Source organism: Diabrotica virgifera, chromosome 2 (assembly GCF_917563875.1).
Source record: "Diabrotica virgifera virgifera chromosome 2, PGI_DIABVI_V3a".
In the NCBI taxonomy this organism is placed as follows: domain Eukaryota; kingdom Metazoa; phylum Arthropoda; class Insecta; order Coleoptera; family Chrysomelidae; genus Diabrotica; species Diabrotica virgifera.
Window position 1 is genome coordinate 207,617,479 of NC_065444.1, and position 235,639 is coordinate 207,853,117.

The 235,639-nt window shown below is 32.6% G+C and overlaps 3 protein-coding genes and 3 long non-coding RNA genes across 12 annotated transcripts; 2 read left to right on the top strand and 4 right to left on the bottom strand.

Annotated features, from left to right (window-relative positions):
* Positions 1-7,330: 7,330 nt before the first annotated feature.
* LOC126879780 (zinc finger protein 271-like) lies at positions 7,331-32,820 on the bottom strand. 2 transcript variants are annotated; one of them, XM_050643032.1, is made up of 3 exons: positions 32,776-32,820; positions 32,438-32,682; positions 7,331-9,669 (listed from the first exon to the last, which is right to left on the bottom strand). In XM_050643032.1, exons 2-3 carry the CDS (start codon positions 32,667-32,669, stop codon positions 7,601-7,603), a joined length of 2,301 nt encoding a protein of 766 aa, XP_050498989.1. In that variant the 5' UTR covers positions 32,670-32,682; positions 32,776-32,820; the 3' UTR covers positions 7,331-7,600. The 2 variants fall into 2 exon arrangements, with proteins under 2 accessions (XP_050498989.1, XP_050498988.1); XM_050643031.1 differs by lacking the exon at positions 32,776-32,820 and having other exon boundaries at positions 32,438-32,768.
* A 4,881-nt stretch (positions 32,821-37,701) lies between these two features.
* On the top strand, positions 37,702-38,198 carry LOC126880695 (uncharacterized). Its single transcript, XR_007696684.1, has 2 exons — positions 37,702-37,983; positions 38,060-38,198. It is a non-coding gene; the product is annotated as an uncharacterized LOC126880695 (long non-coding RNA).
* A 12,799-nt stretch (positions 38,199-50,997) lies between these two features.
* On the bottom strand, positions 50,998-52,318 carry LOC126879782 (gastrula zinc finger protein XlCGF49.1-like). Its single transcript, XM_050643040.1, has one exon. The coding sequence runs from the start codon at positions 52,286-52,288 to the stop codon at positions 51,626-51,628; it is 663 nt and encodes a 220-aa protein (XP_050498997.1). The 5' UTR covers positions 52,289-52,318; the 3' UTR covers positions 50,998-51,625.
* Positions 52,319-52,409: 91 nt separating this feature from the next.
* On the bottom strand, positions 52,410-216,870 carry LOC126879781 (gastrula zinc finger protein xLCGF3.1-like). Of its 6 annotated transcripts, XM_050643038.1 has the most exons (4): positions 216,559-216,869; positions 195,388-195,756; positions 118,418-118,518; positions 88,528-88,766 (listed from the first exon to the last, which is right to left on the bottom strand). In XM_050643038.1, exons 2-4 carry the CDS (start codon positions 195,644-195,646, stop codon positions 88,746-88,748), a joined length of 381 nt encoding a protein of 126 aa, XP_050498995.1. In that variant the 5' UTR covers positions 195,647-195,756; positions 216,559-216,869; the 3' UTR covers positions 88,528-88,745. The 6 variants fall into 6 exon arrangements, with proteins under 6 accessions (XP_050498994.1, XP_050498990.1, XP_050498992.1 ...); XM_050643037.1 differs by lacking the exons at positions 88,528-88,766; positions 118,418-118,518 and adding an exon at positions 52,410-52,890 and having other exon boundaries at positions 216,559-216,870; XM_050643033.1 differs by lacking the exons at positions 88,528-88,766; positions 118,418-118,518 and adding an exon at positions 59,564-63,012 and having other exon boundaries at positions 216,559-216,870.
* A 1,130-nt stretch (positions 216,871-218,000) lies between these two features.
* LOC126879783 (uncharacterized) lies at positions 218,001-222,407 on the top strand. Its single transcript, XR_007696259.1, has 2 exons — positions 218,001-218,880; positions 222,126-222,407. It is a non-coding gene; the product is annotated as an uncharacterized LOC126879783 (long non-coding RNA).
* A 3,513-nt stretch (positions 222,408-225,920) lies between these two features.
* Positions 225,921-230,842, bottom strand: LOC126879784 (uncharacterized). The gene is made up of 3 exons (XR_007696260.1): positions 229,871-230,842; positions 229,381-229,684; positions 225,921-228,975 (listed from the first exon to the last, which is right to left on the bottom strand). It is a non-coding gene; the product is annotated as an uncharacterized LOC126879784 (long non-coding RNA).
* Positions 230,843-235,639: the final 4,797 nt, after the last annotated feature.

A 235,639-nucleotide genomic window follows, 5' to 3' on the forward strand; every position in this document is an offset into this window, starting at 1 on the left:
ACGATACCTCCCCATACATTTAGAGACCATCTTGTTTGACTATGTGTTACTATGTGGTATGGATTACTCGTTGAATAGTAGTGAAAGTTATGACTATTAACAGAACCGTTTCGATGGAATGTAGCTTCATCAACCAATAGGACATAATCAAAAAAATCTCTCTGCTCATTAATTTTTTCTAAGGCCCATTCACAAAATACTATTCGTTTCTGAAAATCATCATTATTTAATTCTTGGTGCTTTTGAATATAAGGGTGCATCTTGTTTTTAGATAGAATGTTTTGAACAGAGTAGTAACTAAGTTCTTGTTCACTGGAAATACTCCTTATACTTGTGTGTGGGTTTTCTGTAACTGCCATCAACACTCATTTCGTTTTCCTCTGTCACACTAGTGTTTGTTCGTTTATGTTTTTCAAAATTCACTGAACCAGTGCGGTTAAATCGATCTTTCAATTTTTCAAATGTATCTTGACTAGGTTGGTTGCCGCCTATCTGGAAACGGTTCTTGATAAATGCTAGCTGATGCAATAGTAATGAATTTTTATTGCATTCCCCAAAATCCAGATCATATCTACCATTTCATCAGTAGTAAAATTCATTATTGCTAATTTAAATTGAATTAATTACTGAATTACTAAATAATAATTGTTGCTAATTTACGGTGTATCCCAATACTGAATTAATAAACAATAATGTCAAACTGTCAGTTTCTGACAAATCAATCATGGCCAACTCACAATAATTATTGGTAAACGTTAAAATATCTACCAAATTAATACTGTGATGGAAAAATAAAAATATCTAGAAAACTGATAACTTTAGGTATAGGGAGTACTTCATAAAATTTGAAGTACGATATTGGTACTTTTCGATAGTGATATAAAATACAGGGTGTTCTATTTAAAATTACGAAGAAAATAATGTACTTGCATTTTGACTTACCCTGTATTTGATTTAACGAATATTATAAAAACAAATATGTTTTATAATTTTTAACAATTACTAAAAAACTATGGTTGCAATAGAATAATGTTCCTATACTCCTTTTTAATTATACAGGGAGTTAAACTTGATACGATTTTCAGGTAATATTGGTTATAACTTTCTAAATACCCGGTATAACATAATAAAACTGTACATTGTTGTGATGTGAAAGTGAAGCAGATTTCAAATTTAAAATAAAATACAGGGTATTCCATTTAAAAAAACATAAGTTTGGTCTGCCACCATCTTATGGAACACCCTGTAAGATTGTAACTAATTTTAAAATGTGGAGTTTAAAGCTGCCTACAATTTTTGTCAATAACTTTTTTTTGTAATTTTTACTATAACAGATCTACTGAGCTTCCTCACACTAATCAATCACCCTGTATATTGGATGGATGGAAGTAGGTATATATAACTAGTGAAAATTCTATAATGTGAGGGCTGGTACAATCAATGTTGCTTCTAGCCTAGCGCACAAGCGATCTTAAACAAGTGGTAGCTTATACCTTCGACACATGGGACGTAGGCCTATAGGTTTCATGTTATGTACCTATTATACTATTTATACTATTTTGAAACATCTGAAAGAGGTCACTTTTTGAAAGTATTAAAGACGTGATTTTACCGACGTGAAAAAGACGTAGACACGATTACGTTTTAAAATCGTCACAATTATGACGTCAAATCGATGAGACAAATACACGTGATTTTCAACGTCAGTACTACGTCATATAAACACGTCAATTGGTCATTTTTATGACGTGTTATCTACGTTATAAAAACGTCATTTGGTTGCCTGGGAACTGGTGATTGCGTTGGCCAAGTAACGAAGTCGGCAAAAGCAGGACTTACCCCTGTTTGAATAGACCTACCAGATTTTGGTTTTGGTGTAGTGAACGACTCTGACTTAGAGGTTGACTGTGGATTATTTTAGTTACTTTGCTGTTTATCTTCTTGAAGTAATGTCTGGATACTATAGTATTCCGTTCATTTTCATTAAAAGATGATTCGGAATTCACCTGGGCGATACTTAATTCATTATGTTCATTTTGAGTTGGGGTGATTTTTGAATTAAGTCTTTTGTAAGATCATCTGACTCCTTATCATCAGATTCTGAGTTCACCTGGGCGATAATTCATTATGTTCATTTTGAGTTGGTGTCATTTCTGAATTTTAGTCTTTTTGTAAGAGCATCTGACTTCTTATCATTACTAGAAGAGGGCTCTCTAGTAAACTTAGCTTGATTCAAAATATGTTATTTTATTTTGTACCAAGCATCAAATAGCTCTTTGGCCGACTCATCACCATCCCATTTTTCGCCACTGCTTCGGAACTGACGAACACGTGAAGAAGGGAGCATTGACTCGAGAAACAGTAAATGTTCAGTATTAAATTGGCATGGTTTGTCAACTGTTCTACTTTCATGACTTAAACATGTACTGTAATCAATATTTTCTTTATCAAAAGGGAAGATTCCACATTTCTTGAAACCATTCTTCACGACATCTTCGTTTGCAGCTTGTAAAGCACTTTCAATTAATGGTGCGAAATTAGCTCATGTGACAGCCCTAGCTCCAGTCTTATTCAGCCAATCTGAAACAAGTTTCTTCCAAGAAACTTTAATAGGACGAAATACTCAAACGTCTGTTGGTTGGAAAATGAGTGGCATTGGGTAGCAATGAATACAAGATGATACCATTTTCCTTACAAAAAGCAGCAACTTCAAAGCTTATGTGAGATTTATGTCCATCGACTATGTATAAAACTGGAAAAGAGGTATTTCTTTCTTTTAGGTAAGGCAACAAACTGTTTGTAACATATTCAAAAAACACTTGTGAAGTCATCCATCCTTTTTTAGATCTGCCTAATGACCAGCTAGGACTTACGTTTCTGCTAATTTCTGCCGGTATTCTTTCATAGGGATAAATGATGCAAGGAGGTGCCATATTTCCACTAGCTGTAAATGTTACCATTACCGTAATACATTCCTTATCACTACCTCGAACCTGATACAGATCTTTAAATCCTTTGCGACCTATAACTAAAGAAGTTCCTGGGTTAGTTCGAAAACCCGATTCATAAAAAGGAAGGAAGAAGTAGAAGAACTGTCAAGCTTCCACATGCAGTAGGTGCTGGAGCTTGGATTGAATACTGGAAGACAAAAGATGAAGAAAAAATACAAAAAGAACAAAAGAAAAAAGAAAGACTTGAAAAGAAAACCGAAAAAGAAGAGTTACAAAAAAACGGGCAGCAATACAAGTAACGGATAGAGAAAAAAATATGAAGAAGATAAAGAAGCTATTAGAAGAGTCTTCATCGTCATCATCTGAAGAGGAAGATGAATTTATGGACACACAGGACGATTCATTGGACGATGCAGAATTTTCAAACTTCTACAATCGAGACCTTCCACTCCACACCTAGAAGAATTTCTTAAAGATCCTGAAGAAGGAAACTTTGCTTTGGTAAAATTTCCTACAGAAGGTGGAGGCAAAGAAGCATATTATATAGGTCAAGTTGAAAAAATAAAGGAGAACGAAGAAATTGAAATTTCCTGTTTAAAAAAAAGTCACAAATGTGAAAACAAATTCTTCTTCCCCAATGTCCCCTGATAAAGCTGTAATTGAAAAAGGTCAAGTTGTATATATATTAAAACCAACTCTGGTAAGTGGTACGAAGCGTCAACAGTCAGCTGTTACATTTGAAGTAAATCTTAAAGAACTATAATGTTCGGTAGAATAGTATAGGTACAGTGTAAAATTGACAGCAGTTATGTAATGAATTATTTTATAAATTTTTTACTCTAAATAGACGTTTAAAGAATAAAAAGGTCTTTTTTAAATACACTTTTCGCGTGGTCGAATATTGGTGCATAAGTGGTCGAAAACTGGAAAAAGTGGTCGGTTATTGGTGAATTTGTCAAATAATTTTTAATAATTAAAAAACATAGGTTACGTCATAGATAAGTTATAATATTAAATGTATTTTTAAAGTACATAAAAAATACTAATAAATGTTAGAAGTTTTACGTTTAAAAACTAATTTTTCAATTTAATATTAATTTTTTAATTTCAAAAATTATAGTTTGGTCAGAAATTGGTACATTCACCCTACATAAATTAAAGTTGGAAAAATATCCTTTTAAGATTATCCAATATGCAGATGACTTCAGCATATACTGCGAAACAAAGGAGAGAGATGAAGCTTTTGGATTTTTAATGGATACTTATAATGTTGTAGAAATATGGTTGGAAGAAAACCACCTTCAACTGTCGACCACAAAATCAGCAATGACCATTTTCAATAGACATAATATTCCCAATATAGAAACATTTATAGTAAAACAGCGAGAAATTCCTTTTAAAAAGGTAGTTAAATATTTGGGCATTATACTGGATGACAAACTCACATGGAAATTTCACATAGAATATATGTTAAATAGATGTGAAAAAGGCCTAAACTTTCTGAAAATGACAACTAAAACTTGGTGGGGAACAGATGTTCAGACTTCCTTACTTTTTTATAGGACGTACATTCGCTCTATCGTAGATTATGGATGTTGGTTATATGGATCTGCCAGCAAGAACTTACTAAACAAATTAAACATATTTATAAACCAGTGTCTGCGGATCTGTATTGGTGCCATGAAGACAACTCCTATTGAGCCCCTTTATGTTGAAGCACTTGAGCCTCCAATTTCTCTTAGAAGACATTTCCTGGCCGAAAAATTTTTACTGAAAATTAAACACCAGAACACTTTCCTTTATACCGAATTAATAAATTTAAACAATTATGATTTAACGAATAAATATTGGATAAAGAAAAACTCTCCAACCCTATGTGAAGCTCTTAGAGAAAACACAGTTTCTGCTGAAGAAGCTATTAACTTAAAATCACACACAGATATAAATGATTTTGAAACATTTTTTTATGACGTTAAATTTATTAAACCAAATTATGTAAACACTGGAAGAGCAAATAACAACATTATAACAAGCATCTTATCCAATTGGGCTTACCACAGTACTATCTACACGGATGCCTCCAAATCAGAAGACGGTACAGGATGTGCTTTTTACATCCCCATGGAAAAGGTAGAAAAAATGTTCAAATTAAAAGCAAATATTTCCATATTTAGTGCGGAAGCAATTGCCATATATCAAGCCCTAGCTTTTGTTTCTAACAGGGAATCCTCCGTTATTTTTGTTACAGATGCGATGTCAGTTCTCACAGCTATTAACCAACCACATACTCCAATCCCTATATAATATTAATTAAAAAATTGGTGAAACAATTTAAAGAAAATAAAAAAAATGTGATATTTATATGGGCCAAAGCACACAGTGGGATTAAACATAATGAGTATGTGGACTAATTAGCCAAATTAAGTATTTATTCAGGGGATACCATAGAATATCTACCAAGTATTTCTGATTTGGTTGCCACACGTAAGGCAGTCTTGAAACATAAATGGAGTGACCTATGGTCCGAGTTTTGTTTTACCAACCCAAATAGATACACTTCTTTACACACAACTGTCCCTGTTTCACATTGGCATAGAACCTATAATGTCCCTAGGCGTTATATAACAACTATATCTAGGCTAAAATTTGGACATGCTTGCTTTCCTGCTCATCTTGCAAGAATTCATGTGGTTGAGAGTAAAAACTGTGTGGAATGTGGAGTAGAAGGCGACCTAGATCATGTAATTTTTGGTTGTGCCAAAAATAATCTGGAATCCACCTTATTATATAATAATATAGTTCATATTACCGGTAAATCTCCGTTTAACGTTTTATCTGCTCTAGCGACTCAAAATAGATTAATTTACGACTGCATAATCGATTTTTTGGCCAAATGTAATATTTTTCTTTAGTTAAAAAAAAATAATAATTTGTTTTTACTGTTTACCTTTGTTTTCTCTCCTTTATATGTTTAATCCTATTTACCGTGGCCTAGTTTTCCTGTGTATGTTTTATGTTATAATGTCCTGATGGGCCCCTGGACGTGAAGCGTGTGACCCATGTTAATGTGTATGTATATATATAAATTTTCTCTTCTTTTCACTAATTGTTGTATTGATTTCCAACTTTAAATTTATCTATTCTAGTCTATTCAATTGCAAATAATTCATAAACTTTTTACTGCTCCTAATGAGATTAAAAGAACATGTAACTGGCTGTATGGCAAATTGCCAAAGCCATAAAAAAAATGTTTGTCAGGGTGTGAGTGACGACTTGAAGTGCCAAAAATGTTTACCCGTTCTTTACTGCGGTAGTTTCGTGATTCAAAATGGCAAAAAGTATGCCGGGTCGTTCAAAGTGTAAAAAACAGAAATTATGTTTAAAAATCCACAAAAACTTTCCTCTCCGAAAACAAAATTAGAAAGAAAACAACATATAACCGCGAAAAATGTCCTAATCAACCCGAATTTTGTGTTGAAGAGTGCTTTGAAATTGCTCATATGCGAACCAAATTTCTGTATATTACAGAATAAATAAAGGGCTTTTCATTGTTTTCCTCGCATTGCGAGATATGTCGCTGGATTGCGTCTAAAAAGGTGGAATCATTGCATCGCGATGGTTTCCCTTAAATAGGCAGGATTGTTGATATTTGTTTCAGAGTTGTGACTGCATAGCTTCACTGAAGATGCTGAATGGAGATGGTGGCCCACCTCTGAATCAAATAAAAACTGCCTTTATCTTTTTCATCTTTACTCAGATTTGAGTATTTAGAAACTGTCTTTCGGTCCTTTTTCCTAGACGAAAAGAAGGTAAATGCGTGGCCAAAGTGTCCTCTATTTGCTTTCTATTTTCGTCGTCTCTTGTGCTTATATATTGTAAAAGCCGGAGATACAGGATGCAGCCAGAAAGTAGTTTATTAACGAAAAGTCTTAGATTTAAAATATTGTTTATTTTATTTTTATTTCAGTTATTCTAATTGTTTAAAAGTAGTAAACTTTGTATCTAGGGATTTTCGTTGTTTTCCTCGCATTGCGAGATATGTCGTTGGATTGCGTCTCAAAAGGTGGAATCATTGCATCGCGATGGTTTCCCTTAAATAGGCAGGATTGTTGATATTTGTTTCAGAGTTGTGACTGCATAGCTTCACTGAAGATGCATGGGATGCTGAAATAGGCTATATGGAGATGGTGGTCCAACTCTGAATTAAATAAAAACAAAAACTGCCTTTATCTATCTTTATCCGAATAAATAAACTTATTTTCTCTAAGATTCCATAATTATTTTTTTAGAAAAACGTTCTGATTTGCCTTGTGCCGATCGGAGCAACTCAGCGATACACTAGAAATTCTTAGCCAGATATCGGAGACAAAAATTCAAATCACATTTTATAAATAAATATACACTTTATTTAATTAACTTACTACTATTTTTATATTCTAATATTAATTACAAATTAATAATATTTTGGAAAAAAGATATTGTCGCAACTGGGTAACACCTCTAGAAAAAAGTCAGCAGCGAAAGTGTTAAATGTATTTTAAATTCAGCACTCGTTAAAAACTGTTTGTTGCATATTTCACATGTAAACGGTTTTTCACGGGTATGATCTCTTAAATGTCTTTTTAATTCAAAACTTCTTCAAAATTGATTCAGGCAAATTTCACAGGTAACTGGTTTTCCTCAGTATGCACTCTTAAATGCATTTTTAATTCGGATCTCATCGAAAACTGTTCAGTGCAAATTTCACATGTAAAACGTTTTTCTGCAAAATGTAATAATGTATGTTCTTTTAAACGAGAGCTTCGTGAAAACTGTTTTTTGCATATTTCACATGCAAATGGTTTTTCACCGGAATGAACTCTTAAATGCCTTTTTAAATCATAACTTCTTGAGAATTGTTTCGTGCAAATTTCACATGTAAATGGTTTTTCTCCAGTGTGCACTCTTGCATGTTCTTTTAAGTAACAATGCCGTGAAAACTGTTTTTTGCAAATTTCACATGTAAATAGTCTTTCTTCAGAATGCACTGTCATATGTGCGTTTAAATTAGAACTTTGTGCAAACTGTTTGTTGCATATTTCACATGTAAATGGTTTTTCACCGGTATGAACTCTTAAATGTACTTTTAATTCATAACTCTTTGAAAATTGTTTCATGCAAGTTTCACACGTAAATAGGTTTTCTTCAGTGTGAACTTTTAAATGCACTTTTAAATCGGAACTCTGTGAAAACTGTTCGTTGCATATTTCACATGCAAAACGTTTTTCTACAGAATGTACCACTATATGTTCTTTTAAACGATATCTTTGTGAAAACTGTTTGTTGCATATTTCACATGCAAATGGTTTTTCACCAGTATGAACTCCTGAATGTCTTTTTAACTCATAATTGCTGGAAAATTGCTTCTTGCAAATTTCACATGAAATTTCGCCAGAGTGCACTCTTAAATGTCTCTTTAGTTCATAAATTCTTGAAAATTGTTTGTTGCACATTTCACATGCAACTGGGTTTTCCCCAGTATGAACTCGTAAATGTATGTTTAATTCGGATTTCATTGAAAACTGTTCAGTGCAAATGTCACAGGCAAAACGTTTTTCTGTAGAATGTAATACTGTATGTTCTTTTAAACGAATCCTTCGTGAAAACTGTTTGTTGCATATTTCACACGCAAATGGTTTTTCACCAGTATGGACTCTTAAATGTCTTTTTAAATCATAACTCCTTGAAAATTGTTTCATGCAGATTTCACATTTAAATGGGTTTTCTCCAGTGTGACCTCTTAAATGCACTTTTAAGTGGTGGCTCCGTGAAAACTGTTTGGCGCAAATTTCACATTTAAACTGTCTTTCTCCAGAATGTACTACCATATGTGCGCTTAAATTAGAACTTTGCGAAAACTCTTTGTTGCATATTTCACATGAAAATGGTTTTTCACCGGTATGAGTCCTTAAATGTATTTTTAATTCAGCACTCCTTAAAAACTGTTTGTTGCATATTTTACATGCAAATAGATGTTCTCCAGTGTGAACCCTTAAATGCACTTTTAATTCGGAGCTCCGTGAAAACTGTTTGTTGCATATTTCACATGCAAAAAGGGTTTCTCCATTGTGAACTCTTAAATGCACTTTTAATTCGGAACTCCGTGAAAACTGTTTGGTGCAAACTTCACATGCAAAAAGTTTTTCTACAGAATGTGATGCTGTATGTTTTTTTAAACGATACCTTCGTGAAAATTTTTTGTTGCATATTTCACATGCAAATGGTTTTTCGCCAGTATGAACTCTTAAATGTCTTTTTAAACGAGAACTCGTTAAAAACTGGTTGCTGCAAACTTCACACACAAATGGTTTTTCACCAGTATGAACTGTTAAATGTCTATTTAAATCATAAATCCTTGAAAATTGTTTCGTGCAAATTTTACATGTAAATGGTTTTTCTCCAGTGTGCACTTTACTATGTTCTTTTAATCTGGAATGCTGTAAAAATTGTTGGTTGCATATTTTACACCTTAAACGTCTTTTCCTGTTGAGCATTCTTTCACGTGTTTTTAAAACAGGCTTTGTTGTAGACGGTTCAGAAACAATTTCTGATATAAAAGGTTTTTCTGTGGTGTTCACTTTCATGACGTCAGTTAAATACGGGTTCAATTGACTACTTCCATCATCTTCTTGTTTTAATGTATTACTTGGCTCAGATTTTATATCTTCACATGAAAAACCTAAAATCACAATTATCTATTAAATCAATGTTATGGATTGAAACCAAAAATGTATGATTGAAAAGGGCAAAGATGAGCTATGACTATAAAGTTATTAGTTTATAGTATACAGTAGAACCCCGATTATCCGTGTGCGGATTATCTATATCTATGATTTTCTATTACTTATATCAAAATAGTTTTACTTGTAAATACTTGTTTTATCAAAATAGCGTCCCTGTAAATCACTCGACGGAAACTCTATACGCGGAGAGGTAGACACATATGAAAGATTATTTTTTCTGTTGTCTTTTTATGGTAGGGCTATATGTATGGATATATGTACATATGTATTACAATAAGAAATAAAAGTTCGGATTATCCGTGCTTTTCAATTACTCTGTACTATTTGTTGGCAGATATTTCGGATTTAATCAGATTTATCATTTAGTAAAGTACCTTTAAACTTTAAATATAATTTAAAATTGAACCTAATGTAACGAAATACTAAGGGTGACTATTCGTTACAGCATTAAGGGATTACAGTCATTTTGTGCTTGATATCGGCCCAGTCTCTTAATCTGGGGAATTCCATCCGAATTATCTTGCAACGGATAGTACTCTGATGTGTGCACTAAACACCAGTAAAATAGCGCAAAAGACGGAATACATAATGCGTTGTGAAATAAACAGAGATGAAACTAGTAAAGGTGAGAAATTATCAATAGAAACCTATAAATTCACATTATGTTGATAGTTTCCCACATTTAAGCCAAGAACACTTTTTAACACGTGTCAACACGGCACGTCAGAATGCGACATACTAGATATACCTGACACATATCTGTGTTGTAAAACGTGGGTTTATGCTGACATTTTGATGTTTTTAAGTGAAATAGTGGTTATAATATAATGGAACACCTACAAGAAGAGATGGATTGGTTAGATGAAGAAGAGGAAATAGTAGCTGTTATAGTCCAGAGAAATAAGATTTTTCTCGTGACACATCCCCCTCCAGGCCGAAACCAAATTTTTTGAGTAGTATGGACTAGTGATGTAACGAATGTCATTTTTTGAACATTCGCGAATACGAATGCGAATATCTGTTACCGACATTCGCGAATGCGGATGCGAATGCGAATGTCCAGTTTTTTAGATTTGTTTCTATTTTTGTAATGTTTCCTAAATTTATAATGAAAAGTTAATTGATATTTAGTGTAAATCAATCTGAATCTTAAGCTTTATTACATAATACCAAATAATAAAAAAAGTGAAGGCTGATAATGTGATTTTACAAGGTTAAGTTCTATCTATCTATTGTCCTTCATTTGTCCAAAATTAAACGTAGGCCTCCGCCTTATTTTTCCACTCTTCTCGGTTCAGTGCTAATGCTGTCGATTTGGTCCATGCGTATCTTTTTAGGTCATCCGACCATCTCGTCCGTGGTCTGCCCCTTCCTCTTTTGTAGTCCCAAGGTCTCCAGTGAGTTATCGCTTCATTCCATCTTCCGTCTCTTTGTCTGCTGTTGTGTCCTGCATATTTCCATTTGAGAGTAGCTGCATGTTTGAGGTTAAGTTACCTTTTCTTAATAAAAAAAGATGAGAAGTGAATAGATTTTGATTTTATTAACCTAATATTATCTTAAAATTATTTTTTTTTCTGGTTTTCATATTCGCAAAACATTCGCACAAATTTCGCGAATGCGGATGCGAATGCGAATATGCAAAAACATGCGAATATTCGCGAATGCGAATGCGAATACGAATATTCGTTACATCACTAGTATGGACATCTATATTAATAACCTAATGTTTCCTGCAGCCGACTTTAATGATATACATAGTTATAAACAAATGAAGATATATATACAGTGCTGTTTTTGTAACAATAGAGGTTCTGGTACGCAATGTTCCGGGGGGTCTGGTGAGGGTTCATAAACGGGGTCTGCCCCCGGGAAAACTTTTTAAATTTAGCCTCAATAAGGGCGTTTTAAAGCTATTTGGGAGCAAGGAAAAAATTCAGGGAATTTGTTTATAATTTGGTTGTTTTTTATTTTTTGTCCCAAGAGGTGCCGGTACGGCGTACCGTCACAAAAACAGTACTGTATATATATATATATATATATATATATATATATATATATATATATATATATATATATATATATATATATATATATATATATATATTGTACAAATATTTTCGACCGTACTGTGTTAAATAGTGATTTTTTGAATAACGGCAATTCGGTCAGATGAAATAAAACTCTATTTGTTCTAGGTCTCAATATTTCGTCATTATTTGGTGACTTCTTCAGGAGAAAACTGTAAATTTATTAAGATTAGATATGGACAAAAAACAAAAGTTGTAAGTAATGAAATGTTTTGTCTTTTGTCCATATCTAATCTTAATAAATTTACAGTTTTCTCCTGAAGAAGTCACCAAATAGTGACGAAATATTGAGACCTAGAACAAATAGAGTTTTATTTCATCTGACCGAATTGCCGTTATTCAAAAAATCACTATATATATATATATATATATATATATATATATATATATATATATATATACAGGGTGTCCCGAAAAGATTGGTCATAAATTATATCACAGAGTCTGGGGTCAAAAATAGGTTGATTTAACCTAACTTACCTTAGTACAAATGTCCACATAAAAAAGTTATAGCCCTTTGAAGTTACAAAATGAAAATCAAATTTCTCCAATATATCGAAAACTATCAGACACTTTTTATTGGAAATATACGTGTGACATTCTTATGGTAGGAGGATCTTTAAAAAAAATTATAGTCAAATTTGTACACCCCATAAAAATTTTATGGGGGTTTTGTTCCCTTAAACCCCCCCTAACTTTTGTGTGAGTTCCAATTAAATTATTATTGTACTACCGTTAGTTAAACACATTGTTTTTAAAACTTTTTTGCCTCTTAGTACTTTCTCGAAAACCCAGTTTTTATCGAGATATTTTGAATATTTGTCAAATCCACCACATATTTGTATATGGAGATGTACGATTATAGAGATAGAGAGGTAATAATATGAAAATAATATTTTATAATGTTACTTAACCATATAAAAATATGTGGTGGATTTGACAAATATTCAAAATATCTCGATAAAAACTGGCTTTTTGAGAAAGTACTAAAAGGCAAAAAAGTTTTAAAAACAATGTGTTTAACTAATGGTAGCACAATAATAATTTAACTGGAACGTACACAAAAGTTAGGGGGGGTTTAAGGGAACAAAACCCCCATAAAATTTTTATGGGATGCACAAATTTCACTATAATTTTTTTTAAAGATGCTCCTACCATAAGAATGCCACACGTTTATTTCCAATAAAAGGTCTCTAATAGTTTTCGATATATTGGAAAAAATTGATTTTCATTTTGTAACTTCAAAGGGCTATAACTTTTTTTATGTGCACATTTGTACTAAGGTAAGTTAGGTTCAATCAACTTATTTTTGACCCCAGAATCTGTGGTATAATTTATGACCAATCTTTTCGGGACACCCTGTATATATATATATAATCCTAAACCCATTTACCCTAAGGTGTCGGGTGCTTAAATGAAGATAAAAAAGGTAAATTTTCGCTTTTTTCGTCTATTACCAAAAAGTTAAGCATTTTAAACAAATTTGAGAGTAAGAAACCCATAAGTCGTATAAAAAACTTCAATATGGCGTTCGCTGAATATGTTTATCATTATTGGTTGCTTAGAAAACTGCAAAATAAATCATAAATTTTGAGTTTTTATAAATATATATATATATATATATATATATATATATATATATATATATATATATATATATATATATATATATATATATAATCCTAAACCCATTTACCCTAAGGTGTCGGGTGCTTAAATGAAGATAAAAAAGGTAAATTTTCGCTTTTTTCGTCTATTACCAAAAAGTTAAGCATTTTAAACAAATTTGATGGTAAGAAACCCATAAGTCGTATAAAAAACTTCAATATGGCGTTCGCTGAATATGTTTATCATTATTGGTTGCTTAGAAAACTGCAAAATAAATCATAAATTTTGAGTTTTTATAAATATTCGTAACATATGTAAAAATTAACTTAGAACCTTCTTATTACACAGATTGCTGAGACTTCTTATGCTTAAATTATATTTTAAATTTCAAAGCAATTGGTTAAATAGTTTAAAAGTTATTTAATTTGATATCCCAAATTTATTTTCTTTGCAACACTATAAGTCAGAAAATTATGAGGTTACAGTAATATTTCGGACAGTTTATGAAGAACATTTATACTATTATCTTAATTTAAAAAAATGACAAAAAGTAATTTTAGACAGTGTAAAATTATTTTGCAAAAACATGGCGATTTTTTGCTTACTTATAAACAATTCGAATAACTTCTTAACCGTTACCCATAGAAAAATTATTTTTTCATATTTAGAAAGACTTAATTTTTATACACATTTAGAAAGAAAAACAATTGTCCTAGGACAATTAGGGACGAAGTTAGCCCCCCCCTTTTTTTAATTCACATGTTCTTGCAAAATAATTTTGCAATTTTTATAATTATTTTTGGTCATTTTTTTAAATTAAATTAATAGTTTAAATCTTCTTCTTTCATAAACCATCCAAAGTATTACTGTAACTTCATTATTTTCTGACTTATAGTGTTACAAAAAAAAATTAATTTGGGATAAACAAATTAAATAACTTTTTAAACTATTTGACCAATTGCTTTGAAATTTAGGGTATGATTTAGGCACCAGAAGTCTCAGCATTCCGTGTAATAAGAAGGTTCTAAGTTAATTTTTACATAAGTTATGAATATTAATAAAAACTCAAAATTTATGGTTTATTTTGCAATTTTCTAAGCAACCAATAAGGTTGCAACCAAACGCCATATTGAAGTTTTTTATAAGATTTATGAGATTCTTACACTCAAATTTGTTTAAAATGCTTAACTTTTTGGCATAGACGAAAAAAGCGAAAATTTACCGTTTTTTGATCTTCATTGTTTATAACTATGTATTGTTGTATATTTTTTTATGGAAAAAATTTATCAGAGAACACGAAATTATAGATTTTCATCGCCCTGTATATGACCAAAAATTGTAATACGATAATTTAATTAGTAAGCAGTGTTTTCGCGGAAGGTGAAATCGTTAGGTGTTTTGTTAATGGGTTTTGAACGGAATTAAAACAATGTTGCGGTCAGATTATAAAGTACCTTTTATTTCACTTTGCAATGGACAATAAGACATTTTATTAGTTTTTCTTAGAAGGATAGCCGATAAACAAATTTATTGAGTTTAGAATGTCAGATTTTTTGTTTAGCATTTTGAAACAACGAAAAGTAATTTGGGATCTCTGAGAATTTAACAAATTGGAAAGTTGGATACAAAATTAAATTGGTTCTTAAGAAAGGATAATATGGGGTAGTGGGTAGAAAGGATGTTTTGTGATTGGTGGAAAATGATGGATGGAAGTGATGAGAGTGTTGTCTGATTTTGATGAGAGAAAAAATGGGCACTGTGTAAAAAATATCTGGAGAGAGCAGTCCAGTTTTTGAAAAGTGAGAAGTCAGTGTAAAGTGGTGAAGTTGGTCTTTGCGAGCAGAATCAAGTTGAAACGAAATCGTTGACCGAGTTGAGAAGTTAATTTTCCTGGGACCGAGGACGATTCCTGTTTCTGTCTAGAACGAGTAGCCGATTGGTATCTATTTGCACAAGATATCGAGCAGAGAGAAAACTGAGTCGAGAATTCGAGCGAGTCCTGTTGTTTTGTTTGAAGCAGTTTGAACGAGGGACCTTTCGCAACATCCTAAGAGTACGTGTGGAAGAATCGAGGGCGACGCAATACGGGAAAAGAAGTAGAGAAGAAACAAAAAGGTTAGTCAAATCATTTGTGAAACGGAGAGAGTTTGTTTATATCCACACCATATTTGCTTAATTTTTGTATTGAACAGTTCTATAACATAATTAGTCATTCCAAATTTTAAAGAAGAAATAAGTAATCAATTCAAAAAGAGAAAAGTAAATTTTATTAAATTTTGTAAGAATAAATAACGAATTATTTAAATAAAATTTTTTTTGTTAAAACAGAGGAGATATCAAAATTAAAGCTTAATTTAGTAGATGAGAAATAGTTGCAACAAATTTAGATTTTAGCATATTTTTTAAATCCTATGTTTGTGGTATACTGGATAAATAAATAATATTTTTAACATTTATATGGCATTGAGTGTGTTTAATTTCCCTGTTTTGTCCAGGATGGAGTAAGCAACTAGATATACCAGAAGTCACAAACCATAGGTAATGCATCAAAAATAAAATAGCCCTGAGAATAAAGTTTATGAGAAAATTTAATTTAAAATTGGTTTTGTTTTACATAAGCAGTAATTAAAATAATTGAGTAATTAATTAAATTAAGAATTTGCTGATAAATCTCATAAAAGAGAGAAATACAGAGCATAACAGTATATCGTCAAAATCGGCTGCAGGAAACATAAGGTTATTAATATAGATGTCCATACTACTCAAAAAATTAGGTTTTGGCCTGGAGGGGGATGTGGGGTGTGTCACCAACAGGATATTTTTTTCCTTATTTCTCTGAACTATTACTGCGGCATTGTTTGTGCTACGATATGAATCCAGAGGTTCATCCAATAAACGAACTCAGCAATGACGATGAGAGGTGTAAAATGTATATCAGGTTGACTAATTCTTCTACTACATAATTGTTTCTCCATATTTAAACGTATAAATATACTTAATCAATATGTAAACAAACAGGCGGCGGCACGGCCTGGTGGGTATAACCTCACCTTGATATGTTAACACTCTGATGAAAATCTGACCACGTTAGATATTGAAAACACGCGTCAAGACGTGTTAAAGCGTGTCGTCGGTCTCTGACGACACATCACAATAATATCATCATCATCCCATAGTCGTCCACTGCTGAACATAGGTCTCCTCGAAAAACTTCCATTCAGATGTATCCTGCGCTGCTGCAATCCAGTTGGTACAAATCCTCTTTATGTTGTCAGTCCACCTTGTGGGTGGTCTTTCCGGGATTTCTTTCTTTCCACAATAATATGTATAGATCTATTTAAAATAACGTAACAGATATTTCTATGACACGTGTTAATGCGTGTTAACACGACGCTTGTTAAAAATGTGTCCTTGGCTTTAGACGTATCGAATAGTGACACAAGAATTTTATAAAATTCTCCTGGAACAGTTTGACTCAACGACTTAAATAATAAATTAACAAATGCCTTACTGGAAAGTCAAAACAAATACTGTCCTAGAACTCAAAAATAAGATAAGATCAGCCAAAATATCGTCCAACTAATGCAGAAAAGAAACGAGAAATGCGAAACGAGACGGAAACTAAAGCTGATGAACTTCAAAAATTAAATAAAGAAATATCCAAAGCTGTTAGACAAGACACTCGAAAATACAACGAAGAACAAAGCAAACATACCATTGAGAACAATAGAAGTATGAAAGTATTGAGAAGAAGACTAAGAACAGGGACAAGGCAGATAATAAAGATTAAAGATAGAAATGATCATCTTACAACCAATAGAGAGGAAACCCTTAAAATATTTGAAGACTTCTACAAATTGCTGTACACAAGCCAACACAAAGTAAATAGCAAAGAAGATCAAGTACTGGTGCAATCAAAATCAGAGGCACTTGCCTACTTAATAAAAATTTTTTGCAAAATTTACAATTTTCAAGTTATTTGGGATTTGAAACTATGCATTTTTCATTGAAAAAACTCACGTTTATAACCGTTTTTCATGAATAACTTAAAAGAATTTAATTTTATAGAAAAAATTCATTAGGAACAAAATTGTGGCTAATAAAAAAAAAACAGAGATTCGTGTCGGAAAGACCTAGGCAAACCCAATAACTACTGAGTTATTGCTCTTTAAGCCAAGCCGCACACCAAAGAAACATGAAACGAAAAACATGAAACATGAAACGAAAAACATGTTTCATGAAAAGAAAACACTGCTAAACAAATCTCAAAGTCCGCCTACCAATGAAACGAGTGTGATTCATGCTCATGACACATTTTTATTTTCGGAGAGTTTCATAAATGGCCGGACATATATTTGTTTAGCAGTGGTTTATTTCCATGAAACGTAATTTACGTTTCATGTTTCTTTGATGTACGGCCTGCCTAAAAGATGGTTATTTTCAAAGAATCTCGAAATGGAGAACCTTCAATCTCAAATAACTCGAATGTGGTGCAATTTTTTGGGAAAACTTCAGAGACATCTTTTAAAGTTCATTAAAAAATCTTTCAAATAAGCTCTGTTAAAAGTTTTTTGCGTAAGAACTGACTGACTTATGACGAAAATAAAGTCGCTCTCGCTTTTTTCTTTTTGAAATGTAAAAATTAAACCCTCGTCATTACAATCCTAATAGAAATGAATAGCTTCCCACTTGAAATTAACTTTATTTAGGTATAATTGATACGATCCATGTGATTCGACAAGTTTGGAATGCTTAGTTCAAAAAAAATAGTTGATTAAATCGAAAATTTTTGTTTAATTCATTAATATTTTTTGTATTTTGACAAGAAAATAGCTTTGTTTTTTTTTATTAGCTACAATTGTGTTCTAATGGTTTTTTCTATAATATTAAAGTTAATCACGAAAAAAGGTTATAAAACGTGAATTTTTTTAATGAAAATTGCATAGTGTCAATCGCAAATAACTTGGAAAGTGTCAATTTTGCAAAAAAAATTATAGAACAAAAATTTACTCAGAATTGGTCGCTTTATTGATTTTCATAGTTATTTTGATTACAAAATTTTCATCCCCTAGATTGGGTTGTTTTCATCGCAGGGGCAAAAGCGCAGTTCGGCATAGGGTAGATTTTGATAAAGTTTATAATTACTACCTCAATCCAAATTTTCAAGGAAATCGACCTTGGTTCTCAAAATTCCACGAGAAAATGGCTGTTGATTGGACTAATATGCATTTTGTACATTGTACCGGGTGTCCCAATAAGAATGGCTCTCGGCCATATCTCAGGAACCGTTTATAGTAGAGCTTTGAAATAAAAAATTTTATAACAAAATTTGCCTCAGGAAAAGCCTGGAAATTATTTTCATAATTGTGGGTCCACCGCTAGAGGGCGTAATTGAATATCAAAAATAAAAAAATCTAAATTTTACAAACTTTTCCTAATGAAGGGGCACTGGAAATCCGATTATTGTATTCTTCATCAAATTCTGCGCATATTTAATTTAACAAGTTTAACTCTACCTTTGCAAATAAGAGGTGGGGGTGAGTGGGAACCTTGTTATGAAAAAATGGCTGTAAGTCCGGTTCTGCTAAATCAAATTTTGAAAACTGGGTCTTGCTGAAGACAGATCTTTTTCTTCAATGTAAGCGTGATAATTTTGAACCATCCTAATAAGTAATAAGCCAGCTGGGAGGCGTTATTTAATTTTTTTCAGAAATCTAGTTTTCTTTGGAAAATATTAAATACAAGTATGCATTTTTAATCATACTTTATAAAATTAGATTAAATTATCAATAGAATAGCGAAAACCGCATGTCGATACCTTTTTTCTATCTCAAGATATCTCGAGAAACGTGTAAATTTTATACATAACTGTTACTATCACCGGTAAACTAAGTTAATGAAAAGTAGTGTGCTGTGGAAAAAAACAAAATAACATTTTCCAGATGTCAACGTATAAAAATATAATTAATTAAAATAACAATATAAAGAGAAAAAAATACTATTAAAATTAAATATAACACAGAACAAAAAGAACTACTTAGTGACGACCTAAATATTCAAATTGTTGCCCATCATACACTACTCTAGAATACATTATCCAGAGAATACTAAACGTCATTCAAAGCATATCGAGAGCAGAAATTGAGACTGCTGTTCAATCTACTCTTGAAAGAGTAAATGTTTGCAACGAAAATGATGGGCAAAAATTTGAACGTTTATGTCATCACTAAATAGTTGTTTTTATTTCTTTGTAATAGGGCTTTTCAACGCTTCTCATTTGTTTCGAGCCTCTGTCATATGCCGTATAATCCGTGTATAATATTAATATACGAGATATGAACGAGGCTCGAAACAAATGAGAAGCGTTGAAAAGACCTAATATACGTTGACAGCTGGAAAATGTTTCTTTGTTGTTTCCATAGCACACTACTTTTAATGAATTATTTCGTTTACCGGTGACAGTAACAGTCATGTTTTTAAATTTACACGTTTTGTGAGATATCTCGAGATAGAAAAACGGTATTAACATGCGGTTTTCGCTATTCTGTTGCTAATTTTGTCTAATTTTGTAATATGGTATTAAAAATGCATGTTTGTATTTAATATTTTCCAAGGAACACTAGATTTCTGAAAAAAGTTAAATAACGCCTTCTAGCTGGCATATTACTCAGTAAGTTGGTTCGAAATCATAACTTTTACATTTATGAAATAGATATATCTTCAACAAGATCAAGTTTGCAAAATTTGATTAAGCAGAACCGGACTCACAGCCAGTTTTTCATAACAAGGTTCCCACTCACCCCCACCTCTTATTTCCAAAGGTAGACCTAAACTTGTCAAATCAAATATGCGTAGAATTTTATGAAGAATACGACGATTGGATTTCCAGTGAACCTTCATTAGGAAAATTTTGTAAAATTTATATTTTTTAATTTTTGATATTCAATTACGCCCTCTAGCGGTGGTCCCACAATTATGAAAATAATTTCCAGGCTTTTCCTGAGGCAACTTTTGTTATAAAATTTTTTATTTCAAAGCTCTACTATAAACGGTTCCTGAGATATAGCCGAGAGCCATTCTTATTGGGACACCCGGTACATATCAGCATTATGGACACCTGCCACTAGCATAACCAGATCTGTATGTGCCTCCAAAGATATGCCACACCATACCATCATACCTCCACCACCAAACCATAATCTAGGTCTAGTAGTTAAGCAACATTGGGCATAGAGTTCTCGATGCCTTCTCCACACTCTTTGGCGACCATCAGTTAAATATCTCATAAATAGAGATTCGTCTCTAAACAGAACGTTTCTCCAATCTTCCTTATCCCAATCTGCATATAATGATAGAATTCTGAGAGTTGTCTCTGATGAGCTGTATACAATAAAGGATCTGTGGCAGGTACAGTGGAACCTCAATTATTCGTCTCTCCATTAACCGTCTCCTTACATAACTTGTATTGAGTCATCATCATCATCAGTAGCTCGACCACCCTTTTTGGGTCCTGGCTTGTTCTAGGATTTTCCGCCATTCTGTTCTGTTCCTTGCTTTGTTCTTCCAGTGGGTAATCTCAAGCGTTTTCAGATCTTGTTCCACGTATCTAAGTTTGGATCTTCCCTTTCTCCTTTTCTTGGGACTTTCTCCCTACTGGTGTTTGCTTCATTATATGTTTTGGTGTGTCGGTCTCCAACATTCGTTCAACATGGCCCATCCAGTGCAGACGTCCGATCTTTATGAATGTTATGACGTCGGGTTCGTTGTATGCTGCGTATAGTTCAAAATTATACCTTCTGCGCCATACGTCATTTTCTTTCACCCCCTTATATATGTGTCTAAGGATTTTTCGTTCAAACGTACCTAATAAGTTCTCATCGCTTTTCGACAGTGTCCATGTCTCTGATCCATATATAAGGACCGGTTTTATCAGGGTTTTGTATATTTTGCATTTGGTTTTTCTAGTGATGTTGTTAGATCTTAGATGTTTAATGAGTCCATTATATGTTTTATTAGCAATATGTATTATTCTCTTAACTTCTTCGCTGACATTGTTATCTGCGGTAAGTAGTGAACCTAGATATGTAAAATTTTTTACGCTTTCGATGTTATAGTCACCTATTGTCAGATTCTGTAGGTTTCTTTGGCCTGTCGATTTGCTGGCCTTCATGTATTTGGTTTTTATTTCATTAATATTTAGGCCACTGTTTTGTGCCGCTCTTTCTATAGCATTAAATGCTTCTATCATTTCTCTTTTGCTTCTAGCTATGATATCAACATCATCTGCAAATGCCAATATTTGTACACTTTTTGTTATTATTGTTCCTCTGGTGTTAACTTTTGACTCTCTAATTATTTTCTCTAATGTGATGTTGAATAGAATACAGGATGGGGCATCTCCCTGTCGTAGGCCCGTTTTAACATGGATTGTATCTGTTGGTGCGTTTTGAATTCGAACCCCCACTTTAAGTGTGTCTTTTACTATATCAATTAGATGAGTTGGAATATTAACTCTTTCAGGGCGTTGATCAGAAATTCTCGATGGATACTATCATAGGCACTCTCAAAGTCAATCTAGTCTTCTCCAAGATTTGTCTCAAAACGAAGATCTGATATATTGTGGACTTCTGCCTGCAGAAGTATTGAGTACATAAGCAAAACATTGAGTCATCAATTCATTTTTTTGAGCATTGCGATAAGCCAAATGAAATTCGCTGACATGTACAGTGCGGTAACAAATGAAGTTATGGCTGAATCAACTGTTTTGTTTTCGTTGCCTAAAGATGACAAACGAATGGTTAATTTGTGATGAGGAAGCAAACAGCTATCGATTGCTGACAGATGATGAAATCGTTGAAATGGCAAAACAGAGGCTGACGAAACAGGTTCAGAAGCTGACACAAACTTGGAATTTCGATGGATGTCGATGATGTTTTTGCAATTGGCAAAGATTTGCCTAAAGATGCTAGAGAAGCTGCATCGCACATGCAACCATTCATCGAGTGGTATTCTCGACAAGAAGAATGCAATATAGACCGGTCTAGTTAGACAAAAATAGGAGTGAGGCTACAATAATTACCATCAAGCTGAAAATTGGCAGGATTGTTCAAAATACCATCATAAATGAAATCTAAAAAGTCCTCATAAATCCGACCCCTGCTAAAAAATTTACGCGGGGTCAAAGGTCACCAAATATGGTTTTTAGCGATTTTCAGCGAAACGGTAAGTTTTATCGTAAAATTAGTTCTAACAAAAAATGTAGAATAGATAATTATCTATAAAAAATATCTTAATAGTTTTTTTCCTAAGAGGCACTGTTTTTGAGATACAACGACTCAAAGAGTTGAAAGACTTCTAATCGTCATAATATAATGTATTAGTACACCAGGTATATACATCACTGAAGCTGTAATACAAGTAAACATAATATTCTACGGTCAACTTAACTTATATTACACATAATAATATAAAATTATAAATATGATAATGTTTCTACTATACAGCTTGCGGTCTACCGAGGGATGCAATCCATAAAAGCTGTATTATATTACAGTGCCAACAAAAAAATCTTTACAAAGTGAATGTAACGCGAAAATAATAAGAATTATTTGAATTTTGCGGCTTAATCCCAACAAAAATACACAACAAAATACAACAAATGACAAAGTATTAACTTATAATAATTCTTTTTACTTATGCGCCTTAGTTCAATTTGAAAAGATGGGTTTTGTCGGAATAAACACGTTCGTCAGCTAATCTAATCACTCTACCTATTCTCTTCTCCGAAGGGTTTGAACATAACAATGAAAGACAACTTTCTAGGCAAAATGTTTATTTATAAAATTACACCGTAATTTTCCTGGGTGGCGAAATCCTTCAGGTAGATGACACCCTCGAGGTATTAATTAGTCTTGAGTACTACTCCGGAGTGAAAATACGTGTTAAACCTATATTTTTTTATCGTGTATTTCGTGTTATTTTCATTGTTATAACAAAAATGTCAGAATATTGTTTTATTTGCGCGTATTTGCGCGTATTATTTGACGTAATGATAATTGAAACAGCCATAGAGCAATTCAATTTAACAAATAAAACTATTGTTTTAGGTGAAGATGTAGACTTGCTCGTATTACTCACTGGTAGAACTCCAATCGAAAAAACTATCTTTTTTTAAAACCTGGAAAAGCTCAACACCAATCGGAAATATATTCATCGAAAAGTTTATCTACTTTTGCAAAATGTCAAAATCATATACTATTTTTACACGCAATAACTGGCTGTGATACGACATCTGCATTTTTCAGGAGGGGTAAAACGACTGTTTTTAAAATGTTTGAAAAACAAGATTTACTTGAATGTGCTGAAGTTTTAAAAAAAACTAATTCAACTCCACAAGAAGTTATTTCCAACGGAATTAGCTTTCTTCTCTCTATGTATGGAGCGCCTAAGAAAACTACGTGCTTAGATAAGTTTCGATATGCATGTTTTTTTAAAAGTACTCGAAACAAAAAACAAGTGTAGGTATCTTGTCATCCAACCTCAGCGGCTGCTCATTAACATCTTTTTCGGGTATATTACCAAGTTCAAGTGTGGCTTGGTTATCAGCTAGATCCAAAAGACTGGGGATGGAAGTTAGTCGACAGTTCATTAGAACCAATTCAAACTTTACTCCCCCCTGCGCCGGAAAAACTCCTGAACACAATTTTTTGCAACTGTAAAAAGGGATGTTGCGCTAAATGTGGTTGCAAAAAAGTTGGACTGTTTTGTTCGGTAGCATGCACTAATTGTCAAAACCGGTCGTGCTCCAATGTTGAATCACCAACAATTGAGGATTCATTTGATTCTATCGAGGAGCCATGCGATGTGTCATTATTGGGACAATTAACTTGCACCCAGAATGAACAAGAAGAGGAAGAAGAACAATGAGAAGAAGAACAAGGGAAGCAGAAGTATTAGAAAATTATGAACCAGTTTGATAAATTTCCCTTTTTTTTTTTAATTTATACCGCTTTATATAAAGTTTAATCATTTTTAACCCTTGCCAATATCAATTATTAAATAGCTTTAAATTAAACAGAATCATAACAGATCCGTGGAATAGGCCTGCTGGGGAAACCACGTTAAAAAAACGCGCTAAGTACACTACCTCAAAGGTGGTGTGGAAACGTGTGCGCATATATTATGACGATTACCACTTTTTGAATCGTTATATCTCAAAAACGGTAGCTCCCAGGAAGAAAAGTAATAAGACATTTTTTATAGATAATTATCTAATCTACATTTTTGTTAGCACTAATTTTACCATGAAACTTACCGTTTCGCTGAAAATCGCTAAAAACCATATTTGGTGACCTTTGACCCCGCGTACAATTTTTAGCAGGGGTCGGATTTATGAGGATTTATATTTTCCCGTAATATTAATAAATAAATAAATAAATGAGGACTTTTTAGATTTCATTTATGATGGTATTTTTAACAATCCTATCAATTTTCAGCTTGATGGTAATTTTTGTAGCCTCGGATGCGTAAGTTGACCGGAGTAATAAAGTAGATTGCATGATCTTAAGCTGATTAAGAAATTCAGCCCTTGCAAAATGTGAAGCATCAGTAAGACAAACAAAGATTTCAGAATATTTTAAACCAAATTCAACAATATTAACACAAACACAAATTCCTCTTATATTATCAAACAAAATATATAATAATATATACATTTGAGAGTTGTATTATCAATTTTTAACTTGTTTTAATGTTCTGCTAACCGTCTTTTCGATTATCTGTCATACCCTTGATCCGGTGCCCTGACGGATAATCGAGGTTCTACTGAACTATGATAATAGATTTTGTTCTCTTAATGTTCAAAGTACGGGGTAGGATGAAACTATGGCACCACTAACATCTGCCAGTCTCCTAGTTAAGGCTGTAGCAGTAACTGTCAGCTCTAGAAGCACTTGGGAGTCTGAGAAACCGATCTTCCATGGTGTTTATTGACCTTGGTCTTCCTTGTACGGGTATTCTTGAGTAAGAACTAATTTCTCGAAATCTTTTAAAGCATCGGATAGTCATACTTTACGGAACACGAAGCATATCTTCGACATATCAAATGGAACGCCCATCTTTATAAAGAGCAAAATCCACTGACCGCATTACAAATTACTCTTTGATATTAAAAACAAACCTTTTTTATTAAAAAAATTTTTCTTTCCCAAAAAAACAGCAACCACACACCAAAAAGGAATATAATCAATTTAACAAGCATTATTTTATGAGGGTAAGCACAAAATTTAGGGCCAATGCTTTTTAAATGCACTAATTTTTTTTTCGAATTCTGAAGAAACTAATACATATTTTTAAAAAGTTTAAACGCAGAATGAAAGATTACATTATTACCGAGGGCTGAAAATCCCTTAAAATAAACAAAAAGTATCTTTTATTAGAAGTAAGTTCTTAATCTTCTTTTTCACCCATGCAACTTATTAAAATAAACATTATAGGTAGAAGTTTTCAGGGACATTCTGCCCTCGGTAATAATGTAATCTTTCATTCTGCATTTACTTAAATTTTTCAAAAATACTAGTATCAGTTTTCTCAGGATTAAAAAAAATAATGTGTGTGTACTTTGTATGTACGTAAGAAGTTATACTTCTATTGTATAATTTTAACGAAATAAATATACTTCACAGTTTATTTGTATTTTATATAAATATTAAACTAACTTTAATAATTACCTACCACTTTCAAAAATTGTTTATTAAAACAATACCAAAAATTATAAAAAAAAATATATAAATCGTCGGAGATTTGAACCGGAGACCTCCCGATCTCTGGTCCAATGCTCTACCAACGAAGCTATCAAGCCCTGTCTAGGTGACGCTTCGGATATTATTACACATCACGGTGACAAATAGATCAAGTGAAGGATAAAAATGTTCTAATAGATACTTTATTATCTTATTCCCGAGGAAGACAAATCCAAAGACACAAAAATTATAATAAATAATACATTTACTAAAAACACTAATATATTATTTTAATGACTTATTTGCGCTGATACATACATAACTTGAAAGATTAGCAACGAATTACATACTGTCTGTGTGCACATGCGCCCAGAATAATAAAATTTCACCCTCACGCCTAAAGAAGTATAACTTCAAAAAATAAATGCATTTAAAACCATTGGCCCAATAATAAATATACATACAGTTGAGTCCACGAGTCTTTACCAGTGCGTCATTAATACAGGCGAGATAAAACACATATTTGATAACTCAAATTTTAACCCCTAATAGGAGCAGTAGCTACTTACTGTCATTGCTGTTGCGTTTTAGTCCAGAAAGCCACTGCGCATCCGCTAGGAAAAATATTCCGATTCGGATTTTTTGCACAATCTTACTCAAAAAGGACCCCTTTTAACAAATTTGCATGTTGCCAGGACCAAAAGTGGGTAAAAATTTTTTTAAATGTTTTTTTAAGTTATACTTCTTTAGGCGCGATTGAGACTGAGGGTGAATTTATATTGATCAGCGCGCATGCGCACACCGACAGTATGGTATTAGTCATTATACGGGCTCTGATTGGGTGTTGAAATGATCTGTCAATAATAAATAATTGTTCAATATAAAGGTAAACAAATGTATAATATATTAGTTTTACTGTTGTGAGGACAGACACAAAAAAGTTTATAATTGTAGTGACATTTAAATAGTTTTTAAAAGCAACAGGTACGTAATAATTGTAAATGTGTCATAGGTACCTACCTATTTGAACCTACCAAAATACATAGTATGTAATACTTTTATTTACATAATTTGATTACCATCAAAATTTCTATCAATGTTCACCTAATATATTGTTTTCTTACTCTATGTTTTGTTGTATTTTTTCAATTCTAAATCATTTCAATTCAAAATCAAAATAATTTAATTTAATTCAAAAATGTCAAAAGCTTAATCCGTTTAGTTAGTCGATATTTGCACATAATGACACATTGCCTCCGTGGCGAAGCGTGTAAGGCGAATGAACCCCAATATACCAACCGCGCTGATAGCTGGTTCGAATCCCAATAAAAACTTTTATTTTTTTATTTTTTTTTATACATTTTATGATTTTAAGTATATGTATTATATAATTTTATTTTCAGAAAATACGTATTTAGTTAAAAAAATTTCCGACAATTAATGTTCAGAAATCATTTGTGGCATTTTTAATGTGTTTGTGTGTGTTTTATTCTTTTATTATTTTAATTTTTGGCACTGTTTTAATAAAAATGTTTGAGAAGTAGTAAGTATAAATTAGTTTAATATTTAAATAAAATATAAATACAAAGTATATTAATTTCGTTTAAATCGTATAATAGAAGTATAACTTCTTACGTGCGTACAAAGTACACACACATTCTTTTTTTTTTGTTTTTTTTCCTACAATTTTGTTTTTGCATGGAACAAAGTTTTTTTAGGTTTTTTGGATCATTCCAAACAGAAAAGGTCTTTAGTGACTTTTCTATAAAGTTGATAGTTTTTGACATATAAGCGATTAAAAATTGCGAAATCAGCCATTTTTAACCCTCAAAAACTACAAAAAAAATTCTGCTTATGGACGATAAACGCTATCCCAAACTTTGTTACAATCAACAAATACGATTAGTAGGTTTAGCAGATGAAGCATATAATTGGGCAGCACAGGTTAAAGGTATGTTTGATTTCATTGATTGTACAGATATATGGATTAATCTCAGTCTTACTTTGCTTAATAAAAATAAGAAAACTGCTAAAATTTTATAACAAATTGCATGAAATGGACATAACTTTATCTCAGAGGTCTTCTTTTCTGTCTTTCTACCCTACATTTAAAGCATATAGAACCCCAAACCCTTACCTATTACTTAAACTGCCAATACAGGTCACGCGGACTATAACCCAACTGAGACTGTGTAATAAATTTCGAATTTTAATCACCTATAAGGGATGTTGTTCTGAAGCTATTTCCTTGTGGCATTTTATGATTAATTATTTATATGGGAAATAAGCCACAATTAAAATGAAAAAAATAATTTTATTAACGTTTAAAGAGGAAGTCAATAGAAAGAAAATACCAAGATTAGTAAGTCAATAATATCGAGCTAGTACATATTTTATATTTTAGTACATATTACTTATATATCTAGTATTATTAATATATTTATAATTTAAACCTGTTACAAGTCAGAATTTGGTATTATTTTTTGAGAGTAAATTAAATGTAAGACCAAATACTTACGATGTCGGGATAGTATCACAAGGTTTTTTCCTGGTTTTCCCTTGTGATTTACTATGAAGTCTCTAACGCGAGAATTTTACTGTCGTTGCATTTGGTTGTCTTTTTAAAGACAGATCACATGCTATAATTTTTTTGTGACGGATATTCTTGAGTTAGGGTTGATTTCATGTAATCGAATGACCTATCTTTCAGTAAGTCGTCCCAGGAACGCAACTCATAAATATTGGCAATATCATTTTAAAGTCTTCTACTTTAAAATGTATAATATATGTATGAATTGCCAATATAAATGAGTCAGATTAAATAAATTATTAGAAGAATTTTTTTGCTTAGCAACAACACTTTTGTTTATTCTAGTAATATTTTGTATTTTGACAACGGCACCCGATTTGGGCGTCGAAACGTTAATAAAATTATTTTTTTCATTTTAATTGTGGCTTATTTCCCATATAAATAATTAATCCTATAAGGGATGTTACTATTCTATCGATCCAGATAATATTTGCACTGCCTGTAACACAAGACAACTCGAAACTATTGATCACCTTCTATTTAACTGTCCTATCTATAGCCCTATGAAACCAGTAGTTATTTGTTTTCAAAGCATGGATTCACTATTAAATGCTCTTGATAATCTCACTCCCAACAACGCTAAAATCATTGCGGGGTACATATGGAACATTTTAAAACTCAGAGCGTTTATCTTGAATGAATAATTTTTCTCATATAAGTTCCATTGTGCAATTCTATATTTACCGTTTATTTATATGTATGTTTACATTTTTTTTGTTTGTAATTTTTGTATCACTATTATTCGTCTCTTTGTAACGTAATTTTGTCATGTGTGTATTACTCATTTAATACCTATTTATTTTGTTATACTATCTCTGCATGCCACTATACGTATTTGTTCAAAAAATTTTATTATTGTATTGTCGAACAAACCTCTTGCTATGGACTTATTGTATTCCAAGAAGCAATAAATATTATTATTATTATTATTATTATTATTATTTGAACCTACCAAAATACATAGTATGTAATACTTTTATTTACATAATTTGATTACCATTAAAATTTCTATCAATGTTCACCTAATATATTGTTTTCTTACTCTATGTTTTGTTGTATTTTTTCAATTCTAAATCATTTCAATTCAAAATCAAAATAATTTAATTTAATTCAAAAATGTCAAAAGCTTAATCCGTTTAGTTAGTCGATATTTGCACATAATGACACATTGCCTCCGTGGCGAAGCGTGTAAGGCAAATGAACCCCAATATACCAACCGCGCTGATAGCTGGTTCGAATCCCAATAAAAACTTTAATTTTTTTTATACATTTTATGATTGTAAGTATATGTATTATATAATTTTATTTTCAGAAAATACGTATTTAGTTAAAAAAATTTCCGACAATTAATGTTCAGAAATCATTTGTGGCATTTTTAATGTGTTTTTGTGTGTTTTATTCTTTTATTATTTTAATTTTTGGCACTGTTTTAATAAAAATGTTTGAGAAATAGTAAGTATAAATTAGTTTAATATTTAAATAAAATATAAATACAAAGTATATTAATTTCGTTTAAATCATATAATAGAAGTATAACTTCTTACGTGCGTACAAAGTACACACACATTCTTTTTTTTTTGTTTTTTTTTCCTACAATTTTGTTTTTGCATGGAACAAAGTTTTTTTAGGTTTTTTGGATCATTCCAAACAGAAAAGGTCTTTAGTGACTTTTCTCTAAAGTTGATAGTTTTTGATATATAAGCGATTAAAAATTGCGAAACCACTCTTTTTGAACCCTCAAAAACTATGTGAAAAACTTAAAATTTGAATGTTGCCAAGGTAGGTAAATATTCTTTAAACATCAATTAATGAAATCCCGAAGAGTTTTTTGCAATACAGTATTCAAAACTCCTTTGTTTTTTAATTTCTAATCATGCGTGCGCGACACTATTTTCCACCGTTGCATGTGTATACAGTATGGTGCAAATGAAAGGAATAAATTCGTTATTTCGTAAACCGGCAACTTTAAGGAAAAAACCCGAAACAGGTCGATTTTTATTTTTAAGTTATGATATTGTGGCATATATGGTATACTAGTGTGACGTCATCTATCTGAGTGTGATCGACATAATTGATGATTTTTTAAATGAGAATAGGGGTCGTGTGGTAGCTCATTTGAAAGGTTCTTCAATTCTCTAACCAGTAATGTAAACATTTACATAATTATTTATACAGGGTGTCCAAAAAAATTTTATTAACCTCTAACTACCTGCGCATTAAGTTATACCACAACTACACGCGTGGCATACTTTATATGCCACAAGAAAATACACTTAAAAACAGCGGATTTGTTTTTTTTTTGAAAAAAAAACACTTGGTTGTTTGATATAAACCTTATTCGGCATCAGTGAAGACTTGGAGTTCCTTCTCAGTAAGCCAATTGGGATTTATAACTAGAATCATGGAATAACTGGATTCCATGATAAATAAAATTACTAATAAAAAAATTTTTAAAATGTGATTTTTTACAGGAGAAAAAGTATTGTTTTCAAAGAAAAATATATTTTATGCCATAATGACTAAAAAAGAATTAAAATATGTACTTATAATACTATGTATATTAATATAATCATGGCGTATATTGTCCACCACCGGAAACAACAAATAATAAACTGTAAATTACGATCTTCCCAGAACGCCGATTATAACGAAACTAAAACCAAATTGTAAAGCACATTCCTGTAATAGGTTAGAGAGATAAACAAGGTCAAAAATGCAATTTTTAAATATATTTGCAGTAGAATTCTTATATCTGGCGTACAAAATACGCCAGCGCGTGTAGTTAAAGGTTAAATTAAATTATTTGACAAAAAAAGAAGTAGAAGGACACCGTATAAATAATTATATAAATGTTTATATTACTGAATAGAGAATTCAAGAACCTTTCAAATGAGCTAGCACACAACCTCTATTCTCATTTAAAAAAAAATCATTGATTATGTCATCACGCCCAGATGGATGACGTCACTAGTATACCATATATGCCACAATATCATAACTTAAAAATAAAAATCGACCTGTTTCGGAATTTTTCCTTAAAGTTGCCGGTTTACGAAATAACGAATTTATTCCTTTCATTTGCACCATACTGTCAGTGGAAAATAGTGTCACGAACGCTTGATTAGCAATTAAAAAACAAAGGAGTTTTGAATATTGTATTACAAAAAACACTTCAGGATTTCATCAATCGATGTTTAAAGAATATCTACCTACCTTGGCAACATTCAAATTTTCAGTTTTTCACATAGTTTTTCAGGGTTAAAAATGGCCAATTTCGCAATTTTTAATCGCTTATACATCAAAAACTATCAACTTTAGAAAAATGTCACTACAGACCTTTTCTGTTTGGAATGATCCAAAAAACCTAAAAAAAACTTTGTTCCATGCAAAAAAAAAAATTTTAGGAAAAAAAAACGTTTAAAAAATTTTTGACCCACTTTTGGTCCTGGCAACATACAAATTTGTTAAAAGGGGTCCTTTTTGAGTAAGATTGTGCAAAAAAAAAATCGGAATATTTTTCCTAGCGGATGCGCAGTGGCTTTCTGGGGTATTTAGTAAATTTCAATTTCCGACTTATTATTGACTTATTTCGTATGCTGTAAGTGATGACGCACGGGTAAAGACTCCTGGACTCGACTGTATACATACAATATACATCAATTTTTTTTTATTTATTTACCTTCCTCCTTCATTTGTTTCTCTTCAAATATCTGAGGTGTATCATCTTGTTCTATTTCAGTCTTTATGAAGATTTTATTTAAGTCTAAATAATCCAATGTATTATGCGTACTTTCTTCCTTGGGTTCTTCCATAGCCTCAATTTTAACACTATCCGAAAAACAATTATCCATCTCATAATCTACTGTTTCAATTTTACACAGCTTTTCACTAAACTCTTGTTTTACTTCCATTTACCAGATTTACCTTGAACAGAAATATATTTACCAAACTAATTCTAAAATGATGCTTAATTTATCTCAAAAAACTCAAAATCAGCAAAATCTCAAGCCCACATACATAAATATTAAGGTTATGTTTGGTTTGGACCGTCAAATGTCAAATAATGTCAAATACTGACTCGAGACTCGATTCTAGATCCTGACCCATTACTTAGCGGCATGTAATTTGTGTTGCCTATATAAAATTGAATCGCGAAATAGGCCTGTTTATTATTCAAAAAATATTACAAATGCATATACAAATCAATGTAGCTACTGCCTGAATAATTATAGTAACGTTTAAAAAATATACATCACTTTAATACAATTCGTGTTTTTTTCTGGTTCACTGAACTAAATAAGTATTTTAAAGTTCATCTAAAGGCAAGCGTCCACAATTTTTTCAATCGGAAACAATTTGGTGTTGAAGGAAAACTTGCTTTTACTTTGGATGTCTGGGTTAGGCCTTTTTTGGACCAATTATACTATACTACCTTCGTAACTTTGGAACCGTTCATTTTAGAAGGGTTATGCATGGGCCTTTTTTATTTCAAATTTAATGTAGAACAATTTTGTGTAGAAGGTTGTTCATGCTAAACCGCTTAGTTTTAGAAATATTGACGAAAAACGTAAAATACTACGAATTTGCAGATTTCTCCCCCTCTCCCCCTAAAACCCGACGCTCAAAATGGTGTGACTTTTTTCTGAACATTATGTGGACTATATAGAACAATTTGGTGTTGGAGGATAACTTTCACTTTGGATGTCTGGGTTTGGGTCTAACTATACGCTGTGAGCTCGTACGTAGAGGGGATATTTACAAATTCGCGAACGCCAGTAGTGACAAGTTTGTAAACGTTTACCGGAAATTTGACATAAATGTCAAAGTGATTAATTTAAAATTAAAATTAAAAGCATTAATTATAAACAATATTAGTTGGTCAAAGCTGTGGTATATATTTTTACCTTAAATATACTTACGTTTTAAATACTGAATTTAAGTTTTTTTAATGTTCCGTAATATCTAATTATAAATAATCTATTATAATCTTAGCGCCATCTACACGATTATTGTCAAAGTATCCGAAGTAAGAAATTGATATTTTATCAATAGAACGTCAAAATGATTAGAAAAATCTTTAAAAAATCGATTACAATTTAATTACTTTTTTGCGTTGTAAATATTAAACGATAACAATTAAATAATAAATTTAAAAATTACCGGTAAAAGTTGAATTAGTAACCGCTAGGAGCGACACCAGCGAAGCTCAGAGCGTATACCATACTAATAGTAAAAGAAAGCCTGTAAAGACCGCGTCCCACCATCAAATAATTTGATCAAACTGGTTTGAGCCTTAGAATATAAAAAACAGGAAGGAGTCTTTCATATATCAACAACACCTTAAATTTCTAGCGGAACCGGCCATCTTGAACGTCTGTGGATGACTCATAAGTTTTTGACAAGGAGGTAGAAGGTGTTTGTGTATTGGATCAGCTGTGTGCATAGGCGTACCATCTGGTAAAGCTCCTGTATATGCAATCAATTAACTGAAGTTATTAGTATAATAAAATGTTAGTTAACTGACTTTTCAACAAAATATTATATTAATACGTATTTTCTCTTGATCTGTAGCTGTTTGTTTAACATCAAAGATGTAATAAAATCGTTAAGAATTTCTTTTCTTCCCTCTTTCAAAGGTACGTCACTGGAGATAGAAAGCAAATCTGACAGCTGATCGCCATTTGCAACCTCCTTCCTGGTTCGTAGTCATTTCGCATTGTACTCCTTCCTGATTTATTTTATATTCTAAGGTTTGAGCAAACTGAAAGTGACAGTTAGTGACGTCACATCCTGAGTGTTCATTGTGGATAATGATGAAAAATTTTAATTTTAAATAAAGTACAAACAAGTTAGACAACTCAATACAAAAAATTTGATCAAACTAGACTGATAGTGAGAGCACAGATTTTTAGAATTTCATAAAAACTGCAATTGTGACGTCACTTTACTTCCTCAAGTACGTCAAGTTTGCTCAAACTGTTTGATCAAATTATTTGATGGTGAGACGCGGCCTATATTTACTACAAAATGCAATACTAATATACAAATACGTACCACTTAAAAAATGAAAAAAAATGTATTTGCAAATAGTGATCACATTGTATTTTATATTGATATATATACCTATGTCAAAGATATTAAATTATTTAAAAATGACACTATACTGATAAAACTTTCATATGCCATTTTAAATATTTCGAAAATTATTAATTTTGGACCTATAAAACCTTACACAAACTCTACATGTTTTTAAAAAATAGATTCAAAAATTATTTGTAAACATTTTTTTATCGGCATAGTAATATTACACCAATTCTCTTGGTAGACCGCAAGCTATAGCAGAAACACGATGGTAGACCGCATAATAGCACCCATTTTTCTAAGTAATTATACATTTGAATATAAAGGAATGCACACAGCTGTTATAATTTGATCTAAATGGAAAATAGTATGTAGGTATAATAAAGAATGGCGGTACAGAGCCCAATTTCAGAAATATGTTAGTATGTGGAAATTACTCTATAACTAAATAGAATATTGAAAAAAGGAGCCTGTACCGCCATTAAGAAAGACAAAAAATACACTTTCTTCAAATAAACTTTTTTATCCCGTGCCTAGATTTTGGGTCACATTGGAACTACTAAAAATCAATTTTTTTATAACAAGAAATCGAACGTCACTGACTTGGCAACATGTTGCGCCTATGTGTATAAAAATGATTGTTTTTGATAGTATAAACGTCACTGTCAGTGTCGAATTACCGACGCACTGTTGCCTCACTTTTGAAAGTTCGCAGAAATTTCGCAATCTTGGACCGCGTTTGTTGCTACCTTTTGATCGCTACTGTGCACTCTTAAATACATTTTTTGGTCTTCAACTACTTGTAACACACTTTGGTTGCCTTTTCATCTTTTGTGAGGGACAATAAAATGTCTCGCATCAATTTTACACTTCTCTCAGAAACATCATTAGCAAGTCTAATATTTTTTAAAAAGTTCATTGTTGTGATAGAAAAATGTGTTGTTTTTTTTAACGAGAATAATTTTCATAGTTAGATACTCAAGATATCTTGAAAAAGACTAATAAACATGAAAAGTGAGTAATTTATGATATTTTAATCCCCATAATCAACTTATCATGGCCTGTAATATTTTTTTCTGAATATACCTATATATAAAATAACCAGTAGCGTAGCCAGGAATTGGCTTTGGGGGCCCACCGCGGGGTGCTCGACCCTTGCCATTGGCCAACTTAGGGTTGGAGTCTGTTCATCAATTGTAATCGCTCGAAGCGCTTGAGACGATTTTCTGGTATCTGATTGACGTCTTTGTCTGGCAGCGAGACTAAACTTCTTCCCAGAAGAAGGTGAGCGGGAGCATGCCCCGCTAACTCTAATAAAAAACATGTAATCGTATTTATTTTCCTTCCGTTTAGTCAGAGGCGCTGATGTCGGCATTGTGATTGGTGGAACATGACTTTTGACAAATCCTGCGCTATCTGTGAATCTGTAATCTGTGTTCGTGTTCGTTCGTTCGTTGTCGTTCACTTATTTTATATGGTCATGGTCATAGAAAAAAGTGTTGTGTGATTTGGTAGAATGCGATCTTACTCTTTAAAAAACATGTCACGTATTTCAGCGCCATCTCAGCACCTGGTTAAATGGAAGGATACTACAAATCTGGCCTCCACATAAGTGGTCTGTAGCTTCGACATGATAGGTGTGAAATTTAAAACGCTCTTGTTGTTGATTGGATAGGAAGGGTGCCACAATCTAGCCTCCATGTTAGGTACGTAGCCTCCATACGGTACTTCCAATATTTAATATTTTATTCAATTGGACAATAAAGGTAAAACACAAACAACTTTTGTTTCTTACTTATTTATTTATAAAATAATGTGACATTTTACATAGAAATACGAGTATTTAATTTGGATTAAATAAATGTTTACTTGTTGAACTTTTCCACCGTCTGCACACAACAGCTGAACCGGCTGAACGGAGCCATTAGACCTAACAACAAAACGCGAAATAAAGTGTGTATTTTAAAACTGTTGGATAAACAGTACCTACAATCAGAAAAACTTACCTTTAAAAAGATACACGATTACAAAATAACAAAAATATCAAAAAACACGACTGAATATCAGCTTTTTATGGTGACACAAAAAACACATCACATAACCGACCATATAAAATAACTCAACGACAACGAAAACGAACGAACGAACACGAACACAGATTACAGATTCACAGATAGCGCAGGATTTGTCAAAAGTCATGTTCCACCAATCACAATGCCGACATCAGCGCCTCTGACTAAACGGAAGGAAAATAAATACGATTACATGTTTTTTATTAGAGTTAGCGGGGCATGGTCATGGTCGGTTATGTGATGTGTTTGGTGTTTGTGTTTAGTTTGTGTCACCATAAAAAGCTGATATTCAGTCGTGTTTTTTGATATTTTTATTATTTCATAATCGAGTACCTTTTTAAAGGTAAGTTTTTCTGATTGTAGGTACTGTTTATCCAACAGTTTTAAAATACACATTTTATTTCGCGTTTTGTTGTTGGGTCTAATGGCCGATCAGCTGTTGTGTGCAGCCGGTAAATTCAACAAGTAAACATATATTTAATCGAAATTAAATACTCATATTTCGATGTAAAATGTCACATTATTGTATAAATAAATAATTAAGAAACAAAAGTTGTTTGTGTTTTACCTTTATTGTCCACTTGAATAAAATAATATTAAATATTGGAAGTACCGTATGGAGGCTATGGTGTACCTAGCGTGGAGGCTAGGTAACGCTACCCTTCCTATCCAATCAACAGCAAGAACGTTTAAAATTTCACACCTATCATGTCGAAGCTACAGACCACTTATGTGGAGGCCAGATTTGTAGTATCCTTCCAATTTTCCAGGTGCTGAACATGCCCCGAGAACTCTAATAAAAAACATGTAATCGTATTTATTTTCCTTCCATTTTGCCAGAGGCGCTGATGTCGGCATTGTGATTGGTGGAACATGACTTTTGACAAATCCTGCGCTATCTGTGAATCTGTGTTCAGTGTTCGTGTTCGTTCGTTCGTTGTCGTTCAGTTATTTTCATGTTATTTTATATGGTCGGTTATGTGTTGTGTTTGTGTCACCATAAAAAGCTGATATTCATGCAGTCGTGTTTTTTGATATTTTTGTTATTTTGTAATCGTGTATCTTTTTAAAGGTAAGTTTTTCTGATTGTAGGTACTGTTTCTCCAACAGTTTTAAAATACACACTTTATTTCGCGTTTTGTTGTTAGGTCTAATGGCTCCGTTCAGCTGTTGTGTGCAGACGGTGGAAAAGTTCAACAAGTAAACATTTATTTAATCCAAATTAAATACTCATATTTCTATGTAAAATGTCACATTATTTTATAAATAAATAAGTAAGAAACAAAAGTTGTTTGTGTTTTACCTTTATTCTCCAATTGAATAAAATATTAAATATTGGAAGTACCGTATGGAGGCTATCTGTGTACCTAGCATGGAGGCTAGATTATGGCACCCTTTCTATCCAATCAACAACAAGAGCGTTTAAAATTTCACACCTATCATGTCGAAGCTACAGACCACTTATGTGGAGGCCAGATTTGTAGTATCCTTCCATTTAACCAGGTGCTGAGATGGCGCTGAAATACGTGACATGTTTTTTAAAGAGTAAGATCGCATTCTACCAAATCACACAACACTTTTTTCTATGGTGCTGAAATACGTGACATATTTTTTGAAGGGTAAGATCGCATTCTACCAAATCACACAACACTTTTTTCTATGAGCGGGAGTCAAAGGATTCAACTGATCAGGAGAGGATGTCAGAGGGCATAAAGGACGTGAATTGAGAATTGATTCGACCTGAACCAGTACCGTGTTAAACTCTTCTATATTTAAATGAGCTTCTCCCACAACCCTCTTAAAATGAAATTTAAAACTTTTAACCCCAGCCTCCCAGATGCCTCCGAAATTTGGCGCTCTGGAAGGTATGAAATGCCAATCTATTCTTTGCTCAGTAAAGTAATTATTGAATTCTTCCGAGATCGCTTGATTTTTAAGAAAACTATTAAGACTTAGTAATTCTTTCTTCGCCCCTACATATGTCTTGCCATTGTCCGAATAAACCTTACTTGGTTTCCCACGTCTGCTCACAAATCGTCGAAAAGTAGCTAGAAAACAAGCAGTGGTCAGATCGGATGTAACTTCTAGGTGTACAGCCTTCGTCGATAAACATACGAATATACATACATAGCTCTTTATCAATTTAGAACCTCTGGTCAATCGATCTTTCAACAAAAACGGACCAGCGAAATCTGTTCCTATGTTGATGAAAGGTAAATATTGTGTGATTCGTGTAGCTGGTAACTCTCCCATAATGTAATTACCAGGTATAGGTTTTGCTCTAATACATGATATACAGTTCCTGACAATTCCCTTGCAAATATTACGTCCGGATATGGGCCAAAATATTTCTCTAATCGAAGCCAACAACATAGTTGGACCGCAATGCATTAATCGCTGATGCTCAGCTATTAATATTAAACGTGTTAATACATGTTTAGGTGACAAAATTATCGGATATTTTTTGTCGTATTCGTAGGTTGACTTCTGCAACCGGCCACCCACTCGAATAATACCATCCTTTAAAAATGGGTTCAAAGATAATAAGTTACTATTGCGTTTCAATCTTAAACCCTTACTTAATCTCTCAAAATCTTCAGGAAAAGACTCCCTTTGTGACAAGGTTACTAACATGTCAAGTGCCCCTTGTAATTCATTGCTGCTAAATATGCCTACTCTTTTTTCCTTATCGCATGAATCTTTTGCCCTTAGCCTTAATTGACAATTGAATATAAATCTCGCAATATATGCTGTTACTCGAATAAGTTTATTTAAATTTGAAAACCGTGTGAACAAATTAAAATTGTCGATTAGTATTGAGTGATGAGCAATAGACTTTTGTTCTGGTAAATCTTCAAATTTTAGAATTTTACTGGATATAAATTCTTTTAAGTCATTTGTAGCTAGCCAACCGGAACCATTCCACCACAAATTTGAAATAAGTATCTCATCAACGCTCATACCCCTGGAGACAAGATCCGCGGGATTTTGATCAGTTGCTACATAATACCAATCACTCACATCTGTTAGTTGTTGAATTTCATTAACGCGATTTGCTACAAATAATTTCCATTTACTAGCCGGACCTTTTATCCACGATAATGCTATCTGTGAATCTGAATAAAAATAACACTTATCAAACTTAATTTGTAAATCCTTTATTGTTCTTTGTGCCAGCTGTGCTAATAACAACGAAGCACATAGCTCTAGTCGTGGTATAGTTAGTAACGTTTTAACTGGTGCTACTCTAGATTTTGAACATAAAAGTTTTGATACATATTGACCTGATTGCACCTGGCACCTAATATATAAACAACACCCGTAAGCCTTTTGGCTTGCATCGCCAAATCCATGTAATTCTACAGATACATACGTTGACACTGTGACCATTCTGGGTATGGTAAGATCAGTAATCTTCACTAAATCGTCTTTGAATTTCAACCATACATTAACTACTTCTTCGGGAAGATTCTCATCCCATTCGAAATGCCCTTGCCATAGCGATCGCATTAATAATTTTAAAACTATCACGATAGGACCGAGTAGACCTAGAGGGTCAAAAATCTGTGAAATAGACGACAATATAACGCGTTTTGTGATAGCATGGTACGTTTTAAATACCGGTGAGGAATATTTTATTGAATCGGATTCAGAGTCCCATAATATCCCTAATGTCTTGTTCATCTCTCCATTGTTTATATTTAAAATGCTTGATTCTAGGCTCGTATCTACTTGAAACCTTGTCAATAATCGAATGGTGGGCTACAACAACGTTGTAAGCGACAGATTGGGTCAAAGTGAGGTTTTAATGCAACATTATTGTATATCCAATGACCAATGCGAGCATCTTTCAATCAGGCTAAAAACATTTTACCTTCCCCGAGTTTTTCGTACCGCAATATTGGTATCCGTATTGTCATAAATGACTTGTCAATAAGTTTTTTCCATCTCCTGAATAATCTTAATTCTGTCGCTTACAACATTGTTGTAGCCCACCATTCAATCGTCTTTTGTTACATAGCCATTTTCTGAGTTGGAATCCTGCACTCGCTAGAATTGGTGTCACTTGTGCCTGTAAATCCAATAATTCCTGCTCGCTATCTGCTCCTTCTAGATAATCATCCATATAGAACGATCTTTTTGTTGACTCACTCGCCTTAGGATTGCTTATTTCATGTTCACTCGCTAATTGTGTTAAACATCGTACAGCTAAATAAGGAGCTGAAGCCGTGTCGTAGGTCACTGTGTTCAGCTGATAACATTTTAAGTCATCGGCTGCATTTTCTCTCCAAAAAATATTCTTTGTAGTTTACGTTGTTCGGGAGCTACGAGAATCATTCGATACATCTTTGAGTCATAACAATATGTCATTTGAGTCATACATCTTTGAGTCATCTCTGCAGTCATAACAAATTGATACTTTCGAAATCTGAGAACTATCGAAAAAAGATCATCCTGCAAGGTCGGCCCCACCCATTGTACCTCATTAAGAGACAGACCGGATTCCGATTTCATTGAAGCATCAAATACCACTCGAACGCGTGTAGTTTTACTGGCTTCCCGAACAACTGCATGATGAGCCATATAGTAAGACAATTGTTGCTCTCCTTCGTCCTCAACCACGCTCATAAGATTGTAAATATTCTTGCATGAACCTATCATAATCACGTTTTAGTTCTGGGTTTTTTAAGAGCCTACTCTCTTGTGAGAAATATCGTTTTAAAGCACTCTTAAGGCCGCGTCTCACCATCAAATAATTTGATCAAACAGTTTGAGCAAACTTGACGTACTTGAGGAAGTACGTCAAAGTGACGTCACAATTGCAGTTTTTTTGAAATTCTAAAAATCTGTGCTCTCACTATCAGTCTAGTTTGATCAAATTTTTTGTATTGAGTTGTCTAACTTGTTTGTACTTTATTTAAAATTAAAATTTTTCATTATTATCCACAATGAACACTCAGGATGTGACGTCACTAACTCTCACTTTCAGTTTGCTCAAACCAGTTTGATCAAATTATTTGATCGTGGGACGCGGCCTTTACGTGAATCACCCAGATCTGCCAAATTTTCCTTGAATGGAATTGAAACAATGAATTTATTGTCATCTGCTCGCTTGAGTGTGTCTTTGAAATAAGTCTCGCAATATTGGTCTTCTTCTGAAAGGAACGTTTTTACACTAGAATGAACGTCTTCTATCTCCCAGAATTTCAATAATATTTTATCAACAGCCTGCTCTTGGCTCAATTCGCTGGAAAAATTATTAGCATACCTTTCTACCTGGCTAGACGTTGAACTAATCGCACCGCCCAAGATCCATTTTAATTTTGTCTCTTGTAGAACAACTTTACTATCTTCTATAATTGAATCCTGTCTAATTGTAATATTTCCCAGAATACGGATGATCCTATTAACAGATCAATTTCTCTCGCTCGATTGTAAGTAACATCAGCTAATTTAATATCTTTTGGTATTTTTAAAATATTTTTATTAAATGAAGTCGTAGGTAACCTGTCGGTAATATTTTCTAAAACTAAACAGTCAATAACTGAATTGAAATCGCTTGTACAAGAAGATATATTTAACTTCACTCGATTGTTTAGCTTTGATATCGCTTGCCCTACTCCTACAATTTTAAAATTAACCAGCTCCATACTTATATTTAATTTTTCACAAAATCTCCTTGTTATGAAGTTGCTTTGTGACCCATTGTCTAATAGCGCCCTACACTCATGTACTTTGCCTTGACTGTCTTGGATATTGACTAAGGCCGTTGACAGCAGCACTTGTGATGTCATACTTTTCTCGCTAAAACAAGTGTGACTACTTTCCACTTGTGTATTGTTTTGATTTTCACTTGTATTTTGTATCGCTCGATTGTCATTATTACTGGTTCTAGCATTATCGCTAGATTGTTTAGAATTATTATTTTCCCTCGTATTATCGCTAGATGCCCTTGTATCCCTAAAATTATCGACATGCAGAAGACTGTTATGGCGACCTCCGCAAGCTTTACAATCTGAATGTCTACAATCCCTAATTTCATGGTTGGGTCTTAAACAATTCTTACATAGATTTAATTTAATAATTTAATTTAGAGCGTATGCGCTCTGAGCTTCGCTGGTGGCGCTCCTAGCGGATTACTAATTCAACTTTCACCGGTAATTTTTAAATTTATTATTTAATTGTTATGGCTTAACATTTACAACGCAAAAATGTAATTAAATTGTAATCGATTTTTTTAAAGATTTTGCTAATCATTTTGACGTTCTATTGATAAAATATGAATTTCGTACTTTGGATACTTTCACAATTATCGTGTAGATGACGCTAAGATTTTTAGATTAAATTATAATTACATATTACGGAACATTAAAAAAACTTAAATTCAGTATTTAAAACGTAAGTATATTTAAGGTAAAAATGTATACGCTGTGAGCTCGTAGGTAGAGGGGATAATTACAAATTCGCGAGCGCCAGTAGTGACAAGTTTGTAAACCTTTACTGGAAATTTGCTTTTTGACGTTCTGCATTAAGAGTTGCATATTATAGCTTTTAAATGTCTCACGAAAGTTGTTGTATTAAAGAGTGTCGAAATACTGGTTACAATAGTAACTGTGTATTCTACAACTTTCCTGTCGCTAAGCGTGATTCAACGACAAAAATGGATTGATGCAATTAGAAAAAAGTAAGTAAACACAATTTTAATTTTAAAACGGTAGAAAAATTTGAGCTAAAGGATCAGTTAGCACACTCTCGAATTTTGACGGTTTCAATTTTACAATCCAATCCTGAAACAAAATTTGAATGCGTAAAGATAACGACCAATCACAGCAAACATTAGTTCATCAGTTCATTAAACTCTCATGCAAAAATCAGACTGGTTTTTATCACCAACTGGACATTTCAATGAGTGGAACACGAAGAGCATGTCAAATGACAGGAATCATGTTGGTTAGTAATAGCAGTCTGATTTTTGCATGAGAGTTTAATGAAAGGGTAACAAATCAATTGGATGTTCTGCCCGACAAAATAAATGGGACGTTTTCGTAATTTTACGTTCCAAATAATAAAACTGTTCCACAATTAAAACTTCCCCTGTTCCAGTGTTCCCATACGTCAAAGTTTGCCCGACTAGACACCGTTAAGCTATTAACAAATTTTCAGCTTGCTATTATAATCAACTTTTTTTTGGTACGCGGAATCCAGGCCTATTTAAAATACAGTAGTGTGTAAAAGAAACGGGCACACTACTATATTGCAAACAAAATACACTACTATATTTATTAAAAGCGTGTCTAATGCCCGGTTGCACCAACAGATCTTAAGCTTAAGTCGAGAATATCATAAGAATTAATACAATATAATTATAATATATTACAATAAGAATACCATAATATAATAATAGATATAATTGATAATAAGGTAAAAATCTAAAATTATGGTGCAACGTAAGTGATACTCAAGGAGGCCCTATCTATAAGTAGAGCTTAGCTAAGCTAGAGCTTAAGATCTGTTGGTGCAACCAGGCATAAAATCATCAAATTCTTAGCTTAGACTGAATATAACCCATCTATAACCATACATAAGGATAAAGGAACAATATTATAACAGAGCAACCATCGAATAACAAAAAATATTTTTTTAAACCATCGAGTAATAAAAAAAACTTTTTTATTACTAAATGAGAGCAACTTAATAAGCACTTATCTAAATTCTCGGAAAGTATCCTAGTGTCTTTATCGTATTCTCTTAACACATCATAAATGTTCAGAATTTGAAAAAATCGCATAATATGGACCACATAGATAAAAATATCTTAAAGTCCGGAAGCTGCCAGCCACTTTGAATTAAAAAGCATTCCCGGAACTACTTTATGACTATAGTTGCAAAAGGGCAGTTCATATAATAAATAATATTTTCTGGCATTTTTGTTTAGATTGTTTGGAATATTAGAATTTATAGAAACATCTGAATCATTACTATTTAATTTTTTGAATTTATTTTCGTTTTAAAAAAATATTATCATCAGTGGCCTGCTTTTGGCCGCCTTTGTGCGATGCACACTTTGCACACATGGTAGCGGCGCGCGGCGGCCCTGTTCACATTCATATAGTAATACAAGATACACATACCATTTTAGAAACTTAATTATAAATTTAGCTGAGAATTGCTCAGTATATATCTAAGTTTCATAAATGCTCCTCTTGCAATTGCTATCCGAGTTTTAATTTCTTCATCAGGATTTAGTGTCTCGTTTATCTAACATCCTAATATTTAAAATGGTTAACTTTTGTAATCCGTTCATTGTTGACAATTAGTTGCATAGGGCCGACGCGTCATGACGTCTTGTTTACTAACCACAAGTAACCTTGTGTTTGATGTATTTATGCCAAGTTCGTAATGGAGTCATTGAACAAAAATCATTAGATAGATAGTCTTAAATTGGTACATTCATATATGTATAAATAAACGCACTCTCAGTATTATTAATTGTTTATTTTTAAAGTACAATTTCTACGAAACACCTACCACTCGTTAAGAATTTATTACTTCGGTGTTTCGTCTCGATGTTTTTAATTTGTGCAATTTTATGTGGTTTTAAATATGTACTTCTCCAAAAATTGTTTGATAGTCAATAGGATTTCCACTAGTATGTATCTTGTCCCTATTTTTTTTTTTATTTACACAAATAAACCCGCATCAACCACTAAGGGTTATTAGCGGGGGGACATACACAAACAGTAAGATACATATTATTATATAAAAATGCTTTACAATCTGGTGTATTGTTTAGTCATTTTGAGATAATTTAATAAGGAGTTTAGGTTTGAAGTCAGTACACTTTTAATATTGTCACTAAGAGCACACGCGATCCTTTCTTTCTGGTACACTGGACACTCGATAATTATATGTTTCACTGTCAGTTGCGTGTTGCAATTGGTACACATCGGAGCGGCCTCCTTGTTGAAGATATGCTTGTGTGTTAGTAACGTATGTCCTATCCGGAGTCGGTTGATGATGACTTGGTCTTTTCTATTACCTACTTGGTAACATGAGTTTAGTTCCTACTTGACTTAGGCATTCTTTTAGTTTGTTGTTAGTCTGATCCCAAGTAGTTTGCCACGTTCTGTGGACATGACCTTTGATATTTACTTTGTGATCAGTCCAAGGTATTTGATCTGTGATAGAAATACTTTGGTCGGTAGTTGCATTGCTTGCTAGAGAGTCCACTTCCTCGTTGCCAATTATTCCCATATAGGAAGGTACCCAGATGAAGAAAATATCTTTCTGTTGATTCTGTAGATAAGATAATTCTTCTTTGATTTTGAGAAGAATAGCGTGAGTTGTATATAGCTGTTTTATCCCAAGTAATGCGCTCATTGAATCGGTGATAATCACAAATTTGCTTTCATGAATAGAACCACATTTTTTCATTGCCTGGTGAATTGCTGTAAGTTCTCCGGTACATATACAACAATTTGTTGGGATTCGTACGGTAGACTTGATGTTTCCGCAGATATAAGCTGAAGCATGTCCTTCATCACATTTGGAAGCATCAGTGAAGATTCGATGAGTTGTTGGGTATTTGGAAATTAAATTTTTAAAAGCTTGCTGGATAAGGAAAGGATGTGTGGAATGTTTAGGGAGATCTTTTAGAGACATATCTATTTTTGGAGGTTTGATCATCCAGGGAGGAAAATTTACATGAATGGGTATAGTGAGACTGAACTGTTCTAAATTAAAACCAATACGTTTTGTTCGCTCAGGAAATGGTAACATATTTCTTGCAATGTTTTCGTAATGATCAGAAGATATATTTGTTCTGTAGAATATTGTTGAGTAGGTTACGTTGCTTTTGTTTGCTGAAATTCTGGCAACGTAATTCAGTGATAGAAGTTGCCTTCGTTGGCTTAAAGGGAGTTCATTAGCCAGAACTTGTAAACTACTTACTGGACTAGTTCTTGTGGCACCTAAAACCAATCTCAAGCACGTATTTTGAATGTAGTCAAGTTTTTTTAAAGATGTTTTGTTAGCAGTATCGTAGCATAAACAGCCGTAGTCTAATTTACTTCTTATTAATGATCTATATAGATTAAGTAAAGTTGTTGTATCAGCCCCCCAAGAGGTATTTGACAGCATTTTTAGTAGGTTAATTCTGGATTGGCAAGAACGTTGCAGATTCGTTACGTGGTTTTTCCATTTTAAGTCACGTTCAAAAGAAAGTCCTAAGAAATTTATTTCTTCTGACTGCTTCAGCATAACTCCGTTAAGTGTTAATTGAATATTAGGATAGTCTTTCCTTTTGCTAAAAATTAAATAACGTGTTTTTTCGCCAGAAAATATAAAACCCGTGTTTTGCGACCAGTTTTCAATTGTATGTAAGGCCGTTTGCAATATATGTGATCCCAGAGTTACATTATTTGTTTTTAGATAAATGACTAAGTCGTCTGCATATAGGCTAGTAAATACAGGCAGCTTTATTTGATGTATAATACTATTTATTGCAATCAGAAAGAGTGTAGGACTTAGAGTAGATCCTTGTGGAGTGCCATTTTGCAGTACTCGTCTGGAAGATGTGAATCCATTGGCTCTAACTCGAAAAGTTCGTGTTTCTAGAAAATTTTTAATAAACGACAACATATGCCCTTGGACATTCCATTCTTGAAGTGTTTTTAGTATAAGATGTCTCAATGTTGTGTCAAAAGCTTTTCTTATGTCAAAAAATACGGCAATAAGTTTTTGATTGTGCAGAAAAGATTCATGTACAGCTGATTCAAGGGTTATTAGATTGTCTGTTGTGGATCTACCCGTACGAAATCCACTTTGTCTGATACTTATTAGGTTATTGTTTTCGAGATACCATTTAAGACGATAATTAAGGATTTTTTCTAAAAGTTTGCAGGTACAGCAAGTAAGTGAGATTGGACGATAGGAATTTGGATCGTCTTTTGGTTTATTATATTTAAGGATTGGAATTATAGTTGCTTGCGACCATAGATCAGGAAAGTCGTGCTGAATGAAAATATTATTAAAAATATCAACTAATATTAGTTTTGTATTTAGAGGAAGATTTCGTAAGAAAAGAGGGTGGATATCATCAGGTCCTGGCGTCGAATTTTTTGCGCTTAAACAAAATTCTAATTCTTGAAGACTTATGGGTTTGTTTATTGGATTGTCGCTCTCGGTGATTTGTATATTTGACGATTCCATTAGATTTTTATATTCTAAAAAAGATATGCTATAGTTGGAATCACTAGAATTAAGTTCATATATATCTGCTAGTATTTCTGGAATAGCTACCTTGTTTGAATGAATTTGGTTATTGTATGATAGCGTATCTATGCCTCGGAAGTATTTTGTTCCTTGTATTCTGCGTACTTTGTTCCATATGTCGCCTATGGGAGTGGAAGGATTTATTGAAGCCACATACTTTTTCCAACTGTCTCGTTTTCCTTTCTTGATCAATTGTCTGCTTTTTGCTCTGAGATTTTTAAAAATTATAAGGTTATCGATAGTTTTATGTTTCTTATAAACGTTGAAAGCGTGTTTAGACAAAGTAAGTGCTTGCGCAATTTCGTTATTCCACCAAGGAACTGGCTGCCTTTTACTAGATTTTGTTTTTCCCACTGCGATTGTTGCTGCAGAAATAATAATATTATTAAATAGTTCCAGATTTTCGTTTGCGGTATTGGTTAAATTAAAGTTGTTTGTTTGTCCTTCTATAAGTGTTCGATACAAATCCCAGTCAGCTGACTTTATTTTCCATGTTTGGTGAATTGGAAAAGTCAATATATCATTAGTATCTATGTTTATTGTGATAGGGAAATGATCACTATCATATAAATACCCCAATGTGTCCCAGTATAATAAAGTAGCTAGCGACGGACTGCATAAAGAGAGATCTATAGCTGAAAATGTACCATTGTATGAATTCAACCTAGTAGATTTGCCAGTGTTCAGTAACACTAAATTTAAATTGTCGATGAGATTGTTTAAGAGATTACCACATTTGTCGGTTTTGTTACTTCCCCAGGTACTGTTGTGACAGTTAAAATCGCCTAATATTATTTTTGGGTGTGGAATTTGGTTTAAAACATTGCTTAGTTCAGTTATATCTAAATCAGTAGGATGAGGTAAGTATACGTTGCAAATATTAATTTTCATTTTGTGGGTGACTGACACTGCAACTATTTCCAGGTTTGTTTGCAGTTGTATTTCGGTTGACTCTATGTCATCCCTTACGAAAATTGCTGTTCCGCCGCTTGAATGATCTGTAACTCGGTTTCTTAGAAAAGGAACATAATTTTTTAATGTTACATTTTGATGTTTGAAATGGGTTTCTTCTATGCATATGACTAAAGGAAGATAATCGTTTATAAGAAGCTTGATGGATTCTATATGGGTAAAATAACCATTGAGGTTCCACTGTAATATGAATGTATTATTGGCCATTTTAACTATTTACTTGAGAACTTGATTCGTAGTCAGTTTCGTCAGTAGAAGAAAGACTGCTTAGAAGTAGTTTCTTCTTCAATCTGGTAATATTGTTTTTTAAACTTTTATTTTGTGTTTGAGAATATATAAAGTTTAGAATTTCTTTGATTTCATCGCTTTCATTTGAATAATTTTTAGCAATAAGTTCAGGATGTTTTGAGTGAAGGGAATTTGACAGAAAATCACATATTTCATGAAAAGAAAGTGTGAAGGCAGGGATTCTATTTTCAATTTTTTCTTTAATTTCATTGAGAATATCTGGAATAGAATCTTGAGTTTTAGGCTTTTTATTTTTTTGTTTTTCAGTAGTGGGAGGAGGTAGGTCATTTTCAAGGATTTCGGGAGAAGTGGAAATTTGTCTTTTAGTAACATGAATAGCTTCAGAGATTTTTCTATCGCTTTCAATTACTGAATCTTGGGATATTTGTGGTTGTGACGAAATCTGTAGTTCTTTGTATGTTTGTAAGGAAGTGGTTTGGTCGTTTGTGGCTGATGTTAATTCGTGATTTTTTGTGATGTTAAGTTTCGGTTCCTTTAATGTCTGGGTACCTTCTTCGTGTTCTTTCCGTGGTTGTTCTTCTGGCTGGCTATATTCTTTATTGGCAGAGTTGAGTACGTTCACTGGATGGTCAGTTTCCGTTTGATTAATTGGACTACTTAATGATGATAAAGAAGGACAGTCAGAATCTTGATGTCCGACCGTCTTGCATCTGGAGCAGTTTAAACCGTCTATGGAAATGTATATTCTATATGATGTATTGTCGAATGAAATTAGGAATGAGTCAGGAATCGATGCATTTTCTAAAGGACTTATGAAGATTTGCCTTCTAAAGCTAAGCACGTGGCTGTATTCCGGGTCTTGCATGCCTACTCGTAGAAACGTCATGTTGGAGACGGATTTTATACCCATAGTTTTTAGATGGTCTTCAATTATGCTATTAGGTATAGTAGGACATACACTTGATATGATTAATCTCTGGGCAGGAGTTATTAATCTTCTTACTTCAATTTGGTTGCCGTCAATAATTACATGTTTGTGGGAGCTAAGAAATTGGTCAACTATATATTTAGACGAGAGGTAGATGCAGATGCAGTTGTTTGCGATTCTGGATGCCCAAATAACGTTTTTGGGCTGTACTATTGATCCAACAGCTTTTACATATTCGAAAACTTGTATTCCTTGTATGGTTGAAAGTATGATACCTTGGTCTTTTGAAGGATGTTTAAAACTGTTTAATGCATGAGAGTAAGAGATATGTGACGTAGTCGGTGTATTTCGTGAAGTAGTAGCTAATTCCGGTTCAGCCATCGTCCCGTTGAAAATTTACATGCATTGGAACAGCGGATCTGAAGCCGGACCTGGCCTCTTAACAAAATTAGACGGCAGCCTAATTACTTGAATCAGCAAAAAGTTGTTGTCGATAATCGATAATTTGGATTGAAATCGATAAAATATTGCCTTTTAACTTCTGATTTTATGGTTAGATATAAATAATGCAATTTTGTACTCACAGAATCGTTGGTTTTTTAACACACTGTCACATTTAAACTTTATCTTGCAAACAATGTAAAAATTAAATTATATTTCAACTTTTAACTACTTGAATTTATAAATTTGTCAGGACCGATATAAAGCTGTAAGATTTGCTTGCTATCAGGTCCCTATTTTATTTACTCTTTTTAATAGGAATTAACAATTTCAGTATTATCTTAAGTATCTTCTCTCTTGAAGTATAAAATTAAAGCAAATTAAAAAGAGAAAAACGAAAAGTTCGAGATACAAAGTTTTTTGTTTTTTTAACGAAAAGTCTAAATATTGTTTAGTAATTTTATTGTTTAATTGTAGTAAACTTTGTATCTCGGACTTTTCGTTTTTTCTCTCTTTACGAGAGATGTCGCTGATTTGCGTCTTGAAGGTGAATTATTGCAGTCTCAGTAAGTTCCATTAAATAAGTCAGCCTGTTGGTGTTTGGTTCAGAGTTGTGACTGCATAGCTCCATTGATAACGCCCGAGAGGCAGAAATAGCTATCTGGAGATGGTGGTCCAACTCTGAATCAAATAAAAGCAAAAACAGCCTATTTTCTAAAGCAAATTACTTCGCATGTGATAGTTTTTGTCATTAGTATGCACTGATACATATCTTTCTAAGCCCTTCTTTTTTGAAAATTGTTTGCTGCAAATATCGCACGCAAAAGGCTTTTCTCCAGTGTGCACTTTTCTATGTTGTTTTAAGTTGCAGTCGTGAAAACTGTTTGGTGTAAAGTTCACTTGCAAAACGTTTTCTACAGAATGTATGTGCCTTTAAATTAAAACGTTGTGCAAACAGTTTGTGGCATATTTCACATGCAAACGGTTTTTCACCGGTATGAACTCTTAAATGCCTTTTTAAATTAAAACTCCGTGAGAATTGTTTCACGCAAATTTCACATGTGAATGGTTTATTTCCAATGTGTACTCTACTATGTTCTTTTAAGTAAAAATCTCGTGAAAACTGTTTGGGGCAAATTTCACATGAAAACCGCTTTTCTACATAATGTACTACCATATGTACTTTTAAACTAGAACTTTGTGAAAATCGTTTGTTGCATATTTCACATGCAAATGGATTTTCACCAGTGTGAACTCGTAAATGCACTTTTAATTCGGACTTCCGTGAAAATTGTTTGGTGCAAATTTCACATTCAAAATGTTTTTCTACTGAATGTACTAATATATGTGAGTATAAATTAGATCTTTGTGAAAACTGTTTGTTGCATATTTCACATGCAAATGGTTTTTCACCAGTATGGACTCTTAAATGTCTTTTTAAATCACAATTCCGTGAAAACTGTTTGGAGCAAGTTTCACATGTAAACTGTTTTTCTACAGAATGTACTACCATATGTTGTTTTAAACCAGAACTTTGTGAAAACTGTTTGTTGCAAATTTCACATGTAAATAGTTTTTCTCCAGTGTGAACTCTTAAATGTATTTTTAATTCGTATCTCTGTGAAAACGGTTTGGTGCAAATTTCACATGCAAATAGGTTTTCTCCAGTATGAAATCTTAAATGCACTTTTAATTCGGAACTCCGTGAAAACTATTTGGTGCATATTTCACATGAAAATGGTTCTTTACCGGTATGAACTCTTAAATGTCTTTTTTAAATCATAACTCCGTGACAATTGTTTCATGCAAATTTCACATGTAAATGGTTTTTCCCCAGTATGCACTCTTGCATGTTCTTTTAATCTGGAATGTTGTGAGAACTGTTGGTTGCATATTTTACATCTTAAAAGTATTTTCCCGTTGAGAATTCTTTCATGTATTTTTACAACAGCCTTGCAGACTGCATACTGTTCAGAAAAATTTCTGATATAAAAGGTTTTTCTGTGGTGTTCACTTTCATGGCGTCAGTTAAATACTGGTTCAATTGACTACTTCCGTGATCATCTTGTTTTAATATATTACTTGGATCAGTTTTTATATCTTCACACGAAAAACCTAAAATCACAATTATATATTAAATCACATCACAATCACATGAGCTATGACTATAAAGCTATTAGTTTTATATGTACTGTGATGACGTGTACTAAAAACCGGCATAATAGCGCAGAAGACGGAATACATAATGCATTGTGGAATAAACATATATGATACTAGTAAAGGTGAGAAATTATCAAAAGAATCTATAAATTTACATTATGTTGTTAGTTTTCCACCTTTAGACGTATCGGATAGTGAGAGGAGAATTTGATCAAATTCTCCTGTGACAGTTTGACTCCGATACGTCTAAAGGCGGGAAATTATCAGTAGTAATTGCACGAGAGCTCTAAAATTATCGAATTTTTCCCGAGTGACACTTTGACAGTTTTAATTTCACGACCCGAAGGGGAGTGAAATTATGTCAAAGTGGCACGAGAGAAACAATTCGATAATAATTTTAGAGATCGAGTGCAATTTGCTGCGATTATTTCATGAATAAAACTGTTCAAAACCAAAATTTTATTGTAATTTATTTATATAAGTACAAATTACTACAGTTAAATACACAGTTTTTACAAATATTTGACGGTTGAAAGTAATCACTTTTATAACTTTTAAAACAGTAATTGTCATTAATGTCACTAAATGTATTTTTTCGTAGCAACGAAGGGCATCTTACGTAATATACTTGACTACGAGATATTATCAAAAATTATCACTTTAATTTTGATTTCTGTAGCTTTCTATTGGTCAGAATCTCCTATGAATGAAATAATCAGTAGTAATTGCACGAGAATTCTAAAGACGAGGGCAACAAGTCGATAATAATTTTAGAGATCGAGTGTAATTCACTGAGATTATTTCATGAATAAAACTGTCTTTTTAAATCATTTTAACTAATATTTTATTGATATCTTCACCTGAATATTTGCTAAATCTGTCTCTAGGTGTTCTCTGTGACAAGTTGTAAAATATTAATTGTCATTAATGCAACTGAATGTTCATTGCGTAGTAACGAAGGGCATCTGACGTCATGCTTCACGACGGGATATTATCAAAAATTATCGGATATAATATCACAGGAGAGTGAGAATAAATTGACAATAATGCGACAGTTTTTCGAAAAATTGTTGTCTGGCAATAGACATGAGAGCCCGCAGGGCTCAAGTGTCTATTGCCCAATGACAACAAATTTGAGAAAAAAATGAAGCATTATTTTCTTATTTATTCTTACTGTCGTGTGATATTCGTAATATTAATTTTTAATACTTACATATAAAATTCAAGTCTTTGTATAAAACCAGTCAGTGACATTGTTCCCAATTAATGTGACAAACATTTTTCAACTTGTCAAAGTGAAAAGCACAGTTTAGCAAATATTTGGATGAAGATATTAATAAAATATTAGTTAATTTATTTATAAATACAGTTTTATTCATGAAATAAGCTTACCGAAGTAAATCGAGCGCTTAAATGTGCCTATTTGTGTTCTCCTCGTGACAATTTGACATTAGATGCAGAACTAAAAGTATACTATGGATATTTTCTTTAATGTGACAGTTGTCAAAACTACGAAACTGGTTGCCATTAAACAGAAACAATCTACGTAAAAAAATTCTATCGGCAATTTTCTACAGTAGATTATTCCCAGTATAATTTTAATCTGATTGGACAGAATTAAATACGTGATCAAAAATTTTACTATACGATTGGAAGTTAAAATCATTAAAAAATAATCGCTTTAATTTTTATTTCTGTAGCTTTCTATTGGTCAGAATCTCCTATGAATGAAATAATCTGTAGTAATTACAAGAGTGCTCTAAAATTATCGATTTGTATCCCGAGTGACATTTTGACAGTTTTAATTTCACGATCCGAAGGGGAATAATAACAGGGTAGTGATGGGGAAGACAAATCGAATATTTTTAAAGGGCTCGAGAGTAATTCGGTAAGATTATTTCCTGAATCAAACTGTCATCTTAAATAATTTTAACTAATATTTTATTGATATCTTCACCTGAGTATATTTGCTAAATCTCTTTCTTAGTGTTCTCCGTGACAAGTTTTAAAACATTAATTGTCATTAATGTCACTAAATGTATTTTTGCGTAGCAATGAAGGGCATCTGACGTAATACTTGAGGACGGGACATTATCGAAAAAAATTATCAGTAGTAATTGCACAAGAGCTCTAAAATTCTATATTAATTTTAGAGTTCGAGTGCAATTTGTTGCGATTATTTCATGAATAAAACTGTTCAAAAACAAAATTTTATTGTAATTTATTTATGTAAGTACAAATTAGTACAATTAAACACAAAGTTTTTATAAATATTTGACGATTGAAAGTTATCACTTTTATAATTTTTAAAACAACAATTGTCATTAATGTCACTGAATGTATTTTTTCGTAGCAACGAAGGACATCTGACGTAATATACTTAACGACGGGGAATTATCAAAAATTATCGATTTAATTCAGATTTCTGTAGCTTTCTATTGGTCAGAATCTCCTATGAATGAAATAATCAGTAGTTTTGACAGTTTTCATTTCACGAGCCGAAGGCGAGTGAAATTATGTCAAAGTGTCACGAGAGCAAAAATTCTATATTAATTTCAGAGGTCGAGTGCAATTTGTTGCGATTATTTCATGAATAAAACTGTTCAAAACCAAAATTTTATTGTAATTTATTTATGTAAGTACCATTAAACACACAGTTTTTATAAATATTTGACGATTGAAAGTCATCACTTTTATAATTTTTAAAACATTAATTGTCATTAATGTCACTGAATGTATTTTTTCGTAGCAACGAAGGGCATCTGACGTAATATACTTAACGACGGGAGATTATCAAAAATTATCGATTTAATTTAGATTTCTGTAGCTTTCTATTGGTCAGAATCTCCTATGAATGAAATAATCACTGTAATTTTTATTTCTGTAGCTTCCTATTGGTCAGAATCTATGAATGAAATAATATAATTTAAATTTATGGAATTCTATTGATAATTTCCCACATCTAATATTTTACAACGTATTATGTTTACTGTCTTTTCCGTTATTCTGCCGGTTATTAACGCACTCATCCACTGTATTACTTTAATACCTATGCAAAATCTAACTCTCTTTCCATGGTTCTCAGAGAACGGCTTAAATCTATCAATTGCCAAATCAACAGTATATGTCTTTACAAGACACAACCTTCCTATAAACCAATCCGATAAGACATATTACTTAATGACCAATCTTTTATTTTCAAAAATCATGTCAAATACCTGGGCCTTATCCTGGACAAAAAACTAACGTGGAAACAACACATAGAATATATGCTGGATAAATGCAACAAAGGTAGTAACTTCCTTAGAATGACAACTAGAATGTGGTGGGATTGCGATGTTGAAACATCCTTATTGTTTTACAGAGCTTATATACGATCCAATATAGATTATGGTGCTACTCTCTATGGTTCTGCGTCCAAGAATATTTTAGAAAAATTGACATTTTTCAAAATTCTGCCTTGAGGGTCTGCTTAGGTGCTATGAGATCTACCCCTATACAACCACTACATGTTGAAGCTTCCGAGCCTCCTCTTGGGATTAGAAGAAATTTGTTAAGCGAAAAATGATTACTCAAGATACATTCAACAAATTCCGAATTATTTTCCAGTATACGTCAGCTTAACGAACCACAAATACTGGATTAAAAAACCTTCTCCACCTCTGTCCACTTCATTACAGAACAACCCCATTTTTTCAAAGGAATTGACCACCATAGACAAAAACCTAGACTACTTTGCCCTCTTCCATAAAACTGAAGTAATAATACCTACATACAGTGAAAACAACAAAATCAGCAACAACATCCTGAGATCTGGGTTGAACTGCTACAATGACGCCACATTAATATATCCAGATGCGTCTAAATCGATAGAAGGAACTGGCTGTGCTTATTTTTTACCCTCAGGAGGTTACGAATTCAAGTACAAGCTTCCCAATGAGTTTTCAGTTTTCTCGGCGGAGTCATTGGCCATTCTCGAAGCGTTAAAATATGTCAAAAACTCTGATATTAAAAAAACGTTAATCCTTTCAATGTCTTTCAGTTCTACAGAACATAAAAAATACTTTTTTGACAAAACTTTTAGCAATCCTTATATATTTTTAATAAAAGACCAGTTAGAGCATTTAGCTGATTCTGGATTCAATATAACATTTATTTGGGTTAAGGCACATATTTGACTCACAGACAATGAATATGTAGACTATTTAGCTAACACCAGTGTAACATCAGGTTTTTTATTGTCTTATCATTTATATGTATCAGATGCTATTACAGTTTTTAAAAGAAACCAGCTATCGATATGGCAAGATCAATGGAATCTTTACTGCTTCACAAACAATACTAGATACACCAATATACAACCATTTATTCCACAAACTACTTGGTTTAAATTTTTTAAGGCTCCACGTAAATATATTAACACCATAAATCGACTACGCTTTGGACATGCGTGCTATCCAAGTCATTTATTTAAAATAAACGTGATTGAAGACGATAATTGCAAACATTGCGGAAAACTGGGTGATCTTGATCATCTTTTTTGAATGTATTAAGTTTCATCAGCATTCAAACTCCCTCTATCAAAATTTAATCAAAATTAATATGTATCCACCATTCAATATTCAATCTCTGCTGGCTACAGGCTCGCAACAAATATAAAACATCATTATAAATTTCATGTCAGACACATGCACGGTTCTATAAGATTTGTACGCGGGTATGGAATATTTCATACCTACTCGTGTAGAAATTTAGATTTGCACCCTTGGTTTCTCCTAAGTGTTATAACACCTAATCCATGGTCCAGTATTGTTTGTATACTAAAAATGTCTTGATGGGCCCCTAGACGAGAAGCAAGTGACCCTGTATTTTCCTAGTCGTATTTTCTTCTATTAATTATCCGTCGATTTCGTATTAGGGATAGGATTGTGTATTTGTCTGACTGAAAAATCTATGGCAACTGGCTGAATGACTAATAAATGTCGATGCCATAAAAAAAATAAAAAGTAAATTTTATGACAATTATTGGAAAACGAGTTGTAGGAATTCTCTCCAGTGAGGCTTCCTTTAATATACATATACAGTATGTCCTTGTAAGTTGGAACCATATGGAAAACTTTTTTATTATTAATTTTACGAAAAAAAGTTATTCTTCATAAAAAGATCTGCATGGTCTAAAACCTAAGATTCATTGATAAAATTTCAAATTTTATGAATATTATACGAGGTACGCCGAAAAATATGAATTTCGCTCAAGAGTAAACTAGCTTTATTTTTCAGAATATTGAAAATTATTATTATGAAAAGTGTGGAATTTTTTTTCTTTGGAGTTGTATGACTACGGGCCCTTCAAGGTTCATTCGCCGATTCACCAATTTTGCTCATTTATTTTACAATATATTTTCCTATACCTATCTACTTAACATTTTCTATCCTACTTATTCTACATACTTTATAAGAAATGACCACTGGTCAGTGGGAATACCACATCAGGCAAAAACACAGGTTTACTTATATATTATAATAGATTTTAATTTCGGTCTTTACGTTAGTTAGTTTATAATTTTAATTTTTATATTTTTAATATGTTCTATAAATAATTACATTAATTCTGTATTATTAATTTGTGATAATATATATGTTGTGTGGAATTAAGAACTATATTCTAATATGTAATAACATCCTTCTAATTAAAAAAAAAAATTGAAAAATTTTCTTAACTTGTGGATAACCAACATTATTTTCAGATATGATTTCAGTTATTTCAATTACGATAACTCTTGTATTATTAATTTTACGAAAAAAAAAGATTCTTCGTAAAAAATTCTGCATGGACTAAAACCTAATACAACCATCTTTTATCAAATTTTATACGAGGTATGCCAAAAAAGATGAATTTGGATCAAGAGTAAAGTACCTTTACCTATAGTTCAGAATATTTTAATTAGAAGTATGTTACATATTGTAACATAGATATTAATTCTAAACAACTTTTTATAACCACAATTTTCGATATTGTGAAAAATAAAGGCATTTTTATTTACTCCTGAGCGAAATTCATATTTTTTGACATACCTCGTATAAAATTGATAATTTGATATAAGATGGTTGTATTTTAAGTTTTAGACCATGGAGAACATTTTATAAAGAATAACTTTTCCGTAAAATTAATAACAAAAGAGTTATCATAATTGAAATAACTGAAAATACAGTTGAGTCCACGAGTCTTTACCCGTGCGTCATTTATACCTGTCGAGCTAAAACACATATTTGATAACTCAAATTTTAACCCGTAATAGGAGCAGTAGCTACTTACTGTCACTTATTGTTGCGTTTGACTTATTTCGTATGCTTTAAATGATGACGCACGGGTAAAGACTCGTGGACTCAACTGTAATGTTGGTTATCCGTAATTTAACAAAAGATTTAAAAAAAAAATTTTCTATTAGAAAGACGTAATTGCATATTAGAATATAGTTTTTAATTACAAACAACTTTTCATAATAACAATTTCCAATATTGTGAAAAATTAAGCTACTTTACTCTTGAGCGAAATTCATATTTTTCGACATACCTCGTATAATATTCATAAAATTTTATATTTGATGGTTGAATCTTAAGTTTTAGACCATGCAGAGCTTTTTATGAAGAATAACTGTTTTTCGTAAAATTAATAATAAAAAAGAATGTATGTGTACTTTGTAAGCACGCAAGAAGTTATACTTCTATTATTATGATTTCAACGAAATTAATATACTTAACAGGTTATTTGTATTTTATTTAAATATTAAACTAACTTTCTTTACCTACCACTTTTAAATTTTTTTTATTAAAACGATACCAAAAATATAAAAAAAAGAACATGAATCGTCCGGGATTTGAACCCGGGACCTCTTGATCTCCGGTCACACGCTCTACCACTGAGCTATATCCCTTTTGTTTTGACAGGTTACAAGATTTCTCATACATACTGACAAATTTAATAGACCAAGTGGTATACAAAAATACTTTAAATAATATACTTACTATTATTATAAAATCTTATTCTTGAGGAAGACAAATCCAAAGACACAAAAATTATAATAAATAATAAATTTACTAAGAACACTAATATATCCTTTTATATGATATAATATATAATATGACTTATTTGCGCTGACAGCGCTGATACATATCTTGAAAGATTAGCAACGAAATACATACTGTCTGTGTGCGCATGCGCCCGGCATTATAAAATTTCACTCTCGATCGTAAAGAAGTATAACTTCAAAAAGTTTTCCATATGGTTCCAACTTACAGGGACATACTGTATAATTAACAAACAAAGTTAATAATGTAATGGTACATGTTAACAAATTTTACTTAAATCTATTTAGTATGTCTGTAGGCATAAAACGCTTTAGTCGACGCACTTCGTCGTTGATATTAAACAGTTCGCGCACTAAGTGATTAGAGTGAGCACTAGTTTTGTTTTTGTATTTATCACTGTACTTTGTGACTTCAATTTTTATGGATTGAACTTGGAGGTCTTTTTCTATTATCTTGTTTGAAACATACCACGCAGCATTGGTTATAATTCGAAGAACTTTGTTCTGGAATCTTTGTACGATTTCTAGGTTTGAATTGCTAGCAGAACCCCATAATTGAATGCCATACGTCCATATTGACTTCAGTACGGCTTTATATATTAAGATCTTATTTGTTGGATTTAATTGTGATTTCCTGCCAATAAGCCAGTAAAGTAGTCTTAGTTTGAGTCCCAATTGTGTTCGTTTTGTAAATATACGTGTTCTCCATGTTAATCTTCTGTTAAGATGTAAACCTAAATATTTGATTTCATTTCTCTTTTTCTCTGAGTACTCATTTGATTATTTAATGACACTGCTGGACAAATACCTCTTCTTAGTGTAAAGGTAACATGGATTGATTTGGTCTCATTAACTCGAATTTTCCATTGTTTTAACCATGTTTGGATATTATTAAGGCTGGCTCGTAAGTTTCTTGAGGCAGTTACTGGATCATGATGTGAGGTGAGTATTGCAGTGTCATCTGCCAAGGTTGCTGTTATTGTAGTTCTTGACGTCGGTGGATCTGCAGTAAAGACCTGGTACAGCATTGGTCCTAACAGGCTGCCTTGCGGAACTCCTTATTTTATTTGGTGTAATTCTGAATGGTATTTAACTGAAAAGAATCTGTCAGATAGGTAAGATTTTAGAAGTTCATAATATGGATGAGGCAATAGGTTTTTCAGTTTATGGAGTATATCTTTGTGACATACTTTATCGACCGCTTGGCTTATATCAAGAAACGCTGCTGAGCAATATCGCTTATTTTCAAAGTCGTTGCTGATATGTTTTACTAATCTATGGACTGGCTCTATGGTTCCATATTCTTATCTAAACCCAAACTGATGTTCTGAAATGAGGTTTTTGCTATCTAGTATTGGTTTGATGCGTTTCATTATTAATTTTTCCAGCACTTTGGAAAGCACATTCAGTAAACTTATTGGCCTATATGATATTAATTATCTTATGTTGGCCTATGTGATGTTGACGTTGTTTAAAGTTGCAATGTTCTGCAAACTGTTTGGTTCAAATTTCACATCCAAAACATTTACTCCAGGATGTACTACTATAATATGTTCTTTTAAACTAGATTTTTGGGAAAATTGTTTGTTGCATATTTCACATGGAAATGGTTTTTCACCGGTATGAACTCTTAAATGCCTTTTTAAATCATAATTCCTTACGAATTGTTTCATGCAAATTTCACATGTAAATGGTTTTTCTCCAGTGTGTACTTTTCTATGTTCTTTTAAGTGACAATGTCGTGAAAACTGTTTGGTGCAAATTTCACATAAAAAAGGTTTATCTACAGAATGTAGTACTATATGTTCTTTTAAACCAGAGCTGTCTGAAAACTGTTTCATACAAATTTCACATGAAAATGGTTTTTCTCCAGTGTGTACTACCATATGTGCCCTTAAATTACAACTTTGTGAAAACTGTTTGTTGCATGTTTCACATGCAAATAATTTTTCACCTGTGTGAACTCTTAAATGCCTTTTTAAATCATAAATCCTTGAGAATTGTTTCATGCAAATTTCACATGTAAATGGTTTTTCTCCAGTGTGTACTACCATATGTGTCTTTAAATTAGAACTTTGTGAAAACTGTTTGTTGCATGTTTCACATGCAAATACTTTTTCACCGGTATGAACTCTTAAATGTATTTTTAAATCATAACTCGTTGAAAACTGTTTGGTGCATATTTCACATGCAAATGGGGTTTCACCAGTATGAACTTTTAAATGTCTTTTTAATTCATAACGTCTGGAAAATTGTTTATTGCAAATTTCACATGTAACTGGTTTCTCCCCAGTATGAAGTCTCAAATGTCTTTTTAAATCACAACTCCTTGAAAATTGTGTCATGCAAATTTCACATGTAAATCGGTTTTCCTCAGTGTGAACTCTTAAATGCAATTTTAATTCAGAACTCCGTGAAAACCGTTTGGTGCATATTTCACATGCAAAACGTTTTTCTAAAGAATGTACTATCATGTGTTCTTTTAAACCAGAACTTCGTAAAAATTGTTTGTTGCATATTTCACATGCAAATGGCTTTTCACCAGTATGAACTCTTAAATGTCTTTTTAAATCAAAATTCCTTGAAAATGTTTTCATGCAAATTTCACATATAAATGGGTTTTCTCCAGTGTGAACCCTTAAATGCACTTTTAATTCAGAATTCCGAGAAAACTGTTTGGTGCATATTTCACATGCAAACCGTTTTTCTACAGAATGTACTACCATGTGTTCTTTTAAACCAGCACTTCGTGAAAACTGTTTGTTGCATATTTCACACCCAAATGGCTTTTCACCGGTATGAAGTCTTAAATGTATTTTTAAACCATAATTCTTTGAGAATTGTTTCATGCAAATGTCACATGTTAAAGGTTTTTCTCTTGTGTTCACTTCCATAGCATCAGTTAAAGACTGGATCAATTGACTATTTCCGTCATCATCTTGTTGTAATATATTACTCAGGTCAATTTTTACATCTTCACATGGAAAACCTAAAATCACGTTTATCTATTAAATCAGTGTTTAGTCCTGTCGTCAGGGGGTACAACGGCCTCTTTTATTCAGATGGATTTACCCAAGTTTATTTTATGTATTTTGACCCGTAAAACACGAATTTTTTGGGTAACAGTCGATACGGATGTCGATAAGACCATATTATTCAGTAGAAGAATTTCTTAATCAATAACTGTAATAAGAAATTACTGTACCCTTTGTACAAGTAGTAAACTTTTTTATCTATATTTTTTTTATCTATATTTGGGTGTCACATGCAGCAGCCTAACTTGTTAAACTTATTAGTTACTAAGGTCGACTATGCAATTTGCAATTTATTTAAATTTTTCAATTGATTGTTTCTGTTTACTTCATTATTATTTTATTTGTGTTATATTGACGATTTATGTAATTTTAGTAAATAATTGTATTGTTAGAGGAAAGACGCCAATTATGGAATACCATTTTGTTTTGGGGATATAAAATAATATCTTTATAGAAATGAAAACAATTTAATGTTATGACACATCAGTCATACATTTTTATGTACATAGTAATTAAAAGCCTTCAATTAAATATCTTAATTAGGTAACAAAAAAAAATCGAACAAAAAAAAATCCCAAATGAGTAACCAAATATGGAATAGGTACCCATATATGGAATATAGGCATAAACCAACGTATCAATAACAAAAATAGGCATAAACATCTTAGATCAAATAAATTTAAATAAGAAAATTGTAAAAAATGAAAGAAGTAGCTTAATTCACTTGCAGACATCACAGATCCATGTATGAAACTCTGGACCAGCACAATCATAATGAGCCCACTTACACTTAATCCACTATTCCATAATTAGGCACCAACGACTGTCCATATTTGGATTTGTACACTAGTTTAAACTAGTATCAACATTTTTTCATGTCGAAATGTTGTAATTACAGAAGGTCATAAAATATCAAAATAAAGGTACTATTGATATACGCAATAGCATAACAAGTCTGTATTCATGCATAATAACCAATAATACTCGTTGACTATATTTACCTTTGAAATTTTCTGCGAGACGATAAAACAAAACGCGCCTGTCAGACACGTATCGTTCGCGCATCTGACACAGAGGTGTGAATACGATAATAAAGAGAGCGACTGAAATAGAGGGTGGTCTTGTAGTGCGCTTTTAACTTATATTTTCGGAGAAATCAAAGAATTCCGTATTAGGGCACTATTCCATATTTGGTTACTTTCCTCTATTGTTTTGTTTTCGTGACTTTTCATAAGCTTTGTCGATAAAATTGTACAATTTTCCATGACAATAAAGCATATTTCTAATTCTAATAAGATTGTTATAAACAAAGAACTTGAGGAATTACGTAACAGCGATTCTTCGCAAAACAGAACATTTTTTTGTATTTTTTGGGTCATTCTAAGCAAAAAATGTTCGTAGAAGTTTTTTCGTAGGATGCATAGTTTTCGAGATAAACGCGGTTGAACTTTCAAAAAATCGAAAAATTGCTATTTTCGAACCCAAATAACTTTTGATTAAAAAATAAAATAGCAATCCTGCTTACCGCATTTGAAAGTTCAAGTCAAATTATACTGGTTTTGATTATTTGCATTGCTAAAAATTAATTTTTTATTGTCAAACAAAGCTATAAACACATAGTGTTTGAGTGATTTTTTCAATGCATTTCTAATTTAAAATCAAATGAGTAGGCGCACCTACAAATATAACCTAGTAAATGAACGGGAAATTCGGCGATACCGTGTAATTTTCAGGGGCAACTCCGAATTGCATGAAAATTTGGATATAGGTTCTACTTACCCTCCACTTCAAAGTTGAAATTGTGCCGCTGGTTGCTTTTACTTGGGGGGTGACAGTCACCCCTTCTCGGAGGTGAAAAAACATACGTTCAAGATAAGACCGGAAATGGATAAATTGGACTCGGAGGTGAAAAAACATACGTTCAAGATAAGACCGGAAATGGATAAATTGACTGATTTTAATTAACTTTTGTTCTATAGAGTTTTTTACGTAAGTCAATACTTTTCGAGTTATTTGCCATTGAAAATGTTGATTTTTCGACAAAAAACTACGTTTTCAGACGGTTTGTCGCAAATAACTCAAAAAATAAATATTTTATCGAAAAAATATCCTTAGCAAAAGTATAGCTTATAAAAAACCCAAAAAAAGTGGTGTATCAGTAAAGTCTATCAATTAAATAAAAACAAAGTTGTAGCTCATGAAAAATACGTTCTTATTCGTCTAATTCCAAATCGAATATTTCAAGGTGAAATCACCGAAAAATTAAGCACTTTTCGGGAAAAATCCATTTAAACTTTTTTAAAGTGTTTATAAGAAGCTTTGTTTTAATTGCTAATAAAAGTTTTAGCATTAAAAATATGTGCGTTACGCTCAAAATAAATAAGTTACGCTCTTTTTTTTTATAAAAAATCACGAAAATCTCGCCGTGTTTAGCTCCCCAAACGAAATGAATCGCTACCGCTTTACAAACAATTTACTTACCTATCTATTTTTTATATGATCTATCAGTCTAACCGGTTTAAAGTGTCTATTTTTGAAAGGGTTATAATTGAGAAAGCTTGAATGGGTCACTAATCACGAGTGTATGCAAATTTTGAACAACCATATCTTAACCAATTTTTGTCTTACGGAGAAAGAAAATGAAACTAGCATATTTATAATAGCAAAACCTACATTTTTTTACTCTTTAATATTTTTCTTATCACTAATACTTAGTTATTAAGTTATTAAAAAAAAAATGAAATTTTTCAAAAACTTTTAGAAATTTTTTTTTTACTATAATACCAAATGTTTTCAAAACTAAGCACTTCAAACCTATCAAACTTACAGATCATATAAACAATACACATACAGTTAAAATAGATGGTAAAGACAACCGATTAATTTCATTTAGGGTGCTAAACAGAGGGAGGATTTCACGATTTTTTTTACAAAAAAAAAGGGGTCAACTTTTTTTTTCAGTGTAACTCGTTTATTTTTGATGCTGTAAACTTTTGTAAAAAACAAATAATAATCTTTTTTTCGATACTTTAAAAATGTTAATAAGGTTTTCTCGAAAAACGCTTCTTTCTTCAGTGATTTAGCGTTGAATTATTCGATTTGGAATTAAACGAATAAGAACGTATTTTTCATGAGCTACAACTTTGCTTCTACTCAATTTGTAGACTTTACTGGTACACCATTTTTTCGTTTTTTTATAGGCTACACTTTTGCTAAAAATATTTTTTTTTGATAAAATATTTACTTTTTGAGTTATTTGGGAAAAACGGTCTGAAAACGTAGCTTTTGTCGAAAAATCAACATTTTAAATCGCGAATAACTCGAAAAGTATTCACTTACGTAAAAAACTTTATAAAGTAAAAGGTGCTTAAAATAAGTCAATTTATCCATTTCCAGCCTTATTTTAAACACGCGTTTTTCACCCCCCGAGAAGGGGTAAATTCACCCCCAAGTAAAAGCAACCAACGGCACAAATTCAACTTGGAGGGTAATTAGACTTACAACAAACAGTAGACTTACAACTTCAACAAGTGGAGGGTAAGTAGAACCTAAATCCAAATTTTCATGCAATTCGGAGTTGCCCCTGGAAATTACACTCCAAAACGGTCATTTATTGGGCTAATAGGCTATTTTTACGTAGCATGCATTAAAACGCATGCATAGGGCACGTGAAACATTATTTGTTTATAGCTTTGTTCTTTGTTTGACAATAAAAAAATTAATTTTTAGCAATGTGTATAATCAAAATCGGTATAATTTGACTTGGAACTTTTAAATGCGGTAAGCAGAATTGTTATTTTATTTTTTAACCAAAAGTTATTCGGGTTCAAAAACTGCAATTTTTTGATTTTTTGAAAGTTTAACCGGGTTTATCTCAAAAACTATGCATTCTACGAAAAAGCTTGTAAGAAATTTTTTTGCTTAGAATGACCCAAAAAATACACAAAAATGTTTTGTTTGCCAAAAATCGCTGTTTTGTAATTTCTCAAGTTCTTTGTTTATAACAATCTTATCGACATCCGAATCAACTGTTACCCAAAAAATTCGTGTTCTACGGGTTAAAATACATAAAAAACTTGGGTAAGTCCATCTGAATAAAGGAGGCTGTTGTACCCCCCTGGCAACAGGACTAGTTACCGAATGAAACAAAAAATGCATTATTGGAAAAGGCAAATATGATGGCAGGGGAGCTCAAGTAGGGATTTTTGAAGTTACTCGAGCGAGTAAGATTATCACATGGGAAGAAACCTTGTACCCTGTAAATGTACCTCTACCATATATTGGCTCTTATTACAGGGGGTCCGAAAAAAAATATATCTTTAAAAAAAATCGAAATTGTCAGATTAAGATAAGGTAAGTTAAGTATATGCAGAACACTGTACTTATATTTCAAAAATCTGACGGTTTGAGCGGGGCGTAAGGAAATGGGTGAGTCACAAAGTTTCACAAGAAAAAAGCGAATATTTTGAGAAATAAATGTCGAAAAACTAAAAAATACCTCTTCTATATTTTTTAAAAATCTATCGAATGACACTAAACATTGTTAAACAGGCCAAGACTCACAAAGGGTTGTAGCGCCATTAGAAGGAGAAGAAGATAGATGGCGCTATAATTTTTTTTATATAATAAATTTCTATATACTATATATTAAAAAAAACAGTATGATTGTTTCACCAGGTATAGAATGACATTTACCTGTCTACCAATTATTATTACATCGATTTTCTTAAATAAATAATACTATAACAGTAAAAAATCACTTAAATCGGACAACAGGTTAAGGAAATTCCAGACATCTAACGTGTAACAATTCAGCGAGTGAGTCGATTATTTTGCTCTCAAGTGCAGTTTGTTGTAGATTAATTATTAGATCATACTATACTATTAATAAAAAAAGGGATTATAAGAGATCATGACAAATGATCTCGAATGTAAATGGTAAATGATAACGAAGAAAGACTTATTAATCTGTGTGAAAGTAATAGACTCGAAAAAATATGAAAAAAAATTTTTAAAAAACGCTTTTTTTTAGTTACGAGTGACTAAAATTAAAAATATTATAAAAAATCAACTAAAAAGCAAAAAATAAAAAATATTCAAACTCGAAGGATTAATCGAAAAAAACTGTTAGACAGATTAAATATACAACAAAAATCTCATAGTGTAGGAAACAGAGGTTGAACCTTGCAAAATGGACACAAGTACGGTTTTATTTTTTTTCTGGTATATCAAGGGGTGCTTATTATGAGACTAACTTTTTCTTAAAAAATTTCCCCCCGGAACCCCCATTTTCACCCCTTTAAAGGGGGTAATTTGTGGTTTTTGCGGAACGTAGCCCTTCCTGTACCTTTTGCAAAAAATGTCTTTTATAGAAATATGAAGAGGACTATATTTTCTACGATTTATTTTCCAATAGCATATGTCTATCACCCACCGTTTAGTGGGGGTGGGGCCCCAAAGTTGACAAGTTTTTAAAAAAGATATTTTAAAAAAATATATTTTTCCCTAACTGTAATGGAAATTAAGAAGAAATCCTGCGACAATTATTCACAAATAAGTGACTGATTTTTTGGTATAGGTTTCACTTAAGGATAATTGCCCTTTTTTTAATTACAGGGTGTTACATTTTAAAAAACCCCTTTTTATACCATCTGAACCGTTTATGCTAGAGTAAAAAGACTTTCAGCGATTACCCATGTACTGGTGATATTTACAAATTTGTATAATGCACCCCCATTTTTTCCCCGGAACCACCCAAAAAAAAGAAGAATTAATAAATAAAGTGATTTTCTTGGAATCCTTCACACACACAATGCCTTTTATTAATATACTTTATATATAATTTTGTGCACGTTATTATTACCCATGCATGGACACCAAAAGCGATTTCCTAGTGCAACCCCTGTAGCCAAAAAAAAAATAAATAAAATGGGGGGTTGAAAAAAAATATTTTTTTTTGCTTTTTGATCCATATGGGCATATGCTTCATCAATAGCGTTTTTCAAAAATGTATATGGTTATTGCAACATCCCTGCGGAAACCACCCCTATCCTTGAAAATATACTGCAGAAACTACCCCTATCCATTGGCGAGCATGTTTTTACGATTTTCTCATTACCTATGCATTCTTTTAAACAAAACTTATACAAGGTTAAAGACCACTATTTACTCTAAAAATTAAGTCCCATTCATTTTTTTCGTATAAGCAACCGTTACGGCACAGTGGCGCCGTAAACCTCAGATATGCTTTGGCGGGCTCCAGTTTTTGTTGTTTTTTTTTCGTCACCTGTTTGTTTTATTAATAAAGTACTTATGTAAAATAAAACAACACAGTGCAACCTACAAACCATGACCTATGCACATTTTACATTCTTTGCGCCCCAAAGCCACAGTGGTGGCCCAAAATCAATTTTTGCATATTTTCGCCACCTAAACGCATTTTATTGCATTAGTGCTACCTTAAAAGCGCAATATTCACCCTTAAGTGGTCGCGAAGCAGTGGCGGATCCAGGGGGGTGATGGGGGCGATCACCCTCCATCTCAAACCAAGTGATATTATATTTAAAGATTATAAAAATATTCATTTATTTTTATAGAAATACTTATATTATTTTTATAAGAATGGCGTACTTTTTATGCTTTAGCGACAGCGGCGGATCCAGCATTGTTAAGAGGGAGGTGCCAATTGGCTAAATTTCTATAAAAATAAATGAATATTTTTATAGTCTTTAAACATAATATCACTTGGTTTGAGAGGGGTTGATCGCCCCCATCACCCCTCCCTGGATCCGCCACTGCTTAGCGACCACTTAAGGGTGAATATTGTGCTATTAAGGTAGCATTAATGCAATAAAATGCGTGTAGGTTGCGATAATATGCAAAAATTGATTTTGGGCCACCACTGTGGCTTTGGGGCGCAAAGAATTTAAAATGTGCATAATTTGTAGGTTACACTGTGTTGTTTTATTTTACATAAGTACTTTATCAATAAAACGAACAGGTGACGGAAAAAGAAAACAAAAACTGGAGCCCGCCAAAGCATATCTGAGGTTTACGGCGCCACTGTGCCGTAACGGTTGCTTATACGAAAAAAAATAGGACCTAATTTTTAGAGTAAATAGTGGTCTTTAACCTTGTATAAGTTTTGTTTAAAATAATGCATAGGTAATGAGAAAATCGTAAAAACATGCTCGCCAAGGGATAGGGGTAGTTTCTGCAGTATATTTTCAAGGATAGGGGTGGTTTCAGCAGGGATGTTGCAATAACCATATATATTTTTGAAAAACGCTATTGATGAAGCATATGCCCATATGGATCAAAAAGCAAAAAACAATATTTTTTTCAACCCCCCATTTTATTTATTTTTTTTTGCTACAGGGGTTGCACTAGGAAATCGCTTTTGGTGTCCATGCATGGGTAATAATAACGTGCACAAAATGATATATAAAGTATATTAATAAAGGGCACTGTGTGTGAAGGATTCCAAGAAAATCACTTTATTAATTCTTCATTTTTTTGGGGTGGTTCCGGGGAAAAATGGGGGTGCATTATACAAATTTGTAAATAGCACCAGTACATGGGTGATCGCTGAAAGTCTTTTTACTCTATCATAAACCGTTCAGATGGTATAAAAAGGGGTTTTTTAAAATGTAACACCCTGTAATTAAAAAAAAGGCAATTAACCTTAAGTGAAACCTATACCAAAAAATCAGTTACTTATTTGTGAATAATTGCCGCAGGATTTCTTCCTAATTTCCATTACAGTTAGGGAAAAATAATTTTTTTTAAAACATCTTTTTTAAAAACTTGTTAACTTTGTGGCCCCCCCATATGCTGTTAGAAAATAAATCGTAGAAAATACAGTCCTCTTCATAATTCTATGAAAGAAATTTTTTGCAAAAGGTACAGGAAGGGCTACGTTCTGCAAAAACCACAAATTATCCCCTTTAAAGGGGTGAAAAGGGGGGTTCCGGGGGGAAATTTTTTAAGAAAAAGTTAGTCTCATAATAAGCACCCCTTGATATACCAGAAAAAAAATAAAACCGGATTTGTGTCCATTTTGCAAGGTTCAACCTCTGTTTCCTCCACTATCAAACATTCGTTAAAAAATTGAAAAAATCTAACACATTCGTTAAAGAAAAGCGTGGGACGCGTCTTCATCGAATAAGATTTTTGTTGTATATTTAATCTGTCTAACAGTTTTTTTTCGGATAATCCTTTTCAATAATCCGAGTTTGAATTTTTTTAATTTTTGGCTTTTTAGAGGATTTTTTTATATTTTTAATTTTAGTCACACACTTAATTTAACTAAAGAAAAGCGTTCCAAAGATTTTTTTTTATTTTTTACTTTTTAGTCTTACACTTTTAAAACATAAAAATATATCGTTATGCTTATTAAAATATATGTATAAAACATATATGATGTACAAACATGAAAAGTTGTCGGAATCGGCAAAAAATTTGACTTTATTGTTTATTTATGAAGCATAACGTAAACAATTAACGTAAAAAGTGAAATTATGAACCGTTCATATAATTAGCTACAATCTGTAAAAGTTTCAAGTTTCTTCATTGTAAAAAAAACAAGAGAATTTAAGCATTTTCCATTAAAATCGTTTTTTTATTTAAACAATTAATAAACATAAAACAATGTTTTTATAGATTATTCGTGTATTGTTCTCGCGAATGCATTTGTCTGCAAATTTTCATTCATTTGTATTGAGGAAAAAGCAGTCAAATTAACGTCTAAAGATTTGACCCAAACGATTGAATTAAAGTAAAGCGTTTAATAACTAATGGATTTTATTGTCAGAAAAACATACAAAATATACATCGTTTCAACCAACAAGGAATTTTTACTCCAGGGAAATAAGGCAAAAATATACCATGTTCGGGACACTTGAGCAGCCAGGTTGCAAATGGTTTTTTGGGTACTATATACCTAATACATTATAAATACAAAAATGCCCGTCACAGTTCGGACGAGAATTTTAGTTATTAACAAATAAGTGTCAAAAATGGCAGTTTTTCCGTTTAAATCGCTACGGGTAAAAATAGGGTAATTAAATATCTTATTTATACTGTTATTCTTTTAGTAGATGAGCCAAGGTTTAAAATGGCAATTTTTGAATTTCGGTTCGATCATTTGTTGCTTCAGAAATTTCAAAATAAAACTAAAATTTCGAAAATAAAAAAATTGCTATAACTTTTGCGACAATGATCTTAAGACTTTCATATTGCACAAAAAGTTGAGACAAACAGTCCATATAATGCACAAAAATTTTTAAGACGATTCGTCAATTAGTTTAAATTTTGTTCAATTTGTTTATCCCAATGAGCTTTTTATTCGCAATTTTGTTGTTCAGAAGATAGTAATGTAATAGCAATTCTGTGAAAACCGCATGAAAGAAAAAAAGTCATGTTTTTAAAGTATTTTAAAAAAATCATCAAAAAGTCATTTTTATCATTCCGAAAACATTTTACTAAAGCAGGGTCATTTTTAGTTCATAAACAATTTGAATAACTTTGTTAATGTTGACTGTAGATTAAAACTACTTAGGGATTTGAAAAGCTGGTATTTTTATAAGAATTGTCAAAAAAACACTTTTTGCCTAGGTTAATTACAGTCAAAGTTAGCCACTTTTTTTTTATTTAATTGACAGCTACTTTGTTTATAACAATTAAGCAACCCAACTAGCGCCATTTCGAAGTTGAAGGTATATAGTTTATGTTTAAAAGTTTAAGTAAACTTTAAACTTCAACAAAGTTGTTAATAAAGCTTTAAATATAACGTTCTAACGAAATCGATTTGTGGTCGGTGGAATTGAATATTAAAATCCGTGCACTCAAAAAATGAAACTGATTCTTCAAACATATGCTGCGATTAATATCTCCAGAGCTTGTTGATGGATTTTGATCATAATTTTTTTAAATTGTATGTACTCGTAGTCTTGTAGACTACGTTATGTACGTAAATCCCCACCTAACATTTCAAAATGTTAGGGGGAGTTCCCCTTATCACTCAGGGATATGAAAAATAGATTACGACCGATTCTAAGACCTACCGAATATACATATATAATTTCATAAAAATCGGTCAAGCGGTCTCGGAGGAGTATGACAACTAACACTGTGACTGGAGAATTTTATAGATGTACATATATAGATGAGTATTAACAAATAGGGGTTGGTGATGGAAAAGTTTATATTAAGGGTTGTATGTATTTTTTATTCCTACATCATATAAAATTAAAACAGACAATTTTGTCCAAAAAAATTAAAAAAAATGTCAGGGGGTCAACCCCCCTTATAACTTGCGGGTATGAAAAATAGATTAAAACCTATTCTCAGTCCCATAGGATATACTTGTAAAATTTCATAAAAATCGGCCGAGCCGTTTCGGAGTAGTATGGTAACTAACACTGTTACAGGAGAATTTTATGTATATTGAAGTAACTGTGAATTAAATAATAAAAGTGGCTAACTTTGACCGTAATTAACATAGGCGAAAGGCTATTTTTGAAAATTTGTGTAAAAATACCAGTTTTTGAAATTCCAAGGTAAATTTACTCTACAGTCAATATCAACAAAGCTATTCAAATTGTTTTCAAGCCAAAAATGACTCTACTTTAGTAAAATGTTTTCGTAGTGACAAAAATTACTTTTTAATGATTTTCTTCAATAATTTGAAAACAAGACTATTGTTCTTTCATGTGGTTTTCACAGAATTTTTATATAATTATTATTTTCTGAACAATAACATTCCAAAGAAAAGCTCTTTGGGATAAACAAATTGAATAAAATTTAAATTAATTGACGAATCGTCTTGAAATTTTTTGTGCAGTATATGGACTCTTTGACTCAACTTTCTGTGTAATATAAAAGTCGTAAGGTCACTTTCGCGAAAGTTATAGCAAATTTCTTATTTTCGAAATTTTAGTTTTATTTTGCAATTTTCAAAGCAACAAATGATCGAACCAAAATTAAAAAACTGCCGTTTTAAACATTGGCTCATCTACTAAAAGAAGAATACTATAAATAAGACATTTATTTATCCTATTTTTACCTGTAGCGATTTAAACGAAAAAACTGCCATTTTTGACTCTTATTTGTTAATAACTAAAATTCTCGTCCGAACTGTGACGGGCATTTTTGTATGTATAATGCATTAGGTATATACTACCCAAAAAACCCATTTGCAACCTGGCTGCTCAAGTGTCCCGACAAAAACCTTATTTCCCTGGAGTACCTATTTAAGTCTATAATAGATTACGTGATAGTTAAACAAAATTCACAAATACTCATTAGTTATATTAGAGCTATGAATGGAGCAATGTGCGGATCAGATCACCACATAGTCAGAGCGAAAATTGTTTTCCCATGTAGATTAAACGAAAGTGTCTCACCAAGCCAAGACAAACAGCTTTTAGAAAGAATTGAACTTCTGAAAGAATAGCTCAGAACTCGATGACAATGCAATATTCAACAGCTTTTACATGGATGCATTGATTTTTATTTGGAATTTTAAGTAATTTTAAATTGAATATCGTAAAATTAGTTCTCAATTTTCTCAAAAGATGGCGCTACTAGTTTTCTCAATAGATGGCGTTATTTTCTATCATGTAAAATTTTCTATTCATTTGTAACCGCTACTGAATGTTTAAAATTGGCTCGCTAGTTTGTTTACATAAAAAATTCTCAAAAATAAATATTTTATCACAATTAAAAATTATAAAGTTCTTGTGTCAGAAGGTGCAGTTTAAATATATAAAAGTATTTAGTGAAAAACGTAGTACAGTGGAACCCCGATAAGTCGGCCTCCGATAACCCGGAAGTCCGACTAACCCGAACCGACTGTCATCAGACAAAACAAACATTTTTTCACTTGGACTGAGTTTTTTACCAAGAAATAAACAATACTGTATACAACTGTAGGTAATTTAGATGTACTGTGCATTTATGTATTTCATGTTTTTGCAATGACAATGTGTATTTCTTTATTATTTTATGTATTTTGCTAACTTTTACCACATCCTCCGGCTAACCCGGATTTTCGATACCCCGGATCGGCTGCGGTTCCAATTAATCCGACTTATCGAGGTTCCACTGTATTCGTATTCAGGAGCAGAAAAAGAAGGTAAGAAATATATCTGTCATCAATTATTAAGCACGTAAATTTATGAAATATTTTGTTCCTCATACATTTTCAAATATGGCGACAAGAAAACATTGTAAGCGCGCCAAAATTGTTTTATTAGCATTTCGGAACCGTGTTTGTTTAATTTTTACCAGTAATTTAGCTCAGTTACCTATATGAAACAACAAAATAGTTTATAATTTTATATTGTGTTCTATAACCAATAAAAACGTGGTGTTATAAAAAGTACTATTTTATAAAAGTGTAATTATTTAAATTTCTCCGAAGCGCCTTCCACTCGTTAAGATTATATTACTTCGATTTTTCATCTCGATGTTTTTAATTTGTGTATTTTATGTATTTTTAAATAATAGGGCAGTCAAAGAGGGTATTTGGCTCCGAATTCCATCCTACAGATCCTACTACATCGATTTACTTAATATTCTCACAGTAAGTAGGGAATAGCTCAACAAACAAACAGTGGCGTAGCTGAGGATTGCGGGGCCCCCCGCGACAATTTTTGTGGGCCCTCGTCGTATAAACATAACGACAACTAATAACAGTATAATTCTAAAATATGTGTAAATGACAATATTTGTCTTTTTTTGATAAGTCTTCATTAGTTCATTAGTGTTTTTTGATTTTTTGGGAATAGACATGAACACCTTTTAAGTATACCTTCATGTCTAGTGTGACCAACTAGCCCGAAAAATCCGGGACATGGCCCGAATTACGAAGTAATTAATAATAAATTGGCGTCCCGGACAAGGCTTCCGGGCCATCCGAATTTTCAACTTTTTGGTAAAAATCTATATTTTCGTTTTTGTTCTAAGAATCTACATCAAATTAAATTGTTGAGACGAAAAAAAAAATTTTATCGTGGTATAAATTTTAATAGTTCTATGAAAGAAAACGAAAACTGTGGAATTTTTTTTATTTGTGTCTTTTAATTATCGTCTTCCGAAAAGACCTTTCAAAAACAATAATAATTCATGTCACACTGAATCATGCCTAGGCACGCATGCCGCATCGAACGATGTAATGCAGGGGTGGGCAAATACTTTTAAGCGCGGGCCAAAATGAAATTTTCAAAATGTCTCCCGGGCCGGAGGACTATACCCAGGATGTACGCTAATGTTTTTGGTGGAGGTTTTTCTCTACCCAAGAAAGTTTTTTGACAAAAATACTATAAGTATCATTTTAAAGCATTTGGAGAAAGACATTTGACTGTTAATAATAATAAATTGTCTTTCTGTTCTGTACATGCGAACAATTTGTTCCCAGTAAAATTACGAAATTTTTAATATGGTCCATTATATTAAATAACATGGATCCAGATAAAAAATGAACTTCAGAAATTCGATCAAGAATGAAGCAATCAAGAGCAGCCTTTTTGAAGATGAGGAAATTTCTGAGTAACCCAAAGATTCAATCTGCAAATTCGATATCGAATAGTAAAAGGTTATGTCAAGTCAACCATCATAGACAAAATTCAAAGGAGACAACTGATCTGGTATGGTCATGTACGACGTCAATGGACGATGACAAGCTGCCAAAACAAATTTTAAAATGGACGCCAAGGGAAAGAAGGAAGAGAGGAACGCCGAAACAATCCTGGCTCGGCGGCATTCAGAAGGCAATGTCGGAAAGGAACCTTCACCCTGACGAATGCAACGACGGACGAAGCTGGAAACTGGCAACCGGAAGACGGAGAACGCTATAAAAAACCGGGATAATAATAAAAATGTTATGTCCACTCTCTTCTTGTTTATTGGATTGTTAATGCTGACTTAATGAAAAAGCTGCAAGCTTTTGAGATGTGGCTTTTTAGGGGAATTGTGAAAATACCATGGACCGATCATATTACGAACGAAATGGTGTTGCACAGAATGGAAAAGGAACAGAGAACTTTTGACAATCATTAAAAGGAGAAAGACATAATTTGAAATTAAAAATCACACTAAATTTTCTCTTTTTTTTTTTTCACCTCTGTGATAAAAATTATAGAAGTTTTCAGGGACTTTCGGCCCTCGGTAATAATGTAATATTTCATTCTGTGTTTAAAATTTATTAAGTATTAGTTTTCTCAGGATTCGAAAAAAATGAATGCATTACGCTCTTAAAAAAATTGCTTGCGGGATTTCTCAATCGGCCGGATAAAGTAAGCAAAAGGGCGGATCCGGCCCGCGGGCCGGCTTTTGCCCACCCCTGATGTAATGTAATGATTGCTGATGTATCTTTTTTTCGGTTTCTTCAACCACTTTAAGTAGATAAACCTCTCGAGTTCGTTCGCGCAATATGATTAATTTCCAAACCGTTGCATGCTTTGAGCCAAATTCAAATCTGCTGCGTTGCAATATGATTTTTTTATCTAAACATTTATTTTATTGTCAGTACAGTAATCAGAATCAGTTTGAATCCGAAAATCGATTAGCGACCATCTCGGAATTATTGTTTTTGACCTGACTTTTTCATTCCAATATATTATATTATTGTTAATATGAATATGGAACCAACACAAGAAAGTAAAAACAGAAAACGATATTGCACTGTCAATAAAATATTGGAAGAGGAATTTCTAGTTTTGAAAAAAAAGTAACTCTAACAGTGACATGAAGTGTGATACTTGTGGATCGGAATTTTCGATCGCCCACAGTGGTAGAGCGGATATACTAAGTCATCAAAAGTGAAAAACACCGAAGAGGTATCTGCTCCGCGTCCAGCAGCAAAAAATTGACTCAATTTTTCAAGCCAACAGCTTCATCGAGCATTGATTTAGAGACAGCAGTTCGGGAAGGTGCTTGGGCGTATCATTTGATTAAGCCCATCAAAAATATCACTGTCAACATAAAAATGTTAAATAACCAATAAAATGATGATATTAGAGTCCTATATTAAAAAAAATATCAAATGGCCCGATTTTCATTCAAAAGTCCCGGATTTTAGGTATTTTTTTCAGCATTGTCCCGGATTCGACTGAATTGGAGTTGGTCACACTATTCACGTCTCTTAATCCGACAAAACTATTATTAAGTTGTTGCAATACTATAGCTAAATTTACATTGAAAACATTAACTTCAAAACTTTTTTTGCTACAATTTATTTTTTTGTTGCAGCTGAGCTCTTCGTAAATTTTTTTATACGTTTTATCCGTTTATTTTTAAATTCCGGTGTAATCCCCACTATTCTGCTATTCCTGCTCCTTCTGATAAAATTTCGGAAAACGAATTTCTCATCTGTCGAAGATTATCACGAGTTTTTTCAAAAAGGTGAAGGACCGTTAACTCTGCCGTTTCAGATTGCAGAAGTTTTGATATTAGATGAATAAAGTTAAGTATTTGGATTGAATAGTAATGTTAACATCAAATTCAAAATTATTCATAAATATGCTCTAATAAGCAGCTCTTAGCTTATAATTTTTCATAGTTTTTTGATAACAGTGAAATTTTCGTTAAATATTTCATTACTTGTCGGAAAGCTCGACGCAAAGCTGTAACAGCATCATGTCTGGGTGACCACCGGGTTTCACATACATAACCTTTTGTTGTCAAAAGCGATGAATCCGAAGTCATAATAGTACATCCCATCTTTTAATACTTGCACAAAAAATACATATTTTATAATCTCTTCACTAACTCCTGTACACCAGCAACGGCATCATTCAATATTAGGTTCAGATTATGGGATGCACAATGAACATAGGAAACTGTTTTTTTTTTCATGTCAGTTCTGCGCCTTTGTACGCCTGAATATACACCACTCATAACGCTTGACCCATCATACGCCTTTCCTCTGCAGTTGTGTACGGAACGGTGCTTTGATTATATAAATTTTAAAATTTCATTTACAGGACCTTCTGCACTTTGTTCTAATTACGAATAAATCCCAAAATCAACTTCTGCTTGGAGTGTAAATTATTTTCATCGCAAGTTATTTTTACATACCGAAAAATAAAACTAATTTGGAAATATCTTGAGTGGTATCAAGAAATATTAAATAAAAACAACTTTTTTTAATTAAATTATTCACTTTGTTTTCAGTTTCTTAAGCCGGCAAATTTATAACTTCGTTTTGTATTTGAGGACTCAAGTAATGTTTAAGTTATTGTTATTGTTTTTATCGATTAATTTAGCTAAAAAAGCATCATATTTAGCAAGTAAAAGAACCGTCGACAAAAAATTACCTTTTTGGGATTCACTTTCATCTAAACTACCAACATGTCCACTAAATGCTAAATTGCACCCAGAAAGAGTAAGAGTTACGTCAATTACCCTCTTCATTACTTTCTTCCAAATTCCCTATATTGACGCTTATTAGGAAAATATGTTTTGGTCCCCAATTTAAAGAAAGTAGAAGGATTAAGCTTGAAGGCTTTAAGGGGCCCCCGCCTTGCGGGCCTGTCAGCTACGCCACTGCAAACAAAGTCTACCCTATATACCCCTTCGCATAGGCGTAACCAGGATAATCCTAGGATATCCCATAATACAACTACTGGAAGTTCTCCGAGGGGGTATCATGATACAATAACCCAAGATACGACACGTAGCGTTCCTAATTTCGTTCAGGTCGCGCATGACGTCACGTTGTGAGTAGATCCTTTAAATTTCGAATGCATTGCCATTATGATTTGGGGATTTTAGCTTTTAATATCAGTTGTGAAATTTTCCACAAGTGCTGTTTTGTTTAGTATGATTAAATATAATTATTGAGAACATAATCTAATAATAGAAACCAATTACAAACATGACTTTTTAATAATTAGGCAAGATATATTTTCAAAAAACCTTTTTACCACATAGTGGTGTAAGGCGACAATACATTACATTATATTACATTATAATACAATACAAAAACAACTTAATCTTAAATTTAACTAATAACTGCTATACATTTATATTATGTACAAATTTGACCCATTCCTTCTTATTTCTAGCCAGCGTCCTTGATTCTATCTACGTTGTTCCCCTTTTCTCGATTATCTTGCCTAGTGTTCTATCCCTTGTTTGTCGTGGTCTACCTTTCTTCTTTCTTCTTTGCGTTTTTGCCTGCCAAATTTCTTTCACCGGTTTTGTCTGATCCATTCTCTGAAGGTGACCCCACCAACTGAGTTGCCTTCTCTCTATAAATTCTAACGTTGACTCGATGGGAAAGTACCTACATCATGTGACACATCATTTAAAAGCTTTTGAAATACAAAAATGTACAATACTGTAATCCTATTTAAGAGCGTAGGCGCAAAATTTTGGTCAAATTAATTTTAAATGCATTAATTTTTTTCGAATCCTGAGAAAACTAATAAGTATTTTTGAAAAAATTTAAACGCAGAATGAAATATTACACTATTATCGAGTGTAGCGAGTCCCTGAGAACTGTTATAATGTTTATTTTAATAAGTCACAGGAGTGAAAAAAAGAGAAAATTTAGTCTGATTTTTAATTTCAAATGTATCATTTAAAAGAAACTTTTTGTTTAGTCTAAGGGACTTTCAGCCCTCCATAATAATGTAATATTTAATTCTGCGTTTAAATTTTTCAAAAACACTTATTAGTTTTTTCAGAATTCGAAAAAAAAATGAATGCGTTTAAAATAATTCGACCGAAATTTTGCGCCTACGTTCTCAAATAGTAGTAAAGTATTATACATATTCGTAATTAGCATTTCAAAAGCTTTTAAATAAAATATTACATTATGTACTTTCCCATTTAAAATAGTCAAAGTTATGCCTGTCACCTGAAGAGCAATCGCGTAAAGTTCGAAACATTGATACTATAATGTACCTACTATGATTATTTTAAAAATCGACCTGTCCGAGTGTTTTGCTTATGTGCTAAAAATAAATAAGTTAATAAGGGGGTAACACTTATTCCAGCGCACTGTATTTATGATCCTAATGGATATTCAAATATACTGGATATAAGGACTATTCAAATCTAACGATGAATATAATATTATTTATAATATTATTCTAGTGACTTTCTCGAGTGTGAATCTGTCTTTTTAGTTTACTCCTCCTGGTTAAAAAATAAACTATAGTGTATTTTAAGAAAAAATGAGAAGTACACTCACCGGCACAAAATTCCGCCACCCAAAATTTTTGATTAAGTTTAACAATCTATAATCTATAACTTTATTATTTTTACTCCGATTTTCCAGATTCTTGCATCAGTTTGTAGGTACATGTATTGATGTGGTTTTTTATTATTCCGGTAACAAAATTTTTTTGCTTTGATGAATTATAGATGGCATTATACGGGGGTGAATGGAAGCGTTGTATTTTCTCTTAACTTTAAAAAAATTCTGTGGAAAAATTTTGAGGGTTAATTTTGTTTCATACTTCTTTTGTATTATCCTGGAAGTATCACTAAGGTTTTGTTTTTTGAATTATTCAAATATCTCTTTTCTTGTAAGAACTGTAAATAAAAACTGCTTTGAAGGTTTTTTTAATTAAAAATATCAAACTCACTAACATTAACAAAACAAAATTAACAACAAAACCAAACAATTCAATAGCGGGTATGTCCACCTCTTGCAGCAACGACTGCTCGCAATGTTTTTGGCATCGAATAAAGATGTTTTATCCTTGCCTCGGGAATTGCCCGATATTTCTTTACCAGGGCCATAACTGTACCAAATTTTCTGGAGGCATAGGATGACGGCGAATAGCTTTTTTAATTCATCCCATAAATACTCAATAGGATTGAGATCTGGGCCGCATGCTGGCCATTCTAATCTTATCAATGCAACCTCTATTTTATGAGTCAATCAGTGTTTTTATTTACAAAAAATGGTGCAGCTCTTACAAGAAGAGATATTCGGATAATTCAAAAAACAAAATTTTAGTGATGCCTCCGGGATAATATAACAGGACTATGAAACAAAACCAGCCCTTCCATTTTTACACAGAATGTTTTTTTTAAATTAGGAGGAAATACAACACTTCCATTCACCCCCGTATAATGCAATGCAAGCAAAATTTTTGTGTTACCGGAATAATACCAAACGATATCAATACATGAACCTACAAACTGGTGCAAGAATCTTGAAAATTGGAGTACAAATAATGTTATAAATTATCAAACTTAATCAAAAATTTTGGGTGGCAGAATTTTGTGCCAGTGAGTGTATATTTAACCCCTCGTCCACCATAATTTAAATGCATCGTTCTTTTTCTACAATACTTTTTATTATAGTGTCCTTATTTCTATGTTCAAAACTTTGGACGGGTTTAAAATGAATGGTTTTTGAAAAAAATAAGATGATATTATAGAGCGCATTTTATAAATTTTCCCAAAAATCTTCCTTTTTCTCCATGTAACTCGAAAATGATAAGAGATACGAAAAAGAGATACCAAAAATGTAGGTTTTGTTTAGATAAACATTTTGTTTTTGTTTTTCCTTACTGTACCTCTTTACCCTTGTGTAAAAACCCCTGTATTTCGTTACCCGCATCATTTGGTGTTGAAAGGAAGCAAGCACTGATGCACTGCATGGATATAGTTTATACTGCGAAACTGCATTTAACACGACGTAGGGCAGAGGCACCACTTATGGCCACTACCCCGCCTATGGCCATATCGCTGTGATTTGTAAGATAATAAGCATGGCGTCCATCAACCAATAACCTTGAACCTGCTAAAACGTCAAATAATTCTATAGGAAGTGGGAACAGTGACAAAAACCTACCTAACTGATCAGTTCATTTTATTGTTGATGTTTGAGTGGTAGTGTGTTGCACGTGCCAAGCTAACTAACGAATTTTCATAAGAAACATATCTGAAATCATCCTTTTCAATACAACACTATATGATATTTTTCTGCACTGGAAGTGCTAGATAAGGTAAATAGACCCTTTTTATTTGATATTATTTATTTTTCATTATAATTAATAGTATGAAATTTGAAAAAATGGCGGAGGCCATAAGTGGAAACCGAAAAATTACTATTTACCTACTTATGGCCAACCTGCTGGCCACAAGTAGGTAAACGAAATCCACTTATGGCCAGTTTACTTTTCTACTAATGTAGCATGTTTACATAGGTATACCTACTTTATTTCTTTCAGTGAAAATGCCAAACGCACTGAAGAATAATAAGAGCAGAGTACTAAATTCCAGTACTCACCTTCAAAAGTAAATTTAGCATTAAATGACATATCCGAAGGGATGCCTGTGGCCACAGCCAGTCGTGAATTTAAAGTTCCGAGAACTACTTTGCGTAATAAAGTATCCGGAAAGTCTCCAAGAGATTCAGTGTACTGTGAATTCGACTCTCACTTGGGAAAAGAGACTGAAGACCTCCTAGTTGAATGGACATTAACTTCTGCGAAGATGGGGTTTCCAATTGATAAAGATTGGTTATTGAGTTCAGTACAAAAACTTGTTCGAGAGGCAAATATTAAAACTCCTTTTGCCAATGATCGACCAGGAAGAAAATGGTATTACAACTTCCTTAACAGGTACAAGCAACTTTCCCAGAAGAAAGCAGAATACATTCACGGTGGTAGAGGTGCAGTAACTGAAGAGAAAATAGGTAAATGGTTCGACGAGGTTCGTATGAATTAAAGTGATATGAGTGCTACCAGTATATTAGATTATCCAAAAAGGATTTATAATATGGATGAAACATATTTCTGTTTAGCCCCAAAAAGTGGTACTGTAATTGGACCGCGAGGAAAACACATCTATGATGAACGAACTTCGTCAGATAAGGGAAATGTAACTACGCTTTTCACAGTTAATGCAGAAGGAAAATTTGCTCCACCTTTAACAATATTTAAATATGACCGGATCCCGTCTGCTATGTATAAAGCAGCTCCTAAAGGTTGGGGTTTAGGGAAAAGTCAAAGAGGCTGGATGACAGCAGAATGTTTTTTTGAGTATTTTTCGAACGTTTTTGTACCCTACTTAAAGGGGTCTCTAAAGATCTATATTCAGACTCTTGAGGAAACTGGTAGCAGTGAAGACGATGTTGACTTCGTGGAACCAGAACAAGAAAATATTGAAATGTTCGATACCGATGATCTCAAATTGGGAGACTTTGTGCTTGCAAGATTTAAGCAACTGGGTAAAAGATCGACGACAACATATAAATATGTTGCCCAAAATTATAGATGTCCTTTCATCAGAAGAGTATGAGATACAATGTTTCAAAAGTGCTAATGAAGAGAAAACTGTGTTTTGTCCTATAGAAAATAATGTTTGCAGTATAGATAAAAACGATATTTTAGGAAAACTACCCGATCCCATTGTCCAGGAACAAGGAAGAAAATTTAAGACTATTTTTCCAGGAAAACTAAACATTTATGAACAAATATAAAATCATAAACACTATTTACAACATTTTTCAATACTTTTTACCTATTTGTATTACCAGAAATTTATTTTGTTTTACCTATTTTTGTAGTTCAATAAATATTTAAACATATAAATATCAACTTATATCTTTATTTGTACCTATTTTTTGGGTGGCCAAAAGTGGGGAAACTGTATGGCCAAATGTATAAACACATGGCCAAAAGTGGGGATTTTTGTTGTTCAAAATATAAAACGATATAATATTTTCAATATAAATTGAATCCTTATGATCATTTGATTTCCTAGTAGAACTAATTCGAAAGTAAAAATGGCATTGAGCGGAAAGATTTTATTCGAATCCTTCATGTTTCTCAAGAGAAAAATAATAAAGAAAGTTCTTAAAGTGGCCATAAGTGGTGCCTCTGCCCTACATATAGAAAGAGAGAACGTTTTTTTATTATAACTCGAAACGTTAAAAATGGTGCTTACCCCCTTTCAACAATAAACGATTCAAGTAATTTTGTTAAAACAAAACAAATAAAATGTTTGTTTTGTTGTTATTTTTTTAAACAATGTAGATTTAAGTAATTATTGTATATTATAATTGAAAGAAAAAGGAAAAAAAGGGAAAAAACAAAAAAAAAAGAGAGAAAAAAAGAGGAAAACAAAACTAAGATGTAAACCTCCGAGATGTTGAATCGGGTTTATGTGTTAGCGTAGTAAAGAACAATTATTAAAAAATAATAATAAAAAAACAAAAAATAATGGCTAATTGGGTCGGACTTGTCCATCAAATTCACGAAAAAAACTCTTAAATGTCTTTTTTAAATCATAACTCGGGTCCGGTCCTGAAATGTCAGGTAGAAAAGTCGAAATACTTTGAGCTCCACAACTTTCATAGTTTTCAGAAGAAACATTGTAAATTTAAATAATAAACCGAAATTATGTAGAAGCAGTGTACAGTGATCTGTTAATAGCTGTAAGTACAGTTTCCAAATTTGCAGTAGTTTGATTAGAAGCATTGTTTTTATATACATACGAAGAACATTATTTATATTTCGTATTTATTAATTATTTAAAAACTAGTTTCAACTATTGTCATTATCTTGCTAATGGCTAGATCGACTATTTACTTTTAAATAAACAGAGTCGGACCTACCCAAATTAAAATTATTGAAATGACAGTTCAAGTTAAATTTAAAAAAAGATAGAAGATTAATTTGACAAAATGGCAGGTGGTACTTCTGACTACAGGGGTCCATCAATTAATCCCGATCAGCAAAATATTACTTATTCTACCATCACTAAGCAACAACCAATAACAAAATTCCCAACAAAAAACCAGGCCATAATTTTACCGGCAGTAGACGGAATAAGAACAGAAGAGTACACCATTGCAGTAGGAACTATAGTCCATCCAAAAAATGTACTGTTCTCATCCAAAATGTCAAACGGAAGAATATGCATCTACCTTTCAAGCATACAAGTTGTAGATGATTTTCTAAGTCAACATGGTGAAATTAAAATTAGAGAACATATAATCAAAGCACGTAAACTAATTACACCCGCTAATAGATTAGTTCTATCCCAAGTATGTCCATCTATACCCCATAACATAATCGAACAGTCTTTAATCAATCTTGGTTTTAAATTAATGTCTCCGATTTCGTTCCTTAGAGCTGGAATACAAGACTCGCAATACAGCCATGTACTTAGTTTTCGAAGACAAGTTTACTTTGCACCTACAGGCAATTTTACTGTACCCGACTCCGTCCTAATTGATTTTGAAAATATTTCGTACCGAATTTTTCTTTCCGATAAACTAACTTGTTACAAATGCCACCACACTGATCACGTTTCCTCGTACTGTACTTCAAATCACTCTTATCCACAAAATATGTACTCAAAAGCCCCAAACGGAGGAAAATGTTCTTCCACAAATACCATCTACTAGCCCCGAACAAAATCAAATTACACATGTAAATGACGAATCTCGAGAAGAAATGGATGCTGAAGTCAGCACTGATACCGATAATAAAAATAAACGATCTCACTCGAAAGTTTCATCCCCTACTTGCTCCACTCCTACAGAAACTATACCAACAGAATTCACGAAACCAAAACCAGTGCAAATTAAAAAGAAGAAAAAAATTATCAAATTAGACAAATCCACTTCAGAAACTACTAATATTGAGTCAATATTACAACCAGTCAAACAATTTATCCAGGATGCATCACCACCATATGTACTAAATTACACCCAATTACTAGCATTCTTAGAAGATGTTCACGGTTCTTCCACCCCAGTAGAACTGGCCCTAGAATACACAAAAAATATACACGGGTTGGGACATATGCTAATTGAAATATATCCCATGTTGAAAGAAAGAGCAATTAAATCTAGAATTACAAGAATCAAGAAGAAACTATTTAGTAAAATAAACCAAGATTTTAATATTCAGGATGACACCTCTGAAGATACTGACGCATCACAGGAAAATACTCCTTCCAACGATAAATAAAAAAACAGATGGAAAAAGCTTGATGACAACAAACTACAACGCATCAACCCAAATTTGTCACCAAAAGGGATAATGCCACAAAAACGACGAGCTCAAGTCAAACAACACCGCTTGAGAATAGGACATACCAGGTTAACCCACCAGTACCTAATGAAGAAAGAACAACAAAACTGTGCTATGTTTGTGATATTCCTCTGACAATAGAACACATTATTGTTAGTTGCCCACTCTATCACCTGGAACGACTTCAAAGTGATTTACCAAGTGATCTGAAAAGTGCTCTGAACTATAGTAAATGTGATAAAGTGACTAAGTTTCTAAAACTAAATTGTACAATCTAATATAAAAATAAGCTTAAGTTCTCAATTGTAATTAGTTGTTATAAGCAAACATCTGATATTATGTGCACTCTTCCCCGCCAATAACCTTTCATGATTGACGCGGTTTACTTAATAAAAAAAAAAAAGAAAAAAATATGTAAAACTTTGTAAAAACTCTATAGTTTATAGTGTATATCAATTTAATATGTATCGTAATTGTACCACCGCTAATAACCTTTTATGGTTGATGCGGGTTATTTCTAAAAAAAAAAATCATAACTCCTTGAGCATTGTTTCATACAAATTTCACATGTAATTGGTTTGTTCCAGTGTGTACTCTAATATGTTCTTTTAAGTAATAATGTCGTGAAAACTGTTTGGTGCAAACTTCACATTGAAATGGTTTTTCACCGGTATGAACTCTTAAGTGTCTTTTTAGATCATAACCCTTTGAAAATTGTTTCATGCAAATTTCACATTTAAATGGTTTTTCTCCAGTGTGTACTCTACTATGTTCTTTTAAGTGACAATGTCGTGAAAACTGTTTCGTGCAAATTTCACACGCAAAACGTTTGCCTACAGAATGTAGTAATATATGTTTTTTTAACGTAGACCTTTCTGAAAACTGTTTGTTGCATATTTCACACCCAAATGGCTTTTCACCGGTATGAACTCTTAAATGTAATTTTAAACCATAGTTCCTTGAGAATTGTTTCATGCAAATTTCACATGCAAAACGTTTTTCTACAGAATGTACTACCATATGAGTTTTTAAATTAGAACTTTGTGAAAACCGTTTGTTGCATATTTCACATGTAAATGGTTTTTCACCGGTATGAACTCTTAAATGTATTTTTAATTCAGCGCTCGTTAAAAACGGTTTGTTGCATATTTCACATGCAAATGGGGTTTCTCCAGTATGAACTCTTAAATGCACTTTTAATTCGGAACTTCGTGAAAACCGTTTGGTGCAACTTTCACACGCAAATGGCTTTTCACCAGTATGATCTCTTAAATGCACTTTTAATTCGGAACTTCGTGAAAACCGTTTGGTGCAACTTTCACACGCAAATGGCTTTTCACCAGTATGAACTCTTAGATGTCTGTTGAAATCAGAACTCGTCGAAAATTGTTTCCTGCAGATATCACATGTAAAACGTTTTTCTTTGGTGTACACTCTTGCATTTTCTTTTAATCTGGATTGATATGGAAACTCGTGGTTGTATATTTTACACTTTAAACCTCTTTCACTGTTGAGTATTCTTTCATGTATTTTCTTTGTTGTTGATTTTTTAGGTAAAATTTCTGGTATAAAAGGTTTTTCTCTGGTGTTCACTTTCATAGCGTCAGTTAAATACTGGTTCAATTGACTACTTCCATCATCATCTAGTTTTAATATATTACTCGGATCAGTTTTTACATCTTCACACCATAAACCTAAAATCACGTTCATCTATTAAATCAGTGTTACGGAATGAAACAAAAAATGCATGATTAGAAAAGGCAAATATGAGCATTTACTATAAAGTTATTAGTTTGCTGTAGATCACTTATTAAATCCTACTATACTATAGTTTGGTTTTAAACCAAGAGGAGTGATTTAAATTTATTGCGCTGTAATGCTTGTTTGTAATTGGCCCAACCGCAGGCAAGTTTACCCCACCGTTATCAAATTTTGACACTAATGACATTTACCAAGTTTTGACACTTTTGACATTTCATAGGTTAATTTTCAGTTATATCGGCGATTTTTTGTGTTTTCTGTGTTATTTCTTTAATTTTTAGATTTTTAGTCTGATTTGATATAAAAAGCAGTTGTTTTAGAACTCTTCAGCGACGTATTAATATAATATATTATTTATGGATTACCGTTGAGAGCCGACATGATCAACCAAAAAAGAAGATGTATTTGGTTATTTATCTAGTGACTTTCATGGGCGTGAATCTGTCTTTTTAGATTACTCCTCCTGGTTAAAAAATAAACCATAGTAATAAAAAAGGGATTATAAGAGAGATGACAAGATAGGGGAACTACTTTTAATAAATCAATGCAAATTATGACATCTATTGATGATCTAGACCTAACGTTCGCATTTACTAAAATCATACAGTAGGGATTAGCTCCTTTTTAACTGCCATAAAAATATCGATATTGCATACCTAAATAACACAAACTTGAGCCAAAAAATCAATTACTATTTTTACAAGAGATCCAACTCATCTAGGTACTTATTTTTGAAAGATATGTTTGAAACAAAGACCCACAAAAAGTTCGATATAACTTTCTTTTTCCTCCTTTTGCTAAGATTCCTCTAAAAGGCCGTTTTCTTTCCAGGTATTACTATTCTCATTATTATCATGTCTAAAGCTGGACCGTCGTCACGCGTCTACTCAAAATCAATTCACAAACAAGACATAGCAAAGTTGTCTAAATTAAACTTAGTAATTTTTATTACACATTGTAAAGTATTTGTGCTTTAAAATAAAATGATTTTATCCCTCCATTTGCTACCTTATTTCAACACCGAATCACACCTTGCTTCGACAAAAATTATTTATTAATCAGTCTTCATAATCAACAACTTAGAAGCTGGTTTTCGTCTTATGTGGAGAACATGAGACATCTACAATGTAAATCTGCAAACTAGTGGATCGTTCTACATATAATTTGGTACCCATGATGAGACGACTTCAGAAAACGTTTACATTCCCAGAAGCAAAAACTTTAAACCATATCGCCCAGAGTGTCCTTACGCCACGCTGTCTAAATCGATCTCCACTGACTCATTCCAGCACATAATGTCCACGTATCTTCTTCCAGCAACTCTTTGGAAGATAAAAGCCATTCTAACGTTGCCCTCAATGCCGATCTATCCATTAGGCAATATAGGCAGTTGCCTAGGCCGGCAAATTATGAGAGGGCAACAAAAATACTGTACAATAAAAATGGCAGGGGCGGCCCGTCGGGGTAGGCAAGGTAGGCGCCGCCTACCCTCTTCAAATGTAGTACAATAATATAAATTATTAATATAAATTACTTATTTCAAAATTGTAATTTATAAATTTTGACACAATACCTACAATAAAATAGCAAAAATTATCCAATTATTTTTAAAAATGGGAGTCCGGCACTGATATCGAATAAGCACACATGCTTTTTGATCGATCCTGACAAATAGTAAATTTAACTTACAAAAACCAATCATAGTATTCTTACACTACGTTAACATCAAGTATAATAGTGTTAGTTAAGTGTGTATAGAAGAACATTTTCTGTGAGTACAGTGGAACCTCGATAAGTCGGCCCCCGATAACCCGGAGGTCCGGCTAACCCGGACCGATTTTCATCAGACAAACATTTCAACAATAAAAATGTATGTATTATGTTAAAACATTGTATCTGTAGCCGCTTCTGAAATGTCTTAAAAATATCGAGTTTCATTGATAAAACTTGGCTTGGACCATAATATGATTTTGAGAGATAATGGGTATTCGTAATTTGAACTATACGGTAAAAATGACTCATGGCACACGGCGGTAGCGGCGGCAGAGCGACGATCATTATCCATTATCGGGCTATCGCAAACAACAGGCACCTTTTATTCCTTTATTTATTTTCAACTGTCTTTTAAAAAATTATTTTTAGAACAATGGTCTTTTAAACTTTAAACAATGAAAGAGCCACGTTCTTAAATAACATAACATCGCTCCGATGGCAGACGAAATTGACACGTAACCGAAACTGACTGAGTTTTTTTTACCTAGAAATGAACAATACTCTATCTATACTGTATATGCTATACTCTATACAATATACAACTATAATAGGTAAGTTAGTTAGATGTGTACTGTGCATATATATTTCATGTTATTTTAAATATAACGGACTTTATCTATAAGTATACCGTATTTTATTAATTTTTACAATGCTCTCCGGCTAACCCGGATTTTCGATAACCCGGATCGGCCGCGGTCTCGATTAATCCGAGTTATCGAGGTTCCACTGTACATATTTTTCAATTAATAAGTATTTCATAACCAAAGAATTTTATAAAACCGTCAATAAACAACACCAGTCATTGATCGACACCAATTTTTTGTCTTTAAAGACAATTACCAAAATCCGAAGCGGAACAGGTCCGTACTTAGGAAAATCAAATGGTGTTGAAAAATGGAATTCGACGTCACTAATAATAGCGATGAATCATTATCGCAATCCACATCACAAAAACCTTTATCTTACTCTGCTGCAGCTAGTAGACAAAAAGAAACAATCTATCCATCCAAGCTACAAGCAGTAGTTTTTAATTCTCTCAACGATGTTAAATTAGAAGAATACTTGTTAGCGGTAGGAGCTTTAGTTAGTCCAAAACACATTATTTTTTCATCAAGAATCACCAACAATCGTATCTGTATCTATTTCTCAACCAAACAAGTCGTAGATGAATTTTTTTCAAACAGTAGAGGTTTCATCACTGTAAACAATACACAAATTCAAGTCCGTAGACTAATTACTCCAAGTGAAAGACTCCTAATATCCAATGTTTCTCCCACTATCCCGCATAAGGTAATAGAAAACGAACTACTGCTCTTAGGGCTAAAACCAACTTCATCAATGTCATTTTTGCGAATAGGAACCAACAATCCTGAATACAAACATGTACTCAGTTTCCGTCGACATATTTACGTATCTCCACCCACAGGTCCAATTCCCGATACCATTTTAATAACTCATGAAGATACTACAAATCGAATTTTTTTGACATTAGACAACTTATGTTTCATTTGCAAACAACATGGCCATATTTCCAGTAGTTGCTCAGTAAATGTAAATCACTCAGAAACAGCTGTCCCAACTGCTACACTTTCAAACAGAAACGAACCTAGTACAGTAACTTCAACAGAAACGACTGTTATTACACCTTCAACAACATGCACTTCTACAAACATATCAAATAATTCAACGCCACTAACAAAAATATTATCTACAACCAACCTAACACCTCTTGATACATCAACTACAGATAATACAATGTCAGTGATATCCAAACCAAATATATCCACCTCATCAGCCCCCTCACCTCACATAGTCATAACTAACCAGCCTTCATCTTCCAGTCTAAGCAATAATTCTTGCTCGGTTAATGAAAATAAAGAGAATCCAGCACCAAAAGAATTTAGCGTATCCAACGAAGAAAATACATCTAAATCATCCTCCAAACGAACTGTATCTGAAGCAATATCACCCCCGATTGAGACATCAGCTAGTGACGATGTATTTTCAAAGCCAACTCAGAAACAAAAAAGAATAAAAACAAAAATATCAACAATACCATTAGAAACGCTAATGCAACCAATTAAAGAATTAATCAATTCCGAAAAGCAAATATTAACTTTTGAGGAAACAGTTGATTTATTTGAAAACGCTCATGGAACAAAAGATGTTATCAGCGTTATAAATAAATATACAGTAGACATTCTAGGATTTAAAAAACTCATAACCAAAATTCATTCATATACATCCGAACGCTCATTAAAATTGAAATGTACAAAGCTTAACAAAAAAATTACGAGACAGCTCACAAAAGACAACTACGAGGATGAAGAACCTGACACGGATACATCGACTGAATTATCCCAGGAGCTGAACATTCAATAATTATAACTATAACATTCAATTTATTACAATGGAATATAAATGGGTTTTATACCCATTATGAAATGCTAAAACTTTTAATGAATGATATTACCCCCGCTATCATTTGTCTCCAAGAAACGAATTTCAAAGACCAATATTGCCACACATTTAAAAATTTTTCAACATTTTATAAAAATAGAAACAACCAGGAAAAAGCAAGTGGTGGAGTGGCCATTTATGTTAAAAATACTCTTGAAGCACAAACGATTCCACTAAAAACAGACATCGAAGCTGTAGCCGTCTCAGTTAAAGCTTCCCAATGCATTAATATATGTTGCATCTATACTCCCCCAAACACACTTATCACCTTAACCGACTTAAAAGCACTCATTTCACAAATACATATGCCCAGACTAATAGTAGGAGATTTCAATAGTCACAACCCAATGTGGGGCTCAACAAATTTTAATATCAAAGGCAGACTAATCGAAGACTTGTTAACTGAAGAAAATTTAAACATTCTCAATGATGGAAGACCAACCAGATTTAATGTACATACTGGTACAACATCGGCAATCGATCTATCGATTTGTGACCCAACTCTTTCAACTGCTCTTAATTGGGATCCCCTACCTTTTTTGTATGGGAGCGACCATTACCCAATAAAAATGTCTGTATTTTCTGATGACAATATCTCTGAATACCAACCAGTCCGAAAATGGAACCTGAAAAACGCTAATTGGTACAAGTATGCTGATGCCATAGAAACAGGCATAGAATCACAAGAATCTAGTTTTGAAAACACTGATATAAATGAAACTCTCAACATTTTTACGAATATTATTACATACGCGGCAGAAACACATATAGGAAAAACTAAAATATTAAGGAAACACAGACCTCTACCATGGTGGAATATGGAATGTCAAAATGCAATCAAGCAATATAAAGCATCTTTTAATAGAATGAAAAAACATAGTAACACAACTAACATAACTGAATACAAAAAACAGAGAGCACATGCTCGATATATAACAAAAAATGCTCGAAAAACCAACTGGAGGAAATTTGTCTCAAATATAAACAGTACAACACCTTTATCTACAGTCTGGGCCAATATTCGTAAAATATCAGGAAAAAACAAATTTTACCAAGTGCCTTTTATTACTCATAATACTAACATAATAACAAAACCTAATGAAATAGCTGATGCTTTTGCTACATACTTCGAAGAAAACTCCAGCAATAGCAACTATTCCGAAGAGTTTATACAACACAAAATCATCACAGAAAAACAAGAGCTCGATTGTGAAGATAGAGATAACAGTTCCTTCAATATCCCTTTAACCTTGGATGAACTTAACTTTGCCCTTAATACTACAAAAAACTCTGCTCCTGGACCCGATAATATACCTTTAGTATTCTTGGAAAAACTGCCAGACAATGCAAAGTGTACTCTTCTAAAAATTTTCAATCGAATATGGTTAAATAATGTCTTTCCAACCTCCTGGAGTGATTCAATAATTATACCTATTCTCAAACCTAACAATGCACGAACTAAAATTTCCTCATATAGACCCATCTCCCTCACCAATGTAATGTGCAAAGTCATGGAAAAAATAGTTAATAAAAGATTGCTATGGATATTAGAAGAAAATCACCTCCTGGTTAACGAGCAAAGTGGATTTCGACAAAATCGAACTACTACTGATAACCTCATTGATTTAGAATCTGAAATTCTTGAATCTTTCGCAAACAAACAGGAAACTATTGCAGTATTCATAGACATTACAAAAGCATTTGACACAGCATGGCGTTACGATATTATCAGATCATTACACACTTGGAATATTAGAGGTAATATCATTAATTTCATTTCAAATTTCCTTAAACAACGCAATTTTCAAGTAAGAGTCAATCACTGCACATCTTCAATAAGACTTCAAGCAAATGGCACCCCTCAGGGGTCTGTAATAAGCGCAACGTTATTTTTAATTGCCATTAATAATATTATAGCATCAAACTCCAGCTTAGTTCATGGCAGATTATATGCGGATGATCTGGTATTAGTATCTTCAGGAAAAAACATCTCATCAGTACAGCGTCACTTACAAACCTCACTTCATGAACTCGAAAACTGGTCGAAGAAAACAGGATTTCAGTTTTCACTCAGCAAATCGAAGTGTTTGTTATTTTCAAAGAAACGTGATCCGAATAAACCGCAACTAAAATTATGTAACCAAATCCTGAATTATGCCGATGACATTAGGTTTTTAGGGATGATTTTTGATACGAAACTCACATGGAAAAAACACATTCTACAAATAAAGAAAACATGCCAAAATGGAATTAATCTTATGAAAACTCTCTCTAATAAAAACTATGGACCTGACTATAACTGCCTAATCCATATTTATAAAACCCTAATTAGATCTAAAATAGATTACGGTTCCATAGTATATGCATCTGCGAAAGAATCCTTATTACACCACCTTGACGTAATCCAAAATACGGCATTAAGAATAGCTACAGGAGCATTTCGGACCAGCCCAATAGAAAGTTTACGAGCAGAAACTGGAGAGCCATCACTTGAATATAGAAGGATGCACTTAACTCTTACATACGCATTTGCTGCTAATTCTAATCCAAACAATCCATCTAGAAATAACATATTCACTGATCGTTTTAAAAACCTATATACTGAAAATAGGAACATGAGACCGCCATTCTACGAAAGAGTTAGGCAAACCCTTAGGACTTTACAAATTCCGATACCAAATACCTATTCCAACTTCATAGAAATTCCTCCTCCTTGGACATTAAGCATTCCTCAATCCGATACATCCTTAAATATCTTTAGAAAGAACGATACTCCACACTCTTTAATAAAAAATACTTTCATCAACAAACTAACAAAATTTTCTAAATCCTATCATATATATACAGACGCTTCTAAAACATCTACTGGAGTTGGGGCAGCTGCCATTACTCCAAATAGTACACTTGAGTATAAACTACCATCCTTAAGCTCTATACATACTGGCGAGCTATACGCCATCTATCAATCTCTCGTTCATATTAACTCCAGTAATATATCCAATGCTCTTATAATTACCGATTCCCTCAGTTCCATCCATACCATTAACCAACTGTACACGAAGCATCCAATTGCTCTCCTAATTAAAAAAGAACTAGCTACCATTCAAAACAACAACCATATTGTACAATTCCTATGGGTTCCTTCACACATTGGCCTCCAAGGAAATGAAGCGGCGGATCGGACAGCCCAACAAGCCAGAGACAGTGAAACCGCGAGTGAAGTGAGAGATGTAGTTCTTAATGATTTAAAATCATTTATTAAAGTGAAAGTCAAAAATCTGTGGCAAAACCAGTGGGACAGTTCAACTTCAAAACTTCGCGAAGTGAAAACGTTTGTAAAACCGTGGAAATCTCAAATTCACAACAGAACTCACCATGTCATTGTTACTCGCCTTCGTCTAGGACATACCCGACTTACCCACGGACACATAATTGGTCACACTAATCCCACTTTATGTGAAAACTGTAATATCCCACTAAGTGTTAAGCATGTACTTGCAGAGTGTCCAAAATACCAGTTGCAGAGACAGAACAACCACATCATCGGATCAACAAGTGAAATCTTAGGAGAAAATTGTAAAATTGAACACTTGGTAAAATTCCTTAAAGATATCAATGTATTTAACAAAATCTAACATTTGTAAATAAATTACCTTATGTATATGTATATGTCGCTAATAACCTCCGAGGTTGATGCGACTATTTTGTAAAATAAAAAAAAAAAAAAAAATTTTTAAAAATATCCAAAAAATTTTCTCCGTAGTTATAATTATTGTACGCTCCTTGTAGTATCAGTAGTACTGTATAAGATTCTATATTCTTCCTTGGTCAGGCACTTGAAAACGTAGCCTGAAATAGAACGACGCCAACACCGAATTGACGTGCGATCTCTCTCTGTTTACGCGAGCAGGCCTGCTACAGCTGGTCTGCTGGTAACGACCGTATTCTACGATTTTGAAAGGGGGCGAATAGGCACAGAGTCTTATAGCCGGACCTACAAAATTTTATCAGTTGCTTCTCTTGTGTCTTGTGAAACTGTTTTAAATAATTGTTTTTTGATTTTGGCTGTTATTAGTAGGTTAAGTATTGAGTAAAACTAGGTAGGACAATTTAAATTTGTTTATGAAAACTGAATAATAAACAGGTAAATTTGAGATCGGTCTATTGAAGGGCATTTTAATTTTATATTAATTTAGTAATAATTCACTAACGACAAATAAATCTGTGAATAGTTATTTGTCAGTCGTCCATTATATTTTTATTGTGTTTTAATACAATTTGGATAATTTAAAGTTAAACTGACGAATTGTGTTATTAGATTATATAGATAATTAAAAATTTAAAGCGAGGTTAATTGTTAACTTATCAATTTATTCGAAGAGTAAATTATTATTTGATACATAAATAAAATAAGTAATATTTGACGTTGTTGAAACGTAGATGTGTTAGTTTTATTGGTGGAAAAACTTAAGTCATCGAATATGAATATTTTAAACGATGTAATATGCAGTTTGATCGAGACGCCTTTTTCAAGCCGCCAAAATCAAGAAAGATCAGAAATTATTTCAATGGGCCGGCCTTTACCAAATTTAACAATTTTATCCACAGATAAGACAAAAGACAATCGACCATTTTCGAGATCGTTTAAAACAATATGGTACGAAAATCATAAATGGCTAAGCGGAAGTTATTTTAAAAATTCACTTTTCTGTTGGCCTTGTCTGTTGCTCTCAAATTTAAAGCAAAATGTTTGGGCGAGTCAGGGATATTCAGATTTGAAAAATTTATCAGCTAGTTTAAAAAAACATGAATCTTCGAAAGAACATTTAAACAATTGCTTAGGTTTAAAACGGTTAGAAAAAAATAAACAAACTATTGGCAGTGCTTTAGCTGGACAAATTTCTCTATCTAATAAGATATATAATGAAGAAGTTGAAAAAGATTGAAGAAGTTGAAGAAATTAATGTTACAATTCTGTTAGTAAAACAAGAACTTGCATTTCGCGGTCGTGATGAGAGTAATACTTCAAACATGGGTAATTTTAAAGAAATTTTTAATTTAGTAGTTAAACGCGATCAGGAAATCCAGGATTATATTAAAAAATAGAAGGGGTGTTCACGGGTTTGTCAAAAACAATACAAAATGATTTAATAGATTGCCTTGCCGATTACGTAAAAAATTAAATTTCAACAGAAATTAATGAAAGTCAATTTTTTTCTATACTAGCGGACGATACTACTGATATAACCGAAAAATCACAGTGTACTTTAACAATCCGTTTTGTTAACAAAGTTGGTCAGGTAACAGAAATATTTTTAGGGTTTTTTGATGTTAGCGAGAATAGATCTGCAGACGCTCTATATAGTTTAATTTCAAACGTGCTTGAGCCATATGATTACAAAAATAAATTAATTGCTCAATTTTACGATGGTGCAAGTGTAATGGCTGGCTCTTTAAACGGATTACAATCAAAAATTAAAGTAGATGCTCCAAAAGCAATTTTTACACATTGTTGCGCTCATAGATTACATTTAGTATTGCAAGACGGCTTAAAATGTATTACAAATTGTAGGATATTTTTTGTCGCCTACCCGAAGTATATGTGTAGCCTACCCGCATACTGAGGTCACGAGCCGCCACTGAAAAATGGTACATGTTTGAAGGGCGGATACTAGAGAAAATTGACCTAATGCGGTCCTGGTTGCTTTAAGTAGTGTTGGAAAATTCTCGAGAATGAAAAATCGGAGAATATTCCGGATATGGAGAATTTTCTGAGAATAAACCTTAGACGCGCTTATGGATATTGTTAAAGATGAAATAGGGTATTAAAAATAATTAAATTACATATACAAAATTATGTATATATACAAAATTATGAGACGAAACAACAGTGTTCTTTATATAAGAAAATACAAAAACAACATGAAATTTTCTTAACAGCAAATACTGGATGTGGTGAGCTAATCTGAAAAAGATGAGGCCTCAGATTTAGAATCTATTTCTATCCTTAGCTCATCCTGGTCATCTACATTCTACATTTCAATGTACTGATGAGAAGTTGTGGGATTTTGTTTTTCACTAGTCGCCAGCTCAGTCATGGATTGGTCTAGGTCTAACAATTTTAAATTGTGAGCAATAAAAGTTACTTTATCAGCCCGTTCACCAGTAAGCCGGTTTCTTTTAGAGGAGTGGATAAAACCATAAGTACTGAAACTTCTTTCAGTCGATGCACTGGATGAAGGCATGCTTACAGTCATTGGACGAATCTAACAACTGTGTTGACTGAAAAGCAGTTGATGAATGTTTCTGTTGATCCTTTTCAAATAATTGTCTCACTCTCACTGGACATTTAACACATTTTACTAAATGTTTTGTTATTCTTTTTGCACTTTTCAAGTATTGACTATCACAAAATTTGCAAAAGTACTTGTTTTACCTTGTACACTTTTAATTTTACAGCAATTAATTCCCAGAAGTTACTTCGGGAAAGTTCATCGAAGTCCGAAGTACCCGTCACTACACACTCGTTCTACTTCGCGAGGAACACATTCACGCCGGGCGATAAGGACTTCGGTTCCTTTGACTTGCTCTCAAAAACCGCCACAGAATGCAAGTAGGCCGAGGCGCAGCAAAGTCGCATGAATAACCTGTCTACACTCTCGTACTTGCTGAACTTCGATCGACTTCGCGAGTAGTATAGTGGGCGCTTTAGGTTTTTAGTAAATTATGCTTTACTTCGATCCATTCTAAATATTTGCATGTTAATATAGTACCAAAACAATAAATACTGACACTGTAAACACCCTAGCTAGTGGTTCATGGGATTCCCCAGCCACGGTTACTTAGATTTTCGGGGATTTGATCTAATATCGCGTGAAAGCGAAAAAGCATTTCAAAAAAACAATATAGAAAATTCTCGAAAATAATTTTCTGGCCGAGAATATTCTCTTCTTACATCACTAGCCTTAAGTGCTTTAAATAAATCCCTTCCACACTCTTCGGCTCTTTTAGCTACCAGTCTTTTTAGTCATTCTAATTGAAAAATCTGGAAAACCCCTATTAGCTAAAGCAATACTTGATCCAGGAAGCCAAGTCCCTTTTATAGCTAAATATTCTTGTAAATAAAGTTAATCCCCAAACTTCTCGCAAGTTTGTTGCATTTCCCAAAGCTCTCTCACTACGACACCAATGGCAAGGATCGTGCTTTACACGTCTGGTCTCACAGTCACCTAACTGTGAGTGTGGAAAAGAAGGTGATCTACTATTTTTTCTGAAGATATTAATACATTAAAAACAATTTACCAACATATCAAAAACTATAAATATAAATTGTAGCAACAAAATTAAACCTGCATTTAAATAATTTTGTTAAAACAAAACAAACATGTTTGTTTTGTTGTTATTTTTTTAAACCCTTTAGATTTAACTAATTATTGTATATTATAATTGAAAAAAAAAAAGAAAAAAAAAAACAAGAAAAATAAGGAAAAAAAAAAAGAGGAAAACAATTAAAATGTAAACCTCAGAGATGTTGAAGTGGGTTTATGTGTTAGCTGAATAAAAAAGAATAATTAAAAACAAATAATACAAAAAAATAATAAAACAAATAATAAAAACATTTTTAAAAATATAATTAATTAAAACAAACAATGCAAATACAAATAATATATATACAATCAAAATAGTGTATTATTTAGATAATAATTATTGTAGTAAGTATGGTATGTTTTTAGTTAGTATTTAAAAATACAGAAAAAATTCCTGGTTGAAAAAAATTTGTTTTTAAAATAACAAAATGTCTGGTTGGCTAATTGGCTCGGCCAAGTCCATCAAACTCATGAAAAAACTCTTAAATGCCTTGTACAGGATTATGAGCATCCAAAATAAGAGCAAGACATATTCACTTACTTTTTAAATGTCTTACAAAACAAACATCACGTTTGTTGTTAAATAATTAGGTGACACCGATTACTCAACACAAGTGCACTAGTTTTCAATAACGCTTTATCAGCTATTCAATATTATTCATAATTCACGGCCAGGCCGTTTTTCTAGTTTATTTATAGATACAGCAAAGCATCGCGGATCATTCTTTTATAAATTATCATTCGTGATTCAGATACATTATTAGACAGTTAGACCTCAAACGCACCAAATAGTTACTGTGGTATTTAGAGTTGGTAAATAAATAAGTATTCAGCAAATAGTGTCTACTTCATCAACCCCTATCATAGGGGGTAACTACCCCAACTAATATAGGACGTTCCTGAGGGTGGAGAACCAGGATCACCAGGTGGCAGGATCGCCAGAATAGGAAAAAGGAATTACGGGAATCACTGAAGTTAGACATTCCAGAATACATACGCGATAAATTAGTATCTTTATGCGAAGAATATTCAGATATATTCGCCCTAAGGCATGACATGCTGACATGTAACAACTTCTATGAACAGAAACTAAGAGTTAAAGACCAAACTCCGGTATATATTAAGAACTATAGGACACCGCATGCACAAACAGAGGAATTAAACCGACAAGTACAAAAATTAAGAGACCAAGGGATCCTAGAACCGTCTACATCAGAGTACAACAGCCCGGTAGTGCTGGTACCGAAAAAAGCTATAGATGGAAATAAAGAATGGAGGTTATGCATAGATTTTAGACAACTGAACAAGAAAATAGTCATAGATAAATTCCCATTACCAAGAATAGACTCGATATTAGATCAACTAGGAAGAGCAAAATGGTTTTCAGTTATAGAGGGCCGGTTGTTCGAACGCTAATCAACAATGATCACTATCAAATATTTAATTACTGTCACAACTGTCAATGTCAACTTTGGTTGGGTTGCTGAAAACATAATTGATTATAAATATGAGATTTGTTAATCAATTAGCATAACAATTATTAACATAATTGATTAACTAATTTCATAATTGTAAGCAATAATTATGTTTTTAGCAACCCAATGAAAGTTGACATTGACAGTTGTGACAGTAATTAAATATTTGATAATGATCATTTTTGATTATCGTTCGAACAACCGGCCCGTGTCAGGTTTTCACCAAATACCTTTAGAAAAATCATCTAGAAAAAAAATACGGATTTCTCCATTCTCCGTTCAGCACGGAGAATGGAGCATTTCAATTTACCAGATTACCGTTTGGATTAAACGTAAGCCCGAATAGCTTTTCAAGGATGATGTCAATAGCGTTTTCAGGATTAACACCGGACAAAGCATTTCTTTACATGGACGATATAGTAGTAATAGGAATATCAGAAAAACATCATTTAGACAACGTGAAAAAGACATTCGAGACATGTCGAAAATTCAATTTGAAACTTAACCCAGGAAAATGTCAATTTTTTAGAAGAGAAGTCACATATTTAGGACATGATTTTTCTCAGGACGGAGTATCACCAGATAAAGCAAAATATGCAACGATTGAATAATACCCGACGCCTAAGACAGCAAAAGAGACAAAAAGATTTGTAGCATTTTGTAATTACTATAGACGTTTTATTCAAAATTTTGCGGAAATATGCAGACCATTAAACAGATTATCGAGAAAAGGAGTAGAATTTTTTTGGTCAGAGGAATGTACAGAAGCATTCAATAAGTTCAAATCATCTCTGATGAAACCACCAATCTTAAAATATCCAGATTTCAATAAACAAATTCATCCTAACGACAGACGCATCCAACGAGAGTTGTTCAGCAATTTTAAGTCAAGATTATAACGGAATAGACCTACCGATAGCATACGCATCAAGAAGTTTTAGTAAAGGAGAATGTAATAAACCTATAATCATTAAGGAATTACTAGTGATTCATTGGGGAATTAATCATTTCAAATGTTATTTGTATGGAGCACCAACATTTTTAGTAAAAACAGATGATAAACCACTAACGCATTTATTTTCAATGAAGGAACCAACCTCAAAACTCACGAGGATCAGATTAGATTTAGAGGAATACGATTTCGAAATAGAGTATATAACAGGGAAAAATAACTACGCAGACAGCCTCTCAAGAATAACATTACATCAACTAAAGAACTTATACATAGATAACACTCATATACTAGCTATAACACGAGCTCAAGCAAGAGAAAAGAAAAAAGAATCAAGGCAAACGAAGGCACAAAGTAAACTCACACTACAGCCGGAAGCCCCCAAACAAACAGTAAGAAAGGTACTAAATAATTTAGAGGCGCATAGACTACCAATTTTGTCTTTTGGAGCAGAACTGATCTCACCAAGACTGAGCATTAGGGCCAAAAACAAAATAAAATGCAGCAAGAACATAGCCACAGGATTCAATCATTTCGACTTAAATCAAATGTTGGCACAGCTTGATAAGCTGGCGGTAGGTAGAGAATGCAGTACGTAAAGTAAAGATATACGTAAACGATATTATTTTTAAATTGTGCACAATTGATGAATTTATTAAAGAATGAAACAAAATATTGAAAAATGTAGAAATATACATATGTGAAGTACCAGAAACAATAGAAGATGACAAAGAAAAACACAGATTAATAGAGGAATATCATAATCACCCGATGTTTGGAGGACACGTAGGAAATAATAGACTAATAAAGAAGCTAAAAGCAAGATTCAGATGGAAAAATTTGGAGAAAGACGTAAGAAAATACGTTAAACAATGTCATAAATGTCAAATTAACAAACCGAAAAGAACACATGTCGAGGAATTCGTGATATCGGACACTTCTTCCAAACCATGGGACATAGTAGTAGATAGACAACCTGCGTTCTGGCACATCCCCTAAATCGCAACCCTTAAATATTAATAAATGCCAAACGGCTTAACGTAGGATGACGTGTGACGTATCGTTGGAAAGGGGATGAAAAGGGGGGTTGAACGCAGTATGTGGCGTGCGCATCGGAATATGCCAAAAGGGCATTACGTCATATCTTCTTTTCTATTGGTCCGATTTTGACGTAAGAGGGCTCGTCGGAACGGGGAGGGGGGTAACGAATAAGTTGAGACAAAAAAACAAAGATGGCGCCAGTGCCAAAAGGGCATTACGTCATATCTTCTTTTCTATTGGTCCGATTTTGACGTAAGAGGGCTCGTCGGAACGGGGAGGGGGTAACGAATAAGTTGAGACAAAAAACAAAGATGGCGGCAGTGCCAAAAGGGCATTACGTCATATCTTCTTTTCTATTGGTCCAATTTTGACGTAAGAGGGCTCGTCGGAATGGGGAGGGGGTAACGAATAAGTTGAGACAAAAAAACAAAGATGGCGCCAGTGCCAAAAGGGCATTACGTCATATCTTCGTTTCTATTGGTCCGATTTTGACGTAAGAGGGCTCGTCGGAACGTGGAGGGGGTAACGAATAAGTTGAGACAAAAAACAAAGATGGCGGCAGTGCCAAAACGGCATTACAGCATATCTTTGTTGCTATTGGTCCGATTTTGACGTATGGGGTGTCAAATAAAAGCGGTGGTGACACAGAAGCCAACTGTCAATTCTTCTTCTTCTTTTCGTTTGTCAATTCTTCTTCTTTTCCGTGTAGTGCCTAACAGAACGTGACATTCGACATCTTTGTTGTCATTGGTCCGATTTTGACGTATGGGGTGTCAAATGAAAGCGGTGGCAACACAGAAGCCAACTGTCAATTCTTCTTCTTCTTTTCGTTTGTCAATTCTTCTTCTTTTCCGTATAGTGCCTAACAGAACGTGACATTCGACATCTTCGTTTCTATTGGTCCGATTTTGACGTATGGGGTGTCAAATGAAAGCGGTAACGACACAGAAGCCAACTGTCAATTCTTCTTCTTTTCGTTTGTTAATTCTTCTTCTTTTCCGTATAGTGCCTAACAGAACGTGACATTTGACGTATGACGTGACATTTATATGACATTGTTCAGTTTTCCGTCCGAAATTTGACGCAGAACGTGGCATTTGGCGTGAAATATGACGTGAATGACGTGAAATTCGACGCAGAACGTGACATTTGACGTAGATATGTGACATTCGACGTAGGACGTGAATGACGTGAAATTCGACGCAGAACGTGAATGACGTGACGTGAATGACGTGACATGTGACGTAGGTCAAAATCGGACCAATAGCAACAAAGATATGCTGTAATGCCGTTTTGGCACTGCCGCTGACATTTGACGTATGACGTGACATTTATATGACATTGTTCAGTTTTCCGTCCGAAATTTGACGCAGAACGTGGCATTTGGCGTGAAATATGACGTGAATGACGTGAAATTCGACGCAGAACGTGACATTTGACGTAGATATGTGACATTCGACGTAGGACGTGAATGACGTGAAATTCGACGCAGAACGTGAATGACGTGACGTGAATGACGTGACATGTGACGTAGGACGTAAATGACGTGACGTGAATGACGTGAAATTCGAAGCAGAACGTGACATTTGAACGTGAATGACGTGACATGTGACGTAGGACGTAAATGACGTGACGTGAATGACGTGAAATTCGACGCAGAACGTGACATTTGAACGTGAATGAGTGACGTGAATGACGTGTCGTGAATGACGTGACCTGAATGACGTGAAATTCGACGCAGAACGTGAATGACGTGACATTTGACGTAGGACGTGACATTTGAACGTGAATGACGTGACATTCGACTTGCTATCTTCTGCTACCGTCTGCTAATCTCTATTACCTTCTGCTTCGCTCTGCTACACTCTGCTGACCCCTTATACCGCTCTGTGATCGTCTGTGCCTTCGTGAAATTCGACGCAGAACGTGAATGACGTGACGTGAATGACGTGACATTTGACGTAGGACGTGTCGGTTGACGAAGGACGTGACATTTGACGTGAAACATTAAACGTGACCTATTATCGGTTCGATTGTGACGTATGAGGTGTCAAATACGCAAGCCCAACATCAACTGCTCGTCACCAGCCTACTTATTATTGTTCTTTCAAATAAACTAGTCAAATGTCCACTATTATACAGAAGTCTTCCATTCTTTCGTCTATAGGATCCTGGACGCCCATATAAAAAGCATGGAAAACGGAAAGTTTACCTTGGACAGAGGAGTCCTGTGATGGACATTTAAGTCAACCTTGGACAAAAATTCAATACAAATTAAATGGGTCAATTCTCTATTAGACATGATACAGTCTAGCTTGGACTGAACTATTCTAAATAAAATTCCAAGAGTTATCGCATTCAAAAAGTGTTTTTTGTATTACGAAATAAAATACCAAGATGTTACATATTATTTATTAACAAATTATAATAATTCTAATAATTTTAAAATTGTTTCTCTTTGCAGTTCTGCCTTTTTATTTAAACCTAAATTCATTAGTTCACTAATAATTTTTCGTTTTTGATGCATTTTTTCTTTGTATGATTTTCGTATCGCCATCCCACTTTCAGTTTTGTAAAATGTTCTTCTCTTTTCATTTGCTTCATTTTTCCTTCTAATACCTTCCTCACCTCTTTCACACTTGCAGGTTGATTTGACATGTAGTTCATGCTCTGATGTATATTTTTCTAAATTGCTAACGCCTCTGCTCGCTAGGGTAGAAATTTCTTTGCGTATACCTGCACAGAACTTTCCTCTCGAATGTAACCATTCTGATTTAAATATTCTTCTCTCGTAATGGGAGTGAGGTTTACCTAAAAGTCCATCTCCATCTCGACGAAGGGGTTTTTGACCATCAGCACAGGCAATGTATCTCAAAACACCAACACAATGATCCAAACAAATAATTTTTCTAAATGTAGTTTTTGGATGTAGTCTTTTCCCTGCACGTTGTAGTTTCTTCTTGTAAGCCAACATTGTAGATCCATTCGTAAAATGAATTAATGAATGGAGATGTTCGTGTGCAGTACTTCCGTCGTCTGCTACTAAATGACAACGGCAAATGGAATACCATTTTACATTAGGAGCACATGCTAGAAGAGAAAAATCACTCTCATTTAAGAGTAAATGATACCATTCTCTTGGTGACTCTTCGTAATCCTTTGCCATATCCGCCGGAGAAAGAGCATTAATGTCGTTGACTCTCAAAAGAGCCAGATAGTCACTTTTTGACAAAATAGACATATTTTAACTGGATACTTAAGAACAAAGAACTGAACTCTGAAAGCTGTCTCACTAGACTAAAAGAGTCCTTACAAAGTCGTTAAATTTATCTGCCAGTACAGCTTCCCCCACCCTAATTGATTACTTTACGCATGCGCCATTTACGCGGTCAAAGGTCAAAGTCTCGTTGTCTAGACCTGCAATAATTAACCAAGTTAATCCAACAATTTCGACCTGCTGTTCTGACACAGTACTTAAATCACAACTCCACGTTCGATGTAGAAATTATGAATTAAATTATTTAGATATAAATTGCAGTTACAGAACGTGGGGTTGTGATTTAAGTACTGTGTCAGAACAGCAGGTCGAAATTGTTGGATTAACTTGGTTAATTATTGCAGGTCTAGACAACGAGACTTTGACCTTTGACCGCGTGAATGGCGCATGCGTAAAGTAATCAATTAGGGTGGGGGCAGCTGTACTGGCAGATAAATTTAACGACTTTGTAAGGACTCTTTTAGTCTAGTGAGACAGCTTTCAGAGTTCAGTTCTTTGTTCTTAAGTATCCAGTTAAAATATGTCTATTTTGTCAAAAAGTGACTATCTGGCTCTTTTGAGAGTCAACGACATTAATGCTCTTTCTCCGGCGGATATGGCAAAGGATTACGAAGAGTCACCAAGAGAATGGTATCATTTACTCTTAAATGAGAGTGATTTTTCTCTTCTAGCATGTGCTCCTAATGTAAAATGGTATTCCATTTGCCGTTGTCATTTAGTAGCAGACGACGGAAGTACTGCACACGAACATCTCCATTCATTAATTCATTTTACGAATGGATCTACAATGTTGGCTTACAAGAAGAAACTACAACGTGCAGGGAAAAGACTACATCCAAAAACTACATTTAGAAAAATTATTTGTTTGGATCATTGTGTTGGTGTTTTGAGATACATTGCCTGTGCTGATGGTCAAAAACCCCTTCGTCGAGATGGAGATGGACTTTTAGGTAAACCTCACTCCCATTACGAGAGAAGAATATTTAAATCAGAATGGTTACATTCGAGAGGAAAGTTCTGTGCAGGTATACGCAAAGAAATTTCTACCCTAGCGAGCAGAGGCGTTAGCAATTTAGAAAAATATACATCAGAGCATGAACTACATGTCAAATCAACCTGCAAGTGTGAAAGAGGTGAGGAAGGTATTAGAAGGAAAAATGAAGCAAATGAAAAGAGAAGAACATTTTACAAAACTGAAAGTGGGATGGCGATACGAAAATCATACAAAGAAAAAATGCATCAAAAACGAAAAATTATTAGTGAACTAATGAATTTAGGTTTAAATAAAAAGGCAGAACTGCAAAGAGAAACAATTTTAAAATTATTAGAATTATTATAATTTGTTAATAAATAATATGTAACATCTTGGTATTTTATTTCGTAATACAAAAAACACTTTTTGAATGCGATAACTCTTGGAATTTTATTTAGAATAGTTCAGTCCAAGCTAGACTGTATCATGTCTAATAGAGAATTGACCCATTTAATTTGTATTGAATTTTTGTCCAAGGTTGACTTAAATGTCCATCACAGGACTCCTCTGTCCAAGGTAAACTTTCCGTTTTCCATGCTTTTTATATGGGCGTCCAGGATCCTATGCAGAAAACGTGACGCCACGCTCAGATTTTTTTATTTCACGCATGCGCCATTAACAAGGGCAAAGTTCAAAAGATCGTTGTCTAGACTTGTTACTAACGATGCTAAAACAATTTGACTTGCTGTTCTGACACACCCCCCAAATCGCAACCCCACGTTAGGTTAGGCCAGGGTAGCAGAGAATGTTGTGGGTAACGCTGAGACATGCTGTGACGCTCTGCTACCCTGGCCTAACCTAACGTGGGGTTGCGATTTGGGGGGTGTGTCAGAACAGCAAGTCAAATTGTTTTAGCATCGTTAGTAACAAGTCTAGACAACGATCTTTTGAACTTTGCCCTTGTTAATGGCGCATGCGTGAAATAAAAAAATCTGAGCGTGGCGTCACGTTTTCTGCATATCAGCAAATTCAACGAGGCTTTGACCATGGTAATAGCGCATGCGTGAAATAATCAGTTAGGGTGGGGGAGGCTGTACTGGTAGATAAATTTAACAACTTCGTAAGGACTCTTAGTCTAGTGAGACAGTTTTGAGATTTCAGTTCTTTGTTATTAAATAGCCAGTTAAGATATGTCTATTTTGTCAAAAAGTGACTATCTGGCTCTTTTGAGTGTCAGTGGTATTAAAGCTCTTTCGCCAGCGGACATGGCAAAGGATTACGAAGAGTCACCAAGAGAATGGTATCATTTACTCTTAAATGAGAGTGACTTTACTCTTCTAGCATGTGCTCCTAATGTAAAATGGTATTCCATTTGCCGTTGTCATTTAGTAGCAGACGACGGAAGTACTGCACACGAACATCTGCATTCATTAATTCACTTTACAAATGGATCTACAATGTTGGCTTACAAGAAGAAAATACAACGTGCAGGGAAAAGACTACATCCAAAAACTACGTTTAGAAAAATTATTTGTTTGGATCATTGTGTTGGTGTTTTAAGATACATTGCATGTGCTGATGGTCAAAAACCCCTTCGTCGAGATGGAGATGGACTTTTAGGTAAACCTCACTCTCATTACGAGAGAAGTGTATTTAAATTAGAGTGGTTACATTCGAGAGGAAAATTCTGTCGAAGTATACGTAATGAAATTTCTACCCTAGCGAGCAGAGGCGTTAGCAATCTAGAAAAATATGCTTCAGTGCATGAACTACACGTAAAATCAACCTGCAAGTGTGAAAGAGGTGAGGAAGGTATTAGAAGAAAATATGAAGCCAATGAAAAGAGAAGACAATTTTACAAAACTGAACGTGGGATGACCATACGAAAATCATACAGAGAAAAAATGCTTCAGAAACGTAAAATTATTACTGAACTAATGAATTTAGGTTTAAATAAAAAGGCAGAACTGCAAAGAAAAACTATCTTAAAATTACTGGAACTATTGTAATATCTTTAATAAATAAGAAGTAATATCTTGATATCTTATTTCCTAACACAAAAACACTTTTTGAATGTGATTATCTTAGAAATTTTATTTAGAATAGTCCAGTCCAACCTAGACTGCATAATGTGTAACAAAGAATTGACTCCATTTAATTTGTATTGAATTTTTGTCCAAGTTTGACTTAAATGTTCACAAAGGACTTTACTGTCCATGGTAAACTTTCCGTTTTCCATGCTTTTTATATGGGTGTCCAGGATCCTATAAATAATAGTTTAGAGAAAACAAAATCCACAGAAGTACGTAACAAAAAAGAGACATTAAAAAACAAAAAATCGATAATTTACATTAACAAAATTATGTGATCGTGTAAAAATAGGAAATTATGAATTGTGAAGACCGACAAAAAATTGGGAACACAGAGAAATAGAAAGCAGTAATCCACAAATTATTAAAGAAGAGGAGAAGGGAAATTCTTTGCACGTAATTATTTTAAAACTACATAGATAAAAGAAACACAAGTATATAGAAGGCCGGCAAAAGAAAATTGGGGAGAGAGAAATAGAAATAGTCCACAATTATTAAAGCAGAGTAGACGTGAATTTTTTTGCACGTAATTATTTTAAACATTGATAAAAGAACCACAAGTACATAATACTAACACAAGAACTTACTTAAAAAAATATTTAAAACATGACACACAAGTACACACTACATACACATAAAAAATATTTAATATGAACAACAAAGATAGCTCACCTTGATTCAATATTTATCACTGCACTGCGAACTAACTAGCGACACGTTCGGAAACTGTGGCTCGGGCACAATTGGTGTACTTTATGCCTGTCGGAAACTCAATGAACTGGCTATCCCCCGATTTCTATTTATATAGTAGGTTAATCTGATGACGCATTAAAATTTACATGTATGTACTTGCAGGATTGTTTGAAACGACATGTGCATATTATTGCTAGAGTTTGCGGTTTTGATTTCCGTTATTAATGCGTCGTGTAGAATGTGCTGTGTCATAATAATAATGAAATCGTATACTAAAAAATATAATTGATGCTTTTTTTTTACGGTCATTGCCAGAAACACCTTGCAAATTTTACACGACTCGTTAAAACGGAAATTAAAACTGCAACTTCTAGAAATAATATTCACATGTCTAATATTGCATTTTAACCTGATATTGCAAAAAATATAATCGTTGCTTTTTTTGCGGTCATTGCCCTACATTCTTACTATTTTGCAATATCATGTTACAGGTGTAATATGATATTGCTTCCGCTGACACATTCGTTTTGTGTGACTAATGAAATTCTATTTAATACTTAGTATTAGATGTACATTTTATGAATAATGAACTCGTATTTAATTTCTTCTTCTTTGTGTCAAGCCATCTGTCAATTCTTCTTCTTTTTTCCGGTTTGTCAATTCTTCAATGTGTTGTGCCATTGTTACTTCTTCTTCTTTTCGTTTGTCACTTCTTCTTTTTTTCGTTTGTCATGCTGTCAATTCTTCTTCTTTTCGGTTTGTTAATTCTACTTTGGGTCGAGCCATCGTCACTTCTTCTTTTCGTTTGTCACGTCACCTTCTTCTTCTTCTTCTTTTCCGCAGCCGTCAATTCTTCTTCTTTCCGGTTTGTCAATTCTTCTTCATTTTGTTAAGACATTGTCACTTCTTCTGTTAGTTGTCATGTTGCTGGCAATTCTTCTTCTTCTTTTCGTTTGTCATGTCAACTCTTCTTCTTTTCCGCAGCTGTCAATTCTTCTTCTTCTTTCCGGTTTGTCAATTCTTCTTCATTTTGTTAAGCCATTGTCACTTCTTCTGTTAGTTGTCATGTTGCTGTCAATTCTTCTTCTTCTTTTCGTTTGTCATGTCAACTCTTCTTCTTTTCCGCAGCTGTCAATTCTTCTTCTTCTTTCCGGTTTGTCAATTCTTCTTCATTTTGTTAAGCCATTGTCACTTCTTCTGTTAGTTGTCATGTTGCTGTCAATTCTTCTTCTTCTTCTCGTTTGTCATCTCAACTTCTTCTTTTCAGTTTGTCATGTTGATGTCAATCCTTCCTCTTCTTTTAGTTTGTCATGATGCTGTCAATTCTTCTTCTTTATTTCGTTTGTCACGTCATACGTCAAATGTCACGTTCTGTTAGGCACTATACGGAAAAGAAGAAGAATTGACAGTTAATATTGAACGTTGACAGAAGAAGAATTGGCAGTTGGCTTCTGTGTCGTCACCGCTTTCATTTGACACCCCATACGTCAAAATCGGACCAATGATAACAAAGATGTCGAATGTCACGTTCTGTTAGGCACTATACGGAAAAGAAGAAGAATTGACAAACGAAAAGAAGAAGAAGAATTGACAGTTGGCTTCTGTGTCGCCGCCGCTTTCATTTGACACTCCATACGTCAAAATCGGAGCAATAGCAACAAAGATATGCTGTAATGCAGTTTTGGCACTGCCGCCATCTTTGTTTTTTGTCTCAACTTATTCGTTACCCCTCCCCCTTCCGACGAGCCCTCTTACATCAAAATTGGACCAATAGAAAAGAATATATGACGTAATGCCCTTTTGGCACTGCCGCCATCTTTGTTTTTTTGTCTCAACTTATTCGTTACCCCCTCCCCGTTCCGACGAGCCCTCTTACGTCAAAATCGGATCAATAGAAAAGAAGATATGACGTAATGCCCTTTTGGCATATTCCGATGCGCACGCCACATACTGCGTTCAACCCCCTTTTTCATCCCCTTTCCAACGATACGTCACACGTCATCCTACGTTAAGCCGTTTGGCATTTATTAATATTTAAGGGTTGCGATTTAGGGGATGTGCCAGAACGCAGGTTGTCTATCTACTCATAGTATACATAGATACGATAGGTCCATTCACTAAGGCCCGGTACTTTATGTCTCGATTAACAGCCCGTTAGTTAACGGAGGTTTAATCGGGTCCTCTTTAGGGTCTCTAGCGTTGTAATAAATGCAATTACAAGTATTATTATAATTATAAATAAGTATAATAATAATTATAATTGCATTTATACCTACCTTGGACCCTAAAGAGGTCCCGATTAAACCTCCGTTAACTAACGGGCTGTTAATCGAGACATAAAGTCAGGGCTGCTTTATCCATTAGGTAATATAGGCAGTTGCCTAGGGCGGCAAATTATGAGAGGGCGGCAAAAATACTGTACAAAAAAATATTTGTATATAAATATTAAAATCGAATAACAATTAAGTATATCCATCAATGGAATAGAAGTGGGCATTAATTTCTAGAAAACATCCCTAACAACAAATGTACAAATAAACAGATCCCTAACAAGGAATCATTTTTCAAGAAAAATGTTGAACGGTGAAATGAAGTTCAGGAATTGGCTACTTTATTCTACATCTAAAAAGAGTGTATTTTGTATTCCTTGCCGTCTATTTCAGGCACAAGGTTTCAATGACCAGAAGAATACTGGCGTCAGATTAAAACAATATGAAGATTCAAAGGACCACACGGCAAATGTCTTGAGTTTATTCAATCGAGGTAAATTAAAAAACAGAATAGACTGTTCCATAACAAGTACATTCAGAAGCGAAGTACAATACTGGCGCAACGTTTTGCAACGCATTAGAGGAGATAATTCAGTTATAGGATCAGTTCAAAACAGTAACTTTTTAGGTTGCTTAGTACTTATAGCAGAACTTGATCCTTTTTTACGCGAGCACCTTGCTAAATTTGGAAATATTGGTCAAGGGAACTGTAATTATCTGTCAAACAGTATATGCGAGGAACTAATAGTTTAGATGGGAAGAAAAATAAGAAGAACGATTGTTGACGAATTAAAGCAAGAAACATACTATAAATAGTTGATTCGACACCAGACGTGTCTCATGGAGATCACCTAGCATTTTTAGTTCGCTATTTTTCTGGTGATGTGGTGATGGTATGCCGACTGAAAGATTTTTTAAATATATTCCAAATATATTCCATCTGAAGGTCACAAATCTGCTGCTTTGGAATCGACAAGTATTTCGACTTTAGAGGTACCATTGATTTAAGTGATTTTCGCGGCCAGTCATATGAGAACGCATCCAATATGGCTGGCAAATATTCAGGACTGCAGGCCAGAATAAAAAATCACAATAAACTTGCTGAGTACGTACCCTGGACATTCTCTCAATTTGGTAGGATCTTTAGCAGCAGAATCCTGTCTGACCGCTACTTCCTTTTTCATTTTTTTACAAGAATTATATACATGTTTTTCGGCTTCCACATATAGATGGAAAATTTTGACTGACAACTTAAAATCACCTGTTGTGAAATCTCTTAGTGAAACTAGGTGGTCCGCAAGGGCGGACGCAACTAACGCGTTATACACTGGCTTCAGCGAAATAAAAACTGCGCTTTTTAATATCTCAAAGACGAATGTCAAACTGCAGCTGAGAAGCATCAATCACTTTCTATATTTGAAAAAATGGACACTTTTGAAATGACATTATTAGCTATCATTTGGCAACATATTTTAGAAAGAGTGAACCTATCCAATAAGTATGTCCAGAGTCCTGCAATGGATCTGGGTTCTGTCGTTAAAGAGTATGAAGCTCTATCAAATTACTTTACCTCAATCAGAAATAATTTTGCCATTTATGAAGTGGAAGCCAAAAAATTGTGCCCAAATAAATCATATAAAGAAATAACAAATAGAAAAATAAAAATTCAATTTGACGGTGCCGACGAACGAACTTTTTAGCTAGCGATGAGATGAAAATCCACACATTCTATAAATCGACACTCTGATAAGAGATCTGAGTAGACGTCTGGAATCTTATCGACTTATTTATCAATGTTTTCGTGCTATAACAGATTTGCCAAAATTAAACAATGAAGAAATTATTAAAGAAGCTGAAAATATGATACAAATTTATAAAGACGACCTAGATACATCATTCATACATGAATGCATTCACTTAAAAGGATCATTTGGATACCACAATAAAATCACCAATAATTGATATATCTAAACCCCCTTTGTGGCTCAGTGGTAAGAGCGCCTACCTTTGGATCAAAAGGTCCGAATGGTCGTGAGTTCACCAGGGTCAGGAATTTTTCGTTTATTATAAATTAATAAATGAAAATAGTTTCTGTCCTTGTGGGATACTGTGGGATTCTGTCCTTGTGGGTACTCACCGAGGGACCGCAGACGTTCGGATACAATTAGCGTCTCTTTGCAAAAACAATGACGTTGACTTTGCAAAGTAACAAGACACTTACTCAACACACACTACACATGACACTAGGTACCTAACTGCAAAAATTCACCGTACCTACCATGCCAATGGCCATTAGTTGTCGAGGCATTAGCTAAATAAAAAAATGATATATATTTAAAGAAGAGTGGATTGAAATATATTTCCCTAATTTTGACATTGGTTTGCGCATTTATTTGTGCATTCTTGCGGAAAGGTCATTTTCGAAAATGTCTTAGCATTTTGTCGATTTTGTCCATAGAAAGTGACGTAACAAAGGCGATAAATTGTAAGGACATTATAGATAATTTTGCCAAAGAAAATCAAGAAAGAAATCGAACTGGAATGATAATTTTTTCTGTTATATGTATATAAACATCGTAGTTTAAATCCATTTTTAGTGTATTCATATTTAAATAAAAAAATCTGCTTTTTTCTCAAAAATGGTACATGTTTGAAGGGCGGCTACTAGAGAATTGCCTAGGGCGTCAACTGACCTAAACGCGGCCCTGCATAAAGTACCGGGCCTAAAAGTAATGAAGGAAATAGATACTGTATCACAATGTTGTGTGAACTTACGAAATACGCGGTAAGTATACCCGTGTGCAATAAAGAAGCTGAGACAATAGCCCGTGGAATTTTCGATCATTTTATACCAACATACGGACTCATGAAACAAATAAGAACAGACCAAGGCACAGAATATAAAAACGAAGTAATGCAGGAACTAACAAAGCTACTAAAAATAGAGCACAACTTTTCAACGGCATACCATCCACAGTCCATTGGAAGTTGTGAGAAACTGCATAGAACATTAAACGAGTACGTAAGTGCATTCATAGATGAAGACAGGAAAAATTGTGATGTGTGTTGCAAAATGTTCATATACTGCTACAATACATCCCCTAACGCGTATCATGGTTACACGCCGTTTGAATTGCTGTATGGCAGTAAAGTTAACCTACCGGAAGACCTTACACGGGAGCTACAACCATGTTACAATATAGATGCCTACTACAATGAGTTACGATACAAACTGCAATGCGCACACGAGAGAGCTAGAACCTTCTTACTGAAGCACAAAAAAGAGCGGCAAGAAAAGAATAAGCCCGAAGCGACACCACAACACTTTAAAATAGGAGACCTAGTCCTGGTAAAAAGAGAAGAGAATGGTAAGTTTGATAGTCTTTATGTAGGCCCCTTCACAATAACAGAGGTAAAGTTAATTGTAAGATCAAAATGGAAAACAATAAAATCAAGGAAATACATAAGAATAGACTATATGCTTACAGTCCGAGGACACAGTGAGTGACAAGTGAAACGGGAACAATATTGATATCGAACATTTTTTTCTAACTTTGTATTTACTAATTAGTTATACGCTGTGAGCTCGTACGTAGAGGGGATATTTACAAATTCGCGAACGCCAGTAGTGACAAGTTTGTAAACGTTTACCGGAAATTTGACATAAATGTCAAAGTGATTAATTTAAAATTAAAATTAAAAACATTAATTATAAACAATATTAGTTGGTCAAAGCTGTGGTATATATTTTTACCTTAAATATACTTACGTTTTAAATACTGAATTTAAGTTTTTTTAATGTTCCGTAATATCTAATTATAAATTAATATATTAATCTTACCGCCATCTACACGATAATTGTTAAAGTATCCGAAGTAAGAAATTCATATTTTATCAATAGAACGTCAAAATGATTAGCAAAATCTTAAAAAAATCGATTATAATTTAATTACTTTTTTGCGTTGTAAATATTAAGCGATAACAATTAAATAATAAATTTAAAAATTACCAGTGAAAGTTGATTAGTAATCCGCCAGGAGCGACACCAGCGAAGCTCACAGCGTATAGGAAATAAATATTTAATTCTGTATTGATTAAAACACAATAATCGGTTGGTGGCGTTGTCTAGAAAAAATTTCTTCTTTGTCGGTAGTCAGAAAACCCGGAAGGGTAAGGATGTACAGGATTATCAGCATCCAAAATAAGATCAAGACATATTCATTTAATTTTTAAATGTCTTACAAAACAAACATCACGTTTGTCGTTAAATAATTAGGTGACACTGATTACTCAACACAAGTGCACTAGTTTTCAATAACGCTTTGTCAGCTATTCAATATTATTCATAATTCACGGCCAGGCCGTGCCAGCATTAAAAATATCAACACTTTTCTAGTTTATTTATAGATACAGCAATGCATCGCGAATCATTCTTTTATCAATTATCATTCGTGATTCAGATACATTATTAGACAGTTCGACCTCAAACGCACCAACTAGTTACTGTGGTATTTAGAGTTGGTAAATAAATAAGTATTCAGCAAATAGTGTCTACTTCATCAACCCCTATCATAGGGGTAACTACCCCAACTAACATAGGACGTTCCTGAGGGTGGAGAACCACCATAGCCTTTTTAAATCATAACTCCTTAAGAATTGTTTCATACAAATTTCACATGTAATTGGGTATTTCTTCAGTGTGTACTCTAATATGTTCTTTTAACTGATAATGTCGTGAAAACTGTTTGGTGCAAATTTCACATTCAAAATGTTTTTCTACATAATGTACTACCAATATGAGTGTTTAAATTAGAACCTCGTGAAAACCGTTTGTTGCACATTTCACATGCAAATGGTTTTTCACCGGTATGAACTCTTAAATGTGTTTTTAGATCATAACTCTTTGAAAATTGTTTCATGCAAATTTCACATGTAAATGGTTTTTCTCCAGTGTGCACTCTTCTATGTTCTTTTAAGTGACAATGTCGTGAAAACTGTTTGGTGCAAATTTCACATGCAAAACGTTTGTCTACAGAATGTACTAATAGTATATGTTTTTTTAATCTAGATTTTTCTGAAAACTGTTTATTGCATATTTTACACCCAAATGGCTTGTCATCGGTATGAACTCTTAAATGTATTTTCAAACCATAATTCCTTGAGAATTGTTTCATGCAAATGTCACATGTAAAAGGTTTTTCTCTGGTGTTCACCTTCATAGTGTCAGTTAAATACTGGTTCAATTGACTACTTCCGTCATCATCTTGTTTTAATATATTACTCGGATCAGTTTTTACTTCTTCACACGATAAACCTAAAATCACGTTTATCTATTAAATCAGTGTTACGGAATGAAACAAAAAATGCATGATAAAAAAGGCAAATATGAGCATTTACTAAAAAGCTATTACAGAGCGACAAGCGAGAAGTAGCGGCTGACTTTCTCGTATTCTGTATTTTCGCTCAAGGTCACGCGCCAGCACTGGCTTGTACATAGTTTGTTGTACATTAGGGGAGGCAAGGTTAAAGTGAAATTGTGGGGTAAAGCGAAATAGCTCGTTTTCAAATTTTTCTGCAAAACGGAGCCATCAATGTTAACAATCCAATTAATGTTTAGAAGTAGTACGTGCTTATCGACCATTTTGTAATGATCGTCTGTTGATGTTATTGAAAATATCACTGTTAATACATTTTTGGTCGCCTATTTGTAAAATCTGCGGGTGAGTGTAATTGCTAATTTTTTCATCTTATTTAACTAAACATGTTTTTGAAAGCAACACACAAAAGCAATCATACTTAAATATCTTTTTTTTTACTGGGCAAGTTTGCTTTTAAATCCATTTGGGGCAATGTGAAATGTTAATAGATGGGGCAAAGTGAAATGTCGTTTAATCATATCATTTAACGTGTAAACATACTTGATTGCCACCAGGGCCGCGCCAAGGCTTCCAAGCGCCCAGGGGCAAGTAATTTTAGGCGCCCCCTTCCTCCTTCCTTTTGTAAGTAGTTTTTTGTAGCTTAGTGAATCGTTATACGGTATACCTACAAACTGTTTTTTATGTGTTAGGAAAGTATTATCATCATCATAATCTAACCGTTATCGTCCACTGTTGAACATAGGCCTCCTCAAAGTTTCTCCATGTCTTCCTATCTTGAGCTACTAGCTATCCAGTTCCCGGCAGTTCTCTTTACATCGTCACTCCAGTGCGTTGGTTTATCTCTGTTTATCTTATGCTTTATTTAAGTTTATTTAAGTTTATCTCTGCTTCGTTTATCCCATTGTCTAAAACCACGGTTTTAGACGGATTTTCGCAAATAACACAAAAATTGTGTATTTTATTGAAAAAAATGTTCTTGGCAAAGAAAAACCTTATAAAAAAATTTAAAAAAACTTGTGCACGCATGAAGTCGGTAGATCTAGTAGAGGAAGAGTTGTAGCTCAAGAAAAGTGTCAAATTCCAAATCGAAACATTCCAACGTGAAATAACCAAAAAATGAAGCATATTTCTGGCAAAATTCGTTATAACTTTTTTAAAGTCTTTAGGAAAAGCTTTATTTTTTTTTTAGTTTCTAGCAGCAAAAGTAAGCCAGTAACGCTGAAAATAAAGGTGGTCCCTTTTTTTGTTAAGAAACATCGTAAAAATATCCGCTTAATTAGCATCCCAAATGAAATTAATCGTTACAGTTTTAAAATTTACTTCACTTTGTATATTTATATGATCTGTAAGTTTCACAATTTCAAAGTGCTTATTTAAAAAAAAAATTAAATTAAAAAAAATAGTTTGAAATTTTGACGGAAATGCCTTTTTTCAAAATTTTTCCTAAGAATATATTTTTGATAAATTACTTTTTGAGTTATTTGCGAGAAACCGTCTAAAAACGTGTTTTTTTTTGTTGAAAAATGAACATATTCAGTCGCAAATAACTCGAAAATTAGATATTGACTTAAGTATATAAAAACTTCCCCTAGGGCAAAAGCACACGTCGACCCAATAGCATTTTTTTCTTTGACATGTTAGCTATGTGTATGCCAAATTTCATGTTAATCCAAGCTGTTCTTTAAAATCCAGAGGTTTTGCAATATTTTACCGTGAGTGCAGGTTGTACCGATCGCAGGTTGTCGGCACCGCTTTCGAGGAAACCAGCGCTTTAGGGGATCAAAGTAATCAAACTGCTATTTTTATATCTACCTATGATTGGTAAATTTTCAATTTTACAAGATAATAAAATATTACTAATATTTCTGGTAATTTCGGCATTACCAATTTTTTTTTGGCACCTGTCGGCGCCTTTTTGGTTTGGCGCCGCCCCTCCTCGCCCTTATGGACGGCGCGGCCCTGATTGCCACCATTAAAAACGAATATCTGTATTTCGAGGTGTAAAATGCGAAATTATAAACGAAAAACGACCTAACAACAATAGTCTGTGAAGCCAATCACATCTGGAATCAGATCTTTGCCAAAGGACATCCTTTGCCAAAATCAAGCTGCTATACAATACGGAATCTCTGTTACTACGTTAAATCGGAGGATTAAATCCGGAAAAAATGATGAAGATGCTCCAAGTAAGAAGCTAGGCCAATTTCAAACCGTACTCTCGACTATTTCACTTTACCCAACCATGTGGGACAAAGTGAAAAAAGCCAATGTCTGACAAACCTACGCATAACAAAAAATCTACTGAGTTATTTATATTTCGACATAATGATCTTAAAATTTACTGTAATAAGATACCTATGTTTTTTACAAAATTCATTTCGAAAATTGTAAAATTCATTTGATTTCAAAGTTTAGCTATTCCACTTTACCCTACTCTCCCCTACTTATTAGACCATAATAATAATAAAATGGCTAAATATCCCGGGTGGGGTTGAGCCGCTAAAAAGCTATCTAGATCCATATTTTTTGGGGGGGATCAGTACCAGTCTGCTTACTCGATACTATTGACTATGCTTCTCCATTTCTTTCTATCTCCTGTCTCTCCCTGCCAGTCTCTAATTCCTGCCCTATGTAAATCTTCCTTTACTTCCTGTAACCATTTTATTCTAGGTCTTCGAGTGGATGGTTGTTGCGCTGCCAGCTCTCCATATATGCCCAAACCATCTAACTGTGTAATGTTTAATTTTTTTTAATTATATCTCCATCTTTCAGCTCTTGTTTTATTTCATAGTTAGTCCTAATCCTGTATTCTGTTTCAGACAATCCAAAGACGTCCTAGTATAGCTTTTTTCCCATTTTCCTCTCCAATATTCTCAAGTCCTCCTCCTCTCTTTTTGTCATAGTGAGTTTTTCCGCAGCATACAATAATGTATGCCTAATTATTGTAAGGAAAGGCAGCTTTAGATTGAATTCGATTCCAGGCCACCATCTTCGGCTAGCCATGGTTTCTGCCTTTCAGCATCTTCAGAGTCGCCTGTGGTGTATCCCGAAGCCAACTGAATCCAAGTTGTCGAAGTATGAATATAAATAAAATATTAATTGCGTATGGACGCGTTAGCAACATCTATCTGGACACAGAGAAAATTCTCTATAAGTCGGAGTGCAGAATCCTTGGTAACTATCTGTTGCCTGAACTTTTTACAAATTTATAGACACAGGCCGATAAATAGCGGACATGGGAGAGCCTACAATATACACTCCCTAATGCCCTAGAGCCGGGGTCGGCAACCTGCGGCTCGCGAGCCGCGTGCGGCTCTTTGGATGTAAAGCTGCGGCTCTTTAGTTACACACGCAAATATTATTTATTTTACCAAAAAAAAAAAAACATTTAAAAATCTTGACAAAAATCAAACATTTGCCACTATCCGCTAAAACAGTACAAGATAGAATAGCTAAAATGTCTTCAAATGTAACATATTTGCAGGTGGAAGAAATTCAACTTTCTTCCGCCTTATCACTTGCTATAGATGAGTCTTGCGACATAAAAGACATGGCACAAGTTGTGCTTTTTGTCAGTGTCTTTCCAAGGTCAAAAAGAAGAACTCCCCGGATTGTTACCGCTGTCGGGACAAACTAGAAGGGAAGATATAGCGAATGCCGTGCAAAAATGCCTTGAAGACAATGAGATCGATTTCAATAAAATCGTTTTAATAGCAACTGATGGAGCCAGAAGTATCACAGGAAAAAATAAAGGGGCAACAACGATTCTTCAAAGCAAAATACATTACAAAATTCTTACATTTCACTGCATAATACACCAAAAAACGCTTTGTGCCCAAACATTTCCAGCCGAAATAGTTAAGGTCATGAATTTGTTGATCAAGATTGTTAATAGCATCTTGTCAAAAGCACTCTATCATCGTCAGTTTAAAGAATTCTTAAACGAAATGTAGGCTCAGTATTCCGACCTCCTTCTTCACAATAAGATGTTGAAACGTTTTGCTTTGTGCTTGAATGAAATAAATACATTCCGAAATGAAAAAGGCATTAATCACCCTGAATTAGGGAACGACAAATGGTTGCAAAAATTTTACTTTATGGTGGATATCACAGCGAAATTAAATGAGCTGAATCTAAAACTGCAAGGAAAGGGAAACCCAGATATCCAGAGCGGTAAATTACTTCATTTTCAATTTCTAAAGCAATATCGCGATAAAGCCAGTGCAACTGTTGACACGAATTACTTCAGCATAGTTACAAAAAAAATTAAAGATGAATTTGCTGGCAGATTTGAACAATTCAAAACGACTCTAGCATTCATATTACATCCTCTCAACACAAATAGTAACGAAATCCACGTTGGGCCATTTGGGATTGATAATGGATCTTTAAAAATGCAATTGATCGATTTAAAAAGTAAAGTTTTGTGGAGTGGACAATTTACAGAATTGAAAAGCAAGTTGGAAGTGTTGGACGTCCAGAAATGTACGTAACGCAACAAAAGTGGACAGATTTGAAAGAAATGCCGCGAATTGAGGGACTTATATTCGACGCATGGAATAGTCTTCCAGATTGCTACAGTGAGTTGTTGGAGTGGTAACTATCTTCGGATAGACATATTCTTGTGATATAAACATTTTGCTCTAATTTGTGACAGCAGTAAAATATATTTTGTATAAATAAATTACATACATTCTTCTTTTTTTGTCAAATAATTTTGGGCACATATAAATGTTTGTATTACTGAAAAGAGAATTGAACAGCCTTATAAATGAGCTAGCACACGACCCCTATTTCCATTTAAAAAAATCATCGATTACGTCATCACCCTCAGATGGATGACGCCACTAGTATGATTTTTTTTTCTTTTGATTCTGGCCTTGGTTTAGAACCTTTAGCCACGTAGTATGAAATATATATGCCAAAATATCATAATTTAAAACCCTGTATGTGAAAAACTCTATATAAATATGAATAAATAGATTAATTTTTTTATCAAAGAACTTTATGCGAGTACTATTTATTGTTGACAAAAAAAATTTTGTGGCTCTTTAAAATCTTTGAAATTTGGTAAATTGTAATGTTTGACTCTTCCAACTCAAAAGGTTGCCGACCCCTGCCCTAGAGCCCTAATTATTGTATTATAAACCTTAATTATCTCGGAAACGTTTTTAAACAACTTATAAAAATCAATTTTTTCGGCCCGGGTTGACATTATTTTACGTTCTTTGGACCATTGGGAACAAAAAAGTTCTCTTGTAATTTTTCTCTAAAGTTAATCGTTTTCGAGTTATAAATAATTTAAAACTGAAAAGAAATCGAATAATGACGATTTTCAAGGTGAAAAAAAAAACAAATCAAAAATGTTATTTTTGAAACTGCGAAGTACAAAAATTCAAGCTAAAGCCTTATTTTATCAGCTAACAATAAGTAGGTAATTGGAGCTGGTTTCATTCTAAAATATTGTTTTTTAGTTATTAATGATCGCCCGTCTTCGCATATGTACTTAATTAACATTTATTAAAAAGCAATGTTTTAGAATAAAACGTGCCAAAAAATTTAATAGCGAGCCCCTGGAAGAAGGGTTTAGTCTAGCTTGAATTTGGGTACACCGCAGTTTCAAAAATAATATTTTTTATTCGTGTTTTTAAATCGTGAAAATCGTCATTTCGATTTTTTCAGTTTTAAATTGTTTATAACTTGAAAACGATTAACTTTAGAGAAAAATTACAAAAGGCCTTTTCTGTTCCCAATGATCGAAAGATCGTAAAATAACGTCTACACGGGCCAAAAACATTTATTTTTATAATTTGTTTAAATTTTTGTTTAATAAATGTAGCAATAACTTCTAAACTATGGTATTTAGGGGAGTGCAATTAGAACGAGAAGATACAATGTTTCGGAAAAAATCAAACAAGGTTATATTTTTCTAAAACTTTTTTTGTTAGTTTATAAATATGTTAAAGTAAAAAGTTCTACTCACAAATTTCGCCGCTAATTGTTTATTAATTGTTTAAACAATAACAATTGTTTTGTATAAATAATGTTAAGAATATGGGTGAATTCAACATTTTATTTTGATAAAAAATATTTTTATTTTAGTTTTGATTATGCTGAACCCGAATCTGACATTACAATTTGCAAATTCAAAATGGCGGATTCAAAATGGCGGATTTTTTCCTAAAATTCCTTAAAAAGCAGTTGTAAAATCCGAATTTTTTTTATAAAACGTGTTTGTTTACATATATGTTGATATTTTTGAGAGGTTGCTGAACCTGAATCAAATTTTGATAATTTAAATTATAAAATGGCAGATCCAAAATGGCGGACAACTTAAAAAATAGTTGTAAAATCATAATTTCTTTACAAAATGTATTTATTTCTACATATATTTATTTTTGAGAGCTTTGATAAACCTAACTTAAATGTTAACATTATAAACTATAAAATGGCGGATCCAAAATGCGGATTTTCTAAAAAGAACATTCTTCTAAAACATTTATTTTCTTTATTTTTAACAGGTTGTTGAATCTGAATTAAAGATTAAAAATTTAAATTTCAAAATGGCGGATCCAAAATGGCGGATATTTAAATGAAAAACAAGTAGAATCCAATCAAACAAATATGGAATTTCATTCTTAAAAAAAAGATAAACAAATAATTTTCACAAAAATATTAAAAATTAAAATGTATTAGAAAGAAAGAACCAATTATTCAAAATCTATCTCTTCAATATTCAAAAAATTGTTGCAATGGAATCATAAATAAAAAGTTATTCTTAGTAAAAAGCTCTGCATATTCTAAAACTTTAAATGCAATAATAAAATATCAATTTTTATCAATTTTGTACAAGATATGTCAATAAATAAAAATTTCAGTTAGGAGTAAAATACCTATATTTTTCATAATACTGAAAATTGTTATTATGGAAAGTTGTTCAGAATTAAAAACGATGTGTCAATATGCAATTACACTTTTATGCAATTTTTTTACATAATACCTCGTATAATATTGATAAAATATAATATTTTATATTTGCATATTAAGTGTTAGACCATGCACAGCTATTTATGACGAATAACTTTCTTCATAAAATTAATAATAAATCAGTTATCATAAATAATAAGTGAAAATTTAATGATGTTTGGTATAATTAATTTGAAATAATATTAAAAAAAACAAATTTTCGATTAGAAGGATATAATTACATATTGGAACATAGTTTTTAATTCCAAACAACTTTTCTTTATAAAAATTTTCGATATTGTGAAATATAAAGGTACTTTACTCTTGAGTGAAATTCATATTTTTTGACATACCCCGTACAAAATTAACAAAATTTGATATATGATGGTTGCATCTTATGTTATATACGATGCAGAGTATTTTATAAAGAATAGCTTTTTTTCGTAAAACTGATATTAAAAAAGTTATCAATAGGTTCCAAGCTACGCAGACATACTGTATAAGATCTAAAAAAATTTTTTTTGTTGAACATTTATTATTTTTGAAGCTTATTATTAAATTAATTTTAGGTAAGTTTTACAGAAAAAAGTTTTGATCACTCTGTATATACATTTTTTCAGCTGGTAATTTTCGGTTTTTGTATTACATTTTTGTTATCTTTCTTAGTTTTCTCAAAAAGAAATTGTTTATTTCATTTTTAATCTAAAATAATTAAGTGTTTTTTAAAGATTACATCCTAGGCTTTAAAAAAATATTAAAAAAATTGTATTAGATTTATTCAAACTTGAGTAATACCGTCTTAAATTGGTGGGAATTCTGTAGAACTACGAAGTTTTCAAAAATTACATTTTTTGAGACAGCGTATTATTTGAATTAAATTTTTGAGATTTTTTTTTTAATGAAACATCGTTTAGTAAAATGATTGAGAGGTAAGTTGTGCAAATTTGAGAGCTTTGTAAGTAAAATTGTATTAGTTACACATTTTTAAATCCTTTTTAAACAAAATTCATGTAAGTCTCACTTTCCGCCCACACCGTACTTATGTCCATACATTTTATTTCTTTTTATTACAACCATAAGATAGCTTATTTTATCTTCTTTCATGTCCAATTTGTAAAATTTCTTTTGATCCATTAGTTAAAGAATTACATTAAAAAAACTCAACCGTGCACTTCTTCCAACGCTAGTTTACATTGCGCCAATGTGTGTGAGAAGGGTGACTTTAGCGTTATAAATAAAAAATTACAGAAGCTAGAGATTTAATTATAGAAAAATCTTTATATAAGGTTTTTTTGTAAAATTTTCTGAATTTTTCAATGGTCAAGTCAGATTTTTTCTAAAAATTATATTTTCGGAGTTATTTAAAAAAACATCTAACTTCGCTGTTCATTTGTTTAATAAAAAATGAAGCACCCACTTCTCGAGTAGAACTTTTTGATATGTTGTTTATTAAACATTTCTTAATGAAATTACAAAAAGTTTGATTTTTTCCGAAGTGAAAATCTAAATGCACTCCCCTAATTTAGGTATAGGGAGTATAACATGAAAAATAATCAGTATACCTTAAGGACTTCGAAACGCAAAAAATTTACAAGGTGTTCTATTTGAAATAAGATTTCCAAAAAACGGTAAATCTGACAACAATGTAATTATCACTGTAATATCGGCTGCATCAGAAAACTCCTACCCACCAGAACCTATAAAAATCGTGAATTGAAAGAAGGAACCACAAAAAGTTCGATATAACTTTCTTTTATCTGCTTTTGGTAAGATTCCTATAAAATGCCATTTTCTTTCCCGGTATTATTATTCTCATCATTATCATATCCAACGTTGGACGGTCGTCACGCGTCTACTCAAAACTCAATTCACAAACATGGCATAGCAAAGTTGTCTAAATTAAACTTAATACAGTCTAACCCGCTTACTGGGAAAAATTAGAGCAAATTACAAATTACTTTGCATGTGATAGTCTTTTTCACTAGTATGCACTGATACATGTTTTTTTGAAAATTGTTTGCTGCAAATATCGCACACACAAGGCTTTTCTCCGATGTGCACTTTTTATGCCGTTTTAGAATTCCATGTTGTAAGAAGTCTGCTGCATATTTCACATGTAAAAATTTCACCAGAATGAACTCTTAAATGTATTTTTAATCCGGATTTCCGTGAAAACTCTTGGCTGCATATTTCACATGCAAAACGTACATCGATCTACAGAATGTACTACCATATATGCACTTTTAAATGAGAACTTTGTGAAAACCGTTTGTTGCATATTTCACATGCAAATGGTTTTTCACCGGTATGAACTCTTAAATGAATTTTTTATTCGGAACTCCGTGAAAACTGTTTGGTGCAAATTTCACATTCAAAATGTTTTTCTACAGAATGTACTACTAATATGAGTGTTTAAATTAGAACTTCGTGAAAACCGTTTGTTGCATATTTCACATGCAAATGGTTTTTCACCGATATGAACTCTTAAATGTCTTTTGAAATCAGAACTCCTTGAAAATTGTTTATTGCAAATTTCACATGTAAATGGGTTTTCTCCAGTGTGGACTCTTAAATGAACTTTTAATTCGGAACTCCGTGAAAATTGTTCGGTGCAAATTTCACATGCAAAACGTTTTTCTGCAGAATGTATTACCATATGAGTATTTAAATTAGATTTTTGTGAAAACTGTTTGTTGCATATTTCACATGAAAATGGTTTTTCACCGGTATGAACCCTTAAATGTATTTTTAATTTAGCACTCCTTAAAAACTGTTTGTTGCATATTTCACATGCAAATGGGGTTTCTCCAGTGTGACTTCTTACATGTATTTTTAAATCGAAACTTCGTGAAAACCGTTTGGTGCAAATTTCACACGCAAATGGCTTTTCACCAGTATGAACTCTTAAATGCCTTTTTAGAGCATAATTATTTGAAAATTGTTTCATGCAAATGTCACAAGTAAAAAGTTTTTCGTCGGTGTGTACTCTTGCATGTTCTTTTAATCTGGACTGATATGGAAACTCTTGGTTGTATATTTTACACTTTAAATCTCTTTCGCTGTTGAGTATTTTTTCATGTATTTTCTTTGTTGTTGATTGTTTCGGTAAAATTTCTGGTATAAAAGGTTTTTCTCTGGTTCTTTTTTTGGTGAAATTTTCCAACTACCAGGTGATCAAACAAATTACGCGTGCATATAAATGAAAAGCGCTATTTATAGGTAAGCAGCAGTGTGAGAAAGATCGTATACCGATAGCTGTTTGCGTCCTCTGTTGTAGCTGAGCGAGTTCGTTCGCTAGAGAAAAATCACGTGACCTGGCGATATCCATGTTGTTGTTTCTCGAAATATTAGAGTAATTATTATATATTATAGTTTTTTAAGTAACTTTTTCTTAATTAAAGAAAAATAATACGTGCATACAATAGATTTTGCAAATATGATAGAAAAAGACAAATTTATTATTATAAATATATAGGTAGAAAAGTATAAAACTATAAACTAAATTAATTCTGTGTCCGAATCTTGTACTTTTTCTTCAAACTTCTCATCTGAGCTTAAATATTCATTCTCTTCTTCTTCGTCAGACTCAGATTCCTCTTCTGCATGATCTGTAAATAGTTGTAATATGTATTTAGAATTAATTAAAAATTAATTAGTGATTAATTAGTTGAGTTGCTACGTATTCTCCGTCCTTTTATACGGAGTCGAAGCCTGGACAGTCACGGGCGCATCTGAAGAAAGACTTGCCGTTGTTGAGATGTGGAGTTATCGAATAATGTTAAATATATCATGGACACACGTAACAAACACGGAAACATTAAGAAATACTCAACACTATGAAGGAAAGAAGCATGAGCTACTTTGGTCATATACTAAGAAATAAAAAACGTGATGTGATTGGTTATATAAGGAAAAGTATTATGCATTGGTTATATAAGTAAGAATACGTAGCAACTCAATCAATTAATCACTAATTAATTTTTCATTAATTCTAAATACATATTACAACTATTTACAGATCAGGTAGAAGAATCTGAGTCTCGAGGGGAGTCTGGCGAAGAAGAAGAGAATGTATATTTATTTTAGCTCATTTTTCTTTCCTTCATAGTGTTGAGTATTTCTTTTGCCTTTTTCATCTTTCTTAATGTTTCCCTGTTTGTTAAGTGTTGTGTCCATGATATTTTTTACATTTTTCGATAACACCACATCTTAACAATGGCAAGTCTTTCTTCAGATGCGCCCGTGATTGTCCAGGCTTCGACTCCGTATAAAAGGACAGAGAATACGTAGCAACTCAATTAATTAATCACTGATTAATTTTTAATTAATTCTAAATACATATTACAACTATTTACAGATCATGTAGAAGAGGAATCTGAGTCTCGAGGGGAGTCTGACGAAGAAGAAGAGAATGAACATTTAAGCTCAGATGAGGAGTTTGAAGAAGAAGTAGAAGATTTGGACACAGAATTTATTTAGTTTATAGTTTTATACTTTTCTACCTATATATTTATTTATAATAATACATTTGTCTTTTTCTATCATATTTGCAAAATCTATTGTATAGTAAAAAACTATAATATATATAATAATTACTCTAACGTTTCGAGGCACAACAACATGGATATCGCCAGGTCACGTGATTTTCTCGAGCGAACGGTCTCGCTCAGCTACAACAGAGGACGCAAACAGCTATCGGTATACGCTCTTTCTCACACTGCTGCTTACCTACAGCGGTTCCATTTATATGCACGCGTAATTTATTTGATCACATGGCAATTGGATAATTTCACCAAAAAAAAACCTGTCTTTTTTAGAATATTTATTTTTAAAATTAAAAAATACCCTGTCAAAATAACAATTGCACCTCCCTGTCCGGAAGGAATGTACATAGCAATGCATGTATAGTTGTATATTTTATACTCGTTAATAGTATGTACAGATTCAGATGAAATCTTCTGAAGTTCAGATGCACCCTCTGAAAATAATCCTAAGGCGCCCATGAAAGTATCTTGCAGAGTTAAAATCGCCCTCAAATCGCCTGGTCTGTTTATTTTCTTTATATTTGAATATTTAAATTTACTTTTAAGTCATATCAATGATATTTTTTGTAATAACAATTTTTACCCTTTTTTTAACTTTGGGGGGATTTTTGGGGAAAATAACCGCTACCCTCCAGCCAGACCGGCATTTTTGTATTAGGCTATCATATAAGAGTCACATGAAAAATTTTCAGGTTGCCTAAAATACCTACTCAAAAATGTCTCACAGCTCTTATACTATAAACTATTGATAACAAAATAGAATTATAAGAAACATAGCAAATAGTTATTGGATTGGTATTGCCAGACGGTAAAAGTCCAACTCAGATATGACTGTCACCAATGCATTGGATATGCATTACCGACTGCCCCGAATCTTATTTTGGTTCAGTGTCTTTTGTTATCAAATTAGTCAAGATCTGAACTATTTATGTAGCCCCAATAATCATTACGTTATACGTTTGTGTTTTAAAAGTAGATGGTGTTGGTACACCTTTTAATTAACTACTGATAGTTTTATTTACAGGAAGAATATAAGCTACTTGGCAGGCCCGTTCCGACCCGGGGGTACGGAGCACCCGGGCGGCAAGTTCAAGGGGGCGGCACGAGCCGCCCTAAAAATAGGGAAAAATAACAATTTTTATAAGGAAATTATAAAAACATAAATATATGATTATAGTTTTATTACTAACAGAAAGACTGGATTTAAGAAAAGAAATTGTAATATAAAGAGCAACAAAATGGAAACTTTTGAAATTAATCGAGATAATATTGTAAACTTTAAATATCGATATCCGACCACATTAATGACTAAAATGACCATAAAATAATATGTCTCATTATTTAGGTGTCCATATTCAAAACGAACTAATTTCCGTCTTTGGAGAAAATAAGAAACGAAATTATGTCTCTTAAAAACTAGCAAATATTTTTCTATTATATTTTAGATTCCACTGCTGATTTAAGTCATGCAGACGAACTTACCGAGGTCATAAGATATGTTTTATTAAACACCAAATCAAAACAAATCGGAATTAAAGAGCATGTCTTAGGATTTGTATTAGTATCAGATTTGACAGGACAATGTTTGACAAAAATATTTTATTAGATTTTTTGTAGACTCACATTTATTGTTTAGAGGATTTAAGAGGACAGGGCTACGGTAATGGTGCAAATATGAACGGTCGCAATAATGGTTTACAAAAAGAGTTCTTGAATTAAACATTAGAGCCTTTGGTCACGGGCGCCCATATAACAAATTTTAGGGGGGCGGGGCAGACGTGAAGATGATGCACATCATATTTTGTATACTTTGGATAACCCTATGTAGTTTACAGCACCCGAAAAGCTAGGGCCCTGCCCATGCCTTTGGTATGCCTTTGCAGCCCATAGTTTCAATTTAGTAATTAAGGACGCTTAGGACGCAAGGGCGTCTTTAACAATTACAATATTTTTTTCTATTGTGTAGGAACTTTGCGTTTTTTTCTGCATCAACTAAACGTTGGCAAATATTAAAAGATGAAGTCCCAACTTTGCCACTAAAACGTCTTTCTGGTACTATGGTCTGTTATTAAACCAAGAGGAATAATTCAAATTTACCGCGCTGTAATGCTTGTTTGTAATTGATCCAACCTCAGGCAAATTTTCTCCACTGTTATGAATTTTGACACCAATTAAATTTATGAAATTTTGACACTACTGACATTTCATAGGTTAATTAAGTTATATTGGCGATTTTTTGTGTTTTTGCGTTATTCCTTTAATTTTTAGGCTTTAATCTACTTTTTTACGGGGTAGCGAGAAACTATGGAAACACGGTAATTTCTCGGAAACCGCTAGAACGATTTTTATAGATTTTGGTGCGTAAGGGTTATATTATAGATAGAAGCGTTTATTTATAGATTTTAATGCGGCCGATATCATAGTGGTAATTACATTGTTGTCAAATCTTCCGGAAATCTAATGAACTGCTTTTCTGGATATCTAATGAACTTTCTTATTTTAAATAGAACACCCTGTATATTTTTTACGTTTTGAAGTCCTTAAGGACTACTGATTATTTTTCATCTTATATTCCCTATACATAAATGCTGTAAATTCGGAGTTATTGCCACATTTATTAAAAGAAAAGTTTTAAACAAATTATAAAAATTAATTTTTTCGACCTTAGTACACATCATTTTAGGTTCTTTGTATCATTAGGAACAAAAAAGGTTTTTCGTAATTTTCTTGTAAAGTTAATCGTTTCCGAGTCATCAACAATTTAAAACTGAAAAAAAAAATCGAAAAATGACGATGTTCTAGGTTCGAAAAAACAAGTAAAAAATATTATTTTTGAAACTACTAAATTCAAAGTACAAACATTATTGTATTAGATACCGATAAGTGATTTGGTCTTACTTCATTTTAAAACATTGTTGTTTAGTTGTTAATGCCTCAGCCTGAGTTGTCCTCTCCATATGCGCTTCATTAACAATTAAAAAAAAAAACAATGTTTTAGAATAAAACGTGCCAAAAATTCTTATAGGGAGCAGATAGAAGAAAGTTTGAACTAGAATTAAGGTACTTCGTAATTTAAAAAAAAAAAATTTTCTTGTGTTTTTGAACCTTGAAAATCGTCATTTTTCGATTTTTTTCAGGTTTAAATTGTTTATAACTCGGAAACAATTAACTTTACAAGAAAATTACACAAGACCTTTTTTGTTCCCAATGATCCAAAGAACCTAAAATAATATCTACCCGGGCCGAAAAAATTAATTTTAATAATTATTTATCTAATTTTTTTTTAATAAATGTAGCAATAACTCCGAAATTACGGCATTTAGGTATAGGAAATATAACATGAAAAATAATCAGTAGTTCTTAAGGATTTCAAAACGTAAAAAATATACAGGGTGTTCCATTTAAAATAAGAAAGTTCATTAGATTTCCAGAAAACCGGAAGATTTGACAACAATGTAAATAGCAAAAGCTATAAAAATCGTTTTAGCGGTTTCCGAGAAATTACCGTGTTTCCATACTTTCTCGCTACCCTGTATAAATAAACACTTGTTTTTAGAACTCGTATAACATAATATGTATGGATTACCGTCGAAGGCCGATATGATCAACCAAAAAAGAAGATGTATTTGGTGATTTTTCTAGTGACTTTCTTGGGTGTGAATCTGTCTTTTTAGTTTACTCCTCCTGGTTTAACTAGAAATATGTCAAATTCGTTACTTTTAAAGATTTAGTTGTTTACATGTACTTATTCCATTGTTGCACGTTATAATGTGTTGATACAAACTAATATTGCAAGTAAAGTGACGCAAGAATCTGAAGCTACACTATCTAATATTATTTTAATCTTGGAGCAGACCAAAACATATTTATCTAATATTACACCAAATGAAGGTTTTAATGATATATTAAAAGAGGCCAAAAAAATTGCGGAAGATATTGATTGCGACCCTTCGTTTCCACACGAATTAATATGGTTAGGCTCCGAATGAAAAAGCGTTTATTTGACTACGATTGTAAAGATTAGGTTCAAAAAAATCCATCTGACCAATGTAAAATTGATTTTTACTTTGTTATATTAGACACTGCCAAATCAAAATAGAAGGAAAGGTTCGAACAAATAAAGCAACATTATACATTGTTTAATTTTCTCAACGACCTATAGGTATATTTAATTTCCTGAAAACTGTTCCTAAAAACTGATAAATCAATTATGTTTGCCAAATAATACAGGGTGTTAGTAAATAAGTATGATAAACTTTAAGGGGTAATTCTACATGAAAAAATAATGACAGTTTGTTCTATAAACGTAGGTATGTCCGCAAGTGCTTCGTTTCCGAGATACGGGGTGTTGAAATTTTTATTTCAAACTGCCAATTTATTTATTGATCTAAGATCGATTGAGCTATGAAAATTAAATTTGGTGTGTTTTAAGAGGTAGTTATTGTGAATTTTTGACATACAATTAAGAATTTTGTATTCATCATTGGCGCGCCTACAAGTAATGGTCTGAATTTTTTTTAAAGAAAAAATAGTACGCCACTGAGATATTTCGAATTAAAAATTATTTTTAAATTCCACGTCTAATTTACGATAAAAAACCTTTCTTGTCTTCTTTTCATATTATGATGCACCGTTTTTATGCAGAAAAATAAAACATCTTGACGCGTATTTTTCATTCTTTAATAGATTATCAAGAACTATCCAATATAATAATACTAAACTAGAATAACAGAAAAGAAAATATTACTAATAAGATTTTAACTAGGTGCAGAGCTACAACAAATGTTAAAAATGACTTCCTTTAGAGGTGACAGAATAATTTTATATTCATCATTGGCGCGCGTACGGGTAATGCTCTGAATTTTTTTAAGAAAAAAATAGTACGCCACTGAGATATGTCAAATTAAAAATCAGTTTTGAATTTCTCGTTCAATAGGGAACTTGCATAAATTTTTAAATTCGAAAAAAATGTTATAAATCACAACACAACATAATTTAAAACATGTATCAAAGATAAAAAAGTTTTGTTTGTCTTTCGTTTGGCCCCTAAAGACGATTAAAAATTCAAATTAAAACAGGTGGTCCAAAACGCTTCGTGACGTCACTTGGTTTTACATTTACATTTTTCCAATAAAGTAAACAGAATTTTAAATTAGACGTTATAAACGTCAGTAGAAAATACATTTATGTGACGTTACAAGTGTTTTTGATCGTTTGAACTATTCATAGAAAAATTCGTACTTTTACAAAATGGTTTTATTTTCAATAGTAAACCTTCGTTCCTTTCCTTCAAAAACAGTATAAAACTACAATTTTAACAAACTGGTATATATTATTACAATGACATACGATAAATGTCATTAGAATATAAATATTTTTGACTTATTCCACGACGATGAGCTTGCCAAATACGCAAGTAGGTGGAGGCCAATAAACTAAAGAAGGAGAAGAAGAATATACCTAAATATAAGGTTGTGTCTAGGTATACGTTACCGTGTACGCAAATAAAAAAGTTAGAGTGTCAGTGATTTCTTATTTTTTATTTGTTTAGTGTTTGTTTTCAAATTAACTACGGAGTGTGGACAATTATTTAGTTCTTTTAATGAGTTTAAGAACATTTTAAAACAGTACGAAAAAGATAAGAGACTATAAACTAATATATATATTTTTTAGTTATAAATGAAATAGTATGTATTACCGTAAAAGATTAAAATAAAAAGAAGACCTAAAGCTTTCACAATAATAATTAACTTGTTCTGAAGCTATTATCCTTGTGGCATTTTTGTAATCAACTATTCTAAATGGGAACTAAGCCACAATTTAACCAAAAAATGATTTTATTAACGTTTCGACGTCTAAATCGGACGTCGTTGTCAACATACAAAATATTATTAAATTAAACAAAAATGGTGTTGCTTAGTAAAAAATTTTTTTAATAATTTATTTAATCTGACTAATTTTTGTATTTTGACAATGACATCCGATTTGGACGTCGAAACGTTAATAAAATCATTTTTTTAGTTAAACTGTGGCTTATTTCCCGTTTAGAATAGTTGATTATAATAATTAACTTACGTATAAAAATTATTTTAGCAATATTTTGTACGTGTCATATCAACTAAATACATATATTTATTTTGCTAACCTAAATATATACTTTTATATATACATTGATTTATTACAATTAAGTTTGAAACATCTAAATAGTTCTGCTTCCCTTCCCTTAACAAGTATTTTTCTATCAAACAAACACTAAACATACCAACATTGCATGTACCAAAATATACAGTCACTGCGCACGTTAAATAATGAAGTCACTGGCTTGATCAAGTTTAATTCGCGTGTACCTAACTTTTTTATTTGCGTACACGTTAGAGTAATAATAATAATAATAATGATGTTTATTTAGGACTAACAATAAAGATTTACAAAAAAAAATAACATAATGAGTACTACCTAAATAAACATAAATAACTCACTGAAGTTGAGCTACCCTGTATATATATTACTAATATACATACAAAAGTAGCACCCCTTGTGCGTGAGACTTAAAAATATAATATACTAATTTACAAATATAAACAAACACAAAAAATATTTAACAAATGTATAAATGTATACAGTTTTCGAAAATTTATAAAAATACTAAAAACTCTAACATTAACCAAGAAAAAATAAAAATATAATAATTTTAATATAATTTGTGATATAAATGTGGCCATCAATAATTCAAGAAATGTCGCAGTTGATAATAAAAATCTATTTAGATACAATTTTTATTTTCGATATAATTTTTTATTTCTTATTTAAGTTTATTTATTACAATTATTGTCCATTGATAAGTTCTTCGCAGAATTTTGTTGATTTGTTCTCAATCCATTGTTTAATTTCATATTTATATCTATGTTTTTTATCATTTTTAAATTGTTTTAAATTATCCGGTAGCAAATTGTACAATTTGGGCCCTATGTAACCAACATATCTTTGAAGGATGGATTTATTACATTTTGGTAGAATTGTATTATGTTTTATATATCTAGTTTGGTGGGCATGACTGTTAAAATTTAATATTATCTTTTTTTCGTGTATATGTATAATTGCTTTATAACAGAATAATTTACGTACATTTAAAAATTTACTTTCGTTATATAACAGCTCACTAGAATATCTTAAATTTTTCCCGTATATAATTCTAATTAGCCATTTCTGAATAATATTTATAGAATATAAGTAATTATTGCGTATTCCACCCCATCCTAAAAGGCCATATGTGAGTTGAGATTGTATAAGTGCATAATAAAGAATTCGCAAATGAGTTATTCCTAAAAATTGTTTTAAAAATTTAAATCTTGATAAGAGTCCTCTTAATTTATTTACTATTGGGACCGTGCAAGTTCGGCAAAGCGACCTCTATTTCTACGCTCTGTACTTTTATTCGCACTTTTAATTATATTGGCCAATTATATTAGTCCTGGTTGCTGGATAATTGTCAAGACCATAGTCCAAAAAAATAATAAGAAGAAAAAATAAGATGCAGGTTATGTTTAGCAAACGTAAACAATTGTATGTAGTAAATAAAATCAGTTATTAAAATGCAGTACTGCAAGCAAAATACAATTAATTAAATTTACCTTTATATAATAATTGCATATCGTATCAATATTGTGGAGCAATATATAATTTTTCTGCGTCAATGACAGAAGGTATGAAATATACGTCAATTTGACAATTTCAATTGACAATATGAATTATTTAAGATAGATGCAATATTTCTCCGCGACTCGCGCACGGTCGTTTCTCGTTTCCCTTTCCAAGTACTTGCACACCGCGAATATTATTTGCTTGGGTGTTCCATCGTAAATGTTTATCAATTATTATACCTAGATATTTAATCTCGTATGTATGTGGAATTTCATTTTTTGCATCAATTTTTAATGAGCCAAGATTTGGGAGGTTATTAACATATGATGCAAATGGTATATATTTTGTTTTTTCTATATTTAAGGTAAGTTTATTAAACTGAAACCATTTCTGAATTGTAGCAAAATCTGTTTCAGCTTTTTGTTTTAAATTATTCCATGTATTTGCATCACAGAAAATAGCTGTGTCATCTGCAAAACTTATGATTTTACCTGTTACATTCAGTCTGAATAGATCATTGATATAAATATTGAAGAGAATTGGTCCCAAGACTGTTCCCTGTGGTACTCCGTAAGATATAATTCTTCCTTTACTGATTTCTCCATCTATAGAAACATGTTGTCTATTTAGCAGATAACTTTCTAGGATGTTATATGCAAGTCCTCTTATACCATATTTTTGAAGTTTATTTAGCAGTATTTTATGTGAAACTGTATCAAATGCCTTTGCTAAATCTACAAATATACAAAGAGATGGTTTTGTATTATAAAGAGTGTACCTAGACACAGCGAAATATAACCATAATAATAACTAATGTAAAATATGTGACGTCACGGGTCGTATGAACTATTTTATACCGCAGAAGACTTTAAATATGTATTTCTAAGTTATTACGAGTTTTTGAAGCGTGAAATTTTGGAAATCTCATTTTTAAACAAAACTGAACATTATTATGTAACAAAAAAATGTGCAAGTTCCCTATTTACGACAAAAAATTGTTCTTGCCTTTTTTTCATATGCGGAGCCGTTTTTATGCAAAAAAAAATAAAACATTTTAACGTTTAGAAAGTATTTGAACTAAGTTTCTATACACATGGAAACTACCTCGAATACTTTGCAAGCGTTAAGATGTTTTACATTTTTGTATAAAAACGGCGCCTCGTATAAAAAAAGGCAAGAAAGATTTCTTGTCGGAAATTGAACGAGGAATAGGGAACTTGCATAAAATTATAAATTCGAAAAAATGTTATAAATCACAACAGGACATAATTTAAAACATGTATCAAAGATAAAAAAAAGTTTTGTTTGGCTTTCGTTTGGCCCCTAAAGACGATTAAAAATTAAAATTATACCAGCCAGCCCAAAACGCGTCGTGGCGTCATCGGGTTATGTGTTTACATTCTGAAACAACAAAGTAAACAGAATTTTAAATTAGACGTTATAAACGTCAGTACAAAATACAGTTATGTGATGTTACAAGTGTTTTTGATCGTTTGAACTACTCATAGATAACTTGTACTTTTACAAAATGGTTGTATTTTCCATAGTAAACCTTCTTTCCTTTCCTTCAATAACTATATCAAACTTCAATCTCAACAAACTGGTATATATTATTGCAATGAAATAAGATAAATGTCATTAGAATATAAATATTTTTCCTATATTCCGCGACGAGGTATACCCAAGTAGGTGGAGGCCAATAAACTAAAGAAGAACAAAATTCTTAATTATATGTCAAAAAATGCGCAATAACCTCCTCCTAAAACTCACTAAATTTCAGTTTCACAGCTCAACCGGTTTTAGAGCAATAAATAAATTGGCAGTTTGAAATAAAAATTTCGACACCCCGTATCTCGGAAACTAAGCATTTGCGGACACATGTTTATAGAGAAAACCGTCATTATTTTTTCATGTAGAATTAGCCCTTAAAGTTTGTCATACTTATTTACTAACACCCTGTATAAAGCTTTTGAAAATATTTTTTTATGTGATCCGTTAAGTTGCAAAGTTATGAAAACCGTTTGGTGCAAATTTCACAAGCAAAACGTTTTTTTACAGAATGTACTACCATATGCGAGTTTAAACTAGATCTTTGTAAAAACTCTGTTACATATTTCACATGCAAATGGTTTTTCACCGATATGAATTCTTAAATGTATTTTTAATTCGGAACTCCGTGAAAACTGTTTGGGGTGCAAATTTCACATACAAAATGTTTTTCTACAGAATGTACTACCATATGAGTATATAAAATAGAACTTCGTGAAAACCGTTTGTTGCATATTTCACATACAAATGGTTTCTCACCGGTATGAACTCTTAAATGTCTTTTTTAAATCAGAACTCCTTGAAAACTGTTTATTGCAAATTTCACATGTGAGGGTTCTCTGCAGTGTGAATTCTTAAATGCACTTTTAATTCGAAACTTCGTGAAAACCGTTTGGTGCAAATTTCACATGCAAACCGTTTTTATACAGAATGTACTACCATATGAGTATTTAAATTAGAACTTTGTGAGAACTGTTTATTGCATATTTCACATGTAAATGGTTTTTCATCGGTATGAGTTCTTAAATGTATTTTTAATTCAGCACTCGTTAAAAACTGTTTGTTGCATATTTCACATGCAAATGGGGATTTTCCAGTGTGACTTCTTAAATGCACTTTTAAATCGGAACTTCGTGAAAACCGTTTGGTACAAATTTCACATGCAAACCGTTTTTCTACAGAATGTACTACCATATGAGTATTTAAATTAGAACTTTGTGAAAACTGTTTGTTGCATATTTCACATGTAAATGGTTTTTCACCGGTATGAGTTCTTAAATGTATTTTTAATTCAGCACTCGTTAAAAACTGCTTGTTGCATATTTCACATGCAAATGGGGTTTCACCAGTGTGGCCTCTTAAATGCACTTTCAATTCGGAACTCCGTGAAAACTGTTTGGTGCAAACTTCACATGCAAAACGTTTTTCTACAGAATGTACTACCATATGTTTTTTTAAATTAGAACTATGTGAAAACCGTTTGTTGCACATTTCACATGAAAATGGTTTTTCACCAGTATGAACTCTTAAATGTATTTTTAATTCAGCACTCGTTAAAAACTGTTTGTTGCATATTTCACATGCAAATGGAGTTTCTCCAGTGTGAACTATTAAATGCCCTTTCAATTCGGATTTCCGTGAAAACTGTTTGGTGCAAACTTCACATGCAAAACGTTTTTCTACAGAATGTACTACCATATGAGTTTTTAAATTAGAACTATGTGAAAACTGTTTGTTGCATATTTCACATGAAAATGGTTTTTCACCGGTATGAACTCTTAAATGTATTTTTAATTCAGCACTCTTTAAAAACTGTTTGTTGCATATTTCACATGCAAATGGGAGTTCTCCAGTGTGAACTCTTAAATGTCTTTTTAATCCGGAACTCCTTGAAAACTGTTTGTTGCAAATTTCACATGCAGAACGCTTTTCTACAGAATGTACTACCATATGTGCGTTTAAATTAGAACTTAATGAAAACCGTTTGTTGCATATTTCACATGTAAATGGTTTTTCACCGGTATGAACTCTTAAATGCACTTTTAGTTCGGAACTCCGTGAAAACTGTTTTGTGCAAATTTCACACGCAAATGGCTTTTCACCAGTATGAACCCTTACACGTCTTTTGAAATGAGATCTCTCTGAAAATTGTTTCATGAAAATATCACATGTAAAAAGTTTTTCTTCGGTGTGTACTCTTGCATGTTCTTTTAATCTGGACTGATATGGAAACTCTTGATTGCATATTTTACACTTTAAACCTCTTTCACTGTTGAGTATTCTTTCATGTATTTTCTTTGTTGTTGATTGTTTAGGTAAAATTTCTGGCATAAAAGGGTTTTCTCTGGTGTTTCCTTTCATAACGTCAATTAAATGCTGGTTCAATTGACTATTTCCATCATCGTATTGTTTTAATATATTACTTGGATCAACTTTTAAATCTTTACATGAAAAACCTAAAATCATATTTATCTATTAAATCAGTGTTACGGAATGAAACAAAAAATGCATGATTAGAAAAGACAAATATGAGCATTTAGTAAAAAGTTATTAGTTTGTTGTAGATTACTTATTAGATCATACTATACTATTAATAAAAAATGGATCATAAGAGAGAAGACAAGGTAGGGGAACTATTGACATGACAAATCATGACATCTGTTGATGATCTAAACCTAATGCTCGCACTGACTAAAATCTTACAAAAGGGCTTAGCTTCTTTTTAACGATCATAAAAATATGAATCTTGCCTAATTAAATAACACAAATGAAGTAAAAAACAGACGTTCTCTCAATCATTTATTGTAACTTCCGACGATTGTAACTAAAATACAGCTCCCTCAAATTTTCAACAAAAAACAGGAGAAAAAATTGAGAATTAGAACTAAAATTAACATAGTTAAAATGCAGTATTCCTATTTCACTTCCCAAATTATTTGTTTTCTCGTCTTTGTGTCCCGTGCGATTTGTTTTAATTTTTAATGTGGATTTGACTTATTTATTGACGAATTTTAACACAATGTAGGTACCGCATTTTTTATTATTTACTTTTCTTTTATCTGTTTCTACAGTTTACTAAAATTTCTTCACTGCTTAAATAATTAAAACATAGTCTTAATTTACAGTCAATTAACTTTCAACTTAATATTATTTCTTTTCAAGTTTTAACTTTCTTTTCTATTTCTCCCTTTTATTTTATTTTATATCTCATTTTCATGTACCTACATGTCTAACAATTCACATGTTATTATTATTTTATTATATGACTGCTAATACAATCATTTAGCTACAATTTTTAAGCTTTCCGACTATTTCATCCATCATCCTTTTTGCGACCACTACTCCCTTCATCAGAACATCGAGGAGTATGGACCTTAACAATTGGGTTACAATTGCACGTCCAGAGCTAACATCGATATTAGATATCAACCCGTTTTGATCCAAACGTTGTCAGCCTTACACCAACACATACATAAATAAATAGAAATCTTTTAATAAATATAAATAAAAATCTTTAAAACCATCACATATTAAAAATTGTATGTAACACATTCACTTTAGTCTACTTCACAAACAAAATAGCAGGCACAGACTTGTTGGCTGTATTTCACCAATTATCTCACCACCCTCAAGAATTTCCATAAACTTGTTAACCTTTATAACATTCTCCGTCTATTCCACCATATCCCGTTAGCATAACTTAAGCAAGATATCATGTTAATGAATACTCAGGAAGTAGCTCCTTGTAGCCGAATCATTTAGTGACTTGTAACCGTTGACCTGAAGATGCTCTGCATATTATAGAGAGCGAAACCGGTCGTCGGAAGTTACAATAAATGATTGAGAGTACGTCTGTTTTTTACTTCATTCAAAATGAACTCACATACAACCCATTCAACATTTAAATAACACAAACTTTGGCCAAAAATTCAACTAACTATTTTTACAAAGAGATCCGAAGCATCTACTTATTTTTAAAAGAAGGACCCAAAAAAAGTTCGACATAACTTCCTTTTTTCCGCTTTTGCTAAGACTCCTATAAAAGGCTTTCTTTCCCGGTATTATTATTCTCATCATTATCATATCCAACGTTGGACAAACAGGACATAGTTAGTGATGTAAGAAGAGAATATTCTCGGCCAGAAAATTCTCAGCGAGAATATTCTCGGTCAAAAAATGATTTTTGAGAATTTTCTATATTGTTTTTGCCAATTCACCTCGTATAGTTTTTGCATCCCAAACATTATTATTCTTGAAGCTCAAACACCTACTTGCCGTTCCGCTCATGAAATGCTTTTTCGCTTTCACGCGATTTTAGATCAAATCCCCGAAAATCTAAGTAGCCGGGGCTGGGAATCCCATGAACCACTACCTAGGGTGTTTACAGTGTCAGTATTTATTGTTTTGGTGCCATATTAACGTGCAAATATTTATAATGGATCCAAGTAAAGCATAATTTACTAAAAAACCTAAAACGCTCACTATATTACTCGCGAAGTCGATCGAAATTCAGCGAGTACGAGAGTGTAGAAAGGTTGTTCATGCGACTTTGCTGCGCCTCGGCCTTCTTGCATTCTGTGGCGGTTTTTGAGACCAAGTCAAAGGAACCGAAGTCCTTATCGCCCGGCGTGAATGTGTTCCTCACGGAGTAGAACGAGTGTGTAGTGACAGGTACTTCGGTCTTCGGTGAACTTTCTCGAAGTAACTTCGCGAGAGTGTGGTGCTCGCTTTAAAAGGAATATATGGAATTACTGTAAAATTCAAAGTGTACAAGGTAAATCAAGCAGTTTGCAAATTTTGTGATAGTCAATACTTGAAAAATACAACAAGAATGACAAAACATTTAGTAAAATGTGTTAAATGTCCAGTGAGAGCGAGACAATTGTTTGAAAAGGATCAACAGAAACATTCATCAACTGCTTTTCAACCAACACAGTTGTTAGATTCGTCCAATGACGGTAAGCATACCTTCATCCAGTGCATCGACTGAAAGAAGTTTCAGTACTTATGGTTTATCCACTCCTCTAAAAGAAACCGGCTTACTGGTGAAAGGGCTGATAAGGTAACTTTTATTGCTCACAATTTAAATTTGTTAGACGTAGACCAATCCACGACTGAGATGGCGACTAGTGTAAAACAAAATCCCACAACTTCTCATCAGTACGTAATGCAGAATGTAGATGACCAGGATGAGCTAATGATAGAAATAGATTCTGAATCTGAGGCCTCATCTTTTTCAGATTAGCTCACCACATCCAGTATTTGCTGTTAAAAAAATTTCTTTTTTTTGTCAAATAAATTTTGTTTTCTGTTGTTTTTGTATTTTATTATATATAAAGAACACTGTTGTTTCGTCTCATAATTTTGTATATAATTTAATGATTTTTAATACCCTATTTCATCTTTAACAATATCCATAAGCGCGTCATAAGGGAGCGTTCAAGTATTACGTAACGCAATTTTTGAAGATTTTTGACCCCCCTCCCCCCCATGTAACGCACCGTAACGTTTTTCTGTACCCCCTCCCCTACCTAAACGTTACGTAACACCCAAGTGGCCATTTGAACCTAAATGGAAAACGAGATTGCGAAAAGCACCGGAAACTCGGTAAAAGAACTTTGTTATTATTTTAATCGCATTTGAGGTAATAATAAAAACTTACAATCATCATTCAGCCTTTAATCTCCACTGCTGAACATAGGCCTCCTCCCCTCGTTTCCAACCACGTCTATCCTGCGCCGCTCTCATCCAGTTTTTATTTAGCTTTCTTAAGTCGTTAGTCCATCTTGTAGGCGGTCGACCGACGTTTCTCTTGTCTTCTCTTGACCTCCATTCCAATAATCTTTTTGTCCATCGCCCATCTGTCATTCTGGCAATGTGTCCTGCCCATCTCCACTTCAACCTGGCTAGCCTTTCGATAACGTCAGTCACCTTTGTTCTCCTCATTTCTTCGTTTTTGATTTTGTCTTGCAAAGTTATTCCTAACATTGACCGCTCCATTCTTCTCTGCGTTACTCTTAGTTTGGTAGCCGAGTCTTTAGTTAAGGTAAGTGTTTCTGATCCGTGCGTCAAGACTGGGAGGACGCACTGATCAAATACCTTTCTCTTTAGGCATGTGGGCAACTCACTTTTAAAAGTTTCTCTCAGTTTTCCAAATGCTGCCCACCCAAGAACGATTCTTTTATTCAGTTCATGTGTCTGGTTATTCCTGCCAATCGTAATTTCATGTCCCATGACATGAAATATGTTCAAAAGTTACAATAATAATCTTTTATTATTAATTTTACATTTAAATTTACATTTTCCCTACTTGGCCCCATCCTTAAATACATTTTTGGCTTCATTATTTATTGTTCTTCTCATGCATTCTTCTATTTTATCTTTTTTAATAAAAGCTTAAAATAAAATAACATTTATTATTTCAACATTTTTTTTTGCTTAATAAAAATTTTTGTATAACGAATAATATACGATGTTACCAGTAGTTTCGAAAAAATAATGAAAAAAATGTGTAAAACTTTTTGTTCTTCGACGCCCTGTATCGTCAAAACGCATGCCGTTACAAAAATTATTTAGTAAGCAAACCCCAATTATTTTTTAATTTTTCACCTATCCTAGAGATCGTGTTACCTTTTTCTGAAACACCCTGTATATATACATATAATATATAAGAAGGCACTTATGGAATAAAATTATTTCTGTCCTTGTTTTAAATAATTTTAAAAAACGCTGAGACCCGTAGATTTTCATATATAAAAATGTGTGCTTTTTAAACATAAATTTAAATGTACAGGGTGATTCATGCAAGCCTAGCGTAGTCCATTATCTTTAATTTTAACACCCTGTTTTCCCAATTTTCTTAACTAAGTATCAATATAGTGGGTTTTGTATATAATGCTTTTTATTTAAAAACATTTTTAAATAATTTGAAAATTTACGTATTTAAAAAATTAATGAATACCTACTGCTGAAAACGATACTGCATGTTTATGGACTTCAGAAAACAAACATGATTTATGAGCATGTAGTTCCCCCTGCAACCTCTTAATCCCATATGTGTCTTTTCATCTTTTGTTGTGGAGAAAGGTCCAGCTAATTATTGCAAACACATGTTACAGTGCTTCACAAATTTTAAGATTTTTTCACTTGAATACCATTGTCCTGTTGTCGGAACATGAGCGGAGCGTGAGGGCAGGGTTGCCAGGTCAGTTTTGATTTCCTCAGTAGTTTTACTTTCAAAATATCAGTATCAATCAGTAGATTTTTTAAACCATGTATAATACTCTGTGTTAACCTGTGTTTACGGCCACCTGTTAAAATCGGCCACATTTACTAACGCCCAGTTTCTAACTAACGGCCAGTTTAAAAATTGTCCAAACCAATATTGTCAGTCGTATGTCCTACCACCTTTATATTACGCACGCAGCCAAATAATCTCATATTTTTAAAACCTTCATAATACTTTAGTTATAAAATACTAAAATACTACAAAAAAAGCTACAACTTTACTGTAAAATAAGTTTATTTTGACGTTTTATTATTTATTTATTTATTTTACTTCAAAATAAACTCATCTTATGTGCTTCAGTGCTTATTTCCAACAAAAATATAAATTATAGAAATTAATTATTATTCATTTCTAATTAATAAATTAAAAACAAAGTACTGCTTATCTGATATTTAATTATTAAAATCGGTGCCGCAAAGTCTAAATACCACAACTTAACAAAACACACTCTGCAGGTATTGGAAATTGGAAACAGAATAATAAACTAAAGAAAAGACAAAAATTACCCATTTCATTTTTACCAAAATATAAAGTACCTACCTATCTATTCATCAGATAAACCCTAAACTCATAAATAACTCCGAGGGAACAGTTCCGGATATTGGAAACATAATATGACACATGGTCTATTCAAAACAAAACAATTAATTCTCAACGAAAGAGTCCCTTAAAGAGTCACTTGACACCATTTTTACCCTGAAAATCCTATGTCGCTAACTTTACCATCAAATATAATTTAGGTGAAGTGAAACGAAAGAAGAATGCGCTGTTGGATGTTGGGCTTTGGGTTGTATAATATGAATGAAAAATGGTTTATATTTGAGCAATGAATTTTTTTTTAGATTTTTCGGTACATTTTATACAGTTTTCAGTAGATCGGAGTTCAAATCAGTAGGTCTACTGAAAAATCTGTAGACCTAGGTCACCCTGCGTGAGGGTGCGACATAATACAATTCAGGGGTCTATGTAAAACATAAAAGAAATTATGTAGTTTTTTTTATTTAAGTTAAGAAAGAATGTTACGTAACGCGCTGTTCGAACCCCCCTCCCCCCCATGTAACGCGCCGTAACGTTTTACAAGACCCCCCTCCCCCCAAACTGCGTTACGTAATACTTGAACGCTCCCTAAGGTTCATTCTCAGAAAATTCTTTATATCGAGAATATTCTCGGGAATATTCTCCGATTTTTCATTCTCGAGAATTTTCCAACACTAGACATAGCAGAGTTGTCTAAATTAAAGTACAGTCCAACCCGCTTACTGGGCCCGCTTACTGGGCAAAATTAGACCAAATTACTTTGCATGTGATAGTTTTTTCACTAGTATGCACTTCAGCCCTTATTTTTTGAAAATTGTTTGCTGCAAATATCACACACAAAAGGCTTTTATCCGGCGTGCACTTTTTTTATGTCGTTTTAGAGTGCAATGTTGTAAAAACTTTTTGTTGCACATTTCACATGTAAAAATTTCGAAGGGAGGAACTCTTAAATGTAATTTTAATTCGGATCTCCGTGAAAACTCTTCGCTGCATATTTCACATGCAAAAGGTGAGTTAATTTGATAACAAGTACAATAACTTATATCAATGAAGTATTGTACACTAAAATGGCGTTATGAGGTACATCACCCAGCGGTTTCACCTCAGTTTCAGCGAAGATCTATGGGCCATAATCTTCGCAATCTTCTGTTGTTTAGTGGCTGCAGTAATGGTAATATTAATTGGTTGGGGTGGCTTTCCAATTTCTCGTGGTGTCTGTTAGCTCTTTCTTGAATTACTGTGCTGACTAACGGGATGTTTAGGTCTGTATGAAGGGTTTGGTTGGAAATGTACCACGGGGCATTTGCGATGGTGCGTAGAATTTTTGATTGAGTTCTTTGGATAATTTTTGTGTTTGATTTGCTGGCACAACTCCATAGTTCTATACTGTACGTCCATATAGGTTTGATGACTGTTTTATAAATCAGCAGTTTGTTCTTAATTGAGAGTCGAGATTTTCTACCTATAAGCCAATTAATTTCTTTCACTCTCAACTCAATTTGTTTCTTCTTCTTTAAAATGTGTTGTTTCCAATTTAATTTAGAATCAAGATGAAGCCCCAGGTATTTGACGATATTCTGTTGTGGTATGTTGACTTGATTAAGGCTAATATTTGGGCATTGGTCTTTCCTTAGTGTGAAAGTTATATGTGTTGACTTAGTTTCATTAGCTTTTATCTTCCATTTCTTTAACCACTGTCCAATTTGGTCTAGGTGTTCTTGAAGTTTTAATACTGCAGCTCTTGGATCCTCTTCAGTTGCAAATATTGCTGTGTCATAAGCGAAAGTTCCAATGGTGGTTTGTGGAGAGGTTGGTAAATCGGATGTGTACAGTACATAAAGAAGTGGACCCAATATACTACCTTGTGGGACTCCTGATTGAATTTTGTTACGGTTTGATAGTTCATCCTCCACTTTAGTTTCAAATTCTCTGTGATTTAGATATGATTTTAATAAGTCAAAGTATTTGTTGGGTAGGGATTTTTTGATTTTATAAAGTAATCATGGGTGCCATACCTTATCAAATGCTTGGCTGATGTCCAGAAAGGCTGCTGTGCAATACTGTTTATTGTCCAAAGCTCTATTAATTACTGTAGCGTGATTAGTGTAATTACTTCTAATTACAATAAAACTAGCGGTTCGTAATTTATATACGACTTTATTTATATAAGTTACAGACGAATTTATCTTATACACTAAACTTATTCACAAAATATGCCCGTATTTATACCCAGTTGTTATTCTGGAACAATCGACTCCCATCTCGAGCTATCGGCTTGTTCCGCCTACGTGACGTACCTTCCAGAATTCTCCGGCGAGGCCTAGCACATCCGATTACGTCATTCTCGAGGTGTTTACTGTTATACGGGGATCGGCCAAGATTTCTCTTCCGCTACACTGCTCCCCTCTTAAGATCTGAGCGTCTCGATCAGCAACTCTAAATGAAGGCCCAGGATGGCGGAATCTACACGACTCTCCAGCTCTGCATACACCCTTCAAGAAGAAATAACAGTCTACTGTCTTTGAAGGGTACGACATCTTCGGGTTCATGCAACACACAGTGATTTGTACACCAGTTCCTCTGAAGACCACTTCAAGCATGCTTCTCACAATCTTCCAATCCAGATTTTCTACTGCATGGCCTATTTTTGGTAAAGCCAAATTTTTGATGTCATAAGTACACACGATTTTCTTCAAATTAGTTAGAACACGCCATATGTTCTCGTAGCTTGGCGTGTCCGTATAAGACTTTCTGGTCACCATATACAGCAAAGATCGAGGACCATCTTCCAATCGCAGTACTCTTCCAATTTTAGGCTGCTGATTTCTTAACTCGTCCAGGCGGCCGAACTTTCTATTGAATACGGACGATATTCCTTTAGTCATCTCGAGGTCTTGGGCAACACAGTGGGCCAGAGAGACGTTTTCTGGAACACCAAACAGATCTTGCTGAACTTCTGTGGTCACGCCGAATCTAGCACTCTTTCTCGCTGCGTAATTTGACATAAATTGATTAAAACTTGGCTGTGCGACATCTTTCATCTCCTGTTGGAGGACTCGTGCTTCTTCTGTTTCATTTGAGCCAGCATATGGTGCAAGACGATTTATGTGAATAACTTTTGGTTTACCGTTTGGCAACTTCTTAATTCTATATATTACGTCATTTATTTTCTTCTTAACTTCATATGGACCTTCCCATTGTCTTTGCAGTTTAGGACATAAGCCTCGACGACGTTGCGGATTATAAAGCCAGACAAGATCACCTACTTCGAAGCTTTCATTCTTGCATCGAGAATCATATTGATCTTTCATTCTGTCACTGGCTATCTGGATGTGTTGTCGGGCAAGTTCATGAATGTTGTTCATTCGTAATTTCAGGCGGTCAACGTAGTCTTCGCCTGCAACATGTTCCTCGGAAGGTCCGCAGCCAAACTCTAGGTCGCAGGGCAACCGAACTTCACGACCCAACATCAGGCAGGTTGGTGTTTGACCTGTAGTTTCATTCACGGCCGAGCGGTAGGCCATCAGGAATAAATGAATGTGTTGGTCCCAATCTCGCTGATGTTCAGATACAACTTTGGACAAGTGTTTACCCATCGTTCGGTTCATCCTCTCGACCATCCCATCTGATTGAGGATGCAGGGGTGTTGTTCTGGTCTTATTGGCACCAATCAATTTACAAACGTTTTGAAAAAGAGCTGACTCAAAGTTTCGCCCTTGGTCGGAGTGGATCTCCAAGGGAACACCAAATCGGCTGAAGAATTCTTTAACAAGTACCTCTGCAACGGTAGCAGCTTCTTGATTTGGTAATGCATAGGCCTCGGTCCATTTCGTAAAATAATCCATGGCTACCAGGATGTATTTATTTCCAGCATCAGTTTCTGGAAATGGACCTGCAATGTCGATTGCTACTCTTTCCATAGGACTGCCAACATTGTACTGTCTCATGGGTGCTCTCTTTTTACCAACTGGACCATTACCGGATGCACACAGTTCACATTTCTGGCACCATCTTCTTACATCATCTTTACAGTTCACCCAATAGAACCGTTCTCGAACCTTTTGCAGAGTCTTCGTAATACCAAAGTGTCCACCTGATGTACCGTCATGCAACTGACGCAATACTTCTGACACTTTACTTTTAGGTACAATCAACTGAAGCTTAGATTCTGTACCATCATCGTTCTCAAAGGTTCTGTACAGAAGATCATCTTTTAGTATCAGGCAATTCCATTGGCTCCAGTAGGCCTTGACTTCCGGACTACATGCACTAATGTTTTGCCAACTAGGTCTCTCACCTCGACGCATCCAATCCAATACTCTTTTTATACATGGATCGTCTTCTTGGGCTTCTTGTAACTGTTGTGGCTGCCATTGCTCATTAACGACGGTAGTTCGTCTCACAGGGCAAAGCTGTTCATCTACTTTAAGCCGGTGATTACAACTTTCACTGCATGGCCGTATCGAGGAAGCATCTGTATTTGAACCAACTCTTCCAGCCCTCTTCATGCGTCTCTTCGGCATCGTGTCACGAATCACCCTCCGTACCATTTCCACCAAACGTTCATCTTTTCTCTTATCGCCTTTTTCCACGGTTATTACTCGATTGTTTCGTGAAGCTTGGCTAGCTGCTTCGTGTTCCAAGGCAATAGCAAGTGCTTCATCTAAAACTTTCGGTCTTGCTAGTCGTAAAGCTTTCTGTAGTTCACTATCTTTCAGCCCATTGACGAAGGTATCTACCGCAATTTCTTCTAAAACGCTGTCTGGCACCTCTGGATAAGCCAACCGCACCACACGAGCCACATCTGCTTCAAATTCTTGCAGATTCTCACTTGCTCGTTGACTTCTACTTCGCAGTTGTGCTTTGTATACTTGTTGTAGATGGGCATCTCCATAGCGTTTTTCTAGACGAGTGAACAAGGTCTGGTAACAATTTTCTTGACCCTTAGGAATTGATCTTAATATATCTGCAGCATCACCTCGCAAAGCAGCAGTCAAGGAAACAGCCTTTTCTTGTTCGGTCCAATGGTTGGCGGTCGCAATAGCTTCGAATTGTCTAAGGTATATGGACCAAGAGGACTTCCCATCGAATGGTGGTAATTTAAATCTCATATGATGCGACGTTTCGTCTCTCGGTAGTTCATCTTTCACTAAAGGATCTAACGTTGCTGCATTAACTGATGGTTGTACTTTTGTATCGGTTATCCTGCTCTCTAGCTGTTTGATCTTTTCTTCTACGGTCTCTACACTTTTCTGCATCTTATCGAATGTTCTAGAAACTTCTTCAAATTTCTCATTGTTCTGTTTACAAACTTCTTCTAGTTTTTCGTTGTTTTGCCTACAGACCTCTTTAATTATTTGAGAAGTCTCATCGAATCTTTTAGCAACATTTTCGAATTTCTCGTCGCTTTTTCTACTAACTTCTTCAAGTTTCTCGTCGCTTCTTCTACTAACTTCTTCAAGTTTCTCGTCGCTTCTTCTAGAAGTTTCATCGATCGTTTCAGAAACAGTTTTTAATTTCGATAAGATTACTTGTTCTGCTGACTGGAAGTGGAACGTCTTTGGGTCTTCTCCGTTCTTCGTGAGGACATCCTCGAGTCGTGCTTGTAGGACTATCTTGAGCCCACTGCTGTCCAGATCCCGTTCCTCGAGCTGTTCACGGAGCTGTTTTACTGTAAGTTCTTGTAGCAACATCTTTGGTCGGCACACACGTACTTTCCAAAATGTCTTTTAACAGTCTTTCCGAATACCGAACAATCAACGCACTTTAACTATTCCCGACGAATAAAGTCCAAAAGTATTTTAAAGTCTTTCCGAATACCGAACAATTAACGCACTCCGGTTGTTCCCGACGAATAAAGTTCAAAAGTCTTTTAAAGTCTCTCTGTAATTCACTTATTTATATCGCACTAAGTTAACCGAACACCGACACCAACTGTAGCGTGATTAGTGTAATTACTTCTAATTACAATAAAACTAGCGGTTCGTAATTTATATACGACTTTATTTATATAAGTTACAGACGAATTTATCTTATACACTAAACTTATTCACAAAATATGCCCGTATTTATACCCAGTTGTTATTCTGGAACAATCGACTCCCATCTCGAGCTATCGGCTTGTTCCGCCTACGTGACGTACCTTCCAGAATTCTCCGGCGAGGCCTAGCACATCCGATTACGTCATTCTCGAGGTGTTTACTGTTATACGGGGATCGGCCAAGATTTCTCTTCCGCTACATTACATTTGATATGCGATGGCATTGTTGCACTGTAGAATGACCTTGCCGGAATCCAAATTGGTGTTCTGGGATCCAGTTTTGGAATTCTAGGTCTCTCATAATTCTTTTAAGTAACAGCTTTTCAAGAAGTTTTGACATTATTGGCAGTAGACTTATTGGGCGGTATGATGAAACATCCGTTAAAGCTTTAGCAGGTTTCGGTATCATAATTACTTGGGCAATTTTTAGTGGTATAGGCCAATAATTAAGTCTTAAGATTGCATTTAATATGTACAATAACTTTATTATACCTTTTTTAGGAAGTTGTTTTAGCATTGTTGCTGTTATGAGATCAGTACCTGGTGCCTTCTTTTCATTCAAATGATTAATTTCATCTTTGATCTCCTTTGGTGTAATTAAAGTTAGTCGCTCTCGTTGATTAATTGGTAAGGCTAGTTCCTGCTCTACTTCTTGTACTTGGTCATTGTCGTGTGGCTTAAAGACTTCAGTTAGATGTTCAGCAAATAAATCAGCTTTTTCTTTGTTGCTTTTGGAATTGGAATTGGAGGTGAAGTATTTATTGGTTTATTTTTGTTTTTGATTGGATTCCAGATAGAATTATCTTGACGCGAAAGGTTTGATACATAGTTTTCAAATGAGTTGTTTCTCATCTGTTCTAGAGCTGTTTTTAAGTTTCTAGTTTTGTTATTATAAATTGTCCTGTCGTCTGGTCTGTGAGTTCTTTGCCAAATTGATCTGGCTTTTCGTTTTTCTGCTACTAGTCTTTTTATTTCAAGAGGAATGTTGGTTGAAAATTTTTTTTGTCCAAGTTGAGGGGTAGACTGTTTGGCAGCATTTTGAAGTAAGTTGATTAGATTACTAGTTTCTGTTTCTATTTGTTCGGGAGTTTGCAATCTCACTAGTAGATTTACTTCCTGTTCTATGATTAGCCGGTATGTGTCCCAGTTTGTTTTGAAGCTATGCAGTCGAGGTGTTGGTTTTTTTGATTATCACCGTTGTGCTAATTGTGGCAATTATGGGACTATGATCTGATGATAAATCAAAACTTGGTACTACATCTGTATATGATTGAGATATTCCGTTTGTAATAAAGAAATCCAATAGGACTGGTGTTTTATTTGGATCGGTTGGCCAATATGTCGGTGATCCCGTCGATAGGAATGAGTAGCTTTTATCCTGGATAACTTTTGCTAGCTCTCTGCCTTTAGTGGTTGTTAGGCGTGAAGCCCATAGCGTATGTTTACAGTTGTAATCTCCACCTGCTATAAATTTTGGCCCTAGAGTTTCGAAAAAGGGTAGAAGATCTTCTTTTGTAAGTCTATGCCTGTTCGGACAATAAATTGCTGTGACAGTTATATCATATGGAAGAGTTTGTATTTTTATTGATGTTGCTTGAATGTGATTTGTTTCGTATTTTAGCATTTCATAATATTTTATAGTTTCTCTTATCAATATGGCTGAACCTCCGTGGGCTGTACCATCTGGGTGATTTGTGTAATATAATTTATACTTAGGTATCTTGAAGTAGGTTCTGTCTGTAAAATGGGTTTCACTTACTAGTAGTATGTCTATGAAATTTTGTTCCAGAAATAGTTTTATATCTTCTTTATGATTAGGAAGACCATTGGCATTCCATTGGGCAATTCTTATGAACTTAGACATTGTTAGTTTACTTTATTTACTAGCATGGAAATCATGTTGAGCACCATACTGTTTTGTTGCATTAGCTGGTTAAATAAATTTTTAAACTCTTCTAGAAATTTGGTAAGTATACTCGCTGTATCTTCGTTGTTGTTCTGATTATTTGCTGCAGCTTGAGCGTAACTTTCATACTGATTCTGAATCCTGGGTTGATTTCACAGGTAAATGGTTTTTCACAGGTATGAACTCTTAAATGTGTTTTCAATTCAGCACTCGTTACAAACTGTTTGTTGCATATTTACATGCAAATAGCAGTTCTCCAGTGTGAACTCTTACTTTACATGTGATAGTTTTTTCCCTAGTATGCACTGATACATGTCTTTGTAAGGCCTTCTTTTCTGAAAATTGTTTGCTGCAAACATCGCACACAAAAGTTTTTTTGCTATTGTGTAGGCCGTAGGCACTCTGCGTTTTTTCCTGCGTCAACTAAACGTTGACAAGTATTAAAAGATGAAGTCCCAACTTTGCCACTAAAACGTCTTTCTGGTACTATGGGCTGTTATTAAACCAAGAGGAATAATTCAAATTTACCGCGATGTAATGCTTGTTTAATTGATCCAACCTCAGGCAAATTTACTCCACTGTTATGAATTTTGACATTAATGACATTTATGAAATTTTGACACTACTGACATTTCATAGGTTAATTAAGTTATATTGGCGATTTTTTGTGTTTTCTGTGTTATTCCTTTAATTTTTAGATTTTTAGTTTACCTTTACACAAAAAACAGTTGTTTTTAAAACTCTTTAGCGACGTATTAGTATAACATAATATGTATGGATTACCGTCGAAGGCCGATATGATCAACCCAAAAAGAAGATGTATTTGGTGATTTTTCTAGTGACTTTCTTTCGTTACTTTTGAAGATTTAGTTGTTCCATTATTACATAGTATAATGTGTTAATACAAACTAATATTGCAAGTAAAGTGATGCAAGAATCTGAAGTTACACTACCTAATATTATTTTAATCTTGGAGCAGACCAAAACATATTTCTTAGTTTCCACACGAATTAATATGGTTAGGCCCCGAATGAAAAAGCGTTTATTTGACAACGACTGTAAAGATTAAGTTAAAAAAAATCCATCTGACCAATTTAAAATTAATTTTTACTTTGTTATATTAGATACTGCCATATCAAAATAGGAAGAAAGGTTCGAACAAATAAAGCAACATCATACATTGTTTAATTTTCTCAACGACCTATATAATTTCCTTAAGACCGATTAATCAATTATTATGTTTGGTGCAAAGGGCCTAGCCGAGTAAGATGATGAAAAATGCCCCCAACTGGATTCGATTCCATATAGGTCATTGTTGCATTTACAGTGAGGACGTTTGAGTTGGAATAAATTCATTATCTAGAGAATAGGTGAATTTGGAGAGAAATCCCGAGACAGGTCGATTTTTATTTTTAAATTATGACTTTTTGGCATATATATCATATTAGTGACATCATCCATCTGGGTGTGATGACGTAATCGACGATTTTTTTAAATGAGAGTAGGGGTCGTGTGATAGCTCGTTTGGAAGGGTATTCAATTCTCTATTCAGTAATATAAACAATAGGCTAATTATTTATACAGTGCGACAAGAAAATATTGTTTTTTATTAAAATAATTGACACGAAAAGAAGAATGTAAGCAATTTATTTATTCTAAAATACATTTTACTACTATCAGAAACCAGGTAAGAATGTTTACTTCACAAATAAACGTTGTTATTTCTCTCAAATTCAATGTTCAAACTGCTAAGAGATAGGTGGGTGGCAGCTTTAACGTTGAATTTAAGCGAAAACAATATTCATTTGTCAAATAAACATTTCTTTCTGTTTTCTGACAGCACTAAAATGTATTTTGAATTAAATGAATTACATACATTCTTCTTTTTGTCTCAATTAATTTAATTCAACATTAATTTTTTGGACACCCTGTATAAATAAGTATATTAACGTTTATATTACTGAATAGAGAATTAAATAACCTTTCAAATGAGCTATCACACAACTCCTACTCTCATTTAAAAAAATCGTCGATTGCATCATCACACCCAGATGGATGATGTTACTAATATGATATTATATGCCAAAAAGTCATAATTTAAAAATAAAAGTCGACATGTCTTAGGATTTCTCTCCAAATTCGACCATTCTCTAGGTAATGTATTTATTCCAACTCAAACGTCCTCACTTTATAGTGAAACTCACTTTCTGAAATTTTTAGCCCCCTAGGTGGTCACATGACCCACCTAGAGCCTAATTAGATTTTATGTTTTTATTTTTTGTTTTTATTTTTTATCTCAGCCGCATCGAGAGCTGGCAAGAAGCTTTAAATAAAAAAGTTTTAGGTTTCAAAAAGTACTGTCCGAATCTCTTTTTCAATTTTTGGCGGGAAATATAAATTTTAGAACAATTTTAAAATTTTAAATGAGTATAAAAAAATAACTAAGACATCCGTTCTCACTAAAAAAATATATAACGTGTATTTTTGCATAATATTTCACCCTGAATTTTTCACATATTTAAAATTGGTGAAACCTACTTTTAAAAATAAAAAACCGCATTTTTTTCGCTTTTTGATACAATTTTATACAGGGTGTTTCAAAAAGGTAACACCGTCACTAGGATAAGTAAAAAACTGAAAAATAATTGGAGTTTTTTTAATAAAAAAAATTTGTAATACCATCCATTTTCAAGATACATGGCGTTGAAAAAAAACACAATTTTACACATTTTTTACGATTTTGCGGAAACTACTGGCAACATGGTAATATAAAATATAAAAACATAAAAAGCCTAATGAGCTCCAGGTGGGTCATGTGACCACCTAGGGGGCTAAAAATTTCAGAAAGTGAGTTTCTCTATATGTGCTAAATAGTGACCTATAAGGAATTCGAATCGAGTTGGGGGCATTTTTCATCATCTTACCCGGCTAGGCCCTTTCATATGCAAAACGTTTATCTACAGAATGTACTATGGTCCTTCTAATAGGCATTTTTCAGTGCGTCATAAATGATAGAAAAAAAGGTAAGTCCGTGATAAGTGATAATACACATTTATTACATTTATTCTAACATGACATTTTAGTTAAATCTGACAGTTGTCACATCTTATTTGAAATTTGGCATAAAAACAAATCAATTGTGTTTATTGCATTTATAAAATGGTATTTTGTTTGATTTGTATAGTCTTATAAATTGTACAGATTATATTCGTAGATATATTATATAATTCGTAAATAATTTTTTTTCGATTATAGCGCCATCTATCGACAACTAGAATAAATTTTATAAATTTTTATAATCACAGACGTGCCTTTCTTTCTGTCACATACCATTTAATGCGTTAGAAAGAAATCGAAAAAATTTTGACGCACTGAAAGATGCCTATGAGAAAAAGATTACCACATTCACTTTTAAATAAGAACTTTGGGAAAACCGTTTGTTGCATTTTTCACATGCAAAACGTTTTTTCTACAGAATGTACAACCATATGTGAGTTTAAAATAGATCTTCGTGAAAACTGTTTGTTACATATTTCACATGTAAATGGTTTTTCACCGGTATGAACTCTTAAATGTCTTTTTAAATCAGAACTTTGTGAAAACTGTTTATTGCAAATTTCACATGTAAATGGATTTTCTTCAGTGTGAACTCTTAAATGCACTTTTAATTTCGAACTCCGTGAAAACTGTTCGGTACAAATTTCGCATACAAAACGTTTTTCTACAAAATGTACTTCCTTATGAGTTTTTAAATGAGAACTTCGTGAAAACCGTTTGTTGCATATTTCACATGCAAATGGTTTTTCACCGGTATGAACTCTTAAATGACTTTTTAAATGAGAACTTTGTGAAAACTGTTTATTGCAAATTTCACATGTAAAAGGGTTTTCTCCAGTGTGACCTCTTAAATGCACTTTTAATTCGAAACTTCGTGAAAACTGTTTGGTGCAAATTTCACATGCAAAACGTTTTTCTACAGAGTGTACTACCATATGTACTTTTAAACCAGAACTTTGTGAAAACTGTTTGGTGCAAATTTCACATGCAAATGGCTTTTCACCAGTATGAACTCTTAAATGCATTTTTAAACCATAATTCGTTGAGAATTGTTTCATGCAAATGTCACATGTAAAACGTTTTTCTTCAGTGTGCACTCTTGCACGTTCTTTTAATCTGGACTGATATGGAAACTCTTTCTTATATATTTTACACTTTAAACCTCTTTCACTGTTGAGTATTCTTTTTGTCATCTCGTCACCATCTTGTTTTAATATATTACTTGGATCAATTTTTATCTCTTTACATGAAAAACCTAAAATCACATTTATCTATTTAATTAGTTTTATGGAATGAAACAAAAATGTTTGATTTGAAAATATGAGTTGTCAGTAATAAGTTATTAGTTTGTAGTACATACATTAGTTGGAAGATCATACTAAACAACTATTGATAAAATAAATAGAATTATAACAAAGATAATTAACTCCGAGATATGGAAAGCAATCAAAACTATTAACTCTGGAACAGCACAGTGGGGTCTGAAAAACCCAGGCACATGAATCGTTCAATGTAACTTGGACATGTCTGCGTCTTTTGGCGATCCCTTGCACGTAAATTCAGTTAACAGCCGACTACGTTGAGAGACAATCGCTGCGCCGCGTAAGTTTGTTGTATAGTTTGCTGTGACGCTTTTAGCGGAGCTGTGGGTACTTCGGACCACAGTGTGCACTTAAAAGGTGTTAAAATTTTGAGGATATCTTTTGTTATTTGCTAGTATGGCAGATTCTAACAGAAATTATTAGCGTCCACTGACGCAACAAAAGAATTAGAGTGGGATGCTGAAAACCTGTGGGCGAATAAAGATGAACCTGAGACCATCGAAGATGATATGGAGACTCATCAGATGAAGACGATGATTATGTTCCTGAACATCAGTCTGACACTGATAACGAACAAAGTGACGACGATAATGAAGAAGAACAAACAGAACCCAATACCTCGCAAAGAAATATAGCCAGTATACTGGGAAAATTGTTTAGAACATCGTAACGTTTAGAACATCGAGCTCAATTATGTTACGTGTGTCAGAACCAAAGTTGAAGTGCCTGGCTAAGCTTAAGAAATAGTTATCTTGTAACAACATTTATGTTTTATTTTAGTTTAAAGAGTTTTTAAGAGACAAGTTTTATTTTACTGAAATTTTGTTTAATTTTTTTGGTCATATATCCATATTTAAAAAAAGTGTAAAAAAAGCACTAGCTTATGTTTTTTCGCGTTTATCAGATCTAATGAGAAATGTTTCTTTTGAAATAAACATATTTTGAAAATAAGATATTGTTGTTTATTGTTTTATAAAACATACCATACCGCAGAAAAAATAAATAGATGACATTTATTACAAAAAAAAAACAATTAGGGTTTTCGAGACCCCACTGTGCAGTCTACGTTAGATGAACGAACTGTGCTGTTCTAGGGTTAAGGTAAAAAGGAGCGCAGAGATTGGAAGTGGCCATTATCTAGTCAAAATAAGCTTTAGAATAATAAAAGACATACAAAATGACAAAAACAGAAAAATAATAAAGAAAAAATCAGAAGCTACAAACTGAAAGAAATAGAAGTTAAAAAGAGATACCAGAAATGCCTAGAGGAACATAGGAAACGAGAAAATAAGTACCAAAATATAGAAGAAAGATGGAAAGATTATAAACACAGTCTATTAGTAGCTGCAAAAAAGAGTTGTGGAGTAACAAAAAAAGTAATAACCCCAAAAAAACGCACGGCATGATGGACAAAAGACTTAGAAAAAATAGTACAAGAAAAGAAACAACTGTGGAAAAAATACTTTACAGACAGAAAGCAAGAAAGCTATGACAAGTACAAAGAGAAAAGAACAGAAGTTAAATAGATGGTTAAAAATATCAAAGACAGAACGTGGGTAGAATTTGGAAATAAATTAACAGAAGCATTCGGTGAAAACCAGAAATTGTTCTATAAAACACTTAGAAAGCATGAGAAAACCAAAACCAAATACATTGAAAAACGTGAAGGATAAGAATGGAACCATACTTGAAGAACCCTTGGAAGTGGAACACGCTGAAGGAAATAAGATAGAAGAAAACAAAAATCAACACACCCCACAAGAGCAACAGGAACAGATAGACAATATAACACAAAAAGAATAATTAACAAATGCAATCAACAAAATCAAGATGGGAAAACCACCAGGACATGACGATATAACTGCAGAAATGGTCAAGTACATGAATGAAGAAAGACAACAAGACTTACTAAACATCATGAACCAAGCTAAAAAAGAAAAGAAAGTACCACTAGACTGGCACAAAGAATGCCCAAACTATAGAGGAATAACACTTGGAAGCACAGTAGGAAAACTTTATGCTAGTATACTAGAAAACAGGCTAAGAGAAAAACTAGAGAACACCTTTGAGGAGAGCCAGAGTGGTTTCAGAAAAGAAAGAGGGACGAACGATCAGATTTTCATAATGAGACAAATAATAGAAAAAGCTCTTAAAACAGAAAAAGACATACATGCATGTTTCATAGACATGGAAAAAGCTTTCGACACAATTAAAAGAGAAGATACTTGGAAAATACTAGAGAAGAGAAAAATTGAACAAGATCTAAGATGCATCCAGAGTTTATATGAAAAAACGGAAAGCTACAGAGCCCACTACTCTTTAACCTAGTAATAGATGACGTAATAAAAAACTGCAAACAAAAATGGAGAAAATATAATGTAGGATATTGGAAGTTGAGAATGATACAAATGACAGAACTATGATACGCAGACAACCTGGTGATCATTGGGGAGTCAGAAAAACAATTACAGGAAAATAAAAACATACTGTACGAAAACATAAGAAAAATCAAAAACAATGATAAATTGGAAGACAAAACGGAAAACATAAAATAGAAGTAGATGGCAAGCAACTTGAACAGGTAGACAGATATAAGTATTTGGGGGTAATCATAAGCCGGAATGGAAAATTAGAAGATGAGATAAATGAAAGAATTGCATAGACTGGTAAGCTGTACAATATTATTAAGAGTAACTTTTTAAAAAAGAAAGAAATACCAAAGAGTATAAAAACGGAAATAGTAAAAAATATTGTTAAACCCACTCTAATCTATGCCTGTGAATCTTGGGCATTAACAAAAAGGCAAAAGAATAGACTAATAAGCACAGAAATGAGATTTTTAAGAACAATAGAGGGAAAAACAAGGAAAGATAAAATTAGAAATCAAACCTTTAGACAAAATCTGAAAATACACCCAGTTACAACAACAATCGAACAAGGCCAACTTAGATGGCTCGGACATGTACTGGGAAGAGGAGAAGAAAAAATAGTAAGACAGATATAGGAAGCGAGAGATATAGGAAGAAAAAAGAGAGGAAGACCAAGAAAGACATGGACAGAAGAAGTGAGGGAAGCGGCCGACAAAAGAGGAATAAAATGGGAGGAAACAAAAGCATTGCCATGGATAGAAAGAAATGGAAGGAAATGTGGAAGAAAACGACGGAGAACGTAACTCCGTAATAACTCACACCGAAAGGTAGACGAGTTCTGAATTAAGTAAGTAAGTAAGTAAGTAAGTAAGATAGCACATAGTTATTGGATTCGTATTGCCAGACTGTAAAAGTCCAACTCAGACATGACTGTCAGCAATGTAGGTAAGCATTGGATATGCATTACCGACCGCCCCGAATCTTATTACGGTTCAGTGCCTTTTGTTATCGAATTAGTCAAGATCTGAACCATTTAGATAGCCCCACTAATCGTGACGTTACACGTTTGTTTTTTAAAAGTAGATGTTGGTACACCTTTTAATTAACTACGGATATTGTATTTACGGGAAGAAAATACATATAGGGCCAAAGAAAACAGTCCACCTCGATATTTGGCAGTATTTATTAGATTTTAAGGAAATGACGAAACAGGTCGATTTTTGATCTAAGGGGGATGGATACATTTTTACGGTACATACATTTGTCAACCCCCCACTTCCCCCACCCATTATTTTTAAATGGGTAATAGGGGTTGTGTGCTAGCTCATGTAAAAATGTATTCATATATACAGGGTGTTTGGTAAAGAATGGGCCATAGCTTAACCTTAGATTCCTGAGGTTAAAATAGGTCGATTTAAGCTAACTTATCTTAGTACAAAAGTTGATAATAACCGAAATACAGGGTGTCAAAGTTAAACTTTCATTTTATTTATTTTTGAATATTTCGTGACAGGCGTGGGACAACACGAAATTTGGTAAGAAGTGGTACTGGTATTGTACAATCTACTAAATTATGTTAAACAAACGTTTCTGGATACTACCAGAGGGGTACGACAGGGGAACGTGAATGATTGACAATTCCCAAATTCTACGCCACTGGCGGAATTGCTAGTGCAATTTTTTGATTCTCGAATACTTTCTATGTAAAAAATACTCTTCATTCGTAACGATAAAGCCATTAGTTTTCGAGATATTTGAAGCTAAAAAAGAAGGAGCGTAATACATTAATCAAAATAAGTGTGCCTTTTCATTTTTAATTTCAAATATCTCTAAAACTAATGACTTTATCGTTACGAATGAAGAGTATATTATTTGCATAGAGAGTATTGGATAATCTAAAAATTATGCTAAAATAGCAGTTTCATCGGTGGCGTAGAATTTGGGAAGGGTCAACCATTCACTTTCCTTTGTCGTACGCCTCTGGTAGTAGACAGAAACGATTATTTAACATAATTCAGTAGGGTGTACAGTGCCTACACTTTCTGCCAAGTATCACACGGATATGTCAAATTATTTTAAACTATTCTATTTTTTTTAATAATTTATTCTTTATTTAAAACTTTAAGAACTATGTGTGCCCGGTACTATAAAACTATTTGACATATCCTTATGGTACTTGGCAGAAAGTGTAGGTACTGTACACCCTACTAAATTATGTTAAATAATCGTTTGTGGTTAATACCAGAGGCGTACGACAGAGGAAAGTGAATGGTTGACCCTACCCAAATTCTACGCCACTGATGAAACTGCTATTTTAGCATAATTTTTAGATTCCCCAATACTTTCTATGCAAATAATATACTCTTCATTAGTAACGATAAGTCATTAGTTTTCGAGATATTTGAAGTTAAAAATGAAAAGGCACACTTAATTTGATTAATGTATTATGCTCCTTCGTTTTTATCTTCTAATATCTTGAAAACTAATGGCTTTATCGTTACGAATGAAGAGTATGTCATTTACATAGAAAATATTGGAGAATCAAAAAATTGCACTAAAATAGAAATTCCGCCAGTGGCGTAGAATTTGGGAAGGGTCAACCATTCACGTTCCCCCGTCGTACGCCTCTGGTAGTAGCCAGAAACGTTTGTTTAACATAATTTAGTAGGGTGTACAGTACCAGCACCATTTACCAAATTTCGTGTTGTTGTCCCATGCCTGTCAGTAAATATTTAAGAATAAATAAAATAATAGTTTGTATTTCGGTTATGATCAACTTTGTTAGCTTAAATCGATCTATTTTAAGCTCAGGAATCTAATGTTAAGCTATGGCCCATTCTTTACAGAACACCCTGTATATACATAATTATTTATACAGTGTGTCCACGGATAGGGTGCCCAAAAGGAAAAACTTTCTTATTTTGAATTTTAGTGAAAAATGTCATTCTTGATAAAAAGTTTTGCTTGTTCTAATACCCCACAAAACGAAATCAAATTCAAGTTTTTCAAAACCTGCTTAATTTTGTAGCCTATTTTATGTAAATTTCCTATACATTTTTTGCACTAAGTTCCAAATCATAACAATAATCTAGTATTGCTAAGTTACAATGTACCTAGCTTAGTAACTGTCAACTCCGATAAATAATTTGTGAATTGTCATTTTTTTTCGACAATGTTAAGCGTTCAAAAAAAAATTATGATTGAATGCTTAACATTTTCTTGCCGAAAAAGAATGACGATTGGCAAATTATTTATCGGAGTTGACAGTTACTAAGCTACATTGTAGCTTAGCAACACTAGATTATTGTTATGATTTCGAACTTGGTGCAAAAATTTATAGGGATTTGCATAAAATTGGCTACAAAATTAAGCAGGTTTTGAAAAACTTGAATTTTATTTCGTTTTATGGGGTTTTTTACAAGCAAAATTTTTTATCAAGAATGACATTTTTCGCTAAAACTGAAAATAATAAAGTTTTTCCTCTTGGGCACCCCATCCGTGGACACACTGTACATGGTGTCCAAGAAAAAAATATTTTAATTAAATTAATCGATGAAAAAGAAGAATGTATGTAATTTATTTAATTCAAAATACATGCTACTGCTGTCGCAAAACAGAAAAAATGTTTTTTGATAAATAATCATTGCTTTTCACTTAATTTCAATGTTCAAGCTGCCACCCATCTGCCTTTTGGTAGGTTGAATATTAAAGTTAAGCGAAAAACGATATTTATTTGTCAAATAAACATTTTTCTGTTTTCTGTCAGTAGCAGAATGTCATCATCATCATCATTCAACCCGGATTTATCCACTGTATCATGTAATAATAATTATTACATGTACTTGCGCTGGCCAATTTTTTGTATGACACGGTGACAGGAAAATACAGCGTATTTTATATGTTCGTTCATGGGTATTCTTTCATTTTTCCTACTGTATGTATATGTTACAATTCAAGTTGATTCTCAGTTAGAGTTGACTTTTCCTAGTTCGAGTCAACTCCAACTGAAACGAGCAGTAAAAGTTGATTTGAAAAATTTAAATCAATTTTTACTAGTTGAAGTTGACTCTTCCTAAACCTAAAAGTAAAAGTAAATTATACAATTTATACGAGTATAATCTCACGTGCATTTTTGATGAGTGTGCGTCTCTTTGTTTTGACCGTTTCAACTACTTATTACACCAGGCTGTAACGTCGCCCCCGTCAGGTAAATTATTCCGATTCGATTTTTTGCACAAACTTACTCAAACAAATACATCCTTAGGGGCTGTCCATTAATCACGTGAGGCTCGAAAGGGGGGGAGGGTTCCATAAAAATCACGAAATATCACAAGGGGAGGGGGGGTCTAGTAATAATATCACGTGTATTTATTTTTTAAGGAAAATGCCCGAAACTCAACTGAAAAGTCGCGTTACATGTATTTATTTTTTCGTCAAATGCACACAAAAATCGAAAGTAACATTGGTGTGACTGATAAAAAAAATCATTTCTCATTCTAATATTATATAAACCAACAACACATTCTTTGGTTCCACCCAAATTTCTGTAGCTACACGAAATACTTACATGGTAATTATTTTAAGTGTCTAAGATAAAGGACTCTTACGAAATCTTTTGTTTTGAATGCACCACCAGATGTTTCCACGTTGATATTAACGACAGAGACATAAGTAGGCTTCGTTCAAGAAAAAACCTCTGGATTCTGCAAGGATACTAATTGAAAGGAATTTCGAAATAACCGACCGTTGGCAAGAAGATTGGGAGAAGAATGCTCCACCTGACATCCGAAATATGCCATGTATTACAAGCAAGCCAGAGGGCTTCAATCAACCAAGACGGATCTGGGCTACACTAAATAGAATTAGAACCAACTGTGGTAGGTGCTCTGACTCATTTTTTAGATGGGGAAAAATACCTTCTCCAAATTGCGATTGCGGTGCTGAAAGACAAACGGTTAAGCATTTGGTGGAGGAATGCTCCATCAGATCGTACAGTGGCAATTGGTCCGATTTTTTAATGGCGACCAATGAATCGATTCAATATATTTATCAACTAAATTTTCGTTTATAAAAATTAATGATTATTTTTTAATGTATTGTGATCTGTATTTTTATACAAAAACTGTGATAGAGCCATACGCTAAATAAATAAATCCACTTAGGAATACTGGTCAGGACTCTGCCGTCTTCGATATGGGCTTTTAGTCTTAACATATTATGTATTATACCTACTATCTGATAAATTGGTAAAGTGGTGGGAGTTATTCTGTTGTTTTGGCACTGAATATCTACGAATCTATGAATCGGAGGCACATTTCTTCTTAGATCTTAACAATAGAGTATTTGACATATTCAAACATATGTTTATTGTTACAAAATTTTGTACAGGGTGATCAAAATATTATACTATTCTATTAACAAACTCAATATTTTAGCTCATGTATGAATACTTCAAAAGTATTGCCCATACCCTGCACAACTTTGTCAAGCATGATCTATCTAGAGCAATATTTATCTTTACAAATGCACCTGGTATAAGCGCGTTCAATCGCGCGTTGAGAGAAGAATGGCGCCTTTCAGCCGGGAATTATCTGGACTTACATTTTCGCATGATTCTTATGGAACCCATTTGGATGAACAAGGGAGAACAAAAGATCATGACCTTGAAAAAAAAAACTTTCATAACGCTGGTGAAGTTCTCTCAGAAGTATGGAGTAGTATGGTTATTGACGGCCATGGCGTCGTAGCAGAGTATGTCAAGCCAGATAACATTGTTGAAAGTTTTATTCCAGATCTGTCTTCCCAGCAGTGGTATAGCGAGCATGTGTGAGAAAGTCAATATTTGCTTTAGGTATATAGGTAATATGCTGAGTCCTATACGATTCATTCTTTCGGAACGCTTCCTTTGCAGTCGTCCGGTGGCCTATATAGTCCAGAGCCTCAAGAGCATGATGACAAGATCCATCATGCTCCATTTCTTCTGCGACGGTCTCTCGAAATTACTCCAACGTATGAAGGCTTCGGCAAATTGATTTATGACCTGTATTGCCCTAGCCTGCAGAAGGCTAATCAGATACTTTTGAAAGGACATGCCAGCGGCGTGCACTGGACTTCTGTACAAAGAAAAAAGCTAAAGAGCATGTGAATACTTGTTACAAGCCACTGAATCTGAGCAATAACACTCTAGAGATGCTCAATGTTCGTCCTTCCTGCATCCTCGCGCGACGATCGAACGGTAGATCAAGAGATAATTATCTGTGTAGTGCGCGAAAATAATGACGCCGAGTGGCTTGATGAAACTGATGTTGATCTTCAACAAAGCACTGTGCCAACAACTGACTTGCTAGATGCTTATCCCAGTTATTGGCGTTGAAGAAAGTCTTGCTCATTAGTGATCCGAGGATACCAGACATTAAATAATGTTGATGTATAATACATTTAGTATTTAATACTAATTTAGTACAAAAATGTTTTTCGAATTTTTTTCATTATTTTTGTCAGTCAAAAACCATCTGCAACCTTTCTGTCTGCCTCTAAACGTTATTATTTTAGTTTTTAATTTTTTATAAAAAAATTAGATGATACTTACCTACCTACTATACATGTATTTTATAGATATAAAAAATAGATTTTTTTGTAGATCCTAAAAAATACACGTGATATAGGGGGTACGGGGGGGGGTAAGTCTTAAACCTCACCATATATCACCAATGGGGAGGGGGGGGGGTTAAAAAATACCAAAAAAAACCTCACGTGATTAATGGACGGCCCCTTATAACAAATACACAGTGTCAGGCGGTACCGCGGTCGAAAAATTGTTTAACAAATTTTTGTTAACCAAATTCACAAAAATAATTCTTATCTACTCTACCTCATATTATGTATAAGTTTTTATTGTGTATTTTATTTACATGTGAGCAATAAATTACAAAAAAAGTTTTGACAGAAGTTTGAATTTTTAAATGTCAAAGTTCTAAAAAATTGTAAAATAGGAATGTATTCCAGTGACGAAGAGGTGCAGTTTTTTATTTGTTTTTTTTTGTAGATAAAATATTGTATGAAACTGTGCGTGAAGTACTTTTTGCGCACTTAGGCGATGTATAGCACTCGGCCCGCTCGTGCTCTAAACATCGCGTGCGTGTGCAAAAAGCATACTTCACGAACTGTTTTATAAATAACTAAGTATTTCACTCCGGACAAATTTTTTTAGATTATTTTGGTCATTCGGAGCAAAAAAGGTCTCTTGTGATTTTTCCCTAAAATTGATAGTTTTCGAGTTATACGCGATTTAAAATTTGAAAAATGCGAAATGACCATTTTTAAGGCTTAATAACTCGATTAAAAACTATTATTATGAAAATCAGAAAGTCACCTAATCAAAGTTTAAAGCCCTCCTACAAGATCCTGAAGAAATTTTTGTCATTATTTTATTACTAAGCTGTTATTTTTAATTATCAACAATGAGCGCTAAAAGCGTATTGAGGCGGTCGTCAATGTGATTCCGACCGTCCAATGGTGCATCTCAGTCGCACTCACATTGACGGCCGCAGCCGCCTCAATACGCTCCTAGCGCTCATTGTTAATAATTAAAAATAACAGCTTAGTAATAGAATACTGACAAATATTTCTTCAGTATCTTGTAGGGGGGCCGTTAAAATTTGATTTGGTGACTTTCTGACTTTCATAATAATAATTTTTAATTGAGTTATTAAGCCTTGAAAATGGTCATTTTCGCATTTTTCAAATTTTAAATCGCGTATAACTCGAGAACAATAAATTTTACAGAAAAATCACAAAAGACCTCTTTTGCTATGAATGACCCAAATGATGTAAAAATAATGTCCGAAGTGAAGTAATAAGGTACCACCTGACACCCTGTGGATTCGTTATAAGGACCTCTTTTTGAGTAAGTTTGTGCAAAAGAATCCAACTGGAATAATTTACCTAACGGGGGCGACGATACAGCCTGGACTATAAATATCACGATTTGAACATAAATAAAAACAGTAACATTTAATTTCTAGAATCGGTTGTTTGTGTGAAACAACTTTTACTAAATGGCATTGGGAAGAGTATACTTTAACTAGTTGGAGTCTACTTTTACTAGTAAATGTTGAATAAAAATCTTTCATTTTATATTTATACTCAACTTTTCCTAAAACCAGCCGTTTGAGTCGACTTGAACTAGGAAAAGTCAACTCCAACTGGATAATCAACTTGAACTGTAACACATACATTCTTCTTTTTGTGTCAATTAATTTAATTCAAAATAATTTTTCTTGGACACTCTGTATAAATATAATTATGTCAATGTTAATATTACTGAATAGAGAATTGAATAACCTTTCAAATGAGGTAGCAGACGACCCCTATTCCCTATTTAAAAATAAGGGGTGGCGAAATGGAAGGGAGGGGGTTGACAAATGACAGATGTATGTACCGGAAAAAGGTGCCCCCCTTAGATCAAAAGTCGACATGTTTCTTCATTTCCATAAAATCTAATAAATACTGCCAAATATCGAGGTGGGACTGTTTTCTTTGGCCCACTCTGTATATTGCTGTATGAGGGGATACGAGAAACGATCGTGCGCGAGTAGCGGAGAAATCTTGTAACTTTCTTGAATAATTCATATTGTCAATTGAAATTATCATATTGACATATTTCATATCTACTAACATTGAAGAAAATGGGATTTGCAAATGCTTATTTATAAATTGTAAAAATGCAACAAACAATTTTCAATTTAAGTTCTATTCGTTTCCAACCGTTAAGCCCAAATTAATGCAAAGAGGAAAGTGGAGTTCCATCATAATAAAGCAGAAGTAACTTTATGGTTGGGAAACGCTGTTCTATACCCTAAAAAAGGGTGAAAATCGACATATTTATGATTGTTAAACAAAAAATAAGCATAACACAAAAAATATCTCGACAGCGTTACCTCAAGGAATGTCTAAAGAAAATATATACAAAATTCCAAAAATCCAGTTTTGAGAAAAAAGCGTTTAAAGTATTGTCAACTTTTAGTTTCAATTTCTTGTTTGTGTGTCAAATCGTAAAATGATGCACACCCGGAATATCTTTTTGAATCGCGGAGTAATTTCCAAAAGAAAATGCGAACAGCTGTTGACCGTTGTTCACTACGTTCACGCGAACCTGCTGCAAAGCGAGTCGAAGGTAGGGATATTCAAAACTATCTCCCTACCTCCCTACCTTCGACTCGCTTTGTTTTGAGTTCGCGACATCGCGCTGGTGCGCAGTGAGAGACAGCTGGCCAACAGCTGTTCTCATTTTCTTTTGTAAATTACTCCGCGATTCAAAAACAGGTTCCAGTGCGCATCACTTTGACACGATTTGACAGACAAAAAAGAAATTGAAAATAAAAGTTGACAATACTTTAAACGCGTTTTTCTCAAAAACTGCTTTTTTCTACGAGCGCGCAAAAATGTCTACTTTTCCGCACGCGTTTTAGTTTAGAAAGTTTTACTTTTCCGCACTGAATTTAGATATTTTAATATGGCGTTAAAATAATTATGATAAAATACATTTAATAAACTAATATTTAGATATTATTTACTAATTTATTTCAAATGTATCTTATTGTGTTCATGTTTTAATGAAATTAACGCGACAATTCGATGAAATAAAATAATTTTGGCATAATATTCGAAAGTCAAATCAGTAGACAATAACAGTGGTTTTGAATCGTCTTCATGGAAACCAAGATCGTCGTCATGCTAACCAATTATATTGAAAGTTTGGTTTTGACAACCTTGTCAAAGAATTAATTTGTGTATGTATTTTCATATTAATTCAATTAATTGATTAAGACTTGGTCATTTTTTAAACGCTCGTAGAAAAAACATTGTTCCTAACTCTTGCGGAAAGTCTCTTTTCCGCACTCGACTGCTTGGTAAAAGTGACGTCATGGTATGTCATTGATGAAATAACTTATTGACGCCCTATACAATATTCTATTATCTATTACGTAAGTATCTATTCGCGGTGTGCAAGTACTTGGAAGGGAATTGAGAAACGATCGTGCGCGAATAGCGGAGAAATATTGCAACTTTCTTAAATAATTCATATTGTCAATTGAAATTGTCAAATTGACGTACATTTCATATCTACTGTCATTGAAGAAGAAAAATTATATGTTGCTCCACAATATTGATATGATATGCAATTATTATATAAAGGTAAATTTAATTAATTGTATTTTGCTTGCAGTACTGCATTTTAATAACTTATTTTATTTACTACATACAATTATTTACGTTTCAATAACATAACCTGAGTCTTATTTTTTCTTCTTATTATTTTTTGGGACTATGGCCTTGACAATTATCCAGTAACCAGGACTAATATAATTGGCCAATATAATTTGCGAATAAAGTTGCAGAGCGTAGAAATAGGTGTCGCTTTGCCGAACTTGCACGTTCCCAATACATTTTAACGTTTATTTATAGAGCACCCTGTATTTTGCAGAATGGTAAAAACAGTAAATTGTTATTTTGATTTAACAATGGTTACATTAATAAAATTTGACTTATATTTGACAGTTGACAGTTATACTGTACCTACTTGTTAGTTTTAGTGCTCTAATAAATTTTGTTAGTTAGTTACACAAATGAATTATTTAAAAATGAAAAAATTACTTGATATTGGAGGAAGGTGGAAAAATCATATGTATAACATGGGAGTAAAGCGCTTTTTCCTCCCTCGAATGATTACTGCTCTCCGCTACGCGTCGGGCAGTAAACTTCATTCTCGGGAGGAAAAGTAGCACTGTCCTCCCTTGTTATACAAATAGCTATTTTCAAAGGCTGTAGACTGTGTAGACATTGTAACTCAAAAACTACTTGACCAACCCACCTGGAATTTTGTATATATTCTCTTTAGAGATCCCTTGAGGTAACGCTGTCGAGATATATTTTGTTTCGTGCTTATTTTTTGTTTAACAACAATCAATAGGGTGATTTTCACCCCTTTTTTGCAAAAAAATTGTTGTTGTGACTTTTGAGTGATATCAAAAAGTTAAAATTCGATAAAACTAAAAAACTAGACAGCGTTAACTCGAGAAACTCATAAGCTAATATAGTTATTTATGAAACAGTTCGTGAAGTATGTTTTTTGCGAACGTATGCGATGTTTAGAGCGTATATACATCGCGTAAGTTCGCAAAAAGTACTTTACGCACATTTTCATACAATATTTTATCTACGATAAACAATTAAAACAAAAAACTGTAAATCGTTGTCACTGGAATTTATTTCTATTCTAGAATTTTTAGAAATTTGACATTTAAAAATTCTGACTTCTTTCAAACCACAAAACTGTCAAAACTTTTGTTGTAATGTATTGCTCACATGTCATCACCATGACAACGCGAAAGTTAATGATATTTGATTATATGAAAGTGTGCCAAAAAACAGTGCGAAAAAGTAAATCCCATTTAAAATATATTGTTACTTCACGCACACTTTAAATGCTTCACGCACTGCTATCTATAATGACAGTTTTCACAAACTAAAAATACATAATATGACATATGAGTAGACAAAAATCTTTTTGAGTTTTTTGTTTACCATGATCCAATGATGAGTTCCGATGTACACCGCAAAATGTATTGTTTTTTGAGGTGTCTTTAAAAATTTGCCACCACTGGCTAATTTTTCAATATTTTTCCTTGAATTCTTTCTTGAATAATCTATGGATTGTACATTGTACTGAATTTGCGTATTTAATTTAAAAATAAAATAATTCTACCATACTTTAAAAAAATGTGTTTAAAATATTGATTTCTACCCCTACGCCCCCCCCCATACGGATAGCTCTGACACGATTTTGATAGGCAACCCATGCAAGTCGTATTTGTCTATGTATGAAATTAAATAAATAACATGTTTCATCCGGCAAGCAGATGGGTACATTTTGACCTCCTATTCGGAACCCGTACTATTAGGAATACCTCCAGGATAATACAAAATAAATATGAAACAAAATCAGCGGTCCAATTGTTCCACAGAATTTTTTTAAAGTTTGGAGAAAATACAACGTTTACATTCACCCCCGTATAATGCAATCTAAGCCAAAAATGTTTTGTTACCGGAATAATATCTAACAAACGACATCAATACGACATGTACCTACAAACTGGTCCAAGAATCTTGAAAATCGGAGTACAAATACAATAAAGTTATAAATTGTCAAACTTAATCAAAAATTTTGGGTGGCGGAATTTTGTGCCTGTGCGTGTATACAGTATAAATTAAAGAAATATGGAACATAGCTATTTAAGACACAGTGTTTGAACTGCATTTGAGATAGTGGACCAATATAAAAGTTCCAGACATTAAAACCAGAAATCATAGCAACATTAACATTGGCATGTAGAAAATATCTTTGAACTAGAACCTCTTACTTCTATCTCTCTTTTTGGGAGTTACTAAAATAGCGAGCCCAGCCGAATGAGCCGAAAGTACATAATCGGACTTAAGGGTCCGCACCGCGCCAAGGAATAGAACCGAACCGAACCCACTACCTACATGCACAGACAAGGCGATTGCAGATACGCGGTACGAATGGGTTATTATTTTTATAAGTTTTTGGATATGTATTTAAAACATATAAGTTAACCTAAAATATTTATTTTAATATTTATAGTGCTAAATATTTCATGTGTATTTACGGATAGTGATGATTGGCATTATACATAATATTATGTATATTGTTCTAAAGCTATTTTTTGTGGCGTTTGTGTAATTTATTTTTTTCAAAAATGATTTTGTTAACGTTTCGACCTCCACTTCGGACGTCGTTGTCAAAATACACAGTATTAATAAATTAAACAAAAATGTTGTTGCTTAGTAAAAAAAATTTCTTCTAATAATATAATTTATTCTAACTCATTCATATCGGCAATTATTAGAAGATTTTTTTTACTAAGCTACAACATTTTTGTTTAAATTATTAATATTTTGTATTTTGACAACGACGTTCGAAATAAAAGTTAACGAAATAATTTTTTAAGTTAAATTGTGGCTTATTTCGTATTTAGAATAATAAATTACATAAACGCCACAAAGAAATAGCTTCAGACAATATTTTAGGTGAAAAAATATGTTTTAAATAGGTACGTATCCATAAACTTAAACTTATTAAAATAAAATAATCTATTCGTACCGCGTATGCACAAAAAGCTAGAAGGATCTGCAAATAGACCGCGATAGTCGTGACGTCAAAACGTCAAAAATGTTTTCCAAACACGTTGTGTCTAGGTACACGCTAAAATGTACGCAAATAAAAAAGTTAAACTTCATCAAGCTAGTGACTATTTAGCGTGGGCAGTGACTGTATATTTTGATACACGCTATTTTGATATGTTTCGTGTTTGTTTGAGAGAAAAATATTTGTTATGACGTTTAATTCTACCTAACTTTTTTATTTGCGTACACGGTAGCGTATACCCTAGACACAACGTGTTTGGAAAAATTTTGACGTTTTGACGTCACACTATCATGGTCCATTCTGCAATCGCCTTCTGCATGTAGTCAGGTCGCCGGTCGGTTCGGTTCTATTCCTTGGGGCGATCGCGAGGCGGACCCATAGGAACCGGTCGTATAATAATTCTTATACCTGATTCTGACCTAGAGGTGGGCTAGAAGTATTTGCAATCATGTAACCGTAACCCATCGTAATTTTTATCTGTGATTGTGATTTAACAGAGCAACAAAATAGTTATTATTTTGTCTAGGAGTCTAGGTCATGATTATAAAATTAGGTCTGTTAGAATGAGAAACAATTTTATTCAAAAAGTAGTTTTTGTAATGAAAATAATATTGCATTAATAAATAATTTCATGTTTTTTTCATTGTCTTAATTGTTATTAGAAAATCTAACAAGAGCATAGGCGCCAAATTTCGGGCCAATGCATTCATTTTTTTCGAATTTTAAGAAAATAATAAGTATTTTTGAAAAATATAAACGCGGAATGAAAGATTACATTATTATCTAGGGCCGAAAGTCCATTAGAATAAAAAAACTGTCATTTGAATGAGATATTTGAAATTAAAAATCACACTCAATTTTCTCTTCTTTTTACCGCTGTAACTTATTAGAAGTTATAGAACACATTATAGAAGTTTTCAGGGACTTTTAGCACTCGGTAATTATGTAATTTTTTATTCTGCTTTTAAATTTTTTAAAAATACTTACTAGTTTTCTTAGGATTCGAAAGAAATAAATGCATTTAAATAGCATTGTCCCGAAATTTTGCGCCTACCCTCTTAAAAACGAAATACAAAGTAAACTTTAAATACCAGTACTTGCTACAATACTTATTAGTTACTATTTGGTACTTTTAAATTAAAATTTCAGAATAGCAGCCTTTTAACCTTTTTATAATTAACTCGAGTTCTTCAATCAGAAATAATTAGACTAGCTTTGGAAATAACCGTTCGCAAGGCACTGATGTTCCAATGACACTAATTCGTTCTTGAGCTACTTGTGCATGATAAGGAAAAATATATTTATTTTCTCTCCGCCATTTTAACGAATCTTCATTTCGCGGCAACCGATCGCATTCCCTAAATCTTTGCATTTCTATTATTACCCTGCTTGTCGTAGTGCCTCGTGGCTGATCCTGCGATCCCATAATATCATCCGGATCTGCAGATGTTTTCTCATGTTCTAATAAAATTTGAGTCGTAAATCCTTTATCTTTTTGTTCCATTCCAAGTTTTTCTGCAATAAGAGCGATTCTATTTTCTGTGCTATTTCCGCATTTGTTGGATCCTTAAAAGGAATTAGTCGAAACCTTATTCTGCCAAGAAAAGTTGAAACAGTTTATCGACAGTTTAATAAAATACTCATACATTGTTGAACTAGTGTTTACGTACATATTTGTTATGCTTATAATAGCCTTAACAATTTCTTCTAGCTGAATAAATCTTTCCAACATATAAAATGTCGAATTACAACATGTGGAAACATCTTGCAGTAATTTGAGAGGATTCCCGTTTCCTGGATTTTTTCAAAATCTAAAAGTTTAGCAGTTGCTTGTAGAACTCTTTTTAAAGTGGGTAATGGTATTTTTTATTTTGGTTAAATTTTTAATGATTTTCTTATATCTTTTTTGATAACAACATCTGAGGTAGAAGTTGAAACGTCAATAAAATCATTTTTTTAAGTTAAATTGTGGCTGATTTCCTCATCCTTTAAGCCATCGTTCACAATAAAGTTTATTTATTGTGTGTGCAAAGCATCCAAAATGTTTCATTTTCACATCATTTTGTACCACCTTTAACATTTTGTGCATTATAGGAAACAATAATGTATTAAAATTTTGTTTTCTAAGTTCTCTAAGTTTGATAAGACAGCTTTATCTTACAAATATTGCATGATGCATAATTATCATCCACTTATATAAAAACGTTCCATAAACTACTAAATTTTTCTATTTTTGTTTGGCACTAATGGCATGGTATGCGTTCTAATAGCAAGCCCAATTTTGTAATAGTGACCTAAACAAAATAATTACATGTGTAGAATTTTACGATGGTCCACAGTGGTAACACTTTTTATTAGGAGTTTAATATACGAATGTTTCGTTGCTCTGTTAAATCACAATTGAATCGGTCATTGCGAAAACAATCTAAGACCATATTTTATAACCCATAATACTTATACAGAGAGCACGTAAAGGTTGGAATAAATTAATTTTCTCGAGAATGGACAATTTTGGAAAAAAATCCCGAAAGAGGTCAATTTTTATTTTTAAATTACGACTTTTTGTCATATATATATCATACTAGTGACGTCACCCATCTGGGCGTGATGACGCCATCGATTACTTTTTTAAATGGGAATAGGGGTCGTGTGATAGCTCATTTGAAAGGTAATTTAATTCTCTATGCAGTAATATAAACATTTACATAATTATTTATATAGGGTGTCCAAAAAAAATTGTTTTGAATTAAATTTATTGACATAAAAAGAAGGATGAATGTAATTTATTTAGTTCAAAATACATTTTACTGTTCTCAGAAAACAGAAAAAATATTTATTTGAAAAATAATCATTCCTTTTCGCTTAAATCAAATGTTCAAACTGTTAAGAGGAAGGTGGGTGGCGGCTTTAATATTGAGTTTATGCAAAAAAACAATATTTATTTGTCAAATAAACATTATTTCCTGTTTTTTCTGACAGCAGTAAAATGTATTTTAAGTTAAATATATTACACAAATTATTCTTTTGTCAATAAATTTAATTCAAAAAAATTTTTTTTGGACACCCTGTATAAATAATTAGTTAATGTTTATATTACTGAATAGAGAATTGAATTACCTTGCAAATAAGCTATCACACGACCCCTATTCTCATTTAAAAAATCGTAGATGACACCATCACGCCCAGATGGGTGACGTCACTAGTATGATATATATGCCAAAAAGTCGCAATTTGAAAATAAAAATTGACCTGTTTTGGGATTTTTTACCAAAATCGTCCATTCTCGAGAAAATGAATTTATTCCAACCTTTACGTGCTCACTGTATAAAATATTGTATTATCTCGGAATATCCAACTATTAATGAAAATATTTTTACGTTTCCTTAAAAGTTTACACATTGTAACATGAATTGTTTTCACAATGACTGATTCAGTTACAGACAAAAATCACAATGAATAAAATATCACTATCGTAAATTAGCCCACCTCTAGACCCGTTCAGTTGATTTAAAACAGAATGAAATGGTAAATGTAGGCGGGCTTTTGCATTTACGTAGCTTAGTTCAGAATCCAGCAGTCGACTGAGGTATTGTACTTGTATAATATAATAATTATTTGAAAATATTTTGTTGGCCAACCGCCTAGAGCCGAAATACATGTATTGGCTATGATCCGTTTAAATATCGCTGGCCCTGTACATAATAGCCGTATATACAGAATATAGCATTCAATATTTTCTCAAAATTTTACCTTCTCTTATATAATTTAATTACACTTTTATAAAAAAAACTTTTTATAGTACCACGTTTTTAATATACAGGGTGTTAGTAAATAAGTATGAAAAATTTTAAAGGCTAATTCTACATGAAAAATTAATACCAGTTTGCTCTATAAACATATGTCCGCAAATGCTTAGTTTCGGAGATACCGGGTGTTGAAATTTTTATTTCAAACTGCCAATTTATTTATTGCTCTAAGACCAGTTGAGCTATGAAAATGAAATTTGGTTAGTTTTAGGAGGTAAGTAGTTATTACGAATTTTTTGACATACAATTTAGAATTTTGTATTCATCATTGGCGCGCCTACGGGCAATGGTCTGAACTTTTTTAAAGAAAAAAATAGTACGCCACTGAGATATTTCGAATTAAAAATTATTTTTGAATTCCACGTCTAATTTATGATAAAAACCCTTTCTTGCCTTTTTTTCATATGATGCACCGTTTTAATGCAGAAAAATAAAACATCTTGGCGCGTATTTTTCATTTCTTAATACATCATCAAGAACTATCCAATATAATAATACTAAACTAGAACAATAACAGAAAATATTACTAATAAGATTTCAACTAGGTGCAAAGCTGCAAGAAATGTTTAAAATGACCTCCATTACAGATAACAGAAGAATTTTATATTCATCATTGGCGCGCGTACGGGTAATGGTCTGAATTTTTTGAAGAAAAAAATAGTACGCCACTGAGATATGTCAAACTAAAAATCATTTTTGAATTCCTCGTTCAATTTACGACAAAAAATCTTTCTTTCCATTTTTCATACGAGGCGCCGTTTTTATACAAAAAAATAAAACATCTTAATGCTTACCAAGTATTTGAGGTAGTTTCCATATGCATAGAAACTTAGTTCAAATACTTTGTAAACGTTAACATGTTCAATTTTTTTGCATAAAAACGGCGCCGCATATGAAAAAAAGGCAAGAAAGATTTTTTGTCGTCAATTGAACGAGGAATTCAAAAATGATTTTTAGTTTGAAATATCTCAGTGGCGTACTATTTTTTTCTTCAAAAAATTCAGACCATTACCCGTACGCGCGCCAATGATGAATATAAAATTCTTCTGTTACCTGTAAAGGAGATCATTTTAAACATTTCTTGCAGCTTTGCACCTAGTTGAAATGGTATTAGTAGTATTTTCTGTTATTGTTCTAGTTTAGTATTATTATATTGGATAGTTTTTGATGATGTATTAAGAAATGAAAAATATGCGCCAAGATGTTTTATTTTTCTGCATAAAAACGGTGCATCATATGAAAAAAGACAAGAAAGGTTTTTTATCATAAATTAGACGTGGAATTTAAAAATAATTTCTAATTCGAAATATCTCAGTGGCGTACTATTTTTTTCTTTAAAATAATTCAAACCATTGCCCGTAGGCGCGCCAATGATGAATACAAAATTCTTAATTGTATGTCATAAAATTCGTAATAACTACCTCCTAAAACTCACCAAATTTCATTTTCATAGCTCAACTGGTCTTAGAGCAAAAAATAAATTGGCAATGTGAAATAAAAATTTCAACACCCCGTATCTCCGAAACTAAGCATTTGTGGACATATGTTTATAGAGCAAACTGGCATTAATTTTTCATGTAGAATTAGCCCTTAAAATTTTTCATACTTATTTACTAACAACCTGTATACACAACAATTAGGGACACAATATAAAAACAATTATTTAGACCGGACCGTATCGTCGCCCCCGCTAGCGAAATTATTTCGATTCGATTTTTTGCACAAACTTACTCAAAAAGAGGTCCTTATAACATATCCACAGGGTGCCGGACGGTGCCGTGGTCGAAAAATTGTTTAAACAATTTTTTTTAAACAAATTCACAAAAATAATTTTTTCATTTCGAACAAAATTTTTTTAGATAAATTGGCTTATTTTGAGCAAAAAAGTCTCTTGTCATTTTTTTTAAATTGATTGTTGTCGAGTAATATTCGATTAAAAATTTGAAAAATGCGAAAATAGCCATTTTCAAGGCTTAATAACTCGATTAAACATTATTATTATGAAATTCAAAAAGTCACCAAATCAAGTTTCAAATCGCTTCTTCAAGGTTCTGAAGAGATTTTTGTCATTATTTTATTAGAAGGCTGTTATTTTTATTTATTAACAATTAACGCTATAGTCCAGGATGCATCGTCGCCCCCGTTAGTGAAATTATTCCGATTCCATTTTTTTGCAGAAACTTACTCAAAACGAGCTCCTTATAACATATCCACAGGGTGCCGGGCGGTGGCGTGGTCGAAAAATTGTTTAAACAATTTTTTTTTAAACAATTTTTTTTATACAAATTCACAAAAATAATTTTTTCACTTCGAACATTTTTTTTTAGATAATTTGGGACATTCTGAGCAAAAAATGTCTCGTGTGATTTTTTTCTAAAATTGATTGTTGTCGAATTATACGCGATTTATAATTTGAAAAATGCAAAAATGGCCATATAACTCGACAACAATCAATTTTAGAGAAAAATCACAAGAGACCTTTTTTGCTCAGAATAACCCAAATTATCTAAAAAAAAATCGTTCGCAATAAAAAAAATATGTTTGTGAATTTGTTTAAAAAAATTGTTTAAACAATTTTTCGACCACGGCACCGCCCGGCACCCTGTGGATATGTTATAAGGACCTCGTTTTGAGTAAGTTTCTGCAAAAAAATGGACTCGGAATAATTTCACTAACGGGGGCGACGATGCATCCTGGACTATAGCGCTAATTGTTAATAATTAAAAATAACAGCTTTCTAATAAAATAATGACAAAAATCTCTTTAGGGCCTTGAAGAAGCGATTTGAAACTTGATTTGGTGACTTTTTGAATTTCATAATAATAATGTTTAATCGAGTTATTAAGCCTTGAAAATGGCCATTTTCGCATTTTTCAAATTTTTAATCGCATGTAACTCGACAACAATCAATTTTAGAAAAAAATGACAAGAGACCTTTTTTGCTCAGAATAAGTTAATTTCTCTAAAAAAAATTTGTTCGAAATGAAAAAATTATTTTTGTGAATTTGTTAAAAAAAATTGTTTAAACAATTTTTCGACCACGGCACCGCCCGGCACCCTGTGGATATGTTATAAGGACCTCTTTTTGAGTAAGTTTGTGCAAAAAAATCGAATCGGAATAATTGCGGGGGCGACGATACTGCCCGGTCTAATTTTTCAAATCAAAACGTCAATTTGTCAAAAACAAGAAAGTTCTGTTTTCTGGGTGAAAGCCAGGGCCTAGATTCCGTGCACTGTAGTTATCTACATGTCGCTTTCTATCGATATTTGAATATCAAAATATTTGAATTTTTAGCTTTAATTGAATTATTTTCTAGTTTTGCTAGGTTATACTCTAATTGATAAACTAGAGCAAAACTAGAAAATAATTCAATTAAAGCTAAAAATTCATATATTTTGATATTCAAATATCGATAGAAAGCGACATGTAGATATCTACAGTGCACGGAATCTAGGCCCAGGTATCCGAGCCACTAGACCAGGGGTCACCAATTAGTTTCCCTGAGGATGCGTTTCGAAAACCAATAACACTTCCGGAGTCCGGATTTAAGGCTGCCTGTGTCTGGTTGTTCTGATTTGGTTTCTTTGCGGATTCTTGTTAAGAAATATCTCCTATAAACAAATCAGAAGGGTGCCGGTCGAAATTTTTGGGCAGAAATTGTTTAATATTTTTTTTAGCAAATTCAAAACATCACCTTTTTTGCCCGCGAAAATATGTTTTTAGGATTCTTGGGTCATCTTAAATAACAAAGATCTGTCATTTTATTAAAACTTAAGAGTTTTCAAGCATCGCAAATGCATATTTTCGCATTTTTTCAGATTTTAAATCGATTATAACTCGAAAACTATCAATTTTTCCGAAATATGACGAGAGACCTTTATTGTTTATAATTACCGAAGAAATCTAAAAATACATTTTTCGAGGCAAAAAAGTAATTTTGAATTTGCTTAAAAAATTGTTTCACCCGGCACCCTTCTGATTTGTTTAAAGGGGATATTTTTGAACAGGAATCCGCAAAGAAATCGAGTCAGAAACATTTTTCATACGAAAGTGGCCTCACACATGGTCTAATATGGAAAGGAAAACTAATAATATCTGATTGTTTTTTGGTTGCTGTATACTTTGTAAGTTTTCCTGGTACAATAAATAAAATATACATTCATTGTGTATTGTTTTAATGTTATTATCAGTATACACTGATAGTTTGTTACATAATTTTAAAGTTATTAAATTCAATTAAGTTGCACCTGAATACGTTTTATTTTAATCTTTAATTACGTTCTTATTTTCATCTTTGATATTTTAGTGTATGTTTCTAAAATCAAATTATAATTTTTTTTTTTTTGGAAAAAACATTATTAAAGTTATCGCGGATATAAAATATCCGCGAAACGTAAAATCTATAGTTCTTTTTTAAATATTTACAAAACCAAATATGCTATGTCCATACAACCTTATACCAAAAGAAAGGTTGTAATATTTACTACAAAATGCAATATGTACTAATATACAGGGTGTTCCATTTAAAAAAAATGTTGTATTTGCAAATAGTGATCACACTGTATATTTTATGGCTATAAGTAAAAGATATTAAATTATTTAAAAATAGCACTATCTTATAAAAACTTTGACCTACCACTTAAATTTTTATTACCTTGTAAACATAATCCACAGCCCTATAAATATTACCATTTTTCTCAATAAAAATGTAAATATTTCGAAAATTATTAACTTTAGGCCTATAAGACCTTATACAAATTTTTCATATTATTAAAAAGTATATTTAAAAATGATTTAATATATAGGGTGTTCCATTTAAAAAAACACAACTTTGGTTCGTACCGTCGTTCTGACTCACCCTGTATAATCGAAAATAATTTTAAATTATAGACGGTTTTGATATACATTAGTTTTGTTAAAACTATTTTTTGTATATCCCATAGTTTAGCCGTAATCAAAGAAAACCAGAGGTTTGGCGCACCCTAGTAGAGAGGAAATGAATATAAAAAATGCACATGACAATTTTATATTACAGCTTACTTAATTTCAAAATTAATGATTAGTAAGTATAACAATAAGGGGAAAACTCTTTACAAAATTAAATTATCAGAGAGAAAAATGACTTTTTTTATGTACAACTTGTCTGAAGTTTGGAGTGAGTTTAGTGCAATTGAGTCTCATTAGGGAGTTAAGATATTCATCTGTCAAGTGAGATTTCTACCGATTTTTAATAAAGTTCATTCTTGATAAAGAGGCTTCGCACATATAAGTTGAGCCAAACATAGTACACAATTTCATGGCCAAACATTTTCAAAATTGCCAAACACTAGGTATATTCTGAATTTATTGACGGTCCGCCCAAAACTAGCTCACGGTCCGGATGCGGACCGCGGTCCACTATTTGGTGACCCCTGCACTAGACCATGTTGGATGTTCGGTATGGAGATAAATACTTGGCATATAAGTTCTAGAGCAACAGTATTAAAATAACTATGATTTTTTTGAATAATGAAATTCAATGCTTCCTCGTCAAAGCTGTTGAATATTGCATTGTCATCGAGTTGTGAGCTCGAATTCTGAAAATGAAGTATGTTTAAAATCGATTACACGATTTTTCGGAAAAAATGACAAAGAGACAGACAGATAACAAGTGAAGTATATAAAAACGTTTTAAAATAAACAACTCATGTAAGTTTACAGTCAAATTATACGAGGTAAGTGTTATTTTTTTTTATTTCTTTAGGTTATGTAATTTTTTGGAAAAGGGTAAACATAGGCATTTGTTGTTTTTTCTTGAACATCTAGGATCCCTCTTAGTTCTTCTTACCTCTCAGTTATTTATAAAAAATATTTCACAAAATTTTTGACGGCAATGGTGGATATAAAATGCTTAATTATATGTCAAAAAATGTGCAGTAACTACATCTTAAAACCCACCATATTTCATTTGCATATCTCAACCATTTTTAAAGCAAATAAATAAATAAACCTTTTAAAATAAGAAAAAAATTCAACATCCCGTATCTCGGAAACTAAACATTTGCGGACATACGATTATAAAGCAAACTGTCATTATTTTTTCATGCAGAATTACCCCTTAAAGTTTGTCGCATTTATTTAGAAACACCTGTACTGATGAAGAACATGGCTAGTTGTTAAAGTACATTAGACCAGGGTAGAAAAATAAAAACGGGAAAAAAATCAATACAGGTATTTGAAGGTGCTAAATCGTAGGGAGGATATAGTTAATTAAAAATACATACAGAGGTACTCGTAAATCGACATCATTTTTTTATAAAAAAATGCCAAAGTCAGAAAATATTGTTTTTTGCCTATAGCATTTTAAGTATAATATTTACAGCAAAAGTTGTGTTATAAAAGTTGTGTATCACAAAAACACGATTAATTTGAATTTTTACAAGTTAAAATCCATCAAGAATTAACCGAAATAATTGCAAAAAACCACGTTTTTTGCACTATTTTGGAAATGTTAATAACTTTTACCAAATAGGTCGTAAGCAACTTATTATACCTTGACCATGAGGTAATTAAGTGCCTTTATTAGTTTACAAAATCTCAAGAAGATCTGTTTTTTAGTTTACAACTTATGTTAAATGTTTATCCCAGACATCGAATATTTAAACAATCATTGTTGCCCAAAGAGTGTTTTCAGAGCTTTTTGGCAAAGTGCAATGACTACTTAAAGACTCAAAGTACTAAGAAAGTTAAAAAAAATAATACATTTGTTTTTTAAATGTTGTTAAACAAGTCGATAAAAAAATGGTAAGTTTTTTCCTTATAAACAATTAGAATATCTTTGCCATTTTTTCTGGTAAATAATTATAATTGGTTGTGTCAAAAATCTGGTAAAAAAATACACATTAAAATGAAAAAAACAACTTTCTAGGACCAATAATAGCCAAGTTATACTTTTTTTTTTTTGAAAAATCACATCTCTATTGTTTATAAATATTAAGAGTTGAAATTTTTACAGCATGGTAATAAATATCTATGTTTTATATTACAATTGATAAGTACGAAATATCTTCTATTTAAGACGAGTAATACCCCTTTAAAGTCAAGTTACTCACGCTGACTGAGCTGGGACCGTGTGATATGGAAGAATGTCGGAGTTCAGTTTCTCTAGTCGAGATTTTGCTATAGAAAGTTCAATTTGGAGCGCTTGAAAAATTTTATAATATCTCAGCTTCCAGAGAACGTAGAGCCTTCATTTTTTTTTTAAATTGGGGTAGCTCGACGAAAGAATAACAACTAGCTAATTTTCATTGACCTGAAAAATCGGAAAATTTTGGAAAATGGATTTTTTTATTCAACATTCATTTACAACGTTAAAACTAATATATTTTGATAAATATTTTCATAAAATATTATAAATTTGTCAATAAATATTAAAATATAATTATAGTATGTATATATTTATTTATATACAGGGTTGTTCATTTTATTCGCCTCAGTGTGTGTACGGAAAACGACTTGATTTAAAAAAAATTCTTCATGGAAATATACAAAGCCATTAACACTACAATCTAAAAATAATATGAATTATACAGGGTGCTTCAAAAAAGAGTGGTATGTCAAAGATATATTTTTTATGGAACACCCTACACCTGATTAAATTTTTGAATTGCTCTTAAAATATATGCTAGCTGCTAGCTAGACTATACCTAAGTACAGGGTGTTTTAATTTATTTAAATTTTTAGAAAAATGTAAAATTTTAGAAAAAAATAAATATTTACGAATCTAAGAATCGGTGACAAATTTTTTCTTTGATCTTCATAATAGACTATTTAGCATATTTAAACATATGTTGTTCTGAAGCTATTTCCTTGTGGCATTTTTATAATTAAGTATTTTCTATAGGAAATAAGCCACAATTTTACTAAAAAATGAATTTATTAACGTTTCGAAGCCCAAATCGGGTTTTTTGTTTATTTTAATAGTATTTTGTATTTTGACAACGAAACCCGATTTGGGCTTCGAAACGTTAATAAATTCATTTTTTAGTAAAATTGTGGCTTATTTCCCATAGAAAATACTTAATTATTTAAACATATGTTTATTGTAACAAAATTTATAATTACTTAATCGTACATTTTTAGATTTAAAAACTAATTGGAAACAAAAATATTCTCAAATTAAAAAAAAATGTATATGTATAGATTATAATAATTATTGATCTTCGTTAATTCTACACAGTTTATGTACAGATTTATTAATTTCTTCAACATTATCCCTAATTTTTTTAAACAAATCTTCTTCAACTTCACTTTTGTCATCTATAATAACTGTCAAAAGGTTGTAGCATCTTTTTCGTCAGTATCATCTTTGCAATTTATGAAAAGCTCGGTACAATTGATTTATTTTAAGAAATTATGGATAATGTGGAAGAAATTGATGAACCTGTACAAAAACTGTGTAGAGTTAACGAAGATCAATAATTATAATCTATACATATTTTTTTTTCAATTTGAGAACGTTTTTGTTTTTAATTAATTTTTAAATCTGAAATTGTACGATCATGTAATTATAAATTTTGTTACAATAAACATCTGCTTAAATATGCTAAATAGTCTATTATGAAGATCCAAAAAAATTTGTCACCGATTCTTAGATTCGTAAATACCTGTTTATTTTTTTCCTAAAACATTACATTTTTTTTTTAATTGAAATAAATCAAAACACCCTGTACTTAGGTATAGTCTAGTTTATTGTTTAAGGGCAAATTCAAAAATTTCATCAGGTGTAGGGTGTTCCATAAAAAATATATCTTTGATATACCACTCTTTTTTGAAGCACCCTGTATAATTTATATTATTTTTAAATTGTAGTGTTAATGGCCCTGTATATTTCTATGAAGAATTTTTTTAAACCAATTCGTTTTCCGTACAGACACCGAGGCGAATAAAATGAACAACCCTGTATACATACTATAATTATATTTTAATATTTATTCACAAATTTATAATATTTTATGAAAATATTTCTCAAAATATATTAGTGTTAACGTTGTAAATGAATGTTGAATAAAAAATCTATTTTCCAGAATTTTCCGATTTTTTCGGCCAATGAAAATTAGCTACAGTAGAAAAAATGAAAGAATACCCATGAACGAACATATAAAACTTGCTGTATTTTCCTGTCACCGTGTCACACAAAAAATTGGCCAGCGCAAGTACATGTAATAATTATTGTCACATGTACTTGCACTGGACAATTTTCTTTGTGACATGGTGATAGGAAAATACAGCGTATTTTATATGTTCGTTCATGGGTATTCTTTCATTTTTCCGACTGTAGTTATTTTTAGTCGAGTTACCCAAAAAAAAAAATTAAAGGCTCTACGTTCTCTGGAAGCTGAGATATTGTAAAATTTTTCAAGCGCTCCAAATTGAACTTTCTAAAGCAAAATCTCAACGCGAGAAACTGGACTCAGACATTCTTCCATATCACACGGTCCCAGCTCAGTCAGCGTGAGTAACTTGACTTTAGAGGGTTATTCCTCGTTTTAAATAGAAGATATTTCGTACTTATCAATTGTCATATAAAATATAGATATATATTACCATGCTGTAAAAATTTCAACTCTTAATATTTATAAACAATAGAGATGTGATTTTTCAAAAAAAAAGTATAACTTGGCTATTATTGGTCCTAGAAAGTCTTTTTTTTTACAGATCTTCTAAGATTTTGTAAACTATACTAAACTAATATTTTCTGACTTTGGTCTTTGTTTATAAAAAATGAAGTCGATTTACGACTACCTTTTTATGTATTATTAATAAACTATATCCCCCTACGATTTAGCACCTTCAAATACCTGTATTGATTTTTACCCTGAAATCGCTCATATTTATTTTTCTACCCTGGTGTATTGTGGAGAAACACAAAACACAAAAACACATATTATGTGTTTTTGTAGATACACATTAAAACTAGTTTTGGCCCTATAATGAGGTATGTTTTTGTTTATGTTTTCAGTTTTGTTGAATGTTTTTGTTTTTAATTAATTTTTAAATCTAAAAATGTACGATTAAATAATTATAAATATTATTACAATAAATATCTGTTCCAATATGCTGAATAGTCTATTATAAAGATCAAAGAAAAAATTTGTCACCGATTCTTAGATTCGTAGATATTAATTTTTTTTCTTAAACCTTACATTCTTATAAAAATCGAAATAAATCAAAACACCCTGTATTTAGGTGTAGGAAACCCTTATAAAAATATAGCTTATTTTTTAAGGAAAATTCAAAAATGGCTCACGTGTAGGGTGTTCCATAAGAGAAAATATAACTTTAATATACCCCTCTTTTTTGAAGCACCCTGTATAATTATCATTAGTTTTAGATTGTAGTGTTAATTGCCCTGTAAATTGCTGTGAAGAATTTTTTTTTAAATATCAAGTCGTTTTCCGTACAGAAACCGAGGCAAATACGATGAACTACCCTGTATATATATAAAGATATATTATATACTATACATTCTATTATTTATTTACAAATTTATAATATGTTATGAAAATATTTATTGAAATATATTAGTGTTAACGTTGTAAAAGAATGTTGAAAAAAAGGGCATTTTCCAGAATTTCCCGATTTTTCCGGTGAATGAAAATTAGCTACTCGTTATTATTTCGTCGAGTTACCCCAATTTAAAAAAAATGAAGGCTCTACGTTCTCTGGAAACGGAGTTATTGTAAAATTTTTCAAGCGCTCCAATTTGAACTTTCAATGCCAAAATCTCGACGCGCGAAAGCGGACTCAGAGATCCTTCCCCCATCACACGGTCCCAGTGAAGTCAGCTCGAGTACCTTCATTTTAAAGGGTTATTACTCATTTTAAATAGAAGATATGGTCCAAGAGCTGTGAGACATTTTTGAGTAGGTATTTTAGGCAACCTGAAAATTTTAGAGGTGACTCTTCCATGATAGCGTAATACAAAAATGCCGGTCTGGCTGGATGGTAGCGGTTATTTTCCCCAAAAATCCCCCCCAAAGTTAAAAAAAGGGTACAAATTGTTATTACAAAAAATATCACTGACGTGACTTTAAGTAAATTTAAATATTCAAATATAAAGGAAATAAACAGGCCAGGCGATTTGAGGGCGATTTTAACTCTGCAAGATACTTGCATGGGCGCCCCATGATTATTTTCAGGGGGTGCATCTGAACTTTAGAAGATTTCATCTTAATATGTACATACTGTTAACGAGTATAAAATATACAACTATACATGCATAGCTATGTACATTCCTTCCCGACAGGGAGGTGCAATTGTCATTTTGACAGGGTATTTTTTAATATTAAAAATAAATATTCTAAAAAAGACAGGATTTTTTTGGTGAAATCTTTCAACTGCGAGCTGATCAAACAAATTACACGTGCATGTAAATGAAAAGCGTTATAGGTAAGCAGCAGTGTGAGAAAGAGCGTATACCGATAGCTGTTTGCGTTCTCTGTTGTAGATGAGCGAGTCCGTTCGCTCGAGAAAAATAACGTGACCTGGCGATTCCCATGTTTTTGTGCCTCGAAAGGTTAGAATAATTATTATATATTATAGTTTTTTTAATAACTTTTTATTAATTTTGCAAATATAGTAGAAAAATACAAATTTATTAATATAAATATAGATAGGTACAGGTAGAAGAGTATAAACCTATAAACTAAATTAATTATGTGTCAGAATCTTGTATTTCTTCTTCAAACTACTCATCTGAGCTTAAATATTCATTATCTTCTTCTTCGTCAGACTCCCCTCGAGGCCCAGATTCCTCTTCTACATGATCTGTAAATAGTTGTAATATGTATTTAGAATTAATTAGAAATTAATTAGTTACTAATTAATTGAGTTGCTACGTATTCTCTGTCCTTTTAAACGGAGTCGAAGCCTGGACAATCACGGGCGCACCTGAAAAATCTTGCCATTGTTGAGATGTGGTGTTATCGAATAATGTAAAAAATATCATGAATATACTCAGCTCGTGATATACTGAGTTTGTTATTTTTTATATTTAGATTACACTCCACTACTTTAAATTTTTCAACTAGGATAGGCATCGTCTTCCCTGTTCTCTTTTTTCTTGCATTTTTTCTTATATAACCAATCACATCACGTTTTTTATTTCTTAGTATATGATCAAAGTAGCTTATTTTTCTTTCCTTCATAGTGTTGAGTAGTTCTTTTGCCTTTTTCATCTTTCCTAATGTTTCCGTGTTTGTTACGTGTTGTGTCCATTATATTATTTACAATATTTGATAACACCACATCTTAACAATGGCAAGATTTTTTCAGATGCGCCCGTGATTGTCCAGGCTTCGACTCGGTATATCACTAATTAATTTTTAAATAATTCTAAATACATATTACAACTATTTACAGATCATGTAGAAGAGGAATCTGGGTCTCGAGGGGAGTCTGACGAAGAAGAAGAGAATGAATATTTAAGCTCAGATGAGTAGTTTGAAGAAGAAATACAAGATTCGGACACATAATTAATTTAGTTTATAGGTTTATACTCTTCTACCTGTACCTATCTATATTTATATTAATAAATTTGTATTTTTCTACTATCTTTGCAAAATTAATAAAAAGTTATTTAAAAAACTATAATATATAATAATTATTCTAACCTTTCGAGGCACAAAAACATGGCAATCGCCAGGTCACGTTATTTTACTCGAGCGAACGGACTCGCTCAGCTGCAACAGAGAACGCAAACAGCTATCGGTATATGATCTTTCTCACACTGCTGCTTACTTATAACGCTTTTCATTTACATGCACGTGTAATTTGTTTGATCAGCTGGTAGTTGGAAGATTTCACCAAAAAAATCCTGTCTTTTTAGAATATTTATTTCTAATATTAAAAAATACCATGTCAAAATGACAATTGCACCTCCCTGTCGGGAAGGAATGTACATAGCTATGCATGCATAGTTGTATATTTTATACTCGTTAACAGTATGTATATATTAAGATGAAATCTCCTGAAGTTCAGATGCACCCCCTGAAAATAATCCTGGGGCGCCCATGCAAGTATCTTGCAGAGTTAAAATCGCCCTCAAATCGCTTGGCCTGTTTATTTCCTTTATATTTGAATATTTAAATTTACTTAAAGTCACGTCAATGATATTTTTTTTAATAACAATTTGTACCCTTTTTTAACTTTGGGGGGATTTTTGGGGAAAATAACCGCTACCCTCCAGCCAGACCGGCATTTTGGTATTCCGCTATCATGGAAGAATCCCCTGACAAATTTTCAGGTTGCCTAAAATACCTACTCAAAAATGTCTCACAGCTCTTATACTAATATACTGTAGATATTAATTGCAATGTAAAATATAGATGTCTATTATGATTTTTTGCAAATTTCGACTCTTAATATTTATAAACAATACAGATATGATGTTTCAAAAAAAAAGTATAACTTGGGTATTATTGGTCATAAAAAGTTTATTTTTAGTTTTTAATGTGTGTTTTTTACCACTTTTCTGATACAACTAATTATAATTATTTTTCGTGAAAAATAACAAAGTTATTCTAATTGTTTATAAGGAAAAAAACTCACTATTTATTAAAAGACTTGTTTAAGAACATTTAAATAATAAATGTATCGTTTTTTTTTTAATTTCTTAGTAGTTTGAGTCTTTAAAAACTCATTTCATTTTGCTAAAAAGCTCTGAAAATACGCCTTGGGCAACAATAGATGTTTAAACATTCAATGTTTTGGATAAACAATTAACGTAACTCGTAAACAACAAAACGATCTTCTTGATACTTTGCACTCTAATAAAGGCACATAATAACCTCATAATTAAGGTGCAATCTGTTCCTTAGGGCATATTTAGTAAAAGTTATTAACACTTACAAAATAGAGCAAAAAATGTGGTTTTTTGCAATTATCTCGTTTAATTATTTATCAATTTTAACTAATAAAAATTAAAATTAATCGTTTTTTTATGATACACAACTTTCATAATACAACTTTTGCTATAAACATGATACAAAAAATGCTACAGGCAAAAAACAATATTTTCTAACTTTAGCCTTTGTTTATAAAAAACTGAGGTTGATTTGCGAGTACCTCTGTATGTATTTTTAATTAACTATGTCCCCCCTACGATTTAGCACCTTCAAATACCTGTATTGATTTTTACCCTGAAATTGCTCATTTTTATTTATCTGCCCTGGCGTAATACCTAACTTTATTATCCAACATAAGCAAATGAATCAAAAAACAGAATGTTAAGAAAACCTGAGGCTATAGTTGGGTTTTAATTTCAGTATTTTATAAATGCTAGAATAGTCCACAGGGTGATGCGAACTTTGAGAAAAAACACAAAAACAGGTTTAGGAAATTCGAGAAATCAAAAATGACCAAATTTTTAAGTGGGCCGATTTCTATGCACGCAAGTTTATACAGTGCGCTGGAATAAGTTTTACCCCCCCTCCCCCCACATTAACTTATTTATTTTTAGCACATAAGCAAAGCGCTCGGACAAGTCGATTTTTAAAATAATCATAGTATATTATAACATCAATGTTTCGAACTTTACGCGTCCCTTCTTCAGGTGACTGCCATAACTTTGATTTTTTTAAACTGGAAAGTACATCATGTGACACTTCTTTTAAAAGCTTTTGAATTACTAATTACGAAAATGTATAATACTTGGGCAAAATTTCGGTTAAATTCTGTTTAAATGCATTCATTTTTTTCGAATCCTGAGAAAACTAATGAGTATTTTTGAAAAATTTAAACTCAGAATGATATACTACATTATTACCGAGGGTCGGAAGTCCCTTGGAATACAGAAAAAGTTTATTTTCCATGATATATTTGAAATTAAAAATCATACTAAATGTTCTCTTCGTTTTCACCCCTGTAACTTATTAAAATAAACATTATATAAATTTTTAAAGACTTTCAGCCCTCGGTAACAATTTAGTCTTTCATTCTGTGTTTAAATTTTTCAAAGATTCTTATTAGTTTTCTCAGGATTACAAAAATGAAAGCATTTTTGGACCGAAATTTTGCGCAAGTATTATACATTTTTGTAATCTGTATTTCAAAAGCTTTTAAATGAGGTATCACATCAAACTAAGAGTTACGCAGAGAAGAATGGAGCGGTCACTGTTAGGAATAACTATGCGAGACAAAATCAAAAACGAAGAAATCAGGAGAAGAACAAAGGTGACTGACGTCATCCAAAGGAGAGCCAGGTTAAAGTGGAGATGGGCAGAACACATAGCCAGAATGACAGATGGGCTATGAATAAAGAGGTTATTAGAATGGTGGCCAAGAGAAGACAAGAGAAGCGTCGGTCGACCGCCTACAAGAGGGACTGGCGACTTAAGAAAGCTGAATAAAAACTGGATGAGAGCGGCGCAGTATAGAGGGGGTTGGAAACGAGGGGAGGAGGCCTATGTTCAGCAGTGGACTTTTGAGGCTGGCTGATTAATCACATCATGTACTTTCCCATTTAAAAAAATCAAAGTTATGACTATCACCTGAAGAGGGATCGCGTAAAGTTCGAAACATTGATGTTATAATAACTATGATTATTTTAAAAATAGACCTGTCCGAGCGTTTTGCTTATGTACTGAAAATAAAGAAGTTAATATGTGGGGTAACACTTATTCCAGCACACTGTATAATAAAAAAACAGTAAAATAATTAAAAAACAAAATAGTATAAATAAAGCAACAAAATGTACCTATGTATCTATAAAAATAATATTGTAGTACTCATATTAAGAAATAAGAAATTTATGACTATGAATCTGCAATCAATCACAAACAAGTCTGGCTAATTGGCTCTGCCACAGCCGTTTTTCAGAAAAAAAAATATTTTTGACTACAGTAAAACCTCTGTTAACCGAAACCTTTTTAACCGAAACATCGTTTAACCAAAACGGCTGACTTTCAATAATTTTGTGAATAAAAGTAAATTTTTATCGCAAAACGGAAACACTTTTCGTGCTTTGAAAACATTGCTTTCATACATTGCTTTCAACCTCATGAAGTTCTGCAAATGAAACGATGGAAAGATAATAGCGGCAAAACATCGTTGTCAAAGAAAAACACAAAAGAAAATAGAAGTTTTCTTTAACAAAACACTTGCATGCTCATTTTCCTTAATTTTATTGCTTTACTCTGTATTTACATATTAAAGAAAACATTACGAAATCACCTCATAGTATTTTTTTAATACTAACTTTGACCAAGAATACTGTGTAACTTGATACAAGAAAAATACAAAAACAATGTTATTTTTAACCGAAATTCTTTTATCCGAAATGGCCTCCCCCCCCCAATTATTTCGGATAACGGAGGTTTTACTGTATTTGAAATACTCATGTTCACGCAACATGTTAGCGAGGGACAATATCACAAAATCACAATAATTGGAGTAACCAAGAAACTTTGAAGACTTTGCCAACCAAATTATATTTTTAAAGTTAAATCAGTATTACAGGATATAAAGAAATATTTTTATTAACTGGAAATAATAAATAATTTTTTTTATTTACCTGTCTCCTTTGTTTGTTTCTCTTCAGACAATTTAGGTGTATGATCTTGTTCTATTTCAGTCTTTATGGAGATTTTATTTAAGTCCAAATAATCAAATGTATCATGTGTACTTTCTGTCTTGGGTTCTTCTACAGCCTCAGTTTTAAATATATCCAAAAGACAATTATCCATGTCGTGATCAACTACTTCTATTTTACACGGCTTTTCACTAAATTCTTGTTTTACTTCCATTTGAAGTTCATGTCCCTTTCCGTCCATGACTAACAGAAATATATTAATTTAATCAATAAACGACGAATTCTAAAATGTATGCTTTATTCTTCTTTTTATTGGATTGTATAAGAGTGCATTCACTATGTTGCTTAGATCTGAAAATAAATGTTGTAGCTTAATAAATTACAATTAGCTTAAGTCTGTTGTGACTGTTGTGAGATGAAGTGAACGGAATTTTTCTTAAATCTTTTTACTTAATTATGGTGACGTGTTCAGGCGCAATTCCATTGATAGATCAGTCAAGTTAGTAAAAAATAAGCCGTTTTTCGACATAATTGAAAAGACGAGGTTTGACAGTTGAAATGTGTAGTATGAGATATTACAAAACGGCTACCATCTTGGGATTCATCAATTTTTTAGTGGAACATTTTTTAAATAAGCAATCAAAACGTCAAACTTAGTTTTTGCTCATAACTTAAAAACTTGTTTATTTAGAAATTTGACGTCCACAGGTAACTTTTTCAGAAAAAAAGATACATCGAATGATATACGCTAAATCAAAATCGGTTAATAAACAAAAAAGTTATTGACAAACGGACGACAAAATCACTGTTTTTGAATATTGTTAATAACAATTTTATTGTTTATTAAAATATGTTTAAATATACCTAAACTTGAGGGGATTATAGCGTTTGAATGGTGTGCAAAAAATGGTCCAGATCTGTTGAATAGTTTTCGCAGAATTGAATTTGTTTATAAAATTTTTTGAAAAACGAGCTAATTTCTGAGGCTGGTCCAGTTAATATGGCTGAATGTATCTCAATAATCCGGTGCTCATTTCCTTCGTTAAGATGTAGACTAATAGCCTATGAAAAAAAAAAAGTAAAAAAAATTACATGTACGTACACAAAATTATTTGTTAATAAATAGCAGTTTTGAAGCTTATAAACAATTACAATAATTTCGTAGAAATTAGATCAAATTAAATGGCAATCAAAAATACGGAAAGTTGGTTAAAATACACAACTTTTAAAAAAAATTTTAGGTCCTACGACCCTTGGGCTCTGAGATAGCACCTTTTTTTTTTGAAAAAATCACTGTTACGTTAATTAACAACACTAAGATCTGAAATTAACCAATCTTTTATAAGAGTCTTTTATAAAAGTCAAAGTTTTTAGCAAGAAAAAATGTTAAAAATTGTTTAAACAGTAGTGTTATTAACAAAGAATATTTTGCGTTGCGACTAAAGTAAAAAAAAAAAATAATGGGCGTAGCCGAATGAGAATAAATTCGCGGACTACCATTCGCTAGCGCTAGACCGTTGCAGCCCATTTTTAACATTGACAGTATACCGGATTTGAAGCTTAATATTATATTTATATATTTTGGTAGAAACTTGAATTTTATGAATATTATTATGTTGCACATTTATTTAGTAAAATTATATTTTAAATAAATAAATTTAAAAAATAACAACAAAAAGGCCACTTCAAAAAAGGTTTATACCGGGTGTCCCAATAAGAATGGCTCTCGGCCATATCTCAGGAACCGTTTATAGTAGAGCTTTGAAATAAAAAATTTTATAACAAAAGTTGCCTCAGGAAAAGCCTGGAAATTATTTTCATAATTGTGGGACCACCGCTAGAGGGCGTAATTGAATATCAAAAATTAAAAAATCTAAATTTTACAAAATTTTCCTAATGAAGGGGCACTGGAAATCCGATCGTCGTATTCTTCATAAAATTCTACGCATATTTGATTTGACAAGTTTAGGTCTACCATTGGAAATAAGAGGTGGGGGTGAGTGGGAACCTTGTTATGAAAAACTGGCTGTGAGTCCTGTTCTGCTTAATCAAATTTTGCAAACTTGGTCTTGTTGAAGACAGATCTTTTTCGTCAATGTAAAAGTTATGATTTCGAACCAACTCACTGAGTAATATGCCAGCTAGAAGGCGTTATTTAATTTTTTTCAGAAATCTAGTGTTCCTTGGAAAATATTAAATACAAACATGCATTTTTAATACCATATTACAAAATTAGACAAAATTAGCAACAGAATAGCGAAAACCGCATGTTAATACCTTTTTTCTATCTCGAGATATCTTACAAAACGTGTAAATTTAAAAACATAACTGTTACTGTCACCGGTAAACGAAATAATTAATTAAAAGTAGTGTGCTATGGAAACAACAAAGAAACATTTTCCAGCTGTCAACGTATATTAGGTCTTTTCAACGCTTCTCATTTGTTTCGAGCCTCGTTCATATCTCGTGTATTAATATTATACACGGATTATACGGCATATGACAGAGGCTCGAAACAAATGAGAAGCGTTGAAAAGCCCTATTACAAAGAAATAAAAACAACTATTTAGTGATGACATAAACGTTCAAATTTTTGCTTATCATTTTCGTTGCAAACATTTACTCTTTCAAGAGTAGACTGAACAGCAGTCTCAATTTCTGCTCTCGATATGCTTTGAATGGCGTTTAGTATTCTCTGGATAATTTATTCTAGAGTAGTGTATGATGGGCAACAATTTGAATATTTAGGTCGTCACTAAGTAGTTCTTTTTGTTCTGTGTTATATTTAATTTTAATAGTATTGTTTCTCTTTATATTGTTGTTTTAATTAATTATATTTTTATACGTTGACATCTGGAAAATGTTATTTTGTTTTTTTCCACAGCACACTACTTTTCATTAACTTAGTTTACCGGTGATAGTAACAGTTATGTATAAAATTTACACGTTTCTCGAGATATCTTGAGATAGACAAAAGGTATCGACATGCGGTTTTCGCTATTCTATTGCTAATTTAATCTAATTTTATAAAGTATGATTAAAAATGCATACTTGTATTTAATATTTTCCAAAGAAAACTAGATTTCTGAAAAAAATTAAATAACGCCTCCCAGCTGGCTTATTACTTATTAGGATGGTTCAAAATTATCACGCTTACATTGAAGAAAAAGATCTGTCTTCAACAAGACCCAGTTTTCAAAATTTGATTTAGCAGAACCGGACTTACAGCCATTTTTTCATAACAAGGTTCCCACTCACCCCCACCTCTTATTTGCAAAGGTAGAGTTAAACTTGTTAAATCAAATATGCGCAGAATTTGATGAAGAATACAATAATCGGATTTCCAGTGCCCCTTCATTAGGAAAATTTTGTAAAATTTAGATTTTTTTATTTTTGATATTCAATTACGCCCTCTAGCGGTGGACCCACAATTATGAAAATAATTTCCAGGCTTTTCCTGAGGCAACTTTTGTTATAAAATTTTTTATTTCAAAGCTCTACTATAAACCGTTCCTGAGATATGGCCGGGAGCCATTCTTATTGGGACACCCGGTACATCCCATTAGCTGCTTTGTTTTGGATAATTTTGCAATCAAAATAAGATAAACGTTATTATTTTAATGTGGTACCATAGATAAAAAAAATAGTAAACTTGGTACAGTAGAACCCAATTGGTAGGTATAGGCCATTTTTCTTCTCTATTTTGAATCCGTGTGTAGTCCTGTATCGTCGACCCCGTTAGGTAAATTATTCCGATTCGTATTTTTTGCACAAACTTACTCAAAAAAAGTTCCTTATAGCAAATACAGAGGGTACCAAGAGCTACCGCGGCCGGAAAATTGTTTAAACAATTTTTTCATTAGTTTTATGTTTACTTATAAAAGTTGGGTGACAAACTGTTTAGTTTATAATTTTAATCAACGCGGCATTAAAACATATGTCCTGAAGAAGTTTTCTGGAAAATTTCAAGTCAAAATATGCAACAGAAAAAAAGTTACGCGACCTTATAGACGAGTGGCACTCCCAAAAAAAAAACGCTCATTTCTCGAGATATTAACCACGGTGTGGTGAATGGCTAATTTTGGTCTTACTTTATATTTTTGATGGTGCTGAAAACGAAAATGAGTTTTATTTTGAATTTTAGATGGGGAAACATTGTCAAAATCGCAATTTTACCCTAAAAATAAAAATTTTTCTTAAAATTAAAAGTTACACCACTTTTTTGCTATAAAACATTTTGTTCTCTGTACTCTAAATTTTAACATAAAATTAATTAAACAGATAAATTTCAAATTTTGTTACTCAACTTTTGCGATTAAACTTTGCAATTCAAGAATCTGCACCTTTTACTTCAAACAATGTATAACATTCTTTATGACAAGACAGAAATATTGAAGCAGGTCCCATTGTCTTCAGAAAGGTGAGAAATATATACTATAAAAATTTCAGAAAAAAATATTACAATGGAACAGAGTTGTAGCAAGTTAAACGCAAAAAAACGTGATTTTTTTTATTTTTAGGGTAAAGTTGCGATTTTGATAATGTTCCCACACGTAAAATTCAAAACAACCCTAATTTACGTTTTCAGCACCATCAAAAATATAAAGTATGGCCAAAATTAGTATCAGTGTCTCGAGAAATAAGCTTTTTTTGGGGTGTGCCGCTCGTCTATAAAGTCACATAACATTTTTCCTATTGCATATTTTAAATTAATTTTTTTTGGAAAACTTCTTCATGAATTATATTTTATTTCTGTGTTAGTTAAAATTATAAATTAAAAAGTTTGTCACTCAACTTTTTTAAGTAAACATGAAACTAACGAAATCTGACGACAAAATGTTTAAAAATTAACAACTTGTCTTTTAATGTGTTTAATCATTTTGGACAAATCTCATTGTTATCTAAATGCTTCAAAGATAATACAGTAAAATTTTCAAAAGGAAATATTTACAGCGACCAAAAATACAGTGAGTTAAAATTGAAAAATCATCAAAATTGATTTTTCGGATTTTTGTATAAAATTTGATTTTTGAACATGTTCCACTAATTCTAGAAAAAAATTAACTCCATATTCGGATTCAGAGACCTCGAAAACATAAGGAATGACGAAAATTTGTCATTCACCTTAAATTTGATTTTTGTGGTCGGTATAAGGTAATTTTAGGAGTTGCTGCCGGTCGCCAACCGCGCCCACTATTCAGTCAGTCGACTACGCCCGCTATTTTTTACTTTAGCCGGAACGCAAAATACTCTTTGTTTATAACAGTCCTATTTAAACAATTTTTAACATTTTTTCTTGCTAAAAACTTTATTAAAAACTTTGACTTTTTTTTATAAAAGATTTATTAATTTCAGCTCTAAGTGTTGTTAATTAACGTAACAGTAATTTTTTCAAAAAAGGGGCCATCTCAGACCCCAAGGGTCGTAAGACCTAAAATTTTTTTTTTAAAGTTGTGTATTTTAACCAGCTTTTCGTATTTTTTATTGCCATTTAATTTGATCTAATTTCTACGAAATTATTGTAATTGCTTATAAGCTTAATAGTCCTGTCGCCAGGGGGGGTACAACGGCCTCGTTAATTCAGATGGACTTACTCAAGTTTTTTTTATGTATTTTGACCCGTAGAACACGAATTTTTTGGGTAACAGTTGATCCGGATGTCGATAAGATTGTTATAGACCAAGAACTTGAGGAATCAAATAACAGCGATTTTTGGCAAAACAAAACAATATTTTGTATTTTTTGGGCCATTTTAAGTAAAAAATATTTCTACAAGTTTTTTCGTAGGATGCACAGTTTTCGAGATAAACGCGGTTGAACTTTAAAAAAATCGAAAAATTGCAATTTTTGAACCCGAATAACTTTTGATTAAAAAATAAAATAGCAAGTCTGCTTACCGCATTTGAAAGTTTAAGTCAAATTATATCGGTTTTGATTATTTGCATTGGTAAAAATTTATTTTTTTATTGTTTAACAAAGCTATAAACACGTAGGGTTTCCCGTGCTTTTACATGCGTTTTAACGCATGTAACGTAGAAATAGTCTTGATTGCACTAGTACCTATTCTACCTACTCGTTCGATTTTAAATGAGAAATCATAGAAACATCACTCACGCACTAGTTGTTTGTAGCTTTGTTTAGCAATAACACAATAAATTTTTAGCAATGCAAATAATCAAAACCGACATAATTTGACTTGAACTTTCAAAGGCGCTAAGCAGAATTGCTATTTTATTTTTTAATCAAAAGTTATTCGGGTTTAAAAATTGCAGTTTTTCGATTTTTTGAAAGTTCAACCGCGTTTATCTCGAAAACTGTGCATCCTACTAAAAAACTTGTAGAAATATTTTTTGCTTAAAATGACCCAAAAAATACAAAATATTGTTTTGTTTTGCCAAAAATCGCTGTTATTTGATTCCTCAAGTTCTTGGTCTATAACAATCTTATCGACATCCGGATCAACTGTTACCCAAAAAATTCGTGTTCTACGGGTCAAAATACATAAAAAAAATTTGGGTAAGTCCATCTGAATTAACGAGGCCGTTGTACCCCCCCTGGCGACAGGACTATAAAAACTGCTATTTATTAACAAATAATTTTGTGTACGTATATGTAATTTTTTTTACTTTTTTTTTTCATAAGCTGTTAGTACACATCTTAACGAAGGAAATGAGCCCCGGATTATTGAGATACATTCAGTCATATTAACTGGACCAGCCTCACCAATTAGCTCGTTTTTCAAAAAATTTTATAAACAAATTCAATTTTACGAAAACTATTTAACAGATCTGGACCATTCTTTGCATACCATTCAAACACCATAATGCCCTCAATTTTAGGTATATTAAAACGTATTTTAATTAACAATAAAATTGTTATTAATAATATTTAAAAACAGTGATTTTGTCATCCGTTTTACAATAACTTTTTTGTTTATTAACCGATTTTGATTTAGCGTATCTCATTCGGTGTATCTTTTTTTTTCTGAAAAAGTTACCTATGGACGTCAAATTTCTAAATAAACAAGTTTTTAAGTTATGAGCAAAAAATTAAGTTTGACGTTTTGATTGTTTATTTAAAAAATGTTCCACTAAAAAATTGATGAATCCCAAGATGGTAGTCTTTTTGTAATATCTCATACTACACATTTCACCTCGTCTTTTCCGTTATGTCTAGTAAAAACTTAACTTGATTGGCCTATGAGGCAACACTGAATGATATGAGCCCAGATACACGTACCCACTTGTCTGCTTCAAGGTTTGCGACTTTGAGCCACAAATTTTAAAAGGTCGCATGCGTCATTTATCTCCCTAGATCGCATGAGCTTGTAGCTAGAGTTGCTCAAGTTTGACTTGAATGTTTGAACTTGACTGAGTTTGACTTAATTTCAAGTCAAACTCAAGTCAATCCTTCTGACAAATAATTCAAGTCAAGTCAAACTGGTCAATCGTACAGGTTTGAAAATTCAAACTGTTTGTCAAACTAGTTTGAAAGAGTTTGAAAAATAATTTATTTAGTAGATATACTTTTTTGTCGAGATAGATATGTTATACTGAATTCGCTCTATCGAGATTCACTTTGACACTGACGTTAGTAATTTCTTTTTTGGGAAGTTCAGTTGTCAGAAATGAATGGAAATTACTACACAACCAACGCACCTGCTCATAGCCAATATTATTAATAGTAAACAGACATAAATAGTTATTTATGATATAAGTGTTAAAAGTACACGTTTAAGGCACGCATGTGAAAGTTTGCAGAATGAGCGAAACGAATTCTGCAATTCACATGAGTGCCTTAAAAATGTACTTTTTAACACGTATATCATACAATATTTTTTCTACAAACGTTTTATATATCAACAATTATAATTTATTCATTCTCAATTACAGGACAATATCTACAAAAACTTTTACTTGAACTTGACTGACATTCCATTTTTATATTTTTCTTGACATTAAATCAAAACTGCCTATACTGTCAATAAGTAAATCATAACAACTATAGAATAACATCTTACTTTTATTGTTGTATATTCTAACAAAGTACCCCGCACAAACCTTATGGAAATTAGGTCCCAGTGGATTTCGTTCATACTTTGGGAAAATACTCTTTGAAGCATCCTGATATTTGAAAGTGTTTGAAAGCATTAACTGAATTTCTTACTTACGACTGCTCTAGTGTTATTACTAACTCACAGTTTGGGTTTTCTTCCGGTAAATCTGCTGAGCTAAGTCTACTCAGTTATACTGACTACCTATCTGAAGCCCTGGAGGAAGGCTTGCAGGTTGATTCAGTGTACACTGACTTCTCTAAAGCCTTTGATAAGATAAACCATGACCTTTTATTACATAAATTATAGGTCTGGATCCCGCGTATGAAAAAAAGTTGATTAATAGCAAGCTGAAAATTTGTTAATAGCTTAAGGGTGTCTAGTCGGACAAACTTTGATATATGAGAACACTGGAACAGGGGAAGTTTTAATTGTGGAACAGGTTAAAAATTTGGAACGGTCAGACCACGAAAACGGCACATGTATTTTGTCCGACAGAACAGACTTAAACTCTCCGAACAGAGAATAAACTGTCATGCAAAAATCAGACTGCTATTTATCACCAAATGGGCGTTTTAATGAGTGGAACATGTAGAATATGTCAAATGACAGGAATTATGACAGGTGATAAATAGCAGTCTGATTTTTGCATGAGAGTTTAATCTCTGTTCGGAGAGTTTAAGTCTGTTCTGTCGGACAAAATAAATGTGCCGTTTTCGTGGTCTGACCATTCCAAATTTTTAACCTGTTCCACAATTAAAACTGCCCCTGTTCCAGTGTTCCCATATATCAAAGTTTATCCGACTAGACACTCTTAAGCTATTAACAAATTTTCAGCTTGCTATTAATCAACTTTCTGTTCATATGTGGGATCCAGACTTATTACATTCTTATGGTATTGATGGTCTGATATTTAGCTGGTTATGTAGTTATTTAGAAAACAGAACTCAAATGGTTAGAGTAAATCACTGTTATTCTAACATTTTTTCTGTAACTTCAGGTGTTCCTCAAGGTTCACACCTGGGACCGCTACTATTTAATCTATTCATTAATGATATTACCACTTGTTTTTCCCTTACAAAAGCTCTCCTTTTCGCTGATGACCTTAAGTGCTTTACAATAATAAGATCTCATGATGATATTCTTGGACTACAATCAGATATTAATAAATTATCCCAGTGGTGCACTCTTAATGGCATGGAATTAAATGTTGGTAAGTGTTATACTATGCGTTTCTGTAGGAATCACCATTTACTAACACATGACTATACTATTAACGATCAAGCATTGCAATCATGCACACAAATCAGAGACCTAGGCATAATGTTAGATTCTTCACTCAGCTTTAAACACCACATTAGTACCGTTGCCCAAAAGTCTATGAAAATGCTTGGTTTCATTAAAAGAACATCTCGTGATTTCACAGATATAAATTCAATGAAAATTTTATATTGCTCACTTGTTAGATCTCATCTTGATTTTTGTTCCTCTGTGTGGTCTCCATATTATCTAGTTCATAAAAATAAACTTGATAGAGTTCAGCATACCTTTCTCAGATACGTAGCTTTTAAACAACATATATATCGTAGCTACACAGATATTGAATTATTATTGAATATTACTCCATTAGAAACCCGTAGAAAATGAAAAGATCTGACAATCTTATTCAACATTATTAATGGTAATAGTAGCTGTCCCGATCTTCTGTCAAAAATTGGTCTTTTTGTACCTACTCTGTCAACAAGACAAACTCAAACTTTTCACATAAGCTTTCTCATAAGCTAAATTTTTTACCACGAACACTTAGACTTGCGAATTCTCTAAAGTCTAAATGACTTAAATATATTCTGCAATTCCTTGGATAGATTTAAAAACCATTTGTTGAACATACAATGTTAGTGATATAATTTCTATCAGCAATTTTTTAAGCTTAAACTTTGTTTTTTATATCGTAATGTTCTTTTTTTCCTTTAACTTATTAGCTTTGTTATCCAATACATATTATAATGTTTGTTCTTTGTGTTGACACTGTTTATGGTTTTGCTTTTGTCTTTGTAATATATTTTTTGTAATAATATTTTCTGAATTGGGCTTGCCCGTAAATAAATAAATAAATAAATAGATAAAAAGTTCTCATGGGTACAACTAGTGATGGAAAATTTCCGGGAAGATTCGAACGCCGGAAAGTTTCCAGAAACTTTCCGGAAATATTGGAAACTTTCGGAAACTTATGGAAATATTGCATTTTTATTAAAATTGTTATACTGAATTATACAAATCAGTAGTTATCTTTACTTTGCTTTGGTATTACAACTACAGAAAAAAATCTGTTAAAAATTAAATGTCCAAAAATACATTTAAAGTATATTTAACTTAATTTAAAAAATACTCTGAATATTAGTGATTATAATTAAAACTAAAAAAGTTATTTTATTTAACAAAAATATTAAAATAAAAAAGATAACATACCATAAACAAAACAAAATTGATTATATAGGAACTTACTTCAGGTAATATGTATTCCTATATAGTATTAAAGCAGGAACTTTTTTCTTAACTAATAATGACAAGAAAATTCTTAGGAAATATAATTATAAAATATATAAATAAGTAAGAGTCTATTCTTATGAGTCAGAGAAATTTTCTTCACACAAGCTGGACTGTATTATGAAGAGAATATAATGAAGAGTCTCTCTCCGTCTAGTTTAAGAGGAAACAGTAGCGATCAACAGGTAGCGAAAACACGTTCCAAGATTGCGGCTGTAATTTTGAATATTTTTTCGAGATATTTGGCACACGTATTCGTAATATAATAAAGAATGGCGGTACAGAGCAAAATTTGAAAAATATATTAATATGTGGAAATTTCTCTGTAATTAAATACAATATTAAAAAAACGAGCCTGTACCGCCATTAAGAAGAACAAAAAAATACATTTTCTTCAGATAAATTGTTTTATCTGAAGCCTAGATTTTTTATCATTTTGGAACTACTAATGAAATAAAAAATTTTAGTAGTTCCAAAATGACACAAAAACTAGGCATTGGATAAAAAAGTTTATTTGAAGAAAATGTATTTTTTTGTTTTTCTTAATGGCGGTACAGGCTCGTTTTTTAATATTGTATTTAATTACAGAGTAATTTCCACATATTAATATATTTTTCAAATTGGGCTCTGTACCGCCATAAATTTGTGGGAAATTGTACCTAAAATTTTTTTGGTAACTTAGAATTATTAGATAAAGCAGTATTCTTTTACTAAAACGTATTCCTATAAGCAGTTAAATTTATTAAGGAGTAAATGGAAATGTTCTGGGATTTCAAAATTCTATTCCTTAAACCGGGATATTCCTATAAGCGGTACTCTAATAAGCGGGTTCGACTGTAGTTTTGAATTTTTTCTTTTTATTTATTATTTCTCTTTTGAAATATTCCCATGCATTATACTTATACTACAATCACAATAAAGATGCACTAGAAATAAACAAACCAAGACACATTGAATGTTCGAGGAGGACTCCCAAATTATGATTTGCAAAAGCTTATATGTACATTGTAAATCATGATTCGGGAGTACACCTCGTAACATTCAATGTGCCTTGGTTTGTTTATTTCTAGTACATCTTTATTGTGATTTTAGTATAGCTTTGTTCCTTTTGTACTTGGCAGTGGTATAGGTTCGCCGGCCGTGTGAATTAAATAGCGCTACTTCCATGTAAATTCAAATTATGTCAATGAATATTGTGTCCAAAAGGCTCTTGGAAATATGCTCAAATGTTCTCGGAAATATTATGGAAAGTTCACGGAAACGTTCTTGAAAGTTCTCGAAAATAGTCTCGAGAATTTTCTATTGAAAGTTTCCGGGAATATTCGCGGTCAGGAGAATATTTCCATTTTTTATAGGCGAATATTCTTGGAAACTTTCCAATGTTCGCGAATATTCGCCTGGAAATATTCTCGACTCACATCACTAGGCACAACTCAATCATATGAAGGATTTTCAAGATATAGAGGCACAAACTCGGAAAATTATAAGATTTACTGGGTATTCCAATTCCCTGAGTTACTGGTTATCTGGTACCATGTAGCAGTTTGGATCAAGGAAAAGTACTAGTAGACTAGGATTTTTTCCTGGCTATCCAATGGCGTCGTTTACTCTGACCTTGACCTTCAATGGATGTCATCTTCTAGAGTTACGAGGGTTTTCGGCATTAAATTGATATAAACAGATTGCTCATGGGTTTTTGGGATCGCTAAACACGAATATGCCATCAGAAATGATCTCTGAAGGACGTGGTGGCCAGGGCCAATGCAAGGAACGTCATCTTCTAGAGTTTCGATGGTTTTCGGCATTTAATTGATGCAAATGAATTACTGGAGGGTTTTTTGAGGTCAGTACCGGTGCTAGAGTATAAGGCGCCCGCCTGCAAAAGAAGTATAGGCGCCCTTCGGTGTCTTTTAAATTAGTATTTTGTATAGCACCGACAGAAAAAATGTCATTTTGGCGCCCCCCAAACAGGGGCGCCCGCCTGCAGTGCATCCCTTGCAGGCCCGTTATCACCGGCCCTGCCCGGAGCATCTGGTTTCCAAGATCAATGAAAGGCGCTCCTGGAGTTTCGAGGGTCTTTGGTACTACATTAATGCAAACGGAGTAGTTATATGTTTTTGGGGTTGCTGAACACGAATACGTGATCAGCACAGACACAGGAGCACCTGGTACCTAAAACAGGTTATCTTCTGGAGTTAAAAACCTAAGAGTAATCCATTTGATTCCTCCGAAAGAAACCTCTACAGAAAAGCAAAAATTTGACTTTGGCCCTTTTAGAACCAAGCCACAGATCGAATAATATGGATGACAGTCAAGAATTGCAGCAGAAAAAAATGGCAGAAGCAGCAGAAAAATCAATTGGCAAAAAGAAGGAGAAGAAAAAAGAATGGTACAATATCGAATGTCAAAAAATTAGGGAAAAAAAGTGGAAGCAGATTAAAATGGATAAGAATGAACACGGCAGAAGACAGAGAAAACTACGAATTACTGAGAAATGGAGGCAAAAAATAAACAGAAAACAAAAGCGACAATGGATAGATTTAAAGATTCCGGAAATATATATATAGTTTAGCTCTCCAGGCCTAGAAGGCCCATGGCTTGGTTTACTATTCCTTTCCAATCTCTCCTATTTGCTGCTTTATTTTTCCAATTTGTGATTTTCAGTTCTTCTATGTCTTTTTCAACATCTTTCTTCCATCTGGTTTTCGGTCTACCTTTCTTCTTCTTTCCTCCTATTCCTCCCGTTAGTATTTTTTTGGGAAGTCTCGTGTTTGGCATCCTTTGGATATGTCCCAACCATCTCAGTCTTTGTGATTTTACGATCCCTACTATGTTTGGTTCACCATACATCCTCTCCAATTCCACATTTGGTCTTCTTATCCACATTCCATTCCATATCTTTCCGCCAAATATTTTTCTTAGGACTTTTCTTTCCCATACTTTAAGCATGACTTGCTCGGATTTGTTCATCGTCCATGTTTCACTGGCATATAAGACTATAGGTCTTATCACTGTCTTGTATATTCTTATCTTAGCCCCTCTAGATATGTTCTTATTTCTCAATAAGTTGTTTAGAGCAAAGATACAACGATTACCAGCCATAATTCTCGCTTGGATTTCTTCTTTTATATTTGGTCTCCTAGTGAATGTCGCTCCTAGATATTGGAATCTCTCTACTTCCTCGAATTTATATATTTTTGCCTCTGTGTTTATTGTCAGGTATTGTCCTTGTGTGTATTCTCGTTTTGTCCATTCCATATATTTAGTCTTTTCTTCGTTTATGTATATCCCTTTCTTTCTTCCTATCGCCTCTAGTCTTTTTAGTATTTCTTGTAATTCTTGTTTGCTTCTGGCTATCATTACTATGTCATCAGCGAATGCCAAGCATTGGTGTTTTCGTTGGTATACAAGTCCTGTCCTGTTAATTTCGGCTTCTCTGATGACTATTTCAAGAAGGATACTAAACAACAGTGATGACAGTGGGTCTCCTTGTCGTACCCCTTCACCGACCCTAAACTTATCTGTTTCCTTTCCATTTATTTTAACCCTGTTCTCTGTTTCTCTGAGTGTAACTTTTACCATCTTTATTAATTTTTTACTAATTCCAATTTCACATAGTGCTTTGTATATTTCTTTTCGCTTAACTCTGTCAAAAGCTTGTTTAAAGTCAATGAATAGGGCCATTGTAGATTTTCCGTATTCGTAGCTTTCCGCTTGTATCTCACGCAGCAGGAAAATTTGATCCACCGTGCTGCGTCCTCTTCTGAATCCACATTGATATTCTCCTATGTCATTATCTATCTTTTGTGTTATCTTGTCTTTTATATGTACTGCAAGTATTTTATATGCAACGTTTAGTAGGGCTACTCCCCTGTAATTATGGCATAAACTTTTGTCGCCTTTTTTGTGAATTGGACACAGTGTGGCTTCAGTCCATTCTTTTGGTATGTGTTCTTGTTCCCAAATTTCTTTTATCAGCTTTTCCAAATGCTTAATTAGTACTGGTCCTCCATATTTAAACATTTCAGCTGTTATTTCATCCTTACCTGGGCTCTTGTTTTTCTTTAGTTTTTCTATTATTTCTTTTATTTCTTTTTCATTAGGCGGTCTTTCCTGCATTTCTTCTTGATCAATATTTTCATTCTGTCCTTCTTCTTCTTCTTCTGCATATTCTGTTGTGGGAATTTCATTTAGAAGCTCTTCGAAGTATTCTCTCCATCTGCTCAGTATTTCTTCGTCGCTTACTAAATTCCTTCCATTTTTGCTTTTGTAGTGTACAGGTTTTCTTTGGAACCCCTTTTTCTCATTTTTTACTCCTTGATATAAGTTCCTGACTTCTCCATTTTTATAGTTTTCTTCTATGCATTTCAATTTATCTTCGTTGTACTTTCTTTTCTTTACTCTTATGATTCTTTTAGTTCGTTTTCTTTGTTCGTTGTATTGTATCTCCATCTCTGGTGTTTTCACTTGCATCATTTTGAGTCTTAACTTATTTCTTTCATCCAGTTCTATTTTACATTCTTCATCAAACCATTCTTTGAATCCATCTTTTATATTTCTATTACTGACTTGCGCTGCTTTGGTCATACATACTTTTATTTGCGTCCATTTTTGTTCGATGTTTTCATTTTCTGCAATATTTTCCAGTTCTCTAGTGACTAGTCTTTCATATTTACTTTGTTCTTCTTCTGACAGTAGTCTAATAGGTTTAGTTACTTTGTACCTTTTTTTCTGTTGATTTCTAAGAACTGGTATAACCTGTTTAAGTTGTATTCCGACTATAAAGTGATCTGTGTCTGCATCCGGTCCTCTATATGTTCTTATGTTCTTTATACATTTTTCCATGTCTTTTTCGATGAGCACATGATCTATTTGATTTATGGTTTTTCCATCTGGTGATCTCCATGTTCCTTGATATATTCTTTTGTGTTGAAAGTACGTGCTCATAACGATCATGTTTTTTTCTTTTGCAAAATCTATTAAGAGGTGACCATTTTCATTCGTTGTTTCATGCAGACTATATTTTCCTATGGTGGGTGTGTATATTTCTTCTTTTCCTATTTTGGCATTAGCATCACCTAGTACTATTTTTATATCGTATTTGGGAATATTTTCGAATACTGTATCTATTTGACTGTAGTAGTCTTCCTTTATCTCTATGTTTTTCTCTTCAGTCGGTGCATGTATGTTTATAAATGTTATTTTTTGGTATTTTCCTCTTATTCTTAGTATGCATATTCTCTCTGAAATTGGTTTAAAGTCAACGATTAGATCTTTCAGCTTTTTGTTTACTACAAATCCTGTGCCTAACATTCTATTTTCGCCTCCGCTATTGAAAAATAAATAGTCATTTATTTCCATTGAGTTTTGGCCTAGTTGTTTCGTTTCTTGTAGTGCTACTATTTCGAATTTATATTTTTTACATTCATCTACTAGGTGTTTCAGTTTTCCTTCTTCGTATGTTCCTCTTACATTCCATGTTCCTACTAATATATGTTCTTTTATGGGCTGCTTTTCATTAATAATCTGTACATTTTGTCTATTTCGTGTACCTGTACTTTGCCATGTCATCTCCGTTATTTCAGTCTGCTTTCGTTGTATTGCTAGTTTTTTGGTTGTATATTTTTCTCTTTTACGAGTTGTTGTTGGTTGTTATTCCATGTCCATATTTCACCATTAATGATTAGCTTCTGGTATCCTATTTTTACATTTTTTCCATTATGCCTCTCTACCATAGCCTTGCTTCTAATTTCTTTCTGAATAATTCTTTCTTCTTTTGACATATCATCATTAATATAGATTCTTTCGTCCTTTTTGGTTTTTAATTTACTTTTATTTTTCATTACTTCTATTTTGTTTTTCACGCTGTTGAGTTCCACTATGACAGTATTTTCTCCTATTTTCCTTGCTCCATTTACATCTACTGCAACTTGTAGCTCTTTTTCCATAAAATTCTCCATAGCCCCTCGTAAAACTTTCTGATCATTTGTATCAATTTTTATTCCTTGTATTATTACATTTTTTCTCTTTCTTTCTCTTTCCAATTTCTCTATTTTTTCATTTGCTATACTAATTTCTTTTTCTAATTGACCTATTTGTTTTATAGCTTTTTCGTTTGTTTCTCGCAGCTTTTTTATTTCATCTTTGTAGCCGCTTTGTTGATCTTTCAGTTCTTTAATTTCATTCTTTAGTTGTGTGATTTCGGAAATAGAGAATGAAAAATATAACAGCAATTCAAAAAAATTCTATATTAAAGTAAAAGAAATCAATAGAACATTCAAAGGTAAACTAAAAGGAATAAAAAACAAACAAGGTAAAATTGTAGAGGAAGAGAAAGAATATAAAGAAACATGGACAATTCACTTTAAAGAATTACTAATTGAACCAGTTATAAATGATGAAATAGAAGACGAGGGCGAAGAAGAAACGATCACACAGGAACCAACATTAGAAGAACCGAAGAGGGCCGTAAGGACACCGAACAAAAGAAAGACCGAGACTTAGGTACCAAGACAACTTAGAAAACAATTTAAAATCTATTGGAATTAGGCATGGAAAAGAGCTGCCAGAGACAGAGGCGAATGGATGATTGTTCAGAAGAAGGGTTTGGCTCATAAAGAGCTGTAACGCCACTGATGATGAAAATTGTTTACCGACAAGGAATGATTGGGTTTTAAGAAAATTTCATTCAATATTAGGTACATCTGGTTCTTCATCTCTGATGGAGGAATATTTAGGTTGTCTTCTGCACATATTGCCTCTGCAGGTCCAGGTAATAGGTAAAACCTTATCAAATATTTCTAGAATAATATTGTATGATTATGTTTAAGGGTTGTTTTGGAAAATTTATAAAGGAAATAAACAATCTAATAGACAAGAAGCTTCAATATTTCGATGGCTTAGTGTGAAAATCTCGTATCTCATTAACCCGGCACCTGCCACTTGGGGTGCTACCAGCACCCCATAACACATTTTTATCAAATATTTGGTATTTCAAGTTTGGTAACCGAGCTGTGCGTCATAATAGCTTTCTATAATATTATATAGCATATATGTGTTAGTGTTTGAAGTGGTTATTTAGTGTCATTCTGAACTTATAGCTCTAAAGTCGAATTGGGGTGTCATCATCTGGCACTTTAAGTTTTAATTTTTTTTGTATTTTTGATAAACGGGTCAAATTTACATTTTTTATTGAAATAACTGATTTAAATTATTATTTATTTATTTAGCGTATGGCTTAAGTATATCACAGAATATAGTTAGATTTATGCATTATACAATGCATCACAAACAGATGTCCAATTTTTTTATATATTCGATTGACCCTTCGGTTGCCATTACAAAGTCTATAGGGTCGCCTGTGTATGCTCTGCGTGGGCAGTCCTGAACAATGTGACTGATCGTCTGTCTTGCAGCGCCGCAGTCACAAGAAGGCGAGGGGAGTTTACCCCATCTGTGGAGGGAGTCGGCGCATCTTCCACAGTTTGTTCGAATTCGATTAAGGGCTGCCCAAATCTTACGGGGACGTTCAAATTCGCCAGGTTTCCCTATGATGTCCGGTAGACTATGGTAATGCGGATCTGTCCTACTTTCCCAATCTTCTCTCCATCGGGTATTTAAGTCAAAGTTGGATTGCTGCAGCGCTTGAGCAGATTGTAGAGGGGGTAACCTGGATCGGAGACGGTTTCCAAGAATATCAGGGATGTCGTTGTGGACTAGAAGCTGGCGACTGTCCATTATTTTGTTATATTCTTTAACCAATGCATGTTCGCTGCGTAGGTTGGGTGGTGCTATATTACTAAGGGTAGGTAGCCACATTGTAGGGGTGGGCTTAATTGTGCCTGTTATCATACGCATAGTACGGTTTAGTTGGGTGTCGACCAGGTGGGTATGCCTGCTATTTAGCCACACTGGAGCACAGTATTCTGCCACCGGATATATCAGGCCAAGAGCAGAGGATCTTAATGTTGATGCTGTGGACCCCCATGTAGTGCCGCAGAGTTTCTGTATTATATTGTTGCGTGTTTTCAATTTTGCTGCTGTTTTCGTCAGGTGTTCTCTGAATGTGAGCGTTCTGTCTAGAGTAACCCCAAGGTATTTCGGGTATTTATTGTGTTTTAACAGCTTGTTATTAAAATACACTCGCAATTCTCTGTTTGCCAACTTGTTGTTTAGATGAAAAGCTGATACTTCAGTTTTTGTAGTACTTGGCTGTAGTCTCCATTTCTTAAGGTATTCGCTGACGATGGATAAGTCATTCGTGAGAGTGATTTCTGTAGTTTCTAAAGATTGGTGGCTTGTTGCAAGGGTCCAGTCGTCAGCATATCCAAACTTCCGAGATTCGGTTTCAGGCATGTCAGCAATATAGAGGCTGAAAAGTAAAGGGGCAAGGACAGAACCCTGTGGAATTGTTATCCTGTGAATGTGTTAAATTATTAATATAGACTCTATACTCACGAAATCTTAATTTTTTTAGATATTTTACTTGACTTCATTTATTATGGGTTGGTACTTGCTAATTTGCTTATAACACCTTTTTCATTTTATTTTTTAACTTTTATAACATATTAGTGGCTAATAAGTTAATAAAACATGTTTATTTATATTCTTGTGTTACTCAACACATTATTTTGTTTTTTAAACAAGTAGATCAGAGAAAATTTTTAAGGGGTGCTGTGAGCACCCCACGTGGCAGTTGGCGCCTTGCAAAGCCACGTGGCAGGTGCCGGGTTAAATTACAATTTTACAGGAGAGGCAAAAAACTGATTTTCTGCATAATATAAGCTAAAAACAAAAATTATATTACATATTTTTAATTCGAGCACGTTGAGACAAATATCTGATATTGGCACCGAGCTAAAAGTGTTAAATGTTGCTATTAAATTGGAAATACAAATATTAACTATGAAAAACACGTAAATATCCTTGTAGAATATAGAGCCTTTGCCCAAGTAACTATGATAACCTCGTATATCTTGATACACGTGTTTTTCATCTCAAATGAGGTTGTGTCAAATCTTTTGATTTAAGGTTCATAAAATGTTCCTATATGCCAGACTACCTTTTGTTGTTCACAAAAAACATTTCTGTAAGTCGAATCTCTCAAACAAACACTCCAAATTAAGTACCAAATTATTGGTTATAAATATACGTGGTATTCACACTAAATCAAGAGAGCAATGGATATAGGTGATTTCTTTTTTCGGCTGTAAAAAATAGTCTAGTGTATTTGGAATTTTTCTAACAGTTGTAAATCGTGAGATACAAGGTTTTCAAACTAAAACCACCAAAATATCATTTTCGAAAAAAAATGAGATATGAGGTTTTCACACTAAGCCATCGATTTGTATTTGAAAAGCGACAGCTAGATATATACAGTAAAACAGATAGGGAGTTAATTTTAGAAGTAATGCGAAGAGGAGTAGTACAGTTAACAAAGATACGCCATCCGAATCCGAAAATTCTGACGATTCAACATCCTCTAGAAGAAAGCAGACAGTCTAGCTTTCGCTGCTTGATCAGAATCAGTGTTTGCTAGTCTAGCAAATGTTCTGGGATAAACAACCATTCTTGTTTACAGTTCTGATATTTCATTGTATAATCCTAAAGAGAGTAGTTTAAAGGAAAATGAGCAAAGGAAAATGTTGAACAGGACGCTAACGTAAAATAAACTAATAGATTGTGAGAAAGAGAAAAAACTTTTGGACAACATAAAGTTTAGGGCAACGGCCATGCAACAGCATGAATTTTGTGAACAGTGTTGCCATATCTGTTTATAATTTAGACATATGAATTTAGACCTTGTTTAAAATGTTTTTTTATAATTTAGATGTTTATTTCATAGGTTAGTTTATTCATTTAAGTTAGTTTCTTTTTATTACTATTTAGTATTTTAGATATTTTATTAGTTAGAGTTTACAGTCTACAGTTTAAATCTTCACATTGTTTAATATTTCTATTAACTATTGCCACTATTGATTTTTATATAATTTTAATGCTTTTATAGTCTGTTCGCTAAACTCAGACGCAACTGGCTACATATTTTAGTCGATAATTTTTTACTAAAATTGGCAAAATTACCGACTAAAATATCTAGAAAGTTGCGTCTGAGTTTAGCGAACAGACTATAATATATTTTCTGATTTATATATGTCGTAGTTTCTTAGAGAATCAGCCACTTAGCTAAGAAACCAGCCACTTAGATTGAACTTGAAAGGAGAGAGACCTAACCCTTCGGTCCAAACCTAACTTGCGGGGCTAAGTGGCTGGTTTCTTAGCTAAAAGGCTGATTCTCTAAGAAACTACGACATATATAACATTTGTTTTCGATTTTTAAATTATATATTGTGTTCTATTCAATTTTGAATTTTAGATGTTACAGTAAGAAATATTTTACAACATGGCAACACTGTGAGTGTTTTTAGATTACCTCAAATGTCAACTACAAATTGGTTATGTTTGGTTGCCCTAAACTTGATGTTGTCCAAACTTTTTGTATATTAGTTGATTAAAACTGAGTTAAAACTACGTTGAATAAAGTTTATAAATATTACCAAAATCGAAGTTGAAGCGATCTACTTTAATTTCGCAAACCAAACTCTTCAAGTTTTCAAAACCCCAAACAAAATCACAAGTCCACAACACAAAAACAAAACGCAAATCGTAAAAGCCAAGCAAAACGGTTATGCTCTTTTTTCCTTGTCTAAGCGGTTATGCATGCCAATGAACTGTCAATACGGATGGAATGGCCCTGTCCCATTCAAATAGTGAAGCGAGATTGCCACCAACATACAAGAAAGAGGTTCTACAGAGAGACAGACAAGGTGCTGGAGAATTTGACAGGCCGTGTAATTTGAGTTGCCTATATAAATGGACCCGACTGAATCAGTATTGACAGTTCGTTGAATGGACCTCATATTTTAACTTTCAGGGCTGATTGGCAGTACATATTTCAAAATTTAAATACTTTTTTGTATTTACAGAGTAAATAGAGTACATAGTACTATACTTGGTGTTTAAAACAGTTTAAATACTTTTCAGAATTGTTATTTGTATTTATCAAAACAAATACCTATTTTCCTAAAGCATTTGGGAGTTAAATAATTTTAAAACTATTTAAATACTAAATTAGTGACTGTTTTATATAAAGTGAAGAAGTCCTTGATTATGTTTTTATGTTACTTTTATATTTAGAATTTTACATTTCCCCGATTTAAGTTGATATAGGCAACTCAAATTACACGGCCTGTCAAAGTTTCCAGCACCTTGTCTGTCTCTCTCTAGGACCTCTCTCTTGTATCGTGGCTATGGAGACCTACACAGAGGAGAGGAATCGAGATAGGACGACCGGGACGACCTTGAAATTTTTGTACACAATTTTGCCTGTTTGCTTGGTTTCTCGCTAGGGCGGCGGTGGCGTAGAAATAGATGCTACTTTTGCATTGGAGTGAATGTGAAAATTTCGAAAATAATTAATTATTCGTAGTTAATATAAGATTATTGGTTTTGGTGGTTAATATTATTTAAATATGAGTGCCAAGAAAGCTTACACTAAAAGAACTTGCTTCGTACCGGGATTTATATCGAGTTATCGTTCCGATAAAAAATTCAAAAGGGAACTTAACGAAGTTAATAAAGACTTTTTATAAAGATTTGTCTTTATGTTATTTATAACGTTCGTGGATTAAACCTATTCGTTTGTATGTTATTTCCTTCGGTGTAAATAAAATTTGTGCCTATTATTGGTTTTTATTTTAACCTGAAAATTATAGTGATAATAATAGGACGATCTTGAAAGTTTTTCTGTCGAAACAATGCATTTTTTGAGACAAAATATTTCACAAAAATTAACATTAATTTTATAAAAGTCAGACTATCGTCTGCGTAGTTTATAGACATATATTTTTATTAACTAAATTTAAACATCTGATAGGTAAGCTTTCAGAATATAGATAAATGAAGTACCTATTCAAAAGAAAAACAGTTTAAATTTTGATAAAAAGAATAATTAAAAAAAATTGATCAATAAACTTCAAATTATTTAAATAACTTTTTAAACTTTTTAAAAACAATTACGTACAGTTAAGTCAATTTTTTCAACTAACAAACTTTTTGATATCAGTTACAAAGATATTAAAAAATTAATTTGCAGTTGAAATACCATTGGTATATAAATGTGGCAGTTAGATAATGTGACAAAATATTTCCGCTTCAAAATAAGCTGTCCTACATATTAAAGTAATGACAAATTTAAATTTGATGTCACATCTCCATCTACAATGGTATATAAAGAATACACTTTTTACCACACGTCGATATGTTATAAGGTTAAAATAATTTATTTTTGGCATAAAACATATTCAGCTACAATCTACCAATAAATTAATGTCTAATTACGCTAAAAACAAAAATAAAACGAGTTAAATATTAAATAAGTCCATAAGAGCTAATGTATTTGTAGCACCTATCCGAACACTTGCGGCGATTGCTGAAAGTTGAATTAGAGGTTGAAAAGTTAGCCCACAAACGGTGCATTGCGTTTCCACTCCTTCTTACAGGTCTCCATAATAGACACGGTTAAACACAGTATAGGTAATAGGTATTTAGTCCATTCCGAAGTTGTAGTTTGTTTTGACATTTCCGTTTTATTTAACCTAACCTATGTTTTGTGTTTTATTGTGTTGTATACAAGGAGTTGTATATTGAAATTGAATTGATTCTTGTTTCATTGAATATAGAGGAGTTGTTCTGTTGCAAGTTGTTCTAGTTTTGTTGTTTTAAAATCTGCGAAAAACTATTTATAGATAATGGTGAACTTAAACAAGAAATGGACATGCAGTTTGCTGATTACTTAATTGTGTACTCACAACACATAGGTACAGGCATTATGCAAATACATACCATTTAGAGGATACTTCATTCAAATTGGAGGACTCTGCGATATTGGGCTTCCTTAATAGTTTACCAGACGTAGACACTGTCTTTTTCTTGGTAGAAAATGACACCTGTTTCACCCTTTCTGAATTTTCTCAAGTCTCATATTTGGATCAACGTGAAATTTGTTGGCTTTCACAGCTTTAATTTGATTAACGGCTGTCATTAAAATATCTTCACTGTTGCATTTTTGACCTAATGCAATTACTTACAGTGCTGAGCAGATAGTATCTCATGTAATTTCTATCTATCCCTCGGTTTTTGATGTGTGCGTAGGTGCTGAAGACTCCAGTTCTTCCCAAATATCACTGCTTGGAACTTAATTATTTAGTGTGACTCATGTAATACAAAGGTAGTGAATGTGCTGGCAAATATTTGATTGAATTAAAGATTTGATTGAATTTAATTTAATAAAATAATCAAGGCAAATACATGAGTAGGAATGGTAGCATATTTTACATAGTATGTAGCTGACAAGATAACATACATTAACATTAAACAGTTTCTCTGTAACAGTACATATTTTTGAGTTTGTTTTATTTTTAATTATCCATTTTTTAAATTCATCATTTCCTTCCACACTTTCAATATCAAATTTATAATTTGTGGCTACAATTAATGGCAGTCAATCAATCAGTCCTTTTTCCTGAAAGCCACAAAAATGTTGACAAAATTAAATCAAAACATATTTACAAACCTTTTGTTATCTGAATTAGTCTTTCCACTTGTTTATCTCGAGTGTAGTGTGTCAAATTATGCATGCTTTTATCTAGTTGTTTCACCTTTTTATAATACTGTGCATACTCTCCAAGTACATATTTGTATTTGTTAGTAATTCCTTTCTATAACAGTAGAACCCCGACTTAGTATTCAAACTATAATTTTTACTCAGGTACTCATAAAATTTAACAGTACCAGAATCATTCTCCAGTTGGAAAATTCAACAAATCTATTTAAAAGTTGTTAACTTCTAAAGTACTTTGTATAAATTTCAAGCACTTGTATACATACTTCCATTCTTTTTTCAACTACAGAAATTTTTGTTAGATTAGTTTTCCAGGCACAATCAATGTGCCAGGAACAAAATAATCGATTAGACACAGCTGTCACATTATCACTGCTGTCCATCCGTTATAAAAAGTTTCCATTATATCTCTCATAAACATATCTGTAGTGATATTATTAGGTAGAAATTGTAGTATTCATTCTATTTGAAATCATGTATGTCACAGCAACGCCTTCACCAATATTAGTTCCATAGGTACCATCAATACAAACAATTTTTTTTGCAAATGTCATGACAGCATAACATTGTACATATATCATTCATAATGGTAATGCAGAAATCTGAGCAATCTAAATTATGCTGAGTATCCTCAGAGCCTTGAGGTCTGTAGTATAATACACTGGCTACACACTACGTTTTGCCTGAGACCATGTCTGCAGAGACTCATTTGCGCAGGTAAGAGCAGCAAGACGGTATCACATGTAAGCCTCCAAGCGCCGCCTGTACTCTCGTCAACATGCTGAAGATTTTACCTGTGCAGTTTTACTTGAAGTGTGGTCAGAAGTTCAGTCCGGCAAAAGTTTTCAAGGTGGACAGTCGAAATGAGTGATATTAGAAGCATTGCAAACCTATTCTTAATTGAAGAGTTGTACAAATTTTTGAGCTGGCATGCATTATGGAAGGTGAAAAGTAGAGAATGAAGCATACACTTTAATGATTGAAAAATTAAAAGAGGCAATATTTTATTTTTATATTTTTAGTTCATTCTAAAATAGAGAATTCTTTTAAATCATATAAATTTCTTTTACCATTTTAGTATTTAATTTTCCAATATTGGGGTACTACTGCCAAAAAAAATTTATATACTTATAATAATAGAATATAATAATTAATCAACTTATGTATTTCTGCTAAGTTCTGACACTGTTTTCTTGTGGCATATTTAATGTAGTATTATGTTCATATGGGTATGGGATTGAGCCACTGTTGAAGGTGTAAAGAAAATTGCATTTCTTAATTTACTACTGATTGGTGTTTCAATTTCCACTCCGGAAGTCTTTCTACTCTCTACAAAAATTTAAGCAGAATTTTGGGCATGGATGCCAAATTTTTGTCGAAATAAAAGATGCTAATCGAATTTCTAACTGTCTAAGAAATTTCCTGCTATTTCTATTGTTGACACTTGACACACATATTTGTTGCATATTTGCGTTTGTGGAATAATCATATCTACCTGAAAAGGTATTTTGTAAGTTTCTATCAATTAAAAACCATGATTAATTTAAAAAAATTTCTTTATTAAACTATATCTACGTTCACAATATTTAGAACTTGAATTAAATTCTATAATTAAACTATATTATGAATTACACCATGGCTATTTTGGCATGGTACACTACCTTCATTATTGAAATACCATAAAAAAAGTTTATCCTTAGTTTGCTTGGCGTCTCTGGAAATACTTATATAATGTTATCTCTGCATATCAATGAGATTAGAATCTTCTGTTCTTAAACCATTCCTATTGTCAACGTCTAAGCTTCCAATGGGAGTATAGGTTGAAGCATATTTAATTCTCAAAAAGTTATGGAGTACACAATATGTCATGACAATGATATATACAGTTTTTAGATTTAAATTAATAGTGGTATGGAAAATTCAAAATCTGTTAGCTAAAATACCAAAGGCATTTTCTACAACTCGCCTTGTCCTTGACAGGCGGTAATTGAATATTTTGCGTTCATTTGTTAATTCTCTTTGATTAAACGGTTTTAAGAAATGTGGAGCTAAGGCAAAAGCTTCAACACCAATAAACACGTCACTAAGCATTTTATCTGAACCACTGAGGCGATCAAAGACTGGAATTTGTAATGTATTTTCTTTTAATTTGTTGTAAAATATTGTTTGCTCTATAACACCTCCATCACAAATTCTCCCATTCACGCCAAATTCGTATATTATGAACTCATAATTAGCATTTACAACTGCCATCAAAACCATACTATGAAATCCTTTATAGTTATAAAAATAGGAACCTTGCCCATTTGGTAGAATACTCTGCACATATTTGCCGTCAACGGCACCGAAGCAATGGGGAAAGTTCAATCTTGCTTCAAATTCCTTTGCTATATGTTTCCATTATTCTTGTGGCTTTGGAATCTAACAAAAATATTTTTTTAGGATTTCTCTGACACAGTTTCCAGTACAGAACTGCCACTGGAATCTCCAGTGGAGTTACAACCGCTCTCACGGACGTCCACAAATCAAGTTACAAAACTGTTACATGACTCTATTGGAGTTGCAACCGCAATTGGATAAAAGTGAAATTCGAATAATGCCAGAAAGACTATAACCGTCCAAAGTGATAGTGTGAAATTAAAATCAAATGATTACGTATAAATCATATTTATAATAATTATAAATAGTAGCTGTATTTTTTAAATAAACAGATTTGATAAGTTATATTATTTTTCTACAGTTGGTATGTTTTAATAAATATATTTTAAGACTACTGACAGTATTGTTGGTACTTTGGATCTTTTATTTATAGTAGAGGATCCAATATAATGTCGATCTGCACCGATCTGTTTAATAATGGATTAAAATTATTGGATATGTAATTTAGTATGGTAACAATTATAAAAAACAAGGGGTGCCCGATATAATTTTGTTCTGACTATAATTAACATGCATACATAATCGAAAACCTCTTATACCCGAAGGTGTCGAGGTGTACAAGCTCTCTTAAATTTTTTTCTACAAATGTACACCACTCTTTTCTGTCTCTAGCTAGTTCCTTCGGCTCACTCTATGTCTTCCCTCTTTCTTTGAGAATCTTGCTTATCCTATTATTCCATGTTTTTCTTGGTCGTCCTGTACAGTGTATGCCAGTAGTACAGTCTCATTTACGCATTCAGTATTATTTTCTGTCATCCATGGTTGAAATTTAGCGTATTCCTTGTCATAGATACGTTTATTTGGTAATAGATTCTCAGTCGCTTTATTGGCTTTTTTTCAGAAATATCGAATTTCTCTTGCATTCTGACTTTTTTGACAATTTCACATAGAAAAACTTTGTTTATGTTAATACCAAATTGCTAACCAACATCACTTTTCTACCAACAGTACTAAATACCTGCTGCGATACAGTATTTCTTCTAATTTATTATATTATAAAATTAAAACTTTAACTGACGCAATGAACCGCTATGACATAAAATTTTATATTCACCACATGCATAATTATGTAATTTATAAGCTTGTCGCCCTTAGGGTATAAACATCTATTTAATGCCCTTGATACATAAATAACTGTTTAATATATAAAAAAAGTAATTTTTTAATTATTCATTAATTATAGTCAAAACAAAATTATATCGGGCACCCTTTTTTTTATAATTTGTAAACATACTAAATTACATCAAATAATTTTAATCCATTAAACAGATCGGTGCAGATGGACCTTACATCATATCTCATTAGACTATTAAAAGGCTATTAGATTAAATTAGAGGAATTAGGGATGGTGCCAAAAGAATGTGCAGATAAAATTCGATTACGAAAACGTCAAGAATTACAGAAAATTGGATGCATATGCAGTAGTCATATAATATTAAAAGTAAATAATGTCACAAATGAGGTTTCTATGACATTTCAAAACACATTATTATGGCCTGTTTTGGGCATGATATAGTGCTGAAACATATAGACCATTAGCACTAAAAACATAGGAATAAATCGACTTTTAAATACAGCACCTAGAGACTTTAAACTTTTCGTGTCTAGAGACTTAAACATGTCTATGGTCACGTCACCTTCTGGATGCACTACCTGGTGCCCAAGATCACTGCTAAGACATGTTGTCTTCTGGAGTGTGGAGGATTTTTGAGCACCGGGGGTCATTTCCACCCATTTTTCTATAGTATACCTTTTTTCTGACACCATCCTAAACACAATACAAAAAGTTGCAAATCTCTAGGTGCTGTATTTAAAAATCGATTTATTTTGTGCTAAATGCCCTGCTCTAATATTCGCATTTGGAATTACTGCTAATAATATAATAAATCCCTTTTAATGCACCAATTTAAATAAGACTCCTATTATCATTATAACAAACATCACAAATTTTAAAACAACAAAGCTAGAACAACCTTGGACAGTTTAAAAGTCTCTCTATATTCAGTAAATAAATAAAACAAAAAATCAATTCACAAGTAAGTGTAAAGGCAAAAAAGGCATAATATGCCTGTATATAATATATTATATTATTTTATGATACACATATAGGTTATGTCAGAAGGGAAATGTCAAAACAAAACTACAACTTCGGAATGGACTAAATACCTATTACCTATACTGTGTTTAGCCGCGTCTTCCATAATCGTGGCATTGATGCATGCTGATGTTGGTTGGGTTAGTCTTCTTCTTCTCTTCATTTGAATGTGAATGGCGAATGGCCTTGCTACTTAGCTGCCAGGGCTATCCGGCCAGGATCCGTGAATATAGACTTGAATATTCGGGAGAGGTCCAGCAAACGACGGCACTGTTGCCAGATTTACCTTTTTCCTTTTAGCGGGAATTTTAAAATTAGTCTAATGCCACTTTGGTTTTAAAAGAGAGTTCTCATTGATATAAAAACACACAGGATAGAACCTATGAGCAAAATTCTGGCGTCCAAAGTAGCCGATAAAAAGTAGCCGCTAACTTGACATAACAATGGCCGACTCTTGGTTTCCGGAATAATTTCTTGATTTACCAACAGGAATGCATTAAATTATTGACTTAATATTTCCTTAATATATAATGTTACCTGTTTTACAATGTATTTTACATTAAAATATGTCACCAAATAAAATATTTATTATTTATTAACCACAAAAACACCTGTCAACGCCAACTTCACGTCAGAAATTGTAAACAGTATGTGACGTCAGTTCCGTCGCAGATCAGATGCATGTAAAATTATACACAGTTAGACCGCTTGAGAGTTCTGTATTCTTAAATTTATAACCTTACTTTTACAAGTAATTAGGATTATTTTATTTACATGTAAATATTGAAACAAGTATTGTACTGTGTCATAATTTAAAACTCATGTTGCAGTATTTTGAAAAAAAAATGAAGCTCAAAAGAAATATACTTATACAGTACAAATTATTTTTTAATGGGAATGGAAATTTACGATTTCAAAGGTGAAAATGTGTTGGGATAGTATAGATGGACACTTTTTTATTTTAGTATTAAGTGGTTACATAATTATTCAGAATATTAATAAAATTACTAGTAATTTGAATTAGTTTTAATATGTATTATAATAGTATTAATTCTCATCATGTATCTGGCTAAACAGCTAAGCGCTAAATAAAAGAAATTGAAAAAAACATTCTTAGTGGCCTAGCACCTTTACTTTGCCTGGGGGCGAGGCGAGTTAATAAATTCTATTTTCTTATTGCAGTCATTTTGTGACGGCTTAAGAAGTTACATAAATGATGTCTTTAGGCTGTGAAATTTTAACCGTAGAAAGACATCTTTATGACTTGTATTTACATGATGTAGGGCTTTTCACTCAGTCATTTGTTTCGAGTTTCTGTCATGTGTTGTCTAATATTAATACATCTATGTCATATGTTATTGATATTGCCAATGATACAAACCAAATACGTATGACGTAGATATATTAATATTATATGACACTTAACCGAAGCTCAAAACAAATGACAATCGATGAAAAGCCCTATTCAATAGGGCATTTCATTCACAGTCATTTGTTTCGAGCTTCTGTCATGTGTCACATAATATTAATATATCTACGTCATACGTTATTGGTATATACCAATGATACAAGCCAAAGACGTATGACGTAGATACATTAATATTATGTGACTCATGACAGAAGCTCGAAACAAATGACAATCGATGAAAAGCCCTATTGGCGTCTTGATCAGGATATTGCTGGGTGTACACAAGTAAACAACACTTTTTTGATTAAAAGGTTTATTTCATTAAATCAAAACTTACATGGATACAATTTAAATAAGATATTTTTTCTATTTAAGGCAATATAATATAAGATACATATTTTAGTATAACTCTCCTACATTAACAAGCTTTAACACATTCAGTGGCCATGACGTATGGGTAGCATCACGAAGGTTTTACGGAAGGTACTGACGACACATAAGTTATGTGAGTAGTACTGTGTAACTAAATAAATGATTTAAGTATGTGGTACCAGCCAAGTGGAGCTTGTTCGAGATGGGCACCAAACATGTTAATCTGGTCATGCACAGAGACTTATACTATAATATGTTATATCTCATATTGCTCACTCATTACTAATGTAGTGAACAATATGAGATGTAATATTATGAGATAATATACCTATTATGCGTGTCTACTTAAGTTGGAAACATATGGGAAACTTTTTTGTTATTCATTTTACGAAAAAAGTTATTCTTTATAAAAAGTTCTGCATGCCCCAAAACCTAAGATTCAATCATCAGATAATAAATTTTCTCAATATTATACGAGGTATGTCAAAAAATATGAATTTCGGTCAAGGGTAAAGTACCTTTATTTCTCTCAATATCGAAAATTATTATTATGAAAAGTTGTTTAGAAACAAAAACTAAGATAAAATATTCAATTACCTGCTTCTTATTGGAAAAAATATTTTCCAAATTTTTCTCAAATTTATTGATACTTCGTATTTATTTATTACACATAGGATAACTCTTTTATTATTACTTTTGCGAAAAAAAGGTATTCCGTATAAAAAGCTCTGTATGTCCTAAGACCGAAGATGCAACCATCAGATATCACATTTTATTAATTTTATACGAGGTATGTCAAAAAATATGAATTTCACTCAAGAGTAAAGTATCTTTATTTTTCACAATATTGAAAACGGTTATTAAAAAAGTTGTTTAGAATTAAAAACTATGTTTCAATATGAAATTACATCCTTCTAATTGAAATATTGTGAAATATAAAGGTACTATAATCTTGAGCGAATTTCATATTTTTTGACACACCTCGTATAAAATTAATAAAAGTTGATATATCATGGTTGTGTCTTAGATTTTACACCATGCAAAGCTTTTTATGAAGAATAACTTTTTTTCGTAAAATGAATAATAAAAGAGTTATCATATTTGTAATAATTAAAAACGATGTTGGGTATCCATAAATTTGAGAAAAAATTTTTTTTTCAATTAGAAGCATGTAATTGCATATTTGACCTTAGTTTTTAATTCCAAACAACTTTTTATCATAAGAATTTTTGATATTGAGAGAAATAAAGGTACAGTGGAACCCCGATAAGTCGGCCCCCGATATCCCGGAAGTCCGGCTAACCCGGACCGATTTTCATCAGATAAACATTTTGATTTTCAATATTTTGTATTTTTCAATTTAATTGTGGCTTATTTCCAATCAAAATAGTTAATTATCAGACAATCCTTTCAACAATAAAAGTGTATGTAATATAATATTTGAGAGATAATGTGTCTAGACTCTCTGTGTCGTGTACTTATGTGTGTAATTTGAACACGAGATTAAAAATTACTCATAGTACACGCCGCAGAAACAACAGCCAGCTGTCTGTAGTATCGATTCCTTTTTATTTCAAACTGTCAGCATTGTTTAGGAAAGACTATTTAAAAAATTCTTTTATAAACAATGGTCTTTAGTATTGTGTGTCTTGTATTGTTTGGGTTTGGTGTTTTTTTTAGAATTGTAATGAGTAGGTAATATGTACTGTGCATATTTATAAAAATATTTCATGTTATTTCAATTCTAACGGAGTTTATCTGTAAGTATACCGTATTTTATTAATTTTTACCATATTCTCCGGCTATCTCGGATTTTCGATAACCCGGATCGGTCGTGGTCCCGATTAATCCGAGTTATCGAGGTTCCACTGTACTTTACCCTTGACCGAAATTCATATTTTTTGACATACCTCGTATAATATTGAGATAATTTATTATCTGATGATTGAATCTTAGGTTTTGGGGCATGCAGAACTTTTTATAAAGAAAAACTTTTTTTCGTGAAATTAATAATAAAAAAGTTTCCCATATGTTTCCAACTTAGTAGACATGCTGTATATTATGGTATAGCTCTCCATGAGTGCCAAGTTTTAAACTTAACTGATAACAACTAATGGATACCCTTTTATCCAAAATTTTATGAAAATTTTGAATGGTCATATTGGTATTAATTCCACAACCCCTTCCTATAACAATAGGCCCATTGTTGGATGTTATTGCAGTAATTCTACTGGAAATACTTACTAAAATTGTATGTATCTGCATCACTTAGGAGTCTACCCAAAAAGCTATTACTACTCTCTACTCTAAACCATCATTAATACATCTTGTATACATAATAGGATTTTTTTCAGAATCAGATATTTTATTAAGATTTACTTACCATGCCCTATAATATGTGCCAGGCACTTAACAGTCTATTAGGAGCAATACCCATTACATTTGACGAGGCATTGTAAAAGGTGTCGCTTATGCCTGATATGAAAACATTTGACTATACATATAATACCAACACAGACATGTATTTAAAAAAATTGGTAAATTAAAGTAGGTATCTTTTCTATTTGAAAATAAGAAAGCAGTACAAAATCCATTCCCAAATTCATCTTTTACTAATACTGTCATAAGTTGAAAGTCATAGGGATTGAGCCCATGAGTTCCATCGATTGCGATAAAGGATTTACCAAACTTAATTAACATTTCCTTTTGGCACAGTATTAAGGAAAATAAGACAAAAATCATAAATGTTAAATTCAGAATGAATATCCATTAGTATGTCATGTTGTTTGTAAAATAATATTGGACATGAGTCTGTAAGCATTCAATCCAAAAATAAACACGTTGCATCATCATTGTACATATACCCGTCTTTCAAATCAATGCCATAAGAGAGTTTAATGTTTCTGATATCTTTTCTTGTAAGTAAATTAATTCTTTTTAATTCGCCTCCTATGCTATCCTGAACAGTCTGAAGTTTACTAAAAAAGTAAAATATAGGTATAGGAGAATCAAACACACTATGTAGTTTGAAATTGTAAACTGTAGTAAATATTCATGAGTAATATTTAAAAAGTGGTTTAGTGGTAACATTCTTGTTTTAAATTATATTGTGTACATCTACGGCAGAAAGGCAGGACCTCATAACTGAAAAATTTGTATAAAATGAGTTACTTCGGTTTTCGCTTTAGAATAAGTGTATCAGCACCTATTAAACAGCTTTTAGAGCTGGGAAAGCCTTTTGGAAGCCTTCCGGACACTTTCCCAGCTGTAATAGCTGCAGATACACTTATTCTAAAGCGAAAACTGAAGTAACTCATGTTATAAAATTTTTTCAGTTACGAAGTCCTGCCTTTCCGCAGTTGATATGCAAATATTTTACTTACATTTTTGAAGAAAGTCTCAAAATAAACTTTGAAGAAATATTTATCTGATTTTGGTATTTATGTAAGTGCTCTATATTATCCTCATGCCCGTAATGTGTTTTAAAATAGTTTCAATATTTTTAGATACTATTATTCGACTAGTACAACAAATAAACATTTTGCAGGATCCTTGGGATTTTAAAGCTCTTTCTCTATCTTGTTTTGTAAAATAATTTTTTGAGGATCACATACATATACACTCATAATAAGATGTTTCATGTTCTTGTACTCTTTTCTCTTCCTGTGCCATCCATACAGTGCAAATCTAAAAAAAAACATAACAGGTGATTACATGGGCAGTTATACTACTTACAGCTTACTTTGTAATTGTATCTAATCTATTATCTAGTATTACTCTATTAGTATCGACCTACATAAAACTATCTTTGAAATCTAAATTTTTGATATCAACATCAACCTTAATAGTTACTTAAAAGTTACACGTACCTACCTAAAAGTTTTTGAATTGCAATTTTATCAACTGGAAAAGACTGCAACATAATGAGTTTTAAATTATGACACAGCACAATATTTATTGTTTCAATTTACATGTAAATAAAATAATAATAATCCTAATCACTTGTAAAAGTAAGGTTAAGATTTTTGACTTGAGAAAACAGAACTGTCAAATTTAAAACCAAACTGCTATACAATTTTAAAATTCCCGCTAAAAGGAATCTGGCAACATTGCCGTCGTTTGCTGGACATTTAATCTCTCCCATGAATATTCAAGAGCCGTACCTAGAAAGTCTTGTATGCAAGAAATTGCAAGCTGTAAAGCGGTCTTAAGGCTGTATGACACTATGCATTTTCTTGTACGTACATTTGTGCCCTGTATGACACTATGCAAGTTCTTGTATCGAAAATTGTATGAAATTCGGCACGTGATTGGTCGAAATTTTGTTTGTCACCCTGTGTCACGTTATGGTAGTACTGCATCTACAGCTACAGCTGATTTTAAAGATTTTATAAAATTTATAAACATTCTAATGTTAACCAGAATTTTACGTTGACTGTTTGAGGTTGATTATTTGTGTTTTTATTTTGTTTTGATATTTGTGCTAAAATATTTGCATTAGAATTATCTTCAGTTTGATCCAAATTAGGAACTATTGTATTTTCGTCTATTAAAAAATTATGCACCATAAAACCTAAATTTATAGTTTGAACGGTTTAAACTTTACTAGGAGCTAGAACAGTAGTCCATACCATGATACTATAAATAACACTTGATACTATAAATAACTTTATTTATAGTATCATGGTCCATACCAAACGGTATATTAAGTAGGTATCAATAAAAGATTTATAAATAATACCTACAAAAACACAAATAAATTCATCAATACATTATCTCATTTTCATTGCAGCCGCCATTATGAGTAAGTAATTATGACATTTTAGATGTTTTACCAGACTAGAGTCTGCAGGTTTTACGTTTTTGCTCTTTGCGCATTTCTTGTACAAGAATCTGTGTCCGACTCAAATTCTTGTATCGTTTCTTGTAATATCTGTGTATGACACTATGCATTTTTTTGACATATCAGAAACGATATTAGAAATGAGAAATGATACAAGAAAATGTATAGTGTCATACAGGTGGAAAACTGTATGAAATTCGGCACGTGATTGGTCGAAATTTTGTTTGTCACCCTGTCACGTTACATTGGTATGGTAGTTGGTAGTACTGCGTCTACAGCTGATTTTAAGGATTTTATAAAATTTATATGGAGACCTGTAAGAAGGAGTGGAAACTATGGAGACCTACACAGAGGAGAGGAATCGAGATAGGACGACCTTGAAATTTTTGTACACGATTTTGCCTGTTTGCTTGGTTTCTCGCTAGGGCGGCGGTGGCGTAGAGATAGATGCTACTTTTGCATTGGAGTGAATGTGAAAATTTCGAAAATAATTAATTATTCGTAGTTAATATAAGATTATTGGTTTTGGTGGTTAATATTATTTAAATATGAGTGCCAAGAAAGCTTACACTAAAAGAACTTGCTTCGTACCGGGATTTATATCGAGTTATCGTTCCGATAAAAAATTCAAAAGGGAACTTAATGAAGTTAATACAGACTTTTTATAAATATTTGTCTTTATGTTATTTATAACGTTCATGGATTATACCTATTCGTTTGTATGTTATTTTCTTCGGTGTAAATAAAATTTGTGCCTATTATTGGTTTTTATTTTAACCTGAAAATTATAGTGATAATAGTAGGAGGATCTTGGAAAGTTTTTCTGTCGAAACAATGCATTTTTTGAGACAAAATATTTCACAAAAATTAACATTAATTTTATAAAAGTCAGACTATCGTCTGCGTAGTTTATAGACATATATTTTTATTAACTAAATTTAAACATCTGATAGGTAAGCTTTCAGAATATAGATAAATATAGTATTCAAAAGAAAAAGCAGTTTAAATTTTGATAAACAGAATAATTAAAAAAAATGATCAATAAACTTCAAATTATTTAAATACCTTTTTAAATTTTTTAAAAACAATTACGTACAGTTAAGTCAATTTTTTCAACTAACAAACTTTTTGATATCAGTTACAAAGATATTAAAAAATTAATTTGCAGTTGAAATACCATTGGTATATAAATGTGGCAGTTAGATAATGTGACAAAATATTTCCGCTTCAAAATAAGCTGTCCTACATATTAAACTAATGACAAATTTAAATTTGATGTCACATCTACATCTACAATGGTATAAAAAGAATACACTTTTTACCACACGTCGATATGTTATAAGGTTAAAATAATTTATTTTTGGCATAAAACATATTCAGCTACAATCCACCAATAAATTAATGTCTAATTACGCTAAAAACAAAAATAAAATGAGTTAAATATTAAATAAGTCCATAAGAGCTAATGTATTTGTAGCACCTATTCGAACACTTGCGCCTCTAGCGGCGATTGCTGAAAGTTGAATTAGAGGTTGAAAAGTTAGCCCACAAACGATGCATTGCGTTTCCACTCCTTCTTACAGGTCTCCATAGTGGAAACGCAATGCATCGTTTGTGGGCTAACTTTTCAACCTCTAATTCAACTTTCAGCAATCGCCGCTAGAGGCGCAAGTGTTCGAATAGGTGCTACAAATACATTAGCTCTTATGGACTTATTTAATATTTAACTCATTTTATTTTTGTTTTTAGCGTAATTAGACATTAATTTATTGGTGGATTGTAGCTGAATATGTTTTATGCCAAAAATAAATTATTTTAACCTTATAACATATCGACGTGTGGTAAAAAGTGTATTCTTTATATACCATTGTAGATGGAGATGTGACATCAAATTTAAATTTGTCATTACTTTAATATGTAGGACAGCTTATTTTGAAGCGGAAATATTTTGTCACATTATCTAACTGCCACATTTATATACCAATGGTATTTCAACTGCAAATTAATTTTTTAATATCTTTGTAACTGATATCAAAAAGTTTCTTAGTTGAAAAATTGACTTAACTGTACGTAATTGTTTTTAAAAAGTTTTTTAAATAATTTGAAGTTTATTGATCAATTTTTTTTAATTATTCTTTTTATCAAAATTTAAACTGCTTTTTTTTTGAATACTTCATTTATCTATATTCTGAAAGCTTACCTATCAGATGTTTAAATTTAGTTAATAAAAATATATGTCTATAAACTACGCAGACGATAGTCTGACTTTTATAAAATTAATGGTAATTTTTGTGAAATATTTTGTCTCAAAAAATGCATTGTTTCGACAGAAAAACTTTCAAGATCGTCCTACTATTATCACTATAATTTTCAGGTTAAAATAAAAACCAATAATAGGCACAAATTTTATTTACACCGAAGGAAATAACATACAAACGAATAGGTTTAATCCACGAACGTTATAAATAACATAAAGACAAATCTTTATAAAAAGTCTTTATTAACTTCGTTAAGTTCCCTTTTGAATTTTTTATCGGAACGATAACTCGATATAAATCCCGGTACGAAGCAAGCTCTTTTAGTGTAAGCTTTCTTGGCACTCATATTTAAATAATATTAACCACCAAAACCAATAATCTTATATTAACTACGAATAATTAATTATTTTCGAAATTTTCACATTCACTCCAATGTAAAAGTAGCATCTATTTCTACGCCACCGCCGCCCTAGCGAGAAACCAAGCAAACAGGCAAAATTGTGCACAAAAATTTCAAGGTCGTCCTATCTCGATTCCTCTCCTCTGTGTAGGTCTCCATAAAAATTTATAAACTTTTAAAAACAAATATTTTAATGTTATAATAACTAGAATTTTTACGTCGACTGTTGATTATTTGTGTTTTTTATTTTGTTTTGATATTTGTGCTAAAATATTTGCATTATAATTATCTTCAGTTTGATCTAAATTGGAACTATTGTATTTTCCTCTATTAAAAAATTATGCAATATGAAACCCAGTTATTCTAAATATATGGTTATTAGTAGAACAGTAGTCCATACCAAACGGTATATTAAGTATCAATAAAATATTTATAAATATTACCTACAAAACACAAATAAATTCATCAAGACATAAATCATATGATCTCATTGTCAGCCGCCATTATGACATTTAGAAGTTTTACCAGCAGGTTTTACGTTTTTGCTCTTTGCGCAGAAATTGGCGCAGTTATTGTACAAGAATCTGTGCCTGACACAAATTCTTGTATCGTTTCTTGTATCGTGTATGACACTATACATTTTTTTGACATATTAATCAGAAACGATATTAGAAATGATACAAGAAAATGCATAGTGTCATACAGCCTTTTTTTTAGGCAGGTACATATCGATCTTAAAATAAATGAAGGAAAAACATTGTCAGATATAAATTGAGTCTATATTTATAAATAATTAAAACAATTGAATAACACAACATAGTTATTTTTAATAAAAATCTACAAATAGCAAGAAAAACTTTTCAACTATTTGTACGTTTTCTTTGAACAGCAACTCAGAAAACCTCCAAGTACTCGGTGTGTACCAATCCGTTTGCATCAATTTAGTACCGAAAACTCTCGAAACTCCAGAAGATGAAGTTCCTTAGGCGATAGGTGCTCCGGTGTCTGTTCTGATGGCGTATTCGTGTCCAACAACTCCAAAAAGCCATGAGTAATTCATTCGTAGCAATTTAATGCCGAACACTCTCGAAACTCGAGAAGATGAATAACCTTAGGCATCAGGTGCTCCGTGGGTCAGATCTGATGGCATATTCGTGTTTAGCGACTTCAAGAAACCCTCCAGTAATTCATTTGCATCAATTAAATGCCGAAAACCATCGAAACTCTAGAAGATGACTTCCCTTGCAGTAGCCCTGGCCACCACGTGCTCCGGAGGTCAATTCTGATGGTATATTCGTTTTTAACGATCCCAAAAACCCATGAGTAATCTGTTTATATCAATTTAATGTCGAAAACCCCCTAAATTTTAGAAGATGACGTCCGTTGAAGCTCAATGTCAAAGTAAATGTCGCCATTGGATAGCCAGGAAAAAATCCTAGACTACTAGTACTTTTCTATGATCCAAATTTTTACAGGTTGCCAGATAATTATTAACTCATCGGGGAATTGGAATACCCAGTAAATCTTTTCCGTGTGTAACGGGTAGTTATTACAAGACGACAGACTCAGTAAAACACAAGTTAAAAATAAAGTAAATATATTAAAGATAATTATATACAGTTCAAAACAAATAAAATAAAATATAATTCCATCTTCTGCAAAGAAAAAACAATATTACAGTTATGGAGACCTGTAAGAAGGAGTGGAAACGCAAATGCATCGTTTGTGGGCTAACTTTTCAACCTCTAATTCAACTTTCAGCAATCGCCGCTAGAGGCGCAAGTGTTCGAATAGGTGCTACAAATACATTAGCTCTTATGGACTTATTTAATATTTAACTCATTTTATTTTTGTTTTTAGCGTAATTAGACATTAATTTATTGGTGGATTGTAGCTGAATATGTTTTATGCCAAAAATAAATTATTTTAACCTTATAACATATGTTATAAGGTTAAAATAATTTATTTTTGGCATAAAACATATTCAGCTACAATCCACCAATAAATTAATGTCTAATTACGCTAAAAACAAAAATAAAATGAGTTAAATATTAAATAAGTCCATAAGAGCTAATGTATTTGTAGCACCTATTCGAACACTTGCGCCTCTAGCGGCGATTGCTGAAAGTTGAATTAGAGGT

Bases quoted from the DNA above. Each gene is read 5' to 3' on its own strand.
- LOC126879780 (XM_050643032.1), bottom strand. From the start codon at position 32,669: ATGGAAGTAAAACAAGAGTTTAGTGAAAAGCTGTGTAAAATTGAAACA. The intron at 9,670-32,437 runs GTAAATAAATAA...TTGTGATTTTAG, and splicing joins GAAACAAATGAAGGAGGAAG to GTTTTTCATGTGAAGATATA.
- LOC126879781 (XM_050643033.1), bottom strand. From the start codon at position 195,646: ATGGACGGAAAGGGACATGAACTTCAAATGGAAGTAAAACAAGAATTT. The intron at 63,013-195,387 runs GTAAATAAAAAA...ACGTGATTTTAG, and splicing joins GAAACAAACAAAGGAGACAG to GTTTTCCATGTGAAGATGTA.
- LOC126879782 (XM_050643040.1), bottom strand. From the start codon at position 52,288: ATGGTAGTACATTCTGTAGAAAAACAGTTTACATGTGAAACTTGCTCC.